Source organism: Panthera pardus, unplaced genomic scaffold, assembly GCF_024362965.1.
Source record: "Panthera pardus isolate Hobbes unplaced genomic scaffold, ASM2436296v1 HiC_scaffold_8, whole genome shotgun sequence".
In the NCBI taxonomy this organism is placed as follows: Eukaryota; Metazoa; Chordata; class Mammalia; order Carnivora; family Felidae; genus Panthera; species Panthera pardus.
Genome location: NW_026527013.1, coordinates 143,271,506 through 143,515,225, shown reverse-complemented (window position 1 = coordinate 143,515,225; position 243,720 = coordinate 143,271,506). Strand labels below are relative to the sequence as shown.

Below are 243,720 nucleotides of genomic sequence, written 5' to 3'. Positions count from 1 at the left end.
CTTTTATCAAGTGGGTCCCTTGGACCAAGGCAATGTTATATGTGATATAATGTCAATAGAATAGGCATTTGTAAACCCTGGATGGTGGTGTTCCCCATCTAACATAGAAGGTGATGTAAATGTAATTCCATGAGGAATAGTGGTACGTTAATAAATATTTCAGTGAAATAAATAAATATTTCAGTCTCTGCTGTTGGCAGATTGAGCATTCAGCAGTGGTACGAGCTACATCAGCCTTGGTGAGAAGTAACTGCGAGTGACTCTTGATCTCGGGGTTGTATGAACCCCACGTTGGGTGTAGAGATTACTTAAAATATTTTTTTAATGTTTATTTATTTTTGACAGAGAGAGAGACAGAGTGCAAGCAGGGGAGGGTTGGAGAGAGAGGGAGACACAGAGTCTGGAGCAGGCTCCAGGCTCTGAGCTATCAGCACAGAGCCTGACGTGGGGCTTGAACTCATGAACCATGAGATCACAACCTGAGCCGAAGTCAGATGCTTAACCGACTGAGCCACCCAGGTGCCCCAAGATTACTTAAAATCTTTTTTTTCAAAAAAAATTAATGATTTCTCAACCTTGTGAGGTCATTTTCTGACAGGCTTTGCTTTGCTGTGTTTTGTTTTCAGGTCAGTTCATATAGAGTCTGATGGAAGGAAGAATTGATCTGTCAGCTGCCATTTTGCCTCAGTCAAAAACTTGCCCCATTGGGCATTAATTTCCTCGCACTTCCCAATTGCACATATGCGGGCAATGTATATACATGTGGGCAGGTCTTTCCTCCAGGAAAACCTGGAGGCGGAAGTGAGAGAAGTGGGGCGTGGGCACAAAGGTAGGTACTGTCAGATTGCGGCAGCTGGGCCCGGAACAAGTGACCAAAATCCCTGGATTCGGGTAGACCAAGAGTGCCGAAGCAAAACACAAAAGGAGTGTTTGATTTATTAACCAACTACAAATCCCAGATGAAATTGGGTTGGGGAGCTTCTGCTACATTTGTCTGTGAGATGAAGGGTCTTAATCAGAATAATTGACTATTGATGGTCATTTACCCTATCCCAGGGACTTGCAGATCTCATGGCAGCCGTGACCTTTCCCTGCACCTCCTAACTCATGTGTCCAACTGCCTAGTTGATCTTGGCCACATACACATTTAATATGGCATTTCAAACTTAAAGTTGCCATACCAGAACTCGTAATTCCTGCCACCCCACTAGACTTGCTTCTCCTTCAAGCAGTTGCTCAACACACTTGTTCCTCTCTTTCTGTCAGCGACCTCTCCCGTGACTCATCTCCATTTGCTCCGGCAACAGGTCTTCCAAGGCATATCTTGAATATGCTCACTTCACCACTACTTCCCAGTTGAAGCCGTTTTTACCTTTACTTGTATTATTGAAACAACCTCCCTTCTACACTTGCTCCGTCCGTTCTTCACAGAGCAGGAATACTTTCTAAAAATGGAACACAGATCATGTCAGTACCCTGCTTAAAACTCTCTGATTATGCTCCCTCCTATAATTAGCATAAAATCCAATCTTGTACGTGGTCTGGCTCCTGCCTCTCTCCCTGACTATCTCATACCACTCACTTCCTCCACCACTGCATTCCAGCCACCCTGGCTTTCTTTCTGCCCGTAGCTCTTCCCTCTGCCCGGAGGGCTTTCCTCCCTGAGCCGTGCATGGCTAGTTCTTCTGAAGAGTCCATCAACGCAGTGTGGCCTACCCGGTTCCTGTCCCACACCCTATGCTGATATAATTTTTGTTTATTTGCTCTCTCTTGCTGACCTCCATTAGAGTGTGAGGAGTGGAGAGCTTATTCTTTTTCACTCTTTTTTTTGGTTTGTTTTATTTTATTTAAAAAATTCTTTTTTTAGTGTTTATTTTTTTTGAGAGAGAGATAGAGTGTGAGTGGGAGAGGTGCAGAGAGAGAGGGATACACAGAATCTGAAGTGGGCTCCGGGCTCCGAGCTGTCAGCACAGAGCCCGACGCGGGGCTCGAACCCACAAGCCGTGAGATCATGGCCTGAGCCGAAGTCGGCTGCTCAACCGACTGAGCCACCCAGGCACCCCTCACTCTTTTTTTTTTTTTTTTTTTTTTTTAATGTTTTGGGGCCCCTGGGTGGCTCAGTTGGTTAAGCGTCTGACTTTGGCTTAGGTCATGATCTCGTGGTTTGTGAGTTCGAGCCCCGCATCGGGCTCTGTGCTGACAGCTCGGAGCCTGGAGCCTGCTTCAGATTCTGTGTCTCCCTCTCTCTCTGCCCCTCCCCTGCTCATGCTCTTTCTCTGTCTCTCAATAATAAGTAAACATTAAAATTTTTTTTAATGTTTTAAGTTTATTTATTTAATTTGAGAGAGACAGAGACAACATGAGTGGGGGAGGCGGAGAGAGAGAGAGAGAGAGAGAGAGAGAGAGAGAGAGAGAGAATCCCAAGCAGGCACCATGCTCAGCGTGAAGGCCAATGCGGACTCAATCCCACAACTGCGAGACCACAACTTAGGCTGAAATGAAGAGCTACCCAGGCGTCCACCCCCCCCCCCCCTTTTTTTAAGTAGGCTTCATGCCCAGCACGGAGCCCAGTGCCAGGCTTGAACTCACAACCCTGAGATCAAGACCTGAGCTGAGATTGAGACTCAGAGGCTTAACCGACTGATCTGCCCAGGCGCCTCAGTAATTTTTTTTAAGTGGCATCCTGTTTTTCATTTGACTGAAGAAAACCTAGAAACTGTTTCTAGAGGACTAACAGCTTGGGCCCCATGGCCAGATAGGTCAAATAGGCTTCCCTATGGACAATTCAAACTGGGGATCAGTTGTGCAGGCAACTGCCAGAAGCTCTGTGACTAATTTCAAATGGACCTCCCTGAAGTTAATTCTTATGCATAGCCTAGGGATGACCAGAGCCTTTAGGAGGCTAAGACGAAATCTTTCAAGCCCCAACCTATGCCAGTGAAGCTATTCTGTTACCTAGATAGCACATAACATGAGAAACTCATTTTAGACCCATTGTAATTAGTGTTGTCTGTGTTTTCCATAGGAATGCTCTCATCACTCTTTGATATTATTTCTGGGATGGCCCTTGGAAATCATCTAGTTTAGCCTTATTTTATGGATGAGAAAAGTAAGATCTAGAGAGGGAAAGCAACTAAGCTAAGGTCATTTCGTTAGTCAGAGGCAGAGCCAGGACCAGAATTAGATCTCCTAACAGAGAGTGGAAGCTTTTACAATATACCCTGACACCTGTTCCTTTATTCTCCTGGCCTCCTAAAAAAATGGCCTCAAGGGATTTACCTTAAACAATGTCCTTGTGAGTCCTGATGGGATCACCTTGGGTCTCTGAACACTGGCAGTGGTGGTAATCTGGGAGGTGCTGATCTTCCTTTCTTATTTTGCTTGGACAATTCTTGACTCATTATCAAACACATCTTTACCACCAAGGGAAGTAATTGTGTATTCATTTAGGGCAGCGAGACCTACAAAAAGTCACAGAAACATTCCTATTCCAACTAGTTAACAGGCTACTGAAATTTACCGGAAAGAAATTACTGTGGGTGTATTTTTTCACAGTGATTCATTCAATTTGTCTCATCACGAATCAAATAGATACAGTGGTCCTTCCTCTGTTAAGTTTAGGTTGCAGAGTTTCAGAAAGTTTATCCAGATCTCAAAAATCCAGAACTGTTTGTTTTTTTTTTTTTTTTTTTTTTTGGTACTGTATTGCTGTAGTTAAATTCCCCACCAGAGAGCTCATTCCCCACCAGGGAATGAGTTTGAATAATTTGTTTTGAAGATTTGGGAGGAAAATAGAAGGTTTTCCTTCACAGAAAACAACTCGATTCTATATTCTCTTTCCTGTATATGTATTCACCATTTACTTCTTTCTCTGTTTGCCTGATTTCAGGGATGGGAGGAGGAATAACATCCAAATTTGCAGTTTTCTATCCATATTTGTTTCCTCCAGATAATTTTCAGGAGGATGAGGATTTGGTTGCTGGGGGTGGTGAACACCTCTGAGCAAACTGAGTAACTTAATAGCCCTGTGCATTTCTAGCTGAGCATGCGACCAGGAAGTTCAGGACTGCTGTTTTATGGTTGGAGCCTCTTGGTAAGCGTGCCCTTCCTAAACATTTTATGAGATGTGATTACAGCAGCACGATGTTCTTTTGTTTCCAGGGTGGGTTTGGGGAAACAGCAGACAACTCAGGACTTTTGAGTTTGTCCCTCCCGGAGCAAAAGCTTGAACCGACACAACCGGCTGAAATCCTCCCTGGTTCCTCCCTCCTGCAAACGACTTTGATATTTATTGCAGCTGCCTGCGTTTGCAGCGCTCTCCCGGCTCTGCTCCGTCCCAGAAGAGGCACCGGCACGTCTCGCTGCCCGCGTCCTGTAGCCCTACCTCTGTGCAGCCCTTCCCTCCCCAGTAAAATGTTCTCAGCGCACAAAAGCCGCCTCTGAGGGGAAGGAACAGCTTCGGGCCGAGAGGGAGGGAGCTGGCCGGCTGCACCATCTGCAGTGGAAAACGGACGCCGCTCACCCCGCCTAGGAAACTAATGGAGCGTCCCTAAGAGACCCAAACTCCAGCTTGGCTCACCCCAGCTTTCTCCCCCACCTCCAGACCCCCAGGTGAGACAGCCCCGTCAGCCTGCCTGTGGAAGGGCGCTTGCAGCCAGCTTCCGATCCCGGAATTCGACCGGAATCTTGAGCAGGTTTTGTTTTGTGAAAAGAAATGTTGTCATCACCGGTTTTTTTCCCCCTTTGTTTTCCAGCATTTTCTTTTCTTGTGGTAACTTAAAACATTTCCTCTGGGGATGGGGTGAGAAGAGTCGGACATAAATGTTTGCCAGTGCAAAGTCCTTTGGCTGAATGTGGTGTCTGCGACTTCAGAAAAGCCTCCTACTAACCGGGTTACCCAGGCAAGGCTTCGAACTGCCTCCGAAGAATGGTGGCCGAAAGCCAGGGGTACGAATGTGATGCTGCGGTTTGTGGGGGTCTGTTTCAGCATTTATATTTAAATATCTTTCCCTCTAAGAATTTTTAATTGGCGATTTCGCCTTGAGGTGCTCCAGTAAATCAGAGAAGGAGCCAAACCTAGTTATTTCGCTTCGTAACCAAGCTTTATTTTCAGGGCTTTCTTTCCCCTGCGGTTCTTGCCCCGAAGCGATCTGTAAAGCGAACCCACTCTGATACAGTTTGAAAAGTGCATTTTGTACTTGGCTCTTTCTTTGATCGAATTAATCTGGGCTTTTTTGTAGTTCTAAATGAGGCCTATGGGCTGACAATGTAGCTGTTTAAAGGGGATTTTAGGGGATAATAGCCAATGCAAATAGTGCCATGAGAATGGCAACTTGCTTTTGCACTTTCAATCACATAATAACAGCAAAGAAAGCTTTTAAAATGAATTGAAATTTTGTGGCATGCCATCTGGGATTATTTGGGGAAACAGTTCTGAATACTGCAGTTGGGCAAAAGAATGGTGGTTCGGTCTGCTCTTAAGCTGACATGTTTCAGATGGCAACCTTATGCTAACTGGTGCAAAGTTGGCTAGCATTTTTTTTTTTTATTTTATTATTTTCTTTCTCTCGGATTATCTGCAAAAATTCTCTTTGATTGCTGGTATTTGGGTCTGAAAAACTTTTCTATTGTTGAAGAATTCAATTCAACCCCTTGCAGCTGCTGATCCCCTCATTGTTCCACTCGTTATGTGTACGCGTCTCAGATGAATGTAGCCAAGCCTTTTAGCGCCTTAATAGGTGTCTACATAAAGGTCATTTATTCTGCCGTACTTGTTTTAACAAAAGTTTATACACAAACAACAACCACAGCTAAAACATTCACATTAATCAATTTCCTCCTGATGCAGAATGCAAAATCTGCCTCAGGCCACGGTGCGGGCATGAAAATTGTTTTCTGTGTATGATGTTGTAAAGCAGAAAGCAGTTTAAGCAATTTCATCGAGGGCAGAGCATAATTATTTCAACACAATCTCTGGCCGAGAGCACCCATTCTGTGCTTCTGTGTGTGTGTAGCTACGGTCAGGTGACACTGTAGGCAGAGAGGTGCTTCGCCTGGAATTGAGGCTTTAGCTTTTCCCTTGATGTTCACCCTGATTTGGGGGCTGTTCTCTGTGAGCTTCAGCTATCGTCTCCGCAGGGAAGGACACAGAGGTGATACTAGAATCTGGGGGAAATTGCATAAAGTTATCTAGAATTTGCAAAAAAAAAAAAAAATTATGTCCTCACAGGTGTAAGTCCTCCTGCTACACAAAAGAAAAGACAGGCACCTCTTTCCATCTGCAAACCCCACAGCGGGCTGCTTTCAGGATGAAGCAAATGATGAAAATAATGGCTTCCCACCGTAAAACGCTGGTAGGATGCCCGTAGGCTGACCAACTTCTAGTTAGGGAATTATTAGAGAGGGTTTCTAAGGGATCTTGGTGAGTGTGTGTGTGTGTTTGTGGGGGGGATTGCCCAGCACAGTGGACGTCACGTGGGAATTATAAAACTCTGGCCACGTGGGGGAGGGAGTGAGGAGGCCCACCCACCCTGCCTCCCTGAGCAAACCTTAAAGAGCTTGCCTCTCTCTCAGCAGGGTAATTCATGGACAGGGCCACATTCTTTGATCCATCTCAGGATGGTACTTAGTAACTGATCACAGCCCTAAATTCACTCCGATCCACAAACAAGTACACTGTTCAGTATGTACAGGTAGTTCTCTGCTGTGTCAGTTTACCTGCTCAAGGTTTAGACTTGGTGAGTTAAGGATTCAAGTCCTTAGATGCTTTGGGGGTTTTGTAAAAGTCAAAAAGCTCTGAGATTTGGCCTCCGGGTGTGGCTCCACCCCTTCCCTCAACCTCTCCTGAGGGTCTCTTCCCTTCATATGCTCTCCCAGCGGCTGGAGTGCAGCCAGCTGGTTCTCTCCCACAGGGACTTCTCGGCCTGGTGGGTGCTTCTCAGACTTTAAGGAGCTGCGGCGAATGACCTGGGGTCTTGTTAAAAAGCACATTGTGTTTCTGTTACTCTGAGATGGGGCCTGAAAATCTGCATTTCTAACAACTTCCTGGTGACACTGACACAGCCTAATTATCCATCTGTAAAAATGCCCATTGAGGCAGTCAGGGATTTCTTGACTTTTCAACTTTTTGGGAGATTGGGAAAGGCTTGGAGACAGTCTAGTTTTAGGGAGGCTTATCCTACAGTTTATCTTGCACCTCATTTGGTCCTTCAGTTACAAGCAGGAGAGACAAAGTAAATGATATTTGGGCCCAGTCTTTGATCACTTCTATATTATTTGCTCATTTAAAAAACTTACCGAATGTATATTGGATGCCTGCTATATGCAGGCACTGTGCTGGGTGCTGTGGGTGCTCTCATCCATGTCCACAAGCAGTTCACACCCCTGGAGCCTGCAGCAAAGGGTCTCACCCCAGCTGCACACTGGAATCACTTCGGGAGTTTTTGTGGCTAATATTCACTGAGCCCCACTCGCACTTGGAGAGAAGCACATTTAACTGGTCTGGGACGGGGCTCAGTCATCCGCATTTTTGAAGTGCTTTTCGGGGGAAATCTAGTGTGCCCAGGACTGGGCATCCTTGGCCCAAAGTGTTGAACGGGATGAACCAGAAGCATGTGGGTGGGAGCCACCTCAAGTACAGGCTCCAAAGCGAGGGGAGGACAGTGGGATGGCCGTGCAAGGTAAGGGGACCTCTCTTTCCCTGCCAGCCTGCCTTTTCTGAAAAATCTTGCCCATCGTCGTGAGAGAGGAAATGGCAAGGTTATCATGTGTGCCCTTCAGAACCTTGTGGCATCACAGCTACTCATGCGTCAGTGATATCATGTCTTGATTCTCAGGCCCAGGATGGGTGTCTCTCTGGCACTGGTCCCTCCACTCTCAGCTGAGGCTGTGTCGGTGCAAAAGATGGGCAGGACTCCATCGGCTCTTGTTTGAGTGACCAACTGTCCCAGTTTGTCCAAGACCGAGGGGTTTCCTAGGATGTGGGACTTTTGGTGCTAAACCCAAGAAAGACCTGGATAAACCCGGGCGAGCTGGCGGTCACCTTAGTCCTAGTGTCCCGACTCCTGCTGCAGGGTTGTCAAGCTTGATGCATAAGGCATGAATCATGGAAAGAAAACTTGACAAATTGGACCTCACTAAATGAAACATGCTTGCTTTGTGAAAGACTATGTGAAGAAGTTGAAAAGATAAGCTACAGACTGAGAGACAATATTTGCAACCAAATATTTGATAGAAGACTATTAGCATCTAGAATAGATAAAGAATTGTCGAGACCCAATAGTAAAAACCGAACAGTGCAATTAGAAAATGGGCAAAAGACATGGACAGACATTTCACCGAAGAGGATATACAGATGGCACATAAGCACATGACAGCATGTTCAACATCACTAGTCACTGGAGATATGCAAATTCAAACCACAATGAGGTATATGCCTATCAGAATTGGCTATAATGAAAAATGACGACGCCACCAAATGCTGGTGAGGTGTGTGGGAATGTAAAATGGTACAGCCACCCCGGAAGACAGTTTGGAAATTTCTTATAAGATGAAACACGCATCTACCATATACCCACGCAATTGCACTCTTGAACATTTATCCCAGAGAAATGAAAACTTATGTTCACACAAAAAGCTGTTCACAAATGTTCATAACAGCTTTATTTGTAATAGCTAAACATTGGAAACAACTCAGAGATCCTTCAACAAGTGCATGGAGAGCCAGTGATCGCATTTCAGTAGATAAAGTCTCCTAAAACATTTCTTTTGGGGAAAGAAAATAAAAGGAGGCGAAAATGTTGGGAACTCCTAGTTCAGTGCTTGCCAGGTCTGGATATTTGACTTTGGGGTTCTACGTTCAGAGGGTAGTCAACCTGTGTGGTGAGTTGAGAAGAACCCTCTGAGGGGCTGGGTAAGAAGCAGAAAAAGAGGACACAATGAACTGGAAAAAAAAGAATACGAAAGCCAAGTTGTAAGTAAGAATATGCATATCGAGGATATTTAGTTTAAAAAAAAAGAGAGACTATTTCTAGGATATAGCTGATGCAAGTTCAACTTGATATTCTTCTAGGTCTGTAGCCCTATAGTTTAGGGATAACAAATGTTCATAATAATGATTGGATCAGGAAGTGCTTTCTGACTTGGCAAAACTGCTTTATAAATGTTATTATGCGTAGATACAGTAGCATCACAATTTTCTGCAATGTGGTAATCATGGAGGGTCTTGTCATGGCATCTCTTAGTTGATTAAGGTTTGCTGATCCAGATCATGGTCTTTCCCATCGCTTGGATGTTCAGGAATTGAAGGGATCTGGACAAAAGAGAACTCATGAGTGCTTCCTTACATTGCTAATAGAAGGGCTTATTCATTGGTTCAGATCACCAGGTTGGATTTGGGGGCCCAAGCATCCAGAAGTACCAAGCCAAGGGGCTTACTTGTGTTTTTCATGCTAAAATAGCGCCCTCCTGGACCCCTCACCTCTAGTACCGTAGACATAATGACAACTGACTCCTATGTAGTACTTACTTCCCCTGCACCAGACGTTGCCGTTAAGTATTTTACTCATGTTAACTCATTTAATTTGCCTTACAAGCCTGTGAGATAGGTACTATTTCTATTTCCATTTTACTAATAAGTTAACTGAGTCACAGAGAAGTTAAACTGCCCAGGGTCATGCAGCTTAGCAGAACCAAAGTTCAAACCCAGTTCATCTGGCTCTGGAGTTCATTCCCTTTCAAAACGAATATGCAAATACACAGGTTTTGTGGTAGGTCTATTTGAATGCCAAATATTTTTATTTTAATATACCTTAAATGTTCTAGAATTTGTTTTGGTTCCCTTTTCTTTTCTTTTAAAATATTTAATTATTTTTGAGAGAGCTTGCACATGCACACGAGTGGGGGAGGAGGAGAGAGAGAGGGAGACACAGAATCGGAAGCAGGCTCCAGGCTCTGAGCTGTCAGTGCAGAGCCCAGCTTGGGGCTTGAACCCATGAATCGTGGGATCATGACCTGAGCCGAAGTCGGACACTTAACTGACTGAGCCACTCAGGTGCCTTTTTCAGAATCAGTTTATCTATTAAGAGTCTATATCATTGGGGCGCCTGGGTGGCTCAGTCGGTTAAGCCTCCGACTTCGGCTCAGGTCACGATCTCACGGTCCGTGGGTTCGAGCCCCGCGTCAGGCTCTGGGCTGATGGCTCAGAGCCTGGAGCCTGCTTCCGATTCTGTGTCTCCCTCTCTCTCTGCCCCTCCCCAGTTCATGCTCTGTCTCTCTCTGTCCCAAAAATAAATAAACGTTAAAAAAGAGTCTATATCACAAAGCCCCCCGGACTTAAACGCAATATTCCAATTTGACAAAGTGGTAACCCATGGTAGGTTGCATTATTTGTGGAGTCTCACAAATGGCAAAACAAGATCAAGAGCAATAACATTATTCTAAATGTCATTGTGCGTGTCACCTGTTTTGATGAGGCCTGCATAATTTAACAGTTACTGGTGCTATGGAATAATTGGTTGGATGGTATCATTTTCACTTATTTAAAATTATGATTCAAAATTATGATTTGTATTCATGGATTGTTATTTTCCCCGTGGGCACCTTTGAAGGCGAAGGACAGCTTGCTGTAGAAGCCCTGGTATGTTTTAAAGGGATTATCTCAAGTGTGTATCTGCCCCTCCCCCTCTCCCATGTTGGCAAATCTACTGCAGATGGGCTGACCTATGAACATCAGGATGTTTTTTATTCTATGATACGTTCACAGGCTTGGAGGGATTTGAATGGCTCTAGATTTAATCAACAGGCTGCTGTTTCTTAGTGTAGCACATATTCCTTCAAAAACGAAATGAGACCATGTTATCTTGCAGCCAGGTCTAAGGGATTTTTCTTGCAGGAGTTTGTTGTTGTTGGTACTGTCCTTTAGTATTGCTCCTCTTTCTTTTTTCGAGAAAGATCAGTGGCTGCACTAAGGATAGCTTACATGATTTCCCCCTTTCTTCACTCTCAGACTGCTGGGCTAGCTCAGTAGGGGAGCTAATGGTTGGTAATTAACTTTTAGATAAATTACTGCTTGAGGCAAAGGGAAGACACCTTGAGAGTTAGAAGTCAGTCCATCAAAGCAGTCAGTGGAGACATCCCTGTAATTTTGTCATTTTGCCAATGATGGCAATAATGTTTGCTTGACAATCTAATAGCATCTCAAGCACCCAGGCATCCAAATTAGTAGGAAAAAAACCCATGCCATCATCTAAGCATCTTCTCTCTGACTCAGAACATAAGGGACAGAGAGAAGAGTGTCACCATGGCTTAACATAAGACTTAAACTTGTACATCCATCGATTGGGTGACCCGCCAGAGCAATCTTCAGTATGATAAGAAAGTCATGGCCCAGTATCTAGCCGGACTCTGGAAATTCTACTTTATCTGAGCCATCAGGCAACTGGCAAAAGGTGGAAAGAAGCATCAAGTACACACGGTTGTCATGGCAGTATTTGGACAGAATGACAAGAGGACTTCAGCTTTTTCTTATAATTTTAACCTTTATGCCAAGTCAATTTAAGTCATAATTCTGTCTTTGTTACTATTTTCCTCCTCATTTAGTTTTCACTTGGTTAGTTCTTTAGAACTACAGTTTATAATTATGCATGCTAAAAAGGACAAGTTCTATTGACAAAACAAACCACTTTTCCTATATAGTCCCTCTTTTTTGCCTCAGACTTCACTGAATTATGAAAACCTTCTCAACTATTTGAAGTGGTGTTACTATTTTTATTATATATACTACTTAAATTGTAATCCTATTGATATCTCAGAGACTTTTAGAACTGGAATGAGGGGCGTGTGGGTGGCTCAGTCAGTTAAGTATCTGACTGTGGCTCAGGTCATGATCTCAAGGTTTGTAGGTTCAAGCCCTGCATCGGGCTCTGTGCAGTGTGGAGCCTGTTTGGGATTCTCTCTCCCTCTTCCCACTCCCTGTCCCTCTTCCCCTCTTCCTCCCTCCCTCACACTTTCTCTCTCTCTCAAAAATAAATAAACTTAAGAAGAAAAAAAGAGCTGGAGCACCTGGAAGGCTCCATCGTTAAGCATCTGACTTCTGCTCAGGTCATGATTTCACAGTTTGTCACTGTTCTCATTCGAGTCCCACATGGGGCAAGCTCAAGCTCCCCTCCGAGTGAGCCCGAGCCCTGCTTGCAGTAAACCAAGCCCCACTTTGGGTGAGCCCTGCTTCTCTCTCACTCTCTCTTTTTCTCTCTCTTTCTCTCTCTCTTTCTGCCCCTGGTTCACTTGCACCCCCCCCTCTCTCTCTCTCAAAAAAAAAAAAAAAAAAGAAAAAGACTAGAATGAGCCTTTGAACCAATAATAGCCACGGTTGCAGAGTAGAGTACTTAGTCCCTGTCAGCGATGCCAATCAATGTATGTTTCATTCTCTACAATCTGTGGGGTGAGTATGAATGATCCCCATTTTACAGTGAGGATCAATGAGGCCTGGCAAGGTTAAAAAACACGACCAAAGTCTGCCATCTGGTAGGGCTGGGAGGAAAAGAGTAACTGCTCTGACTCCCGTGTGTGTACTTTTAATGTCCAGGTTCTAACTCTGGGTGACTACCTTAGAAAAGAAAACTGAAGTCAGGAGAAGTTAATTTAGCTCAAGTAACATCAACAAATGGCTGATTTTCTGAATTAACTAAGTGAAGAAAAAAAAAAGGGGAAGGCCAGGTGAAGAACCTGGTGTTCTGGAATGGAATTCTATCCCTTTTAGGTCTTAGACACTTCCTCTTCCCCATCTCTGCAAACTTCTTCACAGATCAGAACACAGAGCACATTCTATCAATAAGCACTTATAAGGAAATAGCAGCTTGTTGAGATATAATTTACATATCATAATGTTCAGCCTTTAAAAATAGACAATTCAGTGGTTTTTAGTATATTCACAGAGTTGTGGAGCCATTACCAACCACTGGCAACCACTGATCTGCTCTCTGTCCTGATGGATTTGCCTGTCTGTACATTTTAACTAAATGGAATAATTCAGTATGTGGCCTTTTGTGTCTGGCTTCTTTCACTTGGCATGATATTTTCAAGGTTCTTCCATGTTGTAGTATGAATTAGTTGCCTTTTAATGGCTGAATAATATTCCATTGTATGAATATACTACATTTTGTTTATTCATTTATCAATCAGTGGACATTTGGGTTATTTTATTTTTTATTTATTTTTTTGGTTATTGTGAATAATACTGCTATGAACATTCACGTATGAGTTTTTGTGTGGATGTATGTTTTCATGTTTTGGGGGTATTCTAGGAGTGGAATTCCTGGGTCATACGGTAACTCTCACGTTTAATTTGTTGAGGAACTGCTAAACTGTTTTCGAAAGTGGCTGCACGGGGCGCCTGGGTGGCTCAGTCGGTTAAGCGTCCGACATCGGCTCAGGTCATGATCTCACGGTCCGTGAGTTCGAGCCCCATGTCTGGCTCTGTGCTGACAGCTCAGAGCCTGGAGCCTGCTTCCGATTCTGTGTCTCCCTCTCTCTCTGACCCTCCCCCGTTCATGCTCTGTCTCTCTGTGTCTCAAAAATAAATAAACATTAAAAAAAAAAAAAAAAAAAAGAAAGTGGCTGCACTATTTTACATTCCCACCAACACTGAGGGCTTCGGTTTTTCCGCGTCCTGCCCATACTCGTTATCATCTATCTTTTTGATTATAGTCAACCAAGTGGGTGTGAAGTGGTATCTCATAATGGTTTTTGGTTTGTATTTCCTTAATGACTAACGATGTTGAACGTCTTTTAATGTGCTTATTGGCCATCTTTGTATCATCTTTGGAGAAATAGCTGTTCACATCGTTTGCCCATTTTTAATTGTGTTGAGTTCTTTATATATTCTGGATAGTAGACCCTTATCAGATATATAATTTGCAAATATTTCACCCATTCTGTGGGTTGTCTTTTTGCTTTCTTGATGGTGTCCTCCAAAGCACAAAGTTTTTAATATTGATGAATTACAATTTATCTGTTTTTTCTTAAAATTTTTTTTTAACTTTTATTCATTTTTAAGAGACAGAGAGAGACAGAGCACAAGTGGGGGAGGGCAGAGAGAGAGGGAGACAGAATCTGAAGCAGGCGCCAGGCTCCGAGCTGTCAGCACAGAGCGTGACGCGGGGCTCGAACCCACCAACCGTGAGATCATGACCTGAGCCAAAGTCGGACGCTCAACCTACTGAGCCACCCAGGTGCCCCTATCTATTTTTTCTTGTATCACTTGTGCTTTTTGCGTTGTATCTAAGAAGCCATTTCCTAATCCAAGGTCACAAAAATTTACGCCTGTATTTCCCTTGAAGTGAAATATATACTTTTAGTTCTTATAGTAAGAACTAAAACCTTAGGTTTATAATCCATTTTGGTTTTTTGTTTTTTTTTTCAACGTTTTTTTTTTTTTATTTTTTTATTTATTTTTGGGACAGAGAGAGACAGAGCATGAACGGGGGAGGGGCAGAGAGAGAGAGGGAGACACAGAATCGGAAACAGGCTCCAGGCTCCGAGCCATCAGCCCAGAGCCTGACGCGGGGCTCGAACTCACGGACCGCGAGATCGTGACCTGGCTGAAGTCGGACGCTTAACCGACTGCGCCACCCAGGCGCCCCCCATTTTGGTTTTTTATACATAGTATGAGGTAATAAGCATTTTTTTAAAAATTCTTTTTTAATGTTTATTTATTTTTGAGAGAGAAACAGAGGATGAGCAGGGGAGGGGCAGAGAGAGAGAGGGAGACATAGAATCTGAAGCAGGCTCCAGGCTCTGTCAGCACAGAGCCCGACGCAGGGCTCAAACTCACAAACCATGAGATCATGACCTGAGCCGAAGTCAGACGCTTAACTGACTGAGCCACCTAGGCGCCCCGAGGTAATAAGCATTTTTGATGCAAGTTTATGGGAGTTAATCAAGTTGGCAGATAACACTTTGATTATTAAACTGATGTGTATTAAAGCCATATAGTCCATTACTTGAAATTATGTTAATCTATTAATGTGATTGTGAAGAAATATTAGAATTTTGGCTTCAAATTTAAAATTGATTCTAGCCGTGTCTTTTCTAACTTTAATTTTCTTGAAACTAATCATGGTAAAATGTTCTATGATTCTTTGATTCCTACCTGTTAAGCCACTATACTGGGGATGGGAAATAATTTTCTGTTAAGGGACTTCTAACAGAAAAAAAAAAAAAAAAGGCAATTCATTGAGCCATAGGAGTAAAACATAACTTTATTATTAGAAAGTACTATGTAAGCACTAAAGAATTAAGTATTTAGGGGCACCTGGGTGGCTCAGTCAGTTAAGCTTCCGACTTCAGCTCAGGTCATGATCTCATGGTTTGTCGGTTTGAGCCTCGTGTAAGGCTCTGTGCTGACAGCTCAGAGCCTGGAGCCTGCTTTGGGTTCTGTGTCTCCCTCTCCCTCTGCCCCTCCCCTGCTCATTCTCTCTCTCTCTCTTTCTCTCTCTCTTTCTCCCTCTTTCAAAAATAAACAAAAAAAGAAGTATTTAAGCACGCTATAGTTCTATATGTTGGCCAACTGCTGAGGAAGAGAAAAAGGAGCGCCGGGATTGGGAAGGAAGGATGAGGGAAAATGAATTCAGGAGAGAGACGAATAGTCAGGAAAGCCATATGGAGACGGCAGTTCATATGGAGTGAGGGGGACTGTGGCAGGGTGCAGAAGACCCGCCTAGATGAATGACACTCAGCTGAACATGTGAAAATTCTTGTGCTGTTAAAATACAAAGAAAAACAGAATAAAAGAGGAAAGGAGGAGACTGGAGTAAACATAGAAATTTATCACAGCACTGAAGAGAAAAGCAGGTTTCATGAAGTAATAAGCATTTTGAGAGACTGGGATTAAGTCATTTTAAAGGGGGTGTGTGTGTTCCCTTTATACAATCAAAAAAATGAAAGATAGCCCATCTTGGTACCCTCACCCTGGGTAGGATGACATTAGGTTAGAAGCCCCCCAGCTTCACAAACCACATCTTTTCTCTTGGCCGCATCTGTCTCCTCAATCACAGCTAGCCCCGGTGTGGAAGATGGAATTTCTTCTAGTGAGTTCACAGGCATCATTGTTGTGTATTATTCTGCTTATTTAATATGTTTCACACAGCCTCAGCACACCGGCCACTTATTAGAATCATATATAAATGACTTGTTTTTTTGTTTGTTTGTTTGTTTTTGTTTTTGTTTTTGTTTTTGTTTTTTTGCTTTCAAGGAACTCATAGCTGTAATACAGGTCGGTAGGCAACAGATTCTGGGTCTTCGATATAACATTAGACATATAACATTGTTATTGCCAACTTTAATTCAGACTGTGAGCCACTAGAATTCAGTTGTACTGAACTGACACGAGCTCCAGGCTCTGTACCTTGATAAAAAGGTTTGAAATGATTAAAACAAAATGTTGATAAATAGCCAACAGTGTGAGACTCTATCAGCGTGTGTGACAAGTTTTTAATTTAAGAACATTACATGCTTTTGTATTAAGTCCTTCAATAATATTAATTTTCAAGAACATTAAATTCTGTCTAGTGTACTGAAGCTGGTAATTATAATGCATAAAAATAGCTGAATAACCAGGGTAGTGCCAATTACTCTGTCACTCATAAGTAATCAATTATTTTTGTGCAGCATAACCTATATGGTGGCTGCACAGAGTGATAAGGTACAGCTCATAAATGAAAAATGATTTTTCAGATGAAAAATTTTCAGCGGTGAGGCACGCCTGAAAGCTTTAACAACTGTATTTGAGGGCTAGGTTATGTCTCTTTGAAGGGTGCTAAACTGAAAAGTTTGGAGGGATTTTGGTCCTAGGCTGGCCCGTGTGTCAGCCTACTGGGAGTTATGATAGATGCACACCTCCCATGTGCGTAAGATGACCCACGTCACTTGACTGACCACATGTCCGATGTTGATGTGTAGACTGTGTGAGGAGCGGAGCATATGAACTGGGTGGATTACGGTGGTGGTAATGGTGTCTGTATGATGACCGGGCTTTGCATCGCCAGGATTCTCCTGTGACTTCCCAGCAGCCACCCTATGAAGATAGGAGTCTTCTCCGAGGCTGATCACCCCTGGTGCTTCTTCTCGAGCTATGTTCTGGCATGCCCACCAGACCCCTCGTCTTTTGGAAGGCCTCACCAGTGAGCCGTCCAGGTATCTCTGGTATAGCTCCCTTCCTCAGTTACGGGCTCCCTCAAGAAAGGAAGCTCAGGAAGAAGTTGATAAAATTCAGAAACAGCAAGAAAACAACTTGTGTGTACTGTGGGCCAGACACTGGTTTAATAGACATTAAATTGTAACTTTTACTATTAATTGTTATTAATGACAACTATGCATTGGACCTAATAGCTTATTTCATACTCTAACAATCTATTTCCCCTTTATGGAAAACTACATAGTCACAAAGGAGGTAATGGAGAGATGCTTTTCTTTGTAAATGCTGTGTTTCCTTTTAGATTTATGTAGAATTTAGTTTTATGTAGAATTTACGTAGGATTTATTAAAATCCCTCTAATTCAAGTATGGGGGAAAAAAAAGGTTTGGATCCAGAGGCATCCCAGAAGATGCTACGTAGAGTATGTATGATACAAAGCAAATTATTGGATTCAGTATGTATGATACAAAGCAAATTATTGGATTCGAGCATTTGCTGAGGAGCTCTGTGTGTAAGAGTGAACCTCACTTCTTCCCCCAGGAGTGTGTAAGGTAGCACAGGAGATGGGACAGAATACATGCCACACACACACGAGGAATTTATTGCAAATGCAAGGGGAGGTCTAAGACAAGGTACATAATGCAATGGGATAGATAAATGTTAGCATGATCATTCCCAGTGAAGTTACAGAAAAATTCACAGAAGCTGAGCTCTAAGCGACTTGAGAGGAAAGGGCCTTGGTAGGAAGGAATGGGATGTGAGGACTAGAAGGAGGGCTCAAGTTGAACCTTGGTGAGTGTGTGTGTGTGTGTGTGTGTGTGTGTGTGTGTGTGTGTGTGTGTTGGGGTAAAAGGGAAAGGGGCATGAGGTAATAGAAACCAAGAGTGTGGGCTAGGGAGAGATTGGGAAGAAAGGATCCTAGTCAGTTTTACTGCATACCAGGTGCTGTGCTCCTGATGGGGATACGCTGAACAAGCAGAGCCAGCCTCTGCCTTCATGGAGCTTGTACTAAGCAAGAGAGGCATGCAGACCAAGGCTAAAGGCACAGATCAGCTGAGAGTCACCTGCTGTAACGTGGGGGAGAAATGATGGGGCCCTGAACTAGTTAGTGTCAGAGAGTACTTTTCAGGCTATAAAGCCCAGAACTCTCAGTGGCTCGATACAACAAAAGTTCGTTTCAAGTGGTATCACGGCCCAATATGAGTATCCCTGGTAGACAGCGTTCTAAGTGCTCATTCAGAGTCCTAGCTTCCTTCTATCTTGTGGTCCCATCATCTTCCAAGACCCAGGAGTCCACTCCATTCTGCTGATAGATGAGGAAAGAGCCTTGGGAATGTATATCTGCTTTGTAAATACTAAGTAGTACAAGTAACATCGGCTTATATTCCATGGGCAACAATTAATCGTATGCTCTCTTCCCTATCCCCGGATACTAGGGGCTAGAAAATATAGTTTCCATCTGGATAGGTGACAATTCCATGCTACAGAGGAGGAAGGAGCACACGTCTTAAGTGTTAGACGGTGGTGTCTGCTGTAGTTGGGTTGGTGAGACATGAATGAAATAAAGAGTAAACCAGGAGCTGGAATCAACAGGTGAATTAATTAAGCTTCTGTGATTGATTGGATATTGCTATCTGAGGGACAGGTAAAGCTGTGGATGACCCCAAGGTTTTTGGCTTGGGTAGCGAAGTCAGCGATCAGAGATATAAGGAACAGAGGAGAGGGAGCAGTTTGTGGGGGAGAGGGGAAAGAATAGGGATTTGATTTTGGATATGTAGAGTTTCAGGTGCCGGGGCATAGCCGAGTGAAGATGACCCATTGTGGACTATGGGGATTACATGGGTCTGGAGTTTGGGGGAGAGGTCTAGGCTGGAGACGGGACGTGGGAGTCATCAGTACATAGATGGTAATCGGCGTCGTGGAAGAGGAAGAGTGTCTTGTTGTCTCTGTCTAGGTGAGAGGCGGTGGGAGGGGGTCAGGCCTCCTGCCACGGGAAGGGGTAAGGAATGTTGTGGGGGAGAAGGGAGAGGAGGCAACCACGACACCACGAAACCATGCCCAGCTGCAGTTGAGGGGCTGGAAGGAGAGTGCTGCCTTTGGTAGATATGGGGGAGTTGGAATGGGGTGTTGATTCGGAAGGGGAGACAAAGCTCAGTTTTTATGGTAAAGCTATAGATATTGATACAGATGCTGATTGATACTGATGAAATCACGGCACTAAATAAGGGGCTTTGGAGGTAATCCCTCTTACTCTTAGTCTTTGAAACCTCAGGAGATACAGAAGAGGAAAGATCAAGGTGTTCTTCTAGTATGCAATATTAAACCATGTGCTTAGATACAGTTCCCTAGACACCGCATGTTAGAAGGCCTCTGGAGGCCTGGCGAGGGAGTCTTTGTGGATTCTCATAGTTCAGTGGGCAGAGGAAGAAAAAGAGGAGTGCGGGATCCCGGGGAAAAGAACACAGTGGAGAATGGGGTCAAGAAAGGAGGAAAGAGCAGTTAACATGGTGAATAACAGGAAGCATTCGTGTGGGGGGACATGCTGATGTGTCAATAAACACGTTTGTGTCATCTTCCTCATGACATACATTTCAAAATTGTATCAGTAAAAGGACAGTCCCCTCATTTTTGTAGCTTATGTTTGGATTAGCGCGTATGCTGCATACACGAATGTCTGCTTGGTTTTAGAAAAGAATTAAAATGACATAAAGTCTTGTGTCATGAGAGAGTTGAAGGCTAACACGAGAAACTGTGAACACAAGTTTGCAGTCTATTGGGAATGAAGCACGTAATATACCTTAAATGGCCGAGGACCCTGAAAAGATTTGGTTTAGAAGCTGTTCTGTGGCTGCAGGGAAAGGAAGGACTAGGTGATCCAGTACACTTATAGCCAACAGATGTCAGTGTTGTGATGTGATACACAGCCGAGTTTGGGAGCCTTCTCTCGCGCTGCACTTAAGGCTCTGATTTAATGTATGAATAATGTTAGCTCCCTCTCCCCTTTAAAAAATGCCAGCAAAAGTACATGATAATGAAAGCTTTTCTATGTACAGAGAACTGCTTCTCACACCCATTTATCTGATCGTGAGCATGGACAAGAGCTGATGGCATTTCATTGCATCTCTTGCAACAAATGGTAGAATGATAGCATTTAGGCAAAGCTATCTGATAATGAATGTCTTAGAATGGACAGGGAAAATAGTCAATGGTGAGGAATATATTGGCTAAATGTTAGCACACATCTTTTTGTTTGTTTTTTTTTTTTTTACATAGTCACTGGCTCTGAAGAGTGCTGTATTTATTCTTTCTCCAGGCTCCGTTGTATCCTCTGAAAAATTATGTTCATTTAAAAGACGCAGGAGCTCTGCAGTGTGCTCATCCTTCTCGTTTCATGTCTAGGTGTCTCGGAGGCTGGGGCCCAGTTGCTTTGTGGGGTGTCTGCAACCCTGAGAGGGCTCAGCAGTTGATTCCTTCTTGTTCTTTGGAGAGCCTGCTACTGTGACCAAAAGCATTTGTTAGAGGCTGAACAGAGCTGTGTGTCTCACCAGGCTGCTGGTTTTTAGACCGTTACCCAAAGCAGTGGCTTGGATATCAAACTTTTAGATCGAATGGGGATGAGCTTGCAGACTGAAGTCTAACTTCTGTTTCTCTGTGGATGGGACAGAGTTGCTGATATGTAAGCAACTGTCTGGTGGAAGCACAGGTAAGACGGAATGACACAGGGGTCAAGGTCAGGGGGAGAGAAGCTGTACTTCCAATGCTTGTAGCTGCCTTGCTATCCTGTATTCTTAAGTCTATCCAGGGATTTGGCCTTCCTTGTTACCTGGCTTCCTAGATAAGACAAACTGCTCTTTTTTTTTTTTTTAATTTATTTTCAGAGAGACAGAGACAGTGCAAGTAGGGGAGGGTCAGAGAGAGAGGGAGAAAGAGAGAGAACCCCAAGCAGGCTCCGCGCTGCCAGCACAGAGCCGATGTGGGGCATAAACCCATGAACCGTGAGATCAGGACCTGAGCCGAAATCAAAAGTCGGATGCTTAATCGACTGAGCCACCCCGGCACCCCAAGACCAACTGCTCTTTTGAACAACATTGTATTTGAAAGGAAAGAAACTTCGACTCTACTGGTACTGGAGAAAATAATGCTGGTTTCCAGGACTTAAGTTTATCTAGTTACAGTGTAGAGATAGTACTGACTGTTCAGCCGTTGGGAGGTGTGATATTGTAGTTTATAATAATAAATGTAGTATATTTGGTCTCGTTCCTGTTTTGGCACAGAGCTCCTAAAACCCTCAGAATTTCCTAGGTGCTGAGGGCCATACAGGGGTCTTTTTTGATGCAAATGAGGCAATTTTTGGAAAGCTTCTAAGGACGGGGGCTGGCACCAGGGAAGCTAACTATGTGATTAGAGGGTTGGAACTTCTTGCCCCTCCTGACCTCTGGGGTAGGGAGAGGGGCTTGAGATTGAGTTTTATCAGTTGCTACGTAATGAAGCCTCCATAAAAACCAAAAAGGTTCGGAGGACTTCCAGGATGGTGAGCTTGGGGAGATTGGGGAGAGTAGTGTGCCTGGAAGGTACATCACCCCCGCCACCACCCCCCACCCCCCGCCCCGCCGCCCGGCACCTTGCCCTGCATCTCTTCCATCTGGCTGTTCCTGAGTTTTATCCTTCTATAGTAAGTTGGTAATCTAGTGAGTAAATGGGTTTCCTGAGTTCTGTGAGTTGCTCTAATTAGTCAAATCTAAGGAAGGGTCTCGGGAACCTCAGATTTATAGCCGGTCAGTCAGAAGTACAGTAACAACCTGGAATGTGATTTGAATCTGAAGTACAAGGAGGGGGGGTGTGGAGACCTCCAGTCTCTAGTGGTTTGGTCAGAAACCAGGTAACAATTTGGGCTTGCTACCCAGATGGGGTGTGTGAAGTTGGGGGGTGTGTGTGTCTTGTGGGACTGTGCCCTCATGGAATCTGATGCTATCTAGGGATAGATAGTGTCAGAATTGCTTTTTAAATTACATTAAATTAAATTAAATATATTTTTTAATTCTTATTTTTTAATGTTTACTTTTGAGACAGACAGAGACAGAGCATGAGCGGGGGAGGGGCAGAGATCGAGAGGGAGGCACAGAATCCAAAGCAAGCTCCAGGCTCTGAGCTGTCAGCACAGAGCCCAACATGGGGCACCAACTCACGAACCGGGAGATCATGACCTGAGCCGAAGTTGGACACTTAACTGACTGAGCCACCCAGGTGCCCCAATAGTGTCAGAATTGAGTTGAATTCATGGACACCCAATTGGTGTCCCAAGAATTGCTTGTTGGTGTGGAAGACTCCTGCCCCTACCTGGCCCTCACCACATTGCAGTTGGGTCCAGGAACCTAAAAAGAGAAGGATTTGCACATGGTAGTGGTTGAACATGATGACTGTAAAATTGCTTCATGTAGTAGGAGGATTCAAACTTAGAGCGTAAGGAAGAGAATTCTATCAGCACACAAGGTGGATGCTGATGACACATAGTGCGTTCTGAGATATTTGACTGGATATGGTACATTTACATCGTGTCATTTTCACTGTTCCTGGTTGAAGCTAACTTAGAAACCAGAAATATGGTAGCCGGATGCTGAGGATAGATCTTTAACTTACAATCGCACATATCTGGCACCAGGAATTGTGCTGGGATGATACTAGAAAGCCTAGCAACTTGCCAGAAGTTGTGGAAGAAGTGCCCAAATTCTGATTATGACTCAGAAAGCAGGGGTGCTTGGGTGACTCAGGCAGTTACCCGTCCAACTTTGGCTCAGGTCATGATCTCATGGTTTGTGGGTTCGAGCCCCGCATCGGGCTCTGTGCTGACAGATCAGGAGCCTGTTTCAGATTCTGCGTCTCCCTCTTTCTCTGCCCCCTCCCTGCTCACACTCTGTCTCTCTCTAAAAAATAAATAAACGTTAAAAAATTAAAAACAAACAAAGTTTTTTTTCATGCTCTTGGAGACCTTCCTTCATTGTTGTCCTAAGAAGTTACTTAATATTTTTATAGAGTTATCTAGTCATGGATGAAGTGGATAGTATTTGAAAACTGGTTGGAAATAGGAGATAAAAAAAAAAAAGTGGAGTTTCTGGCTTGGTCAATAGAGAGGAGAGAGAAGCCATTGACAAAGAACATAGAGTAGGTCCTGGATATAAAGTGCTGATAAGGCGCTGGAGGGAGAAACAAAGAAAGCTTTAAGACTCTGTCCCAAACCTTGCTGCATGTAAGAGCCATTCAAGCTGCTGACATACTTAATTATAATATTTATTGACTCATAATATTTTTAAAAATTCACTCCCATTTATTTCTACCTTCAAAGTTGCATTCTTTTAATATCCAGAACACACAAAGAAGTCCTACAACTCAACAAAAACCAAATAACCCGATTAAAAAGTACGCAAAGTGCTTGAAAAGGCATTTCTCCAAAGATGACATACAGACGACCAACAAACATGAAAAGATGCAGTACATCACTAGTCATAAGAGAAATACAAATACCATGGTGAGATATCACCTCATGCCCATTGGGGTGGCTGCTCTCAAAAAACCAGAAAAAAGCAAGTGTGGGCGACCATATACAGTGTTGGTGGGATTGTAAAATGGTGCAACCACTATGGAAAACAGTATAACAGGTCCTCAAAAATTTTTAAATCAAACTACCACATGATCCAGCAATCTCACTTTTGGGTATATATCCAAAAGAATTTTAAGCAGAAAAAAAAAAAAAAAGAATTCAAGGAAGGGTCTCAAGGACATGTATTTACACGTTCACAGTGGCATTATGCACAATAGCCAAGAGATGGAAGCAATCTAAATGTTCATTGATGGGTAAATGGATAAAGAAAATGTACCATGGATAGGGAATATTATCCTATCATTTGGCCTTAAAAAGGAAGGAGTGACATGGATGAAGCTTGAGGACATTATGTTAAGCGAAATAAGCCAGTCACAAAAAGACATTTACCTTGTGATTTTACTTACGATGTGTCTAACGTAGTCAAACTCATAGAAACAGAAAGTAAAATGGTGGTTGCCAGGGGCTGGGGGAAAGGGAAACAGGGAATTTTTTTTTTCTTTAATGGGTATAGAGTTTTAGTTTTGCAAGATGAGAAGTTCTGGATATCTATTGCACAAAAAAGTGAATGTGGTTAACGCTACTCAACTGTACACTCAAAAATGATTCAAGTGGTAAATTTTATGAGACCTATTTTTTTACCCCAATTTTTTAAAGTTACAACTTTTTGCCTTTTCTGTCATTACAAACCTAAGCCATCTCTTCTACGTTCCAAAAAAAAAAAAAAAAAAAAAAAATCAGGCTACAAACAAAACATGGAAACACAATCTGTTACTATTTACGGGTACCCTGAATTCGGTTTAATCAAAGAGATGAGTTTGTGTCACAGGACTGTGGGAGCGTGGACATCAAGAGAGAAACAGAGCAAAGTGGCTTTTTCATACAGAGCATAAAGAGATTTCCAGAGTAAGTCATTCAGCTGCCAACAAAGGGCGCCATTCATATCATCACAAGAATGGATACTCCCTCATATGGCATGGCCTTCACCGTAGTTTCTCCCCTTCGGTTTGTGAATCCCATCTGTGTGTGGCCATAGTCACCCTGATGGTGATAAAACAGCAGGAATAATGTGTGTCCTGGAATAGTAAGTAATATTTATTGAGCATTTTCTCTGTATAAGGTTCTAGGTCAAGTCTTTATATGCACATGTGAACTCATTCAATTGTCATGATGACCCTTTTAGGTTAGTATTACTTTTCATTCCATTTCTCAGTGGAGGAACCTGGGTCATGGAGAACTTAAGCACACATAAATCATAAATTTATGTGAAACTTGGGTTTGACCCAGATAATTGTATTTTAAAGACTGAAGCTTTAGCCACCATGCTACTTGTGGTAGAAGATAGGAAGGGTTTATTAGAGTAGGGCATGCTGAAATGTATACATGGCAAAAATAAAAGCAAATATTTAGAGTAGTGAATCATATCTGACTTAAGGGTAGTTTTCTTCTATGACTGAAAAAATTATGTACCAATATGTAACTATGTGTAATAGTTATAAGAGTACTTCTACTAAAATGCTAACAGTATTCGGTTGTGTGAGGGACGTAAAACTCCTGTTAAAGGGGAAGATACTATTTTAGTATGCTGAGAGTAAAGAATGCCTTTTTTTAATTGAACTTTATTGAGATAATTTGAGATTCCCATGAGTTGCAAGAAATAATGCAGAGAAATCCCACGTACCATGTACTCACTTTCCCCCAATGGTAGCCTCTTGCAAAACTATAGTACAGTATCATAACCCAGATATTCAGATTTTCCCCATTTTTTTTTAAGTTTATTTATTTTGAGAGAGAGAGAGAGAGGGAGGAGCAGAGAGAGAGGGAGGAGCAGAGAGAGAGGAGAGAGAATCTCAAGCAGGCTCCGTGCTGTCAGTGCAGAGCCTGACAGGGGGCTCCAACTCACTAACCTTGAAATCATGACCTGAGCCAAAATCAAGAGTCGACGCTTAACCGCCTGAGACCCTCAGATGCCCCTGCTCATTTTCTAAAGGATTGTTACTTTTTTTTTAACTGTTGAATTCGGAGAATTCTTTATATTTTTTAGATCTTAGTCTTTTGTGGGACATGTGGTTTGCAAACATTTTCTTCCCATTTGTAGCTTGCTTTTCATCCTCTTCACAGTCTTTTGCAAAGCAAAAGTCCTCAGTCTGATGAGGTCCAATTTATCGAGTTTTCCTTTAATGGATTATGCTTTTTGGGTCAAGTCTAAGAACTTTTTGCCTGTTCCGAGACCCAAAGTTTTTGTGTATATTTTTTTGTTTCTAATTATAGTTTTATGTTTTCCATTTAAAGCCATGATCCATTTTGAGTTAATTTGTTTAGAAGGAGTAAATGCTTTTAATAGAAAAAATTGGGTGATATGTGCTGATTTTAGTTTTTTGGCTCCTGAAGATTGTACTCATGGTATCACTTATTTAGTAAGACTGTCAATGGATGTGAAAATAGACATTGTCTTTGCAGATAAACTGTGCAGGTTTTAACAGCAAAACAAATGTAAAATGTTTCTGATTCCCCTGGGCAGAGCTCTGGGCTCTTTTTCATGTGAACATCAAAAAAAGAAAGAAAGAAAGAAAGAAAGAAAGAAAGAAAGAAAGAAAGAAAGAAAGAAAGAAAGAAAGAAATTCCTTAATTCCTTACTTCGATTAAAAAAAATAATAAAAGACATTACCTCAGAAGAGAATTAAACTGGAGCTTCAAGGGAAAAAGAAAAAAAAAGAATACCTGAATTTGTAGTTCTTTTGAAGAAAGATAATGAAAACAGATTCTATGACATCTTTCTTGCTCAATTTATTTGTTGTGGGCTTGAGTAATTTTAACTGATGCCTTATACAGAAAAGAGCTCTGTGAACTGGTTTAATGCTCTTGGTATTAGCTATTTCATTACATCTTCTTCTAGTTTCAGAAGCACGAAGTGCCTTTTTCAGGGCTAAGTTTCTAATTAAGTTCCATATTATATTGTTGGACTATGGCTGGGGAGTACTGCTGAGGCAAGGAAGAGAGTGAATTTTGGAAAGCAGTTAGGGAGATATTTGTAAAAGGTAAAGAGCAGCATTCTGAAGGATGGGACAGAAACAAGGATTGTTGGTATTATTGCTAAGTGGTAATAAGAGGCCCATGGAGGGCCTTTCTCTCTATCCTAGATTATATACTGAAGAAGTAAATGTAAAATTGTATCTCCCTCTGAAATATTCAGAAACGTTCACTCTCATCAATTCAGATACATTTTTGTTCTGGTAATTTTATATTACAAATTTCATGATGGATTTCATACTCTGCATATGGCAGGAACAAATTCAACAGAATATAATATATGTACTTTGAGTTTCCAAAAGTCAATATGGAAAGTGAAGTGGCTTTTGTAATAACTCTAGCGACTGGATTGATAGAGATAATTATGGAGTGATTCTATCCTTGCCCCTTGAAGATAGATTCCACTGAAATCAATGAAATTACATGCATGGATCAAAGATAGGATGTTGATTAATTTTCACATGTCAAATTAAATCAGCTCACGAACTAGTTGCTACATGTGCTGGAAGAGAGATTTTAAAATATAATCAGATGTTTATATACTTTTGCAAAAATTATTAGTTTTAAAGAATATATGTTATACATGTTATTTGGTTGTCAAAAATACGATCAAATAATATGCATGTTCTTGCTGCACACGTATCTTGGAAATGATGAATGCATAATTTCAAGGACCCCTTGGTGATATATCTGGTCTCCACAATTGTAGCTTGATTGTAGATCATCAAATGAAGGGAATAAGGCTCCAAAAATAAAAATGGCACTGTTATAATTAGTTTTTCTTCTTTCAAAGCAAAGACAGAAGCGAATATTCTAATGGAAAGTGGAAAACTTTGGTCTTTTTGGGCTAACAGCGTAGCGTGTCTTCTCTACCCACTTGTGGGCTCCACAAGTGTGCTTGTTCTTCATTCTCAGCGTCTGACTGGCCATGGACATGTCACATGACGTGTGTGCTCCTGCCTCCCATGATAGCTCCCTAATGCCCAATGGCCAGATCACAGCTTCTAAAATATCCTATTTAAGGCTTGGATCTAGAATTAAAAGGGCCCAGTGTAAAAATACATGTGTCAGGCTAATTACTTGAACAGAATCCTTGCTTTTTGTCTCTTTGGCTCACCTACTTATGTTTTCTGACCTTGCCTCATTCTTTTTGGCTTATGGACAATTCTCTGATATGTGTACCTTTATTTAGTCTTTGAATAGCTTATGCAAACATTGGTGAAATGGGACTGCATTCCTGTCCAATGATTGAGTGTGATACATGCTTATGTTAGCCTGAAAGGGCCCCTCTTGCAGCCCATACACTTTCATGGCTTTACTTGGCCATATGGTTGAGGGCTGAGTTTGCTTTCTTCAGTCCCTCCATGCAGAAGTAATAGCTCCCTTATGTGAATTTCCTCAGTACTCCATCTGATTCTTCTGATTCTGAGAATTTCCAACTCTTTGCCTTGATATAATTACCTATGCACCAGTCATATCTCTCAATAAGCTGGGAGCCTCTGGAGGGCTCAGGATGTGTCATGGCTACCTTCACTTTTGTGGTTTCACATGGCCTCTGGTTGGGGCCTGAGCAGACCAGGCACAGGATAAAAGTGTGCGGGTTGTGTCAATGTTTTGCACGTATTCTGAAGTCTGAGTGAGGCATATTCATGATATTTAAGCTGAGCTATATATGCTGTAACACTTACTGACAAAGCTTTTGTTGGTCTGGATTATAGCTTTTGAACCAGTGGGTCTGGTGTCCTTATGACCAAATTTCCTGCATTTATGTCTTCAAAAGGAGAAGTAGCTATCTCTTCTCTTTGTTCCCTGTTTTTATCTCCTAGGACATGAAGCATGCTTATGCATGCATTTCTTGCTAATCACTACTTTGTGACTAATCATTAGGGACCTTAAATGTAGAAGAAAATATGTAAAATTCATGACCTGAATTTGTTTTTAGGGAGCCACTGAGATATTTTCCTGAAAAAAGAAAATCACAGTCTTAATCCTTTCATTATTAATATTAGATTATCTTTAGAACATGTTATATAGTAAGCACGAAGAAACAACATGATATTTTTACAGAGGTATTTATCTTACATGAAAGAATGCTTCCAGTTTTCATGCAGAAGTACTGTATACGTCCAAAGTACAATTATTATTATTTTATGTTTTTAATTATTATTAAAAGTGGCTCTATAAAGCCAGGAAGATATATGTTTTCCAAGAAAACAGGACACAAATTTGGTTTTACTAGTCATACCTAGTGGAAAGTCATAAATTTTCTTCCAAGAATAAAATAGAATTGCAAGTGGGTGTTTAAAAAATGCATTAAAATGGCAATGTGCACATAATTTAAATGAGCCAAGAGCTGCTAATTATTCTGGCATGTATTCAGTTACTTTTGTACTATTTCTCCTCTAATGTAAACAAAAGAAATCCTCTTATTGTCAAAAACAGCTTTTAGTAGAGGTTGCTTTTTTCTGTTGTTTTTTTTTCCTATTCTTTTTGTACAGTTTGCACATTTAAGAACTAGTCACAAAGTGTGATTATTTAGAATATTTTTTTTACAAAGACTGTCCTATCACTTATATTTTTCGGCTCTTAAAATCAAATTAAGGAGCTAATTAAGCTATTCATTTACTAGAGCGGAAAATAATTATGCAATGTGTATCTGGAGGAATAAATAGCCTCATGTGCATCCAAATGAGGTAAAAGCGGGTTGAGACTTGGTCATGTAACGGGGTCCATGGAGCGCATTGCCTAATGAAGAAGGCAGGTCCTTTACTATAGTATACTTGATCATTATTTTCCAGAAATGACATTGATTTGTGGCTGTGACTACACTCTTCTTCACAGCTCAGGACCTTCAGTGTATGATTAAATGCTGCAGTTTTATTTTTAAGGCATTTTATCATGCATTTACAACATTTAAATGAGTTACTTAAGTTTATTAGAATATGCTTCTGCTTCCTCCAGTCTGGTGAACTAAATACTCAGCTAGTTCCTGGATAAAACATACTTACTGATGAGTAACAGAATGTTGGGCCAAAATTCTTCCCCCTGAGTTTTGACTGAAGCGCCAATATGATAGATACCAAAGAGAGAACATTCTGAGAACCGTGTCGATGAGGCAGTAGATTAAGGACATGCAAAGGTCACTGCATGGGAGAGGAAAGGATCAGTGGGGAGGATATCTTTGGAGAAAACCGTGCGATAAATCCCACAGCTTCTCCCCTCCCACAGAGGGAGATATTCCTTCTTCATCTCAGGTCCAGGGAGACTTCCATGGCACCATCTGCAGAGCTTTGATATATGTGGGCTGGAGTCTGATTCTGGTGTCAGAAATCTAGAGGACAAGAGAAGGGCTGATCAACCACCCTGTGGCAGACATCGGGAGGGATTGGCTTTGAATTTTTTTTTTTTTTTTTTTGAAAAAGCTGTCTTTATGGATTCAGAGACAAGATACGATATGTGGGCACTTGGGTGAAAAAGCCAGTGTGGTTTCTCTTAGAGCCTACCATCTGCAATGGGTGAGAAGATATCAGAAGATAGAGGCTGGTTACATACCACTGGTGTACAAAGACTAAGGGCAGGGTTGGGAGGGATTATGAATGGCCACTAAGGTTATTAAGGCACCCATTTGGGGCTAGACATTGTGAGAGAAAGCTGTCCATTGATATAGTAAGCTCTGAAGAGCTCATTAATCCTCAACTCATGAGGGTATCAATTCAAGTAAGAATATTTGTCCCATGTCTCTTTGCCATCCTCCTGCTTTGACCCTGAAGACATCAACACATCAGCTCGGGAGAAGGAAGAGGAAGGAAGAGAAGAGAAGCCGAAGGCAGTGAATTAGGGAAGAAGCCAATCAGCCTGTCTTTCTCATTGTGGGCTTTCAGCTTGAAGCAGGAGGGAGCTGGGAGAGGAGGAGATTTACTGCTAAATCAAGCCCATAGTTATAATTATTATACAGAATTGGACATTCTAGTTTCTGAATCAAGACTGTTTTTCTTCCAGGCGTAGGGAAACATTACCCCTGCTAAATAAAGCCTAATGGAACAGTGAGAGGCAAAAATAAAGTTGTGTTTTGATTACATTATGATGTACATGTGCTTGAGTAACATCGTGATTTCAAATGCAGCGCTGTTTGTAGGAAATGAGGGAAATATCTAACAGTGTAGAAAAAAGAATCGTTTGTTGAAATTTGAGTAACAGATGCAGTGAGCAGTAAGGAAATGCAATCAGGAGACTAAGCCTTGTGCCCAATGAAGGTGAGTGAATGGAACATGAGACTCTTATTTTATTTTATTTTTAAAAATATGTTTGTTTATTTTTGAGAGAGAGAGAGAGAGAAGGAGAGAGAGAGTGCACCTGCGAGTTGGGGGAGTGGCAGAGAGAGGAGAGAGAGAATCCAAAGCATAGGACCATGGGACCATGACCTGAGCTGAAATCAAGAGCTGGACTGTTAACCAACGTGAGCCACCCAGGTGCCCCGAGACTTCTATTTTAGTTTAGACCCTGGAAGGGAGATAAGGCAGCTCCAGGTCTAGTGCTCCGTGACCCCCAGCAAAAGCAAGGGAAAACCTGCTCTGGAGGAGGGTGACCTCAGTTGGCGCTCGAGATTCCTATAGATTAATATCTACCAAATATAAACTCACAGTCAAAGATCACCAAAATGACAGAAGAGAAAGCCTCTGTCTCACCATGAGAAGAGTCAGCAGAAACAATAAATGAAGGATTTAGAGTCCTAATAAATTCAGACTTCAGAATTATGAGATCTAAAATATCAAATGATTGTATATGAAACGTTTAAGGAAATAACCGGGTATCTCACAGAAATGAGAGAGCAATAAGGAACTATTCACAGGAAGCGGGAAGATTTGAAAAGAAACCAAAAAACAAATTTCAAAATGGGAAAATATAATTGTTAAGTTTTGAAAAATGAATGAGTTGGTTAAACAGCAAATCAAACGATTGAAGAGATAATCATTGATAGATGGATTGAAAGAAATTACCTAGAATGCAGCACAGAAAGACATGGTGATGGAAGGTATGAGAGTTTATCACCAATAGGCCCTCAACGAATGAACTGCTAAGGCAAACATTTTTGTTTGTTTTAATGTTTGTTTATTTTTGAGATAGAGCGTGCCGGTGGGGGAGGGGCAGAGAAGGGGGGGGGGGGCAGAGGATCCGAAGCGGCTCCATGCTGATAGCAGTGAGCCCAATGTGGGGCTTGAACTCACAAACTGCAAGATCATGACCAGAGCCAAAAGTCAGACACTCAACGGACTGAGCCGCCCAGGGACCCCCTAAAGCAAACACTTTGGTCTCAAAATTCCTTTACATTCTTAAAAATTATTGACGACCCCAAAGATCTTTTGTGTACGTGGGTTATATCTATTTGTATTTATCATATTAGAAGTTAAAATTGAAATGAAAATTTATTTTTTAAAAAAGCCCATTTGATGTTAACGTAAATTACTTAATAAAGAGTAACTTATTTTCATACACAAAAACATTAGGGAGAAATTGTTTTACATTTTTGACAATCTTTATTGTCTGGGTAATTAGAAGACAGCTAGATTCTCATATCTGCTTCTGCGCTCATTCTGTTGCTGTATGTTGTTTTGGTTAAAATATATGAAGAAAATCTGTCCTCATACATATGTGTAGATGCAAAAGGGAGAAGTATTTTAATAGCCTTTTCAGATAATGGAGGATATTATTCTTGGTATTATACCAAAATTCAACAAATGGCAGTTTCCTAATGGTTAGTTGCCATGTGGAATTTGAAAGCCATATCAATAAACGTGTTGCATTTTGTTACATTAAAGTTTATTTGCCTATCTTCAACTTTAGATGGATCTTTCACCTATGTATGATTTTGTCACATCATGGACTGGTAATTTGGAAAATACTGGTTCGTTGAGTAATGCAGGACTTCCAAACATTGATATGAAAGTCACATCCATTAATAACATCTGCGCGGATCTTATTAGAAAAGCCCATGTATTGAGAAGCTGTCAAGTTCATGGTGGGAAATATAAGTTTTCTAAAATTCTAATTTTCCTTGAAAACTTGAATTTTGTCATTGGCAACAAATTCTGTCAGTTGTTTTCCTTGAGGTAACAGGCTTAGTTCATTCAATTTTAAGAAAATGTCTGCCAATTATCCAAGTCTGAATAGCCATAGTTCATCTGTCAGTCATTCTTTTAAGTAAAGATGGTGCTCCATGAAAAAAGTGGTTACGTCAGCTTGCAACTCAATCGCACAAGTGTTTTCCTTGAGACAACCATCATACTTCGGTATTCAGCAGAAGTGCTTTTTGTACTTCCCATTTGGTCACAGAGAATATTAAAAAGACATTGTGTAAGGGCCAAGATTTAAAAAAATTAATATTTTTTTTTCTGCTTCACCAAGTATACCGTTAAGGGAACTAGCATTTCAGAAAATTTACTATGAGTGGGTGACAGAGAAGAACACGATTCCTTGCATAGTTTGGTCCACTGCCTTGATTTGTGCTAAGGTACCAACAATTTTACCCACGATTGCTTTCGCACCATTAAGGTGTGTGTCAATGCAGTGAATAAGACATATAACACCTTATTATTGTTATGAAAGTAGTTTGACCTTGTTGGACTCCTCCTAAGAGGGTCTTGGAACCATAAAGCACACTTTGAGACTGCTAGTCCAAAGGAATGCGAAGAATCTCCAGAAGTGAGGTCTGAAATAGAAGAAGGTCTAGTGAACAAAGAAACTGGGAATCTAACAAATCTTATGTGTATAAAATAATAATGTCTTATTTGTTGGGGATTAAAACATTAGAGTTAAATTAGATGGGATGGTGGCATGTAGACTGGAAGAGGTGACCATAGCATGTGAATTGGGAAGGGTGTTCAAGGGAGGGTTAGGGCACTGAATAGCTTTAGAATCTAACTTAAATATGAAGGAAACGTTTTAAGAATGGGGAATACCCAATTAAACATTATGGATTGCATGTATGCATTTATTTTCACTCCCTTCCCCAAATCACAAGCATGGCAACAAATGGATATTTTTAAAAGATAGAAGTCCGTAGACCCAAGTGAGGAGACAATGGCAGCCAAATGTAGAAAGCTCATTTAGGAAAGCAGGTGGATGAGTGATAATTGTCTCAGACAGCCTGGGAAAGCTAACTCCCAAGCTGCGTGAGGAGTCAGCAGAGACAATGAAAAATGATTTAGATTCCTAAGAACTTCAGATTTAGAATTACCTGATGCAGAATATAAATTAATTATGTACAAAATTGCTTAAAGAAATAACATATGCACTCACATAAAAAAAGGAAGGCAACAAGACACTCTCAGAAGTGCAATGTGTACCTGGAAGAAATAAATGGCATCATGTGCATCCAGATGGAGAAAGCTGAGGAGCAACCTGTTGAGGAATGCTCCGATAGCTCCGGTGTCACCAGGCAGGTCCTGGAAGTGGGGGGAGGTGAGGCTATCAAAGGAGAAGTGCACGAAAGATTTTCCACTGAGTGGCTGGCCTTCCAGCTTCCTTCTCTACCTGAAGATTTCCTGTGGGTAGGATGATTCATGACTTCTGGGCTGGCAAGGGGCAGACTCAGCTGTGAGTGCGGTATGGTTAAACTTATAAATACTGAAGGGTAGGTACTGAGTGTGTGCAAAACAGCCGTCCCTATCTCAAATTCAAATAACTATGTTGTGCAGATTGAGGGATGGTGTTTGTGCGTGTGTGGTAGCTTGTAAGAGGAGATGGGGTACGTGTGAAAGTGTGTTAAATCTTTGTTTTCCAGAATGGGAAGGCAATAGACAATGCCTAAAACAGAAAAATCGAGAAGTAGCAATGCTAGCATGTTACGTAGAGACATGGACATAAACAGTACAAGATTCATTGAAAACATTGGAAGTATTTACCTCTGGGGATCAGGAAATGAGGCTGCGTTTGACTCAAAAAATTATTTGCCTCTAAGCTATGTCTACACGTATCTTTGATAAAAATAAGAATGAAATTTTAAAATTATAAAGGTAACTACTGGGGTGCCTGGGTGACTCAGTCAGTTAAGCGTCTGACTCTTTGTGTTGGCTCAGCTCATGATCTCAGGGCTTGTGAGCTAGAGCCCAGCGTCAGGCTCTGCATTGACAGCATGGAGCCTGTTTGGGATTCTCTCTCTCTCTGTGTCTCTCTGCCCCTCCCCTGCTTGCTTGCACAGGCTCTCTGTCTCGCAAAATAAATAAACATTAAAATGATTTTTAAGAAGGCAGCTACTAAAAGAATAGAAACAAATTTTATAATTTCAAACTCATCAGAAGGAAGCAAGCAGAAAAAGTAATCTAAATAAGTAGTTAAAATCTTCCCAGAAAAGATACCAGGCCCAGATATTTTTTTATCAAACTTTAATGAATAAATTATTGCAGCCTTATACGAATGCTTCTAGAATATAGAAAAAGAGACAATACCTCCCTACTCATTCTGTGAACCTTACGTAAACTTAACACCCAAATTTGGCAATTATAGTACAAAAAGGAAAATTATTGGCCAGTCTCATTCTTGAACATTGGTGTAAAAATTCTAAAAATTAATGTTCAAATATTTATAAATGCCATTCATTATATCAAGAGATTAAATGAGAAAAAGAATCCAATAGATGCAGAAAATTTTTTTGACCAATTCCAAATCTATGATTTTTAAAAAGAAATCTGAATATTGGAGGACATTCCCTTAATATTGAAGCTGAATATTGGGGGACATTCCCTTAATCAGATAAAGGGCATTAAACAAACAAACAAAAAAACCCAGCACCGTACAGTGAACATTATTCCTAATGATGAAATCTTGGAAGCATTCTTTTTAAGATCCAGAAAAGGCAAGAGCACCCACTATTGTCAGTTTTCATTAACATTTTATTGGATTTATAGTAAGGCAAGAAATAATTAAGAAGCAGATTAGTCATTATTTGCAGATAATATGATTCTCTACCCAGCAAGTTAAAAGAATCTATAGGCTTCTTAAAGAATTAGTAAGAAGGTGGTTGGATATCATGTTATTACATAAACTATTTGCCATCAACAAGTAGAAAATGTAGCAGGAGGAAGAATATCTCATTTATGATAGCAATAAAAAATGGTACTTATGAATAAATCTACCAAAAGGTGTACATAATCTTCATGAAGTAAAATTTAAAACTTTATAGAAAGATATTAAAGAAGATCTAAATAAATGGAGAACTATACTGTGTTGATTTGGTAGAAGATTTAATATCTTGGACCATTGATTCTTTCCAAATTAATGTGTAAAGTCAGTGCAATTCCAATTAAAATATCAGTAGGGATTTTTTTCTTTTTTGGTAGAACGTGGAAAAGCTGACTGCAAAATTTACATGGAAGGGCCATAAACCAAAAATAGAGCCACAATACTCCTGAAGAACAGGAAGAAGAGAAACTTGACCTACCAGTTGTCAGGAACGCTTATAAAGCTAAGGTACAATTACAATTATTTCAAAAGTAGCTAACCCAGAGTTAGTACTCAATAAATGTTAGTTATTATTACTATATGGTTTCCACATTTTAATATTTACATTCTTTGTGGTAAACATTTGCAAGGATTGTTTCTTTCCCTTATGAGGGGCATTTCAAAACGTAGGCCTTAGAAAAATTTTAAACGCTTTCTAAGGCCTGGGTTATAGCTGTACTCCAAATTACGTGGCTCCCGTTATGGAACTGAGTTCTCTATTTCCTTTGCCTCTCCTGCCAGCTTCCTCTCCTTCTTTGAGTCTGAATGGAAATGTAAGGTGTCGGGACAATGTCTATCTAAAATGGAGTAAGGAGGTAAGAAGCAGTATCCAGATGCTTGTAACAAAAAAATGAAAGGGGTAAACTTGTAAAGAGGCTTACTTAGTGGACAAGGCAACGGTTGGTCAAAAGTGGTAAACTGGTGAATGAAAGCCATTCATTCATTCATTCATTCATTCATTCATTCAAGAAAACTCTGTTACCTGTGTATGAAACACCGTGTCTGGCGTGGATATAAAGATGCATTAGACAGATCCCTGTGCATGAGCACTCACAGACTAGCTGGCAAGACATGCCTGAAAAATACTAAGATACAGTATGCCGACTACTAGAGCACGGTCGATACCAAACAGAGTTCTGTCAGAGCAATGAGGCTGGAGGACGAACTACAGAAAGTAGAAGCAGTTTTCTCGAAGGAAGTATCACTCATACTTGATCTTGGTATCTGTGTTGTTGAGGAGGGAGATGGCAGAGGCATGTACCATAGGGCTAAACATGCAGAGTTTTCCAATATGTTGAAGCAGTATCAACTTCTATACCGTAAGAGCTATGGAGATTTTATAAAGGATGTTCATACCACGCAGTTTACTGTTTGTGAACTTTAAACTCTCGCCTTCTTTCTTCCTACCTCTTGTTTGAGGAATTAATAGCCAAATTACCCCAAACTGGGCAGTAGTGGGGAGGAGGCAGAGAACCAGGATCCTGAGTAACAGCCTGGCTCTACAGAGTGTGGAGTAAAGGAGAATTCAGTGTTTCAACTTCTTTGATTGGCATGGAAATGTTTAGAGAGCGAAGTAATTTTGAAGTTCTGTGGTTCTACCTGGGATTTAGTGTGAGGCTTCTTTCTTAAACTGTATGGTCCTAGTAAATGTTGAGGCCTAGCCGAAAATCAGTACAAGTTTTATCAGTGACCTTTTGCGAATCCTGCTCTGGTTGGCATAGGTGTTTCATCTGACCACACATTCAACAGAGTGGAGCTCTGAGATGGAGCAGGAGGGTGACACGGTGACAATTAGCACTGCTCCTAAAGAAGCCTTATGACTGAGGATAGAACTCTAAAATGGGAATAAACTCTGTTTTGAGAAGGGGCTGCTCTTACAGAGAATGTTACATGACCCCGGAAGTGTAGGGGCTGCTCTTACAGAGAATGTTACATGACCCCGGAAGTTACATGGGCTCTGGGCAAGAAAAAAGTGCCTCCAGCAGAGGCATTGTTCTTAGAACCAAAATTTTGAGAGCATAATAGAGGAAATCTCTCCATCAGCTGTCAGATTCCTTAAGTTCCAGAATCTTTCCTTAAGACAAACACCTTCCACCTGGAATGAAGGATGCCACAGGCCCCATCAAAATCGAAGAGATGGACAGGATGGTAAGCGTGAGGTGTTCAGAGGTTCATCTGAGTTTCCCCACAGGTGTCACTGACAAAGTGCACAGGTCTCTATAGTTCAAGGGTTCCTGCCTGGAGGGTACAGTGGGTACGAAGCTTCGTTGTATTTGAGATTCCTACACTTGGGAAGCAGTTGCTTGGGGAGCTATGGCTGAGTTCAGGCTGAGATAATGTTTGTTTCAAAACCTGGGATAGCTTTTAACGTTAATTGAATTTCTTAGAGTTAAAGGGAGAAACACAAACCATATGGAAATAAGTGGGAAAATTTAATGGCAAGAGCTATAAACATGCAGATAAATCTTCCTGAAGTCATTGTAGTAGTTTATAATTTCTTCTTACGTCCCCTGTGAAGTCCTACAGTGCCCCTCAACCTTTTTCCCACATCACTAACTTTGAAGCTCCCCCAAGGGTATGACCATGGTCATAGAAGCACTGTTGGTTTGCCACCACTTTTGCTGCCTTGGGGAACTCATCATACATGATTTACGTGCTAGCTTATATGGATAAATTGTATTTCTACACCTCCTGCCCTAGTATCTTCTATTTTTGCAGACCAAGGATTCGGGATCTCTAAAGTACATTTCTCTGTGTGGAACATTCTGTTAATAATAACAAAATGTAATAAACATTACGTTGCCTTTTTTTTTTAAATCAATGTAAATGATATCAACAGATTCCCAGTGCTTTAAAATCACTACATTGTGGTACTTTGAATGGACTATATGTCTTCCTGATAATTCTTCATCTGGAATTGTACTGCCTACTACTGTAGCCCCTAGCTATATGTGGCTGTTTAAACTTACATGAATTAAAATGACTAGAATTAAAACTTCAGTTTGGCAGTCACACTCGCCACATTTCAAGTGTTCAATAGCCACATGTGGCTAGTGCCTACTGAATTGGATAGGACAGATGTAAAACATTTATGTCATTGGACAAAATTGGACAGTGCTGATCTAGGACATTTCTTGTATTTTTCTTGAGCTTTTACTGTTCTCTACCAGCTAACCCAGGCAACACCCACGGTGTGCCTAGACTTTTACAACAGACATCTTACGGTCTTCTCTCTCCAGTTTCTCAGTCCTTCCAATGTCCTTCCATGACATCATCCTGAATCTGAGGGTCACACCTGGGTCTTGTCATCACCCAGAATCACTGCCTCTGACACTTAAATCTAAGAACTAAGAACTAGTTTTGAGTTGCTTTGCTATCTGATACCACCGTGTCTGTTCTTCAGTTACACTGAGACCTCCAGTTCCTGGACCCCTCTTTATTTTCATTTGACTCCCTTTCTTGTTTTTTTTTTTTTTAATTTTTTTTAAATGTATGAAATTTATTGTCAGATTGGTTCCATACAACACCCAGTGCTCATCCCAACAGGTGCCCTCCTCGATACCCATCACCCACCCTCCCCTCCCTCCCAGCCCCCATCAGCCCTCAGTTTGTTCTCAGTTTTTAAGAGTCTTATGCTTTGGCTCTCTCCCTCTCTAACCTCTTTTTTTTTTTTTTTCCTTCTCCTCCCCCACGGGTTTCTGTTAAGTTTCTCAGGATCCACATAAGAGTGAAACCATATGGTGTCTGTCTTTCTCTGTATGGCTTATTTCACTTAGCATCACACTCTCCAGTTCCATCCACGTTGCTACAAAGGGCCATATTTCATTCTTTCTCATTGCCACGTAGTACTCCATTGTGTATATAAACCACGATTTCTTTATCCATTCATCAGTTGATGGACATTTAGGCTCTTTCCATAATTTGGCTATTGTTGAGAGTGCTGCTATAAACATTGGGGTACAAGTGCCCCTATGCATCAGTACTCCTGTATCCCTTGGGTAAATTCCTAGCAGTGCTATTGCTGGGTCATAGGGGAGGTCTATTTTTAATTTTCTGAGGAACCTCCACACTGTTTTCCAGAGTGGCTGCACCAGTTTGCATTCCCACCAACAGTGCAAGAGGGTTCCCGTTTCTCCACATCCTCGCCAGCATCTATAGTCTCCTGATTTGTTCATTTTGGCCACTCTGACTGGCGTGAGGTGATATCTGTGTGTGGTTTTGATTTGTATTTCCCTGATGAGGAGCGACATTGAGCATCTTTTCATGTGCCTGTTGGCCATCCGGATGTCTTCTTTAGAGAAGTGTCTATTCATGTTTTCTGGCCATTTCTTCCCTGGATTATTTGTTTTTCAGGTGTGGAGTTTGGTGAGCTCTTTATAGATTTTGGATACTAGCCCTTTGTCCGATATGTCATTTGCAAATATCTTTTCCCATTCCGTTGGTTGCCTTTTAGTTTTGTTGATTGTTTCCTTTGCTGTGCAGAAGCTTTTTATCTTCATGAGGTCCCAATAGTTCATTTTTGCTTTTAATTCCCTTGCCTTTGAGGATGTGTCAAGTAAGAAATTGCTACGGCTGAGGTCAGAGAGGTCTTTTCCTGTTTTTTTCCTCTAGGGTTTTGATGGTTTCCTGTCTCACATTCAGGTCCTTTATCCATTCTGAGTTTGTTTTGTGAATGGTGTGAGAAAGTGGTCTAGTTTTAACCTTCTGCATGTTGCTGTCCAGTTCTCCCAGCACCATTTGTTAAAGAGACTGTCTTTTTTCCATTGGATATTCTTTCCTGCTTTGTCAAAGATGAGTTGGCCATACTTTCGTGGGTCTAGTTCTGGGGTTTCTATTCTATTCCATTGGTCTATGTGTCTGTTTTTGTGCCAATACCTTGCTGTCTTGATGATTACAGCTTTGTAGTAGAGGCTAAAGTCTGGGATTGTGATGCCTCCTGCTTTGATCTTCTTCTTCTTCAAAATTACTTTGGCTATTCGGGGCTTTGTGTGGTTCCATATGAATTTTAGAACCGCTTGTTCTAGCTTTGAGAAGAATGCTGGTGCAATTTTGATTGGGATTGCATTGAATGTGTAGATAGCTTTGGGTAGTATTGACATTTTGACAATATTTATTCTTCCAACCCATGAAAACGGAAATGTTTTTCCATTTCTTTATATCTTCTTCAATTTCCTTCATAAGCTTTCTATAGTTTTCAGCATACAGATCTTTTACATCTTTGGTTAGATTTATTCCTAGGTATTTTATGCTTCTTGGTGCAATTGTGAATGGGATCAGTTTCTTTATTTGTCTTTCTGTTGCTTCATTATTAGTGTATAAGAATGCAACTGATTTCTGTACATTGATTTTGTATCCTGCAACTTTGCTGAATTCATGTATCAGTGTTATAGCAGACTTTTGGTGGAGTCTATTGGGTTCTCCATGTATAATATCATGTCATCTGCAAAAAGCGAAAGCTTGACTTCATCTTTGCCAATTTTAATGCCTTTGATTTCCTTTTGTTGTCTGATTGCCGATGCTAGAACTTCCAACAGTATGTTAAACAACAGCGGTGAGAGTGGACATCCCTGTCGGGTTCCTGATCTCAGGGAAAAAACTCTCAGTTTTTCCCCATTGAGGATGATGTTAGCTGTGGAGTTTTCATAAATGGCTTTTATGATGTTTAAATATGTTCCTTCTATCCCGACTTTCTCGAGGGTTTTTATTAAGAAAGGATGCTGAATTTTGTCAAATGCTTTTTCTGTATCGATTGACAGGATCATATGGTTCTTATCTTTGCTTTTATTAATGTGATGTGTCACATTGATTGATTGGCAAATGTTGAACCAGCCCTGCATCCCAGGAATGAATCCAACGTGATCATGGTGAATAATTCTTTTTATATGCTGTTGAATTCTATTTGCTAGTATCTTATTGAGAATTTTTGCATCCATATTCATCAGGGATATTGGCCTGTAGTTCTCTTTTTTTTACTGGGTCTCTGTCTGGTTTAGGAATCAAAGTAATACTGGCTTCATAGAATGAGTCTGGAAGTTTTCCTTCCCTTTCTATTTTTTGGAATAGCTTGAGAAGGATAGGTATTATCTCTGCTTTAAACATCTGGTAGAACTCCCCTGGGAAGCCATCTGGTCCTGGACTCTTATTTGTTGGGAGATTTTTGATAACCGATTCAATTTCTTCACTGGTTATGGGTCTGTTCAAGCTTTCTATTTCCTCCTGATTGAGTTTTGGAAGTGTGTGGGTGTTTAGGAATTTGTGCATTTCTTCCAGGTTGTCCAATTTGTTGGCATATAATTTTTCATAGTATTCCCTGTATCTCTGAGGGATTGGTTGTAATAATTCCATTTTCATTCATGATTTTATCTATTTGGGTCATCTCCCTTTTCTTTTTGAGCAGCCTGGCTAGAGGTTTATCAATTTTGTTTATTTTTTCAAAAAACCAACTCTTGGTTTCCTTGATCTGCTCTACAGTTTTTTTAGATTCTATATTGTTTATTCCTGCTCTAATCTTTATTATTTCTCTTCTTCTGCTGGGTTTAGGCTGTCTTTGCTGTTCTGCTTCTATTTCCTTTAGGTGTGCTGTTAGATTTTGTATTTGGGATTTTTCTTGTTTCTTGGGATAGGCCTGGATTGCAATGTATTTTCCTCTCAGGACTGCCTTCGCTGCATCCCAAAGTGTTTGGATTGTTGTATTTTCATTTTCGTTTGTTTCCATATATTTTTAAATTTCTTCCCTAATTGCCTGGTTGACCCATTCATTCTTTAGTAGGGTGTTCTTTAACCTCCATGCTTTTGGAGGTTTTCCAGACTTTTTCCTGTGGTTGATTTCAAGCTTCATAGCATTGTGGTCTGAAAGTATGCATGGTATGATTTCAATTCTTGTATACTTATGAAGGGCTGTTTTGTGACCCAGTATGTGATCTATCTTGGAGAATGTTCCATGTGCACTCGAGAAGAAAGTATATTCTGTTGCTTTGGGATGCAGAGTTCTAAATATATCTGTCAAGTCCATCTGATCCAATGTATCGTTTAGGACCCTTGTTTCTTTATTGACCGTTTGTCTAGATGATCTATCCATTTCTGTAAGTGGAGTGTTAAAGTCCCCTGCAATTACCACATTCTTATCAATAAGGTTGCTTATGTTTGTGAGTAATTGTTTTATATATTTGGGGGCTCCCGTATTCGGTGCATAGGCATTTATAATTGTTAGCTCTTCCTGATGGATAGACCCTGTGTTTATTATATAATGCCCTTCTTCATTTCTTGTTACAGCCTTTAATTTAAAGTCTAGTTTTTCTGATATAAGTATGACTACTCCAGCTTTCTTTTGACTTCCAGTGGCATGATAAATAGCTCTTCATCCCCTCACTCTGAATCTGAAGGTGTCCTCAGGTCTAAAATGAGTCTCTTGTAGACAGAAAATAGATGGGTCTTGTTTTTTTATCCATTCTGATACCCTATGTCTTTTGGTTGGCGCATTTAGTCCATTTACATTCAGTGTTATTATAGAAAAATATGGGTTTAGAGTCATTGTGATGTCCGTAGGTTTCATGCTTGTAGCAATGTCTCTGGTACTCTGGGGGATCTCACAGGATCCCCCTTAGGATCTCTTGTAGGGCTGGTTTAGTGGTGATGAATTCCTTCAGTTTTTGTTTGGGAAGACCTTTATCTCTCCTTCTATTTTAAATGACAGACTTGCTCGATAAAGGATTCTCAGCTGCATAATTTTTCTGTTCATCACATTGAAGATCTCTTGCCATTCCTTTCTGACCTGCCAAGTTTCAGTAGAGAGATCAGTCACGAGTCTCCCTTTATATGTTAGAGCATGTTTATTTCTAGCTGCTTTCAAAATTTTCTCTTTATCCTTGTATTTTGCCAGTTTCACTATGATATGTCATGCAGAAGATCGATTCAAGTTACGTCTGAAGGGAGTTCTCTGTGCCTCTTGGATTTCAATGCCTTTTTCCTTCCCCAGATCAGGGAAGTTCTCAGCTATGATTTCTTCAAGTACACCTTCAGCACCTTTCCCTCTCTCTTCTTCCTCTGGAATACCAATTATGGGTATATTATTTCTCTTTAGTGCATCACTTAGTTCTCTATTTTTCCCCTCATACTCCTGGATTTTTTTATCTTTTTCTCAGCTTCTTCTTTTTCCATAATTTTATCTTCTAGTTCACCTATTCTGTCCTCTGCCTCTTCAATTCTAGCCGTGGTTGTCTCCATTTTATTTTGCAGCTCATTGATAGCATTTTTTAGCTCCTCCTGGCTGTTCCTTAGTCCCTTGATCTCTGTAGTAATAGATTCTCTGCTGTCCTGTATACTGTTTTCAAGCCCAGTGATTAATTTTATGACTATTATTCTAAATTCACGTTCTGTTATATTGTTTAAATCCTTTTTGATCAGTTCATTAGCTGTCGTTATTTCCTGGAGATTCTTTTGAGGGGAATTCTTCCGTTTCATCATTTTGGAGAGTCCCTGGAGTGGTGCGGAACTGGGGGGCACTGCCCCTGTGCTGTCTTGAATAACTTGCGTTGGTGGGCGGGGCTGCAGTCAGACCTGATGTCTGCCCCCAGCGCACTGCTGGGGCCACAGTCAGACTGGTGTGTGCCTTCTCTTCCCCTCTCCTAGGGGCGGAATTCACTGTGGGGTGGCGTGGCCCATCTGGGCTACTTGCACACTACCAGGCTTGTGGTGCTGGGGATTTGGCGTATTAGCTGGGGTGGATTGGTAAGGTGCATGGAGGCGGGAGGGGCAAGCTCAGCTGGCTTTTCCTTCGGTGATCTACTTCAGGAGGGGCCCTGAGGCACCGGGAGTGAGTCAGACCCACCTCCGGAGGGATGGGTCCTTAAAACACAGCATTGGGTGTTGGCGGTTCCCTTTGGGATTTTGGCTGTGGGACGGGTGAGGGAGATGGCTCTGGTGAGCACCTTTGTTCCCCGCCAAGCTAATCTCTGTCATCTGGGGCTCAACAACTCTCCCTCCCGTTGTCCTCCAGCCCTCCCGTTCTCCATGCAGAGCTGTTAGCTTATAACCTTCCAGATGTTAAGTCCCGCTCGCTGTCCGAACACACTCCATCCAGCCCCTCTGCTTTTGCCAGCTAGACTCCGGGGCTCTGCTTTACCGGTGGGCTGCCCCTCTGACCCGGTTCCCTCCCGCCAGTCTGTGTAGCGTGCACTGCCTCTCCACCCTTCCTACCCTTTTCGGTGGGCCTCTTGTCTACCCTCTTCTGTGGGCCTCTTGTCTACGCTTGGCTCCAGAGAATCCGTTCTGCTAGTCTTCTGGTGGTTTTCTGGGTTATTTAGGCAGGTGTGGGTGGAATCTAAGTGATCAGCAGGACGCGGTGAGCCCAGTGTCCACTTAGGCAGCCATCTTCCTCTTTTTTTTTTTTTTTAATTTTTAAAATGTTTATTTATTTTTGAAGGTGAGTGGGTAAGTGGGGGAGGGGCAGAGAGAAGGAGACAGAGAATCAGAGGCAGGCTCCAGACTCTGAGCTGTCAGCACAGACCCCGACATGGGGTTTCATGAACCATGAGATCACGACTTGAGCCGAAGTCAGATGCCCAAATGACTGAGCCACCCAGGTGCCCCAACTTGTCTGTCTTTCTTAGCCAGCCTAGTGTCCATCTTCACATGCTCCTCTTGCCATTATCCTAGACTCTACAAATGCTTATCCTTCTAATATATCCTCCTTAACTTCTCTGCCCCCTATCAGGTAAGTGGAGCAGGAAAACTGACAAAATTATACACAACTGAAGTCGGTTAGGTGCACTCAACTAGTGTTTTTCCAATTGAGTCACAACCCACTGATGAACTCAGTCTAGGGGGTTTTGGGGGGTGTTTGTTTTTTAGGTTAAATAGGATGGAGTAGAAAGCGTTCATCTCAGAAAGGAAGCATAAATATTGTTTCACGAATCTTTTGTGTTAGTTATATATACACACACACGTATGTATTGGGCCATAATATAAAATGTATTTCTTTTTTAAAAAAATATTTATTTATTTTGAGAGAGAGAGAGAGAGAGTGAGCAGGGGAGGGGCAGAGAGAGAGGGAAAGGGAGAATCCCAGGCAAGCTCCGCACTGTCAGTACAGAGCCCGACGAGGGACTCGTTCTCACAAATCATGAGATCATGACCTGAGCTGAAACCAAGAGTTGGACGCTTAACTGACTGAGCCACCCAGGCACCCCTGTTGAGTTTTTTGTCTTAACGTATCTTAACACACTTTCTATCTCAGTATATACACGTCCACATAATTCTTTAAATTGCTCTATAATTTTACATAGGATAGGCTTAATTTCCCTTTCTCCTACTATTGGGCATTTAGATTCTTTTCAGATTTTGGCCATTACAGAGAATACTGCTGTAAAAAGCTTTCTACATATATTGGATCATAACTGAGAGTGTATTTCTGTTGGATAGATACTTAAAAGTGGAATTGCTGGTCAAAAAGTATATGCATCTAAAATTTCAATACATACTGCCAAATTGTCTTCCAAATAACTGTAGCCAACTTATATTTCCATACAGACCTTTTCCTGATACTCTTACACTAACATTGAATGTTTAACATTTGCAAATCTGATTGTAAAAAGCATCCAATTGTTGCTTTTATTTGCATTCTTTTGATCATTAGTAATCCCAATCATCTTTTCACAAGTCTAGTGTGAAAAGTTTTGGTGAAATACTTGTTTTATCCTTGCCTTTTTTTTTTTGAAGTTCATTTATTTATTTTGAGAGAGAGAGCGAGAGCGGGTGAGGGGCAGAGAGAGATGGAGAGAGAAAGAATCCCAAGCAGGCTCTGCACTGTCAGCACAGAGCCAGACATGGAGCTCAAACTCATGAACTGTGAGATCATGACCTGAACTGAAACCAAGAGTCAGACTTTTAACCAACTTGAGCCACCAAGGTGGTCTATCCTTGTCTGTTTTTAAATTGTGTTGTCTTATTCTTACTGATTTGTAGGAGCTCTTAAAAATATTTTCTCCCAGTCTGTTGCTTTTTCTTATCTTTTAAAAGGTACCTTGTTTTATCTAAAAGTTTAAATTTTTTATATGGTGAAATGGTCAGTATATAGCCTTTGGGTCTGGTAAAAAAACTTTTCACTCCAAGATTATATTAAAAGGGTCTTGTATTTTCTTAGGACACTTTTATAGTTTTGTTTTTACACTTAGCTCTTTAATCCATGTGGAATTTATTTTTGTGCAACACAGGAAGTAGGAATCTAATTTTGTTTCCAAATGGTTAGCTATTTGTGCCAATGCCATTTGATGTAAAATGCTGCCTTTATCATGACAGAAAGTATAAATATGTGTCTGCTTCTAGATTCCCTCTGTGTCCTCTGTTGACTATACCACATGTTTTAATCATTAAAGCTTTATGTTTTGAAACCTGGTATGGTAAATGCTCCCTTGTTGTTCTTTTTTAAATGTATTCTTATATATTTTTCTCTGCCAGGTGAACTTCATAATAAGCTTATAAATCCCATAAAGAACCATGCTTGGATCTTTTTTTTTTTTCCATGCTTGAATCTTGATTGAGATTATATTTTTATATTAATTGGATAGTTTTACAATTTTGAATTTTTTCATCCTGAAATATGGTATATTTCATTTACTCAGGTCTTCTTTAGGGTATCTTTCAGGTAAATTTTATTTTTACTTACAAGAGTATTATGCATTTCTCATGAGGGTTGTTCCTGAATATTTCAAACCTTTGCTATTTCTGCGAATGAATTTTTTTTCGTTTAATGTTTATTTTTGAGAGAGAAACAGAGCATAAGCAGGGGAGGGGCAGAGAGAGAGGGAGACACAGAATTTGAAGTAGGCTCCAGGCTCTGAACTGTCAGCATAGAGCCCAACATGGGGCTCGAACCCAGAACCCAAGAACCGCGTGATCATGACCTGAGCTGAAGTCGGATGCTTAACCGACTGAGCCACTCAGGAGCCCAGATGTTTTTTCCTTACATTTTCTAATTGATTATTGCTGGAATGAAGGACATTTATATATATTTTTTGTATTGATATTGTGCTTAGCCAGCTTAATGAACTTCTATTAATTATTTATATATTAGGAGCGCCTGGGTGGATCAGTCGGCTGAGAGCTCAGTGCCTGGAGCCTGCTTCGAATTTTTGTGTCTCCCTCTCTCTTTGCCCCTCCCCCACTTGAGCTCTCCCTCTGTCTCTGTCTCTCTCTCTCTCTCAGAAAAAAAATAAAAAAATTATTTATATATTAATATTTTTTCAGTAAATGCTAATGAATTTTCTAGCTTGACAGTGACATCATCTCCAAATAATGATTGTCTAATTTCTTCCTTTGAGATCTTCCCACTTATTTCCTTTTTCTTAAAAACTTTCTTAAAAACCTACACTGGCTAGGATGTTGTGGTAGCACTTTTGTTTGTTTCCCAGCATCCCTTTCTCCTAACCATATCTCGATTGATTGATTATTTGTTTTTGTGGAATTACCTCTCCCCCATTGTGGGCAGTCATGGAAGAATGGTAAATCCAGGGACCCTACATTCCCATGATGGAAGTAAAAGAAGCCCTTGGATATTTTTTCATTAGGTCATTCCCATTAGATGCCCTGCATAGTCAAGGGGCAAGTCCATGACCGAAGCTTAGCCAATTAGACTTACTATTCCTAGGACTTTGGCTCTTGAAGAAATTGAACCATATGTAAGTAAGCAAGAAAAACTGCAATTCATTGATTCCAGAGACCAAAGAATTCCTGTCTGTTTCTGAACTAGGTTCTCCAGTCTTCTGGTTGAGGCTGTGAACTTTCTACAAGCTTTCCAGTAAATCCATCCTCCCTTTGGATCAAATTAGTCTGAATCGGTTTCTGTTGCTTGGAACCCAGAAACTTTAGTCTGATACATTTTCTTGGTCTTATCTTTAATTAGAGTACCTTTAACAGTTCACCATCTAAAATAATTTGCATGTTTCTGATGGTTAACTTCTATCTAGAAAAAGGAAGTTTCTTTCCATTCCTACCTCATAAAAGGTTTTCTGAAATCTAAAATGGGATTTTTGCTTCAAAAAGACTGCTCTCTTCTATCAAATGCATTTTTTAGATGTATCAAAATGGAGAAAATCCTGATATTTTCTCCTTTGTCAGTGAGATTTCCTAACATTGACTTATCCTTGCATTCCTACAACAAGCTTTATTTGTGTTATACACACACACACACACACACACACACACACACACACACACTGCTGTATTTGATTTACTAGTATTTGGTTTAGGATTTTTGCACCTATATTTTTGAATAATATTGTCAATAACTGTCTTATTTAATGTGTAATTTTTGTCTAATTTTAATGACACAGTTATGTTTATTTTGTAAAATAAAGTGGGAAAACTTTCTACCTTTTCTATGATAATCTGGAATTGTTTGCCTAAAGTAGAATCATTTGGGTGCCTGGGTGGTTCAGTCAGGTAAGCGTCCAACTCTTGGTCTCAGCTCAGGTCATGATCTCACAGTTCGTGGGACTGAGCCCCCTTTTGGGCTCTCTGCTGACAGCAAGGAGCCTGCTTGAGACTCTCTCTCTCCCTCTCCCTGCTCCTCCCCGCTCTCTCTCTCTCTCTCTCTCTCTCTCAAAAACAAAACAAAACAAAACATTTTTTTTCCTTAATTTTTTCTAGAACTCACTTGTAAAACCATCTAGATCTTCTTGATGCCTTCTCAGGGATAGATTTTTTAAATTACATTTCTCTTTTCTCCAGTGGTTGTTGGTCTCTTTGTGTTTTCTATCTTCTCTTGACTCAATTATACTAAAAAAAATACCCACTTAATCTAGGTTTTCAATTTGTTGATAATAACCTGTATGTAATATTATTTTAAAAATAAGAACTTTCTATTGTTATGTCCCCCCCCCCTTTTTTTTTGTCCTAAAAGGACAAAAGGACTTTTTTTTTTTGTCCTTTTTTTTTTTTGTCCTTTTTTTTTTTGGTGTGTGTCCTTTCTCTCTCCTTAATCAGGCATGATAAAAGTTTGTCTACCTCATTGATCTTTTCAAATATTAAGTCTATCCTGTTTTTCTTTTCCATTTTGTTAATATTTGCATTCGTCTTCATTAATTGTTTTTTTCTACTTTCTTTGGGCTTATTTTGCTTTTGAGTTGTTAAGTTTCACGGGAGACCAAGCCTGACTTCTCTATAAAAACTGAAAACATCAGTCTTTCTTGTCACTTGGACACAGGCACATGATCTGGGCTCTAAATAAAGCCAAGCTACCTACCCGAGTGTTTGAATTGGCAGCCAGCAAGGCACAGAAGTGGTTGTGGTGGCATTTGCAACAAGATCAAGTTCTTGGGATCAGGCTGTCAGGGTCAGTGGTGCCAGATGCAGCTGCTGGCACCTGGTGGTCGCAGTAGCCTTGTCCTGTGCAGACTAGTCTGGTGACCTACGGTGGGCATTGTCCTAACTGTGCACCTCTAAGCTTGGTTCTACTGCTAAGCCAGTGTTTCTGTGAGCTAATCTGTGTCCTTTAATAAATTCATTTTCTGCCTTAGTCAGCCAGAGTTGGTTTCTATTGTTTCCACATAAGAATCTTGACTCAATACGTGCTTTCATTGTTATTGCTTTCAAATAAATCATGTTTCTAAACAACATTTTAGTTTACTCTTTATCATAGGAATTATTTAGAAGGATGTTTAAAATATTTCCCAGTTCCAGGGCACCTGGGTAGCTCAGTCAGTTAAGCATACTAGTTTAGCTCAAGTCATGATCTCATGGTTTGTGAGTTTGAGCCCCACGTCAGCCTCTGCGCTTACAGCTTGGAGCCTGGAGCCTGTTTCAGATTCTGTGTCTCCCTCTCTCTCTCTTTCTCTCTCTCTCTGCCCCTCCCCTGCTTGTTCTCTCTCTCACTCTTTCTCTCTTTCAAGAAAATAAAGAAGCATTTAAAATATTTCCCACTTGATAAATATTTTTGTTCTTTGTTGTTAATTTCTCTTTTTCTTGTGATATGGTCAGTTAATACGGCTTGTATGATTATCTTTTAAAAATTTTTTTTAATGTTTATTTTTGACAGGGGGAGAGAGAGACAGAGAGAGAGTGAGGAAGGGAGAGGGAAAGAGGGAGACACAGAATCTGAAGCAGGCCCTAGGCTCTGAGCTGTCAACACAGAGCCCGATGCAGGGCTCGAACTCACAAACCATGAGATCATGACCTGAGCCGAAGTCAGATGCTTAACTGACTGAGCCACGCAGATGCCCCTATGATTTTTTATTTTTGAAATTTGTTGAAAGTTTACCTGTGATCTAATATATGTCACATTTCCTTACCATCCAATAGTATATTTTTCATTTGTAAGTAGGAAGTTTCCTCTCTGAATGTAGCCATTCAAGGATTCGTCAATTTTACCTTATAGTTCTGAGAGTCTTCATAATCAATTATATCTTCTTTAGTATAAAATATTCTTTTTGTTTCATTTACTATTTTTCTTTTTTAGTCTTGAATCCCATTTTGTTTAATATTAATATTACTACATTTGCTATTTTTTTCTTACCAATTGTATTTTCCATACTTCTACTTAAAAATTTTCTTCATAATTCCTTTCCATCCATCTTTCCTTCTCTTATTCCCTCCTTCCTTCTTCCTTACCTCCTTCTTGCCTTCCTTCCTCCCTGTCTCCCTCACTCCCTTTCCTTCCCTCCTTCCTTCTTTTTCTACTACTTCTTTCTTTCTTTCCTTCCTTCCTTCTTTCCTTCCTTCCTTCCTTCCTTCCTTCCTTCCTTCCTTCCTTTTTCCTCTACCCAATCTGCAAATCTCTGTCTTTTAAAAGGGGAATTTAACATATTTGTGTTTATTATGATTATAGATATGGTTGATTATAGCCCTACTACTTTATCTTATATTTATCATTATCTCTCGACTTTTTGTTTTCCTTTCGGGTCTTTTGCTGGATTTATTACCTTTTCTTCATTTAATTTTTATTTCTCTTTTCCTGATCATTCTCCTTTAAGTTTTTATCCCAGATATTTAAAATTAAAATTTGCCTTCAGATTTTAGAGCAGCGCTGTCTAATAGAAATTAATGTGGTGATGGAAATGTTCTATATTCTGCAGAGAAGACTGCTTTCTGTATTACGGCATAGTAATCACTAGCTGCATGTGGCTGTTGAGTACTTGAAATGTGGCTGGTGCAATTGAGGACCTGAAGTTTTCATTTTCATTTTAATTAATGCAATTAATTTTAAGAAATTCAAATCAATGCAAATTTCAACAACCACATGTAACCAGTGAGTGCCATTATATTAGTTTGCTACAACTGCCATAACAAAATACCGCAGACTGGTGTCTTAAACAACAGTCACTTATTTTCTCAAAGTTCTAGAGGCTAGAAATTCAAGATCAAGGTGTTGGCAGGCTCCATTTCTCCTGAGGCCTCTCTCCTTGGCTTACAGATGGCTGTCTTCTTGCTATGACCTCACCTGGTCTTCCCTCTGTGTACATGAGTCCCTGGTGTCTCTCTGTGCATCTACCTGTCCTCTTCTTATAAGGACACCATCAGATCAGATTAGGGGGCCACCCTGACTGCCTCATTTTAACTTAATCACCCCCTTAAATGCCCTATCTCTAAATACAGTTGCATTCTGAAGTGCTGAGGGTTAGGGCTTCAACTTATAAATTTTACAGGGACACAGTTCAGCCCATAACAACCATATTGGAGGGTGCAGGCCCAAAGTTAATCTGTACTTTTTTTGCACCCCAGATACACAGCTACTCACCTTAGGATACTTTGATTTTTCTCCTCTTCATCCAGTCCCACCATCTGCTATATGGTAATCATCTAGAATTCTACTTCCAATTTTTTCTTGCTTTCTGCATTAAGAATTGTTAGAATTAACTAGAAATTTTACATATTTCTTTATCATTTTTTCTTATATACCATGCATTTCTCTTTCTTAAGCTCATTTATCTTGTTGCTATAATATTGCTCTTGAGTAATTCTCTCAGTGTACTTTGAGGGCCAGGTATAGGATTCTAAGTTCAAAATTAATTTCTCTTAATTTGAAGCTATTGTTTAAACTGCTGGTATCTCACTCAGATCCCCTTTAGCAGGCTAGGGCAGATCCCCTTTAGCAGGCCCTCAACCACTGTGAGCATTGGTTACTAACAGTTCACTCCTGCCCACCGTTGCATGAACTGTTCTTTATTCAATGACCACTAACCACCCCCCCCCCTTTTTTTTTGACCGCTAACCCTTTTGGTAAATTACTCACCACTACTCCTGGGGGAGCCTCCAGCCAATTATTGCCTGATAGGGGAGTATAAAAGGCTTTTAATATTGCCTCAAGGTGGGACCAATTCTGGGGACTGTTCATGCTTCAGGGCTTTCCAAGGGATCAAGCTGAAGCCAGACTCCTGCTGACATATCTTAGTTTAGTTCCTTCCCCAGCCCTATTCTGTTTCTCTTATTCTCTCTCTCCTTCTAGCACTCCCTTAATACATCATGTGCACCCAAACCCCTGTTTCAGGCTGGGCTTCTAGGGAACCTGATCTAAGATACACTGTCTCAATATTTTCTATTCTCCCATGCCCTCATTCTTAGCCCAGGACCCAATGTCAATTAGACCTTCAGAAAATGTTCACTGAATGAAAAAATGGAATCATCTTCCTTGGGCAGCATGTTGATTATAGTACACTTTCTTTCTAAGTGTAATTTCTGATCATGAAATTAAAATTCCTGATTTTGGCATAAAGCCTATTTCACTGGCTTATACACATTAAGCCCACCTGCCTTTATTTATTAGTCTACTCTGATTTTTTGTTTTTACTGATTTTATGATCCCAAACATTATTTAATTTTTACATCTGAATTATATATAGTACTACATTGCTTGTACATTGTGTTATGTGTCTTATTTCCTCAGCTGGAACACAATTTTATGGATTTTATGTTTCTCTGAATTGCTTAGGACCAAGCAGCTTGCTAGATACATAGTGCTCAATTAATAATTGTACAATGTTTATGTAACAGTTTAGTTTAAAGGGATTGTATTTGAACACAAATTTTCTCTTAGAAAGTGCTTCTTTTTTCTTTATTACTCTTGGATCATTTAATCCCTGTTTGAAAACTCTATTTCCATAGTAACAGATTGTCATAAAAGAAAGATTATCATAAAAGAAAGAAAAGTGTGGTCTTTACTTTGAATGGCCAGAAAGAGAAGCATGGGAAGGAAAGTGCAAAATTATAAATAAAATGAATGAATCAAGCAGAGGGAAATAGTGCAAAGAATGACAAATCATTTCTAACACTGTTAATGGTATTACTGTACTTCAAGATGATTAAACTAGCCAGCAGCATCCAGAAGCTCAAACATTAGTAATGTGATAAACTTTAGAAGCTGAAGGCAAAAAGCATTAGGCCAGTCCCGGGGGTCCTTCCTGGCTTCAAAGCAGTGCCCTCTATTTGATCAGTGAGGGCAATAGTATAGAACCTACGCTCTGTAATGATTTACAGTATCATCAAGTTCCCAATAAGCCTGTATTTAAGACTTGCCCGAGGTGACTTTGTCTTTAATTTGCAAAAAGTGGTCAATATCCAAGTAGTGACAAACCGAATCTGGCCCACAAATGAGAGAGAAAAATAACGTGACACAAAACAAACTTCTTTTTGGAGAACCTAAAGAGAGTTCATGACAACCTTCGGTGACTGGAATTGGGTGGGTATTTCTTTGGCTTTACGTGGCAAGATATTTTAAAATACACTTAGTGGTTGTTGCTGTCAACCAGACTTTCCTTGCCATTGAGGATGCTCGCCTCTTCTTGCAGTGGAGAATTTGGGGTTGAACAAAGGACCGCCAGAGAGGTGTCAGAAGTTGAGGGGCTCCTGGCTGGCTCAGTCAGTAAAGCATGCAACTCTTGATCTTGGGGTTGTGAGTTCGAGCCCCATGTTGGGTGTAGAGATTACTTAAAAATAAAATCTTACAAAAACATTCAGAAATAGCCAAAGTAAAACTAATGAATCACTGAAGTAGTAATCAGTAAAAGTTTATTGAGCACACACTAGTAAGACAGTTTGTAAACTGGAAGGACTCAAACCAAGGCACAAAATAAGGCTCAGGGGTGTAATGTTATAAAGCAGCTCGTGTAATGAGAAAGCACTGACTATTCTTCATAGTAATTATTATATTGGTTATAATATAAGAATTCTCTCAGATGAGAGGGAACTGGTCAGTGGTTACCTAATATCAACCTTGCAGTTTAGGTTTTGCATATGATTATCAGAGGCATAAGCAAGAAACCACCCAGGTCAAATTAGTCTTGCAAAATAAGCTAAATTAAACTTTGTATGACTAAACTGGTTTGGTCTGCTCAGGGAATTTTCAAAGATTCTCTCTGTTTGTTTTTTATTTTAACAAATGAGATTACACCTAAAGCTGAAAACTGACCCAGTGTTGGGGGTGCAAAAATTCAGATAAATGTCTAAACATGGATTTCTGTTTATTAGCTTGGGATTCATTAGGCTTCTTCAGCGGAGGAGAGGTGTCCCATCATTTCTGAAAAATTCTTAATCATCAATCCAAATATTTTTTCCTATTCTTTTTCTCTCTTGTCCTTAAAATTTTTTTTTAATGTTTATTTATTTTTGAGAGAGAGAAAGAGAGAGAGCACAAGCAGGGGAGGGGCAGAGAAAGAGGGAGACACGGAATCTGAAGCAGGCTCCAGGCTCTGAGCTGTTAGCACAGAGCCCAACATGGGGCTCAAACTCAAGAACCATGAGATCATGACCTGAGCTGAAGTAGGACACATAACCAACTGAGCCACCCAGGCACCCCTCTCTTATCCTTTTAGAGCTCTGGTTTGGCATAATCTTTTGGTCTCTTTTTTGTAATTTCTATCAAGATCTCTCTATGTTACCTTCTGGATGATTGTTTCTGTCTTCCTGTTTCACACTTCAGCTTTTTTAGCCTATTAAAATTAAATTTTTTTTAGTTGTAGAAGCTGTATTTTAGTCTATATGCTGCAAAAGTGAGCACTACGTATATATTTTTTGTTTATTTAAAAATAGGCTTCATCATTTCTATGATGTCTTTCTTTTTCCTCATATTTTAAACCATTCTTAGATTTATTTAGATACAAAGCCTTTTAGACTTTTTTTTCAGGTCTTTTCTGTTGGCTTTTGCACATGGTACTGGTTTTTTCCTCTGTGTTTTATGTAGTTTTGGGAGAAGGGTTTTTTTTTTTTTTTTTTTTTTAATAGCGTGACCTCATGTTTTTTGGAAACTTATTTGCATAAACTCTTTGAAACTGTGATAAATCTAATACTCCAGAGAGGATTTGAATTTGTTTCTGTCAGGAACCTGGAGGAACTACCAGCCCAGGACAACTCTAAATTGACTTTATAGCTTGTGATTTATTGGACCTCCCAGGTAGTGTGAATGTGGCCTATAAAACTGCATGAAGGCTGGCTGTGGTTAAGAAATTTTAGGGAAGAGTCCCACCCTCTCTGAGACTAAATTTCTGGATAGGTGATATTGTTTTCAGTTCTGTGAGTGCCAGAATTATTTCCTAGGTCACTCTTACACTGGGGGTGAGGCCCTTGGCAGTCTTGGCTTTATGAAAGGGGATCTCCTATTAAACCACCCATGTTGTGTGAATCCTGGGCTTTGTGGCCTTTATTCTGTGGCTTTACTGGACTGGGAAAAACAAGGAGCATGTTCATTCAGTTTGGCAAATGCCCCCCAAGCCAAAACTAGCTTCATTTCTCTGATTACCCCTCTCGGTTCCTACTTTCACTGAATTCCCCATATACTCAATAGCCAGGTAATTTATTTTATTGTATTTTATCTTGTATTTTGTTTTCTGCAGGAAGGTCAGGTAGGGTACTCTTTTAACCAGAATTGCTAGAAATAAAGCCCAGATATCAATTTGATATTATGTTGGGGGAAAACTTTCCTAATACTGAATAACTAGAAGAGCATTTGATGACCCCAGAATGAAACACATGACAGTGCTTTTTATAAGTATAGCTAGCAATAATATTATAATGACATACATAAAATAGTGAAGTGGTATTTGATAAGGGTTTTTTTTTTCAGTTTATTTATTTTGAGAGAGAGAGGGCATGCACGCGACCGTGCATGTGCTCAGGGGAGGGGCAGAGAGAGAGAAAGAGAGAGAGAGAGGAGAGAGAATCCCAAGCAGGCTGTGCACTGGCAGCACAGAGCCTGATGTAGGGCTTGAACCCACAAATCATGAGGTCATGATCTGAGCTGAAATCAAGAGTCAGGTGCTCAACAAGCCACCCAGGTGCCAGATCAGGATTTTAATGCAAACATGTATATTTGATTTTATCATTTAATACTTCACTTGTGTTAATGATTGTGTAATAGAGCTAGGGTTTTATGGGGGTGAAATATTGTATTTTCCTGCCTTCCACTCTTCAAAGACCTTCTAATATCCTGAATGCTGGCCTGGCAATGAAGGCTCTTCAAAATGACAAGAGCTCATTTGCTTCATTTTTCCCTTGCTCCCTTTGTAGAGGGTGATACTCTCCACACCCAGACTTCACTGTTAGTAGCCCCTGACTGTGTTCTTCACCATTAGTAGCCCCTGACTGTGTTCTTTGCTTTGCTACCTCAAAGCCTTTGCATTTGTCCTGCCTCCTCTTCCCACCCATGCCTTGATTATTTTTGCAAAGAATATGGTTTTGGGGAAATAATGCATCTTTTCTACCTCTATTTCTGCTCTGAGGTTTATTTAGAAAGCATCCTTCTGAAGCCTCATCCTGACAAGACAAGATGGGATCTCTTTCTTTACCACCCAGAGCCTTTTAAACCTGTCTTCAAGCTCTTCTATTCTGGCTTGCATTATCATTTTGATTTTTTCTTACCCTCTCTGTTAGAGTAAGCTTCTTGGATGCGGAGACTTATTCGTAAGTGTGTGTTCCCCTCCAGATGCCAAAAACAGTGTCCAAAACATGTGGTGTAGGTACAAGAAAAGCACCAGATGTAATATAATCAAAACCCATCTATTTAATGGGATGAAATAGACTGGCTTGAGCACAGAGCACTCTTCTTTCAGTGTCAGTGCGTGTGAAATTATGAAAGGCGATAATAAGATGATATGGGAAAAAAGTGTGGCTTGTATGTAAGCAGGATTTGGAGCCCTTGTACTATGCAGAAGAAAGAGAATCATTATTCAGGAGGTAGGTGGAAAAAATGATTGATTTATTATCATTGACCTTGTGCATAAGTCTTTGTAAGCGGATCCAAGTTAAATTTTGCAGGATTATTGTCAAGAATGAGAATTAGAGGAATTCTTCTAGGATATAATTAAGCGTGGGCTAAATGCAAATTGCATAGTGTGAAGTCACCCAAGGCTAGCTTAAATTTAACATGACAGTTTTTCAAAATATTATTTTCTTATGTGAGGACCCCAGAATAAGCACAATCATTTTTTGTGAGCAGCGTATCTTTATTTCTGCTCCCTGTTAGGTCTTTTGTGTTTTCAGATGCCTCTGCCTTCATGTGAGATATCACCGCAGCCTCGTGGCTGGCTGGTGGGATCGCTGCCTTTTCATACCCTTCACCAGATACAAAGCCCTTTGTAGCCACACGGCACTTTGAACTTTTTCAAAGCATAGTTACACCTTTTATGCCTGCAACTCTGTGAAGTAGGAAGCAGGAGTTTCACGACCCACCTTTTACTGAACAATGAGCCACAGAGAGGTTGAATGATGGCTTAAAGCAGTGGTGCTTCCTCACCAGCCTACTCTGCTTTCCTTCCTTCAGTGAAATTGTGTGGGCACACGAGCTCTCCTGGAACAAACACAAGCTGGGTTGTGTAGGCTACTTGACACACCTGTGTGATTGCTTGCTCTGCTGCGTAAACAGAGGGCTGCAGGAAGATGGATGTGTTCTGAGAAAGCTTGTTTATGAGTTCACATGTGTCATCTACACTGACGTGTGAACCCTGTGGGTGAGCCAATTTTCATAATGACTTCACATCATCATGCTAAGAGTTGACAATGATTTGGAAATTGGTTCACTTAATTTATGCCAGATACTTTCTTACTGTTTTATCACTATAGGCAAAATAACATTCAGATGGGAGAATTTTCATTTTGAAATTAACTTTTGGGCTCCCAAGCCAAACACTCATAAGACTGGTTAACCTGTCTTCTGGTAATAGCAAAATAAGCCCATCTCTAGCCAAGAAGCAGGGAATTCTTCCAAATCATTTGTTTCACCTGGAACTAAATCCATGAATTAGCCCAGTGGGCATGATGGCGTTATTTAAGAATTTACAGAAGAAGTGAATGAACTTATTCATATCTCCTCACTCTTTTAGTAATTCCTCTACAGACTTCTCAAAAGGCAAGTTTTTTTTTTTCTTAATACATTTATCATGGCTTTATTTACCCCAACATTTCCATTTAAAAATTTTATTCAGTTTTGTGGCACATTTTCACAGTTTTGCCATTTAAACCCATTTCATTCTTCAGGTTTGCATTAAAGAATTTATATAACTGTAGTGTTCTCTATGAATAAGAACTTTGACTCCAAAATCTGTTTTTCACTAATATATTTCTTCTAATCCTTAAGTGATTCTTATTGTTTTCCTCCAGACCAGATAAGTTGATTTCTCTCTTCTCCATTATGATCACCTATGTCAGTACTGTAGACCAGAATATTCATTTTGCGTGTGAGGTAGGTCTCGCCTTTTAATGTTTCCACTAGCTGTCTTCAAGTAGCTCCCTTAAAATAAGTCCCAGCCTTAGTTTTTTGCAGAATGAAAGTGACAAAGTAAGATCACCAGCAGGCCAAGAGAGAGAGCTGATGGACTCTTATCCTCAATAAAGGGATGCTGGAGGTTGGGGACTAGGTTGGCAAAATGCAGTCTGGGGAGGACTGGGGTCATCGAAGACCCTTTACTAGTTGAATGGAGGTTGTATGGATTCAGCCTAGCGTGCAGAGGTGCTGAACTTGGGGAAAGACTGAAGTTCTAGATCCTCTTCTGCTGCTTTGTAGCTCTAATATCTTGGATAAATTACCCAATCTCTCTGAACTTCATATTCCTAATTTATAAAATAAGAATAACGGTTGGGGCGCCTGGGTGGCTCAGTTGGTTAAGCGTCCGACTTCAGCTCAGGTCACGATCTCACAGTCCGTGAGTTCGAGCCCCGCGACGGGCTCTGGGCTGATGATGGCCCAGACCCTGGAGCCTGCTTCCGATTCTGTGTCCCCCTCTCTCTCTGACCCTCCCCCGTTCATGCTTTGTCTCTCTCTGTCTCAAAAATAAATAAACGTTAAAAAAATTTTTTTAAAAAGAATAATGGTAATATCTCCTAGGGTCAGTCATCTATTGCTAGGTAACAAACTGACCCAAAACTTGATGGCTTAAAACATGATAATTTATTTGCTCACAATTTGATCTGGGTTCAGCTGGGCAGTTCTTCTGTTGGTTTTTTGGGGTCACTAATGCAGGTACAATGATATGGGGGTTTGACTGGAGCTGGATGACCCCACACAGCTACCCCCTCACATGGAGGTCAGCTGGGACTCTCAGCAGAGTGCCTCCATTCTCTATGTGGCTGCTTCAACAGCAGAGCCTGGGTTTCTTACATGGCAATGGCAGTAATTCCAAGAAGGCAAGTCTCAATGTGCAAGGGCTTACCAAGCCGCATGGCTAAGCTCAGGGTCAATGAGAGAGGGAACTATGCCACAATGTGGAGGCTCTATGTGGGATGATTTAGGTAACAGTCTATACATTCTTTCAGTCAAATGTGGTGATCCATGGAAAATGATTTTTTTAAGTGTTATATCAGCGTACATTCTATGTGGTGTGTATGTGCACGTATGAGTGGAGATGGTGGTGGGGAGGAGATAGGAAAACTTTAATAGATATTGAACTCACAGTCCTGAAAATAATTATTTAGTTTTATCTTTGACCTCCATTATTAAATTAAAAATATTTAATTAAGGTGGGCTTAGAGGTGTAGCATGCTGGAACCTGGGTAAAGTGATCAGTATGTGAAGCTTAGAGAAATGGATTTAGCCACAGAGGATTAAAGACTCTGTGTTTCCAAAATATATCAGATTTATGGATGAGTTGGTCATTCATCGGAACCTGGATGTTCATTCTAACTGAGTTTAACTTGAAAGTCAGAAGAGTAGTAGTCAGGTGGAGAGTCAATGAGAGCTCTCCACATATCCTGACTGTGGATAGAGATTGTGGAGATGAAGATTCGTTTGAGACAGACTGGTGGGAACTAGGAAAGCACCATCCTTACAAGTAGAGGGAATTAGGGAAAGGACAGGGGACTTAAGGAAGGAGAAACCAAGAGAAATGCCTGCTTCTCTGGATACACAAAACTATATGGGTAGGGAAGGCAAATGGTATATGAATTTGGGGGTACTGTGACTTAGGGCAGGATCAGACAGGAGCTTAGAGTTTCCATATCATAAGTGTCCTTAATGGTAGCCCTTAAGTAATCTTGGGATGAAGAGGGAGGATGTGGAAGCTCAACAACCATCCTGAGCCACTGGGTCCCAGGTATAAAGGCAGGGGTGACAGTGGGGTTGAGTCTTTTAAATTTTCTAAGTCAGGACAAGCTCAGAAACTGGTGAAAGTGGCTGGCATCAGTGGGCTCGGGGGAGAAGTTTTGGAAGGCTGACCCTGTATGATAGAGGGTCTCAGGAATTTCCTTGTTAAAAGTGCACATCCCTGGGGCGCCTGGGTGGCTCAGTCGGTTAAGTGGCCGGCTTCGCCCAGGTCATGATCTCACGGTCCGTGAGTTTGAGCCCCGCGTCGGGCTCTGTGCTGACAGCTCAGAGCCTGGAGCTTGTTTCAGATTCTGTGTCTCCCTCTCTCTGACCCTCCCCCGTTCATGCTTTGTCTCTCTCTGTCTCAAAAATAAATAAACACTAAAAAAAAATAAATAAATAAAAAAAAAAATAAAAGTGCACATCCCTGAACTCATCCCAGAGATTGTGACCCAGTACATCTGGTGTGGTGCCCAGGAATTTGCATTTTCAGGAAACAGCTTGGTGCTGATGATCTAATCTGTATTGTCCAATATGGTACACATGTGGCTATTTAAATTTAAATTAGTTAAAATTAAATGAAATAAAAATTTGATTACTCATCTACTAGCCATGTTTCAAGTGCCCGGTAGCCACATATAATGGCTACTACATCGAAAGATGCAGGAGTAGAACATTATCACCATTACAAAAAATTCTATTGGATTGTGCCGGTTAAGCCATCTACTCTATGCATCCTTTTCTTCGGACCACAGCTAGTTCTGCCAAACCTTCCCGGGTTTGTGCCTTGTACCACATCCATAACCACATCTTTTCCCAGAGGAGCAAACCTAGCATGCATGACATTTCAGGACCATGGACAACGACATACAGGTCCATCCCTCCCCTCACATAGGTTTTGTCACTCTGTACTTAAGTGTAAACAGTAGAGAAGCTATCAATGGCAGTCTAAAGTAAGGAATCCAAGGCAGCAAGCCAGGTTGACAAGAGACTTTGACTCATACTGAAAACTTCAGTCTATAATCCCATAGCTCAATGGTAGTGATTTTGGCTTCTGGCCACATCAGTTTTTCTTAAAGAGAAATAAGGGGAAGGAGCCTTGAGCTGCTATTTAGAATGTATCACTAACAAGCACCATACATATTGATGTAGGGCAGAAAGTAAGAGATGAGCATGGAAGATTCAAGCAGGATTAAATTCTGGGCTGCCACTTACTTGTGGTGCCGCCATGGGAATGTTACTTAACCTCTCCAGTCCTCAGTTTTTCAATCTGTAAAATGGCTATAATAATATTAATGTTATTAAATGATAAAATGCATTTAATATACCTAGTGTAAGTACTAGGTATATAGTAGGCATTCAATAAGTATTAGTTTTATTTCCCTTGTTGGTAAATTGAGCTTTATACTCCCTAACATGGCAAGCTACAACTTATGGTACAGGGTCTCTACTCTCTGGTTGTGGTATCAAAATTTAGGGACAGAGATGACTTGATAGGCCATCTTTTAAAAATCTGTCCCCAGGTAGGGTCTAGTAGATCTATGTGCTTCAAGTACCCAGAAAACTGCAATATGGAAAAGATCACAATCTTATTATTTATCGGAGCTAGTAAGTTTTGTTAATGCAATCCTTTTCAAAATGTCAAAGTGTAGTGTGCCCTCATCTATTTGGGAACATAAATAAATGGTCATATCATTTCCCAAAGATCTCTCTCTTACGTAGGATCAGGTGATTTAAACTCCTCAAATAGAGATCAGTTTGAAATTATGCTTTGATACTATTTTTATTTTTAACTTTATTGAGTATAATTGACACAATTGCAAGACATTTAAAGTGTACAACGTGATGATTTCATATACATGTGCATCTAGTTAACTAACTTCTGGTTAATTAACACATCTGTCACCTCACATATTTATACCCCCTAGCTTTTTGGGTGAGAACATATAATTTCTCTCTTAGCAAATTTCAGTTATACAAAACAGTGTTATCCACTATAATCACCATGCTATACATTAAATCCTCTTATGGATCTTATTTACCTTGTAACTGAAAGTTTGTATCCTTTTACCAACATCTCCCTATTTTCCCCACCCCCTCCCCAGCCCCTGGCAACCTCTTTTCTACTTCTTATTTCCATGAGTTCGCTTCTTTTTTTTCTCTTTAAATTTCACATGTAAGCAATGCCATGAAAGATTTGTTTTACTGTCTGACTTATTCCATCAGCGTAATGTCCTCCAGGTTCATCCATATTGTCACAAATGACAAGATTTCCTACTTTTTTGAGGCTGAATAATATTCCAGTGTGTGTGTGTGTGTGTGTGTGGGTGTGTGTGTGTGTGTGTGTGTGTGCGCGCGTGCGTGGGTGGATGTACACACACTAGGTTTTCTTGGTCCAGTCATCCATTGATGGACATTTACATTGATTCTATACCTTGGCTATTGTGAATAATGTTGTAGTAAACATGAGAGTACAGATATCTCTTTGAGATAATAGTTTCATTTCATTTGGATATATACCCAGAGGTGAGATTGTTGGATCATATGGTAGTTCTATTTTTAATTCCTTGAGAAAATCCATGCTATTTTCCACAATGGCTGTACCATTTACATTCCTGCCAGCAGTACACAAAGATTCCTTTTTCTCCACATCCTCATTGGAATTTGTTATCTTTTCTTAAAATTTATTTTAATTTATTTTTATTTTTTATAAGAGCCATCCTAACAAGTGTGATATCTCATTGTGGTCTTTATTTGCATTTCCCTGATTATTAGAGAAGTTGTGGACCTGTTGGGTCAGTTGTATGTCTTCTTTGGAAAAATGTCTATTGAATTTCCTTGTCCATTTTTAATGTAGGTTAGTTGTTTTGATTTTTTGCTATTGAGTTATATGAATTCCTTATATATTTTGGATATTAACCGCATCAAATATGTGGTTTGCAAATATTTTCTCCTATTTCATATGTCGCCTTTTCATTTTGTTGATGGTTTCTTTTGTTGAACAGACATTTTTAGTTTGATGTATTCCCACTTGTTTGCTTCTGCTTTTGGTGTGAAATCCAAAAAATCATTGCGAAGACCAGTTGTCAAGGTCTCTATGTTTTCTTCTAGGAATTTTACAATTTCAGATTGTATGTTCAAGTCTTTAATACATTTTGACTTGAAATTTGCATATGGCATAAGATAGAGGCCTGGTTTTATTCATTTGCATGTAGCTATCCAGTTTTTCCAACACCATTTATTAAGGAGACTATCCTTTCCCTATTGAATATTTTTGACTCCTCTGTCATAAGTAGACTGACCATTTATGCATAGGTTTATCTCTGGGCTCTATATTCTGTCCAACTGATATGCGTGTCTGTTTTAAATGTCAGTGTCATACAGTTTTGATACTATAGCTTTGAAATGTAGCTTGAAATCAGGAAATGTACTGTTTCCATCTTTGTTCTTCTTTTTTCAAGATTGCTTTGGCTTGAAATCATGCTTTGATTCCCAATGGATATAATAATATCTTCATTGGATATTTCTTTTCCAATTAATTGTAAACAGTAATATTTAGAAGTGCCTGCTCGTCCAGGACATTTATCTTTATCAACCTTTGGATAATGTGAAGGTTAAGTATCTATATAATTCATAATGAATCTATGTTCTAGTTAAGTTTCAAATAACAGAAAAACACATGTTTAGAGTAGAACCTTTTTTAATGATGGTATTTTAGTGACATGTCAAACATGGAATTGTCCATGCCATAGAAGGCACTGCTGTGTTAAAGTTACTGTAATCCAAAGGCCCTATTTTAACTAACATGAGTATAGGAATGAATAGTAGCATGGAAGCAGTGGGACACTTAGATTCCAATCCCCATCTTGCCGTTTACCAGTAATGCAGTGCTGAACCACTTGCTTGGTTTCTCCAAGACTCACTGTCCTCCTGTATGGAATGGAGATAATAAGACTCTGCATATAAGTTGTAAGGATTAGAGATAATATACAGTGCTCAGCATGAAAATGGTAAAATTGAGTTTATATTACTTATATTTACTCTTGTCCAGGAAAGATTTAGGGGACATAGTATTGTATTAATAATGATCATGAGTGTTACCAGGAAATCCTATTAATATTATTAAAAGCAAACATGAACCAACACTATATAATGTTGATTTCATTCTTTGCCTTGCAGATAGTTATTTTAAGCATATGTATTAGAAGGTCACATGATTCTGGAATGTATTACTCATAAATTTAGAAAGAAATGGAATATGTGAAACTACCAAATTAAAAAAAATTTTTTTAATGTTTTATTTATTTTTGAGAGAGACAGACCATAAGCGGGGAAGGGGCAGGGAGAGAGGGGGACAGAAGATCCAAAGCGGGCCCTGAGCTGATAGGCTGACAGCAATGAGCCGGGTGTGGGGCTCAAACCCATGAACCGCAAGATCATGACCTGAGCTGAAGTTAGGCGCTCAACCAACTGAGCCACCCAGGTGCCCCTCCAACTACCAGTTTTTAAAAATATATTGTTATAAAGTTTCACAACTGGCGAAAAATACTTCCCTTTCAAATTGCCCTCAAAGTGTTGTTTTTCATACCGGATGCATAACTTACTGTCTCATTTTAATCCGGTAAAAAATGTGCCCTCCAGAGAATTAATTTTAATTTACTTTTTTTTTGGACCTAATATGTTACCTATTAAAATAGCTAGGAGTAAACCTTGGCTTTGACATGAGAGGAAAAAAGATTATAATTTGAAGTTTTTTTCTTTAGTTACTTGGACATTAACTTATTGTTAAAGGAAAGAAAAAACCCTAAGAAGTCTTTCTGCTTTGGATGTATGCCAACAAATAGAACTAAAATATATTTCACTTGGATTTTTCTAATTATTGTATTTATTCCTTTGTGACAGTGGAAACATTTGAAAATTTAAAAGTACTGTTTTCTTCCCTAATGATGTCATCTTTCCACACTGAAGCAGTAAAATTTTTCTTTGTCTTTCATTACATCTACTTCAATATCAAGGTACAAACACATTTTTGCTGTTCTTTGTGCATAATAAATTTAGACAAATTTGCTCATAATAGATACTATGGTTACCTTTTCTATACAGCAATGATGAGCCTTTTGTTCCTAAGAAAATATTTCATAGTGGCATGTGGTGGTGATTTTTTAAAAATTACTTTGTTGCGATATGATTGACATGCTGTACATATTTAACACATATAACTTGGTGAGTTTGGAGATATGTATATGCCTGTGAAACGATCACCAGAATCTATGCCATAAACATATCTATCACCTCCAAAAGTTTTCTCCTACCCTAATTATTATTATTATTATTTGTTGTTGTAAAAACGCTTAACATAGACCTACTCTTAGAAAAATTTAAAATACACAATACGGTTTTGTTAATAATAGGAATTATGCTGTATAGTTGATCTGTGGTGGTGACACATATTTGCACCCTAATGAGGTAGAAATAATAATGTTTTTTCACAGAGATTCGTTAGAAAGGCAAACACCTCTCTTCATATAACAGATTTTCAAACACTTATTAGAGCCAGTTACCCAGGTATACTGATAGACTACAGAGTTAGCTGGGGTGGTGTGGGGGCAGGGACATCAATCAGGTTAGCTCACCCTGCCCAGTCATGCTGGGATGGGTGATGGGAAAGCCATCAATGGAAAACTGCAGTGTGGCAAATTAGCTGCAGGTACTGAAATGTGCTAGGAGGGCAACTGATAACGGTTAGTTGTGTAAAGGAAGCATTTTTAGTTAAAAGGAAACTAACAAAATGAACTCTGATCCAGGCCGAGAGGTAGAACTTTGCCATATTCCAAACGCCCCCTCTGTGTTCCTGTCAGATCATATTCCTGTTCCTCCTGGCTGAATTTTATACGATACTGTCTTATTTCATTACAATTTTACCCCTTGTATGCATTTTAATAAACATATTGTTCAGTGTTTTCTGCTTGCTATAAATGGAATCATACTTAGGTATTCATCTGTAACTTGTTCCTTTTCCTCAGGTTTAGATTTTTGAGATTCATCCGTGTTGATACGTGTTATTCTAGGTCATTTGTTTTCACCAGTGTATGTTATTGTAGTATACGAAAACACGACCCCTTAGCTCTCTGTTTTACTATTGATTGTTATTTGTGTTGTTTCTTGTTGTTGTGTTATTACTAACAGTGAGGTTATAAATATGCTTGTATATGTCTCCTGTACACGTGCATGAGTTTCTCTAGGGAATTTAACTAGGGGTAGGAATATTAGGTCACAGACTATATGCTTTCAAATAATATTTTGCAGATTGGCTGTAATAACTGTACCAACGAACAATCCCACCAGCTCTCTATGAGAGTTTGTGTTGTTTCACTTCTTTGCCGACACTTGTTATTTCTCTACCACATTTGTAATGTGACTGTAGGCTTTAGAGCTATAGTGAACTGGGGTTCAAACCCTAATGATAGCTTGTGACCTGGGGCTAACATTATCAGCTGGTAGAGTTCTTGTAATGATGAAGTGTGTCTTTACACTGGGAATAATTGTTATTGCTAATATCGTATAGTCCTTGTGATAAGCTTTAAGACTTTTTAAGAAAATTAAGTTGAAAAGATTCATTCTCTATCATATGTTATTTAGAACCATCCTAACTTCCTTTCTAATAAAGTCACTTAATGAATGCATATAGAATAAGATGCATGCGTATTTTGCATATACTCACCCACATATGGACAAACTGAGAAAAAAAACCACTTCCATATGTGACTGAGAATATTCTGTTGTCTGGCTAAGTATGTATGTGGTATGTGTAACCATTTATCTTTCTTATTGTATAAACATTTAGTCCAGGAAAAATTCCTTTCTGGCTTTCTTTAAAGGCAGACAGGAATATTTTTCTGTTCCTGATGGTTTTCTGAGGACATCTGTGATAGATTAAAAATTGTCTCAAATTCTTGGACATTCCTTCCATTGAGAGATCCATTTCTCTGCATTTGAATCAAGGCTGGCCTGGATTGCCTTGATCAATAGAACACAACAGAAGTGATACAATACCAGTTCTGGGCCTGTTCTAAGAGCTCTGACAGCTTTCTCCTTTGTCTCTTGGAGTCCTGATCATAAATCAGCCGTTTGTTAAGTAGTCTGACTACCCTGTTAGAGAAAACACATGGAGAGGTCCTGAGATTACATAGTGAGGGAGAGGAACTCAACTGAACCCTGCCATCTGCAACACCATCAAGACATTGGGCTTGTAAGGGAAGTCACCTGGGACCCTCTAGCCTAGCCCAGCCACCCGCTGAATAGCACGAGTGACCCCAATGATACCACACGGAACAGAAGAATCACCTAGCCTTGCTGTTCCCAAATTTCTGACCCACCACATCATAAAATAGAATAAAATGGATGCTGTGTTAAGCTACTGAGTTTTGAGGTAGTTTGTTACACAGCAGGAAATAACTGGAAGAGCAGCTTTTCAAGGCTGGTGGCTGGGGTGGTGGAAGCTGCATTATTCTGCTTCTGGCTAAAATGTTTTCACATGTTTGACTGTAGAAATGGAGAGTCTTTCTGTTTATCAAGGACCAGGAGCCATTGTGGCAGTGACTCATGGGTTTTCATCAAATCTTGAAAAACTAAGAACTGCAGTATTTGGCAACATGGATGATTTGGCCAATTCTGTCTGGGAAGTAATATCAATACATAGATTGCAAAAACGTAGGTGACTTTCATGGTGTCTCAAATGTTTAGTCTGAGAATGTTTAGGATTTGTCTCTCAGATATCTTCCTTTACCTTAATTACATTTTATTATTTACTAGTTAAACCCTGCATAATCATCTTCATGTGCTTGACTAAAACATTTTTATAAAGTGTATGTCCTTTTATTTGAACTTAATCTATTATCTTTTAGGCTTAAGTGGCATCCTCTGGTTCTAGCATGCTAAGATTTAGTGAAAAGGCCCCAATTACACTATGTCTGCCTCTGAATTTATAACCTTCAAGTCTCCAATATTTTCTTTTGCTCTCTTGTTTTCATTGACTTTCCTTGAGTTTCTAATAAAATAATTAATTACCCTTCTCTGGATTTTTTTTTTGAATTTCCAATAGTATTTTTTTTTTTTTGGCAATTAATATATAGGATGGAATAATTTGTCTTCTGTCCTCTGTCTGATCCTAGCATTCTGTTGGCTTTGTAATTTAACTGCCTGTTGGGATAATATGGTGAAACTCTGCCTTCCCACTGATTATAGATATTCCCCAAATGATTTCTCATTGGTAGAAGTCCTGGAAGTTCACTTAGCCTTTTCTTTTCCTCTCCCCTGGGGATTGAGCACTGTCTTACACTCTCAGTTCCTAAACTCACCATCCAATCAAATCAAATCTTCTAGAGAGGCTCTTGGCATAGAATGGATGAGCACCCTTGGTGATTCTGCCATATCTTTGCCTTGACTTGAAAATAACACTTTAAAGAATGTATTTTCAACTTCTTATGGACTATGTAGCATAATCCAGGATGACTCCAGGACAAGTTCACCTATGTTAAGATAGACTTTTTTTTTTACTTAGGAAACTTAAAAAAAACCCAAACACCTCTTTATTATGGAAATGTTTAAATATACACACAATAAAGAGAATAGAAAAGTAAATCTCTTGTACTCCTCATTCAGCTTCAACAATTATCAACACATGTCCAATCTTGTTCCCTCTATATTCCTAATCCACACTCACTTCTTAACTTCTCCCCACCCCACTGGATTATTTTAAAGCAAATCCCAAATATCCTATCACTTCATTGTAGACTTTAGTATTTGCTTCTAAAAGATAAAGAATTCTTTTTTTTAAATTTTTTTAAATTTATTTATTTTTGAGACAGAGAGAGACAGAGCATGAACGGGGGAGGGGCAGAAAAAGAGGGAGGCACAGAATCGGAAGCAGGCTCCAGGCTCTGAGCCATCAGCCCAGAGCCCGACGCGGGGCTCGAACTCACGGACCGCGAGATCGTGACCTGAGTTGAAGTCGGACGCTTAACCGACTGAGCCACCCAGGCGCCCCAGAATTCTTTTTTTTTAAAAACCATAATACCATTATCATGTCTTCAATAGATATCAAGGTTTCAGGAAACAAAGTATCCCAGGAAAATAACTTGAGCCCATATAATATTATTAATGTGTGTTTGAATTGCTTGTCTTAAAATGCATTATCTATCCTATTTATACAGTATGAAATCATCGAACAATTCATCTTCATTCACTTAGCATGCATTATTAAAAGACATTTAAGGGTCATCTATAAACTTTGGTTCCTATACAATCGCCTTCTTTATATTAGCATTGAATAAGATCGATTTGAATACTAATCTCTGGGGAAAGAAACCCTCTTGTTGACACATCTCCTCCCAGGGAAAGGTGTGCTCAATATTCACCCCTTTGTCTACCATCTGTATGAGACAAATTCCTCATCCACATCAAGATATTTCTTTCAGCCCCGATTTTTAAAAATGAAAAGAAACTATTATTAAATAGTGTTTTATTCAAAGAGTTTGAATCGGTTTTGTTGAGGTATAATTTACATACAATAAAACTCACTTATCTTAAGTGAATTCAGTGAATTAAACTGGATTTTCAGTTTTGAAAAATGTATACAATCCTGTAACAGACACCACAATGAAGATGTAGAACAATGACATCATCCCAAATGGTTCCCATATGTCTCCACCAATACTCTACCACTTGGCCCATGGCAATGACCAAACTGCTTTCTATCACTACAGTATGCCTTTTTTGGAATTCATATAGGATGGAATCTTTTGCATCTGGCTTCTTTCACTTAGCATAATACTTTTGCAACTCATTGCCTGTATCAGTAGTTTGTTCTTTTTGTTGTATGTTATTCTGTCATGCAAAGATGCCAACATTTATCTGTTCACCAGGTGATGGATGTTTGGATTGCTTCCGGTTTGGGCTATATGAATAGGAGATCATGTTTGTGTAGATCTGTGTTTTCATTTCTCTTTGGTAAATACCTAAGAGTGGAAGTGCTGGGTCATATGGTAAGTGCATGTTGAACTTTATTAACAAACTACCAAATTGTTTTCCATAGTGGCTGAACCAGTTTGCATTTCCACCAGAAAAGTATGAAAGTTCCACTTTCTCTACATCCTCTAGAGCTGTCAATATTTAATTTTAGCCATTGTAGGGATTGTGTGGTAGTATCTTGTGATTTCCCTAATGACTAATGACCTTGAACATCTTTTCATGTACCTATTTGCTATTCATGTATCCTCTTTTCTGGACTTTCTGTTTTGGGTCTTTTGCTCATTTTGCTCATTTTTAAAATCGGGTTATCCATCTTCCTATTGTTGAATCATAAGGGTCCTTTATATTCTGGACACAATACTTATCAGGTATAAGTATTAATATTTTCTCCAGGCCTGTGGCTTACCATTTCATTTTCTTAACACTGATTTCTGAAGAGTGAAAGTTTTACATTTTGATGAAGTCTAATTTGTCATTTTTTTCTTTCAGAATTTATGTTTTTATATCATATAAAAATTATTTGCCCAACCTAAGTGGAGATTTTTCTCTGTGTTTTCTTCTAGAATTCTTATAGTTTTAGCTTTTATATTTAGGTCTGTGACCCATTGTGAGTTACTTTTGTGTATGCTGTAAGGTAAAGGTTAAAGTTCATTTTTATTTTTGCATATGGATATCTGGTTTTTACAGCACTCTTTTTGAAAAGGTTATCATTTCCTTACTTAATTGTCTTGGCACCTTTGGTGCAGATCAATTCACAATATATGTATGAGTCAATTTCTGGACTTTTTTGTTTCATTGTCAATTGTTACATTTATCCACATTTTCTATATTGCCATTCTGTATGTCTGTCTTTGTTTTTAAATTTTGTAATTTTTTTAACATTTATTTATTTTTGAGAGACAGAGAAAGAGCACGATCAGGGGAGGGGCAGAGAGAGAGAGGGAGACACAGAATCTGAAGTAGGCTCCAGGCTCTGAGCTGTCAGCACAGAGCCCGATGCGAGGCTTGAATGCACCAACCATGAGATCATGACCTAAGCCGAAGTCAGATGCTTAGCTGACTGAGCCACCCAGACTCCCCTAGTACTATTTCTTCTAGAATCGATCTGAAAAAAATAGAGATGTCAAAAATGGTATAAAAATGTTTATTTCAGCATTTATGGTAGCAAACTGGAAAAAAAGCTATATACTTAATGATAGGGGAATGATTAAATAACTAGTGATATATTGGTTCGATGAAATATTGGATAATCATTAAAAATGTAAATTTTAGAGACTATAAGACCACAGGATAGATAATTGAAAATGCCAGAATCACCTTATTTTTCTCTCTTTTTAAAGAGAGAAAAGTAGAGAGAGCAGGGGAGGGGCAGAGAGAGAGAGAGAGAGAGAGAGAATCCCAGGCAGACTCCATGCTGTCAGCACAGAGCCTGATGTGGGGCTTGATCTTATGAACCGTGAGATCATGACCTGATCAAGAGTCAGATGCTCAACCACTGAGCCACCCAGGCACCCCTCCCAAATCACCTTCTGGTAACATTGAACCAAGTTACATTTATCAGTCATATTTGAGAGTATCCATCTAATTTTAGCCTTGCTACAACGAGTAATTTGAAAAAACACAATGTGGTATAATCCTAACTGTGTGTGAAATATGGAATTATATAATAAAGCCAATTTGGATGGCAAAAGTGGTATCTTGTTTTGATTTATAATTCTTTGATTGCTAGCAACACTGAATATTTGTTCATCTGTGTAGACTAGTTGTGTAGGCTAACAGTTTTGTGAATTGATTTTCTCTTTGAATGGAATTTGGGTAAATTCTATCAGTTTGATTTGTTGAGAAGGCATCTAGTTAGTGAGCTTTTTGTTCTTTTATTAAGAAATCTATTTATTGTACTACAGTGTGGTTTGCGAAGCATAAAGTATTTAAATATTCTTTAGGTTTCGTGGGGAAAAATTCACATCAAAGTGATTTGAATAGTAAGTATTCATGATTCTTTTCTCATATTTCTTTGCTGTTTAAAAAGCTTATTATTAGGTAGGTGTAACTTGTGTTGTTAATTTTGCTTATTGTTTTAGATATTTTAAAATATGTATTTTTTTGCATATTTAACTGCTCTGCTCTTTCTGTGTTTGGAAGCATCTGCTTCTGTAACTTTCGATATTAAGGTTTCTATTTGAGAAATAAAAATAAAACTAATAAGCCAGGGCCAAAAGAAAATTGTTAAGTGTATAACTAAGAAATGAAAAGCATTCACCATCTGTCACTAAATTGCTTTTCTAAAATACAATGCCAAGATGTAGAAACGTACTAAGTCACTGTGTTCAAACAAGTGCAAAGAGTTTGTATGGGAGTGAGTATGACATGTTTGGAAGGCAGGAGAGATGGCTCAAAGGGAGTGTGTTGGTATTGAAGAAAGGTGGGAAAAAGCTGGGGGGACAAGGTGGGACCAGATAATAGGAACCCTAGATGCCATGCTGAGAAGTTTGAAATTCTTTCTGTAGATAATTGGGAGCAATAAAGGATACAAGTTTAGAAAAGTGACATAATGAAAATAATATAAAAAAAATTTTGTCTAATGTGTAACACGGTGACTATAGTTGATAACTGTACATTTAACACTATATTGTATTGTATAAATTGAAATTTGCTAAAGGAATAGAACTTAAATGTTCATGCTAAAAAAAAAAAGGTAAATATATGAGGTGATGGATGTGCTAATTAACTCAATGGGGGAAATCCTTTCATAATGTATACATGTATCAAATAATCATGTTGTATACTTTAAATATCTTATAGTTTTATTTGTAAATTATACCTCAATAAAAAGAAGAAAGAAAAAATTGTTAAAATTTAATGTTTATTTATTTATTTTGAGAGAGAGAGAGCGAAAGAGAGAATCCCAAGCAGGCTTCACACTGTCAACATGGAGCCTGACACAGGGCTTGATGTCATGAACTGTGAGATCATGACTTGAGCCAAAATCTAGGGTTGGACGCTTAACCAACTGAGGCACCCAAGGCACCCTTAAAAAACTTGAATTGTAATGGTAATCTTGAATCTATTCAGAGCCAGACTGTGAAGGGTCCTTACTTTAGTATCTGAGATGGTCCTTCTCTCTCCAGGCCACTTCTGTTTGCTCCAACGAATTTGACCAAAGTAAACAGAATGCTTCCAATCAGCACTCATTTAAGCAGAAGGAGACTTAATTATTTTAATGAGAATGGTATATGTTACAGCCAAAAATATTATAGAGGCCAGCAAAGATGGGTTCTAGTTTGTGGTGGCTTCAGTGGATTTTCCGTGTCTGAGCCTTCATCCCGCCATGCTCACCACAGCTGCATGACTCTTGATGGACTGTCATCTGCTCTCAGTGTTCATCCAAAGAAGACCTGAAAAAAACAAAACAAAACCAAAAACAAGATGTGGAAGTGTTCCGATGGTGTGGTGATGAGAGCCCTTACCCTGGTGACTCTTAGTTTCTTTGGATCATTATAAGTTAACTTCTGTAGGACTAAATGACTCTCTCTTAAAATAATAAAAGAATTCAACCATGTGTGTAATGTTTGTCCTTTGGGCATTAGGGAAAGGTATAGGATGGGTATTCTATTGCTACGCTGATTAGCAACTCCTCTGTAAATGGGAGGGCGTTAGTCAAGATTAAAGACTAGAAGGGAGGTAGGTGATCCTGCTGTTTGTGCTTAGCTGAGCGTCCCCTAATATTTCACTGGGCTGACAGCCAGGGTCATTTCTGTGGTTTCAAAAGGCCACACTGGAACAAGATGTGGGGTATGTTCCCAGAAAGATTAAAATTTGAGTGTATGTGAATGTTGTACATTCATTCATTCAACAAATATTTATTTTAAAAAATTTATTTATTTATTTATTTTGGGAGAAACTGTGTGTGATGAGTAGGGGAGGAGCAGAGAGGGAGAGAGAGAATCCCAAGTGGGCTCCATGCATCAGCCCCGATGTGGGGCTCAAACTCATGAACCATGAGATCATGACCTGAGCCGAAGTCCAGAGCCACATGCTTAACCGACGGAGCCACTCAGGCACCCCAGTTCAACAAATATTTATTAAGGGTATACTATGTACTGGGTACTGTTTTAGGTGTTGGGATTACAGCATTTATCAAAACAGATGAAAATCACTGCTATTAAAAGCCTATATTCCAGCCTTGTATAGAACCACCAGTATATAAGATTGATTAAGAGGAAAAAGAGAGGGGCGCCTGGGTGGCTCAGTCGGTTAAATGTCCGACTTCAACTCAGGTCATGATCTCACGGTCTGTGAGTTCGAGCCCCGCGTCGGGCTCTGGGCTGATGGCTCAGAGCCTGGAGCCTGCTTCGGATTCTGTGTCTCCCTCTCTCTCTGCCCCTCCCCCGTTCATGCTCTGTCTCTCTCTGTCTCAAAAATAAATAAACGTTAAAAAAAATTTAAAAAAAAAAGAGAGAAAAAAGAAACCAGTGGGTAAGAAAACTCTTGTGCTTTTAATGAACACCATTAAGAAGGGAAAAAATGACCCACAGAATGGGAGAGGACATTTGCAAATCATATGTCTGATATCATATATCTAGCGTAAAGAATATATAAGAAACTCAATAAGACAAATACTCCAGTTTAAAAATGAGCAAAGGAATTCAGTAAACATTTTCTCAGAGAAGATCCACAAATGGCCTTCTGGCACAGGAAAAGATGCTCAATGTCAGTAGCCATTGGGGAAATGCAAATCAAAACCACAATGAGATAACTACTTTATACCCACTAGGAGGATTAAAATCAAAGAGAGATAATAACAAGTGTTGGTGAGGATGTAGAGAAACTGGAACCCTCATATATTGCTGGTGGGAATGTAAAATGGCACAGCAGCTATGGGAAATAGTCTGGCAGTTTCTCAAAAGATTAAACACAGAATAACATGACTTCCTTCCAGCAATTCCACTCCTAAGTATATCCCCAAGAGAAATGAAAATATACATCTGTACAGAAACTTGTACACAAATGTCTATTCATAATGTCCAAAAGTAGAAATAACCAAATGCCTGTTAACTGATGAATGGATCAATAAAATGTGATAAATCTATAAAATGGAATTTTTTGGCAATAAAAAGGAATGAAGTACTGATATGTAGATGAACCTTGAAACCATTATGCTAAGAAGTCAGACACAGAAGGGCATATATTGTATGATTATATTTGTGTGAAAATTGCCCATTTCTAGAATAGGCGAATCCTAGAGACAAAAAGTATATTAGTGGTTGCCTGGGGCTGAGGGGAGAGGGCCTGTTGTTGGGGAGAAATGGAAATGACTGCTAATGGGTTCAGGGTTTCTTTTGGGGGTGATGAAAATGTCCAAAAATTGCGACGTTTGTACAACACCCATGAATGTACTAAAAACTACTGAGTTGTGCAATTTACATAGCTAAATTGTGTTTATGTCAATAAAGAAGAGGGTTAGAAAGGGTAGTGGGCGAATGTGTCTGTCTCAGCCCTGGGTTACTGGCAGCTACAAAAACGAAACAGTTCTGGAAAGGAAGTTCCCATCCTGTTTGATTAGTGGGCATGGCAGCTCTGTGTCAGACCTGCTGGGTTTTACCAGCAGCCCTAAGACCTAAGATCTGTCCTCCACTTCCCTAAGATAGCTCCGGCTTGGTAGTCTGGACACGGCCATTTGTGGGAAACACTGATCTTACTCCTACCCCAGATTAGATGGCTCAGTTCCCTGCTGCAGCCTGGGAAATCCTTCTCACTGAGGGCCAGGGGCCACGAGAGGGCCACGGTGAAGAGGGGTTAGAGACAGGCTGGTGGCTATGGAGGGGAGCAGAGAAGAATGCATCCAGTTTTCTTTTGAGGGAGGACAGTATTTGAGAGAGAGGAGATAATCTTTGGCATCTTGTGCAGAATAAGCAAAATTATAAGTTTGTTTTCAGAAGCCAAACTCAAAATATTGTATGCTTTTCAAGTGATATAAACCTCATGTTGCTTTTCAAGTCGCTTCCAAATTCATGTACTTAAATCACTTTATATATGTTGTGAAAATTACAGTGATTCAAGAGACATCCCGAATTATTATGTGGGAGAATGTTAATAGACACGATCAGAAGACAAAAACAGAAATGGAAGTAATTCAAAATGGTTTGATATTCTGAATGAAACCAGTATCGATTAGGGATGAAAAAATTTTAATGCAGTTGGCTTCAAATGGTAACAGAGCATATGGGCTCTCAGTTGTTATCCATAGAAAGGGATGAAAAAACACACCGACTTCAGTGAGCATGGAGGTAGTCCTTACGACATTCCAGCAGAGGTTCCTTATCAAGCTGCACCTGTGGTGCAATTCACGCTTCTGTTCCTGGTGGCCGACTGGCTCAGCGCGACACTGTTTTGCCCGCAGCATCAGAGTTCTCGTCTCTTCCTATGTTGAAGTTATATGATTTGACTAGGCTGCTAGCACTTGTGCGATGGGTTTTTCTTAAAATATCTTCACCAGCAGAGGGGCACCTGGATGGCTCAGACGGTTAGGTGTCCCGCTCTTGATTTCCGCTCAGGTCATGATCTCATGGTTGGTGAGTTCGATCTTCACACTGGATTCACTCTCTCTCCCTCTACTCCCTCTCCCCCTGCTCATGTTCTCTTTGTCTCTAAAATAAATAAATAAATAAATAAATAAATAAATAAATAAATAAATAGATAGATAGATAAGTAAGTATTTTAATCAGCATGAATTCTGTAGTCAGTCCAACTCCCAGCATTTGCCTCTGCGTGGTAGGCCAGTAATGCCCAAACTTTGCTGCACATTGATTCTCTTGATGATCTCTAAATACGCTGATGCATGGCTCCTACTCCCAGATATTTTGGTTTAAGAGGTATGGTATACAACCTGATCATTGAGATTTCAAAAATTCCCCAGATGGTCCTCTGCAGCAAAATTTGGGCACGACGGTACTGTACTATTATTTAAAGACTCCACGTAAGCCACTCCCAGACCAAAAGGGAAGAGCATTAACCCTGGCAAGTCACTGTATACGGAGAATAAGACTATTATATTATGCAGTAGCATGTAAAGGCAAGTAGTAAGAGATGTTCCAGTGACACCATTTAAATACTTCTTACTACAATTTTTTTTTTTTTTTCAGTTCTTAATTTTATTTAACGCCGTTATTCTTAGCTCCGGGCTAAATGCTTTCTCTTGCTTCTTGGCATTAATAGCTTTTACGTATTTTTGTAAACTTATCTCTTTATTCTGTCATCTCGTGGCAGGTTCTGCATATTTAATTTAATTTCTTGGTCTTTTTGATGAATGGATCCCTGAAGGCTCCTATTTATATGCTTTGCTAGCCATACTGTTCACAGGTTTCTTTCTTGTGTGCCCAGCTTGAACGTGGCATGGGACTGGATGGTCTCAGCGAGCAGGGAGGAAAGGCAGTGTTCTGCCTCCATACCCAGCCCAAATCAGCACTGACATGGTTTTCACTCACGTCACTGGAAACCAAATCTCTAATTTGTTTCCCATTATCATTCCAAGGGCTCTCCCGTTTCTCCACTGCTGTTCCTCCTTGCCATTTATTGCTTTCCAGGCTTCTCTATGATTGAATAACTATGCAGAAAAGAATTCCCCCGGAGGTATTAGATTGAATTTTTTCTCAAGATTAAAAAAAATGTCCTGTTTATTAATGAATTGTACGGGCAGTTTGTATCTGGGTTGGCCTGTTTTTGCAACCCTCCCTCTTGCTTTGCCAAGATACTATTTGAAATATGACTTAATATGCCTTGAACTTCCTTTTGGAAACTATTAATATATTAAATAACGTCAGAACCAAAGTAACAATAGACCAACATCCCTGTTGCCTTAAATGGGTAGGCTTTTTATTTTTTTCACTCACAGTTCTACCTAATGTCTGTATTTCTTTTACTCACTTTTTCTGGTTATAAAAATAATATGTAATCATATGAAAAAAAAATTGAAATTACAGAATAATATTTTTTAAATTGAGACAGAAATCACCTATAGTTATATTGACATAATTACTGCCAATATTTTGGTGTATTTATTCTTAATCTTTCTCCTATATACATTTTTCAAATTTTTATGAGGAAATTTTTAAATATATAAAAAAATGGAAACACCAGCGCAAGGAACACTTATCTATCTATACATATACTTACAACCTAGATTTGTCTGTTTTTAGAATTTTGTAATAAAATATTCATATCCCTCCATTTTTTCCCCCTGTGTAATTGGCAAGAGTAATTATGGTATGAAATTTTGGTTCTTTTGAATATCATCTTTTCATCTTAATAGTTTGCACATCCTCTGAGATTCTTGCCTGAATAAATGATTTCATTCGGGATTGCAAAATGGTGTTTTCTAATTCTGTTCCCTCTACATTTATTAGCTGGAATTATTTTGTAAAGAGCAGCTTTTCTTCACAAACTTTGGTTCCTCCTAAAAAGACAGGGCAAATGCTTACTAATTTCCCTTTATTTACTAATTTTCAGAGTAAACAATTAGTGTGATATTTCATAGTTGTATTATAAGCCATGAAGCTGAGATCCTAATGCATCTATGGTTTCTAGCCTTCTTTTTAGTTACTATGCTAGTTTATTGGAGTTGGCATTTTCCTGTACTTAAAATGATTTGTCAATATCTCCTTTAATGGCTACATATAATTTTTCTGTATAGTTGGATCAAAGTTCTTTCCTATTAAGTATTTAGAGTGTTTCCAGTTATTCATGGTCACCAGAAATGTTTTTGCAATATTTTGTGCCTAGATTTTTGCTTAACTTTTGGATTATTTCTGTAGGATAGAGTCTATTTTCTTAAAACCCAGATTAAGCATGTAGCTATGAAGAACTGGCTCACATGTATAATGGGTCTTTGTTAAAAGCTGGTTTCCCCCTTTAAGACCCAATGCTCATCAGTGCTGTAGTTTCCCCCAGGATTCCTTGTGTTTTGCTTCACTTGCCATGTGTATGTTCTCTTTCTAAATGATTCATAAGCCCTCTGAGGTCAGGTATTGTGTTTTCTTTCTCTGTGTATCCCTAGCATCGTGCGTTATGTTTAACTCACCATAGACACTGAAGAAATCTTCGTTGATTAATGATGGTGATTTTGTGATTTTTTTTTCTTTTTTTGCCATATTGTGGTAAATTTAGTAGCCTTAGCGTCACTAGAGCTGGCTGTGATTTTGAAGGCTTCTGTCTGATGGAAGGCTCACTCACGTAGGTCTCTCCTCCTATTGAAATGTTTTGTGGAGGCCTGGGTGGCTCAGTCGGTTAAGTGTCTGACTCTTGATTTTTGGCTCAGGTCATGATTTCACAGTTTGGTTTGTGAAATCGAGATGTCTGTCAGGCTCCCTGCTGAGGGCACAGAGCCTGCTTGGGATTCTCTCTCTCCCTCTCCCTCTCCCTCTCTGCCCCTCCCCTGCGTGTGTGCATGTCCTCTCTCTCTCTTTAGATAAATAAATAAATAAAAAATAATTTCGTGTATGAAGTACAGGATTGGCAAAGGTGATGCTATTGGGTTTCCTAAATTACTCCTATGTCCTAGATAATATATTGTAACGTTGGTGCTGACGATTGTTTATGATAACACAAAATTGACTACATCTTCTGCAGTATGCTGCTGAGAGCTCCTAGGTGTGGACCAATTAGTGAGCAATGTGGCTGGATGTCCCTCTCCATAGTGTGGCAGTATCTTCTCCTGGGAAGATTTCATTGACAGATGAGTCTGCATATAAGGGGGGAGCAATTATCTTCAGACAGCCAAGTTAAAGGAGATAAAAGCTTTATTACCTGCCTCGTTATTATTTACTTGGTATCGCTAGACATCAGTGATGCCCCCCAAACGACTACTTTTTAATGACTGATTTTTATGAAATGATTGTTTATCAGTGGTAAAACTTTCTCTTTGAGGATCCTTTGGTTTTAGTTCAATTAGGTTAAAGTTGATATTTAGATCAACATTATTACTTATAACCTATTTAAATAATCTGTCTTTGTTGTACTTCACATATATTCTCTTTTTAAAAAATTCACAATTTTTTTTTTTTTTTAGTTTGAAACATTTTATATTTAGGAATGTCTAGACCTGAAAGTATGACATGTTTTTTAGAGTAACATTGGCAGATGGACAGAATTATTCTCTATGAGAAAATTATATCTCTGTTGTATAGACCATAAAGTTTTAAAATGCGTGATTATATTTTCCTTTTTCATTGTTTTGAAATGAGAGAGAATTTCTTTTTTTAAAATTTTTTTAGTGTTTATTTTTGAGAAAGAGAGAGACAGTGCGAGTGGGGAGGGACAGAGAGAGGAAGAGACACAGAATCTGAAGCAGGCTCGAGGCTCTGAGCTGTCAGCACAGGGCCTGATGCAGGGCTCAAACCCGTGAATTGTGATATCATGACCTGAGATGAAGTCAAAAGCTCAACCAACTGAGCCACCGGGTGCCCCTGTAATGAGACAGAATTTCTTAAATAGACTGTATCTATAGTGAGGACAGGAATCATGTCTTACTAATAAAATTGAATCTCTAGAGCCCAGTGTAGCACATCATAGATGCTCAATACATTTTTCTTAAAAAAATTTTTTTTAAATGTTTATTTATTTTTGAGAGAGAGAGAGAGAGAGAGAGAGAGCGAGTGGGGGAAGGGCAGAGAGAGAGGGAGACACAGAATCCGAAGCAGGCGCTAGGCTCTGAGCTGTCAGCACAGAGCCCGATGAGGGGCTCGAACCCACAAACCATGAGATCGTGACCTGAGGCGAAGCCAGACGCCTAACTGACAGAGCCACCCAGGCACCCCTCAATACATTTTTCTTGAGTCGAAGAATGAATTTGTCTCTGTTGCTGTCATTGGTGCCTAATCAAAGAACAAATAAAGTAGCTCCTCTAGTCTCTGAACAACCTAAAATCCTTTGTGGTTCTTAGAATAAATGATGAGCGATAGGTGATGGGGACTGAGGAATGCAGTTGTGATGAGCATGGGGTGGTGCATGTAAGTATTGAGTCACTGGATTGTGCATCTGAAACTAACATTGCACCATTTGTTGACTAACTGGAATTTATTTATTTTATTTTATTAAAAAAATTTTTTTAACATTTATTCATTTTTGAAAGACAGAGACAGAGTGTGAATGGGGAAGGGGCAGAGAGAGAGGGAGACACAGAATTCGAAGCAGGTTCCAGACTCCAAGCTGTCAGCACGGAACCAGATGCGGGGCTTGAACCGCAAGATCATGACCTGAGCTGAAGTTGGTCCCCCAACCGAGTCACCCAGGTGCCCCTGACTAACTGGAATTTAAATAAAAACTAAAAAAGTGTAAAGTTATAATTAGAAGAGCATAAACAAATAGAATAGATGGTAGTAATGCTTTCTTTTAAGTTAAAATGAAGTACTCTAATCTCTGTCTTTTGGGCCAAAGTAGATATTGCCATTTTTTTTTTTTAAGGAGTTTTACACAACACATACACACATCATGGAAAAATACATCAGAATTAATTAAACTGCAGTATTTTCTATGCTTTATAAACATTAGCCCCATTCATTATCATAATATCCTTATAAAACAAATATTATCATCTTCTGCAAATAGGTGGTTAAATTGAAGGACCGTGTCTGCAGTGAATATGCTGAGTCATTTAGTGTCCTAAGAGTTTTCTTGTTCTTATATTAGGTACACAGAATCCATCTGTAGTTTTGATGAAATGCTATTTTCCATTATTATTAATTATGGTTGGTACAAATATTTTTTTTAATTCTGGGAACTATCAAACTTAAAAAAAAGAGAGAGAATAGGAGGTAGATGAAATATCCTCTACTGGACGAAGATTATAATTAGCAAAGCCAAAAATGCAGTGAAGTAAGAGAAACTAACCACTAAATTGCGATCCCTAGTATATTTGTACTTACCACCAACCACCTTGTTGATGTTACATATCAATTATTAGTGACCTAGAACTATGACTTCTGTTCCCCTCTCTAGTTACCCTAAGACTCAGCTCTCCCTGTACACCTGTCTGACTTGTCAAACTCCAAAAGGTGGCTCTGGAACTGTGCCTTTCATCCATTTCACATAGTCCATCTTCCTTAACTGACTTAGTTCCAATACTCCATTTATCCCCATGAAACCAAGTGACCCGATGTATACCTAAATGCACACCTGCATAGCCATCCAGCTGTCTTTATCCCTGTTTATCCCCAAAATGGTTTGACAGAAGAATGTACCAATGGTTTCTGGAGGGAAACTATATAGGTTGGACAGATGGTTCAAGTGCTAGATCAGATTTTGTTTCCTTCTAGGATTTTTTTTTTTTTTTTTTTTTTTTTTTTTTTTTTTTTTACCACTAGCCTCCAACCACCCCACTCTGGAAACTGTTTTCAGGACAGAAACTCCTCCTAGGCCTAGTTTAAAACCTCCCCAACCAAGCCATCTGGAAAAAGATTGTGAGCTGAAAAAAAAGATAAGGAGTATGTAGGGGAAAGGTGTATATGTGGCAGACAGACTGTGACAAGGACAAGTTCTAGGCTCAATTCTGAAGACAAATTGTAATTCTTTGAATTACACTTTTTCTATTCCCTTCTTTAGTTACTTCATGCTACCTGGGGCACTTGCGTCAGGAGAGAAAACAATAAAAGTAATTACTCTAAAATTTTATGGTCTCACTATGATATCATTTCTTTTTATATAATATTATTTCTTTTTTATAGCCTCTGTGATGTAGTTAATAGTACTTACATTTTACAGCTGAAAAAAGTGGAGTTCAAAGCAGTTAAGTGATTCATAGAATCAGTAAATGGCGGAAATTGGACTTAATCCAGGGCTTTTGATGCTAACTAAACCACAGTGCAAAGACAATAAATAGCACCGTATATGGGAAATGACAAAAATGAACATAAGAAAAGAGGCCATATTTAAGATTTCAAAAAGTTAGCCTAACAACATTACAGAGTCATTATTTGGGTAGGAGATTGTCGAGAAATGAAATGCCAAACTTTCTTCTAGCTCACTAGATTGGTACAAGTCAACCCTGTAAAAGGTTGTGCTTCATTGATTTCAGAAATGACTACTGCAGTAATAAGAATGGAGGCCCATAAAATTCACAGGAAGTACCTAAAGGAAATCTAAATGAAAAACATTTAAAAATGGAAACAATAGATCTATGTTAAGGAAAACACATCTTGAAGAATCAAAGTGAGGAAAATAAAAGAATTTCAATCTCAGTTGCTGCAAGAGTAAGTAACTAAAGTATGGCTCCCTTCTCATTACAGCATAACTGCTAATCAACCAAACTGCCATCAAAAGCCCATGGAACTGAGGACCATTAAGTATGATGAGGGGTTACATACAATGCCTCCATGTATTATGAAAAGAGTCCTCTATATATTCCAAAGCATATTCTTTACTTAGTGTAAAAAACATTTTGGGGCACCTGGGTGGCTCAGTCGGTTGAGCGTCCAACTTCAGCTCAGGTCATGATCTCGCGGTCGGTGAGTTCGAGCCCCGCTCTGTGCTGACAGCTCAGAGCCTGGAGCCTGTTTCAGATTCTGTGTCTCCCTCTCTCTCTGACCCTTCCCATTCATGCTCTGTCTCTCCCTGTCTCAAAAACAAATAAACATTAAAAGAAAAATAAAACATTTTGCCATCTTAAAAAACCCTATTACAATTAAAATAAATCTTTCTGGACTGCTTCCCTAGAATATTTCCTAATTTCCATGTGATGCATTCAGTCCATCTGTGACTTGTTAGAAGGAAAAGATGAAAAACAATGGGAAAAAAAGTCTCTGTTCAATCCTGTTCATTGAAAATGCTTTCTATGTCAATTTATTAAAGAAAAAAATTTGTACCTGTCAAGAGTCAGAGGCTTAACTGACTTAGCCACCCTGGCGCCCCTTATCTTAATATTTTAAAGAAAAAATATTAAAACTAAAATATAAGGACAAGAATAAAATACATTTATAATTCTTCTGCCCAGAACTAACTACTGTTAACATTTTGGCATATTACTTATTTCGATTTCAAAATGCTAAATGGAATAGGTTATGCTTCAAAACGATTATTTTCATAGAAATGGCACTTTTTAAAAACAGAATATAAGGTCAAAACTTTGAAAAAAATTGAAGTGCCAATTATTTGTAATTACATAATTGCTCAATTAGGATTGTTCTCTCTCAATGCTCACAGACTCTTGGTATTGAAAGGTACCCAAAAGACCAAAATACAGGAATCACTTCAATAGGTGGTATTGAATCTTTGACAGAAGATGATTTAATAATTGGCTTGGGTCATTCTGACAACCTTCCCCTTTAAATCATTTTACTTATTAAAGATTTTGGACTCAGTATTTAAAGACTCTTTCAAAATTGAAGCAAATATTTGTTACAGAGCAGAGCTAAAACATAGGTGTGCATCAGAATCACCTGGAGGGCTTACTAAAACCCAGATTGCAGAGTTTCTCATTCAGTCTGGGGCTTGGATGTTGCATTTCTAACAAGTCCTCATCCCATGTGGTGCTAGTGCTGCTTCCCTGGGGATCACACTTTGAGAATCACTGATATAGGGCATACTTATGTAAATGCAGCTTAGGGGGCACCTGGGTGGCTCAGTCAGTTAAGCCTCCGACTTTTGATTTTGGCTGGGGTCATGGTCTCCGGGTTTGTGAATTTGAGCACCGCCCCCTCTTGGGCTCCTCACTGACATCTTAGGATCCTGTTTGGGATTCTGTCTCCCTCTCTCTCTGCCCCTCCCCCACTTGCGCGCGCGCACTCTCTCTCTCTCAAAATAAATAAAAATAAACTTAAATACATACATAAATAAATAAATGTAGCTTAGAAGAGGCAACTTCTCCTAACACTGCAAAAAATAGTTTCGTGCGTACAATTAACACGTTCCATTTCACACCATAGAGGTGAGCGGTAGGTTTTATTTAGGGGTTTTAAAATGAAATTTAAAAACTGATTTTAATGAGGATGCAGGAACAAACTCGAATATAAAGTAAGGGTTCAGTTTAATGCTGTATAGGTATGAGAGGGAAAAAAAACCCCACAATTCCTTCAAAAGAAAACCTCCCAAATCCCAGAATTTCCTACTTTGGTGCAGGTTGTCCATAAAAGCATGGAGGGTGTATGCCAGTTTACGAATCAGTATGTAGGGTGAACACTTCTGTTTCTCATGTGCTAAACTCCTGCTCTTTGAATTTTCCTCTCCAAACCCTAAACCTTATCAGCGTGAAACTCTTTCCCTTCTCTTCCCTGTGATCAGTATCTGGCCACTCTCACAGATAGTCCTAGTCCAGAAGACTCATACATTTTCTGCTTTATAAAATATCTGCAGAGCACAAGACAAGAATGAGTTTCAGGGGGTCTCAGACCTTTGCCAGACAACCACGCACCAATGCACTACCTCTATAAAACTTTGTATTTCTTTTTTTTTAATGTTTTTATTTTTGAGAGAGAGAGAGAGAGAGAGAGAGAGAGAGAGAGAGAGAGAGAACGTGAGTGGGGGAGGGGCAGAGAGAGAGAGGGAAACAACAGAATATGAGGCAGGCTCTGAGCTGTCAGCACAGAGTCCGATGTGGGGCTGGAACCCATGAACCGTGAGATCATGACCTGGGCTGAAGTCACTTAACTGACTGAGCCACCCAGGTACCCCAAAACTTTGTATTTCAGATTGTCATTAATGAATGTCTTTATGGCCTTTGAGGCAGGATACTGGTTTGGGGATGAAGTGACCTCCATTCCAGCTCTAGTCCTGCTGTGACTCAGTTGTTAACTTGAGGCAAATTGCTTAACTCCTTCCGTGTAGCGTTTAAGAGTTCATGACTTTGGTGCCAAACAGACCCGGGTTTGAATCCCAGTTTCTGGTACCAACTGGCTTTGGGAATCTGTAAAAATGGGGATAATAACAACTAACAAATATGAAGGGCAGGGTATCGACATTAGAATATATATATATACACTCCTCACAGTGCACACAGTAGGCGCTCAATACTGCTCATTACTATTACCATCCATAAAATGGTAGGGCTGGATTGGATAATGGATGCTTGGGCACCTTTCACCCCTACGATGCAATAATTTTAGCCTGAAATATATCGTTGAAAAATAATTATGGCTGTATTAGTCTTGCCATGGCTGCCATAACAAAGAATGACAGACTAGCTGGCTTAAATGACAGAAATTTATTTTCTCACAGTTGTGGAGGCTGCAAGTCCAAGTCAAGGTGTCAGCAGGGTTGGCTCCTTCTGAGGCCTTTCTCTTTGGTGCGTAGATGGCTGCCTTCTTCCTAAGAAGGTCTTCACGTCGTTTTTTTTCTCTGTGTATATATTTGTGTCCAAATTTCCTCTTCTTATATGGAAACCAGTCATGTTGAATTAGGGTCCACCCTAATGACCTCAGTTTAACATAATTACCTCTTCGAAGACCCTGTCTCCAAATACAGCCACCTTCTGAGGTATGGAGGTGAGGGCTTGAACATATGCATTTTAAGGGGACCCAATTTAGCCCATAGCAATGGCTAAGCAAGGAATGTGGGTTGTGGGTTTGTTTTTTTTTTTCCCTACTGGGGTTGATGAAGAATTAGGAGTTTTATTTTTGCTTTGGTGAGTCGTTTTATGGTGAGCCTTTGGCTAGCCAAAACCAAAACACAAAAGAAACCCAAACGCCATGACCACCACCAGCACGGTGTAGAGGAAAGCAGTGGCATTATAATGTATTCTGTATTATGTTTTACACTTTACAAAATATTTTTAATACATATGTTGAAGTAGTCTAAACTGTGGTGACGAATGGACTCGAGCCTGGACTCAGTGCAACAGAAGTTTATTCCTCTCGCCTCTAATAGCCCTGGGCCGCTGTTGAGGTCAGCGTGTGACTCTCCTCCACGTTGTCCGAGAGACTCCTTTCATCTGTGATTCTGTTCTCCCCTAGCAGTGTTTTTGTTTTTGTTTTTTTTAAGTCAGGTTTATTTAGATGTAATTTAACATATAGTGAAATTCTACCCCCATGTCCTTTTTTTTTTTTTTTTTTTTTTTTTTTTTTTTTTTTTTTTTAAGTAGGCTTCACATCCAGCACAGAGCCCAATACAGGCTTTGAACTCATGACCCTGAGATCAAGACCTGAGCTGAGGTCAAGAGTCAGATGCTTAACCGACTCAGCCACCCAGGTGCCCCTGAAATTCTCCCTTTTTTCGGTGTGCAGTTCAAATAGTTTCTATGAACATATACAGCTGTATGGCTGTCATCAGCTTTGAGATCTAGAACGTCACCAGCTCTCCAAAAAGTACCCATGTAGCCCTTTGCAGTCAATCTCCTTTCCTCCCCCACTGATTTCTGTCCCTATAAATTTGCCTTTTCCAGAATGACATGTAGATGGGATCACATAGTAAATAGGCTTTTATGTCCAGATTTTTTTCACCTTGGCATAATCCGGGGTTTTAGGCTTTTTGTGTCATGGGCCGCTTCGGCAGTCTGGTTGAGCCTCTAAACTTCCTTCTTGGAATAATGTTTACAAATGCATAGAATAAAATATTTACGATTACATAATGAAAATTATGTTGAAATGTAGTTATTTAAGTTTTAAAAGAGCTAATTTGTGATATAGTATTATAGGTACTTTTTTTTTTTTAATTTTTTTTTCAACGTTTTTTATTTATTTTTGGGACAGAGAGAGACAGAGCATGAACGGGGGAGGGGCAGAGAGAGAGGGAGACACAGAATCGGAAACAGGCTCCAGGCTCCGAGCCATCAGCCCAGAGCCCGATGCGGGGCTTGAACTCACGGACCGCGAGATCGTGACCTGGCTGAAGTCGGATGCTTAACCGACTGCGCCACCCAGGCGCCCCAATACTTTTTATGAATTCCTTAAATAATAAGATCTAGACATGAGTCTAATAACTACTATAACATCAAAGTAGTGATGAACACACTGTATTTTGAGATATCTCCAACAATTGTAATGAAATATGACAATATTGCTGATTTTTATTGGTGAAAGAGTCAGATGTTGGTCTTGGTGATGTGCTTTCTTGTTGCCTTCATTACTAATGACAGGAAAAAAATAATGCAAGGAAATGCAGCGTTTTAAATAGAGGTTAGTGGAAATAAAGGTTTAAAGATTTTTCTCATTTGTATCACAGACTCTCTGAATTCTATCCAGAGACCCTTTGGGGCTCCATGTACCCCAGGCTAAGAATTCCTATTTCTAGGGCCTCCTCATCACTTACAACCAGCCTATAGAATGGGAAGGGAATAGAGAAGTAGTTGAGGGAGATGTTTCTGGGCCTGGTCTGGCAGTGGCATATGTCATTTCTGCTCACATTTTGTCACAGAGAACTTAGTCATATGGCTCCACCTATCTGCAAGAAAGACAAGAAACATAGTCTAGCTGTGTACCCAAGGATGAAGTGAAGGGATTTTGGTGGCTGGCTTGTCGTCTGTCAGGCTAACTTATTTAATTTAACCCTTATAGGATACCACCTTACATGATAACATCATAAATGATAAAAGCATGCTTTTGAAAAGTTTAATGATAACATAATTTAGTTAGTAAGTTAGAAACTCAGGAAAAAAATCTGGATCTTCTTATTCCAAATCCTAAACTGTTTGTGCTATGTCTTGGTGTCCTTATGACGCCATGAGATTGAAGCATCACTCCAAAGATCTATGTGCATGAAAATATCGCCTCCTTTTCTAGGGTGCCACTGTGCTTGGGGCTTAATGCTATGTGGCTACTGTCTTGAAACTCAATAATTTTATCTTTGAATTGGTGTTTTGTAGGTGAGGTCTGATGGGACAGTGGAGCACTCACTGGGGTTTTGGAGCCTTGGTTCACATGCAGTGCCACCTGCCACCCCCTCCCTTAGGTTCTTGGCTACCTGCTCTCTGCCCCCTGGGACCTGGGCCCACCTTGCCTCTTCCTCCCCACTCTTGCCCCAAGATCATCACTATCCTCTGCCTGGTCCAGCAACCAGGCAGCCTCAGCAGAAAGGGGGAAACCTGCATTCTCTTGTTCCCTTCTGCCCCTGGGAGCGGCCTGGGTACAGGTGCAGGTGGGGCAGAGTCAGGTGCATGTCCTTGTGGTGTCTCGAGTGGCGGCACCCCAGCATCTTTGGCAGGTGCATTGGAGGGACCGTCCCTCTTGAACAGGCACTGAGTGTGTACTGGTGTGGAAGTTATAATCTTTTGGGGGTTGCTTGTCCTCTTTGTTTTGGGGCACTGGTTCCAAGCCCCTTCATCTTCATTTTGCACTGGACCTTGCAAATGATGTAGCTATTCCTGTGTGGGGATCCCAGTGAAAGGCACTATGCTGAATTATACAACAGAGGCATCTGCCATTGTGTCAGAAGTTTTTTGTTTCTTGTTTTTTTTTTTTTAATCCAACACAGATTTACCTAGAAGGGATGGAAGGATCCTTTATCAGTCTCCTACAACCACATTACCATGGATCAAATTCATTAATTTTGCAAATTATGATCAAAGATCAAAGCTTAGAAACTGATCCTGAGGAAATCCAGAACTGGAAGATTTCTGCAGGTAAATGCCATGATAATAAACCCTGACAGGTAGTCGCAGGATGGGCCAAACAGCAAGGTTGGCAGGCTCAGGCAAAGTGTCTACAGGACTCCAGAGGATCTGGGCCAAGAAAGGCAAAAAAGAGACAGGGAAGTATGTGAGGCGGGCTGTGCAAGGGGAAGAAGCAGGACAAGGAAGAGAAGGGAAGAGCCAAAAGGCAATTCTCCTTTACTGCATAATTTTGCTTGGTCTGGGGTTTGCTTTGAAGACTCTTAATCTTGAGGAAAATGGCAGCAGGAAGCTGAGGTGTATGTCAGCAGTGTTTATATGCTCAAATCTAAAAGTAGCAATTTCTTGACACTTTGAAGTTTGGCTGGTAATTTTGCACATTCTTCCAAGATGAGTAGTTGTATCTCTATTGCTATTATATAGCCTCTCACAAAAAAACATTCACAGTGACTTATGGACGCTTACAATTGTCCAAGACTTTTGTTATTTTTCTTCCTTAGTATCAAGAAGAAAAATGAGCAGGAGGACTAGAAATTGAAACTAGAAGTCGTGGTTGCCACATCACTATTCAAAACCACTCTTTTACTTCCTTTCCCACAACCATAATTTCACAGACAAAGCATTACTGCTTCAAGCAAGAAGGTAAATGCTATGAGTTGAATTGTATCCTCTCGCCTCCAAATTTATGTGTTAAAGTCCTAACCCCCAGTACCTCAGAATGTGGCCTTATTTGGACATAGGGTTGTTGCAGAGTGATTGGTTAAGATGAAGTCATACTGGAATAGGGTTGATCCTTACTCCAATAGAACTGGTGTCCTTATACAAAGGGGAAATTTGGGCACAGATACGGGTACACTAGGAGAGCATCATGTGAACATTGTTAGGCTTTCACAAGACAAAGAACTATCAGAAATTAGGAGAGAGGCCTGGAACAGATCCTTTCCTCATGTCTTCAAAGGAAGTGTGGTCCTGCCGACACCTTGATCTTGTACGTGGAGCCTCCAGAAATAGGAGACAATAAATATCTTTTGTTTAAACCACTCTGTGGTTACTTTACATGGCAGCCTTAGAAAACTAATACAGTAAGCAAAAGGATTGCTGAATCTGTGCAATAAGAAGTCATATTTCATAGAGATTCTCCATTTTAGGGGCACCTGGGTGCTCAGTCCACTGAGTGTTTAGCTCTTAATATTGACTCAGGTCACGATCTCAGGATCGTGGGATCAAGCCCTGTGTAGGGCTCTGTACTGACAGCTCAGAGCATGCTTGGGATTCTCTCTCTCCATTTCTCTTTGCCCCTCCCCAGCCTCCAAATAAATAAATACACATTAAAAAAAGATTCTCCATTTTATTAATTACTGGTGAAACAAGAAGAAACAGAAAGCATGTATTACCAAGATACACAGAGTAAACTAAAAATTGCAATCAAGTAATCAGCCAGCAAATGACCCCCAAAACCCTAAATTGTTTTATTTTAGTTATAATCCTTAATGAATCACAGAATCTTCTGTCTGAAAGGGACAAAGAAATCCATCCTTGGTTCTTCTCTTTGTTTATTACCAATAGGAACAGATGTATTTTTTCTTATTGAATGTTTCCCATGCAAAGATTATGATCCTTCTCAGGAATCTTTTTCTTGGCCATCTTGATGTAGGTATTCCATCCCATACAGTTTATATCTACAGGAGGTAGATATAAATAATGTGAGTCAGTTGATGACTCTTTCCTCCTCTCTGGTCTGGAATGACAATAACCATATTGGTGGCTGGATCTACAATACGATGTTCATTAAATAATTCACATGTCACCAATGTGACTCTTATTGCTGTAATACTATGTGATAATTATAGGTGATGTCTTGAGATTGGGCCTAATTCAACTTTGTCAAATTATATATTTAACATAAAATGGGAGGATTCAGATTGAGAAAGCAAGAATGCATAAAGCCTCCATATTTTCCAGTTCATGCAACAGCAACTGCACTCCAATTCTAAGACCTGCCTGCCTTTATTAGCTAGAAACTGTAGAGACCCAGTCCACAGCTAAGTACCTATGCGGCTTGGAGATGGTCAGTACATAAAGTTAGAATATAAAGGAATTAGATCCGGGGTGCCCAGGTGGTTTGGTCGGTTGTCAGACTCTTGATATGGGCTCAGGTCATGATCCCGGATTGAGCCCTGCTTTGAGCCCTCGGGCTCCCTGCTGGGCATGGAGCTTGCTTAAGATCCTCTCTCTCTCTTCCTCTGCCCCTCTCCCTTGTTCTTGTTCTCTCTCTCTCTCTCTCAAAATAAATAAATAAATAAATAAATAAATAAATAAATAAATAAATAAATAAATGGATTAGATTCTTAAGATCACTAAGCCACTCCCCAATTGTATGTTTCATGTCTTTGTAAATTATACTATTTTATGCTGAGCCCTGCTTTGAGCCCTCCGGCTCCCTGCTGGTCATGGAGCTTGCTTAAGATCCTCTCTCTCTCTTCCTCTGCCCCTCTCCCTTGTTCTTGTTCTCTCTCTCTCTCTCTCTCTCTAAATAACTAACTAACTAAATACATAAATAGATTAGATTCTTAAGATTACTAAGCCACTCCCCAATTGTATGTTTCATGTCTTTGTAAATTATACTATTTTATGCTGTTAATCCCTTAAGGTCCCAGATGACTCTTAGTGACAAAGGATGAATATAATGATACCTTGTCCCCTGGGGGAACATGGGGGAATATCAGCCATGTCTTCACTAGATTTCAGAGAAAACCAGAAAGGGTTTTATGTTTCTCTTGAGTCAGTACATGAGCCTCTCACAGTCCATTATCTACACTATCAGCTGTAGTTTATAAAACCCAAACATGACTATGTTACCTTCTACCCTGCTTAAAACGTTTATAGTTAGCAATCATTAAGATACCAATTTTAATTTGGCCTTTAAGGCATGAGTTTATCATCTACGTTAGAAGGTAAGCTTTGAGGCTTACTGCCCTGGGATGAGAGAGAAGTTTCCTGACTTTTTAACTCTTGAAACCAGGCTTGGGCTAGAGATGATTATCTAAATTTCTGTAGTGTGTAAAGAACCAAGCTTACTAATTTGAGATCACAGAGTGTGCCAAGGTGTAGAGAGGCTAACCCATCCTCCTATGATAGGATAGCCAGCCCATGAAGCTTGCTGTCCTATGATGGATGAAGGTTTGGTGTAGAGCAGTGGTTCTCAACCTTCTCAGATCCAGTGTCCCATTTTTGTAACTAATGTTTTATAATGCTTCCCTTATCATCCTGAAATGAAAGGCATAGATAATGTAAATTATCTCCACATAGAATTCCAAAAAATCAATATAATAACCTAAGCCTAATATAAAGGAGAAATAAAGGGAAAGTAATTTATTATAAAATAATAAGTTTTTCTAGCCTAGACATGTCTAGACCAGAAGACATAATGAGGGGGTCATATGCTTGAATCTTGTTACAGTGAAAAAGTTTGAATTTAAGAGAAGTAAAAAACTCTTCTGTATAAGAAATACAAGAAAATGAAAGGGCAGAAATACAAGTGGAAATGAAAAATAAAAACCAGAATTAGGATATGTAATACCAAGAGACACTTAATTATATATGATAAGAGAAAGGGAAATAACCATAATTGAAGTGTGGATAATAGCCAAGACAAATTATAGATAGTTGAAATGGAGAAAATGAGGAAATAAGATATTGGTACAAATGAATTTGGTTTTATTTCTTATACAATGTAAAATAATTCCCTTTATTATGACATCAGTGATCAAGTGTCACGCACACACAAAACCTATCTCCTGCCTTAAAATTCCTCTGCATCCCATCTCTGGTCTTTAAAAAGACCCTGGATACTATATTCTTAGGCAAAGAGGAAGAAGGCAGATTGAAAAACAATACCGTATCAGAAGAAGGTTGTTTGACAGGCTTCTGGGAACAGAGTCAAAGTAAGATTAAAAAACAACAGGCTGTTACAAATTACAGTACCTAATTTTAATATGTAATTTTCACAGCACAGGCAATGGTGTGTTATATAACATTTAAAAAGTTAGAAATGATGTGAAATATTTTTAAAAACTTATTATTAACATGTGGTGAGATCCTTGTGTTTCAAACTCTGTTAAAAGGAGTCTCAAACTCCCTCGGGTACATATTTGCATGTCATAGGAACAAACGGAGACTGATATAGAAAAGCATGTTATACCAGTAATTCAAATACCATGAGGGCACTGCCACTGGTGATATGTTCTGAAATAATGAAGAAATCTTGCTAAACTTCCAAACAAAACAAGGTATAAGCAACACTCAATTTACATAGTAGTTGCATTTCTTGAATTCACTGTATATTAAAATCATGAAAAAATACTTCATGATTACAGCTGACTGTTGAACAATGTAGATTCTTTTGGAATAAAAAGAATCTGCTTATATGCAGATTCTTTTTGATAAATACAGTACAGTACTGTAAATGTATTTTCTCTTCTTCATGATTTTCTTAATATTTTTTGTTCTCTAGCTTACTTTATTGTAAGAATGAAGTATATAATACATTTAACATACAGAGTATGTGTTAATTGACAGTTTATGATTGGTAAGACTTCCCATCGACCATATGCTATTAGTAGTCACATTTGGGGGGAGTGAAAAGTTATACGTGGATTTTCAACTGCGCTGTCAGCACCTAGCCCTAACCCTGTGTTGTTCAAGGGTCAAGGGTATATGTAAACTGGAATTCGATTCTAGGCTCAGATAATAAGCAATTTTTCCACCTTTCTGTAAGCCTAGTGGGTTGTTAAAACATCAGGCATATTTCTCCAGAGAAGATATACAAATGGCCAATAAACACACGAAAAGATGTTCAACATCATTAGCTATATTTGGGAAATACAAATCAAAACCACAATGAGATAGTACTTCATATTAACTAGAATGGTTATAATACAGACAGACAATAACAAGGATTAGCAAGGATATGGAGAAATTGAAAACTTCATCCACTGCTGGCAAGAATGTAAAATGGTGCAGTTACTTTGAAAAATAGTCTGCATTTCCTCAAAAAGCTAAACAGTTACCTTGTGACCCAGTAACTACACTCCTAGGCGTATACCCAAGAGAAATGAAAACATATCTCCACAAAAACATGTCTATGAATGTTCCAGCAGCACTATTTATAATAGTCAAAAGTGGAAAAAAAACCCTAAGTGTTCATCAACTGATGAATGGATAAATAAAATGTGACATATTCATACGATAGAATATTATTTGGCAGTCAAAAACTTGAAGTACTAATACGTGTTACAACAGGGGTGAACCTTGAAAACATTACACTAAGTGAAAGAAGTCAGACACAAAGGATCAAATATTATATATGGCCAATTATACAACATATTCAGGATAGGCAAATCCATACAGAGGGGACGTAGATTTATGGTTGCCTAGGGATAGGGGGTTGAGGTGAAATGGGGGGTCATTGCTAATGGCCACAGGATTTCTTTTGCGGGTAATGAAATGTTCTAAGATTGTAGTGATAGTTGCATAACTTTGTAAATATACTAAAAGAATTGAATAATACTTTGTGAGTTTTATCTCAGTAAAGCTGTCATTAAAAAAATGTCAGACTGGGGACACCTGGGTGGCTCAGCGGTTAAGCATTGGACTTGTGATTTCGGCTCAGGTCATGATCTCACAGTTCATGAAATTGAGCCCTGCATCGGGTTCTGTTCTGACAGCCCAGAGCCTGCTTGGGGTTTCTCTCTCCTTTCCCTCTGCCTCTCTGTCTCTCTTTCCCCACCACCCCGCCCCCCCCCCCCGTCTGTCTGTCTGTCTCTCTCTCAAAATAAATAAATAAATAAATAAATAAATAAATAAATAAATAAATAAACGTTAAAAAGAAATGTCAGATGGAATGCTGCACCGAGTGTCCTAAGCACTGTGAGACGTCTGGTATCTTCTATACTGTTCTACTAAATGCTAGTTGCAGCTGCCAATCATTGTGACAACCAATAATACCTCCACAGAGTTCCAAACATCCCCTCTAGAGAGTCACTGAACTGTGGAAGAAGCAAAAATAAAGTCTACCCATGTTGGTGGACTAGATGGGTAAAGCAGAAATGAGGGTGTGAAGATAATTGGACAAATCCTCTTTATTCTGAGTTCCCGAAACTCTGGAGAGGAGATCACACATGATACCCTTCTCCTGGCCTCATCCATTTTGGGCAGGTATGTTCAATAAACTGGGAGGAACAACAGGAGTGGACAGATTATTCATCCACTCATTGTTTGGGATCCTGGCAGGAAGCTGCAGCACAGGGCAGTCCTGCATCCACTTGGGGGAGTACACACCATAGTTAAAGGATGCTGTGGTGTGTTTAGTCAGAGAGGTTTAGTTTGCATTCCTGGTTCTCCCTCAGTTCCATGTGGCCTGGATGCTGAGTTTAGAGCTGGCAGGCCTGTTATGGACAGTCTGCCAGAGGCTGGACAGAATATGTGGCAAACATACAGCTTGATCCCAGGAGAGGCTGGGCAGGGACTGAGGGGGGCACTACTGGGGCTCTGGCTATGCAGAGTGAAGAACAGTCCAGATGTTCATCTACTACAGATGTTAACAGTGAGCATTAAGAAGACATCCATATGACCCAGCAATTCCACTCTATGGTATATATCCAAGAGATATGAAAATAACAGGGCACCTGGGTGGCTCAGTTGGTTGGGCGTCCAACTCCAGCTCGGGTCATGATCTCACGGTTCGTGGGTTCGAGCCCTGTGCCCTGCATTGGGTTCTGTGCTGACAGCTCAGAGCCTGGATCCTGCTTCAAATTCTGTGTCTCCCTCTCTCTCTGCACCTCCCTCACTGGTGCTCTGTCTCTCTCAAAATAAATAAACATTAAAAAAAAAGAAAAGAATATGCCCACACAAAAACTTGTACGCAAATTGTTCATGGCAACATTTAATCATAATAGCCCAAAATGGAAACAACCCAAAGTCCATCAACTAATGAGTAGATAAATAAAATATGGTGTATCCATACAATAGAATATTATTTAGCAATCAAAAGAAATGAAGTACTGATACATGCTACATGAATAAATCTTGAAAACATAATGCCAAGTGAAAGAAGCCACACATAAAAGACCACATACTATATGATTCCATTTATGTGGGTGTCCAGAAGAGACATATCCATAGAGACAAGAAGTAGATGAGTGGTTGCCCTAGACTGTGGGGAGACAGGAATAGGGAGTTACTAATAGGTACAGGATTTCTTTTTGGTCAGTGAAAAGGGTATGAATTACATAGTGGTGATAGTTGCACAATTCTACAAGTATACTAAAACTGGGTTTCACCACTGAATTGTTCATTTTAAAAGGGGAGTTTTATTATATCAATTATATAATGTCTGATATCTCAGTTTCATTATATGTACATGTAAACACGTACAACATAATGACAATACATTCTGTGTGCGTGTTTGAATGTAATGATTAGATCTCTAACCTTGACTACACATGCGGACGCTTTTTCTTTGCTCTGAAGATAAAGGACCTGTACACATGGCCTGCAAAGGTCTTTCCATCCTTATGCCACACCACGTCCAGTGTGCAAAGTCACACTCGCCATCCTTCTTCCATAAGAACTTTGCACTTGCCAGGCCCTCTTTCATCCTCACTTCATTCTGGATAATTCCATGTCACTTCCTTTTTGCAAGCCTTCCCTGACCTCCCTGACAAGGTCAAATCTCACTATTATATTCTCTCATGGCACCATGTGTCTTATTATACCACTTATATTATGCACATTATATTTGCATTGTCATGAGTGATTTTTGGGTTAATAGCTCTCTCTTCAATTAGTCTGTAAACTCCTTGAGGGCTAGTACAATCATGTCTGGTTTTGCTTCCCCCCCATACACCCTGGAGCAGCATCTGACACACCATGCCTGATCTATTTATAGAGATCAATACATATTCATTGAATGAGTTAATAACTCCCTTTCTCTCTAGTCCCTTTCATGCCGCTTCTGAGTTTATTTCCACTTCTGCCCACGTGTTCATTTAGTCAAAAATGTCCATTGAGTGCCTACTGTGTGCCAGACTGTATATGGTTGCCTGTGACTAACGAAATGATAACTAGTTTAATCAGTTGTGACTGTAAAGGTAGGAGTCCATTTACCTACAAAAGATTCTGAATAGGCCTCACGGATACAGGAATTCATTTGCTCGTAGCATGACTATACCGACAGCGCCAGTGGAGGGTTTTGTAGACTTTTCCTTCAGAGTTTTCAATATATTATTCTTGGTAATGTCAGTCACCTAAATCGCATAGTCTTGACTGTTTTTTTCTAGCTCCTAACCTAGTCCTGCTACCAACATCCACCTCATCTGCAAATTTAATTTTGTAGCGAATTGAACTATTGGAGTATGTAAGAACCAGGCACACTAACTACAAAAGTTTCTATCCTATCTGAAAACTGCAAAAAGTCAGCTACTTGACTGTCATGAATGATTTTGATTATTCAAGTAATTGTATTCTCTTAATGAATCATATTGTATGCATTTTTTAAATTTATTTGATAAATAAATCATAGCAAATGACATTCTTATATACTATGTATATCTGTACTAGCTCCGTAAGTATAAGTAGTAATGTATTTTTGGTAGAGGTATGGTTCCTCAGTGTTGACAATTATGAGTTTTCTGCTGAATGCTTACTAGAAGGAATTTTTTTTTCCTTTTAAAGTTGTTTTAACATCTTTAATCAGAAAGTAAATTAATGAAAGCATGTGCATGGAAACAGTAGATTTCATATAATCTGGGGGAGATAGCGATTGTACAACTGTAAATTCCATGAGGGTCAGGTCACGGTTTTTGTTTCAGCTCATCGTGATATCTTCCCATTCCTAGGACTGTTACTGGAATAAAGCAAGTCCTCACTAAACACTGTTACATGAGTGAATCAAAATACTCTAACTCAATAGTTGATATTTTTAGAGGATGAAGTAATGAAATTTTGCCTAGTCAGCAAACACTTCAAGTACATATGGGGGATGGAAGAGGAATTATGTCTGTCCCATATACTCATCCTTGCTGGGTATGAAAGGCTCAGGAAGGCCAATTTCTTTTCTTTTCTTTTTTCTTAAGTTTATTTGTTTTGAGAGAGAGAAAGAGTGAGCACGAACTAGGGAGGGACAGAGAAAGAGGGAGAGAGAGAATCCCAAACAGGCTCTACATTGCCAGCAGAGCCTGATAAAGGGCTCAAACTCACCGAGCTGTGAGATCATGCCCTGAGCTGAAATCAAGAGTCAGATGCTTAAAAGACCGAGCCCCCTGGGTGCCCCAGGAAGGCCAATTTCAATGCAATTGAATAAAGTGGAATGTATTATCTCAGGAGGTGGTAAATTCCCTGTTACTCAGAAATGTTCAAACTTTAGCTGGGCCTTTGATAGGAATATTGTAAGGGAGATGCAAGTTTTAGACGGAAGGTTAGAGCTTAAAAAGATGACTTTGAAGGTATTTCCAACCCTGACATTGTGCAAAGATGATTGGTAATTGAGCCAAATCTTTATTCCTCTAACCTCATATAGTACAAAATACAGTAAATTTGAACAAACTTTTCTCACATGAGCCATGTAATAATAAATCAGACTTATATTCTCTTGCTTCTCCTAATTCAAAGTTAGAATATATATTTTACTCACTGGTTTCTTTCATAAACGGAGACACAAACCAACAACCTACCTATTAAAGCCAATGACTTTTCCTTTCTCCTCACCACCTCTTTACATTTTTTTCTTGGATCCCCCCCACCCCCCAATTTTTAACACAAGGATGATGTAGGGATGAACAAATAGACTACAAAATATTTTCTGTAGACTCTTTTTTAGTACTCAGAGGACATGAGGTCTTTGTTTTCTTTCAGTGACATCCTAAGACACAGTTAGATGAGATACAAATATCTCAGATGTTTTCCAAATAAAATATAGCACTGAAGTTGAAGAGTCTTTGGACATTCACAAGTGGTTGGCTTGTGCATTATTTGCATCTTCACTCATCTGGCTAGGTGCCATGTTTAAAATGACCTTCCTATGACCAGAAAGACCACAATTTAAAAAAGGAAGGATTTTGGGGTTCCTTGGTGGCTCAGTCGGTTAAGCATCCAACTTCAGCTCAGGTCATGATCTCACTGTTCACATGTCTGGTGCTGTGCTCACAGCTCAGAGCCTGGAGCCTGCTTCAGATTCTGTGTCTCCCTCTCTCTCTGTCCCTTCCCCACTTGTGCTCCCGCTCTCTCTCTCAAAAATAAGTAAACATTAAAAAATAAAAAATAAAAAAGGAGGGACTTCAATGAGATCTTCTCTCACATTACTGTATAACTGTTCTCAGTTTCACAAGTGATGAAGAAAAGAGAACTAACATTAATGGGGGATTTTTCAATTTTCTATAGCAATTGTTCCTTTTTTAAAAAAATTTCTGAGAAATGCAAAGCGAGTTTATTCCAATAAATGAAACTGTCATTCCTGACTGTGCTGGCACATTGTCTCTTCTAGCAATAAGATGTTTAGAAAGACGCTGAATTTGACCCACTTTTTTTTTTTTCCTTCAAAGGCATTTCTTTGAGAAAAGAGAGTGACCGTAGATTTAGATACTCCCCCACAAAGTACTAAGAAGAAAGTGTCATTCTGTGGCATTGAAAACAGTGATATTAACTCCAGCCTGTAGGTGTCATGAGCTGATTTAGTCCTGCCTGGCAACACAGGTCTTACCGAGAATCTTGCCCCTCTGGATCCTGTGGTGCTTTCTCCTAAATAGAAGCTACTCTGCTTGAGTGGAGGGAGTAATTTCTCAAGGCTCTTTTCCAAAATTCTTACCAATCTAACTTTTTCTTACTCCATATATGACAATTACAATACTGAAATTGCTTTATGAACAGTCTGTTCTGATGACTCGAAAGAAGAAACATTCAGCAAGCTTCCTGACTATATAAAATACCATCTACTTTCATATGCTCTAATTTTAGAGATTTCTCATATTCAAGGTATACAACTTTCATCTGAAAAAATTAGAAAGTTTGGGGCGCCTGGGTGGCTTAGTTGGTTAACTGTCCAACTGCGGCTCAGGTCGTGATCTCACGGTCCATGAGTTCGAGACCTGCTCTGTGCTGACAGTTCAGAGCCTGGAGCCTGCTTCGGATTCTGTGTCTCCCTCTCTCTCTGCTCTTCCCCTGCTCATGCTCTGTCTCTCAAAAATAAATAAACTTGAAAAAAAATAGAAAGTTGGAATGGGAAAATTAATGTTAATTTAAGATATGAATGATCGTTTTGCAGAAATTGTTTTAGAAATTATTTAACATCTTGGATAAATATAAGTTCAGAGGGGCACCTGGGTGGCTTGGTCGGTTGGGTGTCCGACTTCAGCTCAGGTCATGATCTCACGGTCCGTGAGTTCAAGCCCCGCGTCGGGCTCTGTGCTGACAGCTCAGAGCCTGGAGCCTGTTTCAGATTCTGTGTCTCCCTCTCTCTCTGCCCCTCCCCTGTTCATGCTCTGTCTCTCTCTGTCTCAAAAAGAAATAAACGTCAAAAAAAAAAAAAATAAAAAAATATATATAAGTTCAGAAACCAACCATTTACTTAAAGTGTTTCACTGAAATAGTATTTTGTTGTAGGTTACGGTCTGATTGACAGTAGTCTATGTATTCAGCTGGAATTAAGACCTGAGACATATGTATGGATTTTTAACTTTTGACTCAGTTTCTATAAGCCAAAAGCGTACATTTTTCCTGATACTCTGTCATTAGAGAAGATTTTGGATTTGGTAGTTCCAATCAATACTCTAATGAAGTGAGAGTTACATAAAGAAGTTAACTTCATTCTGTTCTACAGTCTTGAACTACAGCCTTATTTACTCAGTCTTACAAATAAACCCCTTTGGCCATAAGGAGGAGCAGTTGGGAGAATGAATGAAAAACTCACAATGCCTTTTTAATGATGTAATATCAAGTGCAAAACTCTTCAATGACTATCTATTTAAATAGAATCATAAAACATTTACAATTTAGAATTTAGAATGCATTACCTTGCAAATACATAGCAATAGATAATCTATTAGCCAGCTATCCTTAAGGAATAGGTTTTGGAAATATCACATTTACTTGGGAAAAAACCAACACATTATTATTATTTTTTAAAGTTCATTTTGAGAGAGAGAGAGAGAGAGAGAGAGAGAGAGAAAGAGAGTGTGAATGAGTGGGGAAGGGACAGAGAGAGAGGAAGAGAGAATCTGTGCTGTCACCACAGAGCCTGATGTGGGGCTCAAACTCAGGAACTGTGAGATGAGGAGTGGAGCCGAAATAGAGTCTGATGCTTAACCACCTGAGCCACCCAGGCACCCCCAAACCAACACATTATTATTCATCCTCTATAATGCTCTCTTCTCTAATTCAAGTGAGTTGAAAAACTGTTGCTGCAAATGCTCCCTTGCCTTGTCCCCTGTTGTGTATGACACCTTATAATTCCAGGGTTTCAATCATCTCTTCTGTGCTTGTCTTATGTGATTATTATGAAATAATATACTTTTTTACATGTTATCATTTAGATTGGGAACCTCAAGGTGCCTGGGTGGCTCAGTCGGCTAAGCGTCTGACTTCAGCTCAGGTCACGGTCTCACAGTTCGTGGGTTCGAGCCCCGCGTCGGGCTCTGTGATGACAGCTCAGAGCCTGGAGCCTGTTTCGGATTCTGTGTCTCCCTCTCTCTCTGGCCCTCCCCCGTTCATGCTCTATCTCTCTCTGTCTCAAAAATAAATAAACGTTAAAAAAAATTAGATTGGGAACCTCAATAATTAGACTAGAAACTGCAAGAGGATAAAAACGTCCTAAATTATTCATGGATGCATTCGTAGGACCTAGTGTATAGGCACTAAGTAAATTTTGACTACAGGGAAGAAAACTTGTCTTACTATATATTCTCAGTTTGGCAGGATGTTTGAAATATAACAGATACTCAGTAAATGTTGGTTGAATGGATTTTCCAATAATAAATTAGTTCACAGGATAATTATAAACTTTTTTTTTCAACTTCATATAACGTAAGAGTAAACCAGAAAAACAGTTTCCAGTTACACAATTGATTATTAGTTTTTAATTATAAGTTAGAAATAAAGATTCAATTCAATTAACTTTTATTCTTTTACTTTTGTTTTGATAATTTCTAAAACCTACATAGAATTCTCAAGAATACTGGTTAAAAGGAGTCTCTATAATAAAACCATTGCTATATCTTCACAAATTACTTATTCATAACAAAAATAGAACTGTATAGTGGAGAAACTGAACGACCACTTAAACCAGTGATGAAGATTAATATCAAACAGATATCACATGCTTCTGGTTGTGATACGCAGGAGAAAGACACCACATCCCTTATGTTGTATTCCATTCAAAATATATAAAACCTTAATCTAATCATGAAGAAACATCAGACAATCCCCAACTGACTCTTTCTATAAAACAACTGGCCTATATTCATCAAAATGTGGTTGTCACTAAAGACAAAGACTGAAGAATGGTTCCAGGTTGAAGGGAAGTAAAGAGATAGAACTAAATGCAGTATGTGGTTTTGGATTGGGTTTTATATTGGAGCAAATAAAAAAGATTCACAAAAGGCATTATCAGGATAACTGACATAGTTATAATAATATAACAATATAATATAAATATCATATATAGTAATAACTATAGATGTAATAAAAGTATAGTTGTCCCTTGAGCAACTCAGGAGTTAGGGGTGCTGACCCCCACTTACCCCTCACAGTTAAAAATCCATATATAACTTTTGGCTCCCCCAAAACATTACTCGTTGCATGTTGACCAGAAGACTTATCAATAGCATAAACCATCAATTAACACGTTTTGAGTGTCATCTGTATTACATACTCTATTCTTACAATAAAATAAGCTAGCGAAAAGAAAATGTTAAGAAAATCATGAGGGAAAATACATATATAGTACTATATTGTGTTATTGAAAAAAGTCATGTATAAGTGGACCCATGCAGTTCAAACCTGTATTGCTCAAGGGTCAGCTGTATTGTATCAAATCATGAGTGTGTGTGTGTGTGTGTGTGTGCGTGTGTGTGTGTGTTTCAGTAGGCTGTATGCCCAACATAGAGCTCTGACTCATGACCCCGAGATCAAGAGTCGTATGCTCCACTGACTAAACCAGCCAGGCTCCCCAAATCATGTTTAATCAGACCAAATCAAATCAAATTTAAATAAAATCAAATTTATCATGTTAAATTTCCTAAATTTGATAACTGTACTGTGGTTATGTAAGATAATATCCTTCATTTTAGAAAATACACCCCGAAGTAATAAGGGATGTGAAGGGGCATGATGTAGGCAACCTACTCTTGGATGGCTCAAAAATCAAATATGTGCATAGAGAAAGAGAAAGAAAACAAATATGAGAAAATATTAAAAATCGATGAACTTTGTATTCTTGCAATTTGTGTCTAAATTTGAAATTATTTCAAAATTAAAACTAAAAAAAATCTAAACATAACAGCCACCACCCCTCAAAAAAACAAAAACAAAGTCATGGATGGTTTTACATGATGAATGGTTAATAGTTTCAAGTATCAATATGCTACATATTCTACAGCATTAGTACACAGTATACAATAGGAGTTCCTTTAATTGTCCTTGTATGATTGTTCTCTACATTGGAAATGAGTGTCCTTTTAGGCCAAGGGCCTTACTAAACCAAACTCCTAAAATTGATTTTCCCCACTAATTTTTTCTTATTGTATTTATTGCTAATCCAATCACTCAAGCGCATCCAGTAACTTTTAATGGTTGCTTATCATGTGACAGTAGTGTGCTAGATGATGGCAAAACAAAGAGGAGTAAGTTATGGTCTGTGTTCTTGATGAATTCTAAATGATGTGAGAATCAGATATTTAATCAGAATGGTGTACCACAGGAGAAGTAATGTGGAGCAATTATTTATCTGTGGAAACTGGTTTCATGGAAGGAATGACATCCGAAGTGGGTCTTGAAGGAGGAGTAAGAGTTTTCTAGATGGAGAGAAAACATATTTCCAGGCATAAGGAGTAGCATGTGCAAAGGCACAAAACCAGTCCAATAATCGTTTCTAATTTCTGATTTCTAAGTGTAGTTCACAGGCATTGAAACCTAGGTCAGCTACTTTAAAAAATATTTTTATTGCGAAATATTATACACATTCACAAAAATGCATGAAACTATCAGCTTACTGAATTATTATAAAGCAAATATATATGTAATGATCATTGAGGTAAACATCTATAAAATGGCCAGTAACGCCCAAATTGGTACCCTTTGCCAACCTTCTCCTTCCCCCCAAAGGTAACTACTATTATTTAAAAAATTTTTTTTAATGTATATATATTTTTGAGAGAGAGAAACAGAGTGTAAGTGGGTGAGGGGCAGAGAGAGAGGGAGACACAGAATCCGAAGCAGGTTCCAGGCTCTGAGCTGTCAGGGCAGAGCCCAGTGCGGGGCTCGAGCTCAAGAACTGCAAGATCATGACCTGAGCTGAAGTTGGACCCTTAACCAACTGAGCCACTCAGGTGCCCTATACTATTCTATTATTTTAATAGTTGCTTTAACAAATGGATATGTGCACACAACTGACACCTCTATCATCTCCCTCTAAAATTCCCTTGTGTCCTTCACTCCTTCCCCACCCAGTTTAACTACTTTTTGCTTTGTTGATTTCTGAAAAGGGTGAGAAATACAGTGTGTTTAGAGCATAAAGTTATGAAGTTGTGGGCGGGCCAGGTATAATAACGAGTATTTATTATTATTATATCTGTACTGTATTCCCGATCCTGCTGGGTGCTTTATTCATTAACTGATTTCTCACTACACTGAAAATAGCATACGCCTGAGGAAACTGAGGCTCAAAAGAGGTTCTCACTAGCCTACAGACACAAAACCCATGAGTGATGGGTAAGGCTAACTAAAATCCAGATTTTTTTGACCCCAAAGTGCATGCAGTTTTCATGCTCCTTGTTAAGATTTGACTCCTTGTAGAAAATTGGCAGTCAATGGGGATTTTAAATTGGAGAGTAGTACTAGATTTGTTTGGACCACAATTCTGTTGATAGTGTGGAATAATTGAGGGAGAGAGAGATGGCCAGTAGGGAGACCATGGCGGTAGTTATTGCAATGGTTCAGAGATGAGGTTTTAGACTAGAGAATTGGTGGTGCATATGGAGATAGGAAACTGTATTTGCTTGACCTTTCTGAGGTATAACCAATTGTTTATGGTGCTGGGTTAGACATTGGGAATAAGCAAGATAAGAAACCTGTATACAAGTAACTTTCATTACTTTGTATTTGTGCATGTGATCTTCTTTATGACTCCAAGGCTTCTGTCTTGAGAGCCTAAATGGATAGGATGTTGATTAAAATTTGGAAGAGGAAGAGCAGTTTGGTGAGAAGTTCGGTTTTGGTCTTGTTAATTTTGAGATGCTGGGGGAAATTTAGATGGTCTGTCTCCTGGGTAGTTAGAAATAGAGTTTAGAGAGGCTCCAGGGACAGGTCTGACCTGGAGAGAAAATTTTAGTAATAATTAGCATATATGTAACTTGAAGCATAGGACCTGGACTCATACCTATATTTAAATCTTGGCTCAGACACTAATTATCTGTTTCTCTTTATGTAAAATGGGATAATATCTAACCCAGGATCTTTGTTAAGGATTCAGTGAAAAACTAGAAAGCACTTAGCACATTGTCTGAGTTCAAAAAGTGACAAAATTGTCATTAGCTATTATTATTAGATTACAACACAGACTTATAAACAAACTCCATTATAACAAAAAGCAGTTTTTAAAAATGGGATTCACTTAAATGCTATCTGAAACGCATTTGAATGGCAGACTTGTTTGTCAAGGATGGTTTGGTGCCCACGAGGCAGCATGGTGCATGCATTATGTCACCTGGCTAGCGAGACCTAAATGTGCATTAGTGCCAGGAATGAAAGATACAAGTCCATGTCAGAGACTTTCTGGTAGGCGACTTATCTCCAGGGCAGCAACCCAGGTATAACCTACTCCTTCCTCTCCTTAAAATAAACATCTTAGGAAAAGCATTATCTTCTTTTTTCATATTATGTTGCTGGCCCAACACTTAGGTGTTAAATTCTATATAGTTGATAATCAATTGTTTAATATTCCTCCCTCCAAATCAATTTTTCCATGACTGTTTTTAAACTTAGTCTCTATTTTGGCTCAAAATTTGATTTGTACCTAATTATGAACTTATTTGTATTGTAAAATGACACATCATTAGGAAAGCTAGCAAAATTTGGACCAGAGTAAAGGTTCTATAGGAACCATAATTGCTCTTACTTGGTGTTAGGTTTTTATGCTGTGATTTAGTGGGATGTTTGAAACAGATGGAAAAACCTTTGAAAAAGTAACAAAATGATCAAAAAAGAAGTCCATTTAGAAAAGTTGAGGAATCATCAAAGTTTATCTACACAGGGCCACCAAATTGGCCCACCTAAAGAATACATTTGATTACTGTCTCCTTGTTTTGCTATTCTTTGTTTTTTTAAATGTTTATTTTTGAGAGAGAGAGAGAGACAGAGGGGCAGAGAGAGAAGGAATCACAGAATCTGAAGCAGGCTCCAGGCTCTGAGCTGTCAGCACAGAGCCTGACGCGGGGCTCGAACTCACGGACCGCGAAATCATGACCTGAGGCGAAGTCAGACACTTAACCGACTGAGCCACCCAGGTACCCCTTGTGTTGCTATTCTTAAAGGAATGATACAGCATTAAAAAAATTCAGCAGCTTTAGCCAGTATCATTCTTGAAATGATCTGTGAGTGTATACAAAGATCATCACAATAATTCTCCCATTCCTATATGCATGTCCTTTTGAAAGGGGACTTTGCTGTTCTTCCCATCAAGAGGGGACTCTCTGCTGTCCTTTTGATCTACTTTGACTAATAGAATGTGGTAGAAGTGAGATCATGTAACTTCTGCAAGAGGTCTTATAGCTTCCTGTTTGTACCTGCCTGACATGCTGCCTAGATATGAAGAAGCCCAGGCTAATCTTGAGGAAGAAAGGCTAGGGGGTAAGTACAGACAATAGTCAATACCAACAACCAGTCAGGAGTGTGCCCAGTTAAGATGCCAGATGACTATATGCATGATCCCAGACAAGGCCAGTCGAAATCACTGATCTATAGAATTGAGAGTACATAAAATGGTTTTAAAGAACTATTTCTCGGGTGGTTTCTTATGCAGTAATAATGTGTACGTGTGTGTGTGTGTGTGTGTGTGTGTGTGTGGATTTACGGTAGAATTTTCCTGCCTTGAAGATGAGACAATAATTTTAAACCATAAAATGGTCTTGGGTTAATCATTGGGATGTACTTCCAGACTTTAGAGATCAAAAAGTTCCTTAAAGCTGTAATAATGTGTCATGTAGGTTGTTGCAGTGAACAAGGAAAGGGGAAGACAGATACTTTTTCAGGGATGATTTGTGCAGAGTCGTTTTAGAGGTAGGATGATAATTCTAGATGTCCAAAGTCTAAGCTCTAGAGCCCTGTGAAATTTCAATTAAATTCTTGTGACTTAGTAACTCCATTTCCACTTCATAAACTTGTACATAGCATTTTAATACATTTCACAACTGACAGGATCTACTGGCTCATCTTTCACATACAGTGTGATCCAAAAATGGCTATGATGTGGAGGGGCGCCTGGGTGGCTCAGTCAGTTAAACGTCCAACTCTTGATTTCAGCTCAGGTCATGATCTCATGGTTTATCAGTTTGAGCCCCACACCAGGCTCTGCACTGACCTCATGGAGCCTGCCTAGGATTCGCTGCTCCCTCTCTCTCTGCCACTCCCCGCTTGCTCTCTTGGGAATAAACATTAAAAAAAAAAAATGGCTATGATATAGTGTAGACAACACAGAATAGGCAATACAGCATAAAGGCTAAGGTCATGAATTTCAGAGCCATACTGCTTGGGTTCAAATGCTGGCTCAGTTGTCTGTCAGCTGTATGTTTTTGCCTCGGTTTCCCTACCTGTAGAATGAAAGGATAACAAATCTCATTGAATTGTTGATAGGATTAAATGAGTTATTCTTGAGCTTAATACACTAATTAATAAATGTCGGATACTAGTATTGTTACAGAAGGCTCTGTTACTCTGTTACCTTCAGCAAATCAGTTAATCTCTGTTTTCTCACTTACAAAATAAGGTTTACAAGATAATTTCCATGGTTTCTTTTTATATTTAAAATTCTATAATTCAGTGTTCAATCTTTTACCCAGTGTTCAATATTTTACCCACACAAACATTCCAATCATGTCTATAATTCTAATTTCTCAAAAATTGCTTAAAATTTATTCTATTAGCTGGGGCGCCTGGGTGGCTCAGTCGGTTGAGCACCGACTTCGGCTCAGGTCACGATCTCGCGGTCCGTGAGTTCGAGCCCCGCATCGGGCCCCTGTGCTGACAGCTCAGAGCCCCGGAGCCTGTTTCAGATTCTGTGTCTCCCTCTCTCTGACCTTCCCCCATTCATGCTCTGTCTCTCTGTCTCAAAAATAAATAAACGTTAAAAAAAATTAAAAAATAAAATTTATTCTATTAGCAAGCAGTTTTGGGAACCCTCTAGTACCAGGGTTACCCTGTAGGTTACTCAGGAAGCTAACCATTCTTTACTCATATGTGGGCAGCAAACATTTAGAACTCACATATCTGAAGCAGTGACTTTTCAGGTTTATGGCAACTTAAAATTGTACATTCATTTTTTAACTTGTGCTAAGTGTGCTTATAAAAGTAGGAAAAGATCCTCTGAAAATGAAAATATTTCACCTTAAATTTTACCAAAGAACTCCAATGTTAAAAATTACTGTTCAGGTGTCACATTTTTTTCGATACGCTTAAGTATACTGGATACAATTAAATATTACACAAAAGGATTTTTATTGGCTGCATAACAAACACCGTCACATGGACGTACCATAATTTCTTTTACATATAAGTTGTGGCATTACATTTTAGTTTGACGTTGTGTGATGCTTCTTGACAATGGCACAGAAAAAAATGATCCAACATAACACTCATGTGACTGGTGTGTAAATGTCCAGTACCTGGAATTCCTTTAAAAAGGTGGATCACTTTCCTTCCTTTTCCTGTCACCCCTATAATCAAGCTGCTACAATCGCTCAAGACCTATGCAGATGCTCCGTTCAGTATTTTTACAATAACAAGTTTATCAATTAATTACTGGACCGACCACAAACTTCCCTATGCATTTTGAAAACATTTCAGCCACAGTTTGCTCTTCCAAAATACACACTGAGCCTACCTACTGCTAAACTGCTCTTTCAGGACCCAGCAAACCGACAATGTCGGCGCGAGGAGCTAACAATGCGAATGGGCTTTTTTCTCCCTTCAAATTTCCCGACCGTCGGTGGACACGTATTTGCTAGGAGAACCAGAATTCCGTTCTGGGCGGTGAGGAGGCAGCCTCTCCGGCCCCAAGAGGCGGCCACACGGGTTTGCGGAATTTGACAGACGACCTCGATCTTCGGGGATTTTCCGAGCAGGACGCGGGCGCCGAAGAGGAGGGAAAGTGCATACTGCCCATGTGACGCACCTTCGCCTTCAGGTCCCAGAAGCGCAGTGCCGCTGCAGTCCATGCCTATCCTCCACCACTAGTTTTCCTCCCAAAGACCTGATGAAAACCACCGAGTTCTGGGAGGCACGCTTCGAAAATTGTTGGTTTTTTTTTTTTTTTTTAAATCGACTTTTACCATTTTATAAGTGTGCTGACAATCTTTTCGGAGTCACCACTACTTACGGCTCACCCATTTGCCAACCTTTCCCTACAGTTCATTCCCGTGCTTTTCCAACCCTCCCAGGTTTGGTTCCACTCAAAGGAGAAAAGCGAGAGCAACAGTTTGGTCGCCCATCAGCCCGTCCGTCTCCCGGGCACAAAACGACCCGGGGCTTCGGCTCTCCGTCGGCCCGCAGGAGGACGCGCGTACGAGGGGCCGGCCCGGGACGCCGGTCGCGGCCCGAGGGCCACCGGCCAAGGTTCCCTCGCCTGGCCCGGCCGCGGCGCGTAGCCTCCCCACAGGCCCGGGCGCCCGGCCGGGCGCATGCGCGCGGCGCTCCCGGGCGTGCCGGCCACACTCCCCCCACCCACTCGGAGAGCTTGTCACTTCCTGCCCTCGCCCCATCTCCGTCCGGGGTCAGTCAGTCGCTCCCTGTCGCTGCGGGAGTCTCTGCTTCCCCCTTCCTACCCGCTCCGCGGCGGTAGCTCAGGCTCTTCGGGGAGGGGGAGACGGAGAGAGAGAGAGAGAGACTGACTTAATAAAGTTTCCTGAAACAACAACTACTACCAAAAAAGGCCCAAGGTGGGGGGGACCCCCATTCTTCCCCGCCCTCTCCAAAAGCCTGAGGGACCGTTGCAGGTGGAGCGGCGCTGGGGGGAGCCGGGCTCCGGCGGCAGCCGTTGCCCCGGCGAGGGGCGCCCAGGTCCTGCCCGCCGTGGTTCCGGCTCCTTCGGTGGCGGCTGCGGCTTCTGCGGGGCGGTTCCTCCTGTCAACTGCCTGCGCCCGCGCGCCACCCGCCCGCCCAGCTCCACAGCGCGGAGGGACGCCGTGAGCCGCCGCCTCCGTCGCCGTCGCCTCGGGCCGCGGAGGGACGTGGTGAGCTGTGGCGCTTCCGCGTCAGCGCCGGCGGGGACTCTTTGGGAGCGCGTCGGGCCCGAACCCCGGTTCCCTTCGCGTGGTCCGCCGAGGCTGCGCCAGGTGGGGCCCGAAGCCGCCTCCCACGCCAGGCTGTCCCCGCGGCTGCCCGGCCTGCCTTCCTTCCTTCCGCCTGCCCGCCGGCCCGCCCTAGGAGTTAAGTAAGTTGGGCGCACTTGGTTATGGGGACGGGGGCTCCGCCGGAGAGACCCCAACGCACGTGCGTGGCGGGAGAGCGCGGCGAGGGCCGGCCTCCGGCGGGAGTCGCACCTCGGCCGCCTCTGTCGCCGCGCCCGCCGCCCCGCGGGCCCCGGCGCCGGCCGTGCCCGCCGCGCTCCGCGCCTCCGTCTCCGCGCGCGCCCGCCCGGGCCGGCGAGGCCGCTGCCGCCCGCGCAGCCGGCCAGGCCCTCGCCTTGCGCTGCGCGCCCCGGGCTGCGTTTCCGGGTAGGGCGGTGAACCTGTGCGGGAGTTTGGGCTGGAGAAGCCTTCGTGCATGTTTCTTTTTCAGCTCTAGAGGAAGGTGCGGGTCCGTGGAGGGAAAACGGAGCGCGCGGGTGGAGGGAACGTATCTGGAAAATAGAACCAGAGCCCCCCCAGGAAGTTCAGGGTGAGTGACGGGTTTGTGCTTCTTTCAACAGCCAAGCCGCAATGAAGAGCTTCTTACAGTGAAAGGAAAGTAGGTCTCGCCCACTGAAAATGCCTTTAAGGGACAAATACTGTCAGACTGACCACCATCATCACGGATGCTGTGAACCAGGTATACTCCTTTCTTCTCCACTTTGCCCTCCGTCAGGGTCACTTTGCCTTGTGTTTCCTTCCTGCCCGAGAAGTCATTTCTAAGGAAGCAGGCTATAATTTTCCCCAGCATAAAACTAGTTATGAAACCAAAAGCTTGTACAAACAAGAGGTTTCCCCTGCTTGATCCCTTAAAAAAAGTACTGCAAGTGTCACCTTAAATCTTTTCCACAAGATCAATCGCTCAGTCCCTTTTCCTGCTTTCAAGGCAGCCTGCAGTTAGTAGTATACCCCCTTGCCCTTTGAATGTTTAAAACTGAAGAGAAAGGAGAAAATAGGTAATAGAATGCTAGCATTTGTCTTCGTGAAAGTGGATTCATTTAAACTTTTGAAAGTTAAAGTTTCTCATGCGTTTTTATCAGGGAATAGCGGTTAGAGCCAAAAAATGAGTTTAGTTTGGGCTAAAAAGTTTGTTAAACTCAACTTGTTGGAAGAATCCGCTCTTTGCTCACTGCAGCCTTTAAAAATTTTTTTTGGACAGAACACAGTGTATGGCAGAATTAAAAAAACTGATTTTTTAGGTAGAATACATAAGTGTTTTTACTTAAGGATCCGTAAGGATAGTGTACTCAGTGGAACTGTTTTTAGTTGGATTTATGGAATGAAAAAGTTCCTTTTTTGAGTCTCATGAAGAATATTAGAAAACTTTGATAAATGGAGCATATAAACTGTTAAGTTTTTCTAGTTGTTAGAAGTTTGATGTGTTTTGTCACAAACATGTAGAGGTACAACTTACAAGGGAATCATTGAATACATATGTGACCAGACCAGACAGAGGCTCTTCTAGTTTAAAGGCAGGTGTTTATCATTATTTTTGACCTAAAAGGTATTAGAACTTTTTACACTTGTGCTTGTTTTTTGTTGGAGTATTTTAACCGCTCTAGTGTACTTGGTCCTATATCACAGTAGACTTCATTTCAAGTAGTGAACTTTTTTGACTAATGGGAAAAAAATGGTAGTGGTAAAGAGGAAGAACTCCCATTTTCAGAAAACTTTGGTACACATGAGAATGAAATTTGCTGTGACCCATCCCCCCCACTGGCTGGCTGGAAATCAGTAATAACTTACTTCTGCTAATAAAATAGTCCCAGGATGGGACCCAGTTTCTGTTCAACTGTCCCTGACCTATGTAATTTTCGGCACCCCTCCATACTGCATATTTTGTGTGTCATTTATGTTTTACTAAATATTGGAGTTTGCTAGTTTTGAAGTAGAAGGCTGTGAATGCCTTTTATAATTGTGTTCTAGTGACCTTTTATTCTAGTTTTGGGGGTTTTTTTGTTTTTTGTGTTTTTTTTTTTTTTTTGAAAACATTTCAAGTCATTTAAGTTGAATTAGTTAATGAAATCATTTTGTTAAAGCTTCTTATTTAGGAAGAAGTTTATGTGTTTATTTTGTTTCTTTATTTCTTTGACAAGTTATTATTGAGCACCTGTTAGGTGCTAGGTACTGTCCAAGGCAATGGGGATGTAAGTGGCGAACAAAACAGATAAGGTCATTCCCTTATAGAACTTTTGAGTGGGAAGAGATGGAGATAAAGTAAATAAGATAATTTGTGGCTGTACCTTATTTAGTGTATTCTGATAATTAAAGTTTCCTAGAGACTTCAGTGTCTTTTTAAAGATGTTTTTCACAGTTGAACTTTTTAATATGTATTGGAACCTCTTTGCTTTTTCTCCCTCATTAACAAATCATCTAAGTTGCATTAATTTTAAAAGTTAAACTTTCTTCTGTGAGAAACTTTTTCAGTGACCAGGTCAAAAGTAGTTAGTGTCTCTTTGCTTTCTTAGCTAGAATTAAACACTTTCCAAAGACTACTTTGGTGGAAAGCTAAAAGTTTGTTAACCTATAGAGTAGTTAATTGTCATTATTTCAGAGGAAGTTATGTGCTGAGTGGGAGGATATTTCCAGTACCAAGAGGAATATGTTATGATGTGCTAGTTTTTGAAAGAAGATGCCTTCTGAAGGCACACCAAGATAATATGGTGTTTGAGAAATTCTTCTAATGGCCAATTACCAGAGGTCTGTTCTCTTGAATTATGAATGGGAGGTGGGGGGGGAGGGTTCCTGGATGGGAGCACTGTGTTCCTGAGGAGGCCTTGAGAGGATGGTCAATTCGTAGTGAAGGGTGGTGTTATAAGCCTGTCAGTGTGTGTGAAGTACTTTTTTAGTTATGTTTTAAGAATGTTCCTGACAGAAATTTTCAAACATTCAGAAGTAGAGAGAATGGTATAAGGAACCTGATATAACCGACACACAACTCCCATCAGTTATTAACACATGGACAATATCTTTTCGTCCTGTATTCTCCCCTTCTCCGCAGTTCCCTTCTCCACCCTCCAGCTACTTCCCTGTGCTCTATTGTTTGTAAGTAAATGCCAGATGAAAGATCTTTTAAAGCACTCGTTTTAAGCTAGGAGAGACTGTTGCAAAAGTAGGTATTTGATTCTGGGAAATGTGTTCTTGGAAGGATGTAAAGACAGATGTTAACTTCTGAGTGTTTGGGTGTTTTGATTGGAGGGTGATGATGGTTTTTTTCCTAATGGTCATGTAAACTGATCTTGGGAGGGATGATGGGATATATGAAAGGAAACTTCTATAAAGTACTAATATATAAATTTTTTTAGGGTTGAGAGTGTATTTTCAAGTGAAGAAGTTTTTTGTTTGTTTTGTTTTGTTTTTTTTACAATGGGAACTACACAGATCTGTATATTAAGTGGATGTATCTGTGGATAAGTAAGCTAACCCTGGGGTTCTTACACACATGTTGATGTGTCTCGTGGTAGCAGTGTTCTGAAGGTGATTAGGTAACAAAATTTTGCTCTGGCTTTGAAATCAGATGTTGTCATGTGGAAGTGGAAGATGATGTATTATAGAAAGTTTTCTGGAGCATTTTTAAATGAGGAAAGGGGACTCTCAGGACGAGTTATCATTTCTTCCCCTTATCCCTTCCTTATTCATTACTGTTTTTTTATTGTCCCTTTCCAGATTTCTTGTCACTTATAGAGCCAAGCCTTGATGCTTTTGATTCTTTACAATTATAAAATTTTTACCCTCTTTTTGTAGTTAACTACTGTTTTTTTGTAAACTTTTGTCACATATTATAATGTACCAATAGTGAAAAGAGATTCATCTAATCCCAATAAATGGTATCATCGATTTATTTACAAACTTCTGCTCTTGTGTCTTTAAGGGGTTGAATTCTCCTTCTCTTAGATTTTGGAGACAATTTTTCAGTTTTTTGTGTCAGAAAGCAGTTGATTTGTACATGCTGATGTTGGTCGTGGTGGTGGTGATAGAACATTTATTGAGCACTTACTATAACATAGGCTTTGTTTTAACCAGTTAACTAGTTTACTTGCATTAACTCATTTAATCCTCGTAAAACCCTGTGATTTGGGTACTTTTATTATCCCCATTTTAGAGATGAAAAAGAGATCAGAGAGTTTAATTTGCCTTAGTTGTATCTAATAAATGTCAGAAAATAAAATTCGGTGCAGTAAGTCCAAGTCTAGAGTCTTTATGTTCTTAATCACTGCAGGTAGTACCAATATCAGTGTTCTCAGAGTGAATTGTGGGTGTGTGCATGTTATTCATTTAAAATACTCCTAGAGTATCTCTTAAAATTGGGAAAGTTGTACTTAATAAAATCACTTAGTCCTGAGACATAGTCCCTCCCGTTTGGTGACCACTGAGCACCAGACTTGAAGACTTAAAGAGAATCTAAGGCTGTGTGTATATACAGAGCACAGCAAGCTTTAGCCCCCTTATCAGAAAGCTAAATGCTGTCCAAGACCAGGTCCTGAAGCAGTAGCAGCACACATCATTGTTTTCCCTCTTAATTTTCCCACAGACTGGACGATCCTGGGTTTAAGATGGTAATAGTTGAGTAGAACATTATAACATACTGAAAAAAGAGTTAATTAAAGTGGCTGGTTTTTTGTGCCACAATCATGTCTTTATTTGGTATCTGATGGGAAAACTCAGTTTTCCTTCGCAGTTACTTTTTATCATAATCTAATTTATTACATAATTACACTGTGAGCCTGAGAATTTTGGAAGAGACCTTTGTATATGAAAATGAAAAAATTTATTTTTAAAGTGGAAATATTATTTTTACTCATTATAGAAATGTGTTTTTTCTAGCATGCACTCTTCTAAAAGCCCAGGCAGGCTCTGAAGCACTAGTGAAGTATGAGACAGAAAGTGAAAATCACCCCTGTAAAACCCGCCGACAGAACCCTTGTTTTGTTGGTATCCCACCAGACTTTTTGTGTTTATATTAACGTCTGTACATACACACATGTATGTTAAATTTCTTTCTGTATTTATTGAAATACACATTAATATGAGTGAGATCATATTCCACAACCTGTTTTTGTTGCTTAATCTATTACTGACATTCTTTGTTGTTAGTATATGTAGATCTAGCTCATGCTTTCTAACAGCCATGAAGGATTCCATTGTAGGGATATTTCATAGTTTATTTAGTCTGGTTCCTGTTGAGAGACTTTTAAATTTGAATTTTTTTCTGAATTATTTACAGCGCTACAGAGTGCTGCAGTGAACATTTTTGAACATCTATCATTGTGCACTTCACTAGTTCTTTCCTTAGGCAGTGGTTTTTGAGTTTTGCTCTCATAATTGCCCGTACAGTTGTACTAGATTGTCCAGAGGGTTTTGGAATGGTTTATGAGATGTGGCTAGGCCATGATTGCCCTAGAATTTTGGTTAAATACAGTAGTTCTTCTTCAAGGGGAATAAAAAGGCAGACATGACAAATAGGTACTAAGTAATACCAAAATAGTAAATCTTTGTGTTTGAAGCCTTACATAGCTTTAATTTAGCCTTGAATTGAGGGTAATTTTATTTTTTCCCATTATTTCATTTTGCCTTACAAAGATGCTGGTGAAATATATACGAACAAGTGTGATTATCGTTAACATGATTGTAGCAAACCATTGTTTTACTTTAATAGTAAATGATTTAAATAACCCTTTTTTGTGGGGATTGGGGTGGGTGTTTGTCTTCCATGTAGTTTATATCCTGGAACCTGGAGATGCTCCTTTGTTACAGCAACCACTACAGACATCCAAATCTGGTATTCAGCAAATAATTGAGTGCTTTCGATCAGGTATGAATGTTTTAGGATGTATTTTTCAATCTTCACATAGTAGTTAAAAACTACCTAGAAATCCTGAGAATTAATTTTTTTTAAATATTAAAATGTATACATTGGTTTTATAGAATACTTTTAATTGCCATATTTTAAAAAAGTGGGTGAATATTGACTTGATCTAGATTCTTTTTCAGTACTATGTATTATATATTCATATGGAAATAAGCTTGTTTATTATGGTTTAAAGAAATACATGTGGTATTTTTATTGGTAAAGTGCCTCTTAATGATTTATTTTTATTTTTTGGCATATTCTTTATAAACTCTCAAAGGTGAATTCTACTGGGTCTTTAAAAGCATTGGCAGAGTAGACTATTCACAGCGTCTGAGATGTCACTTATTTTAGGTTAATTACTTTATCATCACTCTTTATGTGACTCCCCTTCTTTGGCCTAACCCTGGAGTTTCAATATCTTAAATAGAGCACAAGATAGGAAAAATACTTATTCCAGCCCTGGGATCTTCGGATACAAGTGTTTAGCTCTTCTTTCTATTAGATTATTATAGTATTTGCATGTATAATAAGGGTACTTGTGCGGGTGCAATCCAATGCTTTAAAATAGTTGTTGCTTACTGCATATACATAAGTGAGAACTGTCAGAACTGTGTTATCAGTAAGATCTTAGGTTGCTTTGATTCTTATAATCCGCTTATCCACCTTTTGTAGATTTGGCTTCTTTGACGTCGTAGACTGTTGAGTTAGATATAAATAAGCAAACACACATGATTGATGGACACCTAACTGATGGAAACTTAGAAGATTAGAATATCTTTTGTTATTATTCTAAAGCTTACTATTTTAATGAAAAATTTCTAAGATTCAAAGGAAAAGATAATTTATATGTAATAACTTGTTTTGTGTTAATAAATTCTTTGAGGTGCTTGTTTTTAAGTCATTGTAAAGAGAAGTGGCATCTGTTTGCTTTATTTTAGGATCTAAGAAATAGATTGTTCCTTAATCTAAAATAAAAAAGGTTTTCTGACTTTATAATATCTATTTCTTGGACTTTTCATCTATAGTCCTCATGGCATTGCTTTTATTTATATTTAATTTAGTTAAGTATTGAGTGTATACACATGCCTTGCTCATGTTGGATGCTGGTAAACCTATTTAGGTTTACCTAAATAGGTGGTAAACCTACTCAAAGATGTTTTTTGTTTTTTTTTTTACTTTTGATAGTTGCCCTTCATTAACAGAAGTAACTGATAAGTCAGATTTTCCTTTAGTAAAGACAACTACAATTTTACTTATTAGGAGCCGTATTTATAATATATTTCTGGCGTAACAGGAGAATGGTTAGTTTTTGTAGTATAAGAGTTTTTGTTAGCTACTTTTAATAGAGAAATAATTCCTTTTGCGCTTTCTCCTGGAAATGAAGATAATAGCTTTTCACATTTAGTTATATTCTTTGCTGTAGGTTTTTAAAATCCAGAATTTACAGAGAAAGACAAATCCCATATGATTTCACTAATATGTGGAATTAAAGAAACAAAACAGATGAACTGTGGGGGGCCAGGGAAGAGAAGAGAGGGAAACAAACCACAAGAGGTTCTTAATGATAGAGAACAAACTGAGGGTCGATGAGAGGAGGTGAGTAGGAGGTTGGCTAGATGGGTGATGGGTACTAAGGGCACTTGTTGTGATGAGTGCTGGGTATTGAATTCAAGTGATGAATCACTGAATTCTACTCCTGAAACCAATATTGCACTCTATGTTAGGTAAATAAAGTTTGAATAAAATTTAAAAATCCAGAATTTGAAATTAATAAGGTTATTTTATACTACTTCAATTTATTATAGTCTTATTTGATTAAGTAAGAATTGGTTCATTCATAAATGCTTTGTCTTGTAAAATATCCCTTTCCAAGAAGATCCTGTTTAGAATCTGTGTTTAACTGTGGAAGGTAAATATTTAAAAATGAAATTGTTTTCTTTTGCACTGTGGTCATATCTGTTTTCTGTGTTTGCTATTTCTTTACAATCAGAGCTAAAGGAAAGGGTCCATGAAATGGGTAAAATGTTTTTTTTTTTAAATGTCCCCAGCAGATTTGCCTTCTGAGTTATGTTTTATTTAGGCAAATTTTGAAAGTACTATAAATTTAAAGTACCCGCTAATTTAAATTAGAAGTGATTTAGAAATATGCTTAGCGATACAAAGAAACTAACTTTGTATTTAAAAAAAGATTTTTTTTACTTCGTTAACGCGTCTCAGTACTAAGCAGTTTTAATTTCCTCAAGATCGTAATCTCTCACATATCTGTGTAATCTAAAATCTACTAAGATAGCTCTTTAGCACTGAAGTATCCAGGTCCTGGCTGACTGAAACTTGGGGTGGATAGAATGGAAGCTTGGCCTGCATGACTTAGGGACCAAGATCCATTCTCACCCTGTAAGTTCCTCCTGGTTCCATTCTACTCCCAACCACACCTTCAGTGACTCATTTCTTTCTAGGCTCTTTCCTTTACAGCTGGGTCACACACATTGCATTTAAAGAACCATCTGAAGTCCATGCTTTTGCTCTTGTTAACCTATAGAAACTAAATCAGGTTGGGTATTAGTAATGTCTTAGGATATCTAGCTTAATCTTTAAGCTCAGTTAGTTGTCTTCAGCTACTGTATCATCTCTAAGTGACTCACCTTCTTCAGCCTACACTGGACTGTCTGTGATCTGATATGAATTCCTACCCAAGCTGGAAGTTCATAAAAGGCTGAGGAAGGAGTTCTCTCATTTTTCAAGTCCACAGCCCCCTGTGTGCTATACTGACTGCTTGATCAGGTTTGACTTGTTCTCTTTGCCTCACACTTCAGTTTTTGCTTTGGACTGTTTTGCTGGCTTTAAGTTATCCTTCTTGACCTCTAATATCTCTTTATTTCTGGCTGCTTCACTTGTAAATTAATTTGAGTAGATTTTTTTTTTTTTTTTGGAATTAAGTAATATTCCTGTATTGGAGTAAATAATGTTACTGGATTAAGTCATAAATGCCTGTGGTTTAAAAAAATAATGAAGTACAAAAGGATATAAAAAATATAAAAATGAGTCTCTTTGCTCAGGCAACCACTGCTACGTGGTTTGTGTGTTTTCTTCCAAGGTTGTCTATACATATAGCCCTCATACCCCGCCCCCCCCCCCCCCCCCGTATGAGTAATAGCTGACTCTGCGCCCTGTTATGTATTTTTGCTTTAACAGTACATTTCACTGTTGTTTGACATCTGTTCGTAGAGAGATGCCTTATTATTTTAGGCTGCCTATTTTGCTCCAGACTATAGATTTTCTACTCTGAAATCCCTAATGGTTGGGTGACTTTGAGACATACTGTTTGCTCTGAATCCTTGGCTTCCGGTACTGCCTTGACTGGGCCCTGCCTTTTGCCCGAGTGCTGCCTTAGCTGTGTTGGTTCTTCTAGGATCAATCTGTGTGACTTGGCATCCTCAAATTTCCTCCTTTCTATTAACACTTTTAGCTTCCTTCCTTCCTGATCTCTCTCCCCAAACTGAAGCAGAATTTTAAGTAACAGCAACAACAACAAAAAGATGTACTTGCATGAGACGTTTATTAAAATTGATTTAATTGAGCTTAATAGTCTTTTTTAGTCTCTCAGCCTTCTGCTAGAGGCAAAGGAGCTATTGAATATCCTAAGGGTAGAAACAGAAAAATGGAGAGAAAAGACAATGATAATTATTTAGTTTGGTATTCAAAACTGGTCTTTAATATGAAGTTGATACCTTTTTTTGAATCCTTATAATATATAATATTGAAAAAAGAGGTAATATATAATATCATAGAAAAAAGATTCTGCCTATAGAATACAGTACTGTGCAAGGAAGGGCATCTTTTCTGAATCTTAGGGAGGAGTAAATTGTAGTGAAAAATGAGAATTAGCTTTTGTGATATTTGCTATTGCCATTATCATCTTAAGTTTAGGTTTGGTCATTTAACTTCTTAGAAGAGTTTATTTTGTTTTGTTTTTGTACTATTTAAAGCAACATTACTTGTATTTAGTGTAAGCTGTGACTGGATGGTGATGCCTCCCTCAGTCCTGACTCTGCAAACAAAAACTTAGCTTGGAAGTATGATTTATCATAGATACATAAGAGAGTGCCATGGATTTTGTTTTTGTTTTTTGGTTGTTACATGACAACTGTAGGAAATTTAAAATCAGACTAGGTATTTTTTTGGATGAATAAGAAAGGTGTAGATTTATTTGTTTGATTTGTTGTTCTTACATTCTTCAAAGCATATCATCTGGGGCTGTGTTCCTAGGAGAGCAGTCATTTATATTAGTTTGGAAATTTCTTAAGGGCACAGATCAGATCCTTCACTTCTGTGTTTCCAGTGAATAGCATTGTGACCTGATATTTAATAGGTGTTCAGTAAATGTTTGTTATACTAAACTAAAAGATTCACCAAGTAGGCACTAGAATAATTTTATTCTACTTATGAATTTACTGTAGTGTGTGGCAGTGTTCCATAATTAACCTAGTAATTTTTTTTAACCAGCTGGTTTTAAGATAATAATTAAAATTTTCTTAAGTTTTCCCTGTTTTTTACCTTCAAGAACTTTTGTTAAGAGAAGATCAGCTAGAAATTTCCTTTGTATACCGGCCTTGAAAATCAGTTTTGACACAAATTATGGATTTGCTTGCAGTGTTGAGATGATACTGTGTTTAAACAGTCATGCTAAAAATGAGCTCATGTGTGAATCATCAATAAAGCAAACAGTATACCACTTAAAAATAATTATTGCTACAATTTAGGGACGCCTGGTGGCTCAGTTGATTGAGTGTCCAGCTCTTGATTTTGGCTCAGCTCATGATCTCACAGATTGTGCCCTGCATCAGGCTCTGCGCTGACAGTGCCCAGCCTGCTTGGGATTCTCTCTGTCCCTCTCTCTATCTGCTCCTCCTCCACGTGCGTGCATATGCACACATGCTCTCTCTCACAAAATAAATACATAAACATTTAAAAATCCATTATTGCCACAATTTAAAATGGTCATTGACCAACATATTCATATATTAAGAAAAAAATGAAAGCTTATCTTTCTAGCACAGAAGAGTTATAATTAGTATCACATCATGTAAGGTGACTGCAGTCTACCCTACTGTAGAACTGAATACTGATTTCCTTTGAAAAAATCTTGTAAACATTTTTCTCAGAACATACAGAATATTTGACATTAAGGAATAGCACATGACTAAATCCTTGATGAGGTTTAAGTAATTTTTATGAGCACCTATTATGAGAATCTGAAATATTCACTAATTAGCTAATTTCTAGGCATCAAAAACTTACCCTTTGGAGGGCTGGTTTTTTGGAAAGATACTGATTAATGATCTATGTAAGCAGTAAATAGTGCATCCTAAGATAGTTTTAAAACCTGAGGCAAGAAAAAGTTATTAATATCGGAAAAGGAATAATTAGGAGTAAGATACCCTGGCTCTTTCTGAATCAAGAGCTGTGGAAGAACTTTATGTTGCTGTTTAGATGACCATGTCTGTTGTTGTCAGGTGGTAGAAAGTTTTAGCTATTGACAGAGGCAGAGTTGATTGGCTGTGCCTAATTGTTAGTGAGCAAAGCAATAAGAAAATAGTAGCTGATTAGACCATTAAGACCGCATGGGAAAAACAACAAAACCTTAAATGGCAACTGCTAACTTAGGGAAAAACTTCTGTTGTCTGTATTTATGGAATGGGTGACCTCTTATTTTTCTCATTTGTAAAATGTATAAGTTGAATTAGAAACTCTTTGAGGTCTAGGGGCGCCTGGGTGGCTCAGTCAGTTGAGCGTCTGACTTTGGCTCAGGTCATGACCTCACGTTCATGGTGAAGTTCAAGCCCTGCAGGTTCTGTGCCTACAGCTCAGAGCCTGGAGCCTGCTTTGGATTCCTTGTCTCCCTCTCTCTTTGCCCCTCCCCTGCTCATGCTCTGTCTCTCAAAAACTAAAATGAAACATTAAAAAAAATCTTTGAAGTCTCTTGACTTCCCAGTCAACTTTACAATAGGCTAAAAGAAAGTTTAATTTATAGAGAAGGTTTTCTTTAACATAGAGTTCTCCAATATGTCATTTGACAAACATCAGTCACGCATGGTTCTGAGGGCTGGGAATACAGTGGGAAGAATAAAGATACCTTCTCTTTCCTCTTTGAGCTTCCACTTTAATGGGAGTACAGAAAAATAATTACAAGAAAGTGGAATAATATAGTATAGATGTACAGTGTGCCATGGGAGTAGGGGTGAAGAATTCTTAAAAAACAGGAGCGATCAGAAGGCTTCCTGGAGGAAACAACTAACTTGGAATTTGAAGGATTGCTGGAAGTGAGCCAGACCAGGGAAATGGGAGATTGTTATAGGCAGAGAGAAAAACCTAGGTGAAGGCCTGAAAAGTGAGAGAGCGAGAAATTGGTGAACCTGTGGCTCTGAAAGAAATTTGATGTACCTGGATCAACACGACATGCTTGTGTCTGTGCATGTGCATGTTGATGTGTGTGTGCATATATGTGTGTAGGTAGGGTGGGGTGGGGTGGGGGGAGCATTTGTGAATGAGTATTAAGATTGATTGGTTCAGGTTAGAGCTAGAGACTTGTTTTAGGGGGATGTTTATTGGGAACAGATATACACTCTACTGAATATAACTAGCTCTATAACTAGGACTAAATAAGAATCTATACGTAGATATAGACTTTTTTATGGTTGAGAGAATCTTACAGACAAAGTGAGAGCTCTGATTTAAGGATGCAGTCTTATATTTTTAGCAGTAACTTTTTTATGTATAACCTCATACTTTCTATTTAAATCTTCAACTGAATTCTTACGTTAAACCTAGTTCAGGTTATTTTTGCATTGCTCTTCAATCTTTTTTGACTATCTTTAAAGGCAGAATTGAATCTTTAGTATGGGTCTAGCAGGTAATTTAATTTAGAATTGAAGTGTGCAAAAACTTTCTATGTTTTCTTTTTACTTGACTACACTTAACCGTACTTGGGAATTATAGGTAGATCAAGTAGAGAGGTTTAGGTTTATCTAAAATATTTTTATCATTAGTCTACCTCTCATAGTTTGTCACTTAGGAGATTATGAACTAAATATGTTAGCAGTCTATTGTCAATATATTTTGTAATGTGAAGTGGAATAAAATGTGTGTGTGTATGAGTTTACTTTTATATAAAGAATATACTCAAGCTGTCCTCTGAATCTTTTTAAATTTGTGTTTTCTGATTTTGTGGTAATATGGTTTAAGTGCAGTAAACATTGATTTGAATTTGAGAAATGGTGGAAATAATTTCATTATATATATATTTTTTTCCAGTAGAAACCCAGATGTGTAATTTAATTTTTCTGGGATTTAGGTTCATATTTTCTTTTCATGATTCTGTAAGATACATTTGGTTTGGTTTGTTCATTTTACAAGGTGGATAGTAAAGTGTGTTTGCTCTTTAGTAGTCCCAGAGCTTAACAGAATGTCAAGTGCTTGCTGAGTGATAGAACACTTTATACCTAGATAGTCTTAAAGTTGTTTTTCAAGACACTTTTGTTTTTTCCTCTTTAGTTTAAGTCAATATCGTTATCATCTTTTTTATTTGAGGAAATTAAAGGCTAATTAATTAGTAAAGCACTGCAGATCAATTTTGTCAATTTACCTGTGGCAAAACCTTGTAGGAAATAATGACAAAAGATCTTCTGTTTGTGTTTTATTCCTGGCGGATATTTTTACTTTAAAGATTAGATGCTTGTTGCCATTTATTTTTTTTTCTTGCCTTTTGACCTTCTGTCATAATGCTTAGATTCCCTAGATCTGTGGCATTTCTTCAACTTATCTTTATTGAGCATTGTGAGAGCTGAACACTTTAGTTGTAAATAAGACAGGTTTGGTTTTGGCTGCTTTGGTGTTTATAATCTAGCGGGGAAGACAGGCTTTAAGTTAGTTTAAAGTGTAGAACTATCAGTATTTAATTAATTGCACTTGAAGTGAGTTTTTGAGGGAGAAAGAATTTGAATAAATGTATAGTGGTCTCAAGAGGCCTAAGCAAAATTCATGTTATGAATAAGGATTCTGTACTCTCACACTCAATGGCCAGAATTCCATATTGGCGTAGAACCTGAAGTAATTTGAGTTTTAAAAAAATCACAGGCAGTCTTGGGACACAGCTCTGACTTTCTTTAAGGAATCAGGGGAAAATGTATTACAGAACTCCATCTTCATTTCACTGCAGAAGAGAGCTGTAGGAACCAGCCAGATACTTTGGCAGGGAGTAAAGGGGTAGGGGAGGAAGGGGCATGTTTAATTCTTCTTTCCCATTCCAGATCTATTGAATCAGAATCTCTGGAGGTGGGTCATGTACATCTTTATTCCCAGGTCATTGTGATGATCAACCAGATGTTGGAGTGACTGTTGGGATATCCTAAGAATTGATTGGCTGCTGAATTAGAAAAAGAATATCAGTTTTAGCTGTCATAATATTCAAATGATGATGCGATTTTGCTTAAAATTTAGTTTATAACTTAGTTCCGAATACACTATGGTAGAAGTTGGCAATGTCTGTATTTTATTTTCAAAGAGTAATTGCACTTTGGATTGTCAACAGTGGTTGCCAAGTTAAAAGTGCGTGTTTTAAAGTTATCTTTTGTGTTTTCTTTTTTTTTTCCTTCAGGAACTAAACAACTTAAGCATATTTTATTAAAAGACGTGGACACTATTTTTGAATGTAAATTATGCCGCAGTCTCTTCAGAGGATTACCAAATTTAATTACCCATAAAAAATTCTACTGCCCACCAAGTCTCCAGATGGATGACAGTAAGTTTTATTCATATATTCAGTTATGCATTTTATAGTTAGTTAAGTATTCATATACTGTAGCTGTATATTTGTGTTAAAATGGTATTGATAATTTAATGATGGAGAATAAAATTAAACACTTGACTTAATGTTTTATTCATTTTCTTAGATAGGTACTTTCATATGAGCGCTTTTTGCTTCGGTTTTTCTAAAGATATAGGAGGTTCGATTTATGAGTATATTTATTTGTATTAAAATACTGGGTATTGTTTTTGAATGTTTATGTAGACCAGATAGTATATATTCAGGATTTTTCTAAGTTAAAATATGAGTGCTTTAAGGGACTATTGATATTTTTCATTTTCACTTCTTTAACAACGTTTTACATATGACTGTTAATTTACTAAGATTACTGTTAAGTAAATGAGGCTAGAAATAAGGCAAAGAATGAGTAAATGAGTTGATTTCTTGGGGATGGTGAAGAGCATTAAAAAATATTAATCATTCCATTTTTTTCTGGGTCTTGGTTTGAAGATTAGTTTTGTTCTCAGTTAAATTTATTTATAGATCAGTCATTTTATCAGAAATTAGATTGTCTTATAGGCTAACTTGAGATCTGAAATAGCTTTATGTGACAGAGGCAGGTTGAGGCTAATAATGTCTTTGTGGAGCCACATGTTTGTTGGATTAAGTATACCGACCATGTACGATTAAGTACGCAGTATACATAATGGTATTATTTTCTTGCTATAAAGAACCGGTACAAATTCCTTAAAATATTTTATTAAGTAATAGGTTACATTCATTATGTCTTGTTCAGGAGTTTAACTCTTTGCAGACTTACAAATTTATAGAATTTGTTTTCTCGGTTTGATACTATAGTTGCATTATAGATTTTGTGTACTTTTCAATTTAACTTTTTTGGGATGGGAATGAAATGAAAACTCCAAATATCTAAAGTACCACTTTAATTACTAGCATGAAGTTGATATAAAGTATATTATAGCACATAATTGAAACAAAAATTCCTCTATTTGGAAATTTTTCTTACCACTGTTATATCTTGCTATACTTGTTTTTAATCATTGAGATATAAATGAAAAGGCAGTCTATGGGGATAAGTTTTAAACCTGACCTTTTAATAATTGAAGTACTAGTAGAAAATTAGTTATTTCTGATAGTTATTCTTTGCAATTTTTTAGTGTAGAGTTGACTTTTAGATATATAGATAAATGGATTCGTTGGATTATTGTGTACTTCTCTTGGCAATACTCACTCTAGAAATACTTCTGTGAAAGTGTTATCCTTCCTGTAGACACTCCTTTATCCATTTTAATTAGGAAGATCACTAGAAGAGCAATAGTGAATCATTTCTTGATTTCTAAATGGATAGCCAGATTTGATGCTGTATTTGTGGCCAGATTTTAGAGTTGTGTGTGGAAACATAACTAGTGTTAGATAGTTCTGGGATATATAATAGGAATATTTGGTTTCCCATAAGGGATGTAATTATTGTACAAATAAAACTAGCTCTGTTTTTTGAGTAAAAATCTATAGTTTTTAATCAGTTGCTTTAATGGTATTGTGTCATGTTAAGAAAACATTGAATAGGACTGAGTTTAGCACTTCTATACATGTCATTCATATTTATATGCTACAGATTTTTCTTTTCCAGTTCTATCAGATGTCTATACAAGTAGATTAGATTATTTATTATGGATTAAGTTAATAGGACTGCTGTTATGTTTCCTAAAAAAAGAATCACTTTTATATAGAATAGTACATTCTTCATGATGTTTTATCCATCTTGGGTTGTAAGAACTTTGATGTGCCTTTGCGAGCCTAAAAATTTTAGACTAAAAATTTGAAATACTGTTTTTATTGTTTAGGACACTCGTGTATTTGTATTAAGGGCACTTAGAAGTGGAAGTAGCTCTTCAGATTGCATTTATTCCTTAACATTTGTGTGCCATGATGAGATTTTAAATTAATTTTAGTTTAATTAATACTAATTTTTGTAAAACTACATTAAATGTATAAATTATAAAATACAGAAAAGTAGATAATGCTCATAAAAAAATACAAACCAGTAATGTAATAAGTTTTAAGGTAGAAGTTCATAATACAACTTTAAATATTAGAGAGCTAGAGCAGGCTAATTATTTCAGATTAAAATGTTGTTTTTTTTCTTAACAGACCTTCCTGATGTAAATGATAAACAAAGTCAAGCCATAAACGATCTCCTAGAAGCCATATATCCAAGTGTGGACAAGCGAGAATATATTATTAAGCTAGAACCCATAGAAACTAATCAAAATGCAGTGTTTCAGTATATTTCAAGGACTGATAATCCTACTGAAGTCACAGAGTCAAGCAGTACTCCTGAACAAACCGAAGTTCAAATACAGGAAGCTAGCACTGAACAGTCTAAAACAGTACCAGTTATAGATACAGAGGTGGAAACTGTAGAGCCCCCTCCTGTTGAGATTGTTGCAGATGAAGTTGCACCTACATCTGATGAGCAACCTCAGGAATCACAGGCTGACTTGGAAACTTCTGACAATTCTGATTTTGGTCACCAGTTGATATGTTGTCTTTGTAGAAAAGAATTCAATTCCAGACGAGGCGTTCGTCGTCACATTCGAAAAGTACACAAGAAAAAGATGGAAGAACTAAAAAAGTACATTGAAACACGAAAGAATCCAAACCAGTCCTCTAAAGGACGCAGTAAGAATGTTCTAGTTCCATTAAGTAGGAGTTGTCCAGTATGTTGTAAATCATTTGCTACAAAAGCGAATGTAAGGAGGCATTTTGATGAAGTTCATAGAGGACTAAGGAGGGATTCAATTACTCCTGATATAGCAACAAAGCCTGGGCAACCTTTGTTCCTGGATTCTGTTTCTCCTAAAAAATCTTTTAAGACTCGAAAACAAAAGTCGTCTTCAAAGGCTGAATACAATTTAACTGCATGCAAATGCCTCCTTTGCAAGAGGAAATATAGTTCACAAATAATGCTTAAAAGACATATGCAAATTGTCCACAAGATAACTCTTTCTGGAACAAACTCTAAAAGAGAGAAAGGCCCTAATAATACTGCCAGCAGTTCAGAAATAAAAGTTAAAGTTGAACCAGCAGATTCTGTAGAATCTTCACCCCCTTCCATTACCCATTCTCCACAGAATGAATTAAAGGGAACAAATCATTCAAATGAAAAAAAGAACACACCGGCAGCACAGAAAAATAAAGTTAAACAAGACTCTGAAAGCCCTAAATCAACTAGTCCGTCTGCTGCAGGTGGCCAGCAGAAAACCAGGAAACCAAAACTTTCAGCTGGCTTTGACTTTAAGCAACTTTACTGTAAACTTTGTAAACGTCAGTTTACTTCCAAACAGAACTTGACTAAACACATTGAGTTGCACACAGATGGGAATAACATTTATGTTAAATTCTACAAGTGTCCTCTTTGCACTTATGAAACTCGTCGGAAGCGCGATGTGATACGACATATAACTGTGGTTCATAAAAAGTCATCCCGCTATCTTGGGAAAATAACAGCCAGTTTAGAGATCAGAGCTATAAAGAAGCCCATTGATTTTGTTCTAAATAAAGTGGCAAAAAGAGGCCCTTCGAGGGATGAGGCAAAACATAGTGATTCAAAACATGATGGCACTTCTAACTCTCCTAGTAAAAAGTATGAAGTAGCTGACGTTGGTATTGAAGTAAAAGTCACAAAAAACTTTTCTCTTCACAGATGCAATAAATGTGGAAAGGCATTTGCCAAAAAGACTTATCTTGAACATCATAAGAAAACTCATAAGGCAAATGCTTCCAATTCACCTGAAGGAAACAAAACCAAAGGCCGAAGTACAAGATCTAAGGCTCTTGTCTGGTGAGGAACAGTTACAGAGTTTTGCTTTTTTCCCCCCATCGAACTAAAAAAAATCATTTGACCATAATTTATAGCTGGTTCCATTTTAATACATGTTTGCTTCCATATATCTTATGGCATTGGGAACTGCAAGAGTAATGTGCATATTGCATTTACCTCTTCAGTGACCTTTATTCCAGTGGCTTGGGAACAAAAGTTAACTTCAGAACTTATCTTCCACAGGACAATGCATTATAGTTCTAGGTAGATGGCACAGGGTCAGTGCTTTCCTCTCAATGTTGTAAAATATATACGTTTATATTGGCTTATGTTTACAATAGAAGTCTTCTGTTTAACTAACTTTGCACAGGTTTAATTTGATTTAGTGACTTAGTCTACTAATGAATACATTGTAGGAAAAGTTAAATATATTAGAATGAATTTGTGAAGGCGATAATTATAGGAAAAAAGTCTTTTGAGGCACTGTAATTATTGTAAAAATTAATCTGTGACGGCTAAATAAAGTGCTGCACTAAGAAAAAGAAAATCCCCAAATTGGATTTAGAACAATTAGCATTTATTATTTATGTTTAACATAGTGCTTCCAGTCAAAGGGGGGAACTTGATAAACAAAAGTTTGGATTTTTTTTTTTTTTCCTTCTCCTTAGGAGTGTGTGTTAGTTACTGTTTTTAGTTTTGATCTGCGGAAAAAGTGATTATTTAGGTTCAAAATCTTACTTTTCCCTTTTTGTTTAAACAGACTTTTTGTGATCATTTCAACATAGTTAATATTATTAAGTAGGTTTTTTTTTTTTTTTTAATCTTTTTTTGTGGTTGTGCGTTGCAAGAAAAGGAAAATCCCTATTGGGAAAAAAGAAAAAAATTTACTTTTTTAGAAGGTTTTGGAATAAATGTAGATTTTTAAAAATGCAATATGAAATAAGGAGTAGACTCCCTCTACTTGTTTTTGCAAGTCTATCTATATTTTTAAAAGTTTACCTTCAGTACCTGTGTCCCCTGTATTAAGGCATTTAATATATTTAATTAGTATTAGTTTGGGATTCAGGTTCTAAGCAGTATACTTAGTTTGAGTACTGAGTAGGTTAAATGTTGTGATTTGAGTATCACACATGTTTTTATTTGTGTGGAAACTTGAGGTGAAACCATCCTTTAGAAGTGATTTACTGTTGTATAATTTTTAAAACAAGGTTTTATTGGTAAACTCAAAAGTGTTCATTTATTCCCATTTCTCCTCAGATAACTTCAAGTGATGTACGAAAAGGTTTGGAGTTCATTTTTGTGGAAAGACTTTAAATTGGTGTTAGAACCACTAAACGTCTTCAAATGGTACTATGAGAAAAAAAGGAAAAACATTTTCATAAATATTCGACTGTAACTGCTGTTTTCTGACTAAAATAATAACCATCTAACCACTTGTTTCTAAGGCACTGCCTCTTCCAGCACTTTCAAGTAGCTGTGACATTACATATTGTCATCACAGTCCATCAGCTAACCACCCTTGACCTTGTGCATTTGGTCTGCAGTTCCTACAAAAATGTTGCAAATTTTGTTTTCCAAACAATTTGTTGATTAAAGCGATCAACAACCTGAAGAATATATCACCACTGGTGATTTTTAATTGACAGAGACTTTATATCTTAGTGACTTTAGTTTTGTTTCACTTTATTTGGCAAAATTTTCATCTGAATTGTACAGATCTATTTCCTAGTGAGTGTATGTTAGGACCAAAAGAGAAATTAGTATCAACATATTATAAATATTTAGCCTACTAAGTATTTGTAATTATTTTTACATTCATTTATTTCTAACTTGTTCTCCAGCACTTAAATGTTTGAAAGTTTCATTCTAAAATATATTCAGCAGAAAGTTCCAGTTCATTTTCGTCCATGGATCATTATTTTTATTTGTCAACATCTGAGGTTTTTATGAAAATTAAACATTCCCCTTTTTTTCTTTAAATTTTATACAAAGCACTTTAATAATAGATGCAACTTAATTTTTCAGTTTCTGTATATTTTTTTTTTAAAGACCACACATTTACTAATGTTAGTATGAAGGTAGTAAATAGCTTACTGATATTTTATGGATGCAGACAATCCATGCACAACCACTTCTTATGATATTAGTTTAATTCTTTAAATATTGCTAAAAAAGGAAGATGGGAGTATAAACTCTGAAGTTTTTTCTCCCAAGTAAAATCTTAAATGACTACTTTAGATGATATTTGATTCCTACTGTAAAATTTGGAAAATAATGAATTCTTGTCCATTTTTGTAATCAAGATTTTAGGAAAAACAGAAGTACATCTATCTTTATGAAATATTGGGCAGGTTTTTGTGTATCAATATTTTGTACTTTTTAGGGAATATTTTATTTTTTAGTAATTTTTGTCAAATTCTAATTTTAAAAGGTACAGCAGAGAACATACCATGTTTTTATATAGGTTCATACCTGTACTTAGGAGGGACCCTGTCCATCTATATACTTCTTGTAAAAATTTTAAAGTGTTGAAGATCCACAAGGTCATAATAAAATGCTTCTATAGCTAGAAAAACATTTACCCTTCCCAGTGCTTTGCACTAAAATATACTGTGAAAGGAAACTAGAAAGACTGTAACTGTTGCTGGAAATGTTCTATATTGAATGTACATGCTCTTGTTGGAAAAATGTACTATATGTGATGGAAATAAACCAGACTCAAAATTATTTCAGCTAAATGTGCTTCAACAAAGGTGCATTGGTTGAAACTTAAATGTTTTATCAAATTTAAATTTATTCAGTGACTATGAGCAGCTACACTTGAATTATACCCTAATAGTTTTATTTTTAAGAATTAGAGTGATAATTTCTCTTTAATTTAAAAACAGATTTACTTTTCCACATATGGAAAACTTGTACTTCTATACCTAACTTTAATGATTAATATCATAATATATTTAGGGAACTAAATGTGTAGGTGGTATTTCATTTATAAACCATCTTCATTAGTTGCACATTATTAAATCTGTATGTTTGACTTTTGCAAGGTGTTATCTTTTATACATTCTTACACACAAGACATCTTCCAAAGATACATTCCAGACTTAAGTACCTACAACCAGTGAAAAGATACGAGTATTCCTAAAAAGTTTGGGGGTAGTTCTTTGCTACAGCCTCTCATCTATATGTCAGCCTATCGTTTTCTACTTTACTTGTTAAATACCGTAGGGAATAAAGAAAAATAGCCTGATGTTGATGGAGGGGAGCCCAATTACTGGAATTCCTTTATTTCAACTCCCCTATTTCCACAATACTATTCATAGTTTGTCTCCACCCATAACTCTAGGCCCACAGAGCAGGAATTTCGAAGGAGGAATTGAGGGTTCCAAGGACTGTCAAAAGGTTTCATCTCGGTCTTAGAGGAAGAAATAGAACTATGTCAGGATGCGTCTGTCTAAATTAGAATTGCCTAGAGAGATTGGGAATATTTTATCATAGTAGCCAAATCAATGGATCATGGCAGAGAGGAGTTAGAGGCTAAACAAGTTTAGAGAGGTGGAATGAACAAGTAAGAAGTTATTAGATGTTCTTTGTTCTTCCTATTTCTTTCTGGTCTTCATCTTTATTTTTTGGTTTTATTTTGATTCAGGATCTGTCTTCTCAGAGGCTGAGGCCTGAGACTATTAAGGAGAAGAGTCCTAGGAAATTTGTGGCAGAAGCTTTTCTGCATGCAAATATAAGCAAATATTTGTAGCACTTTTTGTTGTGGGGAGGAGTAGTTAAGCAGGTAAAGAGCCATCAGAAACTGCTTATTTTATATTAAAACCTATCTTTGGCTACCAATTATATCTACCTTTGCTATTATTTGATCAATCAAGAGTTTTCCTGTAGAATTCAACTCCTCGTTTCCTGAGATACATTCCATACGTCGTAAGTGTGGTGGAAGAGGAAAAACAATGAAAAGTATGGCTTGCATTTCAACTTCCTAAGTTTGGGTAGTGCAAGTGAGAGCTGGGTGAGGTATGGCTGACACTGGGCAGGTGTTTATTAGAACATGGAGATATATACCTTGAATGTATGATAACTTTTTTTTTTTTCATGTCTCTGTTTCCCCCTCTTTCCTCCCAACTTCAGGAAGAAAGCCTCCTCTTGAAGAATATATATATTCTTTATTCTTGTAGAATATATAAATTCTTGGCCTACTTTTGTACATATGAGCTGAGTTTTTGGCTTGTATTATTGAAAAGTACTTCACTTTTGTTAGGGACATGTATTTGTTATATTGTTTTATGATCAATAGGCTGCTCTACTCATTTTGCTTGAAAGAGCCCATGGATGCAGTAGCAGGGAGTTTTGTGGTCTTTCTAGGGCTTGAGTTTACCAATAGGTGTTATGGCAAGAAAGTATTGAGATAGACACAAGTGGCTATCATTTCCTATTGTGAAGTTGCAAAAGATGTTTTCAAATAGCATGACCTCTGAAAAAGAAATGCTTCTTAAACTTTAGAAATTAGGTTTCCAGGTTTCCCACAGTGGCCAATGGAAGTATTCTCGATCCTTAGTTAGGAGTTTTAGAAGTTCCTTTTTTTTAATGGAATCCATAGATTACCAGGATTATGATTTAGCTGTGACTCTAAGAGTTGATCTGAAGCCGAGCTCTAAGATACGTGTAGCAAAATGTTGGCTGTTGCATTATACAAAATCCTTCTGTACTCTGTGCTATTCTTTCCCTCTTCTCCAACTTTAGAAACCTAAGGATTAGAAAGAAGTAAGGATCAGCAGTCTTAAGAATGGCTGTTGTTTGGTTTCTAAGGAATTAGGCACATGATATAACGTAGAATAAAACATGTTTCACTTAAACTCACCTGCAATTATTTTGACTTTTCTAACTTTCAAATTCACTCCTGTCTCCTAGAATTTGTTTCTGTACTATTTTACTCTGAGTTCTCTTCAGAATTTCTGGCTTTTCTTTTTTTTTTTTTTTTTGCTTCTCTACCAAGTACCAAGATAGCAAAAATGTTTTTTGAGAAGGTAAGAGGGTGGAAAGTCAGCTCATTTCTTCCTGAATATTTGTCATTCTAAATTGGATTTGTCAGGCTTATTATTTCTTTTCAAACTGCTTCTTCTGCATATATTCACCACCATGCACCCCAAGCAGAGGTGAACTTAATGAAGACCATAGTTGTGTCTGGTTGGGAAAATGCCTGAAGTTGGAGGTTTTACTGTTTGTGCCCACTCAGTAGAGTTAATTTGCTTGATTGTTTATATTTGAAGTCAGGGACTATGTCTTGATAATTTTGTTTAGTGCCTAGCACATTTTCATGTATACGCAGGCACTGTGAATAAAAACTTGATATTCAAGCGAGTGGTAGCTTTTTCCATCTCAGAATCGTGCTGTCATATACTTTGAGACTTCGGGTTTTAATTTCATAAACTTTTAATGTTTATTTATTTTTGAGGGAGGGACGGAGAGAGAGAGAGAGAGACAGGCAGACAGGCAAAGAGGGAGACAGAGAATCTGAAGCAGGCTCCAGGCTCTGAGCTGTCAGCACAGAGCCTGACGTGGGGCTTGAACTCATGGACTGTGCGATCATGACCTGAGCTGAAGTCGGACGCTTAACCGACTGAGCCACCCAGGTGCCCCATCATTTCATAAGCTTTTATTATTTCAATATTGATTTTACTTATTTTAGAAAATGCTGCCAGTACTAAGATGATAGTTTGTAATAATAAACAGAACTCTTCATATTAGATAACAATAATGAGTATTCATGGAGTGCTGACTGTATGCCAAGTACTCTGCTATCCTTTACGTGCATAATGCCCCTCATCGACCAAGAAGACCCACCAATAAGATCCACCAGTAAGAACTGTTACTTCATTATCTCCATTTTATAAAATTCTGAGTTTCAACGTAGAATTTCAGTGATTTACTTAAGTTCACATAGCTAGGGAATAACAGAATTGAGACTTGACACTAGGTCTTGACTACAAAGCATGTGCTCTTAATCCGTGCGCGTTACATTTGCACATTGTACTGTTTGCAAAGCACATCTACCACATTACCTTATTGGCAGCTTAGTGTAATGATCTGGAGCTAGATAAGTTGGTGAAATTTTTGTATCCACACATTATTTCCTGTGTGGCTTTGTACTAGTTACTTGATCATTCTGTGTCCTAGTTACCTCATCTGTGAAACGGGGATAATATCTACCTTACGGGGTTCTGAGGATAAAATGAAAAATACGTGAAACATTTAAAGTAGTGCTTGGCATGTTACAATAAATGTTGGATATGGTTACCATAAGTGATTTTCATAGCATTGGAAATGTGTAATGTTTTTATTACCACTTAAAGTTTAGATTGAAATGGGTGCATTAGAAGAGAACTTTATTGCTACACATCAGATTTTAACTCTTGCTTTGTATTTAATTGGGACAATGAAGACAACCGACTGTATTATTATTTGCTGTCAATTTTCTTCTGATCAGATATTACTAGTTTACCATTCTCATAAATTTTTCACTCATCTTGAAAAAAGGTATTAGGTAGTTTTAAGCACATTCATTTTAAGTTTGGCTTTGTTTTTATGGTTACTCCCCAGAATAATCCATCTGTCTTAAAATTCTTATTAGTATCTGTCCCATCACACAAAAATTTTATTGTGGTCATGTGCAGAATATTGACATGGAGCTAATATTAATTGATTAACATAGCTGAAACATTTCTGTAAAAGTATATATGCAGTACTATTTGAAAGAAAGCTTCAGTTATGGAATGAGTAGATTCTTCAGGAGAGCATGATTTGGGCTAAGTCAGGAATTTCTTGGGTAAATGTGTCCTGAAGAGGTAAGAAGTGGTACTTTTAAAAGTCTTACCCCTGGTAGTCATTAGTGGCAGTACTCCAAATTTCACCGAGGCCCAAGTACTGTTAGATTATCTGCCGAAAGGGTTTACGCACATACCCAGTTGTTCCTGCTTTTACTTTTTTAACAATAAGATAATGATTTTAGAAACTTTTGTATTTAGGGACTTGTATAATTTGCAACACCAGAGAACGTTTGTCCCTAGGTTTGGATGAACCTTCGTATTCTGAACTTCAGATCAAGTGCTGGGGTTCCAGCGCCTGTGTTGTATGGCTTCTTAGTGATGCTGATACTCAAATACTTGTGTCAGGTATCTGGAGCATATTCCTGGCACACAAAACACTGTGATGCGTAAGGCGAATGATAATGCTTGAAAAAATAGCCAAACCAAAATAAACCAAAAAACAAAAACAAAAACAAAACCCTTACTTTGAATGCTTGAGCAATAATAACATGAAGCTATCCGGGTGTCCTGCTTTATATAATCTCATTAGCACTTTCAATACAAGAGTGTGTAATGATGTTACGTCGAGAGGAAAAGTTATTACACCAAAATGAACCCTAAGTGCATGGAACTGTTATTACAACTCAGGTTTTGAATATTCGTTTTTAATCTCTGCTATCTGTGGGATTATACTGAAAATAAATTAGCTCTGAGAAATGGAACTGTGGCTTTTAGTCAGACTTTCTAAGTGTGCAAAAATATTTTTTAAAGAAGTTTGAGACTCTTCTTGCATAGATTGGGCCTTTGGTAAACCTGAACCCCAAAATACCTGTTAGGTGTGACTAGTAGCTTTTATTTTGGATGGAAGGAAAAAGCAAGGAATGCTTTTCTTCTAAGAAAAAAAATAGTGAAGCACTAGGAAGATATTGTATGCACAAGTGATTGAATTATATGAAAAAATACTTTTAGGGAAAGGATTTTTATGTCATTTCCTTGAATTTTTTGACATAAGTTGTTAGGGGCTTTTTATAAAAGCTTCTGTAGGAGAGTGGCTATGTCATTTTCAAGCCTTTTGATCATTGGAGATTGGTTGAATTCCTTGAAATTTAATGTGCTGGGCATTTGCAGATGGTTGAGACTTTCTGAGCTTTGTCCTTTCCTTTGAATGGGCAGACTTCAAGGTGATAAGATAGTCTAATGAGAGTGTCATAAAGATGGTCAAAAACATACTTAGTGAAATTTATGCATAATTTTCAGTGTATCGTCAAGTTAAACTTTTTCTGAAACATTTTCACATTTTTCCAATTTGCCCTTTCTTTGCTTGTCCATCGTGACTAGTCAACTGTTGTTGCGTATGATTATGAGAGAACAAAATCACTTATTTGCCATAAAATGTGGACATAAACAGATTATTGTACACACAGGAGGAAGAGATGATTTTGTTTCCTGTAGCTCCCTTGGATCTCTTTTTAATCTTTAAGTGCACAATTGTAATGATATAAATTGTTAAATTTAAAGGTTTAAGATACATCTCTGAAGCCCCCCCCCCTTTTTAAAAACGGTTAACTAGAGCAAAGTAACAGTGTAACACTGTGTCTTCAAATCACAGATGCTACAAGATGGAACTAAGACCCACAATGCTTAGATTACCACCCACCCAGTTTGCCTTGTCATCTAATTGCAGCTCTGTTGAGTGTATGTGCACTCATAGATAAAAATACTGTGCCATGCTTTATTTTATTTTTATTTTATTTTATTTTATTTTATTTTATTTTATTTTATTTTATTTTATTTTATTTTATTATTTATTTTTGGTTGCAAGCAGAGTTTTACTTGGTCTGTAGCTAGTAATGAAAGGCTTATTAGAAAGCTTCATGTGGGAAAATAAGGGAGATTGAAACTGGCTTCACCATATAGATTTCAACTAGGTGTTAACAGAACCTGGAAAAAATCAATGCAGCTGTAGTGACTGGGTATGGTCCTCTTAGCAGCAGCAGTATTCTCTGCTGTTATTGCCCTTCTCAGACTCTGTTTTTACTTTTTATTTTTAAACTAATAACCTTATTCTGTATCTTTTCAATGTGGTTATAACTGCCTCATTACTTCTGCTGCCTGCCTTCTCTGCTTTTCAGCTACTTTCCATATAGCTCGTAAGAAAAAAATCTGATTAAGTTAGGTTTATTCCCTGTCGGGCAAATCTCCCATGCCAGGTCTTTTCATCGGTTGCTGGCCATAAGTTGCTCTTCATAGATTGGCTGCTTTTGGGATATGTGCTCCCCCATTGCTCCTGTCATTGGTGATCACGGTGGCAGAGTCAGTGGCATAAAACCTATTCCTGAACCCAATAAAAGGAATCTTGGTGGGAATCTTTTAAAAGAGGGATCTGGATAGTTCTGGAATGTAATCTTTCCAGTACACATGATTAGATAGAATTAGCTAAAGGGGATTAAGAGTACTCTTCCTGAGGGGCGCCTTGGTGGCTCAGGCGCCTGGGTGGCTCAGTCGGTTGAGCGTCCGACTTTGGCTCAGGTCATATCTCGCCGTTCATGAGTGCAAGCCCCATGTCGGGCTCTGTGCTGACAGCTCGGAGCCTGGAACCTGCTTCGGATTCTGTGTCTCCCTCTCTCTGCCCCTTTCCCACTTATGCTCTGTCTGTCTCTCTGTCTCTCGAAGGTGAATAAACGTTTAAAAAAAAAAAAAAGTACTCTTCCCGGGATGAGCGCTGAGTAATGAATAGAATTGTTGAATCATACTGTACACCTGAAACTAATATAACACTGTATGTTAATTATACTTCAGTTAAGAAAGTCAGAGTTGGTAGGTACCAGATTTGTGGTGTTAATCTGTCTTGCTCTAAAAAAAAAATAAACTAAAACTAAAAAGGTGATAGAATTAAAAGTAACCTGGGACTTTGAGTGTTCTGTCAGTGCAGCATCAGTCCTTTCCATCCTGAGAAAATGTGGAAAAGAGTTTTCTAATCAGCGTCTGCAGTTCCTTTTCTGAACTGCCTGGTGCTGTTTCCATCTTCAGCTTTGCAGATTCATAGAAGTTTTCACTCTGAAAGAACCATTACATCTCCTGTACCAGCCTATTAGACCATTCTGTCAATTGCTGCTGCTTTCCACACACCTCCAATTATGCTGTATAGTTTGAGTTGGTGATTTAGTGAACCCTTTAAGTATTGCTTCTGTTTTTCTACTTGTATTTTCCATGTTTGGGTTCACTCTGCAATAGCTGTTTTATATCTTCTCATTCATTCCTTCAATGACACATACCGTTGGTTGAGTGTCCATCATGTGCCTGGTACTATTCCAGTCTTTTGGGGCAACAGAATCGTAACAGTGGTTAAAGCATGGATTTTTAAGAATGATGCAGACCTGAGTTCAAGTCCTGGCTCCTTTACTTGCTAGTTACTTAATCTTTCTAAGCTTGAGTTTTTGTCTGTAAAATAATATTAGAAACTACCTTATAGGTAGGTTTGTTGTGGGAATTTATACAAATTTAGTGATATATTGTATTTTATATACTCAGCACAATGCGTGGCTCAAGTAAGAGCTCAGTAAATATGCATTATTACTGTTGTAGTAATCACTAAAATTATTATCAATTTGCTCTGAAATACTTTCTAGCACTTAGTGTCTGGTTATCTTGCTTTGCCATTTGTGGTTCGTTGCCTTTTTGTTGGCATTAATCCAACCGTTTAATGAAAAGTCAGATGTAACATCCGTGATAAAGCCAAGATACCCAGCAGTTTATTAAGGTAAAACATACTATTTTATGGTCTTTAATCTGCTGCCACTTTTAATAGCACCTTCTGCTGATTGTTAAAGAATTTGTTGAACCTTTCATATAATTTTGCTTCTCTGTGGCTGTTTTATAGAAGCATGTATAGTTTGAGTATAGAGACTCAAAGCAGCTTTTGGTTTTATTCTTTTGTTGTAAACATTAGGCTGTGGGTACGTGAACATACTCTGAATTTACAAGCAAGAATTATGTCTTCTATTTGCATCACCAGTGCCTCACAGTGTAGTTGGCATATAACAGGTGCTTAGAGAATGTTGAAGGAAGGAAAACGGAAGGCAGGAACAGGACATCAGGGATCTTCAGGCTTATCATTAGTCCACAAATATACCTTTGCTTTTAAGCTTCCTTCCCATTACATCATCTTCTGATCTGTATAGTTTCTCTACCTGTGAGCTCCTCTTTGTTTCCGTTACTGCTGGCTTCTGTTGCCTGCCTTCTTTGTGTGAACCTCTTAGCTTCTGCCATTGCTACTCAGTGATGGTGACAGATTCAAACTCATGGCAGTGCTGTATTGACTGTATCTGCTGTAAGTAATCCATAATCAATTGCACACTGTATGGATGCACATTTAGTGATTTTTTTGGCTGGTTCTTTTAAAGGTTTACTTTTGTTTAATTCATGTTTATTGAATTCTTTGAAATTCAGCTCACATTTCACTTCCTATTCCATTCCCAGATCTCAACAAAAAGCAGGCAACTAATTGTTGATATTAGTTGTTGATATTGCTGCTTCTGTCATTTGTGTAATCTTAGAAATTGGGATTGATTAGTTATTTTGTTTATGTAATTCTCACATTGCCTACTTTAGAACTTTTGCACTGTCCTTAAGGCCTCCAGCTGTATTTTTGCTCCCTTGGTAAGAAGCAACTTAGCCTGTATCATGGCAAAAGATAGAGGCATTTCTTTATGCTCCCCTTCTGCATCACACTTACTTTCTTGTCTTCTATTCCTTCTTTGATTCTTTGCAGAAAGAAGTGTTCTTCTTTTCCAAGTCCAACACTTCTGCCCTTTTTCCCCCAAGACCTTCCTTCAACAACCCTCCTCTCTTTTCCCCTCCCCATCTTCTGTCTTCCTTTCCACAAGCTTCTCCCCCTCAGCCCACAAATATGCTCAAATTCCTTTCAGCCAGAAAGTAAACTTTACCTACATACTACCTTCAATCTAGTTACTGCCATCTGTTCCTGCTTCCTTTCACTGTCAGGCTTCCACGTGCTTTCATACTGCTCTGTTTTAGCACCACTTTCACTATAACTTTGTATGTCCTTGTCTTCCTTCTCCTTTAGACTATAAAGCTCTTAGATATGTGTGTTGATCACCATTGATTCCTCAGGGCCTAGGACAGTTCCTGGTCCATAGTAGGCATTCAGTAAATATTTGTTGAATGAATGAACAATATAGTGCCATGCCTATACCACTCACTTGTGAACCATCTGCAATTTTTTTCTACCCCTACATTTCTATTAAAAGTTCACTTGAAGGACATCAATGCCCACATAAATGCTACATCTGGTGGCTTCTCGCTTTTCATCATTCTTGACCTCTTCATGACCATTAATACTTATAAATTTACTTTTCCCAGATTTTTACGGTCACTTATAACTGGGTCACCTTGGGATAATCTCAGCATGGTATTGCGTCAAAAACAAACAAACAAACAAACAAACATCTTTGTTTCCAAAAATCTTTGGAAAATAATGAACCTATTTACTATTTTACAGAAATTTCATAAGGAGATAGAAAGGTACAATTACATAAAGCTTAAATCCTCATACAACTTGGCAGCTTCCTCCAATCTCTCTTCTGTAACATTTCTCCCAAAACATTCTGTGAACTTTCTATCCAAAACCCCTTGACCACTTTTCCCATCTTTATTTTCGTCTAAGAATAACTTTCCAGTTTAAATCACTTTAGCCTCTCAGGTTTTTCCAGTTCTTTTCATACCCATTATCCTGCTCAGGATTCTAAAAGTCTAGGAACATTCTCTTGATTTCATCTGGTTTGCCGTTACTAACTTTGCATGATTTTGCTTAATCTTGAAGCTTTAGATCAGACACTATGTCCTCCAGTGAGTATTTCCCTGACTTCCAAAGTTTGGCTAGGTTTCCCCTGAGTATGTTTCTATAGAACCTCATCAATAACTATATTGAAATGATCTATTTGTGCCTCTTTCTTAGACTATAAGCATCTTAAGGGTAGGGCTCCTATCTTTTCTTCATACCCCTGGCATCTTATAATGCATCTGGAACATGGTGGATGTTGATAAATATTTATTGAACTGATGCTTCTGTGAACTCTGAGCCTTTCTTGCCTTTGGCATTTGTTAGTAGGCATTTAAATGTGGGTCAAACTTTCCTGAGTCCTTTTTCTTTTTTTTATACCGTCTCAGTGATTTCTTTACTTCCAGAGCATCAGTTATCATTTCTGTGAAGATGACCCCAAACCTGTTCTCTAGCCTGGCTGTTCTCCTGATTATAAGACCATTTGATTTCAAAGTTGCATGTCAGACATCTCTATAAAATGTTTCTCCAGTATCTTAAATGCAACAAAAACTCAGTAAACCAAACTTGTTATCTTCCCGTTAAACTTGTTCCTTCTTTATGTGTTCCCTGTGTCAATTCTTCACACTCCTACCCTCCCAGTTGCCTAGACTAATTAGAATCCTAGGAAATACCTGGACTTTTTTTTTTTTTTTTTTCTTTCTCTCACACTCTTCACGTAATCAGTGATCAACGCCTGTTCATCTTTCCTGTGACTGTTTTTTACATTTGGCTCTTCCTTGCCATCTCCATCTTTAGTAGTTTAGTTTGGACTCTTATCTCTTACCTACACTATTGTATTAGTCTTGTAACTGACCTCCTCTCTAATCTGTCTTCCATGCTGCTGTCAGAATTATCTTCCTAAAACACAGATGTGCTGTTACTGTATGTTCCTTACTTGACTGATTTATTCATTCTCAGGTGTCAGCTTGTCACTTCTAAAGAAAGACAACCTAAAGTATGTCTCCCTTGTAGTTCTGTTTCATATTCCTTTCCTACTTGTCATCTAATACAGTTTGTAATTATGCTTATATTTGTGCATTGACTTGTTTAATGTCTGTCTTCCCAGTGGAGAAATTTATGTAAGAGACTGAGTGAGGATAGTTATGTAGACACTGTGCCTAGCACAATACTCGGGACATGGTAATGCTTTAAAAATATTTGTTGAATGAGTGGATGAATGATAGCTTATCAGTATAGGCAAATAGGAGATAGCAAAGGCAGAGAAATTACAGGGTCCTAGAATCTTCTACATCCTCATAGACCGTCTGTAGTTCTAGTTTTTCTGTAATAGTAATGGGCTTCTCCCTTCTGTCTATTGCATTTATTTCCATGAGGATGGGAGTCAACAATTACCCCACACTCACACTAATGCTGATGTGACTGCAGTTGATTTGGGGGCCACTGGGTGGTGGCAGCTAGATTTGTTTACCCGGTATTGATGCATAGGTGGTGCCCTAGGCATGCAGGCAAACAGGTATTTGCTAGGTTGAATTAACCCAGATTCCCTTTTAGCTCCTTGAGTGATGCAAGCCTTTATACCACATGTTAATTAAAGTGTTTATTACTTGTAGGACTAGTTGTATTTGAAATGAGGTGTTTATTTGCCTTTTAAAGATTGAAGATTTCAATTGAACGAACTTTCATTGAATAGAAGCTGAATAAATCATTTGAAAATATTATCTAGGGGTAGGTCAGTAATAATAAGCAAATTAAACTTTTTGTCCACCCTGTGAGGCCTGCCCAGGTTTCAAAGATCAAGGAATTTTATAAGTATTCTTCAGATTTTACTATTTCATAGATTGACCAGCTTCATCCATTCAGTAGGCATATAGAGTTCCTGCCTTGTGTAAGGCGCTGATTTAGGTGCTAGGGTTACAGAGGTAAGAAACAGTTCTTCCTCTTTTTTTTTTTTCTTTCAACATATGAAATTTATTGTCAAAATGGTTTCCATACAACACCCAGTGCTCATCCCAAAAGGTGCCCTCCCCAATACCCATCACCCACCCTCCCCTCCCTCCCACCCCCCATCAACCCTCAGTTTGTTCTCAGTTTTTAAGAGTCTCTCATGCTTCGGCTCTCTCCCACTCTAACCTCTTTTTTTTTTTTTTCCCTTCCGCTCCCCCATGGGTTTCTGTCAAGTTTCTCAGGATCCACATAAGAGTGAAACCATATGGTATCTGTCTTTCTCTGTATGGCTTATTTCACTTAGCATCACACTCTCCAGTTCCATCCACGTTGCTACAAAGGGCCATATTTCGTTCTTTCTCATGGCCACGTAGTACTCCATTGTGTATATAAACCACAATTTCTTTATCCATTCATCAGTTGATGGACATTTAGGCTCTTTCCACAATTTGGCTATTATTGTGAGTGCTGCTGTAAACATTGGAGTACAAGTGCCCCTATGCATCAGTACTCCTGTATCCCTTGGGTAAATTCCTAGCAGTGCTATTGCTGGGTCATAGGGTAGGTCTATTTTTAATTTTTTGAGGAACCTCCACACCGTTTTCCAGAGTGGCTGCACCAGTTTGCATTCCCACCAACAGTGCAAGAGGGTTCCCGTTTCTCCACATCCTTGCCAGCATCTATAGTCTCCTGATTTGTTCATTTTGGCGACTCTGACTGGTGTGAGGTGATATCTGAGTGTGGTTTTGATTTGTATTTCCCTGGTAAGGAGCGACGTTGAGCATCTTTTCATGTGCCTGTTGGCCATCCGGATGTCTTCTTTAGAGAAGTGTCTATTCATGTTTTCTGCCCATTTCTTCACTGGGTTATTTGTTTTTCGGGTGTGGAGTTTGGTGAGCTCTTTATAGATTTTGGATACTAGCCCTTTGTCCGATATGTCATTTGCAAATATCTTTTCCCATTCCGTTGGTTGCCTTTTAGTTTTGTTGGTTGTTTCCTTTGCTGTGCAGAAGCTTTTTATCTTCACAAGGTCCCAGTAATTCATTTTTGCTTTTAATTCCCTTGCCTTTGGGGATGTGTCGAGTAAGAGATTGCTACGGCTGAGGTCAGAGAGGTCTTTTCCTGCTTTCTCCTCTAGGGTTTTGATGGTTTCCTGTCTCACATTCAGGTCCTTTATCCATTTTGAGTTTATTTTTGTGAATGGTGTGAGAAAGTGGTCTAGTTTCAACCTTCTGCGTGTTGCTGTCCCGTTCTCCCAGCACCATTTGTTAAAGAGACTGTCTTTTTTCCATTGGATGTTCTTTCCTGCTTTGTCAAAGATTAGTTGGCCATACGTTTGTGGGTCTCGTTCTGGGGTTTCTATTCTATTCCATTGGTCTATGTGTCTGTTTTTGTGCCACAGTTCTTCCTCTTAAGTATCATAGAAAAGAACAAATTATAAGGATACACAGAAGTGCAATATTAAAGCACACTGAGGAGTTGGGGAAGGCTTTTCATAATTCCTAAATTCATTCTTGAATTGCGTTTTGAAAGAGGCAGAAAAACTTCCAGGTGGGTACAGACACATGAGACCACACGTAGACCAAGGGAAGGAAGATGAGACAGAGTGATGGCCAAGTCAAGAAAGATCTTATGTACCAAGTAAGTAGTTTGAATCAAATTTTCAAGATTAAGGGTAGTTATTGAAGGATTTTAAGCAGGGGTATTTGATAGCATTGAGGAGATTGAATTGGGATAGAGAGTAAGATTTGTGGTGGGGAAATCAAATAGAAGCCACTTTTAGAAATCTAAATAGGAAGTGATAAGGGCCTAAATTTAGGTAAGGCAATGAAACTGAGGAGACAGATATAGACACTATAATTATTTCAGAAGTGTAATTTTCCAGGCAGTGGAGATGAATAAGGAATGTGACTGCCAGGTTTGGGAATATTGGTTGGGCAGGTGGGTCAGTCCATTCTTCAAGGTAGGAAACATAGGAGGAGGAACATTTTCTGGGGAGAAATGTTGAATTAAAGTTTAGATGTGTTGAGTTTGAGATGCTTATGGGACATCTCACTGGAGATGCTTAGTAGGACTAGGAGATACAGACTGGAGGTCAAGAGAGAGATTTGTCCAGAGACTTGAGATTTATGAGTCATTAGTGCACATATATTTTAAGCCATAGGTTATGAAGAGGTTGCAAAGAAGGATAAATACACTCCGCATATCATACTATTTCTCACATTCTGGTTTAGTGTGTAAGTTAGGTTGGTGCCTTTCTATTTCAGTTTTTCATTTGGGAAATGATGTTTGACTAGCACTGATTCTCTGCTCCAACCGCTACCACTCTCCACTGCCATTTATACAGTCTATAATATAACTTATATTTGATATTACTCTAAGAAATGCTGGGTAATTAAATTGTAACACTATTAGGCAATGTGAACGAATTTAGAGGACTTTAAAAAAATCTGTAAGACCTATTTTAAAAGATTATTTTTAGAAAGGAAATAACCTTCTTAAAATAATAAAACAACCTGTTAGTGTTCTGAGACTGAACAAGGTGTGTTTGTTGAGTTCCATACCTTTCATATGTTCGGGATTTGTTTGTGATTTAGTCCCTGTGCTTCTGATCAAGGCAGAAACTATTTCTGAAAACTAGGAGGAAGCCATGTCACTAAACTAACAGAATCTGACATAATCCATATGATAAACTTAATTTAGTATCCACAGCCAGATTCTAAGGGGGAAAATATGCTATTAAATATTGAACAGATGATTGAAATATATTGATTTTATTTTGCCAAGCTACATTTTTTTGGATGGGTCAATATTTAAGATAACAGTTAAAAGCTAGGTCCTGCATTGTCATATATGTTTCTGTGGCCCTCACTGGTTTCTCCCAATTTCTTTTCACTTCTTTCTGAAGGGAGAATCTAACAATGGAACTTTAGATCTTGCCATTTAGATAGCCGCTAGAATTCTCCGCAAGTGGAGGTTTTTGTCCCTTCAGAACTGACATGGAACAATCTGTTTACCTGGCACGGACCAATGGATGTTGAGGAGAGTGTGTAGAATGAGTTTTAAGAAGTCAGCCCTGCTTGGGGCTGAAAGTAATGACGTTGTACTGTAAACCATTTGAGCTGTCCAACTTTTGATTAACTTTTAAAATCTGCCTTTGAAGGGAAGGATTCCTGGGAGACTTTCTGTGTCAGGTTTTAATAGAGTAAATTTATGGATGAGTTAGGACCCTTAAAAACTAAAGTCAATAATAGAAATGCTGACAGACTTGAACTAGAAGAGGACAGCTATAATAAAACAACATTTTATTATAACCTTATAATCTATAGTAAAATGGGGGGGGAACATTTAAAGTTTTCTGTTCTAATGTTTTGAAAATGGTTTCATTTTCTTGTTATTTGAACTTTAATAATGGGCATTAGCATAAACTGAATATCCATGTCAAAACAAGGTACATTGCCATAGCATAGAATTATTTTAAAGTGTTTTTTTTGTAATGTTTATTTTCTTTTTTTGAGAGAGAGAGACAGGGTGAGTAGGGGAGGGGCAGAGAGAGGGAGACATAGAGTCTGAAGCAGACTCCAGGCTCTGAGCTGTCAGCACAGCCTGACGCGGGGCTCGAACCCATGAACCATGAGATCATGACCTGAGCCGAAGTCTGATGCTTAACCGACTGAGCCACCCAGGCGCCCTGTGTAGAATTATTTTAAATCATAAACTTTTAAGACTTGTTTCAAATCTTTTTTTCTAAATAAATTTGTTTCTAAACATTGCTTTTTTTTCAATATACCCATTTTCACCTCAGTAAGTCACTAAAAGATTATTGAATAAAGGTATTTCGGCACTTGAAAGTTTGTAACAAAAATGCAGAGTGGAATAGAATTTTAGAATACATATTGTCTGCACTGAGGACTTCATTTGTTTAATAACCTTTATATTTGTTGATATTCTTTCTTGCCCCGTGCCAACATTTTAGACATTTTGTGTAGAAATTTCTTACAAGATTTATCATGTTACCAAAAACACACCCAGATTCTTTATCCAGAAGATAATGAATACCTTGAAGTTATGCCAAAATTAGTATATTAAGTGGTTAAACATTATTCTCTTAGCTTTACTAGATCACTGGGAGATAGAAGGTAGTGTTTTGCTTTGTTTTGTGTTGTTTTGGCATTCCTTCTGATGCAGTAAAATCCACAGCACTTTATTTCATCTGCTAGCCCCAATTCACAGACTTAATCGATAGAAAAGTAAAACTGGCACCTCTTGATTTCCCGGTTTTGTGTATCTTGGGTGGAGCTGACTCCTAAGTGTGTGAAGGTTGTGATAGGAAATGATGCTAGGTACTTGCAAGAAAATACTGGAAGAGGGTTGCCAAACGTTTTCTCATACCTCAGCGCCCTGCCCTATTAAAAGTTGCATCTAGATGCATAGTGATCTTGTATTTAGCCTGTTCAGTCACTTTTGATACAGTGCTAGTGTGTCGTCACTCCTACGTAGTAGGAGTCTGCAGAGAAAATTTGCCAACCCTGATTCTCACGTGTTTGGCAAAGTTACCATTTAAAATCAAAGTATGATTAAAACTAAATTCATCATCCTACTACGAGCGCCGACTTGGTCCATGCTGCCATCATCTTGTTGCTTATCACACAGGGTTCAAAATCCTCTTTCTTTTGTGACTCTGTTCTTGGCAGCTCCAACCCATGGTGACCTCTTCCTTTGATGAACTCACAACATTTACCTTACCACTTATTATTCACTCTCACCCTGTGTGTTACTATGGCATCATTATTTAGAGTGTGCCCCACGATTAGACTCTAAGCCCTTTGAGGCCCAACAGTTTTTCTCCGCAGCATGTGGGATAATGAATGAACGGATCCCCAGGCCTCTTCCTGTTTTCTGTTCTCCAGCTGTCAGTTTGGGTGTCTTTTCTGTCACCTCTTTGTGTCCTACTTTGGTCTAAACCTTCTATTGCTCTCCTCTTGGCTACTCTGGTTCTGTTAGTATCTTGTTTATGAAGATTATCAATGATTTTGGGAGATTCTTGGGCTAACTTTATGGGAATAGGAGGTGATTTTTCAGCTTTTTTTCTTAGGATCCATTTTTAAACTCTACTGCAAAAATTCTACCTTTTTACAATTATTTTTAATATTTGTTCATTTATCAAGTATATTCTAGGAGTCTATATCTTGGAAGCCATAGTTTAGATATATAAAAAAGGAGGATTAACCTGAAAGAAAGAAGAGAAACATTGTTGCCAAACAGAAAGTTTATTCTCAGACTCTTTTGCTTGCTATGTTGCCTTTTTTTTTTTTTTTTTTATAGCCTCATGGGAACAGAGCAGGCGGAAGTGTAAGTAATTACAATATTGTGTTATATAAGTCACTGCAAAGTAAGGCTTATAGTTATTTTTTTTTTTTAGCCACCTGGCATTTTGTATATGCTGTTTTTTGAGCCATAATTCTGTTGAATTGCAGATGGGGACTCTAGAGATTTAGCATACCCTCATTCTAAAGTGGAAAAAGTTGAGGTAAGTGGTTGCACAAGGTCACATGTGTAGTTAATGAAGAATTCAGGAATAGAGGCCAGCTATCTCTTAAAGATTAGTAGGTAATGACACATACATGTAAAAAAAAAAAATAACAAAATGTACTATGAGGTGTTCTGTGAAAGGTAAGTTTTCTTCCTATCCCATCTCTCATTCTCTACCCCAGAGTCAAATTACCAGTTTCTTGGGCTTTCAAGAGCTGTCCTATGTACATATAACCATATAAATGTATACCTTCCCCTTTATGCAAATGGTAGCATGTTTGTATACACTTTTCTGTACCTTGCTTTTTCCCCCCACTTTTTCACATGGCAGTATGTCTGAATTTTGTGGACACTGGATATTTTTATTCTTTGATCCATGAACTTTCATGTTACTATATTGTCTATCATTTAAACAAATAGTTTTTGTTCATATGAATGGACAAATTATTAAATCATTTTTTGTTTCTAGTATACATTGAGTTTCTTATGTGACCATAATGTAGTATTTCACATTGCTTTCAGAAAGAGATCATGGTTATTGATTTATTTTATGGTATATGTTGAAGTTAAAAGATAAGTGAAATATATATAATAATTATTACTGCTAGTTACCAATAACAGCTAATTAGGAAATTTTCATTTGAAAAAGAAGTGACAGGTACAGTTTTCAGGGAAATGATCTACCTTTAGACTTGTATAAAAATCTTTCTGGTATGTACAAAAATCTTTCTCAGTGCCAGTGAAAGGCAATGATGTTATAAATACCAAACCACAAATGTTTATTTTCTAAATTTTTAAATACCTTTTTTTCCATTTTTTAGAAAGATTTTATTTGTAAGTAGTTTCTATACCCAACATGGGACTTGAGCTCACAACCACAAAATCAAGAGTTGCATGCTTCACCGACTGAGCCAGCCAGGCGCCCCTATTTTCTGAATTTTTAAATCTCCAACCTCATATGCAAATAACAGAAATAATTTTTCATTTGTTTCTCAAAATGGATTGTAACTATATGTGTTAATCTTGATATGACTCATGATCATCTGTATAAAAATGTCTTCTTAATTTTGATCATTCTGGGTTTCTCTTGGCTAACTTATGTATCAGTGCAATTATTGCTTTATTTGTTAGAGATTAATGGGGCCTAAAGAACTCCTTGATTTTAGATCTTTTCAACCAAACCATATCACAAAAGGCAAACCCACTAAAAAAAAATGTGTCCCATGCCAGATGTCCATGATAGGATTTATAGAGGTTAAGTATTTATATTTGGATTTTACTTTAGATAGACAGTAATCCTGCATTCTCCCTAAAGGTGGCAGTACTTCTCAATGCATTGTTTACTGAGTAATTCTGTTTGAAAACAGTATTAATTATAATTCCATTACTGATTGGAAAAAAGTTAATCATACTAAAAGTATATTTTCGTAATACTTTCACAATAGTTAAGATTCAGTAGTAGAACAAATAAGATCGTAGTTTTGAGGTTTATAGCATTAGTGCAGCTTTTGTGTGTATTATCTTCAAACTGGACAGTTCTAATTGCATTCTGACTTTGGAATTCTTGGTGTAAGATTGAGAGCTAAAGTCTTGTCAAAAATTGTGATTAAGTCGTGGTAGAACCTTGCTATATTTCTAGGTCTCTCTTCTATGGAGATACTATCAGGAAACAAAAACTGACAAAACACCCCAAACAAAAACCAGAACCCTTAAATAACTGTGTATTGTGTGAGACATGGGAATTTTTTTTTTTTAGTGGTTTTTTTTTTTATTTTAAGAAAGAGCACACACAAGTTGGGGAGGGGCAGAAAGAGAGAGAGAGAGAGAGAGAGAGAGAGAGAGAGAATTTCAAGCAGGCTTCACACTCAGCCTGCTGCAGGGCTTGATCCCACAACCTTGGGATAATGACCTGAGCCAAAATCAAGAGGGGGATGCTCAACTGACTGAGCCATCCAGGCACCTGGGAAATGTTTTGATATTTATTGTTTGGTATAAATTTATATGTCTATATTTTACTTGAATTTTTTTCCTTAGGTGGCTAACTTCTTTTAACAAGTGAAATAAATACTTATTGGTGCTACTAAAAAAAAACAATCTTGGGGCACCTGGGTGGCTCAGTTGGTTGAGCTTCTGACTCCTGATTTTGGCTCAAGTCACGATCCCAGGGTCATGGGATCAAGCCCCATGTCAGGCTCCACACTGAGTGTGGAGCCTGCTTAAGATTCTCTCCCTCTCTCTCTTTCTCTCTCTCTGCCCCTCTCCCTTGCTTGCACTCTCTCTCTCTCTCTGTCTCTAAATCAGTCAATCCTCAATCTTGAGCCTTTTCTGCTGTAAAAACAAAGCTCTGAATTCACAAGGTGGTGCCCTGGAGTCTGGAGAAACACTATGTTTTGTCCTCCTTTTTCCATCATTTTCATTCCTAAATGGTTCGTGTGTGCGCACATGCGCGTGCGCTGTATGCATGTGCACGTGTATGTGTTTAGTATGTGTTCGAAATCACATAGCATTGTAGTTTGAAGATGGTGAACAAGAGATAGAGCAGGCCAGCCTCCCCTCCAGGCCTCACAGGTCACTTTGACATGGCTATTACTTTCTAAGGCTGGCCTTGATTATTGGTTGATCTAGCAAGGTGACTGGGTGCTAGAGAACTGTGTCATCTAACGAGCCTCCTAGATACTGGTGTATAAATATTACAGTGCTAGTTTTTTAATTTGCAGGGAGAGGTATCAGACGCACTGGCTTCTCATGTTTATGGCTCATGTATTTTCTCCAAACAGGCAAATCTACAGTCTACTAAATTGTAATCAGAAGGTTGCTTGATGGGCATTGAGTCAGCTCACAGTGACCCAGATCAGCAAGTTCTGGTAGTGTGATGCATTCATCTTTCCCAAGGAGTATATTTGCCACTCAGACCAGATGTTCAAATTTCAGAGCATCCTTTTTACTAGACCAGGCTGCAGACAGATGGCCAGCTTTTGATTTCTTGGTTTCTTTTCTTACATAGTTACCATGGACTATCTCCTTTAGCACATTTTTTTCCATTGGAGTTTAATAAATTTGCATTAATACCTATAAAACACTTAGCCCAGTGCCTGGCATACAGTAATTAAATAATAACTAATATTAATAAGTATAACTGGTGTTGAGTTCAGGTCACATTGATACTTGTAATATCAAAGTCGGTCTTTTGGGCCATTTCTTTAGATGACTGATCTGTCTCATCTTTTACACTTTGAGCTATTTTCATTCTTTATTCTTTAAGTCTTTTAACTCCTTAATTTCATTTACCCTTAATATGGAATCCATCAGCTAATTAGGACAATCCTTTTTAGCTCTGAATGACTTTGCTACCATTTTGTTTTTGAGACTTTCTTTTTCAAGTTTCAGTTTTTTGCTCCCAAATACCTCATTCTCCACAGTTCCCCATCTGCAATGTGAGTCTATTAAAAGAGATGATCTTCAAGTTACTGCTTAGCTCTAGAATATGTATAATTTTATATCTTATTTGAACAGATGATGTTTCAGTTATAGCCCTTTCCCTCTAATCATGCTTACCTTCATTTCAAGCTCTGCTTAAATTCTTTCTCATAGAACGTAAAGTTATTTTGAAAATGGTAGCAGCATCTGGATTCTTAGAATAGCAGGATTGCCATGGAATTGGGAGGTAATGGTTGAAAACCCAGAGGGAGAGGTATGATGGTGGTGAATTCAGCAGTTGACAGCGACGTCACAGGTAGGACGCACAGCTGGCGAATCAAAATGTTTTGTATGGAAATGGGTACAGAAAGGAACAGATGAGTTGGTCACTGCAGCAACAATGAGCGTTGTCAGCCTTCCCCTCTCCATCCATCTGGGGATCAGTTATTCTTTTAAGAGTGGCGGAATGATGTAGGAAAACAGTGGAGACATTGCCATAGCTTTTTCTGGTATTCGTAAAAATACAGATTATGGTGCATTTTTGAAGCTGGTGGTCTCAGAACCACACTTGGAGCCAACGGTCCTGGGTAGTTACTGTTGTGGGAGTTCAGAAAGTGGAGAGATCACTTCAGACTGTAATGATCAGGGAAAGCTCGTCGGGAGTGGCTTTGGTCTGGGTCTTGAGGGGTGGAAAGTGTTTGAATAGACGTAAGGAGGGAGAAAACATTTTTTTTGATGGGTGAAATGCCAAGAACAAAAGCATAGAGGTGAGAAATAATCATACATGATAGGGGAGTGGAGTGGTATAGAGTTTCTTAAATATGGTCCATGAAAGAGAATTGAAGCAGTGCTTCTGTCAAATACCACTAACTCCAGAATTAGAAGAAAACGGATGCTCTGCCATTTTTGTTCAGCATGCAACTGGATAAACTATTGATGCCTCTCAGTGCATCAAGCTTCACGTTTTCATGTGCTCCCTGATGCCCTCAAGAAAGAATTCCGTTTTAGGACCCTTTTTGGAAATTGGAAAGACTGTCAACGGTTTCAAAATAATCCTGTCTTTCTCTCTCTCTAATATTCAAATGGAAGAAAAAAAAAATACTAGCACTCTGAGGGCAAATGTGCACCCATCATATCAGGCATACGTCATGGTTTTCCTGCTTTGATGAGGGAAGGCTAGCCACACGTGACTGTGTCTCATTACTTTCCGTATCAGCTGCTGTCACTACCTTTCCAACAGGTACTACCAAGAAATAGGAACAGAATATGATGTTTTTCTCTACTAGGCAGAGGTTTGCTGCCTTTCAAGAGGTCTTAATTTAATTTGAAAGCAGGGGAAATAACATTACTTGACTCTAGGTTGAAAGCCTTGGAGGAGGGGTTCGTGGGTGGCTCAGTCAGTTAAGCGTCTGACTGTTGGTTTTGGCTCAGGTCATGATATCACGGTTGGTGAGTTTGAGCCCCGCATGGGGCTCTGCACTGGCAGTGAATAGCCTGCTTGGGATTCTTTCTCCTTTTCTCTCTGCCCCTCCCACTCTCTCTCTAATAAATAAACTTAAAAAAAAAATTTTTTTTAAAGTGTTGGAGGAATTTAGTGTTGCAGTACAGAGGTAACCTTAACCTGACAAAGCGTTCTTTGGAATTCTGCTTGGGTTCTGTGTACCTTTGGGATTCAAAGATTTCACTGCTTGTTGCCATGGAGAAAAAAGTTCTAACTGATTATCAAAGAAGACGTACGTGTTGCTGTATCAAAGACCATATCATAATTTTACTTCAATAAGCCAAATATAATTGAAATTTACTACTGAGCAGTTAGAAGCTTTTAAATTAATTTTCTCCAGGAAGCCATTTTTCTTTTACGAAAAATAACAATATGAGGGAGGTATAATCCTTTGTAAATATTGTTCTTTATACATTGCTTATGTTCAGGAAATCAGTCTCCAGTGCAGTGAAATAAAGTATATGGTGTATGTATTTCTGTGCATAATTCTGGAGGACAAAGCCCATATCTTTAATCAGAATCTCAGACTGGTCTTTGATTTTCCTGAAAGGCTAAGAACTAATAATTTAGCTAGTGTGAAGACAGTGGGATGCTGTGGATGAATCTGAGCAAAGGAATCATGGGAAATTAGAAAGCTCATGCGAAGAATGTGAGAAATAAAGCTTTGGCAGGACTGAAGGGTGATATAGGGATTCAGATTAGGTCCAGGGTCTGAGTTATCCTAATAATCTGAAGGCAGTTTTCTAGATAGAGCTTCTCAAAGGTAGGAACCCTCAGTAATCTTTTGGTCTTAGTGTCTAAGCACAGTACTGAGACAAACAGTACTCAAAAATGTCAAATTAAATAGACTCACTATATGGAGAGTGAAAGACGATAGCACCAAAAATAAATGCTCTTGCGTATCTGTATTCAATCCTGTTTATGGTAACTGATTTGGTGAAAAATAAGGTTTTTGGAGAAGAAATGCTTTATTAAAAAGCTCATAAACCATCTTTTTGTTCAGGAACAGTTAGTTAATACAAACTTTTTGGCCTCTCAGGATTTGTTCTCTGTAAATTTTATTTCTGAAAATCTTTTACTAAAAGTATGCCTCTAGACATGATAATTTTATCCAGTACCTTTAGAGAGAAGGAAACTTGCAGTATGGTGTGGTTGAGTAGGTCATCACTGATTTAAGCACTATTGTAATAAACATCTAAACTTGGATTTGTTCATCATTAAGTAAAATCAACCTGACAACTCTGAGGTCACTTCGGCTTAAAATATCACTGGAACTTCTCTCTCTTAAAAATAAATAAACATTAAAAAAAATTTTTTTTAAAAGGGGCACCTGGGTGGCTCAGTCGGTTAAACGTCCTACTTTGGTTCAGGTCATGATCTCACAGTTTGTGGGTGCAAGCCCCGCGTCGGGCTCTGTGCTGACAGCTCAGGGCCTGGAGCCTGCTTCAGATTTTGTGTCTCCCTCTCTCTCTCTCTCTCTCTCTGCCCCTTCCCCGCTCACACTCTGTCTCTATCTTTTAAAAATAAAAAAACATTTAAAAAAATTAAAAATATCTTTGGAACTTATAATGTATCTTGTATCAAATTAACAACACAGCCCTGGAATCCCACCCCTATATTATATTAATATAATTTTATGGTCATCTTTATGCATTTTCCTGGGACAAGGTTTAGCAAAAACCAGGCTTCCTAGGTATTAATGACCGCTAAAAATTTAAATGTATTATATTGGAAGACCAAGATGTTTAGACTAGTTCATTGTAACATTTTAATTTGGCTCCCACTAAGTTCTTTGAAGTCAAGGAGACAATGATTGAATATGTTGTTAAAACGTTGGTATTCTGTAAAACATTTGTTCCAAAAATATAATTGTTTTTTTCTGTTTTTAGTAAACTTTGTGTTCCCAAGTCTAACAAACCAAATTAGGTTTGTTAGAAACCCAGAAAGCTTTTTTCCCTCCTTTTTTTCTGAAGTAGAAATGATTACTAGAGTAAAATAAGGTATAACTTCACAAAAGACACTGCTTATGGTTAACTGCGTAATATTTAAGAGACAAGCTGCTTTGTAATACTCTGATGTACTCAGTACCTTTCAGGGAGATAAACTACTGGGGACCATCCATTCATTCTTAAAACCTGATGTCCACTAGTTTTCTAAACAATACGATTCTTTTCAGAAATTTGACTTGGGAGAAAGAATGGGAACATAAGAAGGGAATAAAGTTTTATTAAGTGTATTGTTTATTATAAAAATATGCTTATTGTATACAATTTGGGAAGCATATCAAGATTACCTGCGGCCTCATCACCTGGAGATGACCATTTGGGGTTTTTGTCTCCATTATTTTATACACGTGTGGTGTGCTGTGTATGTACACACATAAGTATACACCTCTCCACACACATTACAAATGGGGATGAGAACTGATTTTTTCATTCCGTCTAGTATAAATACTTTCCCATGTGATCAGGTATTATTTCCCAGCATTATTTTGATAGGCTAATATCTACTCTAAGAAAGAGTATAATCCGACTGACATCTTACTGTTGGATATAGGATAGTTCCCGTTTTTCTTTAAATTTTTTCTTTAATTTTCTTCGCCTTTGGTTTTGTTGTTTTTTTTTTCCTGTTGTAGATACTGTACTGAACGCCCTGTATGGAAATTTTGTACGTATTCATAATTGTTCCTTAGGGGAAAATTCTAAAACGAGAATCGGGTCAAAGTACGAAACGATTTAAGGGTTTTGATACGTTTTCTCTGATTGCTAAAACACATACGCGACTTCAGCCGGAGGCCGTTTTCCTCCGAGCGACACAGGTTTCTGGGCGTCTGCGGGACAGACAACCTGTTGGGCGGAAACGGCATCGCGCGGAGTTCGGGTTTGCGGCGCCCGGATTAGCTGGGAGGAGCCGGCGCGTGTGTCCCGTTTCTAACCGGCGTGTCTTTGTCTTTCTCCATGGGGACCGCTGCCGCCCGTGCGGGCCGAAGCCTCGGGAAGCCGTCGCCCCGCAGCGCCGCCGCCCTGCGCCCGGCCGCCCCGGGGAGCCGCTGCCCGCCCGCGGGCGCCGTCACCACGCGCCAGGCCGCCGCCAGCTGCCGCGCCAAGCTCCGCGGCGGCGCCGCCCGGGAGCGCCAGCACGCCGCCCGCGGCCTCGGGAAGCCCGCGCCGCCGTGAGCGCCGCCGCCCGGCCACCGGCGGGACCACGCCGGCGCTCCGCACCGCCCGAGGACCTCAGGCGCCCCCGCCGCGTCCCGCCTTCTTCCCCGCGCGCCCTGCAGACCGTCCCGGGCTCGGGCAAGTCCGCTCCGACGGCAGCGAACTCCGCGGTGTGCTCAGCTGTTCGCAGACCTCCCTTCACCCGCTCGCTGTGACCGAACCTGGCTCGCCTCGCAACTCTTGCCCACGAAGCCCCTCAGGAGGACCGTGTGCCTTAGGGCCGGCGGGTCGGGAGGTTGGCCTCCTTGCTAGTCTTTGCTGCTCTCCGAGCGTAACTTCCTCATCCTGCCAAAACCCCGGCTTTTTTTTTTTTTTTTTTTTTTTTTTTTTTTAAGAATCTTCCCACTGGACGGTAGCAACCTCTTTCCCTCCTTGTAATTTATCCACTTCCTAGGCAGTTTCTTTCGTTATTAGTTCTTCAAAGGCCAGCTCCCGCTTTAGTCTTCTTCACCTCAAATCCTATCATCAACAAGCTCCTCCCCACCCCTGCCCCACTGTCTGCCAGAGATTGGTTTAGTGAGTGTGCAAATCCCCGATGACTGCGGGGTCACCGACACAGTCTGGAGTGTGTAATGCGTAACTGTGGTTGAACTCGAACTCCAACATCCCTGTAACTTCCCTCCTCGTAACTTCATCCCCAGTGACCATTTCTTCCCCTAGGAATCAGTCCTTGCCCCCATGGTTCTAGACTGCATCCCGGGAGATCCACGACCGGGTTTGCACTGAAGCCATGCTCCTCCTGGCTACTCCCAGTCCCTAACTGAGCCTCGTGTGGGTATTAGTGATGGTCCATTCATGTGACATGCAGGACTCCTCTAAGGAGCAACTTTGTCTCGGGGACTCCTCAGCAGCCTGGTTGAACTTTCTTAGAACCGGGATGCGTGCAGTCTAAGGCTCTTCTTGCTGGATCCCCTTCTCCTTTCATAGGTGTCAGACTTGCATTATGGTATGAAGTCCTTCCCCTCCCTGCTCCTGTTTCCTTACCTTTCTCCTTCACAGATGTCCCCTCAATAAAACTCTTGCAAATTGAAGCCTGCCTTGGTGTCTGCTTCTAGAAGGACCTGAGCTAACAGGTTCTCAGACATTCCACTCTGATCATCTTCCTATCCTTCTGGATCCCTTGTTTACTGACAGCTAATTCATTAACTTCATTTTCCCCACTATCAGCCCCTGTTCTAGATTCACTTCCTTCCTTGTCTAGCCTGGATGCCACGGTCCATCATTATAATCCTTGAAATATAGTGCTCTCAGCAATCTTTAACCTCAATTTCTTCCAATTTACTTTCCCTGTAAACTCCCAGCTCTGGACAAACTTTACCATCTGCCTTCCATGGGCTTTATTGGGACAACCGAACATTTTCTTTAAGAAAATCACACAATGCAGTTAGTTTCACTTTCAACTCATGATTTCCAACCTCAAATTGGTGCTGTTGTTCCCACTGTAGTTTCAGTTTCCCACTTCTAATGCATATACCTTTTCATCTCTCCTCAAATTTTCTGATCCCTTCCTACCTGTTTACTTCAAACTTCCCTTGGAAAAGAGAAGATACTGCATAAAAACCTCCTCATCTTCCCGCCACAAAACCCTCCTACCCTCCAACCTCCCAACCCAGCTGCCTTGGTAACCTCCTCCTTCCTTTTGTGACTATGGAGGAAATTTCAAATTCCAGCCCCTCTTCTTGTGCTCTGGATCCCATTCCCTGTCGCCTTTCCAACGACTTTTCTCCTTAGGTTTTCCCCTTTCTCTCTTCTACATCATCAGTCCCTGTCTTGAATGGATCATTCTCATCTCCCTGCAGACATGTTCCAGCGTCCTCAATCTAAACCACGTCTTTCCCACCAATAGCCATTTCTCAGCTCTCCTTCGTAACCAAACTCTGTGGAGTTATCTTTATATATTGTCTTCATCTAATCTTCCAATTGCTTTCAATCCACAATGTGACTCCCCTTGCCCCACCACTGAAAGTGTCCTTGTGAAGATTACCAGTCACTTCCGTGTTATCCTAACAAAGGAGGATACCTTTCTGTCCTCACCTTGACCACTCTCTGCTTTTTAAATGTTCTGTCTTCCTATCCAAGGCACTGTTGTCTCCTGGTTTTCCTCCTCCTTCACTGATCAGTGTTATACTTCTTCTGCCAGGCTTTGAGAAGTTGAGGTCTCTCACCTCCATTCAGCTCCCTCTTTTCTTTCCATGTACTTTCTCAGGACAGTCTTAACAATTTCCATCCATTTAAGTACTGTCTTTGTGCTAAAGGTTTCAACTTTGTTTCCCCCCTTGACCTGTAAATTCTAGACTCTTTCTAATTGTTTGCTTAATATCTTCCTTTGGATGACTCAGATCTTTCAAACTTAACATGTCCAAAATCTAATTCCTCATTCTCATCCCAAACCTGTTTCCTCTCACCTTCTCTATTACAGTAAGTAGCACCGCCGTCCAACAACCAAGCTCGAAACCTAGGAGTCATCCTTGATTCTTTGATGACTTCTTTTTTACATCAAATAGGCCAGCATAATCTATGAGCTTCATCTCCAAAATACACCTTTAATCTGTCTGCTTCTTTCCATTTTCAATGCTATTATTTAATCCTGATGAGTATTTTTTCTCACTTGATTACTGTGATAGCCAGTCATACCTATGATCATAACTTGAGTTGAGTAAATTGTTGCTCACAGGATAAAAGCTAAACCCCCTGCCATGGCCTACAGAGTGCTGTGTGAACTGACCCTTACTGTTCTCTCCACCCCCAACCATGCTCCCCTCTTTATTGCCCACTGTGATGCAGCTGCACTGGTTCCTCCAACATGCCAAGATCTATTTTGCACCTCAGGGGCTTAGGAAGTGCTGTTATCTCTGCTTACGCTGCTCTCCTTGGCTATCCTTTATGTGACACTTAAATACATCCTGAGAAAGCCCTGCCCACAGCATTGCTTGAAAGTAGTCCTCACCACTCTTCTCCCAGTTTTTTATTTGTTTCCTTCATTACTCAATCCCTTTTCTCAATTTGTAACTTTATTTATTTGTTTATTTACTTTTTGTATGTGTGTCTGTTTCTCATTCTGGAATGAATGAGGGAAGAGACTGTGTCTGGATGTCTAGATTCTTCAACACTGTATGTCCAGCCCCTAGCACAACTTGGCACATATCAGATGCACAATAAATACCTGTTGAAGGAACAAATAAACACCTTTGCTAATTTTTTAGTTGGGAGTTCACTTTTTATTGATTTCTAAGAGCTCTTTATATATTAAAATAATCAACTATTTGTTCAATATGCTGCAGACATTATGCCCCTTGTCATATATGTACCAATTTAATTCATGATGTCTTTGATATATAGAAATATTACATTTTCCATTTAGATAAATCTATCTTTTCTTTCATGATTTCTGGTCTTGGTGATATGTTTTAAAAAAGTCTTCTCCATCTCAATGTTATATAAATATTTGTTTATGTTTTCTTTTCTCTTAATTTTTAAAGATTGAAATCTTTACTCCAAATGGAATTTATTTTTGATATAGATGTGATTAAGGCTCTAACTATTTATTTAGTTGTTGCATCATCGTTTATTGAAAACTCCCTCTTCCATTGTTTTAAACCACATTTACCAAATATTAAATTCTTAAATACACTTGGAGTGTTTTCTGGATTTATTGTTTGTTTGTTGGTTGCCTGGTAGTCTTCTCTATTCCCGAGCCATGCTGTTTTAATTACTGTCATTTCATAATTTGCCTTATTATGTGATTAACTTTTTAATGGGGCAAACGTTACTCTGGGGCAAACATTACTCTTCTTTTTCAGCTCTATTTGTGCATTTATTCCTTCAGATAAACTTTAGCTGTCTTTCAGTCAAGTTCCAAGAGAAATTCTATTAGCATTTTGTTTAGAATTGCTTTAATGTTATAAATTAATTGGAGGAAAATTGCCATCTTTGTAATATTAATTTCTCCATTCAGGAACTTGTCACATGTCAAGGTTGTTGAAGGCTTCCAAGGTATATACCAAGGTATACCAATATACCAATATACAATATACCAAGGTATATTCCTTGGTAATTTTGTAGGTCCTCCATATTTCTTGTTAATCATTAGGTATGCCATATCTTTGTTGGGGTCATTTTCTCTTTATGTTTTATAACTGGTTGCTCCTTGTAGGCTCAAGCTATTGATTTTTGGTAATTCTTTTGAACTCTTCCATTAATCCTCCTAGTTGATTCTCTTCTAAGTAGACAATCATTTGAAGTGTAATTAATGATAATTTTCTCTCTTCCTTTACAATATTTATACCTCATATGTTAAATAAATGATGGTATTAATTTTGCTTTTATTCCTGACTTTTGAGGAATGTCATTAGTATTTCACCACTTTTAATGTTAGCTGTTGGATTGAAATAGAGGTCTCCATTAGGTTAAGGAAATGGTTTCCTGGCTCACGTATGCTAAGCATTTTATTGAAAGTTGTTGAATTATATTAAACATATTCTGGGAAACTAGAGATGATCATATGGTTTTACTTCCTTGACCTATTATTACAATAAATCATATTAATAGATTTCTTAATGTTGGATTATTTCTGCATGAGATGCTTCCTATTTCATTATGGTGGGCTTTTTCCTCTTTCAGTATAATATAATAATGTTGAATTCAGCTTCTTACATTCTATGTAGGATAATTGCATTTATATTCATGGATAAGATTGGATGGTAGTTTTAAATTTTTTAATTCTATTTTTATCAGCTTCAAAAAATCATCTTCTCTGCTCTAGATTAGTATAGAGTATAGGAATAGCTTATTCTTTGAGGATTTGGAAGAACTCACCCATAGTACTGTTTATACTCCAAACTTTTTTTCAGGGTAGGTGAGTGGAAGATTACTCTGAAAACATTGAAGTTTTTCTTCCATAACTTTGGCCTAGGGAGGTTAACTACTATTTCTTGAGTATCAATTTAAAAAATAATATTTTTAGAGAAAATAATGCATTTTCATAGAATTTTAAAATCAGCAGACTTTTATATATAATTATTGCAATTAAAAATATTTTTCTCTATATTTATAGTTATAGCTCCTTTCTGATTTCTAATTTTTTAGCTGCATTTTTCTTTTTTTATTAGACTTGCCAGTCTTTTAAATGAACCAACATGTAGCTATGTCATAAATTCTATTTTGACTATTTTTTACATCAGTAATGTAACTTTTACTCTTAATTAATTCCTTCTTTATTATTTTCTTAAGTTTGTTTTGTTTTCTTAATGTTTCTTTGTAATTGATGACTTAGTTCATTTATTTTTATTTCTTTCTTATTTAATAATAGGATATATAAGGCTATAAATTTACCTGTGAGAACAGCTTTGACTGCATCTCAAAAGTTTTGGTATGTAGTCTCTTAATTGTTGCTGTTTTAAAATAATGGATTATAATTGCTGTTTTTATTTCATTTTTGACTGGTGTTATTTAGGATAGTGTTGTCAGGTTTTGTTTTTGTGAATCCTGATTTCTTTTTAATAAAGAATAAATTTATTAATATTTATGTTTCTATTTTAATAAAGAGCTAACTTTGTTTGGAAAAAGCGAAGCTATCTGTGAAGTGGTCTTATCTGAAGTTATATGCAAGCATTACCTAGAGTTCCTTCTTACAAGATCCTCCCCAAAACTCCCAACTAGTGGTGTCTATACTAATTATTGACAAGAGGGATTTTGCATACTAATACCAATAATTTACTGGAATTGTGATTTCTCTATAATGTCCTAGTTACTCACATAAAAGGCAAGAAAGAGCTTTCAAAATATTTATTGAACCCCAAATCCTCATAATATGGAACTTATATGATCATTTAATAATTAGAAAAACTCATTATCAAAGTATATGAACTCAAGAAGGATTTGAAAACTGTGAGTATGGAATTTGTCACAAAATTTTGGCATTAAGAACAATTTTCCTTTGGACTTGGAAAAAGTAATTTAAAAAACATTTATTTTTATAATTACAAATGAGGTTTATGTACATAAATAAAAATTATCTGTAACTCTATCACTCAGAAAAAAACACTGTTAACATTTTTTATATTTTTTTCTAGGACTGTTTCTGTACATTGCTCTTTCTTTCTTTTTGATAGAACTGGGATCATATTCCTTTGCATCTTGGTTTTGTGTCTTCACTTGTTTTTTGTGAGAACTTTCCTATGCTATTGGAAGTGTAGATGATTGGGAATTAATTTATTTCACTATTAGCAGTATAAGGATTGGGGTCTTCCTGCTGTGGTTTCCACTGCCCAGACTGCTTGCTTTTCCAACCTGGTCTTTGAAGACTCTCCTGGTAGTCTTCTATGTAATTTCTTTGTTTCTTAAACTGGAATGAGTAGTTTCTGTCACTTGCACTCAAGAACTCTGATAATGAGGTTTTGTTTTGATTGATAGCATTTTCAACATTCTTGTGCTGAAAGAAATCTCATGCACGTGTGTGCAGTCATGTGCATGTGTGTGTATGCATACACCCACACCCACACACCCATACTAATTTGGGGCAATATTTTGCCTACTTTATTGGTGAATCTGGAGGTTCACGGCCATATTCTTATACTGAAGGCTCTGAGAAGTTCTGCATTAAAGTAAAAGGTTTGCTTTAAAAGTATGTATTTCAAACATTTCATTATAGAATACTTTTTTTTAAATAGAACTGTTAATATTTTTTTTTATAAAACTTCAGGAAATACTGATTTTGTTTATTAGCTAGCAACATTTTGATGGCACATTCTCTTGGCTTCCACACAGCAGTAATAATTGAATTAGTACGGATAGTATAATTCTCAATTGAGTTAGAAAATAGAACAAGTTTATTTTCTGGTGCCTTTATTGTTGTGTATGAAAGAGGTAGTCCCAGCTAGGCCTGCGGATCTGATCTCAGGATTGCCCTCAGATCCAGGTAAGAGAGGCCTCTGTTTTGGGACTCATGCTTTACAGGGCCCTTGTTCGGTTACTCTTACTTTGCCAGGACAAATGAGTCTGGGGAGCCAAGGGAATATGCCCACCTGGACTCGGAGTCCTCTTCTGTAGAGTATATTCTGGGTGCCCAGAACTCCAAAGTCTCAATCCACACAGCTGTCTGGAGCTTCTTCAGGTCCATCCTGTTGTGCCATCAGTCAAACACTCATAGGGCCCAAAAGTGGCCAAAGGATGGCATTTGCAGGGGTGTGGACACAGCTTGGTTCTGCAGGCTGGAGAGTCCATACAGGTCCATGTGAGGCCCCGCACAGTGTGGGATGCAGCTGGGACCGTGGGATAGGGACCGGTTATGACTAGGCCACCATGCTCCAGTATGGGACTCTGAGGAATCCAAGAATTCTTGATTTAAATGTGGTCTTCTAGGAAATTATGAAGATATATGTGTGAGCATAGAACAACAGAACTCACTTCATGGTTTTTTCTTGGTGTGTAACTTTAAAATATTTGGACGTCTGAGACACAAGCTTGCCCCTGCAAATATTAGGGGTCAGACTGGTGCTTGGGGGGCTAGAAGCAAAAGTTGCAATCCTGGGAGCAGTGGCACACTGGGAAGTCTTAGGGCCTCAGAGGAAAGTGGCCTCTGGTGCCACTTGGGTGATAGAACCTGGGTGCCATGACATTCAGCCTGATGCAGCCCTAAAGCTTGGCATGAAGCACTGGAGCCTTTTGTCCGGAATGAACCACAACCTGGCCAGTATCTCAGTAGTGACCATAGACCTCAGTGGGTTAGCCTAGAGGCCCTTGCTCCACTTAAGGGTCTTAAGCACTCCAGAAGCATCCAGAATTCTGGGTTCCAAAAGCCTTCCCCAAACATGATTCCCCTCCCCGCACCCCCGTCGAGTGAGAAGTTCAGAATCAGATTCAATTTTACTTGGAAATTAAAGAAATAGCCCATCTTTTATGCCTGACTGTGGTGGCACAAGAGTCACACTTTGTAACAAGTGAAAAATGGTGCGAAAAGAAACTCAGAGTGTCTTGGAGGAGTGAATCAGAGGGGCCTCCCTTGGTCTGGACGTTCGGGTGAAGTTCTTGGAAGAAGTGCCATTTAGCTGAGAGGTGGACAATGAGCAGAGTTTCCAGGGACAGCATTCAAGACAGGATAAGAGGAAGGACATTGCAAAGAGGAGAGAAGACCGTATGGGGAGGTTGGATGTGGGAGAGAACGTGATGGATTAGAACTGAATGGAGGTCTGTGTGGTGTGGGAGTTGGAAGCAAGATGGACACTGTGGCAGGATAAGATCGGGGAAGGATGCAGAGGCCTGATCACGTAGGGGTCTGTAAACCATGCCATGAGCTTCTTCAGGAAAACAACCAGACTGTTTTTTTTTTTTTTTTTTTTTTTTTTTTTTTTATCTTCAGTGAGCTCGTGGTCTAGTGGAGAAAAAAAAAATCCAGTAAGAAGATTATTATTATTATGTTTAATGTCTTTTTATTATTTGTTTTTGACAGAGGGTGAGCAGGAGAAGGGCAGAGAGGGAGACACAGAATCCGAAGCAGGCTCCAGGCTCTGAGCTGTCAGCACAGAGCCCGACGTGGGGCTCAAACTCACAAACTGTGAAATTATGACCTGAGCCAAAGTCAGACACTTAACCGACTGAGCCACCCACGTGCCCTATCCAGTAAGAAAATTATTAAATACAGAGAGGAAACTGCTATGCTAAAGATACACGCACTGTTATCTGGGATCATGGAAAAAGGAGCACTTAAATATTGCTGAGGGACTCAGAGAAAAGTTTATTTTCAAGGACATAAGTGCTTGAATAGAACCAGAAGGACTGAGTGGGAGTTTCCCAGTGAACAAACGGTTGGTGAAAGAAAGAGAAAGGAAATAGCCAAGGGCACAAAGACTTGGGGGACTGAAATTATTCCCTATGGATGGAATTAGGGTGTATGCCTTATTACATTGCTTGGATGTTTTTCTCTGGGTGATGGCAGGTATTTACAGACCTCCAAGTAAGGACATGGCATGATTAGAAAGATCATTCCGAGGACAATGTGAAGGGTGGGTTTGCAGGACATGTAACTGGTGCTGGAGGATATAGTAAAAACTTACTGCCGTAATCCAGGTGTGAGGTGAGATTCCTGAAAGAGAGAGTTGGTAGTGCAGGTGGGAAGAAGATGGGGAGAAGAGATGATTTGGAAATGGAAGGAACCAACAGGTTTTCTCAGATCTTTGTGTCTTACTCATCTCATCTCGACTTTAGACAACAGGCCATGAAAAACAGGCCATTCTGGGGTCGCCTTGGTGGCTCAGTTGGTTGAGTGTCTGACTTGATTTTGGTTCAGGTCATGATCTCACAGTTAGTGGGTTCAAGCCCCGCATGAACTGCTTGGGATTCTTCTCTCTTTCCCTCCCTTTCTACCCCTCCCCCACTCATTCTCTCTCAGTCTCCGTCTCAAAATAAATAAATATTTAAAATAAAAATAGATCATTCTGTGATGACCCCATTCACAGTAATGTTTCAGTGACTGATGACAGTTAGCTGTCCTTTCTCAGAGGACCGTCTCAAAATAAATAAATATTTAAAATAAAAATAGATCATTCTGTGATGACCCCATTCACAGTAATGTTTCAGTGACTGATGACAGTTAGCTGTCCTTTCTCAGAGGACTTTGGACTTAAAAGAGTATGCCTGGAATGGGCAAGGAATGTGTCGAATGATGCGATTTCAGGTGCTTTGAATCTTGGCAGAAAGGTAATTATTGGATGGGGAAAGGAAGAAGAAGCTTATTGCTTCCTTTAGTTCAGTGGCTCTTAACTGGGGACACCTTTGGCTGGCCAGCAGACATTTGGCAGTACCTGGAGACATTTTTGGTTGTCACAACTTGGGTTAGGAGTGCTGGTGTTTAGAGGTGGGGGATGCTGCTAAACATCCCATGATGCGTAGGACTTCCCCCACCCCCCACCAAAATTTATCCGGCCCCGTAGGCAATATTGCTGAGGTTGAGAAACCTTCCTTAAATCATTACAATAATGGCTCTATATTAAGACTTGTCCTATATCTAAGAATTACATAATTATTAGGTCGAACAATTATGACTTGAGGGATGAAACCATAAAGTGACTTCTGTTCTTGTCAGCTCTCCCTTTACAGTGGTTCTGTGGGGCTTATTCTTGTCCTGGCCTTGGATAAAAACTTGGGCAGCTGTCATGAATTTTCTGTTCACCGTTACACAACGAAAACAGTCCTATATTCATTTTTAACCACAAAGTACGTTCTCAAGTCAGTAATCAAAATGTCTAGTCTCCTGTAATAATCAATAATCCAAGCTTGATTCAAGGTTGGGCCTTCCCCTAGTCTCTTCCCCAAAGGCTGTGGTGGAGGAAGAGGATGAGGAGGCTTCTCCCCACTTTCCAGGTTTACTGCTCCTACCTTCTCCTAGCTTGCCCAGCCTCTAGGGTCAGAGCACAGGGAGCGAGGAAGCGAAGGGGGCCAGGAAAGTTCTTAACGAGTTGAGAGTGTCTTGAGTTGGTGTGGAGTTTACTGGGCCTGGCAGGTGTTTACAGTTGATTCTAGCTCCTTGGATATTTCTAGGGGCCTCTCACCTAGAATTCCCTTCTGTGAGTCATGCACCCTCCCCTAGCACAGGGCTTCTTAAAAAGCCATCTGTGGTGAAGAACCAGGATTTTTGGGTCTGTGAAAGAAAAAGGGAACAATAGTTTCCAATTATTTCCGATCTGCTGTGGACAGATTGTTTTGAAAATATACAATAAAAATGAATTGCGGGTAAAATAAAATGAACAGAAAAAAGACATACAAAATGAAACAAAGACAGAGAAAATATAAACACGCCTTTTAAATGACCACATTCTACAGACATTAAATTACTCGGTCAAAGTGCTATACAATTTTCTGAAAGCTTACTTTCGATTTCTGTACTTTTTCAACATCATAGACCAATAACAAGCAGTCTGTGGACCAGCACCAGTTCTCAGACTGAAGAGCACTGATGTAGCTCGTTGTTGACTCTTTACCTAGTTGCCTGAGAGATGGCGACATTTGGCTTCTCTCCTCTGCAGCATGTCTGCTCCCTACACTGACTATCCTTCCTCCATGACTCCCATTGTCCCTGTCATTTGGTCAACAGAAAACATTAAGGCATCCTTTGCTATGACGTGGCCCCAGGGCACAGATTACCCAAAGGGGCTGCCTCCTTTGGCTCATGCTCCCAGCTGCTGGCCAACAAGTACTCTTTGGGTGCGGTCAGCAGAATAATGCGCCTCCTCACCCACCAAGGTGTCCAGGCCTGGTCCCTAGAATTCATACATGTTACTTTACATGGCGAAAAGGGTTGGGCAAAACAGATGTGATTAAGTTAATGGTTTTAAAATGGGGAGCGTAGCTTGGATTCTCCAGGTGTGCCCAGTGTAATCCTAGCCGTCCTTATAAGGGGGGGGGGGGGGGGGGTTGCAGGAAAACGCGAGAAGATGTGATGGCAGAAGCGGAGGCTGGAGTAATACACCAAAATAGGTGAGCAGCCTCCAGACGCTGGAAAAGGAAGGACATTGATTCTCCTGTAGAGCCTCCAGAAGGAATACAGCTGCACTGACACTTTGATTTTAGCCTGCTGAGACTTCTTATCTGCAGAGAGGTAAGATAATCAATTTGTGTCATTTGAATCCACTAAATTTGTGATAATTTGTTACAGTAGCAGCGAAAACAAACAAGAGTCAGAGCCCAGCTCACTATAGCGCGGAACTTGGGTGGTTGTGCTCAAAGTATCTCTACTTTGACCTGCCTGAAGTCAGACTGCAGTTTCATTTGTAAACAGCCCAGTGCTTACATGCTTGGCGGAACTCCCCTGTGAACAGCTTCATTGCTTGTTAGTGAAAGAAATAAAAAAACAAAGCAAAACAAAAAAAATTTGAAGTCTGAACTGTGGTGGCAGTGCTTAATGACCAGTTTATTGGTTTTGAGCTGAATGAAAACTATTCCCCAAATTATAAACCTTAAATCTGCAATTTTACTTCTATGCCAACTCTTTAACGGCATTGTTTCTGTCTAAAAGGGATATGCAATTAGCAATTTAATTTATTTGATTGCTTGATAATTTTCTCTTATACTATTCTTTCATTAAAATACTGTCAAGTGTGGGGCGCCTGGGTGGCTCAGTTGGTTAAGCATCCGACTTCAGCCCAGGTCATCATCTCATGGTCCATGGGTTCGAGCCCCGCATTGGGCTCTGTGCTGACAGCTCAGAGCCTGGAGCCTGCTAAGGATTCTGTGTGTCCCTCTCTCCCTGACCCTCCCCCGTTCATGCTCTGTCTCTCTCTGTCTCAAGAATAAATAAACATTAAAAAAAATTAAAAAAATACTGTCAAGTGCTTTGTAGAAATCAGATTTCATGCAAATAATATAATTAATTCTCCTCTGTTGGCTTTTGCTTGTAGTGTTAGCAGAAATCTGAAAATGATATATGCAAACCCAAGTTTCTCAGGATAAAGCAACACTTAAAAGTAGTTTGCTATCGTTTTACTTACCTGACTTCTCACTATTCTATGCTATAATGATTATTAATCATTGTGCACAAGAAATCAATCGCAATGGCCTAATGCTAATCTTTCAAAAGCACTTTGGCTATTACATGGTTCCATTTTTTAAGTCAGTGGAAGGTCTGTGTTTAATAAAGGTAGACTGAGGCTCAGAAAGAACAGTGAGGCTAAGACTTCAAGTTCACAGCCCTCAGAAATATTCCTATTCATGCTTCATAATTTAGATATTTGCTGACTACTTAGAATGTAAGGCAGTGCATTAAATTCAATAGAATGTCAGAAATTATTTTTCTTGATTAATTGTCCAGGAGATATCTCTAGGTAATTGGGTGATCATCCTCTCGCATGTGACTATTTCCAGGAGATGCCCACCTCAGCACTGTATCATATATATAAGATCAAGAAACCAAAGGGAGAAGTAGAGATCTGTAACTTGAAAAAATCCATCATGAAAGAACTGATCTCCTGGCTGATGCAAATGCTTTAGAATAATCAGACTGCTAAAAAATGTCATGCTTTCTTTAAAAAAGATTTTTTTTTTTTTTTGATACTCTGAGTTCCCGTGTAAGTTGAAAAGATGATAAAGGAGCTAAAAGAGAAATGGTTTGCTTTTGAGCTGTCACTGTTCTGGGGCCCCCATCAAAGAAACTCAGTTCATTTTGATTGAGCAAGTTAATAGAAATGAATGAAGAGAATGGAATTGAAAATGGAAAGAGAGTGTGGTTCAATAGGATAAGCAAAAGGGGTCGCCTGGGTGGCTCAGTCGGTTGAACACCTGACCTCGGCTCAGGTCACGATCTCACGGTCTGTGAGTTCAAGCCCCGCATCGGGCTCTGTGCTGACAGCTCAGAGCCTGGAGCCTGTTTCAGATTCTGCGTCTCCCTCTCTCTCTGCCTCTCCCCTGCTCATGCTCTGTCTCTCTCTCTGTCAAAAATAAATAAACATAAATTTTTTTTTTTTTAAATATTGGATAAGCAAAAGACTGGGACATATCTGACATCTAATAGTTTTGGCCACAGACACTACCTTTATCTTTTGATGCTGACTCCTTGATTATGAATCAAATGGAATCCGTGGGACTCCTTTAACTCTGTGTTCTTGGAGAACATAAATTAATAAAAGCAAAATACTTACAATATAATGGGGCATTGAAAGTCCCACTACATTATATATTATGGTTAAAGACAGAAAGAGGGCCAATGTTGACAGAGAAAACAAACTGGACCTATCAGTTAGGGTCCTGTTTGAACTTCTATTATTCAAGGCTAATCTTTTACTGGTTTTCGGTATGAGTTTTTCCTTTAATTACTTAGAAGTTTGGAGTAATTCATAATCTATTTAAAGATCTACTCACAGACTAGAGCTTCACATGCTTTTATTGCAGAAATGCAAGTTATCAATACTTTTCTAGGCTGTGACCAGAAGCCACATTTTAAGTTGTCCCTTAAACAAAAATTCTCATTAAATGACCAAACATAAGGCCAATTAAGACCCACTGTTCTTTTCAGCAGTATACACTGGTACTACTCTTTAAGCTTCCACTTACATTAAATTTATTCCCGTTATTTTAGCCGTATAGCAGAAAAGGGAATTTTAAAGATCACTGTCACTTATGTGTATAAGTGATCCCTGAAATGACAGTGGAACCGACTCTTTTCAGACAGCCTGTAGGCTCCGAGGAGATAAACCCTGGACTTCCTGGAGTCCTCCACGGTTCATTCCTTTCCAGATGAGTTTTTTGTTTCTTTTACATTTTACACCCCGACATGAGTGGCAGTGGTGACATGGTGTCATTGGCTTTCAGCACACACACGGTCACAGTTTCTCATCCAGTCCTCTCGACAATCAAGTGATGTACATTGTTGGCACGACACGTTGAGTTTGATTTAAATTTTTTTTTTAATGTTTATTTTTGAAGGAGAGAGAGACAGAGCATGAGCAGGGGAGGGGCAGAGAGAGAGGGAGACGCAGAATCTGAAGCAGGCTCCAGGCTCTGTCAGCACAGAGCCCAACTGGGGGCTCAATGTGGGGCTGGAACTCACGAGCCGTGAGATCATGACCTAAGCTGAAGTCAGACGCTTAACCGACTGAGCTTAACCAACTTGCCGAGGTGAGACCACGGGCACCCCACCCGCATGCAGGACAGCAGTTTGTGGGCCCCGCGGAGGCTCACTCTGCCTGGATACGAGGGCGTGGTAGTCCGTGGCCTCCACTCGCAAACCTTTCAGCACGCGAAGGTTGGCTTCGAAGCCATGCTGCAGCAGGACATGTGGTGTGGACAAGTTCTGTGAAGGCCGAGTGAGGTGCAGGTGACTGGAGACGGATGGAATGTGGGAAGCACAGATTGTCAGCCTGCTGCCTTCATGTGCTGCTCAGGTGTGGACCTTTGCCTGACTCCTTTAGGGACAAAGTTTTTGGGCCTTTGAGGGGGCTGAGGTTGGGGAGGTGTTCTGTCCTTCCCAATCACCAAATGATTCCCTGGTTACGATTCGAAAGGAAATGAATTTCATGCAGAAGTACATGGTCAACATATTATGGGTTGGGTGCTTAGAAGAGATAATGATTTCCACACTTGAAGAAAAATGTAAGCCCAGGCTTGATGAAGAGCTGTATGAGAAAGCTCATGCTGCTACATGAGAGAATCCTGTCTCTAAGAAGAAACTTAACAGAGTTTAAAAGAAAAGATAGAATTCTCTTAAAATGTGTCTTGTTTGGAAGAAAGATCAGGTTGCTCAGAAGGTAGCCAGCACCCTCAGGGTTCAGGAATAGGCCTAAACTGACCAGTAAAATCTCAATTCTTCATGAAAAATTCTTTGGCTAAGAATAAATTTATTGGTCAAGAAAAAAGAATTCTTCAAAAACATTTCTCTATGATTCAGCGTTGAAAAGTTATGTACAAAGAAAAGCACACAAAGCGATAGGACCTACATTTGGAATTAGGGAATCAAGTATTCATTTTTAGGCGAATAACTGCAATTCTACCCTTTCATACAAAGTAAAACCAAATGCTCTAAGGTACCCAAGAAGAATCCTTAAGAAAGCAAGCAGATGAAGCTATGGTATGTTTCTTCTTTTGGTATATGCAAAATGACTACCTCTTGTAAGCCAAGCAAAGTCCCCGAAGGCAGAATTTCTCACATCCCCTGGACTAGGTGACAGATTTTTAAAGCAGTGAGGGAAGCTGGTGGGGATAATCAGGCCTGGTGCAGGCCTGCTGTGAAGACATCACACATGAACTCATCAGAAGCTTTCTGCTACCTTTGAGTAGAAACTCCTTAAGTTCCAGTAGCTTCTGATTTTATGGAGGGAGACAAAGTGTGAGTTTAGTCAAAGTGGTTAGTAAATTCTAGTCAAACCCAGGTGTTCTTTGACCTGTTTTGAAATTATTCCATCATTGAAACAGTGCTAGAAAAGATCAAGATCAGGTGAGCACAGGTTTCTTGACACCTGTCTCTGAGTATAAAAGGAATTCTTTCAATAAGTATAAAATACAAATTCCACCTGATAAGAAAGCAGTGTTACTTATTTTTCTGTAGTCCCTACAAGGGTGGCATTTTAGGTTCCATGAAACGCGTTAGTTTCTCTGGAATTCGGAGTCTTGCACAGCATCAGGCACCCTGGGGGAGGTGACTCTCTGACTGGAAGAATGAATGGTGCCGTGGCCCCTGGAACCGGTGGCATTTTTCATGGGCACGCAGGTGGATTAACTGTGTCTCTGAGTCCCATTAAGTCTTGAATTTGTTCCAGTTATTGCACATACTAACCAAAGCGGGCTTGTATGCCTCATGGGAGGAGACTTAGTGATGCGGAAGAAAGGAGAGACAGTAGCTCCGAATGTGAAATCTTTCTCTGTTCTAGCACTAGTCCCAGGATGTGCTATCGTAGAGGACGTTAAAACCACGGGCTTGGGGTACCTGTGTGGCTCAGACGGTTAAGCGTCTGACTCTTGATTTAGGTTCAGGCCGTGATCTCATGGTTCGTGAGTCCAAGCCCCACACTGGGCTTTGCACTGACAGTGTGTAGAATCCCAGTGCTTGGGATTCTCTCTCCCTACCTCTCTCTCTCTTCCTCCCCCCGATTGTGCTCTGTCTCTAAAAATAAATAAGTAAACTGAAAAAAGTGAAACCATGGGTGTTAGAGTCAGGCAAGTACAGGTGGTACCACTGGCTTGATGTGTGGCCTTGACAGTTACTAAGTAGCAGTAGTTTCACAAATAAAACGATGATAATAATAAAGGAAGCCCTATACATTGGGGCCATGTGCTTAGCACAGCATCTGGCAAATACTAAGTGCCCAAGGAATGCTATTATGAGTGTTAAGGTAAAGACAGAAGGAATTATTGTTTCCCCTCTCTAAATTAGGGAGAAGAAAATGGATGGATCACGAGAGGCTGGTGAGCACACGGAGCAACCAGAGCTCTCTTACATTCGTGGTTGCTGGGGGTGTGTAGCGGTACGATTACTTTGGAAGAGACTCTGGCAGTTTCTCATAAGATTATATAGACATCTGCCCTGTGACCCAGGAATTTCACTTCCAGGTGAAATTCTAAGGGGAATTAATATGGCTACCCAAAGACTTGCCGAAGTATATTCACGTCAGCTTTCTTCATAATAGCTAAATATTGGAAATACTTGAGGCGTTCTTAAGAGGAGGATGGTGGTACTAACTGTGGTTAGCAACATACATATATTATCTATGGCATCTAACTGTGGCATCTGCATCCATACACATGACATGCAACGGAACACTACTTAGCAGTAAAAAGGAACGGACTTCCAGTACTCACAAAAACATGCGTGCATCTCAAACAACGCTATACTGAGTAAAAGAAGCTTTACACAAAGGCACACGGAAAGCATGATTCCATTTTGAAAAAGTTTTAGCATAGGCAAAACTGATCTATTGTGAAAAAAAATCAGAACAGTTGTGGCCTCTGGTGTGGGGCTGGGCATTGACTGGAGGGAAGCCCGGGGGCACTTTCTGGGATGATGTTTCTGTCCTAGACCTTGACAGGGGTTTGGGTTAGCCAGGTGTGTGCATTTGTTGATAAACAATAAATGAATTAAAATTTGTGCATTTTGGGGCGCCTGGGTAGCTCAGTCAGTTGAGTGTCCGATTTCGGCTCAGGTCATGATCTCACAGTTTGTGGGTTTGAGCCCCGCGTCAGGCTCTGTGCTGACAGCTCGGAGCCTGGAACCTGCTTCAGATTCTGTCTGTCTGTCTCTCTCTCTGCCCCTCCCCTCCTCGTGCTCTGTCTCTCTCTCTCAAAAATAAATAAACGTTAAAAAATGCAAAAAAAAAAATTGTGCATTTCACTGTATATAAACCGTATACTAAAAGGAGAAAAGAGCTATAAATGAATACTGAAGTCTGACAGTATGCAGGCTGATGTGCTCAGGAACGTACTAGTTACAAGTGTACTAATGCCTGCAATTTTGACACGCATCAAAAATAGGACAGGTTGATGGATGGGTAGAAGGATGGAGGGATGGATTGGTATGTTATAACGCAAATATAGATAAAATGTTCATTGTTGGATTTGGGGGGGAGTGTACAGGTATAGTGTACAATGATTTCACAGTTATTTCAACTTTTCTCTATATTTGAAAAGTTTCATAACAATATGACGGGAAAACATGGCATATTTACACTTGTATGGTGATCATGGTCCTCTTCCTGGAGTTGGGAGATCAGGGCATTCATCCTCCAGTTAGACCTGGTACTCTTTAGCTTTTCTTCTTCCCACAAAGTTCTGCTCTCCTTGCAGTTCCCTCTTATCGGGGTTTGATTGTTGGATATTTCCTATGCTCTCTGAAGCACTTGAATGCTCTGGATGTTTCAGCCTCTTGGCTTCTCAGCTGTTACTGATGGCGGTTCCTTGGGCCACTCCAATTCCTGTCCTTCGTTGATCTCACCTGTTTCCTTGAGTCTACTGAGTTCTCCCACTGCTGCCCTGCAACCTGGTTCTGTCTCCACAGCCCGCAGACCTCACCTAAGAGGGCAGGGGAGGGAAGAACCCAGTCCTCCCGGCTGCTCGGTTTATCCAATCCCACTTCCTAACGAACGTGTGTCGTGTGTGCTTGAGGATGTTAGCCACCGGGGCAGCTCTTCTTTTACTCTAGGAGTTGGAATACGAGACCCACCGCACAAGGAAGGGGCTGTTACACTGGTGTGGTGTTGTGTAAGGGACACCCATCTGGAAGGGGGAACACCTGACTTCTTGCCTTGCTCTTTCTTCCATTAACTCATCATGCAACCCTGGATCATTTACACTCGAGGCCTCGGCCCCTTAATCTGTAAGATGAGGGATGAGAGGAGAGACCCTGCAAAGGCTGCTTCAACACCGAAATTCCGAGTCCAGGCGGTTAGATCAATGCCCAGTTCGAACTTTGCCCTACGTGACCTTGGGAAAGCTCCTCATATTTTTTGTTGTTTCAATAAAACTTTATTTACAAAATAGGCAGTGGGCATAATACTGTGAATGTCCCCTTTTTTTTTTAAGTTAACATATTTGTTGAAGTCTTATTCTCCTTATTTGCAAAGTAGGAGCAATAATTACAATAATTATTTATCGCTCAGAAATTTCCTTGCAGATTGAAGTAAGTAAGCATGGAGAGACCTTGCACAAGTCCGGGCACACAGTACACGCCTCAGTGCTACTGGCTCCCGCTGCTACTACCTTTGCTACTGGTGCTCCTCAGGCTCCTCTCCCTCCTCCCACTCAGGAAAACTGGAAAGCTACCACCGATGCAGGTAGCTGCAAACAGCTTCCAAAGGCTTCCTGTTTCTTTTTCTCTGTTGGAGAGAACATTATTGTTATTTTTTTCCGTTTGAATAAAGTTAACGGAGATATCCTCTCTCTGATTTATGTTTGCTACCTTTATATTTGCAGTAACTTTAGGGGGGGTATGCTCTTTTATTGTTTGGCCGTGTTGATTTTTCAGAAGGAGTATCATATTAAAACTAAGTACCCGTTTTAATTCCACATTCTCTTCGTAATCTTTCATCTTCTAAAGGCAACAATCTTCATATTCTTTCTTCAGCAAATCATAAGGAGTAAACTGAAAAATCAATTCTTCTGAAGAAAGGAGAAAAAGAAGTGTTATTAAGAAGTAAAGAATAGTCTGAGGATGACTGAGGAGATCAATGGAACCATCGGAGATATTGTTAGTTTCTAACTAAAAACTAAACCATCCCCTCAGGCTGCTGCTGCTGCTGAACATCTGTCCCCATTGGAATCAGTCCGCAGAAATTAGGCAGTACCCATTAGCCTCAGCTCTCGGGGTCTCTGCCTTTTACCTTTCACTCTGTTTTTTGTTTGTTTTGTTTTTTTTAATGTTTATTTTTGAGAGACGGAGCATGGGGGAGGGCCAGAAAGACAGGGGTCAGAGGATCTGAAGCACGAGCCCCCTGTGGTGCTGAACTCACAAACCATGAGATCATGACCTGAGCTGAAGTCAGATGATTAACAAACAGCCACCCAGGTGCCCCAACAAGAACAAAAACTGAGACCATTAATCCAGTTAGGTGAATGCAATTAAAAAAATAATTCTACGGGCGCTTGAGTGGCTCAGTTGGTTAAGCATCCAACTTCAGCATAGGTCATGATCTCATGGTTTGTGGGTTCGAATCCCACGTCGGGGTCTCTGCTGTCAGCACGCAGCCCACTTCAGATCCTCTGTTCCCTTCTCGCTTTGCCCCTCCCCCACTTGCACGTGCTCTCTCTCTCAAAATAATTCTAGCATAAGAAATGAGCTACTTTTAGCTATCCAATATTCTATACTATTTAGAAGCGTTTGAGTAGAAATTTTAGAAGCCAGAGACTACAACTTTTAACCCAAAAGATGAATTATACTTCTAAAATAAATAATAAAATTTCCAGAATGCTAGGAGTGTAGAATCATGAGTGAAAATAAGGTGGTAGTATTTGATCAGAAGCCCCTGATATACATAACCTTTGTCTTGGGGCAATCTGCCATGTCTTCAAAGAGCTTGTGGGAAATATGGGCACAGAGGACAGAAAACTGCAGGGGTCCACTTATAACTTTGGTGCCAAACCCTCCAGTGCAGGATCCCCTTGGCCGCCGCCAGAGGCAACCGTGTATCTAGTACAAGGCAGGAGGAAAGTCTGCTCTTTATCTGAAGCTCACTTCCAAGTCTCAGTCTCACCACCACTGGCAAGGAAAGGCCAGTTTAGAGCAAGCCAGCCACTGGCCCCTCCTTAGGCCCTGTCAGGCTGGCACAGAAATTCCCTGGCTGGGAGGTAGGGTGTATTTCAACTTGGGAGATGCCAGACCCCAGGTCTCCCCCAGCACACTGGAGCCAGTTGGGAGGAAAGAAAGCATGGGGTGGGGGCGGAAATAAAGATCGTAGCCAAGAAGCCCACGGCTGTTGCTGGGCTTCTGAATCTTGAATGAGACTGAACCGCATCCTCCAGCGAGGAAGAAGGGTTGCAGCTAACGCTATTATTAACACAGCTCTGGACACTTCCTGAACTTACAGGTGAAGGCTCTCAGTGAGTCAGCTGTGGAAAGGGGAGGGGGAAAGTGAAGCAGGGATGAATCTTTCTCTTCATTTTCATGACTCCCCCAGGAACTTGAGGGTGACGATGGCAGTATTCTGCAAGGGACCCCAAGAAGAGCCTCGTAGAAAAAAACCGCAGGATTTCTCTGACAATCAGTCTGAGGAGGTATTGTCTCAGCCAAAGAGACCTTACTGACCTCGGAAGGCTAAAAAGGGCCACCTGGTTACATGACTCCTAGGGCTAGTGGGTCAGATTGGGAACATCAGCACCTTTTCTGAGGAGACTGACACGGGTATAACATATAAGTTTGCAAAAGTAACAAAAAAATGAGATTTTTTTCTTTTTTAAAAGATTTAATATAGGATATCTTTCAGAAACAAATCTAAGTGCAGATGAAATTTGAGTCGGTGTATCATCCAGCGTTTTAGGAATGAATGTATATCACTATGGTGGGAAGTATTCCTATGAGATACTTGTTTTGAAAGCAGACTGTAGGTCTTGTGAAAAACAACAATGACTAATGAATCAAAATATGGTACATATAGGTCTCAGGTCAAATGAAAGCTTTGGCTCTAACCACAGATATACTAACTAGACCAATTTTCCTGGAGACATAATCCACCAGGAAATCAGAATATGGAGATCCCTGGTGAGAGTCTTTTGTCAAACTAGTTATAAAAGGAGAGAGTTTGTGTTAAATCTACAAAGAGGAGAGGTGACAGGAATTCCCATATTATTCCCACACTATTTCTGAAAGCTAAGTCCATCAATCTTTTTTTTAATTTTTAATATTAGAGAGAGAGACAGAGAGAAAGAATGAACAGGGAAGGGGTACAGAGAGAGAGAATCTCAGATGGGTTCCACGCTCAGCACAGAGCCTGACACGGGGCTCGATTCTACAACCCTGAGATCATGATCTGAGTCAAAATCAAGAGTAAGATGCCACCCAGGTGCCCCAAGTTGTTATGATTAAATATAAGCCTGTAAAATGAAGCATTTCCTATTTTTAAATATTTATTTTTGAGAGAGAGACAGAGTGTGAGTGGGGGAGGGACAGAGACAGGGAGACACAGAATCTGAAGCGGGCTCCGGGTTCTGAGCTGTGAGCACAGAGCCCAATGGAGGGCTTGAACCCACAATCTGTGAGATCGTGACCTGAGCCAAAGTCAGACGCTTAACCCACCGAGCCACCCAGGTGTCCCAAAGCGTTTCCTCTTGTATTTCTCAAGTTAAAGAGTACATACTAGAGACTCTGTACTTTACCCAGCCACTCTCACTGTGGGAAAGGACATTCAAGAGAGAAGAACCTTGTCCTTCCACCATGAATATCTCAGGGTGCTCAGGGTGAAGTCCCCAAGACTGTCGTGATGAAGGAGCCATCTCCCCCCACCCCCCCACTGGCTGCTCCCTCACTGTCACGTTGGACACTTGTGGCTGGCAGAAGGTCCTCTGTTGTTTATGGCACATTGGGAGCACAGCTTGGTTACTAATCCCTTTTATTCCAATTTTCTCAGTAACGCTTTGTGATTAGGGTTTTCTAAAAATTGTACCACTAGTTACTATATGAGAACAGGCAGGATAAAAGAAATGGGGAAAGTCCACAGTTAGAAAGCAAAAGTCTGAGGTTTTTCAAGGTGAAATGTTCATCTTGGCGCTATGAAATCTGAATTCCTAGCCTGCAGCTGAGAGGGGGGTGGGAAACAGGGAGAAAGAGACATCTGAGAAATATATAGTGAGTGTTTTGTTTGTGGCAGCCATGATATTCAGATAGTTACAAATTTCAAGTGGTCAAAAACATACATAGCAGTCTTGAGAATCAAACAAATCCATTCAAGGTAACTCAGTCACTGTCAGAGTGCTCCTTCCTCCACTCTTCCCCTTCTCCCCCACTGTTTACCTCAAGGGGCTTATCCACCATCCTGGCATGGGGGAAGGCTTCTGGGCTTTCTCAATTCTCTGTGGGCATCTACATTTTTATGGCTCATCATCTGTTCTCTTAGGCACAAGCCATACATGGCAAGTTCCCCAGAAACTCAGTATCTCCCTCTCCAGATCTGGTCCCAACCAGGGCTCTTTTTGGGACTTGCTATTCTGAGTGTCGGCAACATCCTCCTGGTCCCTCCTGGTTAATCTGTGGCCTCAGCTAGGAGTCAGCTTGCCTGGAACACAGTTACTCCTCAGTAGCTTTGCTGACTTTCAATCCTCAGCTGCCTTTAGTGCCTCTCTGGGTTTCTTGGAGGCCCCTGGAATTGAGGTAGGGGAGTGGTATTTATCTCAGTCTAGCTCTGGTTCAGATGGCCACCTGCTGCTTCCACTCCACTGCAGCTGCAGGCTAGTGAAGGGTATACCGAGCCCCCCCCCCCCCCCTTCCAAAGACGATGGCAAGCAGGGCCCACCTCTGACTCTGGTCTCAGATCCCCAGCCTACTGGATAACTTCTACAGCTCGTCCCTACGGTGTTTACCGAGGGAGCAGGCAGAGACAGCGTATGTCCTCTAGGCCTCTGTGAAATGGTTATGTACTGCACAATGGTGTCACATCTAAGGGAGCTCTATTCACATCATAGACATCACTGATTTGTACATTTATTATGACAATCTTCTGGAAAATAAAAGCCATGTGTCTTGAGGAATGAGCACTTTTTTCTCATTCACGCAGGCATCACATGGACACATGTTGGTTGTAAGTACCCAGCCCAATATGGAAACCCTCCTTCTCTCTCCAGAGTGCTTTCCCTGACCCGTATCTCCCCTGCATGTGGTAGCAAATTGGCTTTTAAATCAGTACACACCCTTTCCCATTCTCTGGCTTACTGTTACACCTAGAGTCTCTCAGCCTAGCTCTTGGTATTCAAACTAAGATCTTGAAATCCACCCCCATCAACCCCTTCCCTCTAAACATTCTTTCTCACCGATGCCTGGCTTTCAAAATGAAAAGTCAGAGCTTTCAAAGCTCTATTTGGAATTCAAAGCTGGAGATTTGAATTTGTTCATGCTGGATTTCATGACGGATAAAGAGAAAAATTTCTTGGTGGATGAAAGACAGGGAAGCACAGGTCTTGGCTAAGGAGAGAGAACGAAACCATCACGGCTCTCTGTGCTTGTTGAGCTAACAGGACGGAAGGGGTGGGAGAGACACAGTCCAGTGACAATGGCAAGGTGCCGGTGGCCTTGGGATGGCAAGGGGGTGGGGGTCCTCTGTGCTGTTCTCACAAGACTTCATTCAGAGCGGGATAGATTTGGACCAAGGATGGAGAGCCACCACAATGACCCCATCTCAGTTCAAGTTCTGTTTATACCGCTCAGGTTTGAGACATGGCTTCTGGGAAACAGCCCCGTATGAGAGACATGGCCACAAGAAGCAGGCTCTTTCTGAGCACAGGTATGAGCGGTGTGAGACCATAGAGGAACAGCCATGAACAGAAACGGATGGAGCTTGTAATAGCCTCCGAGGCTCGCCGAGGGGCACATCAAATGAGCACCCAGGGTAGAACAGGCAGCAGGCTACTATGACTTGGGTTCCTTCTAGCCCATCAGAAACCACATCGCCGGAAGTGTCTTTAGCCAGAGGAGGACGATGTGCTATAATCACCTCTCCGTGGTACCTCCGCACAAGCGCTCCGCTCCCGCACCCGCCGCTGGGCTGGCCTCCTTGGTTTCTGAAAAGCACAGTCCTGCTTCCTGCCTCTCTGTTTTCTCTGCTTTGTTCCTACCCAACCAGCTACCGAGGCTCACAGCTGAACTGCATTTCCTGGCCTCCCCGCCCTCACGCCAGCCTGGGAGGGAAGTGAAGTGTGAGAGCCTCATTATTACCTATAATTCCAGAGAACTACAAAACCCTGCTGTGTTGCCACTAGGTTTGCTGTCTGGTTAGAACAGTCTTTTTAAGAACGAGAGATTTAGAAAAGAAAAAGGCGAAACAGCAGAAAACCTGTAATATTTTTACTATTGTTGCTGCAAATTTTACTCTATAATCTATGGAAACAAGCTCTTAATCACAGGACTTTTAAAGGTATGTTTTTTCAAGAGCAGCTAGCTAGAAGATCAAGGTTAATTTTCTACCTTATTTAGGAATGCTAAGTATATAATGAACCTTTGCAAGTACAACTTCCATATATGGCTGTCATCTGAGTTCATGTCAGTGAAGTCCCTTATTGGTAAGTGTCCTCATGTGGGCCTGATTTTATTATCCTGGTTAACTGTGTCGGCCAGCTTCCGTGGGGAGGAGAGAAGGGAGGAGAACGGATAGGTATGGCGTGCCTAATGTGTGTGAGCTGCTGTGCTAGGTGCTTAATGTTTGTGATCTCATTTATTATCCCTAACAGTTTTGTAAAGTATGGATTACTCTGCCCGTTTTATAGGGGAGGAAAAGGAGGCTCCTCCGAGAACTGATGTGACCGGATCAAGGTAACACAGCTAGGAAGTAGGATTTGAATCCAGGACTGTCTGGCTCCAAAGCCTGGGATCACTTGGTCAGTATGTGGCCCTGGGTAGTCCAAAGAGGCCAACCTATTCCAGATTCTAGCATGTCATGATGTTTTAGCACAACTTTGGAAAAACACTAGTCCCCCCCCGGTTTTACTTGGTTCCTAACGTTTACGCCAGCCCTGTTCTATTAAGTGGTGTTACCCATACGTCTTCCTAGACCCTCCCACCAACCCTTTTAAATACTAACCTAAGCCCCTATTTACAGCAGACACAATATCACATCAAATAGCTTTAAGGGATTATCTAGAAAACGTCATTAAAGAAACCTATTACTTCTTTTTCAGTTTGTTTTATAATGAGGTCACTTATCTTTCTATATTAATAGGTGGACTTACTTCACTAATATTTCTTACACAGTAGAAACATCTTTAGGTTCCTTCAGTACAACATTTATAGTGATTCTCCCACAACTCACCTCTCAATCCTGTTCATCTGTATCACCAGCAATGGTCAGCTTTGAAACATTACATCACAAAGGACACACATGTATATTGCTCAGGGGACAAATGCTACCCACTTAAGTGAACTTTGATAACACCTTAAAAAAATTTTTTTTAATGTTTACTTTTGAGAGAGAATGTGAGAGGGGAGGGGCAGAGAGTGAGGGAGACACAGAATCTGAAACAGGCTCCAGGCTCTGAACGGTCAGGGTCAGCACAGAGCCTGATGTGGGGCTCGAACCCATGAACTGCGAAATCATGACCTGAGCCAAATTTGGGTGCTTAATTGACTGAGCTACCCAGGTGCCCCGATAATACCTTTTTAAATATATTAATAATGATTTGTTATTTGTTAAATAAATTATCAAAAAGCAAATGGACTTTGATAATAACTTTGATAGCATTTATATGTGATCCATGTAAGTGAACTTTGATAGTATCTTTTATTTTAATATGGATAATGTCACTTGTAGGTGGCAGTGCCTCCAGAGAGATTTGCTAAGTCAAATGGTAAATTGTGAGTTATTTCTGTGTATGACTTGTACATTTTATTTGCTTGTTCTTTCTTTCATTCACCCAGTTAGTTATTTTATTTTCAAAGGCAAACATGGTCTGGAATACTGGCCAGTACAGTATAAACTTCGGTTAAATAAGCAAGCAAAAGATTAGAGCTTTTCTAATCAAGTGGTTACTATTTAATGGCTGGTTCATGTGATGGGATTAGAATACCACTATTAATATCCTGGACTAAAACTCAAAAGAGCCAGACTGAAAGGAAACACCTGTGTACATAGCCTTCCCACAGTACCTCTTTCTAGAACCCTTGCTTCAGGGAGCCATACTCACGTGCTGGCTCTGATTGTCACTTATATGGGTTGGAATGACAAGGGTCCCACTGAACTAGCAAGAAGGGCCTGTGTGTGTGACTTATTGCCGCTCAGAAATCAGTGTGTTTTTCTTGTAGGAGCTGACACATGGTGTAAGTCAGTAAGTTTCCAGCTTTGATGCACACAAAAATCACCTGGGATGCTTGTTGAAAATATGGATTCCTAGGTCCTACCATAGAATTTGGATTTGACAATGTTGGGGTGGACCCAGGAACCAGCTTTATAACCAGCATTCATGATCCCAAAGCAAATACCCTGGACTAACCTAAAAAACCAGCATTTTAAGCCAGAGATGACTCGAGGTTGGATTACTGAGATCTAGATCATGGTTCTTCCACTTACTCTATGACTTTGGGTGAGTTACACAACCATTCTATACCTCAGTTTTCCAAATAAAAAGGGTGGAGGTAATTCATGGGGTATAAATTAAGTGTGTTAATCTACTTAAAGCTCTTAGGGATATGCAGGTATACAATTGATGCTAAATAAGTTTTTTTTTAATTTAATTTTAATTTTTAAAAAATTTATCTCCAAATTAGTATAGATGCTAAATAAATATTAATTGTTAGGAACTGGAGGAAGATTTCATTGCTCTGGGACTTTTTTGAAATTTCTTTGAACTTATATTCTGAGATTTCTCAGCCCAGAATAGACCAGAGATCTGGTCATACGGTGCTCGTACCTGCCATAATTGGACCACCACTTGGGTGCTTTTGCTAAGGTATTTTTCCTTAGCTCAAGATTATCAGGGAGAGGGGCAACAGGGGGTCCATGGGGAAGCATATACCTCTGAGCTATCTGATGATGAGATACTTCCCAAATACATTATTTAGGCAAAGCAAAACCATGTGAACTATGTACAGAGCAAGATACTGCAAAGTGAATCTTGAAACAGGGGTCAGGTTAACAATCTCTTTACCTTTCAGTGTCTTTTTGTGTTGATTTCATATATAATGTCTAGGTTCCTCATAGCACCCATTGGAGGACTGGAGAAATATTCCTACAAGCAGAAATCTTCTAAAATTATTATTTTTTTAAATTATTGTATGTTTAATGCACTGAGTGACTAACATGCTCCTTAAAGCATCACTAAGGAGTGAAAAGTCCCAGTTTCTGGCAAGAAGGCCAGTAGCTACGCAGCTTTCTACAGAGCAGAAGCATCTCCACCATAAACCGTTTCATTAAAAATGCTACATACTTACATTGCCTGTTGCTTAGTTTAAATAAGAACATACGGCCATAGTCCATCTTGAACATACTGCTAGTAACTAATTTTAACATTATTATTCATGTATTTTTCTTGTGACAGAAAGAAAGAGTTTCTGCTCTTCAGGTTTCCTAAACGTGAAGACCTAGAACAGGACAGAGTCCCCACACATGCTTCTCTGAACTTCCCCACTCATGCTCTGTACTCTGACTCTTGAATAGCAAGGCCCCATAACACATAGGGTTTCCTCTTCAGCTGACCACACAAGAAACAAGGATTAAAAAAAACAAAACCCAAACCCATGGTTCTTGGCCTTCCTGTCCATCTGCATGGCGGTGGTCCTGCATCAGTAGTGAATTTGCAGTGTTCTGGACAGAAACCTCACCACTCTTCATTTCTTACAAAAATAAAAGTTAGGGGATGTGGTGCAATTTTTCTGCAAGCCTCTCAGAATACAGGATAGAGTTCATAACTTGTAAAGGATATGTTAACCTTTTTTTTTTTTTTTTAATAATGGTTAATTTGAAATGTACTATTGATGTGTCTCCTGTTCTTTCTTTGATATTAGCAAGTAAATTATTTGCTATCTTGGTTTATCAGTGATTATACCTCAGATTGTATCTCTAGAATAGAGTTCATCCAGTAGTGTAGTCTTTTAAGATTGTAAACTAGGCAAATCTTATGGTACAGTTTAATCACTAGGCATTTATCCATGATCTACAATGTGTTACAGGGTGAGGGGATAAGAGAACAGGGTGTATTCTTTAAAAAAAATTTTTTTAATGTTTATTTATTTTTGAGAGAGAGAGAACGCAAGCAGGGGAGGGGCAGAGTGAAAGGCAGACACAGAATCTGAAGTAGGCTCCAGGCTCTGAGCTGTCAGCACAGAGCCCAACGCAGGACTCGAACTCACAAACCTTGAAATCGCGACCTGAACTGAAGTTGGACACTTAACCAGCTGAGCCACCCAGGTGCCCCATAAGAACAGGGTGTATTCTTGCCTTCCAGGGCTCCTAGTGTGGTAGGCAAGATAATGTGAAACTACTCAAATAATTCTGAGACAAGGAAAGTTTTGATAAATGCCATAACAGAGGTAAAAAATTATAATAGAAACATGATTACAGTATATGCTTTACTGTAACAATGAGCGTTTCCAATTAATTTAAGGTTTTGTAGTCTCAAAATTATAAAGCTAGAAGGATGTTTAGAAATTATCTAGTTTAAATCCCTCTTGTACAGGGTGGGTCTAGAATATCTTGTCATACCAAACAGTAAGATGGTTCTCAAAGGCTACTTTGGTAGTGTCAAAAGGACGCAGGAGTCAACTTGAAGAGGAATCCATTGGCCAAAGATGGGACAATTTGAGGTTTATTAAAGACAAGAAACTCCATAGATTGAAACCATATGTTTCAATATGTTTAAATAATATGTTAAACTAATGAGTTCATAATGATATAAAATTATTGGTAATATTCAGAAGATGACAGGGAGGTAATTATCTTAGAACTTTTTTTTAAAAGGAAAGAATAAAGCATTTCTTATACAAACTATATCAGTGGGTACACTGGGTAACTAAATAGTAGATGCACTAAGCATCTGTTTATAAAAATATGCCAGCTGATAAATGAAGATGAAATGTAGAAGTTATAATATCACCATTCTACTACTCCCAATGAATTAATGGATTTGGCAATGAGTGTCAATGGCTGCTAACATCACAAAAAGAGAGACAACATGACCACCTACAGACTGACCAAAGGGATTGAGCCCAAGTCTGATCAAGTATTTGGATCCAGCTGCCATATGCAGGACATAGAGAGGACAGAAGCACATGTTGAACTGCACCAGACTGTGGGAAACCAGACTAACTGGTATGACTTCTCCATCAGATAACATGTGAGGGGGGAGAAAAACCCAGAAGGGAAAATCTATAGACTGAAAGAGAATTTAAAAGACATTTAAAGTTTTTGAAAATGGGCAAGACTAAATTATTGAGTCTAAAAAAAAAAAAAGTATAAGGCAGTGCTAACTATCTAAGGGAAGATAGAGGTTACTTTTGGAGGGAAGGAGGAGGCTGTGATTGGGATAGGGAATATGGATAAGCTACTGGAGTGGTTGGCAAAGGGCAATTTCTTGACCTAGATGATAGTTACAAGAGTGTTTACTTTCTAATATTCATTAAGCAATGCACTTGTGTGAGGTTTTATGTATCTGTGTTTCATTTTATAGTAACAAGGTAAAAGAAAAGTCTAAAAAGCCTAAAGACTAAGCCTGCCCATCAATCACAGAGTGTTACTTTTCTCCCTAAATTTCATTCTGTGCCTATTTATCAACATCTCAGCTCACTCGTAAGCTCTAATGAACAGGGTGATCACGTACCCAGTTTGCCAGGGACAAGTCCCGATTTGTTTATAGTCCTGGAGTAATTATTAAATAGTGTTTTCTTTCTCAGAAGTGTCTAAGTGTGAACAGTAAAGTATATGGTCACTCTACTAATAAATAGCACTCTCTCTTTTCTGTCTAGGTTCAGATCTATTGAGAATAATGCAGGAATAAGACTGATAGCAAAATGTCAGCTTAATAACTGATAAAGCTATTGGAGAATATAGCTCTACGTCTTGCCAATGGTTTTGTTCAGGATTAGGCAGATTTACCACCTAGCTACAGGCAGCACAGAACAACCTTGCTGCCACTGTTCTTGCCTCCCATCCACGGCGGGGCGGGGTGGGGGGGTGCTGCCCACACCATGGACAAGCAGAGGAATTAAGAAAGGCCAGTAGTATTGCTCCCATGGTGCATCCTCTAGTTTCTTTGGTCTTTGTCTTTTTACCTTTCATTGACTTGAACACTTTTGAAGAATATTGACTTGTTATTTTGTAGGATGTAATTCAATTTACATTTTTCTGATTTTTCCTCATTATTAAATTTAGATTATGCATTTTTGGCAAGAATACCACAGAAATGATATTGTATCCTTTTCAGTGCATCATATTGCGAGGCAGAGTTAATCTGCCCCATTGCTGGTGATGTCAACTTTAATCACTTATTGAAAGAGATGTCTGTCAGGTTTTTCCAAAAAGTTACTCTTATTGCCATTATAAGTAATACAAATCATATGGAAAGATAGATACTTTGAGACTCTGTAATTATCCTGTCTCTCATAAAATTTTCACTCACAAATTTTAGCATTTGTCAAAATGCTATATTACTGTGGTGTTTGCCAACTAGATTTTCTTTCTTTCTTTCTTTCTTTCTTTCTTTCTTTCTTTCTTTCTTTCTTTCTTTCTTTCTTCTTTCTTTCTTTCTTTCTTTCTTTCTTTCTTTCTTTCTTTCTTTCTTTCAAAGATTTTACTTTTAAGTAATTTCTACACCTATCTAATCCATGACCCCAAGATGAAGAGTTGTATGCTCCACTCATTGAGCCAGCCAGGCACCCCTCCAAATAGATTTTCTATTTTCACGATCCCTTCACCCAATATTTGCTAGTTGAAAATCCATTGTACAGAAGAGATTTCATTTTACGTATGTTCATATGTATGTATTTAATTTATTTATATTGCTCCGAACTCTGGACTTTTATTTTAGTCCATGGTTATAACCAATTACTCTCCTTTTTTGTTGTTGTTGCTCTAATTGTCTCAGATCTGACTATTGGGAGCCCCTTCAAGTTGGGTACTGTGACCTTTTAACATATTTGAAGTTATTGCTATTTGAGACTAAAATGCTAAAAATATTCATTCAAATCCAAAGGGGCTCATGCCTGCTTTTTGGGACGCTGACTCTGTGGTCCAAGACGGCTCCTTAACAGAGTAGGCTATGCCAGCAGCTGAACCCAGGAGAGTCCCCATTTCTGACAGGCCGTCTCACCTACCATAGCATTCCCATCATTTCACAGGTATTTAGATCTTTCCTGGCCCATTTCAGTGACTCTATAGCTGTGCCAAGTGGCAGAAGCACAGGGTCCTTCCTTCGGTGCACTTCCCATGGCCGGTCTGGCTATGTATAACCTAAGATAGCCTTCTTGGCAGGATAGCAAGAGGATGAAGCTTCTATAAACTCTGCTACTTCTTTGCCTATAAGTTGTTCCTAAAAACTTCATTTTGCACTTACATCATGCAGTGTCTATGCCCTGTCCATGCCAACTCATCCCCTAATGCAATCCTATCATTTAGATATATTCATGTAATAATTTTAAAGAATATCAAAAGTTGCCCCCTGGTGAAATTAATTATTATAAGTACCTCACTAGACTTAAGCTGTGGATGTTTTCACAATATTATATGTGACATTTTATACTGGTTTATAGTGTTTCTACATTTTAATGGCATAAAAGTGAACACTACCCAAACACAATATTATGAAAGAGTAAAAAATGGATGAAAGCAACAGGAAGTCAACACTGAATCCAAGTACAATGTACAATAAAAAAATCACCCAGTCCAGGGGCGCCTGGCTGGCTCAGTCAGTTACAGCATGCAGCTCTTGATCTCTGGGTTGTGAGTTTGGGCCCCACATTGGGTGTAGAGATTACTTAAAATTAAAAAAAAAATACCTAGTCCAAATTAAGTTTTGGGAAGCTCTAAAAATTAGATTATTTCAAGCATGGGCTATTAAGAAGCAAATATTAACTGTACAAAATTAACTGTTTTTATGACACAATGTTTTGTTCAATTTGGTTTTAATTTTTTTGTTGTTTATATAATGGGACTTCACTTTTTATAAAAGAATTTTTTAAGAATTGAGACATAAGGATTACTTACAATATTCTTTTATAATAATTTTCATATTTTGTAAAGACTTACTTTAATTTTTTAAATGCCTTACAGACCCTAATGGATATGTTATATTATGTTGGAGGTGTTCTGTGATGAAGGAGATTGAGACTCTTGACATCTTTTCAAGGAGGAAAATATAACACCTATTCAGAGTCAAAATCATATTTGGTTTTGTAGGGACTAAAAGCATAAAATGCAGTGTCCACTTTTGATTCAATTATGTAGTCTATGTGGAGGTATAGCCGGGTGGGGTTGAGCAGAGGCTCTGAAATGAGACCTGAATTTAGTCCTAAATCCCACAATCATGAGCTGCGTGACCTTAGACCACGTTCCCAACTTTCATGAAGCTTGTGTAAAATGGCAATGTTTGTAGGACCGAATTGGATAATATTCATAAACAGCTTAGCACAGTGAGTAGACCATAATGAGCCCTCTGTAAGTGTGAGCTGTTACCATGATCTGAAACCAAACAATTGGGCAGGCATTTAATTATACATTTAATATGGAAGTGATGCCAATGAAAATGATCAATAGTTTAGTGGTTTTACAGAAACCTGGGGCCGGCTCCCTTTACATACATCAATGAATCTGAGATTTTAAAAGCTCCGTGCCTGGGGCATTCTCAAGGATCTCGACTCTCATCTATCATAATTAACTCCGTTGTAACCACTGAACTGACACTGTGGATTCATCAGTGCCTGGAAAGCTGATATAAAAAACACGTTATGGAGGCGTTCAGAAGGTGGAAGAACGTTATCCTGAGGTAGAGCAGAACTGTTGAGAAAAAGGTGTTATCTTTTCTCACACACAGTTTGGCCACTTCAAGTTCAAATGCATGCGGGTTGATTTAAAATGCCTGGTAGTGTCATTTAGGTGTTTCTTAAAAAGGCTTTTGAAGACTTTACTTTAAGCTGTAACTTTAGAGCCTGTAGAGCCAAACAGATGTTTTCGTGGACTCAGGGTGAGTAATGTCCTCCTGTGGCCTGAGTCATAACTCATCAAATATTGCTCTAGTGGCCTGGAAGAGGCCATATATCTCTGAGTATGCACTGGGGATGTACTTTAATGCCACAGGATCTGGTTCACTATCCAAAAACATATTTAGAGCTTAAAATGAAAACCCCAATGGGAAACCCATGCTTTAAATACATTTCTGGAGGATCTTCCTTAAATCAGCCAACCATTAACTCTCAAGGTGTCGATGCCATTTGTGCTCAGAACAAAGCTCTTGTGGGAACAGAATTGTTACTAATTTTAATTTTTCAGTAAATCCATTAGCACCTTTGTCCTAACGGTAGTGATAGCAGCTGAATCTTGGTGGTACGGGTTGTTTTTGTGTTGTTGCATATGGCTCCAGAGCACTTGTTTTGGTGTGTTTTTGCATTTTTCCATGAATTGCCTCAAGTAATTAGTTTAGTGGGATATTGCCTTGGCTAGTTTAACTGCTCTCGTAATTCTCGGAAATATTTGAAGCATGGAATAGGTATGGCCAGTCTAGCCTCCTTGTTGTTATTCTCCCCACAAAATGATCAGACTAGCAGGTCAATGAAGAGAAATGCTAACTTTTTAGCTTCCCATTTTCCCATCAGATATCCTTGATCACGGGGCTCAGGGTTATTATCTTAGGGGAGAGAAAAGTGCAGAAACAAATTCTTGACTTTGAACTCACAAACACACAATAGTTCCTTGATGTCTACAAAAGAGTGAAGGATTTAAATTGCAGAAGCCCGGGTTTTTGAAAGAGAAAAGGTATTTTGAGTTCCAGAAGGCTAAGCGATGGAAGGATTCAGAGCATCAAGTTTATATAATAGACAATAGATTTGGAAAGACAGCGTGAGAGTGAGAGCTAGTTCTTCTCCTAAAGGGCTGGGTGGGGGATGCTGATATGGCTCTAGGAGCAGGGATGCCCCATCCCAGCCTCCATCATGGACTACCAGTGACACCATTACCTAACGCATCTAGTAGTTACTAGGTGGCAAGCATCATTCTAAGTACATTACATATTTAAGTTCATTTGCTCTTCTCATCAACCTTATGAGATAGATCCCATTTTCAGGTGAAAAAACTGAGGTACAGAGTGTTCACAGTTTGTGTAGATAGACCCAAAGTCACAGTTTGTGTCAGAGCCAGTGTTTGTATTCAGGCGGTCTGGTTCTGGGGTCCTTGTTTAGCAATGACCAGTTCCTGGGGGAGGATGATAGCAGTTCAGTGTGTCGTGGAGGGTTCCAGGAGAAGGGAACACCTGTGCCTTGCTTCCTGGGCGAAGCCTGAGTGTGCAGCAAACCTCATGAACTCACTGTGAAGCAGCAGCAAAGCAGAGACAGCAGCTGGGCCAGTCTCGGTGAGAAAGGTTCTGATAGTTTGGAGTCTCCTGAAGCCCAGAGAACGGCCCACAATAATTTTCAGTGTCCCTGAGAGGGTTGTGGACGTGGCTGAGAGAGGTTAGTGGTAAGGGTTCAGTGTAAGCAGGAGCAGTGCGGAAAAGCTGGAGGCCATAATGCACACTTGCACAAGGACAGGGGATGCTGTGGAAAGAGGCCAATTACCAAAGACCAGCAGGTGGCGGTCGTCCTCATCGGGTGCGGTGGAGGAGCTGCCTCAGTCCTCAATGCCTGCCGCAGGCAAACTCAGAACTTCACTGCCATTTCAAGAGAATGAAAGGGAGACGGTGAAATGCTGAGTTTGTCTGATTTTATCCATGAAATGACTGAAGAATTAATAATGTCAATGAAATTAGGAAGATTAACTTTCCTGTTGCAGAGAGGGCTAGGAGCTTGAGGTAGAAGTTCAATTACAGGAAAAGTAAAGGCTATATTTTTGCACCCCTGATCATTGGCTTCTAAAAGCTGTATTCAGTATGATTCCATTGAAATCATATGCATTCAACACAAGAAGCTACCAGGTGAACTTTCTGTCATGTTTTCAAGTGGAAAGTGCTTGGTGTTGAGCCTCGTTTGATGAGATGGACGCTCAGTCCATAGCTTCACATTTCTTGTGCAGACACAACTCCTTGAAAAGCAATTTCCACTCAATTGCATTTGCTTTTCTACGGGCCGGAAGCAGTTAAGGGAAATGAAGGACATTTCGATGCCAATGTTATGTTGGTTACTGATACCAAATGATTTCTGTATTAGGAACACTGTGGTCCATATTGTGGCAGTAAAACTACGTCACACCCGGCTATGGATGGGGCTAATGTGTCAGTTTATAGACCTTGTATTCCCCAGAGTGCCTTGTAACTCTGTGAGCTGTTCCCAAGTGCTCTCGTTTAGATTTGGATCCCTGAGAGAGCTGGAAAATCAAATGAATAAGCACACAAGCATGTGAAGAGGTACCTGGTTAATTATGCGTCTCAGGAACTAGACGTGCTCCATTTCTTTTTTCTGTTTCTTTCATAAAGTTGTTTTTTTTTTCTCTTGGTTGAATTTTTGTCAGAGAAACAAAAGGGGCTTCTATTTTCTGAATAGAGGAGAACAGATTACTTCAGTAGGAATTTATTGGCCTTGGAAAGAAGGTTAAATGGCCAAAGTGGGTCTGGGATGGACTCCTAAGTGAAGAACAGGCAGATTCTTATTGTTACCACAGCCATTTAATGTTTGCTGAGAGTCAGCAACGCAGAGAACTCTGTTCTGGATTTAACACACAATTATGTCTTCGTTTTGTTGCTAGTAAATCATCGCATTTGAAGTCTTTTCTGTCAAAAAGCTCTTCTCTGAACTTACATGCATGGTCCTTTGCTAAATCAACATGCTGCCTTGGAGCCAGGAGAGGCTCCGAGTTGTTCCATCATTCTATACTTCAATTTCTTCCTCCTTGCTAAAATGGAGATAATATCTGCCGCAGACACATATCACAAAGATGTTAGAGTAATTTGTGAGTTATTACCTGAAAAGTACTTTAAGTATCTTAGGAGAAAAGAATCATAAAATGTCGACCAGCCTGACTTTCACACTGCCAACTAGGAGAGATTTCACCACCTAACAGTTCTCCCCAGGAACAGGATCGGAAGTTGTGATTTACAGGTCTCTGAATACACCCCCCACCCCCAATACACCTCATCCTGACACATGGAGCCGCAAGACCCAGGAGTGCAGGCCCTTCCACCTGTGACATAATCTGTTTCAGTTCTCTTGTCTGTCCATTTAGAAAATGTAATTCACAGGATTGCCATATGGACTAAGTAATCAGGGTGCTTGCAAAGCCTTTTGCAAACAAAAAGTGCTACATATAAGTGAAGAATAATACTCAAGCACATGCATTTTGAATGCAGAGATATGGGTATTTGTCTGTTCAACCCTTTATTTGCAGGAAATGAATATGTTGGTTGAACTAAAGCCGTCTACAGCTTTTAAGACGACAGCTGTGAGATACTTAAAAACATATGCTGCTTCACATTTTGTCTGCTTGACACCACCAGATTGAAGATTTAAAATGAGTTGCAAAGAATTTCCAAGGTATTACATATTTTGAAGGCTTTTTCATAAAGGACACATCTTTGGGAAGTATAATTGACATATAACATTATATTAGTTTTAAGTGTACAACATAATGATTTGACATTTGTATACACTGAAATGATCACCAACAATAAATCTAGCTACCATCTGTCACTATACAAAGTTACACATAGTTTTAAAGGGCACAATTATTAATAGTCTATTTTGCCAAGCTACCTCTGTGATGTGCCTGCCACGGAAGGTTCTACCAAAATAACAGTGTGTCTGGTGGGTGACCAGAACTTCCCGGGACATGTAAGGAAGTCTTCAGTCTACAGCAGGGACCGTTGTAATCTCAGATCAGCAACAGGCCCCCAAAAGTTGCACAGATCTGAATGCTGTTAGTTTGGTAGGACATGGTTCATTTTTAATCCCTTTATGGTGTTATAAACACAATATTTTTCTGTTATTTTTCTTAAGAGTTGGGGGCATACATTGTTTGCATTCTGGAGAGCTAATCAATGCCTGAATGTTATGGTTGCCTAGTAAATCCTGAAGAGAAGACCATCGTTGATAAAGAGTAGATACAGACAGGTGTTTCTTTCCTTGTGTGCTTTCCAACTTCCCTTCAAAACCCAGTGTCACTGAGGAAGATATTTTTACTCCCTAACTCTGAATTAGGAATATGTCTGACATATCATTGGAGCTCCAGAAGAGTTATTTTTTTGGTTATGTGTAGGTGGAGGTTCCCTGGCAGCAGACTCTGAAGAGCCAAAGTTCCAGGTCATTCCCTGGAGGTTCCAGGCCATTCCTACCAGCATTCTTCTTGTTGGAGGACCACAGCCCTGAGCTTAGGAGAGGAGGTACTAACCAGTCATCGTGGCAATATTAAATCAGCAGGGAATAAAGGGAATGAAATAGCAAGTGAGGAGGCAGAGGGGCAGGTAAACTGGGGTGTCAAAGCTGACATCAAGGTGTGATCAAATGTGGGGATGGGAGAAGACCCTGGAGACTTGGTGCTGAGATTGGGAGGAGGTGTGGGTACAGGGTAGGAGTGGTCCAGTGAAAGAAATAGACACCAAATGCATTAGAAACATGGCCAGTGGTGGGAGAGGGAGATGGAAACAGGAATAGGCAACAGGGACAAAGTTCAGAAGTAAAATAAAAGTGAGACCTTTCTTGGAGCCAAGGAAAATGATGTGCCATGAACTCTGGAGTATAATTAATTCAGTCCTCTGCTCCTGCATGTCACCAAGGACAGACAAAACAACCGTGAGGCTCTGGGATTTTGGCCCCTGAATCTTAGTATATGAATCTAGGAGTGTTCCCCCAGAATGGGGATTTAGCATTCTGGATTCTGCTGTACCAGATGTCTCTTGAACTCTTCTATCAGTTTCTGGCCTTTTCTCCCTCAAAGCATGGAGAGAAGGAGTGAGAGGCAGAGGCAGAATAGATCCCTTACCCTTTGCTCCTTCCTCCTTTTAAACCTTCTCCTCTCCTACTACTCCTGCCAACAGTCTTTCCCAAGTAGAAAACATAAATTCTATGCATAATATATACAAGTCCATGGAAACAGGTATTGAATGGGGAGGCAGTTTAAGAGAAGGGGGAGTAGAGGGGTGTCTATGTGGCTTTGTTGGTTAAACCTCTGACTTCGGCTCAGGTCATGATCTCACAGTTCACAAGTTCGAGCCCTGTATTGGGCTCTGTGCTGACAGCTCAGAGCCTGGGGTCTGCTTTGGATTTTGTCTCCCTCTCTCTCTGCCCCTGCCCTGCTCACACTCTGTCTCTCTCTGTCTCAAAAATAAATAAACATTTATAAAAAGAAAGAAAAGTAAAGTAAAGAAAAGAAAAGAAAAGAAAGAAAGAAGGGGAAGTAGAGATTTGACTGCACTCAATATTGGAGGCTCCACTAGGCCAAGAGAGAATATTATTGAAATTAATTGGCACATAGATGAACAATTGCTGGATTCCATCATGCTTCTCTTTCTCTCTGTTTTTTCTTATTTTATAGACTGTGACCTCTGTGTTAAGATGGGTCTGCAGGTGCCCCTTGCTTTGGTCCCCTTAAAATTTTGAAGCTGCCGGTCTGGCAGATTGAATCATCCATCTCCTTACCAGACTCAAGAAAAGAAGTTCTGTATCGCTTCTGCTCAGGCCCAGGCCTTGAGTGACAGGGAGAATTTCTGAGATACTTACACAGTCCAGGGCAGCCCAGAAGGAAGCTCCTAAAATTGGGCTTTTGAGAAAATAGGGTGGACATTTGGCTTTTGGGTCTTTGGCAGCACTTTACCCAGAGGCTAGTGGCTACCATAGCGTCCAAGATCCCTTGATGAGATCTGGCAGGCACAAATAATATTTCAGAGAGTATGTTGAAACTACTTAAATAAATTTCTCTAGCATTGAAGAAATGCTCATTCACAGAAAGTCAATAGGCTAATTATCCTTAGCTGTATATAGAAAGGCTCCCAAGGGCAGATTTGTACTTGACAGCACTTTGTCAGTTATTGTATTTATTTAACGGTAAGGAAACAAAATTTCTTTTAAAAATATCTTACAACTTTAATGGTCCCTCCCTGAATGAGAGAAAAACTGTATAGCTGGGATTAACAGCCCATCTTCACTTCTATGGAAATTTATAGTTGGCAAAGAATTGTCCAATATACCATCTTGTTTAGTCTTTACAACCGCCCTGTTCAATGATAAGAAACAGGGCTGTTAAGGGCTTTGTCCAGGGTCACGCAGCCAGCAGGGAGCAGAGTAGGATCGTCAGCTTTCAAATCTTATTTCTTGGTTCTTTGGTGCATCTTACACTTAGAATGAACTTGAACAAGGTGAATGTCAAGTCCTCAGCTCTCCCTAGGCTCCTCAAGCTGTTACGTGCACAAACTGTGACAGTTTGAGCTCCTTGAATTTCCTTTGGGAAACTCCCCAACATTTTTCTCTCTCATTATTCCTCTCTCCCTTTCTCTTTTTGTAAGAGTCTTGAGAGATTTTTATAATTTTGTGTTGAGTTATTTGGCTACGAATAACTTGTTTAATTTAAAGGCTGGCTGTGATGTCTTAGCAAGCACAGTGAATATACTCAGGAATCCCTGTAAGTGAGAATAATCTATCCTACGAGTTTTCAGATATAATAAAGATTTTAAGTATATTGGATTCAATAATTAATAGAACCCATGTAATGCTATATATGGTAGCACTTATATGTTTGTTTATATTTATATAGCTACATACTAAGCATTTGTTTTCATTTTGCAGTTTCCTTTCCCTATATTTTTAGGGATCACATATTTTCATAGGTCTTCAGAAAGCATATTTTCAGTTTTCTCATCCATAAATTGGATATAATAATGGTACTTTACTCATAGAGTTGTGATGATGACATCAATTTCAGTTAATAAGCTTGAAGTTCTCAGAACAATACCTAGCACATGAGAATAATGATTAGCTGCTATTATTATTATTATTATTATTATTATTACTCCTAGTAGACAAAGGAGCTTCCATTATATACCTCACCACAGAACATATTTGTAGGGAGCCATTAATTCGACAATTTGAATCCTAAAATAATCCGTGACTACTAGTTTATGCTGAATATCCAAATAATTTTGGAATATAGCTCTGAAGAAGTGACATGATTAAAGAGAAGAGACTGTATAAGGTAATTATAGTCAAATATAGCAAGGATGTTAATGGGAATGTCTTAAGGAGAGGCAAAAATCCTCTCTTCCCGGTAGAGTAAGATGATTAAAAGTATGGATATCCCGTTTCAAATATTGGCTTTGCGTTCACCCTCTGTGTGATCTTGGGTAAGTTATTGGAGCCCATCCATGGCTTTTATCTATCAATGGAGATATGAGTAGTGTGTACATTGAGGGCCAGGAAGGAATAAATGAGATGGTGCCATAATGCTTCGCCCAGCATCTGGCACAGAGTGATGGTCAAAATATTGGTTGTTAGAATTATGATTGTAAGCTCAGGGTAGGAGCCCCAACAGCTGTGATTTTAATATAGTCTTTATATCTTGCTTATGCCAGTGTTTTGCAACCCTTAAAATCCTTGCCCATGCATGGCTGATTAAAAAAATCACATTCTTTGTCTTCCTTTTTTTTGAGATTCCCATACCGACTTAGGGGTGAACCTCCATTTGAGAATCAGTGTACGGTATATTCTTCATATTTCTTCCAGCCAAGCAAATGTTGTCAAGTATTGGTTTGCCCTTCATAGCTTCTATTATGCAAATATATATACACATATACATGATATATGTATAGTTTCTGTAATATAGAAATATAATATTGAATAAATTAAAAAAACTCTAAGTCACATTTTCTGATTTCTCTATCCAGTTTGTCTGAAATATAACCTATGTGCAAATAGGAGACAAAGTACAGCAGTTACTGTTTGTACTTTGTGTAAGAAATATGTAGTTGGTCTTCATCCCCATTCTAGTGCAGAGCATCTAAAATGCTTGGAATTTTTTAAGTGATGACAGCTATAAAGATGTCTTTTTTTATGTTAATTAGGTGACCTTGGGAACCCCACTTAAGGATGAGGGCTGGTTGCCTGTGGAACCAACCTTGTTATTAGAGGATTGGAACTTTCAGGCCTACCCCCAGAGGGGGTTGGAGATTTAGTTTGATGGCCAATGGCCAATGATTTCATCACTCATGACCATGTAATGAACCCTTCATAAGAACCCAAAATGATGGGGTGTGAGAGCTTTCGGGCTGGTGAAAGCATGGGAATTAGGAGAGAGTGGAACACTTGGAGAGGGCATGGAAGTTTTGTGCCCTTGCCCCATACCGTGCCCATACCTTCTTCCATCTGGCTGTTCCTGATTTATGTCTGTTTATAATAAACCACTGATTTTTTAAGTAAAATGTTTCTTTGAGTTTTGTGAGCTGTTCTAGCAAATTAATTGAACCCAAGGAGAGGGTTATGGGAACCTCTGATTTTATAGCCAGTCAGTCACAAGCACAGGTAACAACCTGGGTTTTCAACTGGCTTCTGAAGGGAGTGGGAAGTGGGCACTGTTGTAGGACTGAGACCTTAACCTGTGGAATCAGCTGCTATCTCTGGGTAGATAGTGTCAGAATTGAGTTCAACTGTAGGACATCCTGCTGGTGTTCAAGGTGCCTATGTGGAAAACTCCCTTGTCTACATTAAAATTGGGTCTCAGAACACCTTTTAGAGTTCAGTTCAGTTTGCCACAGCTTGGGAGAAAGCCCAAGTTTTCCAAGACAATTCACTAGTTGTCTATGCCTGTGTGTGTGTGTGTGTGTGTGTGTGTGTGTGTGTGTGTGATATTTAATGCATAATACTGTTGTAAGTCTCTTGTTTGAAAACTTTTGTCAAAAGTTATCTATTTTCCTTTTAAGAGAAATATACCTGTCCTTGATAATTAATGTAATTTCTATTATTTTTTTTCATCATGTAATAATTTTCTATTTTAGCCCTAACTTCTTTTGTTTAAGTGTGAAATTTGTGAGTCAAATATGGAAAATGGTATAAAAAGCAAAATTATCTTTAATTCATTACTCTTCAGTTGTATTCATTTCCATAATAGGCTTCATGGTGAGAAAGTATTGACTTTAAGTCAGTTAATTTAGAAAGTTTTGTAAGAACTGAAAATCTGAAAATGGGGATAAAAGAAACAGGTAGAGAGAGCTGTACTGGGTAGGGATTGGTCCACCACCATGGGAAGAGCATATAGGACAGGTAAAAGCAAGTGCTCTGGAAAGGAGGAAAAAGTAAGTCATGGTTTCATGCAGTTGAGTGGGTAGAAATAAAGGAATGTTGGCATTAGAGGCCCCAAAAAGCATCACTAGATCTCAGTCACACAGACATGGAGATTTTTAATCCATGTCAGTAATTCCAGGAATCAATCCAAAGTGGCTACCTGGTTCCAAAAAGCCCTCTCTGCTTAAAAATCACTTTTGTACTGGGGCACCTGGGTGTCTCAGTTGATTAAGTGTCCAACTCAGCTCAGGTCATGATCTCATGGCTCTTCATGAGTTTGAGCCTCATGTCGGGCTCTGTGCTGACAGCTGAGAGCTTTGGAGCCTGCTAAGGATTCTGTGTGTGTCTCTCTCACTTTCTCTCTCTCTGCCCCTCCCCACTCATGCTCTGTCTTTCTTTCCTTCAAAAATAAATAAATAAATAAATGAATACTAAAAAGATTAAAAAATCACTTTTGCACTGATGTTAAATATAAAAATACCCCACAGCTCTACATAGGTGTGTTTCTGAGCCTCTCCGTAATATCTCAGACCATAGAAAGATTATCTGCTCCTGAACTTATCTACAGATTTTTGCATTTATTTGCCTTACATAACAGTTTTCTGAAATGAGTTGCAAAGTAAGTTTTTATTATTTATTTATTTATTTAAAAAAAATTTTTTTTAACGTTTATTTATTTTTGAGACAGAGAGAGACAGAGCATGAATGGGGAAGGGGCAGAGAGAGAGGGAGACACAGAATCGGAAGCAGGCTCCAGGCTCTGAGCCATCAGCCCAGAGCCCGACGCGGGGCTCGAACTCAGGGACCGCGAGATCATGACCTGAGCTGAAGTCGGACGCTTAACCGACTGAGCCACCCAGGCGCCCCTATTTATTTATTTTTAATATGAAATTTATTGTCAAATTGGTTTCCATACAACACCCAGTGCTCATCCCAACAGGTACCCTCCTCAATGCCCATCACCCACCCCCCCTCCCTTCCACCCCCCCATCAGCCCTCAGTTTATTCTCAGTTTTTAAGAGCCTCTTATGGTTTGGCTCTCTCCCTTTTTTTTTCCTTCCCCTCCCCCATGGTTTTCTGTTTTGTAGCAACGTGGATGGAACTGGAGAGTGTTACGCTAAGTGAAATACAGATACCATATGTTTTCACCCTTATGTGGATCCTGAGAAACTTAACAAAATAAGTTTTTATAAACAAAATTATATATTTTTTAAATACTAGAGGAGCTCTCAATTTAAAAGAGCTCCAATAATTATTCTTTGATTTGATCACACCATAAGTTCAACTATACTAGGTTTTAAAAACAGGCAAAACACAAAGCAATTACAAGAGCTCTGGGAAGAGAGGATGAGAACAGAAGATTGTCTAAAATGGTTATAAATGGAGGGGGTGATGGCAGATTATATACATATTGTTTGGCAAATGCAAAATATCTCTGAAGGATTCACAAGAAACTGGTAACATTAGCTGCTTCTGGGAGAACGGGGGGGGGGATGGGGAATAAAGATAAAGAAGATTTTTTTCACTGTAAATGCTTTTGTATTACTTGAATTTTGAAACTTGTGGGTATGTTAATTATTTCCTCCTCTCAAGAAAATATGATAAATACTGTAAATTGGCTTTGTGAAAAGATCAGTCATTCACTTATGTATAACTACTTTTTAGGCCTTTTTTTTTTTTTTTTTTAAAGAGAGAGAGAGAGAATAAGAGCAGGGTAGGGGCAGAGAGAGTGACAGAGAATCTTAAGCAGGCTCTACGCTCAGCATGGAACCCGATGTAGGGTTCTATCTCACAACCCCAAGATCATGACCTGAACGAAAATCAAGAGTGGGATGCTTAACCGACTGAGCCACCCAGGTGCCCCTTGGTGTCTGTCTTGTGCCAGCCATTTTTCCAGGCACTAGATTAATCACAGAAGACTTTTCTGAAGAGGTAGTGTGAAAGCTGGACCAGATTGTGCCAGGCAGAGGGAGTAAGTACAGAACTCCCAGGAGGGAATGGAATTCAACCATTTTTGAGTTTGTGGTCACTATGTGTGTATTTACAAGCATGTGTGTCTGTGTATACATACACGCACGCACACACACACACACACACATACATACATGTATACATACACACACACTCATGGCTCTGACTCTGGTCCGGTCACTGGGATGGCAGGATCAGCATTTCACCATGGTGTTAGAGAACTGTGGAACTATAAAACTACTTCTGGATTCTATTTTTCACACCTCCAGAGTTTGGCCCTCCATAGCCTCCATAAATACCACAGAAATACACTTGGAGGAGCATACTAAGTCTCCTCTCAAGAGGCAAGCCTGAGGTTCCTTTCCCGGTAATCGGAGAGAACATTCAAAAAGGAAGAAGAAATGAGAGTTTTGGCCTTGTGCTTGGAATCACCTCTATGGATGCTCCCTTTGCATGGGCAAGGCATGATCCCCATGAACAGGAGGATTTTGGAGAGATTTAATGAGACCAGGTAGCCTATGAAAGTAGCTTGTATAATAATGCTTGAAGTAGTGATTTCATTGTCTCCTCCTCCACTTCTTTAGGGTAGGTCATAAAGAGGGCCATGTGATTTTTGATTTTTTTTTCTGTTTATTTAGCAACTTACCACAGGTCAGGTACTGCTCTAAGCACTTTATATATTAATTTGTTTTATCCTCTTAACATCTTTATTGGTAGTCCCATTTCACTGACAATGAAACTGAGTCCTAGAAAGGTTAAACAGTTTGCTCTCGATCCACACAGCTGGGGGCACAGAGTTGGGTTTCAAACCCAGTCAGGTTGGCCTCAAAGTTGATGCCATTATTGACTATTTTGGCAAAGGAATACATTCAAACTTCCATATTTTCCATCTCAAATGATTTCCACTCAATTTTAGTACTGATGTAAACACTCTTAGAAAAATAATTTCACCATAGTGAGTACAAGCATTTAGATTATATGGCAATTAGAAGGGAGATGAAGAAGGAAGCGTATTAGCTTGTATGTTCAAGCAGAAGATTTGACCCAGCTTAGTTCAATTTTCCAGATGAATCAAAAAAAAAAAAAGGAATTAACACAGGGTAACATTTTATTGCACTCATTTCTTATTAGATAAACATGTTAATATAGTGCAGTTTTGTCCTTTTTGGATATGAAGGTTTAATATTTAAAGGACCCATCAACCTCATACAAGTATAATAGCACAGCAGACAAAGGGTCCCCATTCAATAGCCTGGCATTTGTCTATTGCATGGGAGAAATTTTATCTTATTGCACCATTACACTTTATTCAGGCAATATTAGCAAGTACAATGGCCCGTAAAGAAAAATTAACTTTCAATAAAAATATCAGGAATGTAGTAAAATATGAGAAGTTAACACCCTTGCTGCTAGGATCTCTAAAATGTACCACAAAGTTCTAGTAGTAAAACTTCTTTGAAATACGTGGTACCCAATGAGAGAGTTTTTGTGGAAAAATAAAATGTGACAGATACCTTTGTGCCCTTTTTAGCTGTTCCTGAACCCACTGAAGATTATGTGGTTCCTCCTAAATGCCTACCCATTTCCTTCATGCTCATATCTAACATTGTATCATTTCTCATTTAACTATGCAGAATTGAGAAAATGCATAATTTATAAAATCTTTCACTAGAATGTCAAGTGGCCTGAGCTGTGTGTTTCTAGAGCTGAATTTTCATTTCATGCACGGGTATAATGGCCTGTGACTGGAGGTCTAGGGCTACTGCTTTTTCTTCAGACCCTGGTCCACATCCAGCAACACAGTTTTGCACCTAAATGTCAGTAGGGTGGGACTTCGCCTACGGTCCAGTTAGGGCTGCATTCAGGTGTTAGCTTGGGAGTGTGTGTGCACACACCCATTCTCACACACACACAGAACACACACGGTGACCTCCAGAGAGATCATACTGAGAGATGGTTACACAAATGTAGTAGAGCCCTTTGGCAAATTTTGTCCTGTTTTAAAGCTCTGTTGTAAAGAATAATCACTATAAGCCCAAGAAGAATCTATTCCTCTTGAAAATGATTAATCTATTAACATGTTTTTGGACTTAAGGTAATATCTTAGAATGTGTAATTGAAGCATATCGTTTCTAGTGATAGGTAAGGAAACATGATGCTGTGTCACTCCTCTGTTCAAAATCCTGCAACTACTCTCCATTTCACCCAGAATAGAAGCCAAGTCCTCAAGACAGCTTACAAGGCATCCCATCTTCATTTCCCCATCTTACAACCTTTGCTCTGGTTGTTCCCTGCTTGGAATGTTCTTCCCCTTGCTCACTCCCTCCTTTCCATCAAATCAGTTGAAATCCTTCTTTCTCAAAGAAGCCTACCTTGACCCACTTCTCCACCCCTGCTATCCTGATCCCATTTATCCTGCTTTTTTAAATGTTATATTTGACACTTTTACCCTAATGTATAATTCACTTATTTATTTTATTTTTTGTTTACCACTTAGCTCCTTTTTCTAAAATTGCAAGCCCCATGAGGACAGGGATCTTTTCTTTTTCTCACGGATGGATCTCAAGGGCCTAGAAGGACTGCCAGGTGCACAGCTGTTGCTCAGTAAATATTTGCTGAGTGCATGATTGAATTAATTGAACGTTGATATCACAACAACAATCCTAAACACTATGATACCCATTTTCTAGATGAGAAAGCTAGAGCTCAGATTAAGTAATGTATCCAAAATAAAAGGAGTTACCAAGAGCCAGTGACAGGATCATGACAGGTCTGCCTGCCACCAAAGCCAGTGTGCTTTCTTCAGCACCAGCTTCACATCCTTTGTCATAATAGAGCTATACTTGATAAAAAACAGACTGAGTTATGGTTTGTCATGACATGACAGAGGCAATTCCACACAAACTGAGAGAAATTAGTGGTTTTTGTGATTCTAGTTTTGAACATGACCTTTTATGTACTTTTGAAGTCTTGGGGGACCATGTGATTGAGGATCAGAAAGAGGGGATGATTCCAGAAAGCTGCATTATAATATTCTTGAATTTGCATATAAAATAAACTAACCTAGAGAAGAAGGGAGAGAGATTAAGTAGATGTAATCAAAAGGGATCTGAAGTTAGCAATATGGTGTTCAATTTGGATTTTATTTTTAGGGTCCTATTCACCCAACACATGTTAGAAATTTCCTGGGGAGTATATTAAAAATACAGATTCCTAGGCTCCATTCTGGAAACACTGGTTTAGTAAATCTATAGACCTAGAAATCTGCATTCTCATCAAGCTCTTCTGTGGTTTGGAAGCAGGTAGCCCAGATCACAGACAGAAATCTGTCTTTAAGGCTTGTAAGTGAAAAAAAAAGTAACTTTAGAGATTTAGCAAGTCCCTAAAATATTCAGTATTTCAATTTTAATCTCTTTCTTTAAAAAAATGGAGGAGTCTGTCATATTAAGATACTCAAATTGGCTTAACTGCTCCCTTAAGGAGCCTTTGCCATTTGGTGGGTTAGTGATTGGAAGCTACTGACAGGGGTGGTGATTGAAATGCATAGTTCTCGTGTGCAACATGCCTTATGAAAATATTTGTTGACTTGAAATATAAGTGCTCTGCAACCTCTCTTGAAGAGCTCTCTAGAAGTAAACTATAACAATTATTTTCACTACTGTAGTTAAGTTGAAATGTTAATGTCTTAAGCATCTACATCCCTAGGCTGCTCTCCCAAGTTCTACAACTTATGAAGGCCCTAGAGGGATAGGAGTATTGAATCCATGCCTTTCACCATATAGAAAATTCTTCCTTTTTCTTGAACTCTTTGTTGTCACCATGGAGCTGAGAGATGTGCTTCAATGAAGACATGATTAAAATGAAGGCTAATCAATGAGTTTGCTAATAGTATCCTCCTATTTACGGTGACGTTCTGGTCAAAGCCCTCACACATGCACTCTCATTGCAGGTAAGGGTATGGTTGGCTCCCTGTTTTAAGTAGAACCTCATGGGTTTCAGTTTTGGAATTATATTACTGTAGCCCAGAGTGAGATCTTTATTTTAAAGCCATGAAACTTGATTTGTCACTTCATGAAGTTTAAGCGATCTTGGGGTTGATTAAATCAAACTAGATTCATAGGATGTTTTATTAACACATAGGAATCCCAGTTCACCAAATTGCAGTGGAGGGACCACCACCCCTAGCTTGTTGAATGAGTAGTATGTCATCTTGGTGAGTACAGAGTTGGAGGAAATAGGGTGCTGCTGAAATGACATTTGATTTAGGTTAATATTAATTGCTGTGTTAGCTTTCTCCAGGTTAGGAATTTTTGGTCTAAGTAAGTCCTGACTATATTTAGGGCACTCTCTGCTTTCTTCTGAGCTGGTACCTGTATTTATTTTGATGACTCCCTTTATCAGTTACTCCAAACTTTTTTACAACACCACTTCTTAACAACATTTAACAACTTATTTACTGCTATATTTTGGTGATTTACTTTCTGACCTTTAATTTTATTGGGAAACTCTGTCTAAATCATTCATAGTGATAATGACAGCACATGACCTCATAAGGGACCTCATCTTGACATGACCCCGAGGATCAGAGTGGACACTTGAAGATATCTAGCTGTTAGTGGTGGACTCTAGACTAAAACCCAGTCCTCTGATTCCTAGTTATGAACTCTTTAATTCATACTCTCCCATACTCCTATGTCTAACTGAAGATATGGAACCAGTTTTCAGCTGTGGAATTAAGTACAACTAAGTAGCTCACCTAGGAGCTACTAGGAAGGGAAGGGAACTACCATCCCGATCTCGTTAACAGTATTTTAACCAAAGTAACCAAGTCTGAATGGGTTATCTCATATTACAAGTTCATTGTAATTATTAGAGGGATGAGGAAGCAATATGTTCTTTGTGTAGACGTCAATCTAATTACTATAGCTGCAGAGATTTGTCTAAGAATTTCAAAAGTTTTTATTTCCCATTTTCTTGAAATTTTCAAATATTAGTAATTGGCTTGAGTTTGGGAATTATTTTCTTCTTCAGTCTTAGAAAAGCACTGGCCCCTTTGAAGGCATATTTTTAGTATAGGTATAGAATTTCCAAGTTTAGTTTCCTTCAAACAGAAAGAGAACCATTACATTTCTTTTTTTAAAATTGGTAAAAAGGTGTACAAAGGCTTTTCATGTCCCTAGAATTTTAAAACAACTGAATTGTCCAAAACAGTATATTTCCTCATATTTCCTAGTACAGAGAATATATAATATAGGCACTTAATAAATATTGTTGAATGAATGAAAAAATATTTACTTTGGCCAGTGGAAAGAAGTATATGAATTATATTACTTCCCACTTCTTTGGTAGCACAGGATGAAAATAATGAGTCTCACAGATGAGAAGCCAGATATCAAAGTGGCTGGTTGTATTCTAGAGCCTGAGAACCAGGCAGAACTGTAGGTATTCTAGTCCCTAAATCACGAATGTTTCCCTAATGATGTATCATGAAGATCTTTGATACTTTTTTTAAAGAGAAAATCAGGACTCTCATGCATATATAAAATCACCATTTACCAAAGATTTTATTTAATTCATTAATGAGGGAACCAGTAAGGTGTTAAAACTGGTTCAAAGAACATTTGAGTAGCTAGGCATTTATAGGCAATACTAAGATAAGATTAAGGGGTTATATACAAAACTGGTTAATATCCAACAGAACCATAAACCATAGCCTCTCTGGTTATTTATTTTACCAAACAAATATCTACAAGTTAACCTCTGCATCTGCAGAGTTGTAAACTGGCCTAGACAATAAACAGCCAAGCCCAGCACTTTACTAAATGGGTTCCTAGTAATCTCTTTTTGCCTATTTCCAAGTTTCAGATAAATTTCTGACACCCAGTACACCAAAAGTTTCTTACCATCACCGCTCTCTTACTGCCCATGCTGCTTCTTGCAATGATCCTTTCTTCCTCCTTTTCTCCTCTTTTCTGTTGCCAATATATATATTTCCTTCTAACTGAAATTCTATGTAAGTTTTGTCTTGAGTGACAGTGAATTGTGGCATTTATCTATGCCTCCCCTTCTAGTCCATTGATACTCTGTTCTTTCATTCATCCCTCCATCTATCCATCCACTCATCCTTCCATCCTTCTATTCATCTGTTTTCCTATCTCATTTTTATTCATCGGTTCTCATATTTATTCAGCAAGCATCTGCTGAACTCCAATTATAGGTAAGGAATGTGTCAGGAGCTGAGAATAAGTCCTTAAGATATCATACCTATGTCTTCTCTGAATTCAAGTTTATAAACTAGTTGGTGAGACAAGCCATCCACTAAAATTATTTCACAAGAGTTATTTTGTTTGCCAAGACTAAAACAACGATATTTTAATAAAAATTTTTTTCAAATGACTACATGGTCAACCCCAACTCTAGCGCTCTCCTATATGAACCTTTAACAATAGAAAGTTATCACTTTGAAAGCAATGCTATAATGAAGACAGAGCTTGATTTGAAAATATATTTCCCACTGAGCTATATATATCAATTCAACAAAAAGAGAGTCTATTATGTCCTGGAAACAGGATGGGTATTGGGTATATATCTTCACATAACTTTGCTAAAATGCAAATGCTTCCCTGAGAAATATACCTTTTTAAGCTGCGGGTAGTCATTTCAATTTTAGTGTAAGGGTTTTCAATCTTTTCTTAAGAGTAGATTGAGATAGAGAAGGTAAGATTATTTGAGCACCAAAGAGATAAAAAGAGACTCCCCTCGAAACAATGGACAGAATGGATGATAGAATTTCAATCATTAAAAGATTAATTAATTAAATAATAAATAAATAAATTTATTTTTAAATTCCAGTATAGTTAACATATAGTTTTCAGGTGGACAATATAATGATTCAGCAATTCTACACATTACTTAGTGCTCACCATGATAAATATACTTTTAATCCCCTTCACCTGCTTCACCCATCTCCCCACCCACATCCCCTATGATAACCAACACTTTGTTTTCTATAGTTTAGGGTCTGTTTCTTGGTTTGCCTTTTTTTCCTTTGCTTGTTTGCTTTGTTTCTTAAATTTCACATATGAGTGAAATCATATGATATTTTTCTTTCTCTGACTTATTTCATTTAGCATTGTACTCTCTAGATTCATCCATATTCTTGCAGATGGCAAGATTTCATTCTTTTTTATGGCTGAGTACTATCTCATTATATATAACATCTATCTATCTATCTATCTATCTATCTATCTATCTATCCCACATCCATTATATATATACTGCATCTTTATCCATTCATCTATTGATGGATACTTGGGATGCTTCTATAATGTGGCTATTGTAAATAATGTTGCAATAAACAGAGGGGTGCATGTATCTTTTCAAATTAGTGTTTTCATATTCTTTGGGTAAATACCCAGTAGTGGAATTACTGGATCATATGGTAATTCTAGTTTCAACTTTTTGAGGAACCTCCATACTGTTTTCCACATTGGCTGCAGCAGCTTTAATTCCCATTAATAGTGCATCAGGGTTCCTTTATCTCCAAATCCTTGCTGACACAGTTTCTTATTTTTGATTTTTGCCATTCTGACAGGTATGAGGTGATATCTCATTGTGTTTTTGATTTGCATTTCCCTGATGATGAGTGATGTTGAGTAACTTTTCATATGTCTGTTGTCCATCTGTATGTCTTTGGAGAAATGGCTGTTCATACCTTCGCCCACTTTTTTTTTTTAACATTTATTTATTTTTGAGAGACAGAGAGAGGCAGAGTGTGAGCAGGAGAGGGGCAGAGAGAGAGCGAGACACAGAACCTGAAGCTGGCTCCAGGTTCTGAGCTGCCAGCTTATGGCCCAAGGTGGGTCTCGAACTCACGAACTGCAAGATGATCTGAGCCGAAGTTGGACGCTTAACTGACTGAGCCACCCAGGCGCCCCTTTAACTTTTTTTAAAATTTTAATCTTCTGCCCACTTTTTAATTGGATCATTTGCTTTTATTCTTTGGTGTTGAGTTCTATAAGTTCCTTATATATTTTGGATACTAACTCTTTATTGGATATGTCATTTACAAATATCTTCTCCGGTAGGTTGTCTTTTAGTTTTGTTGATTGTTTCCTTTGCTGTGCAGAAGTTTTTTATTTTTATGTAGTCCCAATAGTTTACTTTTGCTTTTGTTTCTCCTGCCTTGGGAGTCATGTCTAGAAAAACATTGGTAGAGCTGATGTCAGTTACATTACTGTCTGTGCTCTGTTCTAGGATTTTGATGACTTCAGGTCTCACATTTAGGTCTTTAGTCTACTTTGAGTTTATTTTTGTGTATGGTGTAAGAAAGTGGTCCACTTTAATTCTTTTGTATGTCACTTTACAGTTTACCCAACACCATTTGTTATAGAGACTTTTTCCCATTGGATATTCTTTCCTGCTTTGTCAAAGTTTAATTGATTATATAATCATGGGTTTATTTTGGGGATCTCTATTCCATTCTGTTGATCTACGTGTGTATTTTTGTGCCAGTACCATACTATTTTGATATTGCAAAAAGCTGATGTTACAGCTTTGTAGTATATCTTGAAATCTCAGATTGTCATACCTCCAGTTTTATTCTTTTTCAAGATTATTTTGGCTATTTGGGATCTTTTGTGGTTCTATGCAAATGTTAGGATTATTTGTTCTATTTCTGTGAAAAATGCTTTTGGTATTTTGATAGAGATTGTATTAAATCTGATCTGTAAATTGCTTTGTGTAGTATGGACATTTTAACAATACTTGTTCTTCCAATCCATGAGCGTGGAATATGTTTCCATTTGTTTGTGTTGCCTTCACTTTCTTTCACCAATGTTTTATAGTTTCAAGAATACAGACAGGTCTTTCACCTCCTTGGTTAAGTTTATTCCTAGGTATTTTATTATTTTTGGTGCAATTGTAAATGAACATTGTTTTCTTAATTTCTCTTTCTGCTACTTAATTATTGGTGTATAGAAATGCAATGGATTTCTGTATATTAATTTGCTGAATTCATTTATCAGTTCTAGTAGTTTTTTGGTGGAGTCTTTAGAGTTTTCTATATATAGTATCATGCCATCTGCAAATAGTGAATTTTAATTCTTCCTTACCAACATGGATGCCTTTTAGTTCTTTTTGTTGTCTGATTGCTGTGGCCAGGACTTCCATTACTATGTTGAATAGAAGTGGTGAGAGTGGATATCCTTGACTTGTTCCTGATCTGAAGGGAAAAGCTATTAGTTTTTCACCATTGAGTATGATGTTAGCTGAGTGTTTTTCATAAATGGCCTTTATTATGTTGAGATATGTTCCCTCTAAAATGACTTTGTTGAGGGTTTAAAAATTTTTTTATGTTTATTTATTTTTGAGAGAGAGAGAGAGAGAGAGAGAGAGGCAGAAAGTGAGGGAGACACAGAATCCAAAGCAAGCTCCAGGCTCTGAGCTGTCAGCACAAAGCCTGACACAGGGCTCAAACCCATGAACCAGGAAATCACGACTTGAGCTGAAGTCGGATGCTTAACCGACTGGGCCACCCAGGAGCCCCTTGAGGGTTTTTATCATAAGTAAATGTTGTACTTTGTCAAATGCTTTTTCTGCATCTATTGAGATGATCATATGGTTTTTATCTTTTCTCTTGTTGATGTGATGTATCATGTTGATTGATTTGTGAATATTGAACCACTCTTGTATCCTAGGAATAAATCCCACCTGATTGTGGTGAATGATTTTTAAAATGTATTGTTAGATTCAGTTCGCTAACATTTTGTTGAGGCGAAATTTCAGTCATTCTTCAGAATGTGTGGGAGGGTTGAGGGAGTTAGTGTGGAGTTATTTTTTGGAGAGATAAGGATTGGTTAGTTATTTGTTGTCTGGTTGGTTGGTTAAAGAAAAAGAGAAAGGGACAGAATTGAGAGAAGGAAACTGCAGAAATTCTACCATACCATAGCTATCTGGGCCCTGGTTGAGGAAGGGAGTAGGGCAGGTAGAGAAAACAAGTTCTAGAAATGCAGAGGGTCTCATTGTCTTAATACAAACAGGTACTAACCTAAATATGTCAAGGAGTTGCAAAATAAGTCACTTAGGAGCCATCCTTGAGAAGCCAGGTAGCTTAATCCTAGTTGAGGACAAAATCTAGGAAATCATATTTTCTTGTCTCTCTAATTAACATATAGCTGCTTTCAGCCCTGACTTATTTGGTTTGATGCAGCTTAGTGATTTGAACAGTTCTACAGAAGTAGACTGCATCTATTAAGCATTAAGCGTTTTCATTATTGTCCCTCTGTTAAAATGTTCCTAATTTTGCTCCTGGAGGAGAGTATGTTGGAGGCCTGGGAGTAGGAAGACTGGGGATTAAGGTCAGGTTAGCTTGGGAAGATGAGCTTTAGAGCAATCTTTGTCAGTTTGTTGGCATTGCCAAGAATTAATCCTATTCTCAAGGAGGAGTCTGGGTTGTTACAGGCTCCAAACCTTTTATTCATGTGTCTTGAAAATAAGATTGAATATAGGAGGCTGTAGCTAGGATAACTCTGTGCTCAAGAATAATACTTGATAAATGCTTTTGGGAAATGTAAATAAATTGCAATATTTACTTTATCTTCTTCATTCAAATGTACTTATGGTTAAGGCTTTGGGTCAGGTAAATTTAAATACTCAGTAAATGATAGAGTGTGATTTAGTAGAAAACATATTACCTTATGTTTACCCAAAGGATACAAAAATACAGATCCAAGGGGTACATGCACCCCAATTTTATAGCAGCATTATCAACAATAGCCAAACTATGGAGAGAGCCCAAATATCCACCAACTGATGAATGGATAAAGAAAACGTTGGGCGCCTGGGTGGCGCAGTCGGTTAAGCGTCCGACTTCAGCCAGGTCACGATCTCGCGGTCCGTGAGTTCGAGCCCCGCGTCAGGCTCTGAGCTGATGGCTCGGAGCCTGGAGCCTGTTTCCGATTCTGTGTCTCCCTCTCTCTCTGCCCCTCCCCCGTTCATGCTCTGTCTCTCTCTGTCCCAAAAATAAATAAAAAACGTTGAAAAAAAAATTAAAAAAAAAAAAAAAAAAAAGAAAACGTGGTACTTATATACAACGGAATATCACTCAGCAATCAAAAAGAATGAAATCTTGCCATTTGCAATGACATGGATGGAGCTAGAGTGTATTATGCTTAGTGAAGTAAGTCAGTCAGAGAAAGACACATACCATAAGATTTCACTCATATGTGGAATTTAAGAAACAAAACAGATGAACATATGGGAGGGGGAAAAGAGAGAGAGGGAAACAAACCATAAGAAATTCTTAAAGATAGAAAACAAACTGAGGGTTGATGGAGGGAGGTGGGTGGGGGATGGGCTAGATGGCTGATGGCTATTAAGGAGGGCACTTGTTATAATGAGCATTGGGTGTTGTATATAAGTAATGAATCACTGAATTCTACTCCTGAAACTGATATTGCATCGTATGCTAACTCACTGGAATGTACATATTTCTTTGAAAAGAAAAAAAAAATATATTACCTTAATTTGAAAAGAACATTGCATAGAATAATTTACAAATGCAGAGAAAGAAATCTACAACACACACACACATATCTTATATACATCTTTAAAAATGTAAATGTAAACACTCCTTATATGAATTCTGGGGTGCTGCACAAAGAACTGGGCCATTGTCAGCAGACCAGTCTTCTACCTCTTTCTCTAACTCACTAGGGGACTTTGGGCAAGTCCTTGCCCTGCCCTGGACATTAGTCTCCTCACTATGGTTTGAAGGGTTTGAACAAGACAACCTTAACAGCTTTTTCTATCTTGGTGATTCTAGGTTTGGCTGAAATTTAAGTACTTTAGAAACAATGCTACTGTGTTTTGGGTGACTTTAATTCTTTTCCTTCATATTGAAGTATCCGTATGGATTCCCTCCCTGCCTTCTTACCCACTTCTTTCCTCTTCCTTTTTTGTTTTCTTACCCATTTGTCTCTTCTCAAAGTCCAAGGTGAGAGTGGTTGTCCTCACTGATAGAGGAAAGACTCAAATTTCTTCCCCCAACACTTATGCATCTTTATAAAAGAAAGTCTTAGACTTTATACACTTAATTTTAGCTTCAGAGGTGAATGTGTGAGTGTATTCTTCTGAAAACAGTTCCTCAGAAGGAGCCACACTGGCAAAATGGCTGGTCTTATCAGATGGTGAGATGGCCACCTACACACACGGCTGGTTGGGCAGAGCACCATCCCCAAGACATGCTAGTCTTGTCTATTTCCTAGGGAGCTTACAAAATCCTCACCTGATTAACTTGGACTTGAGCACAGTGAACTCTCTAAATGTCTTAATGGTAGGACACTGAGTGTGCCTGAAATGTTTTCTGACTAGAGTGGATGTTTTGGCCTTGGAGGGTGTGGGGAGGTGTGAGCCCTTCCTTCACTTGTGGCGGCCAGAGCACCGTTCAGTGACATTCAGGTATCTCTGGGAGTTTTCCTAGTCAAGGCACTGCCGTGACATAGTCCTCCTTAAGCTGTGAGTGATAGGATCACACTTCAGAGTTTAGCAGCTGGAGGCCCTACACATGCTGCCAAAACAGTATCAGAATTGAGGTGAAAAGCTTAATTTTAGGCTTTTGAGAACTAGGCCTTTTTCTTTTCTTCAAAGTCTGAGATCAAACTGTTGCTTATCATCTTTTTTTGTTTTTTTCACTGCTGCCAATAAAACTCTTTACTGCCATTCATCAGGATGTAACAATATATTTGCAATATAGATTACCGGAAACAGTTTAACCTAAGTCTCTCTTTGTACTGACTTTATAGTGTAAGATATTTTGAATCCACAGGTCACATACAAAGATTTTAAATTTAGTTCAGATTTGATGGTCATGCTAATGTCCAGTTGGGAATCTTAGACTTAAAAAAAAGAAGACCCCTTTCCTCTCAAGTGTGCTATTTTATACTCAAGCATAACCATAGAGATTCAACACAACTATTATGTATGGTTTGATGTAGGGACTTGAAAACTTTTTTTTTTTTTATCAAGGGTCAGAGAAAGTAGTAAAAAGTCTATAGAAGGTTACACAAATTAAAAATAGTGGAAACAGGGGTTTTTAAAAAATAACCATCTGTTAAGGTTTTTAACTTAGAGCAAGGAACAGGAAATTCTATTCTTGAAGTATTAATATATAATAAATATCCTTTTCTTCTGTAATAAGGTCACTTAAAGAGTAAGGACAGAGAGAGAAAAAGAAAGACAAGAAGAAAGGAAGTGGACAGAGAAAGGGTAGAATTAAGAGGTAAAGGTAGAGAAGGCTGGAGAGGGAAAGGAGGGAAAAATGAGCAAGTCCTGGATACAGGGATGGAGATTCTGAATATGGGAATACGGATCCCTGTTCTGATCAACCGTTAACATGTCCTTGGGGAAAGATTACTCCTTCTCCACCTCTTGTTTAAGTTCTTGTTTTCATATCCCCTTATTGGGACCCGGCCCTGCTCACCAGCTATTATTCTGCACACAGTTCCCTCTCCTGCCTTTCCCCAGGCCCAATACCCTGTCTCACTGCTCCCCTTGGCTGTTGGACAGCCTTCCCTGTTTGCAGCCTGCATACCTGCCTGTGCCACCACTTACTTCCCCACTCGAAAAACTGCACCCAGAACTTGCCCCTGGAAATGCTCCTGGATTCTGCTTTTGTATCTCCAGCTGGGAAATCCTCCCTCACTTCTAATTTAAGGCAATAAAACCCCAGATGGCTAGAGTCTTTCCCAGAGCTTCATTTTCCCTCCTCTCTCTCCTTCCCTCTTTGATTCCTTTTCTGCTTGCTTTCCTGCCTCCCTCTTAGTTTGAAATGGGAAAAAAGATGAAGAAGTGCAATAATTCTTCCAAATGATGAACATGTTTTTCACTCTTCTTCCCTCCAATGAAGCTACCAGTAGGTATCAGAAAATGGAAGAAGTGAGAAGGAAGGAAGAAAAGGAGAAAATAGAAAGTAGGACTGCTGTTGGGTACAGGGGTACAGGCAGGAGAAATCCATTAGTTTTGTGACCATCCAGAAGAAAAATAATAAAATTAAAGCTGTTACAAAGCAGTGGAATCTCTGCCCACTGTTGTTTCTCTACTTCAAAAACATATTCCCTCCCTACCTGGCATTAAATGCAACAATGTAGTAACGCTGTCAGTTGCAGAGTTTATACATTTATAAATGGTAGATGCTGTTCCTTGCTTAACAACTGCTCTGAATGCCTCATGGCACCATGGAGCCACGGGCAGGCATATTCAAAGCTCTGCAAGCCTCACTGTAATAAGATCTTCAAAGCAACAATGCCTGTAGTAGGCAGACTTCTAAGATGGCTGGCTCCTGGAAGATTCCTGCTTCCCAGAGTTTGTGCCTTTGTGCAATCACCCCCTTTGAGTGGGGGTTGAGTCACCTAGTGACTCACTTCTAATGAACAGAAGAATAATGGCAAATGTGATGGGATGACACTTCTAAGATTAGGTTACAGAAGACTGTTTCTTCTATCTTGCTGGCATTCTCCTGATTTCTCTCTCACTTGCTCACTCTGATGAACTACTTGCCAAGTTGTCATCTGCTTTGTGGAGAAGTTCATGCGGCAAGGAATTTAGGGGTAGCCTCTGGCCAACAGCCAGCAAGGAACTGAAGCTCTCAGTCCAACATCCCACAAGGAACTAAATCCTGCCAACAACCACTGAGTAAGCTTGAAATGCAGATCCTGTCCCAGTCAAGTCTTGAGATGGCTAAGGTCTCAGCCAACACTTTGCAGCCTTGTGAAGGAGTCTGAGCTGGAGACTTATGTAAGCCAGGCTTGGATTCCTGAGCAGTAGGAACTGTGAGATAATACATATGTGCTGTTTAAAGCTGCTAACTTTTAGGGTAATTTGCCATACAGTTGTAGATACCTACTATGCTGTCTTGTAAAACTGGGTTCTTGTGGTATCTCTGTACACCTGAGTGAGGTTCATGATTTGCTTACCTAATAAGCCACATTTTTGTATTTGAAAATAATGTTTGAGTAAGATTCTTTTGGACAATGGGAAAAGGAAGGCCGTATTTCCTAGAAGCTCTGGAACATACTCTTTTCTTCTTTACCCATCCTTCCTAGACCAGCTTGGTCCTATCTTCTCAAACTCTTAGAGCACCCTGTTTTGATCTATATAGTTTAGCTGTTGGTTGTTTTCCTACATTTTCTCTCTATTACATAGGCTAAACTGTCATTTTATGATGTAGTGGCTGTAACTTTGTAGTTTCCTGGGTCAAGTAGTTAATCATGAGTTACTTGATTATTAGCCTTGGAAAGAATCAAATAGCTTATCTGGACGCATTATTGTATAATTTTATTTGGTTATTACTTCCCGGTCAGTTGGTAAGTAGCAAAACAAGCCAAAACATCCTGTCACTGGGAGTCTCATGAAACTAATGCTCATTTCTGACATCAAACTGTCACAAGAAGTTTTTGTTACAAATTTAAAGCCATATGAAATGTAATACAAGTTGTTTCTTGGACAGCAGCAACCAGTAGCTAACTAACATTTATGTTCTTTCTGTTTGCCAATCATTGTTTTAAGTGTTTTTCTTATCGGAACATAGGTTTCTGAGATTCAGATCAAAAATTTAATGAATAATTAAAGAGTAAGGTTTCAATAGTTTTTAAACCTAACAAACTGAAATATAAGACTCAAAGTCACATTAGGGATTGAGTTACAGCCAGCAATTTTTACAGAGTGATTTGAAAATATGGTCTATATTAAGCTTTCCCTATATAGCCTTGGAGGGAGCTCAGGTGTGTGTGTGAGGAGTGATGGTAGAGGACTGGGAGACAGAGGTGGTGCAGGTGGTGGTGTAGTCAGTGCTGGTGGTAGTGATGCAGGTGGAGGAGGCCACGGCGGGGTAGGTGGCAGTGATGGAGGAGGAGGCAGGGGGTGGTGTGGCTGGTAGTGGTGGTGGGGCAGTGGTGGTGGTATGAATATTTGATTCTTTCCAAGGTTAACAGCCAAGTAACTCATGTTCACTTCCTGTATGCCCAGGGACCCAAATGAAGATACTTCTACTATACCATGAGAGAAAACAGTCCAGCTTGATAGAGGTGCGATAAGAGAAAAATGCATTAGGAGCACTTGGGTGGCTCCGTTAGGTAAGTGTCTGACTCCTGATTTTGGCCCAGGCCTTGATCTCATGGTTTGTGAGTTTGAGCCCCATGTCAGGCTCTATGCTGGCAGTGTGGAGCCTGCTTGGGATTCTCTCTTTACCTCTCTTTCTCTCTCTGTCAAAATAAAGAAACAAATATTTTTTAAAAAGAGGAAAAACGCATTAATATAAACAACAGCTAAATTGTGCGGGTCATATTAGGGTGTTCTAGAAATTTGGGAAAGGGTTTTGTGGAAAAGATAGGACCTTGCTGGTCCGAGAAGGATGAGTGGAGATGAAACACAGAGCATGTTTCCGTGCCAGGAAATATGGATCCCTTTCCCCAGCAAGTTCAAAAGAATATATTTTTTTTTGATACTTGAAGGAGATCATATAAGAGGAAGTGAAAAGCAATTCTCTTATCAGTAATAGTCTCCTTGGCTTGAAGATGTCTCTGGACCCAGCTAGTGGCTATTCAGGGAGGAGGCAAACACTGCAGGGTGCTACCTTTTCCTTCTCTCAGGTCAGGCTATGCCAGAGATAGGGAGGATTGGGCTTGGGAAGGACATGGATGTGGCCCTATGCCTCTGAGTGCACAAATGTTACTAAGGAGGGGCATGTAATCACGCTGAAGTGGTTCTTGGAGAAGCAGGGATATTTCTCTCTTGTGTCTCCTAGTTTAGTGGGGACACACTTTACCATGTCCACTTATTGGTTCATAAGTTTGGGAGTTCCCTGGGTGAAATCTGAAAGTGGTCCCCATTAGCAGGGGGCAAGGAAGCCTAAGAAAGAGGCAGAGCACTCCAGATTGTAGGTGGGAGGTGTAACAAGCAAGAGAACTTATAAGGCTTGTCTTGGGTGGTTACAAGTAGATCTCTGTGCCCGCATGCCAGAATCTTAAAATTTATACAGTGGCCTTAATGGGGTTCCGTCACGTAGCCAGTCCAGATGGTCTCAACAACACATTACTCTCTCAAGGCTGTGTCCTTGAAACAGCTGCCAGCGTGGAAATAGTAGGCAGAATGAACATTCCAAGGACAGGGGAAAGGGTAAGGAACCACTGATTGCTTGGGTCCAGCTCATGGGTCAAAAGCAGTCATGTTCTTCCAATGACCTCCTCCAATACCACTTTATTAGTTAGAATAACAGCTAAGCGCTACAACAAACGAATCCTCAAATTTCAGTGACTCGACACAGTGAAAGTTTCTCACTCACCTGACAATTCAGTGTGGATGTTTCTGGTAGGCAGGCAGCATTCCTCAACTTGGCAATTTGAGGCCTCAGGGCGCTTCCATCTTGAGCTGCCAATCTTAGGACCATGGAGGTCTCTGCCTCCACCTGGAAGAAGGGGAAAGAGAGGCTATGGAAGCATCCGCTTGTTAATTTCCTCAGCCTAGAACTGGCGCACATCACTTCAGTTCAATGTACAATGAGATACCTAACAACAACTAGGTGCAAGGGAGGTGGGGAATGCTGTGCCTGTGAGTGGTGTGTGTGTGTGTGTGTGTGTGTGTGTGTGTGTGTGTGTGTATGTGGTAGCTCCTTTCTGGTGACAACACTACACTATTGATAGAGGAGCATGAATCTTAGTTGAACAGGTGGCTGTCTTTCCATCCCCACATTACAGGTAAAAATTGATATATAGAAATGTTAAAAGTTCAAGATGTTATGACTTCTCTATCAGCAGAGTTAGGGCTGAAACTTGGCCTCTTTTCCTCAGAAAACACTGATGGAACCGCCTCAGTTTAAAAGGAGTTTTAAGAGACAGGACAAGGAGCTTCTGTGACCATGGACAGATGTGGACAGCACTAAGGTCTGCCTCCTTAGGCCTTGCAAGTAGCTTTTTATATATTTAAACACTGCCTGCTGATTGCCTGTGTGGAGAATGCTTTCCTAAAAGCGGTAGATTTCAAATTCTAGTAAAAACATCAGAATCACCTGGAATGTTTGCAAAACATACACATCCTCTGGCCTTATCTCAGTGAGTCTGATGCATACAGCTCTGGATTGGGCCCAGGAATCTGTACTTCTCCCTGGCTCCCTGGTGATTCTGAGGCAGGTGGTCCCTGGACCTCATGTGGAGAGACATTGCCTTGATCCATGTAAGCTTTGTGTGGTTTTCCTAATAGCAGATGTTGCAGATGCTGTCACCTGCTATATTTTCTCAGACTTCTGGATTACACGCTGCCTGCCTGCTAACTGCCAGCACCTGCATTTCTTTGCCGGAGGGCTTTACCTGGCCTCTGGAGGCTGGCTGCCACCCATGTAGTAGGCTGAAATTGCTGGAAATTAATACCATCTGTGAGCGGTTCTTAGCAACAAAGGACAGGAGTGGGTGCATAGCCTCTTTACTCCTTGGTTGGGCAACTCAGGTGTGTGTTCTACCCTGGCTTCCAGAGTTCTCCACTGGTGTTAAGTTCCATGGGCCCACAGTGGTCACTGGCTCAATAATGCACCCTTTATTGGCTCACTTCCCCACCTGATTACTGGGGCTTCCTTCACCTCCTCAATAAACTACTTGCCCTCGAATCCTTGTCCCAGGTTGTGCTTCTGGGGGAACCCAAATGAAGCCAGTTAGGGACTCATGTGCACTGGGCCATAGGTACCATTTCAGGAAATCCCTCCCATGACTCCTGCACACAGGTGTGAGCTGACTGTGAGGGTGAGGGGCACATCACTGTCATGAAGCTCATTGGCCTGATCAGTGTCACATGTCTGATCTTGCTTCCATAGCCAGTGCTTTAATAAACTGAGCAAAACCAACATGATACACTTACCACCACCTGCAGATGGTTTAGCAAGAAAAATATCGTCTTAGTTTCCGAAAGAAACAAATCCCATTCCCACTTTCCCCTGTCAGTTTTGCTCCATGTGGGAGCTTCATGCTGTCAATATTCCTCCTGGGTGAGTAGCCTGCAAAGGTTCCGAGTCTTAATGATTACCCCAAAGCAGGAATTGTGGCATAAATCTCCATGTGTGGAATACATATCACAGCTTGAGTTAAATGGACCCCAAACATATGGCATTGTTTTTTGCATTTTCTAACACATGGGCAGTTTCTCACATTTTAAATCAACTGAAAATGAGAAGATTATAGGCAAATCTTCTTGGAGGATTAACCACCAGGAAATATATTTGGCTTGCATAAATATTTGGGGTGGGATGGATGATGAGGTCAGACACCTTCCGAAGATACATTTCATATCCTATGTGATAGCCCAAGGAGAGACCAGGTGGATGACTCTGGAATTACCTGCCGTCTGGACTGCCTGGGCTTTAGACACTTTCCTCGTACACAGGCTGCAGCAGAGGGCAAGCAGAGCCATGGGGTTTGAGCTTGATGAATGGGGGTTGGACAGTCTAGTGCCTTTTTTGTGTGAATGTAACTGACAGGGACCAATGACTCGTGGAGATGCCCTCTCTTCCTCTGCCCCGATGCTGCTGTCAGTCTGGGTAGATTATAACCTGTGTATGAGCTTATGTCACTTGCTCTGGGGCCACCAGATAAACTCATTGAAAACACTCCGGAAGATGTACAATGGATCTGTTCTCTATTGATCAGATTCCATGTAGAATTGGGATGATGGTCCCATTCTGAGTTTCCAGAATTAAATGTGGTGCAAAACACATGTTCCCTAGGGGAGATCAATTCTGCTCGTCTCTCAGAGGGCTGCACCATAAAGGCAGCAAGGGGCACCTGGGTGACTCAGTTGGTTAAATGACTGACACTTGAAGAGGCTCAGGTCATGAGCTCATGGTTTGTGAGATCGAGCTCCGAGTGGGGTTCTGCTGACAGCATGGAGCCTGCTTAAGATTGTCTCTCTCCCTCTCTCTCTCTCTCTCTCTTTCTGCTCCCCGCCCCCTGCTCATGCTTTCTCTCTCTCTCTCTCTCTCTCTCTCTCTCTCTCTCTCTCTCGATAGATAAACATAAAAAAAGCAACTTAGTCGTGCTTATTAAAAAAAAATAGAGGCAGTGATGTGCCTGTAGGACAGCAGTTCTCCGCAGGTGACAATCGATAGGCAAAGGAGCAAAGTAGGCTCATTAGGCATTTCTCCCCTGAGCAGCTCACTTAGCCTTGCCAGGCCTCCAAAGCCACAAGCAGCTGTGCTCGCCTCATTTCTGCAATGGGCCCGCCAGAGTGCCAGGGTGCTGTCCTCCCTGCCTGCCCTGGCGCAACAATCTGCTGGGCCCACAGCCGGCCTTTAGCAGACCCTGGAGATCATGGTGTGGTCAGCCCCTCCGTGGGCTCAGAACATTTTTAGGCTTGCTCTCCCTGCCCGCTCCTTGATGTCTCCATCCTCCAAGTGTATTAACGCACACATAGTAAAGGGTTTAGAGAGCGACTCCTACACCCGCGTTACCTGTGATAACTGCTAAGACGTACATCACTGGTCTGCGGTTTGGGGTGGGGTGGCCTGTCTACTACAGAAATCAGGCTGCTGAGAAGGCACACTTCTGGAAGAGAAGGAGGGAGTCCTGCCTGTTGCTAAGAAAGTCTCCCCAGATTCATGTGCCGACATGTGACTGATGAGCCTAGCCAGCCCCTAATCTGATCTTTGTATCAGGGCTTCTCCCAACACCTCCTCTGCTCCAGGCCGTACAGCCTGCTGGTCACTCCCTTCAAGGCTGTGCTATACATTCATAGTGAATTGAGGCTCCCTGTATAGCAACTTGAGGACGGGGACCCAGCCGCCTTTCTCCAAAGCTGCCTTCTTCCCTCCAGGTGTTTGTGATCATAAAATAATGGTTCTGCAATCACATTGTCCTCATGTGAAGATGGGAGAGGGATAGGAAGGGAAGGCAGTGAAAGGGGAAAGTTCTTTTTTTTTTTCAACTTTTTTTTTTTTTTTAATTTATTTTTGGGACAGAGAGAGACAGAGCATGAACGGGGGAGGGGCAGAGAGACAGGGAGACACAGAATCGGAAACAGGCTCCAAGCCATCAGCCCAGAGCCCGACGCGGGGCTCGAACTCACGGACCGCGAGATCGTAACCTGGCTGAAGTCGGACGCTTAACCGACTGCGCCACCCAGGCGCCCCTAAAGGGGAAAGAGTTCTGAGCTGGAAACCTGTAGACTTTTCATAAAGCCACAAAGAGGGTGGCTTTATGAAACAGGGAGGGACAGCTGTCTCCTCAGTGGAAACTTCACACGCCAATGCAAGTTTTGGGAAAAGCAACAACCCCCTGGAGGAAGTGTGTGTGGGGTTTGGAAGCCAGGCGGCTTTGATTTCTGGCTCTAGTACTTTCCAGCTGTGTCTCTAAGCCTTGGCTCCCTTCCTCGTCTGTAGAGTGGACTTAATAGATTATCTCGATCACCTCACGGAGTCGGTGTGAGGATGAAAAGAAGCCGGGACAGGATAAGCAACATAACCGGATACTGCAAGGTACTTGCGTTGCTCATGAAGTTCCTTACGCTCGGGAAGTTGAAATTCCTTGCAGGGGTGCCGAATGGGGGAAGCGGGGCTGCCTCGCACGGGTCTGTCCTCCCCTTCTGCTTCCTCCCTGTCGCCCGCCGGCGGGTCTCCCGTCCCGGAGCGTTGCCACGCCGCCCGCTGGGCGGCGGGGAGAGGCTCACCTGGCGGCCTGGGCGCGAGCCCCGGCCTGGGGTGTCGGCTGCAGTGGCGCGCGGCCGCCTCTAGATGGAACTTTCTCACCAACACAAGGCGGCGCCGACCGCCGCTCCCCCGGCGCCCGGCGGCCAGGGGCTCCCGCTCGCGCGCGCCCGGGCAGGTGCGCGGTGCCTGGGCGATAACTCAGGGGAGGGCCGCCGGACTGTGCACGTAGAGCCCGCGGGTTTCCCTCGGCTGGAGGCGCAGGGAATCCCGAGGTTCCCCCTCAGAAGCCGAGGAGCCGCGCGGCGCGGCGCCTCAGGAGTTTCCCGCCCCGTATCTGCGGCTGCTAGAATCGGCTCCATAGCACGACGGTCCCCGTGACCGCCCGCGCCCCCCTCCTGCGCAGTGCCCGCAGCGGGACCGTCTGATGTCCATGCTCGAGCTCCTGGGGCTCGGTAGAAGGCGGCCCCCGAAACCCTCGGGGGCGGGGGTGGGGGAGGCGATCGCCGGAGCTGCGGGCAGGACAAATGGCCGAACGGCAGCGCCGCGTGAGGTAAAGTTTGCAGGGGAACCGCGCGGCTGGCGGGCTTTACTTTGAGCATCCCCGAAAAGAAAGCGTGTGGCGGGACACTCGCCATCGACCATGTATTCTTCCCGGTGACCCTTTTCGGAGCCGTGCTCCCCGAGGCGGACCCCAGGCTCGCGGTCCTGACTCCAGGCTCCGCGTGGCCGTCGTGCGGCGCCTTCCCGCGCGGGTCCGGGCTCGCCAGGCAGTCGGAGCTGCTCAGCTCCCTCACAGCCATATTCCTCCTTCCATCCGCCCGCACTTCTCCCCTCCCCGCCACTCCCCACCCCGTCTTTGAGTCCTCCCTTTTTTTTTTTTTTTTTTTTTTGTTGGGGGCGGGGCGGGTGGGGGTGGTTTTTTATGAGAACTATTGGCATTTCTGGTCCCGGCGTCTCTGCGGGCTGAGGTGATGTAGCGCGGAGGGGAATCCGTCGGCCGAGCGTCCCTCTCCCTGCCCGCGCCGGGGCCGCTCGGAGGCACCGAATTCCAGGGGCTCCCGCCCCTCGGGGTTCCTCCTCCTGCTTCTGGAGGGGACTGGTTGGCGCGAAGCGATTGGCGATCCCGGACGCGATCCCGGCCTTGGCTCCCCGCGCCGCGCCGGGTGAATGGCCGCGGGCGGAGGATCGGGAGGCGCCGGGCGCAGACCAATCGCGGCCGCCGGTGGGAGTATTTGTTATTCACATGGAAGACACTTGGCGCCGGCCGGGCCAGCTCAGCCCCCTCAGCCCAGAGACCAGCCACAAGTGCGGCCGCGGTGCTTGCCTCACGCGGCGGCGGTGGCGGCGCTGACATGGAGCTGCGGGCCCCCCGCGGGCTTCCTCGCCGCGCCCTCTGCGGGGAGCAGGGTAAGACGCGCCGAGCGGCAGAAAGAGGAAAAAGCGGAGCAAGTGCCGAACCACGGGGAGAAACGCCCCCCACCCCCGAACTCCCCCCAAAGATGGTGCTGGCGGAAAGAGGAGATCCCCGCTGCTTTATTCCCCTTTCCGTTTTCTCCTTTAAAACCGTTCAGTGGACAGCCAGCCAGGTGCACCGTTTCTTCTCCGATCACTTTGGTGATTTGTGTTTCCTGGGCACAAGTACATGGCCTTGCACACCGGAGTCTGGGAGAGAAGTGGCGGGCGGAGGTGACGGGAACTGGGGGCGAGGGAGACTGGGCACCAGGGGGCGAGGGGCTGGCCGGGCATTGGAGCTTGATTGGGTATCTGTTGATTTTACGTTGCAAAGAACCAGGCAGCTACTACCCCTCTAGTCCGCCCATGATGACATTCCAGTGAAGAGGTTCGGAAAAGAGGAAGGCTTAGCTGGGAACTCCCAAGGCTTGCAGATGTGGTCCCCCAAAAGTTTAGTCGGCGAATGAGAGACTGAAGGCTGTCGGTTAGGGGGCAGGAGCGTCTAGGGTGCTCTGCTGGGGCGCGCGGCGGCAGGATTTTAAAGCGCTCTCCCTCGGATTGCCTGCCCTGGGTGACCTCCTGGACCTGCCCTGGCGGAATCCGGACTTGCCCCGCCGAGATGACGAGGTACCTCCGTTCTGCAAATCTAGCGGGAGGGATTTCCGAAGTTAGAGGCTTCCGGGATGAGTTGGGGTAACCCCCGCCTTCTTGAGAGTGGGGCTGGAGGAATGTCTACCCATCATGCAGGGAAGACGCGAGTCGCGGGAGAAGCCGGGTGGTTTGGGGTTCTCTAGAGCCCCTCCATCCCCGCACTTCTGCCTTCACTTCGTGTTCTCCGAGTTAGCCCGACGAGGTTGAGATTTCCGCGGCCCCCCTTTTGTGGCTTTTGGGAAAACACTGGAGTTCTCTGTCCTGTTGGGGGGGGGGCGGTGAAGGAGGAATGGTCTCTAGGATCTTGAGTTTAAAAAGCGAAGGCAGATGCGCCCGACAGCTCCTCCGAAGCACCTGAAGCCAGCGTGGCCCCAGTTTCGCGCGGGCCCGCGCGGGCGTGGGCGCTCGGGGCAAGCCAGGTGGGGCGTGGGGTGGGGGGAGGCGCTCCCGGCCGAGCCGCGCGCGGAGGCTGGATCCCCCCGGCGCGCCCGGGGGCTGGGGCGGCGCCGGAATACCCCGGCGGCGCGGGAAAGGCAAGAGAAACCCGGTACTTCTAAGGCCCTGGGCTCTACCGGGAGCCCGGGTTCAACAGCCTAAGGAACTGAGAAGAAAGAGGAAGATGCAGCTGGAAGTGGCGAGCGGGGGCGGGGTGAGTGGCTGCAGGCTGAGATCTAGGTAGAGACAGAGTCGGAGGTAGAGAACCCTCTGAGCCACGCCAGTAGCGAGCCCATCTGCTCTGCCAAGCAGCTCAGAGATCCCTTGAGGTTCGTACAGTTGGTGAAAATATAACAGAATCACACACACACACACACACACACAACCAAAAGCAAACAAAAAACCCGTCTGTATGACATGCTCCCTTGGTGCACATGAAATGCAGAGGGGTGTGAGAGTTGCCCAATTGCGCAAGACGGCACCCCCACGCTTCCCTGAAGAATTGTTTCCCTAGTGGCCCAAACTGCAGGGCCTGGGGTCAGACAGTGTCTGTGCTCCCGGGATGGTGGGGGTGAAAATAGACCCACCAGCCAGCTACGGTAGCCCAAACCCCTCAGTCCCCGAAGCTAGTCCTGCTTGGGAAGGGAATGCCCTGTTTGCCATTTGAGGGTGATCCTTTCCCACAGACCTGATGGCATGGGAGTCTCTTGGACACCCAGGAGGACGCTACCATCTCGGCCACTACCGCAATTGAGTACAAAGCCAGAACTGGAAAACAGGGTTGGTGGTGGAGATATTGACAAGAAGTATCATAAACAGTAGAAATGCGTTCTGATAATAGCTTGTATTTTGCTGGAAAGAAAAAAAAAATAAAAAGAGAAAAGAGCCACCAGCAGGTAGATCTTGGATAAACAGCTTATTGCACTTGACTGTAATTTCCATTTTCCGTTATGAAATTGTTTGTCAATAATTGCAAATGGCTACAGAAACCACTTTAGTTTACCTTGGTCACTTGCTTGTGAATAATGTCTTGAAAAATCTCTGTAGGAGACAGAATCAGCTGTGTGAAATTCATTGCTTGGTTCTTGAAAATATGTGGTTTGATAATTTTGAAGAGAAAAGCCTTATCCATCAGGGAAAATGAAGTAAGGGTTTTAAATGTCATTTTCCTATTTCAGAGTCAACTACAGGTTGCATCATACCTGAGATAAAGAGAGAGCTTTCTTGCTTTTAAATCGGGAATATGGGAAGCAATAGCTCAGGAGCAGCTTTCTTGGAGATTTACCCAGAATAAAAAAAAAAAAAAAAAAAAAAAAAAAGATGCTGAGAACACAGGTCTTTGCTGTTATTTAGGCTCTATTTGTTCTGTTTGGTTTGTGCTGGCTAGTTCTGCCCTACCATGCTTCCTTTGCAAATTATGACTACTTGAATAATTCTAAAAACATCTAAATACAAAAGGAATAGATAAAAGGAAGAGTTGAACTCTAATGAGTGCAAGAGAAAGTTAGAGGTGTGGAGAGATTGTACTCTTTTCAAAGTTAGCTGAGCAGGTTGGAACTGCTATGGGGCTCGTTTAATTGGTATTTATGCAGCAAACAACAGGCTGGCATTCATTTTGGCAACACTGTGTGCCAATCTTTGTGTAACAATGTTCCATTGTCTTCAGGCATGAGGCACAGTATACTCACTGTACACACAGGTTCTGGCTCACCACTAGTGGTAGCAATGATGTTTTTCCTTCTAAGTTTCTTTCTTACCATCTTCCTCGTGTAGTTAGAATGCCCAACATAAAGAGGACCTTGGCCTTTAATCTGGGAAGTGGAGTTGCTCTGTCTCAGTATCTTAAAAAGAAGATGCTGCTTGGATTTATCTTTTAACTGAATCCATAGCAAAAACCTGGCCACATCTCCATGCCTGCAGAATAGGCTAGCTTTCAAAGGTTCAGGAAACTTGCCGCTTTCTTGATAGAATCTGATTGTACAGCATCAGACTCACACATGTAGTTTTCTCAGGAGGGACGGTCATGCCATGTTGTTCCAGGAGAAGATGTGAACAGAGAGTCAGCTGGATCACATTGTTTCTATCACAAGAACAGGTTTTCTGTCTGCTAGGAATTGAATTTAGATTTGATTTCCTTTTCCTTTCCTTTCCATTCCCCCCCTCCCTCCCTTCCTTTTTTCCTTCCTTTCCCTCTCCCTCCTTCCTTTTTTCTTCTTGGCTCAGAGAGATGTTTTGATTTTCATTTCTACTTGGTGCTTTGACAAGTTGTGATAAATTCACTGACTAAGAACCTTGAGCATGATGTATTCTTATCCCAGGACCTGCCTTCTGAGTGGTAGGTACTGCTAATGGAGTGATTTGAGGGACACTGCCGAGAGGCTCCTGATTCATGATAACTCCTGACTTTGGTTTGTTACATTACCTATTTTAACCTATTTTTTACATTACCTATTTACCTATTTCTTTACCTTCTTTGGTAAAGAAATTGTGGATCTCTTGGAAATTGTCTTATAAATGTAGATGTTCCAGTTGCGGGATGACACTAATGCATCTTTAGGTTTTGATACCTGTTAATGAATCAACTCACTCCCTGGCGAGGGCCAAGGTAACGGGAGAACCAGGTCTTAAGAGTGTAACCTGTAGGACACATCAGTCCAGAGGGAGGGAGGAGATACAGGTCTGGGAGAGGAAGGAACAGGTGAGCACAAGTGGGAAGATATAGGAGAGCCCAAGAAGAGAATGTGGAGATTATTCATGTGTGTTGCCAATTTCACATTTTCCAGGCATGACTATGTCTAAAGATGGAAATCTGGCTGTTTTTTGGCTAACTTTTCCAGTGATAATGACCTTCATGTTAGAAGCTGGGCATTATATCCTATATACAACTTAGGAAGGTTTCCTATTGTCCTCTTTTCACTGCTGAAGAATATCTTGTCACCACTTCCTTCAGAATAGCCCTTTTGATGCTTCAAGTGTCCACGACCTTCAGTTCTCTAGGTCAGATATTGCACTTCCATTGACTTTCCCTCTTGGGTCTTTCTTTCCAGTTTTCCTTTGGTCTCCTTTGATTCCTTAGACACATGACTTGTTAGGGTCTGGCCAGCTCTGAGTGTGATGGCAAAGTGGTTTTCCAGGTCTTCTAACATAAAACACAAGTAAAATATTTAAGTTCTAGGACTGATTGTTAAACTAATAGTATCCATGTACATTCTTAATGGCACTTGGCAGTTTATGAAATACTTTTATGTACATTATTATGTCATTTGACTTCACAGTCTTGGAAGGTGGCCGGGAATCATTCCTCAGCTTAGAAACAAACTAGTCCCAGGTTAAGTGACTTGCCCAATGCCATATAGCAAGTACAGGGGGAGAGGGATTAGAATCAGGGACCTCTTGGACCCCAGGATACCACTCTCATGTCCACAATATCCATCATGGTCTCCTGAACCCAAGGGGCATGAAGTAAGGGAAAGAACATAGCAGCAGTTCTGCACTTGAATTCTGGCCCAAGATTTTGGACACATTCATATATTCTTTCTGTTTTGAGGTTCCTCATATCCCAAATGGGGGCCGTGATACCAGTCTTACAGGTGTATTTTGTGAAGGAAATGAGATCATGTGTGTGAGGCTCCAGGTGTACTGTGGGCATTCCATAAGTGTTGGTTTCACTCCCTTTCCCTCTTCTTATAAGATACATACTATAAAAGTGGCTTCTCATTAGTTTAACTGTGGTCTTTTTATGCGATAGCTGTGTTATTGAAAAAAACTGCACAAATTGAATTCTGCTAAATCAGATTGCATTTTAAATGCATGGGGGATTTAGCTATTTAAGGGAAACCTGTGGTGAATTCTTTTGTAATGCAAATAATCACCTTCTAATTTATCTGTTTAGTAAGTTGAGCTGCTCATGTATCAGATTTTCTTAATATGGGGCTTGCTTGTACAGAAGAGCTTTCACAACCCTCTCTCACTGATGGGAAAAAGTCACTCAGCTTGCAAACAAAATCAGTTATTGTGTTCAGCTGGCAAAGCCTTGCTCTGGTGTTTGAGCGTAATCTCATTCCCTTATTATTAAATAATAGAATCTCAGAACGGGAAGCTGGAAGATACCTTAGAGATCACATGGTCCATCTCACTCATTTCACAGATGAGGAAATGGAAGCACACAGAGGCGAAGTGACATATTCAGTGTCGCCAGCCAGTGACCGTCAAACAAGGATCCAATTCCAGGCCTCTGTTGCCAGGGGAGGGCTCTGCCTGGCCCATCCGCGCTCTGGGGCACCCTCAAGATTCCAGGGCCACACACACATGCCGTAGCATGGGAGACGATAGACAAATGTGATGCATTTTCTAAAGCAACCTAAGAGAGCTTGCAGGTGTGGGCAGTTTCAGTTGAAACTGCTAGATTTGCCATTTTGAGTTGATGACAATATTCAGCTTAACCTTTTTGTTAAAGAGCTGAATGGAATCCAGCATAGGGATGCTGTTTGGCCCTTTTAGGAGTAAAAAAATCACAATTCTTGGCTAATGATATTCCTCAGTGAGGATTTTACCATACCGTGTCTTAAAAGCACTTGCCAAGTGCTGGAGGAGGACGTGCTGACAGACCTGATGGGTCCTATGTGGGAGGGTGGGTTTGTTCTCAACCTGGCGTCAGGTTCGCCAGGAACCCTGGTTGGAAGCAGAGGTTTGGACAAACTATACTTGATATTCTCAACCCTTTGAGAGATTTGGAAATCACCCTGCCCTGGAAATGCCCCCAGATTGTCTCCTCCTAATTAGCACATTATTTTTCTTCAAGGGCTACCTGTTGAAGATCTACACATTTCTGTAAGCTTTCAGTGGAGGGGAAGCACCTTCATCCTCACTGGTGCTTTCACAGCCAGTCTCTGCAGCACTGAGGGCTTTCTGAAGGACAGGACCCGTCCTGGGGGCCTGAGGATTTTGACTGTGGTGCCATTTACTAGCTCAGGGCTTTGGGTCATACTCAACCTTTCTTTTCTCATTTCTACCAGAGCTAATGATGGGTGTATGAAAATTCATGAGCCACTGTGTTACACACTTGGGACTTTGGTAGAAGAGAAGGTGTGTAGACAATAAAGAGAAGCAGAATTCAGGGTCCTGGCCCTTGAGGAGCTGTCCTTACTGCTGGCCTTTCAGGAAACAGAGCACTCTTAGGAAGTCACAGACTCAAGTTCCAGCCAGAGGTCTTCTCCCCAGGCCAGCAGGGACTTTTGGTGAAGTGCTAATGATGTATGATGGTGTTCCTTATACTTAAGACTGGCTGGAAGGGAGTGAACAGAAAGGGCTTCGGGGGTTAATGGTTCAGCCTTCTCAAAGATCTTGAAGCCCTTCCTGTGGGCTCAGAAATAGTGCAAGGCATCTGCTCCCCTCAGAGGTTGATTTCAGGATTGCAGACCTCACACCTCCTTGAAGAAGTCCGTCAGCCCAGGTGAAGTTTGTACCCATTCCCAGAGGAAGGTCCGTTTGAGAGAAAAACTGTTTTATTCTAAATCTAGCACAAAGCATGAAGTAGAACTATTTAGTTTTATAGTACAAAAAGGTCATTATTTCTTTAAAACTCATGGAGCCCAAGTAGGATGAGTTTAGATTGAAGCTCACAAGAATTGCATAAGAGTAAGATTAGGCAATGTAAGATTATACAATGAAACTGAATTTATGTGGTTTTCCACAAACTTTGAAATAGATTTTTTCCTTAGAATTTAAAAGGGAAACTAAACCTTTTCAGCTGTCGAGAGTCTGATTTTTATGACAACGTATCAGATTTTGATATAACTGCAATATTTCAGTATTTTGTAAGTAGTTCTGATTTTAATTTTAAAGTGACAAAATTCAGTAAAAACCTCACCAACTAGGCAAATATAGAAAAAGTTGCTCTGCATTGTGGAAAATGAGTTACAGACTAAATCAGCAATGACAACTCCTGTTTACTGAGCACGTACCCTGTGCCAGGTACTGTGTCTTCTGTGTGTGCTGCGTGACAGGTTCTGTCATCCCCTTACAGACAAGAAAGCCAAGCTTTAGAGAGGTCATGTACTAATAATTCTATGCTGCAGAGGAGGGAACTTAAGCAAAAATTCAAGTGAGCTGTCCAATAAATAATAACCAAGATGGAACCTCTTGTTTTCCATGTAAGTGCATTCATCCACTAAATAAAATGAATTCTTGCCTCACTGCTGCTCATCCTCAACCTCTCCTTAACTTAAATCTCTAAACAGACCAATGAGATGCTGAAAAGACTAGAAATTATTACAAACACAAATACTTTTATAAGAAACTCGATTTTATTAATTCCAGGACTGTACAGCCAGTGGAACTGGGTTAATGCCACAGGAGCAGGGAAGGATGATTTGTAATTAACAGATGGACTGTTTTTATGTTTGTGTAATTGAAAACCGTTTATTCTCTTAAGTACTTAGGAGTGGCTTGGTGTAATGAAGAAAGGCTGGTCTTTGGAGAACAACAGGTGCCCTTCCCCTTCTTTTTCCCTTTAAACATTTATCCTTCACATATCCATTTACTCTGTGCTCTGTCAGAAGGGGTACGTTAAGGGTCAGCCTAGCCATGTGGACTTGGTCTCAAGCTCTGAATTAGTGATCAGAGTTAATGAGGTTTTATTGTCTTACAACGGGTCTTCCTTGTGAAACTGTAAAACATAATCCTACGTCTCTTAATGGGTGGCTGATGTAATTTATGGTCCCTCACTTAAATGGTTTTATCCAGGAAGTCAAGCTAACTTTCTAAGTGTTTCCTTTTGTGGAATGCCTGAGGTCAGGCTATTGTCAAATCACAGATTTTCTGAGGGAGAAGCAGCTGCTAGGAGAATGGAGCATGAGGGAATATCATTCAAGTGGTGAGAAAAATCAGAAAAGGACTAAGTATTTTGGGGCAGGATAGAGGGAATCTAGGGCTTAGCCTGTGCCAGGAGGCAGGGGATGCTTGTCATAGGCAGAATAGAACCCTATCAGCAGAATGGGCCATTGGCTGTATTTCTGAGTGTACTCCAGGTATATGCTCAGAAATCCAGGGCAGTGAGCTATGACGAACCCCCCTTTTCTAATCTGAAATTGAAGAAAAGTACAGCTTTCTCTGAAAGCTTTTGGACATATGTTCAGTTATCCTCTAGGGAGGCAGTATACTTTCCTTTGGGACAGGGAGTGTGGAATGAAAATTTTATGAACTGGAAATTAAACAAGTGAATGGAAAATACAACCAGATGTTGGTTGGCTAGGTTAGAGGAGAGTTGTCCAAATTTCAGGCTTCAAACATATATACATCAGAAACGAGCCTTCAATTAACCATCCTGCCAAAACAAGTTGGTGTCGTTTATTCTCTTAATTATACGTGTGTTTCAAATATCAGATTCCCTTATGTTAAGTCAGTTTTTGCTTTCAGTTAAACCTCCTCAAAAGTCCTTTGAAAGAATCTCGTGGAATTCTTTAGGATTGAAGGTCCTAGAACAAACTTTTTCTATAGATTTGCTGGTAGATGTTTTCACTTTAGGTTATTTCTAATCTTGATGAAATAACTGCTTTCCCCACTGAGTCAGACAAAATTAAGAAGCTCTTCAATTGATCTCCAGCTCTGATTTGCTCCTAGTGATTCTAGGATCAAAGAGTGTTTACTTCAGAACTATAAGCATACCCATTGCTTCCACTCCAACAAATTCATAGCAATATCTTCACACATAACCCTCCCCATGTATTTCATTTTCAAGTCTTTGTTTTGTTATTAGAGAACAATGAGATAATTTATATGAAATAGCTGACGTTCTATGTTAAATCTTTTCACAAGCTATAAAACTTATACATTTTGGACTCCTCGGGTGGATTTCTTTCTTTCTTTTCTTTTGTGTTTGAGTAATCACTTTTTCCCACTGGGCAATCTGAGGCACCAAAAAAATGAAATTAACAGATGACTGGCTTGTTGAATACATCACAGAAAATAAACTTTCATTATGATTTTGTGGACAACATTTAAATGCTAAATTCAGACAGCTGTAAAAAGTAAAAGCAGATTTGAAAAGAAATAGTGCCATCAATCACAGGATTTTTACCCTCATGGAAATTGGATTTATTGAAATAAAATGGTAAATAAAAATACTCTCTGGCTTGGGAGAATCAACCTAGTTTCTGATACTTTTCTGTTTCCCTTGCTCCAAAAGTGTCATCAATCTCTCTGTTTAGATGCAGTGCAGCCAGGTGTTCAGAATCATAGGGGGACAAAAAAAAATTAGTTTCTCACTGAATAGGGGAAATGAAACAACAAACAAAAAAAGAGGTTGGTGTAAACAGAACTTAAAAATATGAAAAATGTAGACCCGTTGAACTGAACCCTGTTTTTCCCTCCCCCTGCCTCCCAGGAATAATTCTGCTACAGGGCTGACTTCAAGGACGTGAATTGTTGACCTCATCCCACCTTCAGAACCTCAGCTGTTATTCTAATTTTTGCACCATTCCAGGCAAGTTGACTTTATATGGAAATAAAATTGAACCTTAGGGGTCTGATGGAAATTCACTGTGACATTGAAATCAAGAAAACTTGCTGAAACCCACAGAGCCTTTTCCCCCATGGGCCCTGATGGTAGCCTCCAGAAGGTGCAGCCTCTGGTGGTGCCCCTTCTTCTGTGGCAAGAATAAACTCTGGGTCTTGGGTTGCAACACCACCTGTGGAGAAAATGGTATGCGAGGGAAAGCGATCAGCCTCTTGCCCTTGTTTCTTCCTCCTGACGGCCAAGTTCTACTGGATCCTCACAATGATGCAAAGAACTCACAGCCAGGAGTATGCCCATTCCATACGAGTGGATGGGGACATCATTTTGGGGGGTCTCTTCCCTGTCCACGCAAAGGGAGAGAGAGGGGTACCTTGCGGGGAGCTGAAGAAGGAAAAGGGGATCCACAGACTGGAGGCCATGCTTTATGCAATCGACCAGATTAATAAGGACCCTGATCTCCTCTCCAATATTACTCTGGGTGTCCGGATCCTTGACACGTGCTCCAGGGACACGTATGCTTTGGAGCAGTCATTAACATTTGTGCAGGCATTGATAGAGAAAGACGCTTCTGACGTGAAGTGTGCTAATGGAGATCCACCCATTTTCACCAAGCCTGACAAGATTTCTGGTGTCATAGGTGCTGCAGCAAGCTCCGTGTCCATCATGGTTGCTAACATTTTAAGACTTTTTAAGGTAGGTGAAGGCATTGTCTTTCTGATCATTGTGACAAGACAATAAACTGTTCTGGCTCCAACCACAGGTGTAAGAAGAACGTGAACATGGTGAAGATTCTCATAGACCCTCTCAGGGTCACCAGGTTACTCAACTAGAGGATTCTGTGTCTGGGTTTATACATGTGTTGATTTAGCTCCATTACTTAATTGGATTAATTATGACTCTTTTTTCCTCCCTGAACAAACAGGTGATAATTTCTGTGACATGTTGAGTCCTTAACATCTTGGGATATCCTCCTTATTGATGCTCATTTTAAGTCAAAGCAAGTATTTTTAGAGAGTATAATGAAATCTTAGCACATTTTTCATGTAAAACATTTCTATGGTGTTTGAGATATAAGATAATTTACTTGGTGAAGCTTCTTTAAAGTGGAATGCTCTGTTATGACAAAAGTTCCTGTATGAAGAAACAGTATTACTAATGTGTGGATGGAAATGACACCCTGGGATATAAGATGGCCATAAAATTGTCAGGTTTATAATAGCTACAATAGAGCAGAACCTCATTAATTCAGACTGCTCTGATGCAGACTTGGAATAATTATATATAATTCATATTGAGTTAAAAGTTCAAATTTAGCAGAATAATTCAAGCCTTTCTGATATAGGTTTGATGATCTATTACCTATAAATTGCATTTATATACTGAGTAAAATTGGCAAAATAAGATGGAATAATACTTTGAAAAGTATAAAGTGCCATAAAAATAAAGTTGTTGTAAGTCACCATCTTTCATTAACTTTATCATTTTGTTTATCAATATCTATTATGTAGTGTTCTGTAGGAGACAATTGTTTGAATTGAAAATACTTTTTACTGGTTTCTTAGTGGGACATGACTTTTCCGACTTATTCTGAATTAATGAGGCTTTGTTTTATATTGTGAGAAACTGTTCCTGTGCATATTATATTTAAAGATATTAAAAGAATATGGAGAAATTGGACAGGTGACTGATACAGTGACAAAAATGAACAAATTGATGGAAAACTTCACAAAAAAGATGACAGGAATTGAATCGAAAGCTCTTGGTTTGGGAAATATCTTGGGGGACCATCTAGTCTGGTTCACTTTGTAGGCTGGAATCTTCTTTGTAACCTCCCCCTAAGTGGCCGTCCAGCTTTTGTATGAATTGCTTTAGTTTAGAAGACAGAATGCTAAGAGGCAGCCTAATGACCATTTTCAGGCTGATGAAATTTTCTGAAATGAGGATGCTGAGCAGAAGCTCTCTGTGTCTAAGGAGTATTGAAGAGGCACAAACCAGGCTTCAAGGAATGCTGGAGACATTTCGAAGGACATTGGGAAGAGCCTTTTGGCAATGATAAGGACACAAGATTAAAATAGGCAGCCAAAGGTGCTCGAATTTGTCATTTCTAGAATAATTTCTCTTGGGCTAGCTGACCCCTTGCCTGTACAGGATTTTCCAGATTTCTCACCACATCCGGGGATCTAGAATTTCTCCTCAAAGTCTCAATTCTGAGCTGCATGCCATTTTGTGCTCTGTGATGGTACCCAGTTTTAGCTACTTTCCCAGCATCTTTTTCCTCTCTGATTTGATTTGTCTTCCCAGTTGCTCCCAAGCATCTTTTTTCTGTTCTTAACTCAGCAGTTGTGGCTCAACAACACCCACATGTTATGTTATGTTATGTTATGTTATGTTATGTTATGTTATGTTATGTTATGTTATTACGTTTGTTATATTATTTTGTTTTGTTTTTATTTTGTATTGTTTTATTCTGTTTAGTTTTTAGAAGTTTTAAATTTTAATCCCAGTATAGTTAATATATAGTGTTATATTAGTTTCAGGGGTAAAATATAGTGATTCAACAATTCTGTATGTTACTCAGGGCTCATCATGATAAGTGTACTACTCTTAAATCCCCATCACCAATTTCGACCTCCCTCCACCCTCTGGTAGCCATCAGTTTGTTTGCTATAGTTAAGAGTCTTTTTCTTGGTTTCTCTCTCTCTCTCTCTCTCTCTCTCTCTCTTTCTCTCTTTCTCTCTCACTCTCTATTTCCTTAACAACACCCACTTTTTGAGAAGAGGGAAACCTTCATGAGCATCTTTTCCCTGCCTTCTGTTACCCTCCCCTTATATACTAAATTCTGGTTCCCAGCAATCCCATCATAATTCCTATGAATCCTGTCTCCTTCCTATAGTCTGGTGGCCAGCCAAAAGTAGACAAGGACTTGAGAAGTGGGGTATTGGCGATAATTGCTTATTTGAACCTTCTAAAGATTGTGAACATTAATTTTACTATAGAATCAGCTTATCTATAAAATGGGGATAATAACATCATGTTAGGTTTTGGGATGGATTTAATGAGAAAATACAGGTGAAGGGTTCCACCGGAACCCATGTCCTTTGTCTCCTCGAGCTGCCAAAGGGACCTTCAGACCATCTGAAGGTTTTGTTTTTATGTGGTCTCAACCTAACTTCCCTCTGCTCCATTCTTCTTCATTGGCTGGCCAATTCTCTCCTTACTGTCTTGAATAATTCCGGAGGGACTTTATTTGACCAGGTGGGAGAATTACCATGGATTCCCTGGGCAGAGTCCAGTACTCCAGGTCAACTCTTAAGATAGTGGTCAGCACAATAGAGGACTGTTCTTGCCACCCTTGACCAAATCCTAGGGAGTGGGTGACTTTTAGCCACGAGGGGTGTTAGCTATGGTAAGTATCATAACTAAAATGAGTACACTGGCACAGAGTGAGCATTTATTATGTGGAAGCAAATGTATTTATCAATCAAATTACTGGGGCCTAAAAATTGTATCTTTCAAAAGTAAGTGACAGAATGTAGGTACTTAGCTTATCTTCCAGCTGAACCTAGAACCACATGAATGGGAACTTGATAATTGTAACTTATATTGTTTTGCTACTTTAATTTGCTTTGATGATTTATGTGAGACCTCCAGTAAGCACTCTACACTGATATTAATCATGAAATGATGAAGTCATTGGAATAGAAAATGTCTCACTTTATGTGTGAATGTATTCTGTTTAAACACGTATGTTGGGACTGCCATGAAATGTTAGAATAGTTAACAAAGGAATGGTTAACAAATTAATGCATTGGAGATTGGCTTACAATTTCTTTTTGAAAAATAATAGTGTGATTAAGCCAAATGCTATGACTTGAATAAAAGTGAACATTTGGGACAGTTTTATGGCTCTTGGGCCGCTTCAGGACAGCGTAAGACCCACAAAATCTAAAAAGATGTACAGATATCAATATATTGCCACTTATTCCTAGATTAATGGAGTTAAAAAAAGGTAGAGCATCATGGTTTGAAACCACATAAACAAAAGTGATGATAAGGATGCAAAGGCCTTAATTAATGAATTCACTCACTGTCCTGCTTGACAATAAACATTAGTTGAAGGTTTTAGAGTGCAGCCAGAACCTGTTTTAAAATTGTATAGAAAATACTTGTGCTAAAAGTGGAAGTAATATCCAGATGTCTTAGTTGTCTTTTTTTTTTGGACAACCCTGGAATAGCCTTGTCTTCACCTGCTGTATCTGCCCGGGCTAAGTCACATGGGAGACAAAGGCCTCTAGGCATCTCCCTCTTACTTCAGCTTTGCTCCTCCTGTGGCAGCTTCTCCTGTACCCTGTATCCTTCTACGTTCTAATCAAAGCCTGGTTGCAAGAAAGGAGCTATGTATCATCAGTCATCTGCATATAGTATGTCTGTGTTTAAGCCAGGAAGATTCTGTTTTCTGCAGGATTGCTAACAGCGGGATGAGATAAATTGTCTTTGTGAAGGGGGTTCAGGCAACTGTTGTAGAGGTTCATTTAGCTCCTCCACCAGAGACTATACCTCGTGGGTGGCCACCTCCTTTGCCCAGGAGCACAGCTGGCCCTACTCCTTTCTAGAGGGAAGAGATGTTGTTCTATTTTTGCTTCTCTTCCTACCAAAACCCAGAGACTAATGAAAAAAAGTCAGCCTTCTTAACTTCAGAGGCGAGTTGGACAGGGGGCTGGAGCTAGAAGCTGTCCTGTGGTCTCTGCCCACAGGACAATGAATGCTCTGCCAAACCAGCGATTTTCATCCTCCTGAGGTGGGTTTACATGGCTCTCTCTCCTTATTGCCCCCTCGGGGTGTGTTGACTTATCAAAACCAACTCCGAGGCTTCTCAAATGACAGGACCCAGTGTGTGAGTATATGCCTCCCCTTCACCCCCAGAATCATTTCTACCGATTGAAGCATTTCACATTTCTTAGGTGTGTTGGGAGTGAAAACAAGTTTGATAGCCCCAGATGAAGACTTCAATGATCTGAACTTTTTAGAAGCACTGCTGTGCCTTAAAACACACACATGTCATATATGGGTTCATATGGGGGCAGAGTGGTCACTTCAGTGATTGTTTAATCCTTACAGCAAGTTAATGGTTTTAGATAATAGTAGGTATCAATTAGGATAATGTGACATGTAACTGCAGAATAGCAAACCCAGAACTGCTTCACCCCATGTGTCTAGAAGTGAAAATGCCACCCTAGTGGCTCTTATGTTGCAGAGACACCGATGAAAAGAGGGGCCAGGCTCTCGGAGATTATGTAGTTTGGAAAGAACTAAAAAAGAATTAGGGGGCCTTTTGGAAATGTTGACTGAGAAGCCCATAATTGAAATTATTTTTTAAAAAGCAATTTTGAGGAATTTTCGTATGTTTTATAAAGAGCTTAGATTCCCCCCTTTTCTAGAACATTTTCCAGCCTTTGCCTTTAAATTAGAGCAATTCGGGGCGCCTGGGTGGCGCAGTCGGTTAAGCGTCCGACTTCAGCCAGGTCACGATCTCGCGGTCCGTGAGTTCGAGCCCTGCGTCGGGCTCTGGGCTGATGGCTCGGAGCCTGGAGCCTGTTTCCGATTCTGTGTCTCCCTCTCTCTCTGCCCCTCCCCCGTTCATGCTCTGTCTCTCTCTGTCCCAAAAAAAAAAAAAAAAAAAAAAAAAAAAACGTTGAAAAAAAAATAAATTAGAGCAATTCTGTTCCTCAAAACACTAATCATATACTTACTTTGAGCAAAGATTGAACATTCTAAGTTAAAAATAACATCGATGCTTGGAGGTAACCATTCACATTAATGTCCATGTAGATGCATCTGGGTAATAAAAGGACAATGTTAGATACAATTTCTCTCCCTTTTGTTTTTCTAGTTAACTTTACCTAGAGAATGAACTTTCTACTCTTGAAGGATAGTTAAGTAGTCTTTAGTATCTACTTCCCAAAGCAATAAAATGAGACTTAAATAGAAATCCTCTTGTGGGTGGGATAATTTCTTTCCATGTGCAAGTGTTCTGGTTATAAATGGCTAAAACTGACTTTAAAGTTAAGTAAATTAAGTACAGTGAAATATCCCATTACCCTGGGAGTCTTCACCTACCTTGCTCTGTTTACAAAGGTGTTTTCTTTCGAGACTCTATGAATGGTAGCAACCACTTCCATAAAGACAAGCATTTTGCAAGTTTTTTTTGTTGCATACAATGGACTTTATTAACTGTAAACTCAGACAAAATAAATCTGCCATAGTTGGGCTCATCTTAGATGGACAGAGATATGTGCCCAATCAGTAAACTCAGCAGGAGGTAACATTTCATGTTAAATATTACTTGATGGCAAATAAATTGAAAGGTGAACTCTTTAAGCCAATCCTTTGCTACTGTAGGAAGCTCTAATTTAACTTTGTAAGGAGCCCCCTCACCTCAAATGAGAGATGATGGGTACTCTCTCTTATAGTGGCTCTAAGTGAGAGTGTTGGGGGAAGTGAGCATTGCCCCTGGTCACTGGCACTTCAACTTGGAGTCAGATAATAAATATTTATAAATATAAATGTAATACA

General features: G+C 39.8%; 2 protein-coding genes across 15 annotated transcripts in view; both read left to right on the top strand.

Moving 5' to 3' along the window:
- Window positions 1-626: 626 nt before the first annotated feature.
- ZNF800 (zinc finger protein 800) lies at window positions 627-160,481 on the top strand. 9 transcript variants are annotated; one of them, XM_053898023.1, is made up of 7 exons: window positions 627-829; window positions 4,298-4,611; window positions 113,250-113,368; window positions 118,445-118,540; window positions 127,233-127,376; window positions 129,555-131,247; window positions 159,222-160,481. In XM_053898023.1, exons 3-7 carry the CDS (start codon window positions 113,308-113,310, stop codon window positions 159,406-159,408), a joined length of 2,181 nt encoding a protein of 726 aa, XP_053753998.1. In that variant the 5' UTR covers window positions 627-829; window positions 4,298-4,611; window positions 113,250-113,307; the 3' UTR covers window positions 159,409-160,481. The 9 variants fall into 9 exon arrangements, with proteins under 9 accessions (XP_053753998.1, XP_053753997.1, XP_019308175.1 ...); XM_053898022.1 differs by lacking the exon at window positions 627-829 and having other exon boundaries at window positions 4,162-4,611; XM_019452630.2 differs by lacking the exons at window positions 627-829; window positions 4,298-4,611 and adding an exon at window positions 112,163-112,278.
- Window positions 160,482-226,510: 66,029 nt separating this feature from the next.
- The window catches only part of GRM8 (glutamate metabotropic receptor 8), a 759,959-nt gene continuing 742,749 nt past the window's right edge, over window positions 226,511-243,720 (top strand). For 2 of the 6 annotated variants that reach the window (XM_053896813.1, XM_053896814.1), the window contains exons 1-2: window positions 227,045-227,501; window positions 237,016-237,840. In XM_053896813.1, the coding sequence (XP_053752788.1) occupies window positions 237,331-237,840 (510 nt within the window). In that variant the 5' untranslated portion in view covers window positions 227,045-227,501; window positions 237,016-237,330. Of the gene's footprint in view, window positions 226,645-227,044; window positions 227,502-227,838; window positions 228,174-237,015; window positions 237,841-243,720 lie in introns of those variants that run through there. The other 4 variants (XM_019452622.2, XM_019452625.2, XM_019452624.2 and 1 more) reach the window with 3 other exon arrangements.

Excerpts from the sequence above, each read along its gene's own strand:
- ZNF800 (XM_053898023.1), top strand. The coding sequence starts at position 113,308 with ATGCCTTTAAGGGACAAATACTGTCAGACTGACCACCATCATCACGGA. Across the intron at positions 118,541-127,232 it reads AATTGAGTGCTTTCGATCAG|GAACTAAACAACTTAAGCAT; the intron begins GTATGAATGTTT and ends TTTTTCCTTCAG. Across the intron at positions 127,377-129,554 it reads AAGTCTCCAGATGGATGACA|ACCTTCCTGATGTAAATGAT; the intron begins GTAAGTTTTATT and ends TTTTCTTAACAG.